Genomic DNA, 249,211 nt, shown 5'->3' with positions numbered 1-249,211 from the left:
TGCCAGGTCTGAGTTCCTGATTGTTACCTCTCTCTTGCCCTGTTCTTTAATTACTGATGTGTGTTCATTTGTTTTAATTACTGACGATCCTGGTGCTAGGACGTCATATAAGCCGTCGAGGCTTTTCTTTGATCTCTTTGTTCGTGGTCTCTTTTTAGCCAATTTTACCTCCAGTGATGTTTCTGTTCTGGGTATTGATTGGCCGACATCTGGATGAGAAATTAATCTCGATTCGTTGTTCGGGTCCTCCTTTTGTCTTTTCATCGCCTCTTTTCCCAGTTTGTCCTTGTTTACCTCTATTTCAATGTCACTTCGTTCATCATTGTTCCAATTTTCGTCTGTGATAAGCTGGTCCCGTCTGACAGTCTCCAAATCTAAATATTTGTTTAGAATGTTTTTGTAAGTTAAACTTTTTGGATCTGGTTTAGTCGTTATATTGCTTAAAGGTGTATTTGCTTTTCTGCCAAAATGTGCCTCAAATGGTGATATGTTAATAGTCTTTTGACAAGGTATTCGTAACTGATAGATTATTGAATTTATTGATGCTTTCACATTAAATTGATTTTGCGCCGCCGTTTTAATACAGGCTAAGCGATTCTTGATTGTTTGAATGAGTCTTTCAACTAAACCAATTGCTCTGTGGTTGTGTATTGGCGCCTCAATTAGCTGTATGTTATTTTGACTACAAAATGTTTTAATTTGTTGCCCCGTTTGACATCTAGCTTGATCCAATCTAATTGCGCGGGGTATACCGTGCAGCAAAACATATTCTTGAAGAAACTTTAAAATATTATCTGCATTAGCTCTATCAAATACTTCTGCTGTTGGGAATTTCGAAAATCGATCAATACATGCAAGAAAATAAATCTCTTGATTTTTTTCATTATAGATGGGTCCTCCAAAGTCAATTTGAATTTCTTCATTAGGAACTTTACTTAACTTTAATGGTGCCCATTTATTTGCTGGTATAATAGGTTTTAAATTTTTACCAATCTTGACACAGGGGATGCACTTTGCTGTTTTGGTTGCTATGTCCCTGTGCATATATGGCCACCACGCGTGTGTTGCCATATCAGTCATTCCCAATGTGCCAGGATGAGTTGCGTGGATTGCGTCTACATAAGCATCTTTGATTGCATGGGGAGAGCAATTCTTTCATCTATGCAGACACACCCGTTCTTCACTTGCAAGTCTTTCCAGAAGGAATGAATGTAAGGTGATATTTGTCTACATCTATCTTCATTGTCCGTCAAAATGCAGTCGCGAATCTCTTTCAAGATCGCGTCCTTGGTTGTCAGGCTGGCCATTAGAGAGCTGGAGAAGATCTTAGAGAGCGCGAAGTTGAATGAGTCCAGGTACAAATCGTCTACTGACGGCGAAGTGGCTGTTGTATCAGTAGTGGGTGTTATTGGTGTCACGGGTGCTGCTTGGACCGTAGAAGGTCCCGCTTCCGCAAAGCGTACTCTCGATGGGGTCGATTGTTTAACTGTCATCAGCGTTTCATCATCGGAAGTTGATTGGGACATCATGTAAACGTTCTTGAATTTCGTTGCGATTCGTTGAAAGCGATTTAAATTAGAGAGTGACTGTTCGGTGGGTCAGTTTAAGGCAAAAAGCGAGTGAGGAATGTTAGTTTTCTCGATTTTGGGGATGGAATTTAAATTATTGATTGTTAATTCGCTAATTGAGTCGTCAATTTGCGTGCTTGTAGAATGTTCTGGATTTCGCGGTGCGAATTCACTACATAAGTTATTAGTGGAATTTGGATTATTTACGACGCATTTTGTAGATTGATTTCGCGCTGCGAAATCGATGTAATTTTCGGCATTTAATAAGAAGCGTTTCGCACTGCGTTTAATTACATCCAACTTAGCTACAATAAATTGCTCGTCATATGCGGATATATTAGCAGCTTGTTGATGCGGTTCGCGAGATATATAATCCACTAATCCCATTTTTGTGCCCGGAAGGTGATCAATCGAGAAGTCAAATGGTAGTAAACGATCTACCCAACGTGTCAGTCTACTATTATATGATTTGTTAGATCTATTTTCTCTCATAATTGAGAGAAGTGCTCTATGATCCCTTATCACAGTAAAAGGTTTAACGTATAAGTAATACTTAAAATGTTCCACAGACCAAACAACACCCAGAAGTTCTAGTTCGTTTATACTATATCTGTCTTCAACAGAATTCAAAAATCGTGAAGCGAATGCTACTGTATGCCACCCATTAGGTGTTCGTTGTTCCAATGCACATCCCACTCCTTTACGCGAGGCGTCACATTTAATTCGTGTTTCTAATTCTGGGTTGAAACGTTTATTTTCAGTGGTTTCCGAAATCTGTTCTTTTATTAAAGAGAACTGTTTATCGTGCTCTTCCGTCCAAAGAAATTTTGAATTTTTCTTAAGCAATGGTCGTAGGGGGTGACATAATTGTGACAAATTTGGGATAAATTTTCCTAGATGCTGCACAGAACCCATAAAAGAGCGAAGTTTTTTAAGATTAGTGGGTGCCGATAATTTTCCAATTGCATCTAATTTACTTGAAAGTGGGGTTACACCTGATTGTGTAATACTATGACCGAGCCATTCAATCGTTTCTTTCGCGAAATTACATTTTGCAAGATTTATGCGTAAGTTTTCTTGATCCAATTTTATTAGACTTTTTCGTACCAAGTCTAGATGTTTTTCGATTCCACCTCTGCTAACGATTAAAATATCATCTAAGAAACAGAAAGTATTTTCCAACCCGGCAAGCGTACAATCAATAGCTCTTTGGAATTCATGGAATTCAGCTGGCATGTCCGTTAAACCGTAAAATCCAGTTTTAAATCGATATGTGCCCATCATATCTCCACTAACAATATTAAAATTACAATGGCTGGTCGTATCACTGTGTAGCTTTAGTTGACTATAAGCGTATTGCAAATCAAGAGTTGTGAAATAAGCAGTCTCCTGCGGCGCCGTTGACAGTGTTTGCGAAATTGTTTGAATTAGCGAATCTATATTGGGCATTTGATACTTGTTTTTAAGAATAGCTTTGCTTAGGATTTTTGAATCGAGTGCTATTTTTATTGATTTGTCCTTTTTTACCGTAATGACAATCGGAGATATGAAGAATTGATCAGAACAGTTGTTTAACTTTTCGGTATGTCCTTCATTTAACAGTTTTTCTAATTCAATTTTCACTTTCGGTTGGAGGTGTATGGGCACTTTTCGTCCTTTTTGATGTATTACTCGATAATTTTTGTGAAATTTTGAATTGACCGTGTGATTTTTTGATTTTCCAATTCGGGATATCAAATCAGGAAATTCCTTTGCCAGTGATTTCTTTATTGCACAAGGTGGATCTATATTGTTAACTTCTGTTTGCGGACAAGGTTTCTGAGAAATTGTGATGCCTAACTGATCAAAAAGGTCTCGCCCTAATATTGTTCGAAACCCATTGGCTACAACTGTTATTTTTGCTTTCTCAATGCTCCAATCATTACATTTTACCGGCGTTTTCAAAGTGCCATGGGGTTGAACGATATCGTTTGAAAATGACTTCAATTCCAATGGTCTTTTCTCCGACCATTGTGATTGAGCACAATTGAGCATAATTTCTCTTGCAAGCGACATATTAATAATGGTACAACCACTACCGGAGTCGAGAAGTAAATCACAGTTTGTGTTTCCGATTGTTAATGACAAATTTTTCAGTGCTAAATTTGGTGAACTCAAATTTTCAACTGTTCCAACGTAATTATCATCCGAATAATCATAATCTGAGTTGATTTGCTCATTATAATTGATATAATTGACGTTCTGACTTTACTGACTAGAGTTTTGATTAGATGTTTCAGCCGTTTCTACAGTGTTAATGCGGTTGGTTTGTTGAGTGTTTCTTGTATTATTAAGTCTTCGACGACATACCTTAGCGAAATGGTTTTGCAAACCACAGTGGTTACATTTCTTACCCATTGCTGGGCAAACCTGACGATGTGTATAGGTGTCCAGATTTGACCACAACCACGACATTGTCCAACGGATGCACGGTTGGTGACTGCTCTGCTTGATTGAGTTCCACGTACACCCGCGCCGCAAAATCGATTGAATTGCTGTATTGCGTTCACCGTACTACCAGTTGCTCCGTTATTAGATGAAATTCTTTGCTGATTCTGATTACCCATTTCCATGTTGACTGCAATGCTGAGTGCCCTCTCTGGTTCAACTGTATCCCGTAGAAGCTCTCGCTGAATGTCATCATCCAACATGTTAGTGATGAAAATGTCCCTGATGATGGCTTCTTCACGGTTTTCAAAGTCGCAATTTTCAGCCAATTCTTTCAAGATGCTGTAGAATTGCTCTACAGTTTCGCCCTTCTTTTGCTTCCGAGAGAAGAACACATATCTATCAAATGTGATGTTTCTTGGGCGGATAAAGGCAATCTCCATCATTTCCAAGAGTTTGAGGGTAGTCTAATCGTAAATATTGTCGTGCGGGAATTTTTGTGTTAGTAATCGTCTTCCTTCAGTACCGATTCTTAGGTACAGTAGAGATACGCATTTTTGATCACACAAATTCCATGGACGCTCCCCGCATAGTATTCCCGCTTCTGTTACCTTTTGACATTTTAGTTCCCATTGCAACTTCAACTGGTTGTCTCTTATTCTACGCTCTCTCTCTGCTTCCTCGGTTGTGTCTTCAATCGGCATCTCGTTCTTCGGTTCCGCTGGCAGACGAACTGTCGATGGTTTGGGTTGTAGCAATGTGTATATAGTGATATTCTCGCGAGCGAGAATCGCTAGTTTTAATTGAATTCTCCATTTCTCCCATCTGATTGGTGGGTCTGAAGTTGGTCGTTCCCAAAATGGCTCTATCGACAACGGTGTTTTTCTCGATTCTCGAGCTGACTGCGCCATGTCGTACAGATTTACAATCTGTATGAATGAGTTGTTTCGTGGTACCAATTAGCTTTCTCTACAGCGGCCAATTTAAGGGTGAATTGGCGGAGCGGTTTAATGCTTTTATTTGTTGCTTTAGAATTAACTATTTGAGTTACAGAATTTAGGTCGAATTGGCGGAGCGAAACCGCGTTCAATTATTTATAGAGTATTTCGCTTAGCGAAAGATACTAAAATTTTGATGCGTCTGAATTTAGACTTTGGCGAATCAGATTCTAGTTAAAAGAGAGAGTCAACTATTTTGAATTACGAAATTGAGAAGAATGAATGTAGAGAAAATTAACAAAACTGCATATTAATTTGTTCATAAGGTAACATTACTAAATGCGGCAACTTACAATCACGAGACAAGGTGAACAGACAAAAGATCATGCATAGGATGTAAAAAAATTTATAAGTATGAAATCATAAGATTTGATCTTCAAAATTAAACTAAATGAATGAACAAAATTAAAGGTAGATGAAATGAACTAAATTGATTTAAACAGAAAATGAACCAAATTGGCTACACCAAATAATAATCTCAAACTAAAAATGTACTATTGTACCACAAGCCTAAAACTACAATATACATGCTATGTAGGACGCAGGTAGAACCAAACTCGCCGAGCAGAATGCCATGAGATTTAAAGCCGAATAGTTCCCGTGCTCTGATTGCTTGATCTTAAAGCCATAACTTTAAAGTACTTACAAAATAGCGTAACGAAAGTCTAACTGTGGTGGCAACCTCCTATCCACTGCCTCTGTCAGGGGTGGTGGGTTGCAGCCACGGAGAGGCCGGGTAGAGCGCAACCCGGCCGCACACCATTGATAATCAAGCGACAACTAGTTAATTCGCCATTTCTTACATTTTGTTTTACTTTAATTGAAACCGATCAGATTATTTGGCCAATCGAAGTAAAGCATTAAGCTCTGATTCTTATTTGTTCTCATTCGGCTTTGCGCTCGTTCGGCTCTAAATCCTATCCCATGTCATTTTAAGGGGAAAATGATGCTATTTTCCATGGCTAGGACAATATGGTGCTACGACAATAGATCAAAAGACAACAGATCGAAAGCGAAAATTGGGACAATAGATCGAAAATAAATCTTTATTCTTATTGGTTGAAATTAGGCATTACTTGCGAGCTGCAATATAATTACCGCACTATGGCCATACCTCGCGAACCATGGCCATGCCTTAGCGGCCCGTAGGACTTTATATGAATCTATCACAACCGAACAAAATATCACAAATTAAATTTTTCAAGTTGCATATTGGCATTCAGATTTCAGCGCTCATTTATTATACAACATATAACATATTCCCCTGTGATATTTTGTTCGATTGTGATAGATTCATATAAAGTCGTACGGGCCTCTAGGGCATGGCCATGGCTCGCGAGGCATGGCCATGATGAAAATGTCCCCGATGATGGCTTCTTCACGGTTTTCAAAGTCGCAATTTTCAGCCAATTCTTTCAAGATGCTGTAGAATTGCTCTACAGTTTCGCCCTTCTTTTGCTTCCGAGAGAAGAACACATATCTATCAAATGTGATGTTTCTTGGGCGGATAAAGGCAATCTCCATCATTTCCCAGAGTTTGAGGGTAGTCAAATCGTAAATATTGTCGTGCGGGAATTTTTGTGTTAGTAATCGTCTTCCTTCAGTACCGATTCTTAGGTACAGTAGAGATACGCATTTTTGATCACACAAATTCCATGGACGCTCCCCACATAGTATCCCCGCTTCTGTTATCTTTTGACATTTTAGTTCCCATTGCAACTTCAACTGGTTGTTTCTTATTCTACGCTCTCTCTCTCTCTGCTTCCTCGGTTGTGTCTTCAATCGGCATCTCGTACTTCGGTTCCGCTGGCAGACGAACTGTCGATGGTTTGGTTTGTAGCAATGTGTCTATAGTGATATTCTCGCGAGCGAGAATCGCTAGTTTTAATTGAATTCTCCATTTCTCCCATCTGATTGGTGGGTCTGAATTTGGTCCTTTCCAAAATGGCTCTATCGACAATGGTGTTTTTCTCGATTCTCGAGCTGACTGCGCCATGTCGTACAGATTTACAATCTGTATGAATGAGTTGTTTCGTGGTACCAATTAGCTTTCTCTACAGCGGCCAATTTAAGGGTGAATTGGCTGAGCGGTTTAATGCTTTTATTTGTTGCTTTAGAATTAACTATTTGAGTTATAGAATTTAGGTCTAATTGGCGGAGCGAAATCGCGTTCAATTATTTGTAGAGTATTTCGCTTAGCGAAAGATACTAAAATTTTGATGCGTCTGAATTTAGACTTTGGCGGATCAGATTCTAGTTAAAAGAGAGAGTCAACTATTTTGAATTACGAAATTGAGAAGAATGAAATTAGACAAAATTAACAAAACTGCTTAACAATTTGTTCATAAGGTAACATTACAAAATGCGGCATCTTACAATCACGAGACAAGGTGAACAGACAAAAGATCATGCATAGGATGTAAACAAATTTACAAGTATGAAATCATAAGATTTGATCTTCAAAATTAAACTAAATGAATGAACAAAATTAAAGGTAGATGAAATGAACTAAATTAATTTAAACAGAAAATGAACCAAATTGGCTACACCAAATAATAATCTCAAACTAAAAGTGTACTCTTGTACCACAAGCCTAAAACTACAATATACATGCTATGTAGGACGCCGGTAGAACCAAACTCGCCGAGCAGAATGCCATGAAATTTAAAGCCGAATAGTTCCCGTGCTCTGATTGCTTGATCTTAAAGCCATAACTTTAAAGTACTTACAAAATAGCGTAACGAAAGTCTAACTGTGGTGGCAACCTCCTACCCCCTGCCTCTGTCAGGGGTGGTGGGTTGCAGCCACGGAGAGGCCGGGTAGAGCGCAACCCGGCCGCACACCATTGATAATCAAGCGACAATAGTTAATTCGCCATTTCTTACATTTTGTTTTACTTTAATTGAAACCGATCAGACTATTTGGCCAATCGAATTAAAGCATTCAGCTCTGATTCTTATTTGTTCTCATTCGGCTTTGCGCTCGTTCGGCTCTAAATCCTATCCCATGTCATTTTAAGGGGAAAATGATGCTATTTTTCATGGCTAGGACAATATGGTGCTACGACAATAGATCGAAAGACAACAGATCGAAAGCGAAAATTGGGACAATAGATCGAAAATAAATCTTTATTCTTATTGGTTGAAATTAGGCATTACTTGCGAGCTGCAATATAATTACCGCACTATGGCCATACCTCGCGAACCATGGCCATGCCTTAGCGGCCCGTAGGACTTATGAATCTATCACAACCGAACAAAATATCACAAATTAAATTTTTCAAGTTGCGTATTGGCATTCAGATTTGAGCGCTCATTTATTATACAACATATAACATATTCCCCTGTGATATTTTGTTCGATTGTGGTAGATTCATATAAAGTCGTACGGGCCTCTAGGGCATGGCCATGGCTCGCGAGGCATGGCCATAGTGTGGTAATAATATTGCAGCTCGCAAATAATGCTTAATTTCAACCAATAAAAATAAAGATTAGTTTTTTTCCATTAATCTATTGTCCCAATTTTTCTGTTTTCGATCTGTTGTCCTATCGATCTATTTTTTGGTCACCCGACAATAGATCGAAGGACAATAGATCGAAGGACAATAGATCGAAAGACAATAGATTGGAAATTTGGACAATAAATCCAAACGAATTTGAATTTATTAACCAATCAGATTTAAGGAAAACTGCTTTGCAAATAATGTATGCAGAAATAATGTATGAAAAATATTGTAAGAAATTTTGCTTAATCGAAGTTTTTGGCTGCAGAATTGGGCTGAATTGGGCTGGTATTGAGCAGGGCAAAAACTTAATATTTGGGGGCTGGGGTAATAGAAAAGATTCAACAGTTCTATAGAATAGTTTTCATTTCCGACCCAATTAGTTTCTGCGAAAAAAAGGCCACGAAAATATGGGTTCTTCAGTCTTCAAATCTTGAATGCAGGTCACAAATCTTTTCATTTGTAATTTTGGGGATTCACCACGATCTTTCTGCAGCATATCTAGTCAGGAAGGAAGTTGCCGATGACGCAATTGACATATAACATTCCAAATATTTGGTTTTGTTGCTTCAATTTCTCGTCTCCAGGACGAGTTCCACCCCCCCCCACGTACCTCATAGATATTTGTTGTTGTGAGTAATGTTTCCGGTCTGTCAATTAAGACCAGGAAACCAATTATCTCAGCCATAATCAAAAATATTTTTTATAAAACTGTAAAAATTTTGCAAAAATCAATACAAGCTGGCGATGAAATGCACAATGTGGCCGCACTAATAAATTGATCCGGTGGTCGAGAACGGGTAAATCAAAAAGTCTGTTGGCGTTTAAATTTAAAATTTCTTGAGTTCGATATGTTGATGTAACATCAAAATCTGGAAACTTTTGATAAATGCATCGACAGTAATGAAACCAAAATCCCATGGTTGGCGATAGCGGAAGAAACTTTTTTTCAAACTGGAATCACTCCATCCTCAAAACCTGTTAGTATACATTCCGGCATTAATGGAAAAAAACCAGTCCGCGCATTTTGAGTTTTAAAAAAGTTGATATAAATAGCTTCGATTGCTTACTCTGTAAAATCTTTTCAAAGCTTTCATTAGGATCCTGTCCACTAAGTTTTTGTTTTTTTTACCCAAAATTGAAGCTCAGCTATATCTTTCTGCTGCACAATGATTATGTTTTGGTGGTTCCTTTTCAAGGCCTCCTTTTGATAAATTTTATGAAAGTAGATTTGTAATCATTTTTGCAGCACCTATAATACTCAACTGAATTCGTAACTAGCAAGCTGTCACTTCGATATTGCACGAATTCAATTGCACGAATTTTCATTATAAACAAATTTTTTGTCTAGTCAAAGTATAAGAGCAATTAAATTCAGGTGCCATTTTGAGGTGACGTCTCAACAAATATGCATGCCAAAATATAGGATTTTCAACGAACCTGATTGGTCGACATGTGGAAAACTGAAATTTGTGAGGCTGAACAAACTAAATTAGACATAGCCCCGTTCTATATTCTACGTTTTACGCTTTTGGACAAGCCTCGCGGAACATGGCCATGGCCTGCGGGACTGGTTTTGAATTTCTCACAACCATTTGTGAGCCCCCCACCCCCCGAAAAAAAAACATTTTTTTCTCTTTCGGCGTAACACGGTTTTTGATCACAAAGAGGATAGTTTCATTTATTTTAAAACTCGAAAGATCAGTCAATCAGAAAATATTATTTACATTTTTCAATTCTGATTGGTCAGCAATAAAATATTTATACTTTGATACTTCTGCCATTTTCATTTGCGCTGTTAATCTTCTGTGTTAGTTATTTAATGCAGCCCTCAATTTCTCTTGCAAAAAAATGCGCCTTAAATTTAGTCAATTTTTAGCCGATCAGTCTTGCAAAAAATTTCTGCTTTTCTCTCAACTTTACAGTTTTTGATCTGTTTTCCTTGGTGACTTCAAAAAGAGCCAAAATCAAAAAGAGCCGACGTAAAAAAGCCAAAAACTGCACCTAGATCCCATTAAAAATTAAAATTTTTCCTTTATTCAAGAACAGCTTTTGATTCAACATGAAAAGGAAAAAACAACATGAAGAAGTTACTAGCATAACGACTCTTTAAGTCTTTGAGTAAAAGAGGGCTCCCAATACAATACAAAATCGAATTGTAGGAGAAAAACGATTCTTTTATGTTCCCAGTGTCTTAATGCACCCAATTAAAAGTTGTGTTGTTATAAAGCGCAGCTGTCAGATTGCCCGAACAGGTTCTAAATAGACTTCGTGCATTAAAATACAGATAGAGATACAGGGGAAAAAATGAAAAGTTGTTCGCGCCTCGCAGATACTATATAAATAAGTTTTCTTATAAAATTAAAATTGAAGTGCAAAATTTTTTTTTTGCTGAGGAGGTAAGTAACGCATAATCAAGATCAAGCTACGACAGGTGTGCCAATTTAATTCAGCGGGGTGTATCCTTGAAACCTTTTTCCAGAGAGGTTCGAACCCGTGATCTCGCAATTAACCGCCAGTCAACTTACAAACTTGCGTACCAAAAATTTCAGCTTTGACATCAATGAAAGCAGCAAAAATAACAAATACTTATTCTTCGAGAAGTCAGTTGAAAATGACAAAGGGAATTAAGTTGATTGGAGAAAATTTATCTCCACGTACTAATAGCGAAACCCAATTTATGCAATCAGAAAAAGTATCATCGAAGACACATCATGGTGACGTTGAAGAAATAGTCAAAACCTCGAAGATGGGCAAAAAACTGAAAAAATAACCGTAATAATAGTTGCTTCTATAAAAACGGTTTTGATTTTTCAAATAACCACAACCCACACAGAAGCCCTCAATTACTGGATAAGAAAACAGAGGGCTCAAAACAGTTAGCAACCGAAGAGAATTGAAAAAAAAACGGAATTGGAATTTTGGAGGCTAAAATGCAACCAAAAATCAGAAAAGAATGTATAAGATAGAACATGAATTCAACCTCTTTCTTTAACTAAAAAAGCAACAAGATAAAGGAGACAGATTAAAATTCAATAATGATCTGACTAAAGAACCAAGATCCAAGAAAAACTGTTGAAACAGTCAATCAATTAGTAGTAAAATGTGATCAAATTCTTGAAACTGAATTTTAGTCAACAAAATCATTAGAGAAACGATTGAAAAATTCAATAAGCAGCCCTCTTTCAATAATAATAATACGAAATAAAATCGAATTTTCAAAACAATGTAGTCTTTGCCAAAACTTTTGAAAAACTATTGATGGAACTACAAAAAAACTTTCAAATGAACCTAAAACATTCAACGCGAAACAAATATTATGATTACCAAACAAAATAAACTGTAAACTAACAAATGAAACCAAAAATGAACCAAAATTGCCGGATTCAATTTTTTAAATGTTTTTTTTTTAAACAAACCCTCATTTTAGAATGCGCAGAATTAATTGAAAATGGTTTGTTATCAAAAACAAGGATTTAAAAAAGATAAACACAAACAAAAATTGATAAACCCGAAATTTAATTTAAAAAATATTGAGCCCAATTTAACTTTTCGATACGCATTTTTGAGACCTCAAAAGCACTGTAATTTCTGGGAAGACCCAATTACAAACATGAAAAATGAGACAAACGGCTTAAAACGGTATTGTTTCAAGACTAAGAATAGTTCACATCGCAGATATACTCACTTTCTCCCTTAGGGTAAAAAAAACTATTGCAAAAATTAGACCTTCGGGTCAAATAGCCGGAAGAATTCCCGAAGCGACTCGAAATAGCACAATGACACCCCTAATTGTCAAAAAGAACCTCCTACTTAATTGAACTAACGGTTTTGAACAAATACAGTGAAAGTTAACAATGAAAATTATCGCACACATTTTTTAAAAAGAATTCCTGAACAACGTTATCCAGACAATAACACATTTCAAAAATATTTTTGAGAGAAAATCGTGATCACTTCTTCTAAAGCATTTACTTAGCCTAACACCTAGCAGAAACGTATTACACATTTGAAAAAGAAAGCCACAATGGAATTCAGCGGCTGTAGCCTCGATAAATTTTTCTGTATGGATGCAAAAACATCAGCCGACAGTAGGATTCGTCCACCGAACTCTTGAGTCTTGAACGGAGGTATAAACTACTGGGCTTTCAGGGTCTTGCCAACTAGTCTATAACAATCGTTTTCGTCTGAACAACAAACTTTATTCCGGAGTAAGTGCAATTGTAACCACTCAAAAATCAAGAAGTGCGTGAAAGAGTCACTTGCGAAGTCAAAGATTATTCTAGAAGAAAAGCGCAAAACGGTCAGGCAAAAAATCAAACAAAACCAACTGCCGTCGGGCAAATTGCTCTCAAACGACCGGCGAGTGGTTGGCTTTGTCAGTAGCTAGCCACACTTCAGTGAGGCTAGCTTTAGCTCGATTCGACTCTAAAACTTTCTAGCCTTGTTAGTAAATAAATCAAATAAAAAACTGATTTTAAAAAATTGCAAAGTATTGCAAAACTTAAAAGCTTCGAGATTTCGCAGTGAAAATGTTCAAAACTATTTTTTCTCTGGAGTTATGTCAAGTAACCAATCTGCAATACTTGAAAAGCTTCGTTGGCCAGTAATGATCGTTAAACTCAGAAAAGGTCAATAATAATCAAAAATTTTGAAAATAATCGCAAATCAAAAAATCGCTAAAAATCAAGATATTAAAATCTTCAAAACCACATCACTCTCCCAAGAAACTATCCATAAGCCCTATTCCAAGCTTTAAAAAGTTTCAATCGCCCATAAAGATCCATAAATTTGGAACATAACAATAAATTTCCGAAAATTTGAAAAACTAAATTTTATCGAAAAAGGGCTAAAACTGGAGTCTTTGATGATCATTCCATTAACTATAGAAACTATGCAACAGCTGATCACCAAGCCTTGGAGGAGGTCTCTAGGACCCCGGTGCCCGAAAAAATCATAAAAATCTAAGATTTACAAAAACTTGAAAAAATTGCAATGTTTTTGAAAAAATTGCTGTTATTAAAATCTTGATAAACATTCCATTACATCTAGAAGCTATGCAATAACCTATAATCAAACCCCAGAGGAGGTTATGTGGCTCTCGAGGCTGGAGAAACCTAAAAACTGACTAAAATTTTCAAAAAAGTTAAAAGCTTGTCATTAAAAATTGAAAGCAACTACATAGCTTATAAAATGTTTTCAGTATTTTATTATCAAACCCTTAAGGAGATTTTTCTGGCCCCTACGTCCGGGAAGACGCGAATAATGAACAAAAAAATGTTGAAATTGAAAAAATTTGAACGTTTTGTCAAAATCAATTTGCAAGTTTTTTTTTTTTTTTTTTTGGGGGGGGGGGGGGGGGTTGGGTCAACACCGTGGTGGTGGGAGGGGTTAACAGTGGAGGTGTCTTCAACCTCTATGAAACGCCCTTCACACCATAAGTTTAAGTCTCCAAATCAGTTTGAGCTGAAAGAGCTGAAAGGCTCTAAGCGCACTTAATGCCCACTGGGCGCTGCCTTTTTATCCTATTTTTGAGTACGAAAAGTCAAAAGCGTCCGACAAAAAAATGGTCATGCGAAAAATCGCATGAGAAAAGACCGACAGGACTAATATAATTATTACAAACTTCGTTTGAGAGCAATTAAAAAAGACACATACGTTTACAATAATTGCTTCTCATTCGAGAGCAATGAAAGAAAGATATTTGTTTTATTCATCTGTGCAAAAACCCTGTCTAGTTTTCAGCATAAGCCAAAAAATGCTTTCTAAAATAAAGATTGAACGAGATTAACGAGACACAAAATCAAAACATATGCAAAAAAAAACAGAAAATCTGCAAAAATTTTCCTTGAAAATACTCAATAATCTCAATCAATTATCTCAAAAAAACAACTGAAAAATACTATCAATTAAATCTAAAGTAAGCTTCAACAACAAATTTGAAACACAGATTTCGCCAAACTATAAAATTTAAGAAAATAAAACAGCAAAAATGAATTGTGCAACATGCTAAAAAAGGCTAAAAATCTGCTTCATATGGTCACAAATGCATCCCAACTCCTTAATACTAGTTTAGATAAACGGTACAAACATTTTTAATTGGAAAAAATGGATTTAAATGAAATTTTGACTTAAATACTTTGTTTTCATGTAAATACTCGAAAAATTTCGATAAAAAACGATCCACCAACACTCGTCTTCGAGTCGTTTAAACCCAAGAACACCACAATAAAGCTAAGCTCAACATATTTTCGCAGTTGAAATACGAAAAAATTTCCAGCTCAACGAGGTCGGCTATCGACAAATTGTGAAGTTAGGTAAGTAATTATGAAAGTTGTCTCCGGGAAACAGGAACACTCTAAAGAGTGTTTATTATGCTGAGCAATTGACAGCTTCCAAATCTTCAATGAACATCCAAGACAACAGTTGAAAGCTCGCAACACAATTCCCACTATATTTATTTGTCCTTTTCCAAAACATGAGAACAAGAAATCAAATTTTAAAACAACTGGTCGTATAAGAAGGACAAAAATTAATAAAAAGGACAGTTATTACAGTTTCAAAGCAGTCAATTTTAGAATTTCAACTCAAAAATGTTTCAGAAAAAAATATCTCTTGGTTCTGCTCATGTCATTTGACTACACGCTGCTTCAAGTGAGCGAAGTGGAATCGAGAAGTGATCCTGATAGGTACTCAGCGTTCTCCTATTTCTTCCACCCGAAATTCTCCGGATCCTCCAGAATGTCCATTACTGTGGCGTTCTGTCACTCTGCTATTGTCTTCGTACTCTAGTTGCTCTTCTTTGATTTGAATATTGCCGTTGTCTAGCCTCTTCGAGCCTTCTTTAGAGTCCTTACCCTAAATGAACGTCATTTGGCAAACAGAAATTATTCAAGTACACAATATTTTCGGAGGGCACTGCCAAAATTTTAAAAGATTTTATGATATAGCTTATAACTAAAACAGCACACTCGGGTAGGTGTGAAGGTGCAAATAATTTGCTCTATGTAATCTTCAAGCGTGCGACACGAAGGTCACTCACTTCACTTTACATGAAAACAATGAGAGCAACTTTAGTTATCAAAAAAATATAATTTATATTAACTTAAATTTCAAAAAAATATCATAAGTTCCTCGCAAAAAATCACAAAAATTCAGCAATTAAAGAAAACTTTTTTGAAAAGATTCCGGCTCCTGAGCTTATTATTAACCTAGCCGGCAGATTGCCGGAAAATAGCCGCCGTTGACGCCCATCGGTATTGAAACAGAAAAAAAAAGAGATCAAATTAACAAAATTTTATCCTTAAGTTTCAAAAAATGAGCAGTTTCAGTTAGATTCTAAACCTATACTTACTTCAGCTTCTAAACTGAAGTGTAATAAGCTTAATACTAATATCAGCTAGCAATCGCTCTAATGAACATTGATAACCTAATGCACTATGACTTAATAACCGCGCTTTATCGGTCTATCCCGTTTCTTTTGATTTTGCTCTTTTGACATTGACCGTATTCAATACATAGCGTAATTCAATGCGTGAAAGAATTTAGAACTCATTCAGTTGAAACAGTGAGTGGGCAAGGGAAAGGAGAGCGCCTAAATAATAGCCGTTTGAGAGGCGAAAAGTCAAATAGGTCAGGCGAAACATCGGTTAAGCGAAAAATCGCATAAAAAGACCAACAGGATTAAAAACATACCCGGCAGATTGCCGGAAAATAGCCGCCGTTGATTCCAATAAGCATGATTGGGATTGAAATAACAGAAGATATTGAAAAAAAAAGATTTTTGTACAAAAACATTTTTTTAAGTCCGATTTATTTTGATGGCATTTCGTAGTTGAACATACTTCTGTTTCGTAGAGAGAGGCTACAGGGGCTACTATCAATAACAATAAGCATTAGAGAGAGGTAACTAATACTTACAGGAACGACGTTCAAATAGCGGGCATCTAAAATTGGGCTTTATGGGTTTATCCCGTTTCTATTTCTGACTTCAATTTTTTATACTGACTCTGTTCATTTTGAATTGCTTTGCTGAGCAACTGATGTTCAAAATCACTTTTAGCAGAATGAGAGAAGAGAGAAACTAGCCTAGAGAAGTCAAAAAGATTTCACGCAAAATGTTGAAAAGGCGGCAAAATGAGGTAAAGCGAAACATTTTTTTATTCGACGAAGTAAAAAAAAAAAATAGGAGCGCTATAATAGCCGGCTGAGAAGATGAGGGCGGCTATTAAAAAACCAACAGGGCTAATATAATTGCAACAACTTCATTTGAGAGCAAATTGTTACTTCTAAATTTCTCTAATTTTTTTTTAAAATTTATCATTTTCACCTATGCATTCAGATACTTGCAAAATCTGTTGGCAACAATTAACAGAAACAAAAAGATTTGTAACGTCCACCAAGGCCGTGATTTAAGAATCTAGCTCGTTAAAAAAAATTTTAGAAGCAGCACTCTCATTTTAATTCAAAACAGGTACGGAAAGATGGCACGCCACAAAATCACTTGCTATTTTGCTTCACAGCTTTCAGGACTATCCTTCCGATTACCAAATATAACCGACGAACGTTGTACGAACCTCTCATAAACAGCAGGCGAAGGTTTCGCTTTGGTAGACACCACCTTCAGCTTAGCGAACCTATCTCAAACGGATAGAGGGAGGTATCCAAACCCGCATAAATTGCCCTTCACACTTTGAGTTGACGCCTACACAAAAGATTTCGAGGGAGGGACGAAGGGGAAGAATAAAGGACTAGGAGACTAATCAGACTGGGAGAAATGCTCAGCAACCTCACTGGAGTGGAGAGAAAGGGACTGAGAGGCAATTTTCACAAACATACCCGGCAGATTGCCGGAAAATAGTCGCCGTTGATTCCAATAAGCATGATTGGGATTGAAATAACAAAAGATATTGAAAAAAAATATATTTTTGTACAAAAACATTTTGTTAAGTCTGATTTATTTTGATGGCATTTCGTAGTTGAACATACTTCTGTTTCTCAGAGAGAGGCTACAGGGGCTACTATCAATAACAATAAGCATTAGAGATGGTAAATAAGACTTATAGGAACGACGTTCAAATAGCGGGCATCTAAAATTGGGCTTTATGGGTTTATCCCGTTTCTATTTCTGACAACCAATTTTGTACTATCTCTGTTCATTTTGAATTGCTTTGCTGAGCAACTGATGTTCAAAATCACTTTTAGCAGAATGAGAGAAGAGAGAAACTAGCCTAGAGAAGTCAAAAAGATTTCACGCAAAATGTTGAAAACGCGGCAAAATGAGGTAAAGCGAAACATTTTTTTATTCGACGAAGTAAAAAATAGGAGCGCTATAATAGCCGGCTGAGAAGATGAGGGCGGCTATTAAAAACTCTTTTACACCATTATATATATGTTTCTCATTAGTTTCCATGAATGGGAGAGCTTGAAAAAGAAGACGCCCAAAGAACACTGCATAGTACTTAACCTCCTCGGGCTTTACGAGTTTATCCCGCTTGAAGTCGTAGCCAGAAGACGAAGAATCAAAAGCATCATTTGAGAACCTACAATTTTATTCCAACACTATTTCCTCGCTACACAAGCAGAACTATTTGATCAAACAAAACTGTTCACAAATTCAATCTTGAAAAGAATTCAAATTCTTTGCGTTGTGAAACAGCTACAAAAAAATCAGAAAACAGCCCAAAAGGTTGTATAAAAATTGCTCAAAATCCTAATCTTGGAGCTACCTAGGGCCTAGCAAGCAACACTAACAACATAGACGGCAGATTACAGGAACAGCTGCTAAAGAAATATCCTAAAGGGCCGTATAATAGAGATAGCAACAGCTACAGATATAAGTTGAAAAAGTTATCGAAGCCAATCAAAAAGCTATGCTCAAAACATTTAGCGATATATTAATAAAAATTGTTAAAATTAATTCCGCAGAAGCATTTTCAGTAGTGACCTTTATTGCAAATATCAGTTCCTTTGACCTTAAACTAACTCAAATTAAGCTTAAGTTTTTAAGTGCAGAAGTCATTTTATTGAGTGAGGTAAGTCACACATGATCAAGATCTTATCACGCAAATAACCTATTATCTTTGGCTAAATAGAGTATTAAATAATGTCACGCCGTTACTGAGATGAAGAAGTCATTCAGAAAATGTGACTTTTTCAGCTTTGCTCTGTGAACAAATGTAAAACGAAAAAGAGCGCCAGACGATGAAACATACCCGGCAGATTGCCGGAAAATAGCCGCCGTTGATTCCAATAGGCATGATTGGGATTGAACGAATAGAATATATTGAAAAAAAAAAGATTTTTGTACAAAAATATTTTTTAAGTTCGATTTATTTTGATGGCATTTCGTAGTTGAACATACTTCTGTTTCTTAGAGAGAGGCTACAGGGGCTACTATCAACACCAATAAGCATTAGAGGTGGTAACTAAGACTTATAGGAACGACGTTCAAATAGCGGGCATCTAAAATTGGGCTTTATGGGTTTATCCCGTTTCTATTTCTGACTTCAATTTTTTATACCGACTCTGTTCATTTTGAATTGCTTTGCTGAGCAACTGATGTTCAAATTCACTTTAAGCAGAATGAGAGAAGAGAGAAACTAGCCTAGAGAAGTCAAAAAGATTTCACGCAAAATGTCGAAAAAGCGGCAAAATGGTAAAGCGAAAAAAAGTTTGACGAAGTAAAAAAAAAAAAAAAAAATACGAGCGCAATAATAGCCGGCTGAGAAGATGAGGGCGGCTATTAAACAAAAAACCAAGAGCTCCGTAATATAGCTCCGCTCAGCTTACAGTCCGCAGCTATAAAATGACTCGAAAACAGAACTTTAGATTTGACGCTAACAAAGTTCTCAAGTATTCCTTACAAATATACGTATATGATAATGAGTTGATGAAGTACAATACTCTTTAACATCTGGGCAAATGATTTTGCATGAAGGGAAAATAATTTTGCACGAGGTTACGGTGAAAGAATGAGAACATGACAAAGAAAGTTTTCTTACTTCATTCTTGATTGGCGATCGGCATAAATTGAAATTCTTTAAATAGACGTTACTTTGACAAACCTTGACCGTTTTAATTGTATAAATTCAATTGTCATAAACATTTGAGTATTTTAAAGCGTCAAGTGGATTTTCAGATGGTATTCGCCAACTTCAGCTTTCGCCATATATTTCATTTCCATTTACAGTAATATCGCAGCTGTTTTTTGCAGTATGCCATTCATCAGTCTTGTGACTTATTGATGAAAAGTCGAGACATCTGCTTTTACAGCTCTTCAACTGCAATTGATCATGTGGGGTATCGTTTCGCTCATTAGCACAAGTATCTTGCCTAACTTTGTGCTTTATGATCGTCTCAAAGACATTCTTTGGGCCAACAACACTCGAAGGCAAAGATTAATTACATTGAATTTGAAAACAAATGGAAACATACCCGGCAGATTGCCGGAAAATAGCCGCCATTGATTCCAATAAGCATGATTGGGATTGAAATCACAAAAGATATTGAAAAAAAAAGATTTTTGTACAAAAACATTTAAGTCCAATTTATTTTGATGGCATTTCGTAGTTGAACATACTTCTGTTTCTTAGAGAGGCTACAGGGGCTACTATCAATAACAATAAGCATTAGAGAGAGGTAACTAATATTTATAGGAACGACGTTCAAATAGCGGGCATCTAAAATTGGGCTTTATGGGTTTATCCCGTTTCTATTTCTGACTTCAATTTTTTATACTGACTCTGTTCATTTTGAATTGCTTTGCTGAGCAACTGATGTTCAAAATCACTTTTAGCAGAATGAGAGAAGAGAGAAACTAGCCTAGAGAAGTCAAAAAGATTTCACGCAAAATGTTGAAAAGGCGGCAAAATGAGGTAAAGCGAAACTTTTTTTTATTCGACGAAGTAAAAAAAAAAATAGGATCGCTATAATAGCCGGCTGAGAAGATGAGGGCGGCTATCAATAATGAAAATCGTTGCTTTTAGATGATAAAGGTTTTTCCTTGCTTTCAGTTATCCTTCAACACAAATGATCGTTTTTTGAAGCAATTTTTAACTTTATTTGCAGAATGTCATTTTGCGAACAGATCAAAAAATAGGTTGCCATCATATGCAGGTAGCAACTGCTCTTAGCCAGCAACCCTTCTTTATTATTTCATCAGCTATAGCTACATTCATTTCATATTACAAACGCTGTGGTAAAAAATCAACTTACGTTAACTCCATCGCCGTGTTCTCGGTTCTTTGACATCTTCCGTGATCTAAAATTCACAAGACAAGCCTCAATTAGTAGTTAATTATGTTTTGCTGAAATACATTAAAACAATACGCGAAAATTAGAGGCTCACTAAAGCTTGAAGTAATGCAGGGAAATTGTTATTACGGACAAAACTTCAACACCGAATCGTAATCACCTAAAACGTACGCACCGGTTCGTAGGCGAATTCAGATTGAAGTCAGATCAATAACATATTAACTTAGGGATCGTTTGAGCCCAGGACGCCTGCTTGGAATAGATTGTTTGGTCAATAATAGTTTTTTTTTGTCAAAAATTGGAATATATTTCTGACTACGCTAAAAATATTCAAAAAACGAGTTGATGAAATTACCGGCGCCGCTTACAAACTACGCAAAAATAGCTGAAAGATTGCCAGAAAATAGCCGCAATAGCTTCGTAGATCTGCAGTCCAAAAAAACAGTTAAAAAGACAGACCAAAAATTACTCTTTCCCTTATAGGATGAGATGTTATATTTTGATTAAGAATCTGTAAAAGTCATTGTCGACTCTATTAGCAACTTTCAAAAAACCAAAGCGACAGAAACTCACTTGACCTATCTAATTAAAGTGCAGAAAGGTCAATTTCAAGGTGAGGAAATATTTTTGAGAGTGAGGTAAGTCACGTGTGACCAAAAACTTATTCAGGCCAATGAACAAAAAATCCCCGCCCACTATGAGTGAAAAATCAATCGAAATTGCATAAAAGAATGAACAAAAAGCAGATTTGAAGGATTGCGACGTCAAAAGATCGAAACAAAAATCTTGACAAGGTAAAAAAAACAAGTGCTGACACACACACAATTCAAAGAATTTTTATTTATTGACACAAAAAATGAGATACAGATTAACTAAAATCAAATGGAAAACCCATTTACCAGCTCATAAAACATTAAAAATCAATGTTAAATGCCGCAGTCAACAACAAACCATTAACGAGAAAGCGAATTTCTGTTCAAAGATCATTTTCTCACTTTAATTCAAAACTAGAAAAAAAAATTCACGTCACCAACCATTCCTTTTTTAGCTTAACTTCTTGCTTCGGCGTGACCAAAATCATCAATTCAATTTAAGCTCAAAATCGTGAAAATTTGTGAACGGCTCTTAAAAGGCAGCGCCCAAAATCAATTCAAATACTTTGAGTTGTAAACACATTGAGAAGGCCAATAATAGCCTCAGCTATCGCTTTGGGGCTTTTAAATTAAAACACGCAAAACGAAAAAACCAAGGGCATCGAAGTTACTCGAACAGTGAAAACGGTCAAGCAAAACATTTAGAATGACACGTCCACTTGACCTTATCTCTATGAATTAAAGTGAAGAAAATTCAATGTTGAGGTGAGGAAGTCAATTTTGAGAGTGATGTAGCTCACGTATAACCAAAAACTTAATCACTCAAAGAACAAAAAAAACTCGCTCCACTAAAACTGAGAAATGACGCCAGACGCGCACTTCAATTGAAGTTGAATGAACGAAGAACAAAAAGCAGATGTGAAGTGGTTGTGATGTCATATGGTGGTAACAAAAATCTCTACAACGAAACAAAAAAACATAGCCGGACGAATTCTGGAAACAACTAAAAGCCGTATACTCTGAACGAACAAGAAAATTTGTCAGAAAAATTTGGAAACACACTTATTTTTGATGTTTTACAATTAAGCATACAAACAAAATCTGTTGTTTCGCATACTTAATGACTAGTTTGGCGTAAGATTCTAACAGAACTCAATGCTCTCCTGCTTAACCAGTTATTCCCGTAACTGAGGACCAAAACTAAAACGGTCAAAAACGATCAGAAAAAAAGTTGGTAAAGCAAAAAACTGCACAAGAAAAACCTGCAGGACTAATATAATTGCTACATACTTCGTGTTAGAGCAATCAGACAAGCAGAAAAAAGAGAAGAGTGAAAGGCGAATTTTCCACTAAATTTTGTAAATCAAACTCTAGTGGACACAATTGTTGGAGGCACGTGCATTCCTTTCGCCTAATCGAGTTCTCATCTGATATAATATTCTCCGCTTTATCGTCGTATCGTGATCAGAGCGCGAGCGTCACAGATCACGCAAACATTGTCGGGCGTAAAGAAATTCATTCAGGGTTTTAATTCAACTAAATCGAAAAAACAAAAACACATTAGAACATAGCTGTCAGATTGTCAGAAAAAAGCAGCCGTAGCTTCGTAGATCTGCAGTCTCAAAAATACAAACATAACCAACTAACGTCGGGCGAATTGCCCTCAAACGACCGGCGAGCGGTTGGTTTTGTCAGTAGCTAGCCAGATTTTATTGAGGCTAGCTTCAGCTTGATTCGACTCAGCAGCTTTTAGTTTTCTAGCCTTAGTAAATCAAGTAAATCAAATAAAAAACTGATATTTTGAAAATTGGCAAAGAATTGCAAAATTTAAAATGAAAGCGGCCAGATTTCTCAGTGAAAATGTTCAAAACTATTTTGTCTCTGTAGTTATGTCAAGTAACAGTAACCCATCTGCAAGACTTGAAAAGCTTCGTTGGCCAGTAATGATAGTTAAACTCAATAGTACAAAAATAATCAAATATTTTGAAAACAATAGCAAATTTTAACAAAATCTTTTTGAAAATCAAGATATTAATCTCTTCAAAACCATTTAGTTGTCTCAAGAGACTATCTAGTATTCCCATTTTATGCTTTAAGTAATCGCATTGGCTCAAAGATGCATAAACTTTGAACATAATAATTTTCAAAAAATTTGAAAATTAAATTTTATCAAAAAATTGATAAAGCTGGAAATATTGATAACCATTCCATTAACTCTATAAACAATTTGAAAATTTATTGTCAAATCTTTGAGGAGGTCCCTTAGGGGAAAAAGATAAAAAGCTCATAAAGATTTTTAAAATCTTGAAAAAACTGCAAATATTTTCAAAATTGCTGATACTAAAATCTTGAAAACATTCTATTACATCTAGAAAATATGCAGTACCCTTGGCTGATGGGGAGGGAGGGATGGGGGCGGTGGGCAACAGTGGGGTGGGGGGTAATTGGGTTGTCAACAGCGGGGGCGCCGTCAACGTCTAAGAACCGCCCTTCACAACATAAGTATAAGTCTCCAAAACAGTTTCAGCTGGAACAGAGCTGAAAAGCTCTAAGAGCATTTAAAACCCGCTGGGCGCTACCTGTTTATCCCGTTTTTGAGGACTGAAAGTCAAAACCGTCAGACGAAAAATCGGTCAAGCGAAAAATGTCAAAAAAAGACCGACAGGACTAATATAATTGCTACCAACTTCGTTTTAGAGCAATTAATAAGCTGAGCAAAAAAACTTTTTATTAAACGCTGAGATATATTTTGATGAAAAAATTGTATAAATTATTGCTGCTTCAATTAACTGCCCTTAAGTGATCTTCAATTGGAGTGGTACACATTCAATTGACCTCTTGAATTAGAGAAAAAAAGAGTCAATTTCAGAGTGGGGCAGTCATCTTGAGAAAAATTAGGTCACAGGTGACCAAAAATTCATTCACGCCAAAGAACAAAAAACTATCCACTAAGAGTGAAAAATCAGTTGAAGTTTTCTGATAGAATGAACAAACATTGTGACGTCATAAGGATCAACAAAAATCTTTAGAAACAAAAAAAACAAGTACTGACACAATTCACTGAATTTTCATTGACGAAACAGAGAAAAAATAGACATAGAATAGGCTGAAATGGATTGAAAAACCCATTTACAAATTTAAAAAAATTGAAAAGGTAAAAGTCAAGGTCAAAAGGCCGCATGTGAACAAAATAGCGAGGAAGCCCGTTTTTGTTCAAACATCATTCTCTCAATCTAATTTAAAATTAGAGCGAAAAATTTCACGCAGCCAACCACTTCTTTACTGCTCCACTTCTTGTTTCAAATCATCAATTCAATTTAACCTCAAAATTTATCATGAAAATATGTGGACACTCCTAAAAAAAGGGAGCGCCCAAAATCAATTCAAAAACTTTAAGTTGTGAAAACAAAGAGAAGGCCAATAATAGCCTCAGCTATCGCTTTGCGGCTATTAAACTTAGGGCATAGAAAAAGTTAGGGTCCAGAAGTCACTCGAACAGTAAAAACCGTCAAGCAAAAACAAGCGATCGACACGTTTAACAAAAACCGACTAACGGCGGGCGAATTGCTCCCAAACGACCGTCAATCGAAGGGCTTGGGTAGCAGTCAGATGAGGCTTAGTGATGCTAGCACTAGGGGTGAGCCTATGGGTTCACATTCTCAGAGACTATTAGAGCGTAAGTCTCTAAGAGAACTTAAGAGCTCTCCGGGGGTCACCTGTTTATACCCGTTTTCGAGGGCGAAAAGTCGAAAGGCTCAGATGAAAAATCGGTCATGCAAAAAATCGCGTAAAAAATCCACAGGACTCATTTAATTAATACAAACTTTGTTTGAGAGATATTAAAAACTGGAGATTGAATATTTTTGCTTGTGTAGCATTCCTCAGAGCCTTTTAAATCAGGAATCTTAATTATACAGAGGTTGCACTTAATTTCAAGAGTCTGTTAAGTCACGTATGATCAATATAGGAACACAAAAATTGCCGAAGAGCAGTCAAACGGTTGCGAAGGTCGAGAAATCAGGTCACAGAGACAAATACAGTTGAAAGGAAGAGTTCATTTCCGAAGTTCGTTTTAGAGCAATTAATAAGCTGAGCAAAAAAACTTTTTATTAAACGCTGAGATATATTTTGATGAAAAAATTGTATAAATTATTGCTGCTTCAATTAACTGCCCTTAAGTGATCTTCAATTAGAGTGGTACACATTCAATTAACCTCTTGAATTAGAGAAAAAATAATTCAATTTCAGAGTGGGGAAGTCATCTTGAGAAAAATTAGGTCACAGGTGACCAAAAATTCATTCACGCCAAAGAACAAAAAACTATCCACTAACAGTGAAAAATCAGTTGAAGTTTTATGATAGAATGAACAAACATTGTGACGTTATAAGGATGCAACAAAAATCTTTAGAAACAAAAAAACAAGTACTGACACAATTCACTGAATTTTCATTGACGAAACAGAGAAAAAATAGACATAGAATAGGCTGAAATGGATTGAAAAACCCATTTACAAATTTAAAAAAAATTGAAAAGGTAAAGGTCAAGGTCAAAAGGCCGCATGTGAACAAAACAGCGAGGAAGCCCGTTTTTGTTCAAACATCATTCTCTCAATCTAATTTAAAATTAGAGCGAAAAATTTCACGCAGCCAACCACTTCTTTTCTGCTCCACTTCTTGTTTCAAATCATCAATTCAATTTAACCTCAAAATTTATCATGAAAATATGTGGACACTCCTAAAAAAAAGGGAGCGCCCAAAATCAATTCAAAAACTTTAAGTTGTGAAAACAAAGAGAAGGCCAATAATAGCCTCAGCTATCGCTTTGCGGCTATTAAACTTAGGGCATAGAAAAAAGTTAGGGTCCAGGAGTCACTCGAACAGTAAAAACCGTCAAGCAAAAACAAGCGATCGACACGTTTAACAAAAACCGACTAACGTCGGGCGAATTGCTCCCAAACGACCGTCAATCGCAGGGCTTGGGTAGCAGTCAGATGAGGCTTAGTGATGCTAGCACTAGGGGTGAGCCTATGGGTTCACATTCTCAGAGACTATTAGAGCGTAAGTCTCAAAGAGAACTTAGAGCTCTCCGGGGGTCACCTGTTTATACCCGTTTTCAAGGGCGAAAAGTCGAAAGGCTCAGATGAAAAATCGGTCATGCAAAAAATCGACAGGACTCATTTAATTAATACAAACTTTGTTTGAGAGATATTAAAAACTGGAGATTGAATATTTTTGCTTGTGTAGCATTCCTCAGAGCCTTTTAAATCAGGAATCTTAATTATACAGAGGTTGCACTTAATTTCAAGAGTCTGTTAAGTCACGTATGATCAATATAGGAACACAAAAATTGCCGAAGAGCAGTCAAACGGTTGCGAACGCCGAGAAATCAGGTCACAGAGACAAGTACAGTTGAAAGGAAGAATTCATTTCCGAAGTTCGATTGCTCCAGCTTTTTGTTTGACCACACATATAATGAAAAAAAATTCCAGGAAAAAAATTAAATAAGTTAGACATAGAAACGACCAATAAAGAGCTCGTTGAACTTTTTTTAAAAAATCGATAAGAAAAATCAAAGATATTAACAATTAAGGTAACAATTAAGGTCAAAATGCCGAATCATGGTCTAAAGTGAACAAAAATTCTAGCAAGAGCGAATTTTTATTCAAACACCGTATTCTCACTCAATTTTGATATTAAATTGCAACAATTTCATGCCGCAAAACCGCTTGCTTTGTTGCTCCACATACTGTTTCGGGTGACCCCGACATCACTAATCCAATTTGGCATCAAAACGCGCGAACAGACCTTAAAAAATGAAGCCGGCAAATTGACGCAAGAGAGCAACCACTGACCTGCTTGACTCACATCGGGATTGAGACAGAAAAAAATGGCTAAATATGTTTCTGTGTCAGAAATGTTCTAGCTCGGTGAACATCCTCAGTTAGATTTTAAAATTACGCTTACGTAAGGTTCAATCCTAACGACTACTGCGCTTAACACAAATGCAAGCTGGCAATTGATCTAAGGAACATTGATAACCTGGCGCACTATGACTTAATAAATGGGTTTTATCAGTTTATCCTGTTTCCCAATGTTTTCTATTTTGACATTCGCCGTACTCAATACTTAGCTTAGCGTACATCAATGAGAATCATCTGAAACAGTGGGTGATCTGTCAGGACTCAAACGTGAGAGTCGTGACTTATGTAGAATGAATGTAGAATTTTATGCAATGCAAATGAATTTGGTTTTACGATGTGCATAGAGGTCTTTTGGAAGTCAAGATTAATTTTAATGATGGTTTTTGATGTGATATATGTTTAGGTAAAGCAAACTTAATACCCACCCGCAACTTCTTCATTTTTTAAAGAAATGAAAACTTTGTTTGTTTTTTGATTGTTTCAATGTTTAGGGCCCATTGACGCTTTTAAGACTTTTCGACTACTGTTTATTTTCTAGAGACAATGAAAACCTGGTTTTAGGGATATTATTAGCACTAATTATATTGTTTTTTTAAACAATTTGCCATTTTTTCTATTTAAAAAAACTGGTTCTTCTAATTTCTATAGTTTTACTTTTTTTATGAGCAATAAATACTTTTTACAGCTTGATGGTTGGTCAGTTGGTATAATTGAAATTAGGCTCAGGTTATTTGGTTCAGGAGTTTTAGCAATGTTAATGTTTTTGTTCTTGTGAGGTGATTTGTGGGATTTGTTTTCGTGCGATGTAAATTTTTGAGGTGATTTGTCTGTTTGGCTGTTAATGTTGAATTCGTGCACTGGTCAAGTACAGTAGTTTTTAGTTTTCTGTCAATTTCGTTTGTCTTTCAGGTCTATTCCTGTTGTTTTTTGTTCGTTTTACTATCTCGATTATTATTCTACATAACATGAATAGACCTGAAAGACAAACGAAATTGACAGAAAACTAAAAACTACTGTACTTGACCCGTGCACGAATTCAACATTAACAGCCAAACAGACAAATCACCTCAAAAATTTACATCCCACGAAAACAAATCCCACAAATCACCTCACAAAAACAAAAACATTAACATTGCTAAAACTCTTGAACCAAATAAACTGAGCCTAATTTCAATTATACCAACTGACCAACGATCAAGCAGTAAAAAGTATTTATTGCTCATAAAAATAGTAAAACTATAGAAATTAGAAGAACCAGTTTTTTTAAAAAAAAAAGAATGGCAAATTGTTTAAAAAAACAATATAATTAGTGCTAATAATATCCCTAAAACCAGGTTTTCATTGTCTCTAGAAAATAAACAGTAGTCGAAAAGTCTTAAAAGCGTCAATGGGCCCTAAACATTGAAACAATCAAAAAACAAACAAAGTTTTCATTTTTTTAAAAAATGAAGAAATTGCAGGTGGGTATTAAGTTTGCTTTACCTAAACATATATCACATCAAAAACCATCATTAAAATTAATCTTGACTTCCAAAAGACCTCTATGCACATCGTAAAACCAAATTCATTTGCATTGCATAAAATGAGGGCACCTAAATAAAACATTGCGAGACTGGTGGCGGCTATTATACATAGCTATTATACATAGGTGGCGGCAATCATACATAGCGTTTTTGAAGACGGAAAGTCAAATACGTCAGACAAAAAATCGGTTAAGCGAAAAATCTCATTAAAAAAGACCGACAGGACTAATATAATTGCGACAAACTTCGCTGGAGAGGAATTAATAAGAAGCTGAGCAAAAAACTTTATTAAATGCTGAGATAATATATTTTGATAAAAAAATTGTATAAATTATTGCTGCTTCAATCAACTGCCCTTAAACAACCTTCAGTTAGAGTGGCACACATTCATTTGACCTTATCTCTTGAATTAAAGAAAAGAGAAGTCAATTTCAGAGTGGGGCAGTCATTTTGAGAGTAAGTTAGGCCACGGGTGACCAAAAATTTATTCACGCCAAAGAACAAAAAACTATCCACTAAGAGTGAAAAATCAATTGAAGTTTCATGATACAATGAACAAACATTGTGACGTCATATGGTTGCAACAAAAATCTTTACAAAATAAAAATACAAGTACTGACACAATTCACTGAATTTTCATTGACGAAACAGAGAAAGAAAAGACATAGAAAAGGCTGAAATGGATTGGAAAACCCATTTACAAGCAAAAAATAAAAAAAAATGGAAAAAAAGGTAAATATCAAGGTCAAAAGGCCGGATGTGAACAAGAAAATACTAGCGAGAAAGCCCGTTTTTGTTCAAACATCATTTTCTCAATCTAATTCAAAATTACAGCGAAAAATTTCACGCCGCCAGCCACTTCTTTTTTGCTCCACTTTTTGTTTCAAATCATAAATTCAATTTAACCTCAAAATTTATCATGAGAAAATGTGAACAGGCAGCGCCCAAAATCAATTCAAAAACTTTAAGTTGTCAAAACAAAGAGAAGGCCAATAATAGCCTCAGCTATCGCTTTGCGGCTATTAAACTTAGGGCGTAGAAAAAGTTAGGGTCCAGAAGTAACTCCAATAGTAAAAACGGTCAAGCAAAGACACAAGCGACCGACACGTTTAACAAAAACAGACTAACGTCGGGCGAATTGCTCCCAAACGACCGTCAATCGAAGGGCTTGGGTAGCAGTCAGGCTTAGGGATGCTAGCTTTAGGGGGTGAGCCGATGGGGTCACATTCTCAGAGATTATTAGAGCATAAGTCTCTGAGAGAACTTAGAGCTCTCCGGGCGTCACCTGTTTATACCCGTTTTGAATGGCAAGTCGAAAGGCTCAGATGACAAATCGGTCACGCAAAAAATCGCATAAAAAGACCACAGGACTCATTTCATTGTCACAAACTTTGTTTGAGAGAAACTAAAAATTGGAGATTGAATATTTTTGCTTGTTCAGCATTCCTCAGAACCTTTTTAATCAGGAATCTTAATTATACAGAGGTTGCACTTAATTTCAAGAGTCTGTTAAGTCACGTATGATCAATATAGGAACACAAAAATTGCCGAAGAGCAGTCAAACGGTTTCGGAGGAGAGGCCGAGAAATCAGTTCACAGGGACAAATACAGTTGAAAGGAAGAGTTCATTTCCGAAGTTCGATTGCTCCAGCTTTTTGTTTGACCACACATATAATGAAAAAAAAATTCCAGGAAAAAAAATTAAATAAGTTAGACATAGAAACGACCCATAAAGAACTCGTTGAACTTTTTTTTTAAAAATCGATAAGAAAAATCAAAGATAGAGTAACAATTAAGGTCAAAATGCCGAATCATGGTCTAAAGTGAACAAAAATTCTAGCAAGAGCGAATTTTTATTCAAACACCGTATTCTCACTCAATTTTGATATTAAATTGCAACAATTTCATGCCGCAAAACCACTTGCTTTGTTGCTCCACATACTGTTTCGGGTGACCCCGACATCACTAATCCAATTTGGCCTCAAAACGCGCGAACAGACCTTGAAAAATGAAGCCGGCAAATTGACGCAAGAGAGCAACCACTGACCTGCTTGACGCACATCGGGATTGAGACAGAAAAAAAAATGGCTAAATATGTTTCTGTGTCAAAAAATGTTCTAGCTCGGTGAACATCCTCAGTTAGATTTTAAAATTATGCTTAATTAAGGTTCAATCCTATCGACTACTGCGCTTAACACAAATGCAAGCCGGCAATTGATCTAAGGAACATTGATAACCTAGCGCACTATGACTTAATAAATGGATTTTATCAGTTTATCCTGTTTCCCAATGTTTTCTATTTTGACATTCGCCGTACTCAATACTTAGCTTAGCGTACATCAATGAGAATCATCTGAAACAGTGGGTGATCTGTCAGGAATCAAACGTGAGAGTCGTGACTTATGTAGAATGAATGTAGAATTTTATGCAATGCAAATGAATTTGGTTTTACGATGTGCATAGAGGTCTTTTGGAAGTCAAGATTAATTTTAATGATGGTTTTTGATGTGATATATGTTTAGGTAAAGCAAACTTAATACCCACCTGCAATTTCTTCATTTTTTAAAAAAATGAAAACTTTGTTTGTTTTTTGATTGTTTCAATGTTTAGGGCCCATTGACGCTTTTAAGACTTTTCGACTACTGTTTATTTTCTAGAGACAATGAAAACCTGGTTTTAAGGATATTATTAGCACTAATTAATTGTTTTTTAAACAATTTGCCATTCTTTTTTTTTAAAAAAACTGGTTCTTCTAATTTCTATAGTTTTACTATTTTTATGAGCAATAAATACTTTTTACAGCTTGATAGTTGGTCAGTTGGTATAATTGAAATTAGGCTCAGGTTATTTCATTCCAGAATTTTAGCAATGTTAATGTTTTTGTTTTTGTGAGGTGATTTGTGGGATTTGTTTTCGTGGGATGTAAATTTTTGAGGTGATTTGTCTGTTTGGCTGTTAATGTTGAATTCGTGCACTGGTCAAGTACAGTAGTTTTTAGTTTTCTGTCAATTTCGTTGGTCTTTCAGGTCTATTCCTGTTGTGTTTTTTGTTCGTTTTACTATCTCGATTATCATTCTACATAACAGGAATAGACCTGAAAGACAAACGAAATTGACAAAAAACTAAAAACTACTGTACTTGACCAGTGCACGAATTCAACATTAACAGCCAAACAGACAAATCACCTCAAAAATTCACATCCCACGAAAACAAATCCCACAAATCACCTCACAAAAACAAAAACATAAACATTGCTAAAACTCTTGAACCAAATAAACTGAGCCTAATTTCAATTATACCAACTGACCAACGATCAAGCTGTAAAAAGTATTTATTGCTCATAAAAATAGTAAAACTATAGAAATTAGAAGAACCAGTTTTTTTAAAAAAAAAAGAATGGCAAATTGTTTAAAAAAACAATATAATTAGTGCTAATAATATCCCTAAAAGCAGGTTTTCATTGTCTCTAGAAAATAAACAGTAGTCGAAAAGTCTTAAAAGCGTCAATGGGCCCTAAACATTGAAACAATCAAAAAACAAACAAAGTTTCATTTTTTTTTAAAAAATGAAGAAATTGCAGGTGGGTATTAAGTTTGCTTTACCTAAACATATATCACATCAAAAACCATCATTAAAATTAATCTTGACTTCCAAAAGACCTCTATGCACATCGTAAAACCAAATTCATTTGCATTGCATAAAATGAGGGCACCTAAATAAAACATTGCGAGACTGGTGGCGGCTATTATACATAGCTATTATACATAGCAGGTGGCGGCCATCACACATAGCGTTTTTGAAGACGGAAAGTCAAATACGTCAGACAAAAAATTGGTCAAGCGAAAAATCTCATTAAAAAAGACCGACAGGACTAATATAATTGCGACAAACTTCGCTGGAGAGGAATTAATAAGAAGCTGAGCAAAAAACTCTTTATTAAATGCTGAGATAATATATTTTGATGAAAAAAATGTATAAATTATTGCTGCTTCAATCAACTGCCCTTAAACAACCTTCAGTTAGAGTGGCACACATTCATTTGACCTTATCTCTTGAATTAAAGAAAAGAGAAGTCAATTTCAGAGTGGTGCAGTCATTTTGAGAGTAAGTTAGGCCACGGGTGACCAAAAATTTATTCACGCCAAAGAACAAAAAACTATCCACTAAGAGTGAAAAATCAATTGAAGTTTCATGATAGAATGAACAAACATTGTGACGTTATAAGGATGCAACAAAAATCTTTACAAAATAAAAATACAAGTACTGACACAATTCACTGAATTTTCATTGACGAAACAGAGAAAAAATAGACATAGAATAGGCTGAAATGGATTGAAAAACCCATTTACAAATTTAAAAAAAAATTGAAAAGGTAAAGGTCAAGGTCAAAAGGCCGCATGTGAACAAAACAGCGAGGAAGCCCGTTTTTGTTCAAACATCATTTTCTCAATCTAATTCAAAATTACAGCGAAAAATTTCACGCCGCCAGCCACTTCTTTTTTGCTCCACTTTTTGTTTCAAATCATAAATTCAATTTAACCTCAAAATTTATCATGAGAAAATGTGAACAGGCAGCGCCCAAAATCAATTCAAAAACTTTAAGTTGTCAAAACAAAGAGAAGGCCAATAATAGCCTCAGCTATCGCTTTGCGGCTATTAAACTTAGGGCGTAGAAAAAGTTAGGGTCCAGAAGTAACTCCAACAGTAAAAACGGTCAAGCAAAGACACAAGCGACCGACACGTTTAACAAAAACAGACTAACGTCGGGCGAATTGCTCCCAAACGACCGTCAATCGAAGGGCTTGGGTAGCAGTCAGGCTTAGGGATGCTAGCTTTAGGGTGTGAGCCGATGGGGTCACATTCTCAGAGATTATTAGAGCATAAGTCTCTGAGAGAACTTAGAGCTCTCCGGGCGTCACCTGTTTATACCCGTTTTCAATGGCAAGTCGAAAGGCTCAGATGACAAATCGGTGACGCAAAAAATCGCATAAAAAGACCACAGGACTCATTTCATTGTCACAAACTTTGTTTGAGAGAAACTAAAAATTGGAGATTGAATATTTTTGCTTGTTCAGCATTCCTCAGAACCTTTTTAATCAGGAATCTTAATTATACAGAGGTTGCACTTAATTTCAAGAGTCTGTTAAGTCACGTATGATCAATATAGGAACACAAAAATTGCCGAAGAGCAGTCAAACGGTTTCGGAGGAGAGGCCAAGAAATCAGGTCACAGGGACAAATACAGTTGGAAGGAAGAGTTCATTTCCGAAGTTCGATTGCTCCAGCTTTTTGTTTGACCACACATATAATGAAAAAAACATTCCAGGAAAAAAAATTAAATAAAGTTAGACATAGAAACGACCAATATTGAGCTCGTTAAACTTTTTTTAAAAAATCGATAAGAAAAATCTAAGATACAGTAAAAATTAAGGTCAAAATGCCAACTCAAGGTCAAAATGCCGACTCTAGCAGGAGCGAATTTTTATTCAAACACCGTATTCTCACTCAATTTTGATATTAAATTTCAACAATTTCATGCCGCAAAACCACTCGCTTTGTTGCTCCACATACTGTTTCGGGTGACCCCGAGATCACTACTCCAATTTGGCATCAAAACGCGCGAACAGACCTTGAAAAATGAAGCCGGCAAATTGACGCAAGAGAGCAACCACTGACCAGCTTGACGCACATCGGGATTGAGACAGAAAAAAATGGCTAAATATTATTCTGTGTCAAAAAATGTTCTAGCTCGGTGAACATCCTCAGTTAGATTTTAAAATTATGCTTAATTAAGGTTCAATCCTAACGACTACTGCGCTTAACACAAATGCAAGCTGGCAATTGATCTAGGGAACATTGATAACTTAGCGCAAAATGACTTAATAAATGGGTTTTATCAGTTTATCCTGTTTTCTAATGTTTTCCTATTTTGACATTCGCCGTATTCAATACGTAGCGTACATCAATGAGAAAAATCATTCATCTGAAACAGTGGGTGAAATATCATTCATCTGAAAAACACAACAGGAATAGACCTGAAAGACAAACGAAATTGACAGAAAACTAAAAACGACTGTACTTGACCAGTGGACGAATTCAACATTAACAGCCAAACAGACAAATCACCTCAAAAATTTACATCCCAGGACAACAAATCAAACAAATCACCTCACAAAAACAAAAACATTAACATTGCTAAAACTCTTGAACCAAATAACCTGAGCCTAATTTCAATTATACCAACTGACCAACGATCAAGCTGTAAAAAGTATTTATTGCTCATAAAAATAGAAAAACTACAGAAACTAGAGGAACCAATTTATTTTTAAAAAAAAATAGCAAATTTTTTTTAAAAAACAATATAATTAGTGCTAATAGTATCCCCAAAACCAAGTATTCATTGTCTCTAGAAAATAAACAGTAGTCGAAAAGTCTTAAAAGCTTCAATGGGCCCTAAACATTGAAACAATCAAAAAAACAAACAATTTTTCTTTAAATTGAAGAAATTGCAGTTGGGTATAAAGTTTGCTTTACCTAAACATATATCACATCAAAAACCATTAAAATTAATTTTGACTTTCAAAAGACATCTATGCACATCATGAAACCAAATTTATTTGCATTGCAAAAAAGAGGGCACCTAAATAAAACATTGCGAGACTGGTGGCGCTATTATACATAGCAGGAGAAGTCCTGAGGTACAATTCAACGAATTTTTACTGATTAAACAAAAAACTAGACCAAGAAAGGACTATGAATGGATTGAAGAAACCATTTGAAAATCCAATAAAATTAGAAAAACTGTAATAATCAAATTCAAATTGCCAAATGTGAACGCACAACCACAGCCAGAAAGCAAATTAAGTTTCTTCACTCTGATTTAAAAAGAGTAAAAACCAATTCACGCCAAGAAAACACTCGATTTTGAGCTCCATTTCCTGTTTCGACGTAAATAAAATCTTCACTATAACTTGATTTCAAAAACCATGAAGCAGCTTGAAAAGAGCGCCCTAATTCAATTCAAACTCTTTGAATTGCGAAAAACGTCGTACAAGATAAAAATAACACGAAATGTCCTGAACAACAATTCAAGGACATTGGACTGACTAAATATACCCTACAGATGTCGGGCGAATTGCTCTCAGCGGCCGGCGGTTATAGCCAGTTGCGGTTTAGGGATGGTAGATATGGGGCGGGGGAGTAAAGCATTGGCAGGATTAGATGAGAGAAGTGGTCCCAAACTGCAGGGAGGGTGAGGGTGGGTTCACTGGGGTGCTGGGAGGGGAAGTGGGTCAAACTTTGGGTCTTTCCCATTATAGCCCCTCCACAAAACTGTAGCCCCCATATGGTATGTTTACCATGATTTGGGGGGGGGGGGGCTATAGGTTATCTGGCCACTAAGGTGGGTAGGGGGTCTATAATGGGAAAGACCCCAACTTGTACGATTAACAGCCGCCCCTCACCATGAAATTCTCTCCTCAAAAAAGTTTTGGTGAATCGTCTACTTAGAGACTAGTAAGACTTAAGGACCTAAGAGCAATCATAAATTTAATTCCCTGTGGGCTTTATCTATTTATCCCGTTCTTGAAGATGAAAAGTCAAATTGGCTAGACGAAAAATCAGTCAAGAAACAAATCGCATGATAAAGACCACAGGGCTAATATAATTGCTACAAATTTCGTATGAGAGCAATTAACCAACTAATGTCCTGCTAAATGCTCTTGCGACCCGCGAGCGTTTGGATTTGTTAGTACAAAGCTAGAAATAAGGGATGCTAGCATTAGGGGGGTCAAGCGATTGGGGGAGTGCAGGGTGTGCAGAGTACCATCCTTGTCAACATAAAATTGTCTACTCAAAACAGTTTTGATGAGCAGCCTTCAAAGATACTAGTAAAGCCTAAGGCTCTGAGAGAGCTCCCTATATTTTTTTATGTCTTACGAGCTTTACCTGTTTATCTCGTTTTTGAGGACAAAAATTTAAAATGGTCAGACAAAAATCGGTCAAGCAAAAAATCTTATAAGACCACAGACCAATATAATTACCAGAAACTTTGTTTGTGAGCACTTAATAGCATAGCAGGCTGATTGCCGGCAAAAAGCTGCGATTGATTTGCATAACACCGCTTGGGATTGAAGGAACAGAAAAACAAAGACAAATGACTTTTGCACGAAAACAATTTTAAAACGCGAACTATTTTGATTGGATTTCGTAGTTACGCATGCTCCTGTTTCATAATGAAAAGATGCAGGGTCTAAAATGAATACCAAAAAGCATTAGAGATGTTAACTAAGACTTGCAAGAAGAAAGTTCACGTTTCTGGCATCTAAAATTAGGCTCTATTGGTTTTATCCTGTTTCCACTTTCGATTTCGTTTTTCGGATGTTTTCCGTTTATGCCCCCAGTACGTTATGCGCCCCACCCAGTTACAGAGTACGTTCCGTTACATAGTAAATCATTATGTAACAAAATGGCACCTGAGTCTGGGGGTGCAAATAATATGCTTGGGGGCACAAACGGAAAAGATCCCGTTTTTCGATACTGTTCATTTTAGATCGCTTTTTTTGGGCAACTGCTGTTTAAAGGCAACTTGAGCAGAATGAGCGAAGAAGAATGGGGCTAGCCCAGATGAGTCAAAAGAATTTCATGCAAAATGTTGAACGAGCTGTGAAGTAAGGTAAAGTTAAACAATTTTTGTTCAAAAAAAACATGAGACAAGTCCTGAAATACAGTACAAAAAATTTAATGAAGAACTAAAAACACTAATATCTGACCACCAGACCAAATCACAATTACGAATCAAAAAGACAAACAGTGTCACAAATAAAGAGAAGAACCATAACGCCGATAATCGTGTTGAATACCGTGCTTTTCAATCAAGACTGTCACAAGGCAAGGAAAAGAAAACGAACAAAAACTAAACTTGCTGATACAGGCATACATCTATGATCAGAAACAACCAAAGCAATTAATAAAAAAAACACTGAAGATTCGCTTCATCTTGAGCCAATGTCCTCAAAACGAGTTCTAAAAATTCTATTATTTTGCGCGTGTGCTGCACCAACCTCAAAAAAATGTTTGAACAGAAGATGACAGACAAAAATCCAAAAACTAGACATTATAAAATCATTGTAAACGTGTCTAAATTATTCCTATCTTATGTCATCAAAATCACATCATTCTTGCTAAAAAATGAACCAACTTACCTGTTTGCACATCTAAGATACAAAAATAAGAAACAAAATCAAAAAATTGTATACTTTAGCCTAAAATGGCCTAGGTTTTTGAGCCTATGTCCTCAAAATCAAATTTATGCAAACACAGTCTAACTACTCACATAAACACAAGCTTGGAAACGGCTCTATTAGCCCGTAGGGTTCAAAAAGAAAAAAACAATTTACAAAATTTGATAAAAATGGCAAAATTAAAAAAAAATGATTAAAATACTCATAATGATATATTCACAACTTTTTAGTTCCCACTAAACAGTATACACCGATCCATCTTGAAGCCCTCAAAAAGATTTACTGCCCCTAAAGCTCAACTCAAAAACTGTTAAAACAAATTTACGAAAACTTGATACATGAAGACTTATAGGAACGACGTTCAAATAGCGGGCATCTAAAATTGGGCTTTATGGGCTTATCCCGTTTCTATTTCTGACTTCAATTTTTATACTGACTCTGTTCATTTTTAATTGCTTTGCTGAGCAACTGATGTTCAAAATCACTTTTAGCAGAATGAGAGAAGAGAGAAACTAGCTTAGAGAAGTCAAAAAGATTTCACGCAAAATGTTGAAAAAGCGGCAAAATGAGAAAATGAGGTAAAGCAAAAAGATGAGGGCTGCGGCTATTAATTATATAAAATTTTGTGTAAATAAGTTTGCATTACCAAAACATACCTCAAAAAACATTTATGTAGAGCATTTTTTAGCTTGCAGAAGACTTAATGGGAGCTCAAACAAATGTCAATTGAAGTCCCGTTTAAGAAAAATCACAAAAAACTGACAAAAAAGAAAAACCACAATTTTGAGCTCAAAAACTTCCAAAGTGACCTTTTCAACTTAAATTTAGACGCACCTAGCAACTTCAGTACATTACATACATTGCAGGAATTCGGGACTACTAAAACCAGCTGAGGTCCTCAATTGCAACTTAATGCCCGCCGAGCTTTACCTGTTTATCCCGTTTCGAAAGCTAAAAGGCATCAGAAAAATGCTTGGAAAGATTAAAAAAAGACAGCACACCAGTCAAATCTTTGGATTGTAAAAAAGGAACGCTATAATAGCCGGCCGAGATGATGATAAATACAAACATACCCGGCAGATTGCCGGAAAATAGCCGCCGTTGATTCCAATAAGCATGATTGGGATTGAAATAACAGAAGATATTGAAAAAAAAAGATTTTCGTACAAAAACATTTTTTTAAGTCCGATTTATTTTGATGGCATTTCGTAGTTGAACATACTTCTGTTTCTTAGAGAGAGGCTACAGGGGCTACTATCAATAACAATAAGCATTAGAGATGGTAAATAAGACTTATAGGAACGACGTTCAAATAGCGGGCATCTAAAATTGGGCTTTATGGGTTTATGCCGTTTCTATTTCTGACATCCATTTTTGTACTAACTCTGTTCATTTTGAATTGCTTTGCTGAGCAACTGATGTTCAAAATCACTTTTAGCAGAATGACAGAAGAGTGAAACTAGCCTAGAGAAGTCAAAAAGATTTCACGCAAAATGTTGAAAAGCGAAACATTTTTTAATTCGACGAAGTAAAAAAAATAGGAGCGCTATAATAGCCGGCTGAGAAGATGAGGGCGGCTATTAATAAGTGTTACAACAGAAAGCAATATATTTAGAAAGCAACATATTTATCACCGCAAATATGATAGAGCTATCGGAAAATATTATTTAAAATGGCCGAATCGATGCTGAAATATAATCTCAAGCCTGCCGGATTACGAGGGGAATGAGGTGGAGGAAGGTAGATGTAAGGTCTAAAAAGTCCATGGAGGTGTGAAACTAAAAAAACCCCACTTCAAATGAATTTGTCTCCTCAAAAGTTTCCTTGAATCGGATACCTAGAGACTAGTTTAGGTTAAGATTCTAATAGAACTTAATGCTCTCCTGCTTCACCTGTTATTCCCTTAACTGATGACTAAACATAAAATGGTAAAAAAACTGATCAGTAGAAATGTTGGTAATTCAAAGAATAACACAAGAAAGACCAGCAGGACTAATATAATTGCTACAAACTTCGTTTGAGAGCCATCAAACAAGCATGAAAATTAGGGAAGAAAGGCGAAGTTTTAATTGAATTTTGTAATGCTAATTCTAGTGAAATCAAAAATTGGAGGCACGTGCATTCCTTTCGCCTAATCGAGTTCTCATCTGATATTCTATCCTCTGCTTTATCATCGTATCGGGAGCAGAGTGGGAGCGTATTAGACCACGCAAATATTGTCAAGTATGAAAAAAGTCATTCTGGAGTTTTATTCAACTGAATCGAAAACAAAAACACATTAACAGAACATAGATGGCATATTGCCAGAAAATAGCCGCAATAGGTTTGTAGAGCGGCAGTCTCAAAAAGATAGTAAAAGAAACAGAGAAACATAGCCGGCAGATTGCCGGAATAGCTGCGAATGAATAGACCTGCGTGCCATATAATAGAGATAGAAACAGATACAGATCTAAATTGAAAAAAAATCGACGCCGCTCAAAAAACTAGGCTAAAAAACATTCAGCGATAAATTAATAAAGCTTGTTAAAATTCATTCCACAGAAGCCTCTTATTAGGGACCTTTACTGCACATATGAGTTCCTTTGACCTTAAACAAATTCAAATAAAACTTAAGTTTTAAAGTGCAAAAGTCATTTTATTGAGTGAGGTAAGTCACGTATGATCAAAATCTTATCACGCAAATAACCTAAAACCTTTCGCTAAAGCGAGTGAGAAATGACGTCACGCGCGCAAATGCCGTTAGTGAGAGGAAGAAGTCATTCAGAAAATTTAAAGAGCACCGCAATATAGCTACGCTCAGCTTACAGCTTCGCAGCTATCAAAAAATTTCTTTATTAAAATCGGAGATGTTAGATTTTGATAAAGAATCTGCCGAAAGAAATTCATTGCTGCCGCTTTTAGCTGCTCTCAAATGACCTTCAATTAGAGTGACAGGCATTCACTTGACCTTATCTCTTTGAATTAGAAGAAAGAAAAAAACTCAAGAGTGAGGAAGCCATTTTTGATAGTGAGGCAAGTCTCGTGTGACCAAAACTTAAAAAAGTAACGCCACGCACGCAATTAAGTTGAAATTGCATGAACGAATGAACAAAAAGCAAAACTGAATTGATTGTGACGTCAGATGGTCCTAACGAAAATCTTGACGCAAAAAAACAAGCCGGAAAAATACCGGGCTCGAATAGTCGGAACTTTACAATGTCAACTAACATAGCTGGCAGATTGCCAGAAAATAGCCGCAATAGCTTTGTAGATCTGCAGTCTCAAAAACAGAAAAAAGACAGACCAAAAAAATTCGTCTTTTCATGGAAGACTGATTTGTTATATTTTGATTAAAAACCTTTATTAGTTTCTTGCAGCCTCTATTAGCTGCTCTCTAATAATCTTCATTTTGAGTGACACACACCCATTTGACCTTATCTCTTTGAATTCAAGTAAATCCACTAAGAGCGAAAAATGACGTCACGCACGCACTTGTTGAAATTGCATGAACCAATAAACAAAAAAGCAGATTTGAAGTGGTTGTGACGTCATGTGGTCGTAACAAAAATCGCGACGACGAAATAAAACAAAAACAAGAGAAGGCCAATATTAGCCCCAGCTATCGCTGTGCGGCTATTAAAAAAGACTACTTTGTCTCAAATTATTAACTCACCTCAACAGAAATGGTTTTAAAAGTAGTAAACTTTACAAAGCTGTCACCACGAGAAAAATTCGAGAATTGAATTCATTGAAGTTAAAATTTATAAAAACTTCACATCACTCAGTAAATACACAAAACCGATTATAATTAAAACAGACATAAATTTGACAGAAAAATCGCTGCAATCTCAATTAATCTCAAAAAAATCCATTGAAAAATTAAAACAGCTTGTTAAAAATCATTGCGCAGATACCTTTTGATTAGGGACCAACATTACGCACATGATTACCTTTGACCTTAAACTATTTCAAAATAAACTTAAATTTTATATTGCAAAAGTCATTTTATTAAGTGAATTAAGTCACATATGATTAAAACCTAGGCCTAGAATGAACTATGAATGGATTGGGAAAACCACTTAAAAAAACCGCGCCCAAAGTAAAAATCAAAGTGAAATTGTTGCATAATTTTTCAAAGTGTCACAATGATCTTATTTGGTATGTGAATTCGGTTAAAATCTAAAATTCCACATAATTCAGCTTCTAAACTGAAGGCTATTAAGCATAAAACTAATGCCAGCTAGCAATCACTTTAATGAACTTTGATAACCAAATGCCTTGTGACTTAAGACCAGGCTTCATGTGTTTATCAAGTTTCTTCTGATTTTGCATTTTTGACTTTAACCGTATTCACTACATTACGTAATTCAATACGTGAAAGAAAATAAAATCCTTCCGGTTGAAACAGTGAGTGAAGTAAGTCAGAAGTCAGGCATGAAGATTGTGACTTATTCAAAACGAAAAACGTGATCAAGAGGTATAGCGAATTGAAAAAAAGGAGAGCATCAAATAATAGCCGTTGAGAGGCTGACGGCGGTTATTAATCACTAAAAAATTTTCACAAAACTAGAACGAACAAAAAATATACCCGGCAGATTGCCGGAAAATAGCCGCCGTTGATTCTAATAAGCATGATTGGGATTGAAAGAATAGAAGATATCGAAAAAAAGATTTTTGTACAAAAATATTTTTTAAGTCCAAATTATTTTGATGGCATTTCGTAGTTGAACATACTTCTGTTTCTTAGAGAGAGGCTACAGGGGCTACTATCAACACCAATAAGCACTAGAGGTGGTAACTAAGACTTATAGGAACGACGTTCAAATAGCGGGCATCTAAAATTGGGCTTTATGGGTTTATCCCGTTTCTATTTCTGACTTCAATTTTTTATACTGACTGTTCATTTTGAATCGCTTTGCTGAGCAACTGATGTTCAAAATCACTTTTAGCAGAATGAGAGAAGAGAGAAACTAGCCTAGAGAAGTCAAAAAGATTTCACGCAAAATGTCGAAAAAGCGGCAAAATGGTAAAGCGAAAAAAAGTTTGACGAAGTAAAAAAAAAAAATACGAGCGCAATAATAGCCGGCCGAGAAGATGAGGGCGGCTATTAATAAAACTATAGGTCTTAGACGAAAGACTGAATGCTATTGCTAGAATATGTATATACTGCGCAGAATATGGATACATTGTGAAAACAAAAAAAAATATTAAAATGATTTGAAAAATAAAAATCAAAATGAGAAAAATTGAGATTGACTGTTTATGCCCCCCGGACGTTATGCACTACCCAGTTATAGAGCACGTGTCAACACAAAATAGATCATTACATAAAAATATTTAGTCTGGGGTGTGGTAATAATATGCACCCACTAAGCTTGGGGGCACAAATTGAAAAGATCCAAAAATTGAATTAGAAAAATAACCGACTGACGTGGGAAGAATTGCTCTCGAACAACTAGTGTGAGCTGTAAACAATTGCAGCCTGTTTCAGTCGGGGGTGGGGGATGAGCCTGAATGAGACCAAGAAATTAACCTCATTTTCGAATAACCTCATTAGAGGTTACTATATACCAATATTAAGATTTAAAGTGGAAAAATAGCTCCAGTTTCGGTGAACTTATCATTTGACTTTTAGTATCAAACTGCTGCCATTTGGGTTCAGCTGCTTGAAATTGTGAATGAGAGAGAACTTTAGATCACACAAAACGAAAGAAATGCAAAAGCATAAAAGTCAATCGAACAGTTAAAAAACGGTCAAGCTTAAACAGTGGTGCATAGAAAAGACGCACACGTTTACCATTGCTTCTCTTCTAGAGCAATTAAAAACAATTACAATGAGTCCTTTAGGCTTAGAAAAACCAAATAGCTATCTTCCAGTGAAGATAAATTCAGTAAAATCTGTTCACAGATTTGAAGCATATTTGCGAAAAAACGAAAATTTTTGAAAAGCGCAATTACACAAAAACTTGAATTGAATTTTAAAGACTTAACGCCAATAAACTATTCAATAAAAAATAAACCGAAAATAAAACCCCTGACTCTACACAAAAAACCCTGATGAAAAAGTGAAAACAAAGTTCAACAACTCCAAACATTAAAATAATTTTTAAGTCTTTAAATATTTTTAAAGGTTTTTAAATATTTTAAAAATTGCACTCACATTTAAAATTTTAATGAAATTTATTCAGAAATTAAATTCTTTTAACATGCAAAATAGTTTTCTAGTAAATAAAACCGAAAAGCAAACAAAAGCCTAAGGTAAATTAGACAAAAAATGCCAAATCAGATTATCGGATTTCATACAAATTACGTCACAATAGAGCAAGGCATTCGATGCCCTAATTACCAAAAAGACGTTGCACATTGTACTGAGTTTTGAAAAAAATCCGTTTAAAGGTCCAATAAGCCAAAAATAACTTAGAAATTGAGAAATATGTGCCAATTTTGAAATTGAAACGCATTATTAGGCTCTCAAAAACACTGGTATCAATTTCGGAGGTTTCCATATTAATACAGCATCGAACAATACTTATTTCCACGAAAACTAAATGACATGTAAAAAAACTTGGCCAATTAGATGAAAAAATGCCTAAAACGGTTATGATTATGCGCTTTTCTGTCAAAAAACATTTTTAAAGCCAAAAAAACATTCGCTGAACGCAGCGCATGATCAAAAAAAACTTCTCTTGCTCAGAAAAAAATTAGATCACATGGCAATTTTACTCTTTCTTTTAGGTCAAAACGCCGTCTGAATAGTACTTCCGATAAAAACCTCAAGAAAACCAAAACTTCTCTTCGAGTCGTAAAAACCAAGAGAAGGTCAATAGTATCCTCAGTTATGGCTTTATGGCTAATAGTAACTGAGTCGGGTAATAATAAGTTATTTTTTAATGCTAAAAATTTACGAAATAGTTAACAAATTTGGGATAGTCACGAAACCGACGCTTGAGTTGCTAACAGCTGCAACAACGCAAGCCAAAACTGTATTGAAATGATGATCCTACCTGGATGATGATCGCTTCCTAGATCCCGACCTTTTCCTCTTCTTTTCTGACCTCTCATCTTTGCCACTCCTCTTTTTACTGCTCCTTTCACCTGCTGGCTCGTCTTTTTCCGTCTTCACATGTCGCTCTCTATCGCCATCTTTCCTTCCTTTTGAACCTGATCTTGATCTTCGGCCGTGTTCACGCTTTGAAGACGTTTTTGGAGATCTGGACTTCTTAGACCTCTTCTCATCTTTGGAAGACCTCTTTGACAGCTTTTCTGGATCCCTAGATCGCGAGCGTCGCTTCTTGGATCTGGAGCGATATCTGTAAATTAACTTTGGTTATGTGTGAGAAGTAAAGAATCTTAAGTGAATACTTTTTCATTATCAAATGAATCGTGCTCCGATTCTATGGATCACACTGCAAATCCGCCAAGTATCAAATGCAGATTCCACCAAGTCGCCTCTTGTCAACGATGGGGCTACACAAACACACGTCAAGAGATATCACTAATTTTTGTCACCATGTCATCCCATTTTCAAAAATATTTGGCTCTTAGAAGACTTTTAAATTCCGATTTAAAAATCATTGCCGGTACAGAATTGCCCAGTAGCAAATAAGCAGGAGGTATAGAACCCATTTTATTTACCTGACTCACTTTTTATTGCTTATGGCTAGTTTGGTTTTACCATCCCGGGTATTTTTAGGAAAAAAATTAACGAAGACTGTCATGCCGCATGCTAATAAATTCAGAGATCGTGTTGGAAAAATTTTCTGGGGGATTAAGCATAACGTTTGTTTCCTTTAAAAATGCTTATCTTCTGACTAACCGGGAAGAATGCCGTGTAGACTTTTTCCTGGATGAAGATCTTTTTCTGCTTGAACGCTTTGGTGTTCTGAAAAAAGCAGCAAATATCCAGTAAAGAGTGTCAACCCGGAAACCTAACAAACGTATTGAAATAAGAATGATGAAAAAAATTCATTATTTACATTACATATATAGTTAAATGAAATTGAACAAAAAAGGAAAGTTACGTTTTACAGTCAAATTACCAAAAAACAAGGTAATTTTTCCAAAAATAGCCACCGTTGGCCACCTTAGATAATTAGTCTTGCAAGCCGACAGACTCTCGGAGAAGTTGATATCCTCCGAGCGTCACCTGTTTATCACGTTTTTGACCAAGTCAAATGAGTCAGACGAAAAATCGGTCTACCAAAAAATTGCATAAAAAAGACACAAGAAAAAACAAATAATTAATTCTTTTTTTGAGATTAATTCGTTTGAGATTAAATCGAAGAGGAAAACTTTTTTCAAAGTGCTCTAGTTCAGTCAAATTACAAAACTAAGTAATTCGGCTCAAAAACTGAAGGCTATTTTAAGCTTAATAATAGTTCCAGCTAGCAATCGCTCTAATGAAACCTGATAACCTAATGCACTAAGACTTAACGACCGAGCTTTATCGGTTCAACTAGTTTTATTTGATTTTTGCCATTTTGACCGTGCATCATTCGCTGTATTGAGAAAATGGCTTGAATCAAAACTCCATTCAGTTGAAACAGCGAGTGAGTATGTCATCATTTATGGCACAATTTTCATTACACTTTCAGTAGTCAACTACCCCCGGTATGAAGAAAAGGACAAACGACAATAAATGCTTCATAATTTCTTCGAAGGCAAAAAAATTCAGTAAATATTTAAATCAAAATTGTCAAAATCTAAAAAAAATCTCTTGCAGATTGACAAAAAATAGCCGCCATTGATACCCATCACACCGATTGGGATTGATAGAACAAAACAAAAAGAAAATTAATTTTTTAAAAAAACATTTTGAATGCGAATTATTTCGATATCATTCCGTTGTTAGACATACTCCTGTATCTTTATGCGTGAAACAGTCTAGTATTAAAACCAATAAAAACTAGAGATGGTTACAATCAAATAACATACCCGGCAGATTGCCGGAAAATAGCCGCCGTTGATTCCAATAAGCATGACTGGGATTGAAATAACAGAAGATATTGAAAAAAAAAGATTTTCGTACAAAAACATTTTTTTAAGTCCGATTTATTTTGATGGCATTTCGTAGTTGAACATACTTCTGTTTCTTAGAGAGAGGCTACAGGGGCTACTATCAATAACAATAAGCATTAGAGAGAGGTAACTAATACTTATAGGACCGACGTTCAAATAGCGGGCATCTAAAATTGGGCTTTATGGGTTTATCCCGATTCTATTTCTGACTTCAATTTTTTATACTGACTGTTCATTTTGAATCGCTTTGCTGAGCAACTGATGTTCAAAATCACTTTTAGCAGAATGAGAGAAGAGAGAAACTAGCCTAGAGAAGTCAAAAAGATTTCACGCAAAATGTTGAAAAGGCGGCAAAATGAGGTAAAGCGAAACATTTTTTTATTCGACGAAGAAAAAAAAATAGGAGCGCTATAATAGCCGGCTGAGAAGATGAGGGCGGCTATTAATAAGCACAAATTACAAGTAGCGGGTTCCAAGAAAGCGTTTGTCCCATTTCTCCTCTTGATTTTGCTGTTATGGCTCTGTTCATTTTAGATTGCTTTGCTTCGCAACTGCTGTTTAAAAGCACTTTGGATAGAATGAGCGAAGAATGAAACTAGCTTAGAGAAGTCAAAAAGATTTCACGCAAAATGTTGAACAAGCTGTGGCTTACGGTAAAGCGGAACAAACTTTTGTTAGGGCGGCTATAATAGCCAAAAAAAGTAGGACCGCCATAATAGCATGCTGAAAATATGAGGGCGGCTATTAATAAGATTTTAGATTCATTTAAATCAGCTCATTGTTTTGCTTTTCTAAAACTTTTCATAATGGCAGCATCTAATTGATTCTGTTAACACAAGGGATTCCCTAAAAAGACGCCATAAAGCGAATTAAACTTATGCCGTCACATACTACAAGTACTTATAAACATAACTGGAGGGGATGGGGGTTGGAGTGGATCAAACACTAAGAACCGACTTTCACAGCATTAATTTATGTCTTCAAAACAGTTTCGGTGAATCGCATACTTAAGAGTCTCTAGTGAGCCCAAAGGCTTGAAGAGCACTAAATGCCCTCCAGGGCATTACCTGTTATCTCATTTTATAAGGACAAAAAGTCAAAAGGGTGAGACGAAAAACCAGTCAAGCATAAAAATTGCTTGAAAAAGACAGCATGAATAATGTCATTGCCACAAGCTTCGCTTGAGAGCAACTAATGATAACTTTTGAAAAAAATTGAACAGAACCTTCTAACATCTACTTCTAAAAGAACTGGCGTTGGTTTTGTGAAATTGCCGCATGTGAACAAAAAACCACTAGCGAGAAAGCGAACTTTTGTTCAAACACCGTTTTCTCACTCTACTTTAAATTTAGAGCGAAAAAAATTCACGCCGCAAAACCACTCGCTTTTTCGCTCCACTTCCTGTTTCGGCGTGACCAAAATCACTACTCCAATTTGACTTCAAAAATCATGCAAATGTGTGAACAGATCTTAAAAAAACATAGCCGGAAGAATTCCGGAAACAACTCGAAGGAGAAAATTGCCCAAACTTTTGACTACACAACTAGAACAACTATTGTGAACCCTGAACCAGCACAAACGCCATAAAAAATTTAAGAAAGAATAGAAACGGCATTCAAAAACAAATTGAAAAAAACTAGAATAAATTAATTAGCTTTTTTTATAGTACAAGGAAACATAAAGCCGAGTAAAATGCCTTTCCAATTAGGGCAATGGAAAGCTCGCAAAACAATGGGCAAATCATAATAGGCTAAGAAACTTGTCTAAGACTAAGAAAAAAGAAAAACTGCAAAAAATAAGAAAAATGGTTTAAAATTTCTCAAATTTTCTGTCAATTTTCCGGAGAAAAGAATTTTTTACACCAATAAAACTTAAGTCAATTGGTAGCTGAATATTCCTTTTCTCCCATTCAAATCCCACTTAAAGCATTAATACAAAAAAATTAGGCAAAAAATCAATATATTTCGTCTAAAAATCAGCAAAACTGATCAAAACCCTCCAAGTTAGCATTAAACTCAGAACTAACTACTTGAAACCTTCAATTCCTATCAAAACAAGCATAAATATCATAATCAAACCTCATAACCGTCAAAAATTGCAAAAAACTGCTTTTAAAAGCCGCACGTGAACAAAAAAATTTCGCTCGCTTAGAGAAAATTTTTTCTCACTTCAATTTCTCGCTCTCTCAAAAACAGCGGTACGAACAAAAACCACTCTCTTTTCGCTCCGCTCTTAACTTTTGTTCGGCCCCAAAATCACTCAAATTTTTTCACTCGTTTTATTTCCCGCTTCAACAATCGCTCCAATAAAATTGATTAAAAAAGGACTTCTCCAATACTCCTCGTCGAGTCATAAACATAGCCGGCAGATTGCCGGAATAGCTGCGAAAGAATAGACCTGCGTGCCATATAATAGAGACAGAAACACACAGATCTAAATTGAAAAAAAATCGACGCCGCTCAAAAAAACTAGGCTAAAAAACATTCAGCGATAAATTAATAAAGCTTGTTAAAATTCATTCCACAGAAGCCTCTTATTAGGGACCTTTACTGCACATATGAGTTCCTTTGACCTTAAACAAATTCAAATAAAACTTAAGTTTTAAAGTGCAAAAGTCATTTTATTGAGTGAGGTAAGTCACGTATGATCAAAATCTAATCACGCAAATAACCTAAAAACTTTTGCTAAAGCGAGTGAGAAATGACGTCACGCGCGCAAATGCCGTTAGTGAGAGGAAAAAGTCAATCAGAAAATTTGACTTTTTCAGCTTTGCTGTGTGAACAAATGTAAAACGAAAAAAGAGCGTCAGACGACGAAACAAAAAAACATAGCAGGACAAGTCCTGACGTACAATTCAAAGAATTTTCATTGACTTAACAAACAACTAGACCTAGAACGGACAATGAGTGAATTGGGAAAACCATTTCTAAAAAAGTCAGATGAAAAAAAAAAACAAAAAAAAAACAGAAGATCAATGTCAAAATGCTGCTATGGAGAACAATAAACCACTAGTGAGATATGTAATTTTGATTCTAACAAAAAAATAGGTTCAGAATGAGCTGTGAATGGATTGGAAAAACTATTTAGAAAAAAATCCGAGCCAAAAAATCGAAAAAACAGTAAAAATCAGAGTGAAATTGCCGCATGTGAACAAAAAATTACTACCGAGAAACCGAATTTTTGTTCAAACACCGTTTTCTCACTCTACTTTGAAATTAGAGCGAAAAAAAATCACGCCGCAAAACCACCGCTTTTTCGCTCCATTTCCTGTTTCGGCGTGACCAAAATCACCACTCCAATTTGACTTCAAAAATCATGAAAATGTGTGAACAGATCTTAAAAAATTCTTTGAATTGTAAAAAACCAAGAGCACCGCAATATAGCTTCGCTCAGCTTACAGCTTCGCAGCTATAATAAAAAGACAGCGCCCCAATACAATTCAAATTCTTTGAATTGTAAAAAAATTTAGGAGCGCTATAATAGCCGCCTGGAATTGAGGACGCGGCTATTAATCAGAACAATTAAAGAGTATTTTTCGATCATTACTGACTGCTTGCAGCATGTAGCATACCTTGAGTGACTATTCCTTCTCGAGTGGCTGCCTCTGCTGCTCTCCTCCCTCTCTTTCTTCACGTGTGAGGATAGAGATCTATTCCTCGTTGGAACTGGCGACGGACTCCGACTACGGGGCATTGAGGCTTTGTCTGAACACACAAGTCACAAAGCCGATCCCTCAATTTACACACTATGAGCTTCGTTTGTAACAAAATAAATATTTCGAGAGATGAAGCAGGATAATGCAAACATAAGTTGACGATCATAGCATAAACCCAGCTAGTCTATTTATTTTAAAAAACGAATTTGTAACCAAACCTCTAAAAACTTCCCCAGGATCAATGACTATTTTACCTGGCTCGATGAATACACGAATGATGAACTCGGCATCTTTGTACTGCTTGGCACCTAGTTTGAGTTCCGCCCTGGCCATGTCATTCGAGGGAAAAAGGGGCGCCTGCACCTGGGAACCAGAGTGAATTACACTGAAAAAGGTTTCAAATTATAGAACTCCCACTCAATATCACACCCACTCAAATTCAACAAAAAATTTTACAATATTCCATATGATTAAGCGCACAGATGAGATTAATACGACACTCCAGTTCCCTTCAGTTAATCACTCAAACAATATTAAGCAGTTCATCGCAGTTTAAAGACAAAGTTCACGAGGTCAAGATTTTGCATTAGAATTTGCAGAATCAACTAAGCTGATAAAAAGTAATACAAAACAAACAATTCACAGAGTCAATATAAACCATAAAGGTCGTATTGGACCCTTTCATTAATATGCTTGGGGTTCTTATCATTAATATAGTTTTTAATCTCAGCGGTTAAAATAAAATCATTTAACATTACAAAAGACGGGCAAGTAGTAGGGGAAACCGGTTTACTCAGGGACCTCAGATGATGGTATTTCAGCTGCAATGTGTCGCTAGTAGATTTGAAGCGAAAAATTCAGACCAATGCACTTTTATTAGACTTTTGGAAACAAAATTTCGAGAAGTCAAAGAATGTTCTAGAAGAAAAGCGCAAAACTGTCAAGCGAAAAATTTGCATAAAAAGACACACACGTTTACAATAATTGCTATGAACTTCGTTTAAGAGCAATTAAACAGGCACAAAATTGACTTAAAACAATCATCTTTCGTTAATAAAAACCACCTAAATTTACCAAAATACAAGGTCGCTGAAACCCTCAAAAAACACTATTGTTACCCTAAAATTCTAGAAGAAAAGAAAAACCCTCTCAAAAGTCTTTTAAAAGGAAACTAAAAACAGACACATTTGCATCTAAAGTCTTTAAAATTATAGTTTTAACTTTAAAGACTCAAAATGTTGGGAAAAGATCCCAAACGCATAACCTCTTTTTGAATGCAGTTTATTTCGTTCATGTATTATTTGAGAGGACAAGGGTGTGTGAAAAAGTATTCGCTAAAACAAAAGAAAATTTTCATTAGCATGCGGCATTTTTGTTTTAAAACTCAAAAATTGTTGCGCGGTGCATTAGCTTGAGGGCACGAGAGCGTTATGCGGCATGTGAGCAAATATTTTTCACGCTTACTATTCTCGTTTTCTCAAAATAATAACTCAATTCAACAACAAGTTTAACAATTCTCAATTTATCTGCTGTTGCCTTCTGTTCAGCAGTTTGGCCATTGCTTTCACGTTCGATATTGACTTACATTTTGTTTCACCGGCACCCAATCGATTGAAGAGAAATAGAAGATCACCATAACGCCTTAACCTCCGAAATTAATAAACCTATAACAGAACTGTAATGCTGCTTAATGCGTTCCTTCACCCGTTCATCCCATTTCTATCAACGAAAAGCAAACGGGCCAGACAAAACATAGCCGGAAAATAGTCGCGATAGACGCCTGTGGCCTACCATGAATTGAAACAACTAAAGAAATGAGATTGACAGATCGACCTCCAGCTTTTTAATAGACCACTAGACTTTTTGGGTTAGATTCGGACTGTCATTTTTATGAGACATATTTGCTCTACAAGGAAAAAGCCCTAATGGAGCTTTTTCAAAATAAATATTCGATATTAAATCTCAAGACTCTATTACTCAGGAATTGGGGCATGTAAGTTTGGCACTACCTAGATGCACACTATTAACCTTTATTTAGTAAATGTTCATAAAATTTAAAATTCCATAAGTGAGTTCAGAAGTCATTTTCTTTAGTGAGGTAAGTCACGCAATTGACCTAAAAACAGAAATGACGTCACGAACACAAATTTTAACTGCAAAGCAGTAGAAGTCAGTGAAGTCATTGATAAAGTCAATTCCGGGAAGTCAGCGTAAGACGAAACAAAAATCTGTTGAGACAAAATTTAAAGCAATGAAAATTAGGAGCGCAATAATAGCCGCCTGGAATTGCTGACGCGGCTATTAAAAAGTTCAAACATCCGGAGAAAGACAAACAGGGGCCAGATACCTGCTGCACACTTGACGGACATTAAATTGAAAAGTTTGCTTACATTCGCTAAATCTGATTGCGTACATTCTCTAAAAGAGCATAGAGTGAGAGCCAAAATATTTCAGTGCTTAATTAAACATCGCTTAGCTGGCTTTTCTAATGTGACCACTTTATTTCTAATCCGTTAGAAATACCAAAACATGCCCAACATTTGCATAGATCCATTTTCACAAATAGTCTTCAGTTTGATTGGATTATTTTGCAGCCGTTGCTTCTTGAGTCAGTCTCTCCTTAACCATTTATAAGAATGAATAATTCATATAAAGTTAGCCCACTTACTGAATAATCTCTTCTACACCGGAGTTAAATCGACACATTGCAAAAAAACAGATTTAAACACAAAGATCAGTACCCATTTCTAACCAATTGAGTTTGAGCACACAATGAAATTGATCACCGCTTGATAAGATACTAACTTAATTTTGCGTCCATTATACTCAGTTCCCCCTAGTTTGAGAGCGGGAACGATGCTGGCTTTGTCGGCGAACTCGACGTATGCAGCGCACTGCTCGTCAAAGCTGTCACCCGAATCGCCTTGAGCGAGGGCTACGTAGTTGACGCATCCAACTTGACTAAAATATTCCACAAGCATCTCACCACTCATCATCTAGAATAAAGCAACTGTGTTAGGCAACGTCACCAACACTACATTATGAACACCAATCGCATATCGCAAACAAGAATTTTACTATAAAGCATGGGAGTTTATCGCATGATCTGTTGTTTTGATCCGATTGGGAAAGAAGACATAGCCGACTAACGTCCGGCGAATTCCTCTCATACGACAAGAGAGTGGTTGGTTTCAGCAGAAGTCAGCTGGAGCTTAGGGATGCATTAGGGCGTGAATTAAGGGGGGGTGAGCAAAGACGGCGCCTTAAGGGGCCAAACCGAGGGGAAGGGTTGGGAGGGCTGGATAAGGGGATGGGGTGGGTTGTGACTGAGGAGGGGGTGGGAGTGACTGAGGATAGGGGGATCAAACTGTTCAGACCATTAATTTATGTCTTCTCTACACAGTTTTAGTGAATCGCACACTGAGGTACTAGTAAGGCGTAAGGCTCTTAGAGAGCTGTTCAGCCACTTAATGCCCACGGGCATTACCTGTTTATCCCGTTTTTAGGATGAAAGGTTAAAAGCGTCGAACGAAAAATTGGTGAAACGAAAAATCGCATAGACAAGGATCCACCGAAAGCGCTTCAAAAACTGATGAACATGGTCATCGTGATCACTCTAACAGAAAATCATAGCAGTCAGATTGCCAGAAAATAGCCGTCCTTGACCCCATTGACCGACGTTGGGACTAAAACAGTCAGAATTTTTTTAAAAAATAGTATCAAAAGGTGTTCTAGTTTGGTCCACAGTTTCCTCGGATTCGACATATATAGTCAATGAATTGGAAAAAAGTCGCATTTAGTCGATGAATTGGAAAAAAGCTTAATACTAAAACCTACTTAAGGAAGCCTGACCACTTTTTGAATTTGAAAAAATTCACGTAAAATGGCTGAAAGAACTCTTAAGTGCCATTCAGTTGAAGCAGTGACTGAGGTAAGAAATCGAATGTGAACGTTGTGACCTAATAAAAAAAGTAAAAATTTTCAAAAGGCAAAACGAATTAAAACAGCAGGACAAGTCAAAGAATTCTTGTCATTCTTCTTAACGTTCATTCAGCAGGCTACAATTCAAAAAACTTGCATTCACTGCCAAAAAGTATATCCAAAAGACTTGATTTGGAAATAAACTTAGAAAATAGCCCTGATAAAAAAATTAAAGAAACAGTAAAAAAAATGATGCAAGTGATCAAAAAAATCGCATTCCAGAAGGCAAATTTTTGTTCATACACTTTTTTTCTCACTATACTTTAAAATTAGAGTTAAGAAATTTTACGCCGCAAAATCCTTCGCATGTTTTTCGGCGTGAGCGAAGAAATCACAACTGCAATTTGATTTCAAAAATCATGAATATGTGGAAACATTTTGCGGGAAGAATTCCGGAAATGACGCGAAGATTCTTCTTCCCCAAAAATTAGCCATTGACACACGACAGGCACAACCAACTAACCTCGGGCGAATTGCTTTCAAACAACTGACGAGCTGTTGGCTTTATCAGTAGCTAGCTGCACGGCTTAATTAGGCTGGCTTGAGCTTAATTGACGTGGCGTGTGGTGGGGAGAGCAGAATGGGGGTGAACTATAGGCTCTCCACTTTAACCTCAATGCCGGCTCACTTACGTCTGCTTAGATGACGTCGGCTTAGTGGAAAGTTTCAGTAACTCTCTGCGAAATGGGTCAGCTACTCAAATTTCCGATGAAGAGCAATTCAAAAACACAGAAATCAACAAGTCAAGCGTGAAAAAGTCACTCGTCAAGTTTAATGGTCAGCCTAAAAATTCATCAAGCGTACATTCAGGTCCCGAATAAACGCTACAAATTTTGATATCAATTTCAATTCAATACAATGCTTCTGAATGAGGGTGATTTAGACCCCACTCGAAATTTCGGGTTGGTCAGACAAAACACGGCATAACGACGCGAAAGCATTGCTGGAAGCTTTAAAACCATCAATGACGCGTCCCTCACCTGGGAAGATAGATTGCTGACATAAACTGTGCGTCGTATTTTCTCCACGGTGACAGGGTCCAAGCTAGCGGGTAGGGGCGGTGCCTGTGGCAACCCAAGTTGAGCTAAGTCAGGGTCAAATGGAGGGTTGACCATTTGCACAGTTCCTGGAACCTGTAACATAACCGACTGTGTGGTTATTGCCGACTGCTATAGCAGGAATTCCTCTCAGAAGCTCATTTTATGTGTTCTCGACACTTATGCTACAAATAGGGGTCGAGTAATCAAAAACAATTGCAGGCATAAAAGTTGCAGGGTTAACATTTGAGTTTGATAATCACCACTTAATTGATGAGAAATTAAACTTTATCCAAAGCATATTTAATGCAACTTTGATAGCTTTGGACTAAGAGCAAGAGCAAATGTGATAAATGAATGCTGAAAAGGCATATATACAGAACATGGTACTATACCGGAATGGGTTGAATGGTGTGTGCACCTGCCATCTCCAGCCCTCGCTCTTCAGGAGGTATCCGATCTGAAACAAAACAAAACATTAAAAACAGAAGTAGGTGCCCCAAATTCATGGCATTTAGAATAGATTTACCTTCGGGGAAAAGGGAGACGACAAGCATGCGATCTATGAAGGTTGATCCGTTGAGAAAAGACGCGACATAAGCTTCATCGTGGTTTTTGTACTTGACAAAACAGATTTTGGCCTCAACTGGAATAGGCGAGTTCCTGTAATATCAAAACGGTGAAAGGAAGTCATCGTGAAACTGACTTTCATATTAAAAACATTGCTGAGTTAAACAAGCAGGGGCCACTACTGAGTCCTAATTTGCAACATAGTCTATAGTATTGCGTTTATTGCAGTTTTCAAATGATTTTCCAGAAACTACTCTACTGTTGTTAAAATACTCCGAATAAATGGAAGAATAACACATCTGAAGATGAGCAACTTTCTTACATACAATAGATTTAATTGGAAAGCAAACTCATCCCCTTGTTCGGAAAAAAGTAACATGGTAAAATCTGGCGCCTTCTCAGAATTAAGCGCATTTCATGAAATCATCACATGTCATCATAAATACCGCCGCATTGAGGATCTGACCCGCCTTATTAATACATCCATATTACATTCACATGACACTGTATGCAACTCTGGGAACAAGATATAGGTTGCAAAAAATCAACACAACTTATTTGTATCAACCTTTTGTTCTTGAAAAAGATGCACTCAATTATAATGAAATCGCAGTAAAATATTTTGAAATTATTAATTTTAATACTTTTTTAGTATTTTAAGTTTAATACGTTTAAAAATGCATTTTCGATACAAAACTTATTTCAATACTGTTTTAGTAGGGAATTCATGGCTGAATACACTATTCTGAGGAATTTGTATCCTGCCGTGCAGTCTCAAATACCAAATACGCATTTTATGACGTGTTTCAATTTCAACGTTCAGTTGAAATATTTCAGTTAACAAGGAAAACCATCAACGATTAACATTTTTCAATCCAACAGTACTTCCAAAAGCTGTTTAATTTGTGGATGCTGTGTACGAGCAAATTCTGCCTCTGAAAGGAGTTTTGTTCACAATCGGAGAATTTACATTAAGATGTTGCAGACTTTTCTCCCGATAAAAAACATGATAATCCAATTAGGCAGCTAACCCTGAAAAACTCATGCTTATCGTGCATAATACAATTAGGTACACCATGTGCTCAGTTCTACAACTTCTGTATTACTCATACACCTTACAATTCTCTTCATTAACCCCACTTAAATAATTGCAATGGTAAATATAATTTACTTACTCGGACGGATATATTTTGATGTCTTCAATTTGTCCAATGTAATTGAAAAACTTCTCCAACTGATAGAGACTGGTGCTGTGAGAGATATTGTCAACACGCACAATTTTGCCCATTTCTAACCAACTTCACATGAAGCTATCTAAAAAATGAACATCAGACAATAGTCTGAAACCGCACAAAAGTTTCAAACATCGCTGATGTGCAATCTAATGGGTGCGCTAACGTGGTAGGCTCTATTCCAAAAAAGACATGAAATCGAAAAAAAACTCGGCCAACTGGTTACCAGATTAACACCCGCGAAGAGAGCACACGCCGAAGAAGTTAAAAAACAGGTACTTGAAAACCCTGAACATATCTGAAAGCATTGCCGTACTTGAAGTTGCCAACATATCTACTTTAGCCTACCTAAAAAGTACCATGCCGCTGTTATACTGAGATAAACATGTGTAGAAACAAAACCATGTTCACTCTCTAAATTTATCATTCATTAGCGCCAAAATTTGAAAGTCAGCGGTTTAAGATTGGCGAACTGTTGCAGTCTTCAATTATAGATATTGCTTCGATTGATTTTCAAATGAGAGCAAAAGTCAACTTTTAGGGCAAATCAATTTTTTTGAGACTTCATTTATTATTCAGAGATAAATTATCAGATAAGTAATTTTTCAATTTTTTACTTTTTTAAATGGTATACACTAATTAGTGAGGGCATGATTGGTTGGGGAACTCATGGTTGAAATCAGTTCTAAGTTTAGTCGATTCTCAGAAAGTTTTTCTACGATCACGCTTGTACCTACAAATCACCATGTTACCCACGCAATTGAGTCTTTGCCTTTTGTTTATTCCCAGAAACCCTCACAATCAGGTCTTCAAAATTTCCTCATCAGCCCACCCTATCGGCTTGAACAAAAAATTAACATTGTCCCCACTCATTGGGCGTCAAACAAGTTCTCGCACAGCAATAACAGCGCAACTAAAATTTGGGTGAACCAAGACCATAAATTAACCACTGTGAGGCCGAAGGTGTTGTCGCATGAATGAGTCTCAAAACAGGGGATTTCTGGCGATCAGCATTGTGGCTAAACCATTCACTTAAGTCACTGAGACTTCTTGAGATAACCGATTGTAGGGAATTGATAAACCAGCTGGTTGGAAGTTTCGGTTATCGTCAAATAAAGCTGTACATTTCAAAGTTTTTTGAACCAAATATGAAAAGCCCCCGAAAGATTCGAACGGGAGTGGTACTAACTGGATACCTATTTAAGCACAATTTAGGGCATATTGTTCATATTTCCTTTTTTCAGCATTTATCAGAGGAAACCGACACCTACTCACCGCATCTGAAATTATACTGGGCAGCAGTGGGGAAGCAATTGTCACATCTACCGCAGCTGGTCGTCCCGCTGACCTCGAATATGTCTCCTGGCCTTGAGTTATTATCCGGAATAAAGTTTTTCTGATCTCAGACGGGTGCTAAGTTTGCAGTCGAGCAAGCAGCAAATATTCTATCCCTCATTCTATCGTGCCGTGATATCATGTCCCCCGACCATGACAGCTTAAAGTGAGATCACCCAGCTTTTCCAGTGTGACGTTTTGACAGCAAGGACATTTCCGTTCCGTAATGTGTAACGGAACACCAATCCGATACTTCAGTGCGGCTCTGAACTCATTTGGTTGAAGGTGAAGGCCCAGACCAGGGATTGGAGGCACCGAAAGCCAGGCACCACATTGAGGCAACGTTAGTGAAAGCAAACGAGCTCTCTCCCGATTTGAATTCTGATTGCCAAGAAGGTTATAAAAACAGCATCGTCAAGTGGCTCCTGAATCTTGTGTTGTGTATATTGGCTAATCTCTAGATTATTCAGTTCTTCCACTGTTTCTTTGAAAATTTGGTTTTCTGTTATTTTCTCACCGGTTATTTGTTCTACTAAAGCCAAAAATTGTAAAAACATTAAAACTCAAAGTGATATTGCCAATTGCCGCATGTGAACATAAAAATTTTGTTCAAGCGAATTTTTGTTTAAGCACCGTTTTCTCACTCGACTTTAAAATTAGAGAGAAAAAATTTCACGCCGCAAAATCCCTCGCTATTTGGCTCAACTTCCTGTATCGGTACTCCAATTTGACTTCAACAATCAACAAAATGTGTGAACAGATCTTAAAAAAGAGACAGCGCCCCAATACAATTCAAATTCTTTGAATTGTAATAAAAAAGGAGAGCGCCTAAACAATAGCCGTTGAGAGGTTGACGGCGGCTATTAATTAGAGATAAAAATTATCTCGAATAGAAGACAAATTGGAAAAATAGACAGAAGCAAGAAAACGAGTTAAGGAGAAATTGACCGAAGGCAATTGGTTATCACTATGCCGAAATTCATTAGATTATAATATTTACTATTAAAAAAAAACAGAAAAGGGACGCCATAATGTGGACCAGATATAGCTTCAGCTAGCCGCCCTCAGCATGTGTTCACTCCACTTGATATCGAAGATTCAAGAGAATCATTCGATTAATGACAAATTGGAACCGTAAATAGTTGTTTACCATCATTTGACGGCACTTAAACAAAATTACTTGGGATCTTTTCTTCTACCGCCAGTCCTATATAGAAGTTATTTTTACGCTGTTATTACAATAGGAGCTCAGGAACCTTAACATCTTATCCATACATGTATAAAAGGGAAGAGAACTAAAAGGGTGTTCTAGCAAAAACGGTCAATACTGTGATTAAAAAATGTTCCACCCCCCCCCCCCCGAACCTTTGCGTAACAATGGGTGACCTCAGTTGCCACGAAACCTTCAACTAAAATCATACGAAGCCTTTTCTTGAATGCGACAAGTCATGCATGAACGACGACGAGCTGTTCACAGATTGCTCAAAATCGTGCCAAGAATAACAAACTATGTCAGGTAAAAAAACTCGGTTGAGAAACAAACCAAACAGCAAAGAAACCAAAAACATCCTCAAGTGATGTATAAAAACACGCGAACAATTTTAGCGCTTACTATCAACGCAAATAGCCAATATGTCTTGTTATAAAATCAGTTGAAATAGAGTAAACTAATTAAACATCAACCAATGAACTTTAAGATTAATTTAGTCAAGTAGGAACTCGACAACAAAAACATGTCAGATGAAATTTAGGAGGTAGGTCAATACACTTGAAAACTACAAATATTCAAAATATGGTACAACATAAGGCAAAGAGTGAAGACAAAACAGCATATATATTGATGTACTAGACAAAACTAACAAAATAAAATTTGTCGAACGAACAGCTAGCTCGCTGAGTAACGTTGGCTCAGTTTATTCCTTGACAGGGAATGTAGTATTTGCGTAGGGTAGGCTCATCTTTGGCATTGTACATCGCTTTGTATGTATGAATGAGAAGTCGAGGAAATCTTGAAGTAAAATAGTTGATGAATCCATCAGGCACGGGGCCCAGAGAACTCTTAACCTCAGGTGGCAGCTCCCGATAATGATGCTTCTTATTCCTCATTGCTCTCAAAAGGTCTCGAACCGAAGTTCCGTCATAATTTCTGTATTTCCTCAAGTCATTCTGTAACTCGAGAGTCACATTCTGTCGCCAGTTACCACACACGATAGTCCTTCCGTTACACTCAAGAGCTCTAATAGTTGGTGTAATTGGATCCTCTTTCTCGATAGCATCACTCACATCCTGTAAGTATTGAAGTTTCTTGTCCAGCGACCAGAAGAATGGATGGAGCAATGCCCTGCTCACGGAGGGTCGAGTCACAGGCTCTTTAGAAATCATATTTGATATGATGTCATATGCAACCAAGTTTTCACTTGACTCCTCGTCAAATAAATGCTTCAAACTAGCAAGATCAGCTTCAATATTCAATTGTCTCTTTTGTTTGTCACTCGGATCGATTGGATCAGAAAAGGGATGGTTTCCTTTTGTGAACACGTAATAGAACACACACCCCATTGAGAAAATATCAACAGAGAAGGATGGCTTGAAATTAGATCCCTTGTTCTTCATTATCTCAGGCGCTATCCACCCCAGGGTTCCAACAATCCCACTAGGGGACGACATGCTGAAAGATTGATGACCATGATTCAGTTTCTTGCACAATCCAAAATCAGAGATCATGACTCGTCGAGATCCATTACTATTGGCGGTTGATATGATTAGGTTCTCAGGTTTTACATCACGATGGCAGATTTTTAAATTGTGCAAATGGTTCAAGCCCTGTAAAGCCTGATTGAGGATTTTGATCGGAGTTAAAGTTGGTGAAAAATCCAACTGGTCCTCAACGTACTCCTTCACGGTGGCACATCCAAGTTCTAGAGCAATGTAGCGAAACACACAATCTTTCTCCATACAGAAGTATCGCACAACGTTGGTATGATGATCCGTTTCTCTGAGCAGTTCCACCTCCCTGTCGGCAACACCCAAACACTGCGGCACTATTCGTTTTATCGCAACAGGTCGTTCCTCAAAAGTTCCTTCGTAAACCGTTGTTCCAAAGCAGCCACTGCCGAGGACCTTTTCTGGGTCAAATTGAATCTTCCCAATTACCACTTTTCCATCTGCGTTTACAGTCATAGATCCAATAGAAGTATTGACAGATCCGCCCAAACTTGAGTTCGGACTACTATTTGATAGAAGCGAGTCACTAATTTTCTGATTGCGTTTGTATGCTAGCCATGTAAACACTCCGCACACGATACTTATTGCCGTGGGCACAAACATGGCTAAATACAATTGAAACCTTTGGTCGTAAGGTTGTACTTGTGCACCCCTGCTGGAGTCCCAGGAATCATTGTGATCAATTAACCTTGACCTGGGAATCCAATCATCAGGCACGGAAAGATAGCCCAAATTCATAACACCTGCATTTTCATCGTCAGATTGTTTGCTAGGTAACAAAGGCAAGTTACCATTTTGGGTCATAAATCGAGTTCTTTCACCCACTAAAGTAGGGAGAACAAACAAGCCTTTCTGCAACTTGCCCAAGAACATGGCAGGCATCAGGTTGAAAATTGATTCACCATTGGATGCAGACTTAGAACTCCATTTTGAAGGAGAGTTTGAATTTTTAACAGCATTTAAAGCTTCAATTGATACGGTATCGAACGGCAGTTGAACCAAACCGTTCGGCTCCATTTTGTACATGCCAACAACCGTTGATTTGAATTTCTGGGTCCACGCGACTTCTCCCGTGTCTTTATCAAGCGACACGATTTGGCCGTTTTGGTCTGCTGTCAGATGCACCATACCATATCCGGTGCCTGACTCTTTACTCAAAGAGCTGAAATTGTAGAAAGTTGCGTTCCATCTCAACGACTGAGTGAAACTGTCAAAAATGCTCACTGTATATTCAGTACGTCCAATGTAATAAACTGGTTTTTCGGGCCGGGGAAAGGAGTTATCTAAATGGTCCAGAGACACGGCTTTCTGTGCTTTGCGAGAATCCAGATCTATTGCATACCATGTGTCCTGTTTCTTTCCAGTGTACAACATACCATCCATGTTGAAAGGAGATTGAGCGACCTAAGACATCAAAGGTTCAGCTTCCTTCTTCGAAAACAACAGTTACAATGCTTGTGACATCAGATAAAAAAGTTTAAAAAAATCAATCAACAGTCTGCTTTATGAGCGACCGGTTTTCACCTATTTTTATATTGATGATCATTAGGTTCCATGACAAATAAAGCATATGCCTAACAAGAGTTGGACAGAGCGATTGATAAAGGCACAGACGAAATCTGTTTCGCATCTGAACTACCTTTCCAATTACACTGAAGTCGAAGAAACAAGGAAATATTTTGCTCCAGAAGGAAGTTTTCAGATGAAATGTTTTGCATCTGAACTACATTTTCCAATTGCACTGAAGGTCAAAGAAAGAAGGTAATATTTTGCTCCAGAAGGAAAGTTTTCTCGTGAAAGGTCATCAATTTTTTAAAACAAAGCTGGGGTTCGCACACCAAGTAAAGGTCTACAAAGTTACCACTAACCATTTCAGGTATTCCCAAATCGAGTTTCTCCAATCTTCCACTCGTACTAACACCCATCCTATATAACCCTCCATCTCTGGGGTTTGCCACGAACAAAGGTCGGATGATCTGTTGGGGCAACTTAAGAACGGGAAACTCTTGCTCAGGAATCTGCCACAAAATACTTCCATCTGATTGGCTCACAATGTAGATGGCACCATTTATGGTTGACACCAGCAGGAGTTCATTGTCACTAGCTTCATTCAAAGTATTTGCTAACTCACTCTTACTCGCATGGGGAGAGATAGTTACGTCAGATCCGACTGTGGCATCAATGGTGACGTCATATGTAACGTCATCACAATTGATTGATGTTAAGTAAAGTATTATAATTACCAGCAGACAAGTAATCAAACGCATGGCGCAAAATTTCGTTTTGCATCAACATTAAATATCTGAAAATTGATACCATTAGTATTGCTGCCATTTCATACTTCCAAATGTGACGTTAAACAGTGTTCAGCGTTTTTGACATTATAACAGGGAAGAAATGGTTATTAATATGTAAATCTAAATATTTGATCTTGCAAATGAAAACTAGCAAATACATTTTCAAAATGGAAAGTAATCTAATATTAGCTCCAAAATGGTTCATAATATATAATGGACAGAAATAGCAACAGATGCTGCCGTCGAGCATAGGAAATAGTACTGCTCTGAAGAAGCTCACATACAATCTCATTATTTCTCTATTTATCAATACTAATATCTCCATATTCAATAAATGCGTAAAAATTCGACAGAACATCCTCACTGGTGTCTCACTAACAAATGAGAGTAAAAATAATTGGAAGTTCTCTTAGTCACAAAATTAATGGATAATTAATTAAACTTATCGATAAATACTACCATATGGGTAACAAGAAATGACGCCAACAATAAACCAAGTATCCCCACTGTAATTTATGGGATACGGACTCTCACGGAGATGAATCCATAGAACACATTGAACTGTAAATCCAGGAAAAGGATCCTCTAAACCCTCATTTCTCCAAAATCCGGGACAGGAGTCAACTAAAACCCCTCTGAGGTACACAACGAGTGATCTCCCACTGTTTCAGCCGGCCCAAAGTTACCCGAAGCGCACGGTTATGGCCTGCTATTTGAACAGCAGACATCATCCGGTTAATTTCAAAAGATTACCAGACCAAAGAATAGCTCTCAGACTGGAAAACGTTGCCTCAACAGAACGGAAACATTCCAAAAGAACTATTATTTCATATTACAGACCACTCAAGATTTATGGCCCAGCTAGCAAAAATCAATGACAATCAAAATACGCAGTATGCCACAGACAAACATTGTCATCACGAACAGTTTACAGTCACAAACAAAAAATTTCAATCGAGTAAAAGCAAACTGTTTGCTAGATAGTTATTGACAGTGGCGTGTGATGGCCAGTTGGCTTCTGTTTACATGGTAAAATATATAATAGTGATTTCGAGAAACGAGAAATCGAAAGTTTCAATAAGTTAAGACATCAAACAAAAAAAACATCAAACAAACGAAGTCCATAAATATTCACGCAAAACACAATCTTGTCATTGCTGTTGAATGGCCACTTGATCGCACGTTGCGAGTCTCATATCAAAATCGTAGTAGAAACAAACAAAGTTCAGGGTTTTAAAAAGTTTTACGACAAATATTGGCTCCATAATATACTCATACTGATAATGTAAAGGGAAACTGACAAGTACTTTCTTTCAATTGCTGCTAACAAACTTAGCAAAAAGTGCTAAAGACCTTGAAAATACGAAAATCTGAAAACGGTTATCATAATGCTCCTTCGAAATGGGTTGTTGACTCACCCAGAAACTTTGTTCCGGTTAGTGTTGTACTTGAAGCAATTGGTACAGCCATGGGAGTTTAATTTATTACTGAGGTCATTGGAACTTAGGTATCAAGTCAGAGAGAAAAGGAATAGGTATCATACAAAAAACATAGCCGGCAGATTGCCGGAATAGCTGCGAAATAGACTTGCGTGCCGTAAAATACAGATGGAAAAAGATACAGAAGTGAGTTGATAATAGTTATCGCCGCCGCCTATAAAACTTACACGTTTATTTCAAAGGAGGTTGTTTTTGGGTGCAAAAAAAGTTTTCCTGTCGCGTCTCGAACCGCCGATCTCCGGATTAACAGCCAGTCGCCTTAACCACTAGGCTGTCGGACCATACAATCTGTTTTCTTACAATCAACTTTGTTTTAGGAACAGATTCTGTTTCTGAATAACCGCAATTTAGGTCACGCAGAAAGCGTGAAATCAAGCGCGAAAAAGCCATTTAAGAAGTGACGAGACAGAATGTTCTAGAACAATTGTAAAACGAAAATGAAGCGTCAGACGACGAAACAAAAAAAAACCAAGAGCACCGCAATATAGCTACGCTCAGCTTACAGCTTCGCAGCTATAGAAAAAACGGCCAGTAGTAGAAGAGATTGAGAATTTTTTGCCTTTTTGTGCGATTTATAGAGGGTTTTAATTTTTACCATCGGAAACATTGTAATTAAGTGATTGCGTGTTTCTCATTTCTTCTTGACCTTACGCACCAGGTCAGAAAGAATAGGCATATCACATAGGTCTATTTTTTGCTATTAATTCTGTGAAAATTGTATGCAAAGAGGCGAGATAAAATGGTGTGATCAAAACGAGCGTTTGGAGCACTAGTAGCTCTCCGCAATCAGGGAACCATGGTGGAATCTCAAATCAGGAACGATACTGCAGGAGCTGCGTCTACAAAAGATACGACTGAAAATTAGAATATTTGGTGCGACAAATGCGCCATATGAAGAGGGGGAAACAAATATTTCAGAAAACAAATGCTTTTTGCATTTTTGTGGAGCTTATAGTACCCTTTTATTAAACATAGCCGGCAGATTGTCGGAATAGCTGCGAAAGAATAGACCTGCGTGCCATATAATAGAGATAGAAACAGATACAGATCTAAATTGAAAATAAAATCGACTCCGCTCAAAAAACTAGGTAAAAAACATTCAGCGATAAATCAATAAAGCTTGTTAAAATTCATTCCGCAGAAGCCTCTTATTAGGGACCTTTACTGCACATATGAGTTCCTTTGACCTTAAACAAATTCAAATTAAACTTAAGTTTTGCTCAGCACCCAAACCACTCTAAAATTTTTCACGCGTTTCATTTCCTGCTTCAAAATTCACTCCAACTAAAGTGATTTAAAAAAAGGACTTCTCCAATACTCCTCTTCGAGTCGTAAAAAGACAGCGCCCTAATACAATTCAAATTCTTTGAATTGTAAAAACCAAGAGCACGGCAATATAGCTTCGCTCAGCTTACAGCTTCGCAGCTATAAAAAAGTCTTATGGGTCAGACGAAAAGTCGGCCAAGCGAAAAAACGCATAAAAAAAGACCAACAGGACAAAAACAATTGCTACAAAATTTGTTTGAGAGTAATTAATAACCAACTGAAGTTGGAAGAATTATTATGGAACATGTGGTGGGACCTCAATTGTACTGTAGTCTGCTTCATTGGGAAGATGGAGAACAAACTGGTTCCAAATGACTGTAGTTGTTACTATATACGACTGTTAAGATTTACCAAATTCGAAGGATTCATCTGACTCTTAGTAATCTGCACCCAAATAGATCAACAGCTGAAAGTTGTGAATAAGGGAAGCTCAGGTCACGCAAAAAGTCAGGAGCCTAAAAGTCTGTCGATCAATTAAACACGCGACTACAAAAATTGCTTCAAAGTTGATTTGAGATTACAGATCCGAATATAAACCAACTAAATCTAGACGCATTGCTGTCACACAAGACAGAAGAGAAGACGGCTTTGATTTAGCTAGCTTGAGCTTAGGGAGGCCAGCCACACTGTGCAAGAGGGGGAGAATTAGAAAGGGGGTGGGAGCTAAAGTGGGTCTAAACATAGCATAATTCAAACTGCCCTTCAAACTATAAAATTCTGCTTCTTCAGCAGCTTCGGGGCTTAATGCTCACAGGATTTCCCAGTTTTTCCCCGAGATTTCCAGTCTCACAATACGCCAAGGAAAATAGAAACATAGCCGGCAGATTGTCGGAATAGCTGCGAAAGAATAGACCTGCGTGCCATATAATAGAGATAGAAACAGATACAGATCTAAATTGAAAATAAAATCGACTCCGCTCAAAAAACTAGGTAAAAAACATTCAGCGATAAATCAATAAAGCTTGTTAAAATTCATTCCGCAGAAGCCTCTTATTAGGGACCTTTACTGCACATATGAGTTCCTTTGACCTTAAACAAATTCAAATTAAACTTAAGTTTTAAAGTGCAAAAGTCATTTTATTGAGTGAGGTAAGTCACGTATGATCAAAATCTAATCACGCAAATAACCTAAAAACTTTTGCTAAAGCGAGTGAGAAATGACGTCACGCGCGCAAATGCCGTTAGTGAGAGGAAGAAGTCATTCAGAAAATTTGACTTTTTCAGCTTTGCTGTGTGAACAAATGTAAAACGAAAAAAGAGCGTCAGACGACGAAACAAAAAACATAGCAGGACAAGTCCTGACAAACAATTCAAAGAATTTTCATTGACTAAACAGAAAAACTAGACCTAGAATGGACTATGAGTGAATTGAGAAAACCATGTTTAAAAAAATCAGAACAAAAAATAAGAAATAAACAGAAAATCAATGTCAAAATGCCGCATGTGAACAAAAAAACTAGCGAGAAATGAAAATTTAATTCAAACAAAAAGCTAGGGGTAGAATGACATGTGAATGGATTAGGGAAACCATTTAGAAAAAAATCCGATCCAAGAAATAAAAAACAATAGTAAAAATCAGAGTGAAATTGCCGCATGTGAACAAAACCACTACCGAGAAACCGAATTTTTGTTCAAACACGGTTTTCTCACTCTACTTTAAAATTAAAGCGAAAAAAATTCACGCCGCAAAACCACTCGCTTTTTCGCTCCATTTCCTGTATCGGCGTGACCAAAATCACTACTCCAATTTGACTTCAAAAATCATGAAAATGTGTGAACAGATCTTAAAAAAAAAACATAGCCGGAAGAATTCCGGAAACGACTCGAAGTAGAAATCTGACTATTCTCACTAATCAGATGCATCACCATCATATTACCAATCGACAGACATTGTAACCAATTCACAAATAAAAGACTGGAGAAGTGGAAACTTGACAAAGAACAAAAGCAAAAAACAATATTCTCTAAAAATCCAAACAAAATTCTCTACAAAAAGATAACATGCAGCTTCCCATCCATAACTCATCGAAATCAATTAGTTATATATTTGGCTTGATCAATCGCCCACCTAGTACTTGCAGAGAAACGTTGAACAACAAACTAAAAAAAGACTAAGAAAAACTCTTTAACGAATTAGAGTTTTGTGTAATTTGTTTAAATGAAAACTGCCCTGCTAAGCCTTCAAGTGCAAATTCATAGAATCCACACCTACAAAAATGCTCCTTATTGAGAAAAAGTTAAAATTAAAAAAACATTAAATTGGAAGAAATAGGCAAAAAACTTAGAAAAAAGACAAAAAGTGGCCAAAATTTGTTCTGATTTACTCGATTTTCTTTAACAAAAAGAACTCAAAACTATTATCAATCAAAATGAGAGACAGCCAAAAGAGCTACAACAACTGAATTCCACTAGAAAACTCCCCAAATGCTATCAAAGGTTGAGGAAGAATAGAAACGACATTTAAAACCAAATTGAACAAAAAAACGAGAAAAAGTAAGGTGTTTTTTAAAATTTTACAAGAAAAAATAAAGCCAAATAAAGTTACTTTGAGCAAATAGAGCAAAGAATTGCTCAAGAAATAAAGGGCAAGTCATAACAAGCTAAAAAAATTGTCTACGATTGAAAAAAAAAAACGAAAAAAAGCAAAAAATTAAAGTGGTTAAAAAATTCTCTATTTTTCTGTCATTTTTCTTCAGAAAAAAATGTTTTATACCAACAAAATTGTAATCAATTTATATCCTTGATATTCTTTGCGTAACGAGCTTCTATGCAAATTGCACTTAAAGCAGTAAAACAAAACAAAAGGCCAAAATACATTAAATTTCGTCGAAAAATCAGCAAAACTGATCAAAAACCTCCAAATTTGCATAAAACTCCAATTAACTACTTGAAACCTTCAATTCCTTTCAGAACGAGACCAAATCCAATACAATACCATAATCAGACCTCATAAACAAGAAAAATTGCAAAAAACTGCTTTTTAAAGCCGCACGTGAACAAAAAAATTTCGCTCGCTCAGAGAAAATTTTTTCACACATCAATTTCTCGCTCTCTCAAAAACAGCGGTATGAACAAAAAACCACTCTCTTTTCGCTCCGCTCTTCACTTTTGTTCAGCAACCAAATCACTCCAAATTTTTTCACGCGTTTCATTTCCCGCTTAAAAATTCACTCCAATAAAATTGATTAAAAAAAAAAGGACTTCTCCAATACTCCTCTTCGAGTCGTAAAAAGACAGCGCCCCAATACAATTCAAATTCTTTGAATTGTAAAAACCAAGAGCACCGCAATATAGCTACGCTCAGCTTACAGCTTCGCAGCTATAATAAAAACTAATGTTTTAACTTTAAATATCGGATTGTCTCATTTCTTCTTGGGCTTATGCTTCAATTTAGGAACATGTATTCCGTAGAGTTCCATTTGTTTTCTATTACTTTTGTCAGAAGTTTTATGCAAAGGGGAAGAAGATGAGGACCTAGTATATTGGCTTGACCACACGAGCGTTGGGAGCATCAGTTGTGGGCTCTTAGGGACGCATGCATAGTGGAATTTCAAACCAGGACCGACACTGTCAGAGCTGTATCTACAAAGATCGGTTTCCATTTCTCGTCAGGAACAGGCTAAACTTGAAAGATCAATCACTCTATCATCGAACAAATAGATTCATATAATTTGCTCAGAATAAGATCTCGATAGCATGGTAAGAAATGTGCTTAAAAAGATATAAGCATTGTTCTCAGATTTAAGAACCCGCTTTAAAAAATTGTTATGTATTCGAGGGTCAGAAGCCAGATTTGAGGTGCCAACAGTTCAATACCGCCAAACATTCTGGTTACTTCGGACGTTGACCATCACAGGAAACCAAACGAAAGCCGGTAAATTGAAGAGCCAATGGGCAGATTACACGAGTGGCACAAACATCTATTCGAATTGCCCGGAATTGGACATGCGCCTATCTGTCAACCATTTCCGTGTCAACACATATAAAGACTTTTGATCCAGACCGTTTTGCTTCTGGTTCTCTCTCACTCAGAACAATGCATGAACAAAAATCACTCCTTTTCTCTGCTTCTCGTTGATTCCTAGAAGTCATCGAGGCGATCAAATATGGCCTCGCTATTATTGTTCTATGAAAGGATTTTGCTACTTGGGACCGCATCGATCAGAACAACTTTTAACCGGATTGTCATTTTTGTTCAGCTTTCGAATGAAATTTAGTGGGAAGTTTGCTGCATCTTTAAGTATCAAAATTTTGAACGCAAAAAGCTTCTCGGATACAACTATAGAGCCGCGCTAAGTACAAAATGTGCTATAGTACAGCAAATTTAAACTTTCGCCGGATCTATTCCGTTTCGGCCCCGCCAGTGTTTTTCCTGACACCCCAAGTACATATGACTTAGTGTTGTTATATAGCACGTTATTATGTAAAAATAGCAAGCTGCACGAGTGATTTTCTGAGGGGGAGGGTGGTGTTAGGGATTCGGGGACCGAAACAGAATAGATCCCTTTTCCCAATTAGTGGCTTCAAGAGAGCAGTTATGAAAACATCAAAGCTGTAACATCGTTTCACAATCTAAATCTAAGTTATTGTTCAAAATCAATTCTATCAAAAATAACGTAAACAACGAAGAGCTACAAGAATGCCAGAAGCAATGCTTAGTCTATAGATTGTCCAATGTCAAATTTCTGCAATTGAAATCTTGGACAAATTTAGACGCCTTAGCCAAGTCATACTTGAATGACTTGAGCACCATTTTGCAATTATCTGCTGATAGAGTGCACGTGTTCTGCAGTATGTTCACTTTCACAGCCTCAATTGCTCGTCTCTCATCCCAATTTGTCTCCACTAGAGCATTGTAACACTGCTCTTGTGTGCTTCCATTGACACTACTGCACACTCGTTGCACTGCTGCATCACTTTGTGCCTCTAAGCTCTGAATTAAAACGGAACACTTAAATAATCAAAGTATTTGACACAAATTAAATGTAAACATAATTTATTTAACATCAAGCTAACTTGGATTGCGTCTTTTACTTAAGCGATCGTGAGATTGAACGAGACTTCACCGATTCCAGTACTTCAAAAAAAACGTAAAATCATGGACAAAGTTGGTTAATTTTCTGTTAGCAAACAAAATTTAACTTAAATCATGGCAATTTCATTCTGCAAGCGAAGCTTGGTGAAATATTATAATTTTAAAGAGTGCTGAGGTGATAACCAAGCATTGTTTTTTAAAATCAAAAACGGAAAAGGCTCTTCAACCAAGCTTTGCTGTAGTTGTGAACAAAGCATTTCAATAAAAAAGCATAACAGACGAACACCTAATTTAAAGGAATCTAAATATCGGAACCGAAAACATTGCTTCAAATCCGTTAGTAAAAATTCGAAAAGCTGTTAATAGAAAACTTTAACATACTTATACCTCCTAAAAGAGAGACTTTATGTTTGTCGCGTCTGAACAACATAATAACCCTTACCCTTGCTCCAGCAAAGAAAAACCTAGCAGGCAGACTGCCGGAAAATAGCCGCCATTGACCCCACTTACCGACGTTAGCATTGAATCAGTTAGAGAAAAATAAAGAATAAAATGACAACAACCTGTGTCATAAAGTGTCATAATTTGATACGCAGTCTCATTAGATTCGAAAAACATGGTGAATTTATCTCGTGAAGTAATCCCATTTCTTTTTTCTCTGATCGTATTTGCGTAAATTTTCTGATTGAACTCTTAACTCAATTCAGTTGAAAAAGTGAGCGAGCGAGGTAAGTTAGAAGTCAGAGGTGGAAGTGATGACTTATGTAAGAGCGGAAAAAAACAGACTTAAAAAATGAAATCCTGAAATACAAAACGAAATAAACTAAAAAATAAGATATTCCTTAACTTGACAAGCGCACAAATTGAAAAATACGAGCCCAAAAAAAAAACAGTTAAAAAACCAAACATAGCCAGAGAATTGCCGGAAAATAGCCGCCGCGACGCATCTGATGAATATCAGGATTGAGACAGAGAGAAAAAAAAGAAGAGATAGAAATTGACCGACTTTTTTTCTGTTTTTTTTGTGTCCAAAAGTGTTCTAATATGGCGTGCAGTTTAAGTTAGATTCTAAAACTATTTAAATCAATTTCTGAACAGAAAGTTATTAAGCTTAATACTAATGTCATCAAGCAATCACTTGCATGAACTTTGATAACCTAATGCTCTACGACTAAATGACCGCGCTTTATCGGTTTATCATGTTTTTGATATTGCTATTTTGACATTGACCGTATTCCCTTCATAGTGTAACTCAATGCGTGAAAAAATTTTGAAATACATTCAGTTGAAACAGTCAGTGAATAAATTCACGATCCAAGCATGAAAATCGTGACTTATGTAAAACGAAAAAAAGGAATGACTAAAGTCGGGCGAAATGCTCTCAAACAACCGGCGAGCGGTTGGCTTCGTCAGCAGCTAAGCTTGGTTTACTGAGGCTAGCTTAAGCTTAATTGAAGGGGCGTAAGTGAGCGCAGGGGGGTGCACCGTGGAGCTGATGGGGTGACAACAGTGCTACCTGTTTATTCCGTTTTCAAGGACAAAAGTCAAATACGTCAGAAAATTGGTCAAAAAAATTGCATAAAAAAGACCGACAAGACCAATATAATGGTTACAAACTTTGTTTGAGAGCAATTAAATATGATCAAAAGGCAGAGCGAATTTTAAAAAGGAGAGTGCCTACATAATAGCCGTTGAGAGGCTGACGGCGGCTGTTAAAATTAATAAATAGTATTCATAATCGTAGTTATTTTAGTGATCACGTATGGAACACAAAATGTTGGCAATTTGGAGCAGAACTTGAAACACAAAATCAAATGAGATATTGACAAAAAAAAAGTTTTGAAAATCATTCAAAACTAGATAATTGCAAAAAAAACTGCTGATTAATTACAACTTCTTGGTGTCCATGTCTTGCAAACAAAAATTGTAATGCAAAAATGCATGCAGTCAGCTTCCAGCTCAAAAAATTTGTTGACTTGAGTGCAGAACAAAATCAGAAAAATTCAACAAAAAGGCAGAAAACATTGCAAATTTTTCTAATCTCTTCATCTGTCATCATCTTCAAAGCTAAAACCTACACAAAGGAAAATTTGCAACCTAGCAGAAATCGCCAAGAGGCAAAACAAAAAGTTCATTTAATTAGTCACAACTTACTGAAATCTAGCCATAAAAAAATGCAACTGCTGCAAAACTCTACCCACTAACATACACAAAAGCTTTTAAAAAGCTACTTTGGTCCCACAAAACCAAATAACTAAAACTACTACAAATATCTCAAGAACCAGCCAAAATCAAGATGGCAAAAACCCTTTATGAACATTGACCAGCGGCAACTTATTAAAAAGCTTAATAGCAAAACGTGAAAAACAGCAAAGCTTTGGGATCTTAATTTTCAAGAAAAAACGCAGCATCGATTTTAAACCCTCCCAGCATACGCTCTTGATAGACTTAAAGCCACTAAAGCCTCTAATGAAACTTAACACTCATTCGTCTGTACGTGTTTATCCCGTTTTGGAATCGCAAAGTTATGGGTGAAAATGTGTGAACATATCTTACAAAACACACATAGCAGGAGAAGTCCTTGTACACAACAAAAAAAATTGAATGAAAAACTATCAATTGGACAAGCAGACCAATTGAACATTACACGCCAGAAATTATTTTCACAGAATTAGAGAGAAGGAAGACTATTGACATTTAAAATGTAGATTGCTTGGCATCAGCGAGTTGATTAACGAGTTCTCCAACTGAAAAGGTAAGAAAGCAAAAACAAAAACTTCCCAATGAAGAGACAGTTTCAGTGTGTGTGAGACAAGCAGAGGCAGGAAAAACCATCGAATAATTACAAACAACATCATATAAACACAACATAGCCGGTAGATTCCCGGAAAATAGCCGCGCATCGGGATTGAAACAGAAAAAGAAAAGCGAAAAAAATGAAATTTTTCCGAAGTTCCAAAAAGTGTCCAAAAGTTTTGTAATTCGGTGTTCAGTTTCAGTTAGATTATAAAACTATACTTAATGCAGCTTTTAAACAGAGCCAGCTATCAATTGCTCTAAAAAACTTTGATAGCCTAATGCACTGATTTAAAGACCACGCTTTATCGGTTTTTCACGTTTCTTTTGACTTTGGCTGTATCCACTACATTGCGTAATTCAATGCTTGAAAGAATTCAAAATCCATTCAGTTGAAACATTGAGTGAGGTAAGTCAGAACTCAAGCGTTAAAATTGCGAGTTATGTTCTATGAAAAACGTTATAAAAGGTAAAGCCAATTAAAAAAAACATAGCAGGACAAGTCCTGAAATACAATCCAAAGAATTGAATGAGAAAGTTAGAACTACTGCAACCGAGCAGCGTATCAGTTAATATTGCCAGCAAAAAAGGAAAACAGTCATAATTGGAGGAACCAAAACAACCTTGCATAACTCTTGAAGCTTTACCTTAATCGTTGAAATTCATCCACTTCAAAATACCCCTGAACCCACACACAAGCCTTGAAAGGGGTTAATTGGCCAATAAAAATGGAAAAACTTAAGCTAGAAAAACATGAAAAACCGAAAAATCAAATTTTTTTCAAAGTTTCTAAGTTTTGCAAAATCATTATGTTCGAAACCAATTTTGTTGCCAGCGTCTCGAATCTGTCCAGTAACCTATCAGCAAGACTGATAATATTACCATCATCACAGCCTTTCATTGTCTTCAGATATTATCCAGTAACTCAAGTTCAACCCTAGGAAAATTTTTCACAGTCCCAAAGATCGATAAAGTCGGAATACGATAATTTTCAGATCAATTGAAAAAAATTCAAACAATGCGAGATAATAAAATATTGAATATCATTCCATTGACCCTACCAACCACGCAGTAACCTACTATCGAACCCTAGAGGAGGTTCCCTGTCCCCTGGGGTAGATAAACTCTAGAAAGGACAATTTTCGAACAAATTTTTGAAAACCATTCATATGTCACGTAGGGCCGAAAACCCAAAATATGACAATGCTACGTTTTGAGTACCAAAACAGAGCTTACAAAAAGACCATAAAAAGTAATTGTCCTGCAGAAGACCGTTATCAACATTTACAGAACTCAATTTTAGAATGTACTACCAAAAAATTGAAAAATGGCGAAAAACGTGAAAAAAGTTTGGGCTCAAAAACTCCTAAAAATGACCATTTAATCTTGAAGTACAGCTTTCCAGTAGCTTCAACATAAAGCACTTCAGGGTCTACTAAATGCGGCTAAGTGCTTCTAATGAAACTTGATGACGCTGAGCTTTACGTGTTTATCCTGCTTTGAAAGCTCAAAGTCATGAAAAAAGGTGTAAAAAAGACAGAGCACCAATACAATCCAATTCTTGGATTGTAAAAAAGGAGAGCGTCTAAATATTAGCCGTTGAGAGGCTGACGGTGGCTTTTAGAAATATCATTTAAAACTTGTGGAGGATTCTTGGTGTTCATAAGTGAAGACCTAACATTGTACAGCTAAAACAGGTTGAACCAAACAAAAGATGTTAAATTGAACACTTCGTGAACGACAAATACAACAATTAAACTTAAAAATTCAGAAAACCACAAAACTGCTAAAAACAATCCTAATTTGTCTAACTCGATACATAAGACTTATTGCCAACTCAATAATTCTAAATTGAAAAACTAAATTGTAGCTTAACAGAAAACTGTTTCGACATATAATAGACAAACAAAAAACATTGCCGACAACACATTGCCGATGATAAATAAAAGTCCTTAATTAAAGAAAAATCACCAAAACCAATTTTGTACTGCCAAAACAAACCCAATGCCCCAAAATCAAATCTTAACAATTTGATTGACTCCTAATTATCAACCTAAACACAATGACATTTTTCAAAAAAAGTGCAAAATTATTAGATGTTTGTGTTTGAATGGATACTATCAATAGATATACCTTAAAAAACTGCGACTCTAAGGACTGCAAAAAACTGTGATTCAATTAAGAGCCATTCAACTATCGGCAAAAAAAATAGCAAAAACGATATTAAAACTTCGAGGAAACATCTTTTCACATTGATTTTAGGCCTTCCCAGGAACTTCAGGACAATAGCACTTAGAATATAGCCGGCAGATTTCCGGAAATTAGACGCTGTTGACGCGCTTGATGCACACCGGGATTTAAACAGAAAAAGAAAAAGTGATAAACCGACCGAATTTTTTTTTCTGTCTTTCTAGTGTCAAGTGTTCTAATTTGGCGTGCAGTTTCAGTTGGATTCTAAAACCACACTTAATTCAGCTTCTAAAGTGAAGCTAATAAGCTTAATACCAATGTCAGCTAGCAAACACTAATGAACTTTGATAACCTAATTCTCAATGACAGCGAAGTAATTGAGAATTCAAACGTCAGATGTCAATTGTGAAAATCGTGACTTATGTAAAACGAAAAAAGTGATGAGGTAAAGAGAATTTAAAATCGTGAAAAGATAAAGCGAATTTAAAAAAGGAGAGCGCCTAAATAATAGGGCTGAGGGCGGCTATTAAAACTAATACATTTATTCCGTTTGTGAAAAAGCAATAGAAAAAAGCGTGATCACGTTTTACAAAAAAGACAAAGTACCAATACTATTAAAAGACAAAATATCAATAAAAAAATTCTCCTTAACCAACCAGCAACAGATCTAAGATGTTAACTTCTTAGGAATCTAAAGAAAATTAGAACCATAATGATTTTTCCAAGTTTTCTACAATACTTATTAATTCAAAACGTAAAAAAAACCGATCGGCAAAAATTTACTACTAAAAAAACAAGCTGATATATCAGACTCTGAATTCTATTGAGGGTTAAAGCAATAATGATGAAGTTCTTCAGCTTAAAAAGCAACGATATTCAAACTGGATTACGATGTAATAACACAAAAGAAGGTCAGCTGTAAATAGACATACATGCTGGAAAACAACAACCATGACCCCGATTGAGATGAAACAAGCACAGAACATAGCCGTCAAAGTGGAGCAAATGTCACTGTTGACTCGCTTGAGATCAAAAAGTGTCTAAATTGGAGTGCATGATGTGCAGTTTGTTAGATTCTAAATTTAAACTTAATTCAGCTTGTAAACTGGAGGCTATCAGTACTAACGCTAATGCCAGCTAGCGACCACTGCAATGAATCCTGATAACCTGATGCACTAAGACTTAACGACCGCACATCATCGATTTCTCCCGTTTCTTTTGATTTTGCCTTCTTGACCCTAGCCGTATATTTACTACATTGCATAATTCAATGAGTGACAGAATTTTAAACCCATACAATGGAAACAGTGAGTGAGACGGGTCAGTAGTCATACGTGAAAAGTCGTATGTAAAACGAAAAAATGCAATCAATGATAGAACAAATTCGAAAAATGAAAGCGCCTAAATAATAGACATAATACCGGTTTTATATTTTTAATTGTGTGAGAGCGTAATTTGGGCCATGTACGTCACCTACTTATTGTTGAGCTTGTTTAAATTTCAGCTATTATTGAGCTGATTTTTATTTAAACAATGAGGCGCAGGGCCTTACTTAGCAAAAATAAGGTGGAGAGGGGCAAATTTTTGTCGTACGAATAAAAAAATGTGAGTGTAATAATAGCCCGCAGACAAGATGACAGTTGCTAATAAAAAATGAATATCGGCAAATAATACACCTGTTCAAAAAGAAATAGGTCCCATATATGACCCAAATTACGCTCTTACAGCAATTAAAAATATAGCTGGCAGATTGCTTCCACTAGCTGACAAGAGCTTCGTAGATTTGCAGTCTCAAAGAGATGGTATAAAACAGCGAAAAACCTTCTATTAAATGGTGAGATGTTACATTTTGATTAAGAATCTGTTTAACTTATTGCTGCTTCTATTAGCGGCTCTCAAATAACCTTCAATTACCGTGACACGCAATCACTTGACCTGATCTATTTGAATTACGGTAAACAAAAGTCAATTTCAGAGTCAGGGAGTCATTTTTGAGAATGAGGTAAATCACGTGTGACTAATTACTTAATAACGCGAATGAACAAAAACATTAGCTCCGCTAACAGTGACAAATGACGTCGAGCACGCAATTCAGTTGAAAGTGAATGAACGAATGAAAAAAAGCAGATTTGAAGTGATTGTGTCGTCATATGGTCGTCCAAAAAACCTTGACGAAATAAAAACAAAAAACAAATAAAAAGCATGACAAGTCTTGACCTACAGTTCAAAGACCTTTCATTGACTAAACAAAAAACTAGACCTAGAATGGACTATGAATGGATTGGGAAAACAATTTACAAAAAAAAACCGACAAAAACTCGAAAAAACTGTAAATATCAAATAAACTGTAAATACAAAAACTGTAAATCCAAAACATATGAATTTTTGTGCATGCACTGTTTTCTCACTCTACTTCACAATGAGAGCGAATAATTTCACGCAGCAAAACCACTCTATTTCGCTCCACTTCATGTTTCGGCGTGATCAAAATCATCACTCCAACTTGACTTCAAAAACCACGATTATGTGAACGATCTTAAAAAAAGACAGCGCATTGAATTTTTGAACTGTTAAAAACCAAAAGAAAGCCAATAATAGACTCAGCTATCGCTTTGCGGCTATGACATAGAACAAAGCCGATTGACATTCAAAACAAAGCTCTACCAATAGACAAATTGCTCGCAAAAGAACTGTGAGAGATAACTTCGGTTGCTGCTAACTTAACTATAACACGCAGATTGCCGCAAAATAGCCAGTTTTGATTATCATAACCAAATTTAGGATTGAATAGAGAAAAAACAAAAAAAATGATTTTTGTACACAATCGAAGTTTGTACAAGTGCAAAATTTTTGTTGTCAGTTTGGAACTCTTGTTTCGTAGTGAATCGACACAGGGGCCAGCATCAATACCAATTACAATAGACATGGTAACTAAGAAGAATGTTCGAATAACCTAATATAATCTAAAATTGGGCTTCATGGGTTTAGCACGTTTCTATTTCTGATTTTGTTTTTTGATACATTTTGAATTCCTTTGCTGCGCAACTGCTGTCCAAAACAATTTTGAGCAGAAAGAGAGTAAAACTAGTCTAGAGAAGCCAAAAAGTTTTCACGCAAAAATGTTGACCAAGCTGTGAAGTAAGGTAAAGCAAAAAATTATTCGACGCAGTAAAAAATAGGAGCGCTATAATAGCCGGCTGAAAAGCTGAGGCGGCCATTAATCGAAACATAACCGACTTACGCCGGGCGAATTAATCTAAAACGGTTTATTGAAGCTAGCTTTCACTTAATTAAAGGAGCGTGAGGTGAGTGCCGCGGGGGGTCCTGCACCGGGGGGCAAAAGTGGGAGGCGGATCTTTAGCTGCACGGCGCCAATCAATTTCCAAGAACCGCTTCAATTCAATTGAGAGCTATTAGCACTTATTTCTTTAAGAAGTGGTAGTTAAGTTCTTTATGATTCAAAAAAATTTCATACAATTCTACCATAAATCAGCGTTAATAAGAATAACAGATGATGACATCACACCACATAACAGCAGCTGAAGTGCCGCATCAACAAAAGAGTTTAGGATAGGGAGAGATATTTCGAGCGAGAGAAAACTTAACGCGCAAGAGAAGGAAGGAAACCTCAACAGACAGAGACAGAGAATAGGAACATTTTCCAAGAGATTCGACTCTGCAACTTCATAGTTTTTTTAGCCCAAATAGCAATTAAATCATACGAAAAAGACAATGGCAAAACTTAAAAGAAAAATTTCAGGGATTTTGCCATGAAAAAATGTACCATCCCATTGTCTCTGTTCTGTCACGTAACCTATCTACAAGACTTAGAAAGTTTCGTAGGCCAGTATTGATCGTTAAACTTAAATATTCAAAAAATTTTAACAATTGAAATCTTTAACCAAATCTTGCTAAAATTTGTAATATTAGTATCTTCAGAACCATTTCAAAGTCACAAGAGACTATCCAGTTTCCCTATTTCAGCCTTAAATAATTTCACTGGCTCATAACGACCTACAACTTGAAACATACAAATTTTCCGAAAATTGAGAAAAAAAATTAAATTTTATCAAAAAAAATGCTAAAACTAGAGATAACCTAGATCTGAAATTTGATGACCTTTCCATTAACTCTAGAAACTATGCAGCAGCTTTTTATCAAACCTTGGAGGAGTAAAAGGGAGGAAGAGTAAAAAAATAAAAACTTGAAAAATTGCATTTTTTAAAAAAATTGCTTGTCTAGAAAAAAATTCCATTATATCCAGAAACTACGGAGTAACCTATTATTAAACACTGGAGGATGTTCATTGGCTCACGAAGCTGGAGAAGACTACAAAATGACAAACAATTTGAAAAAACAAATAATTTTTAAGAAATTGCTAAAGTTCGTGATGTGAAAATCTTGAGAAACATTTCATTACATCTAAAAACTATACAGTAACCTATTATCAAACCCTAGAGAAGATTCCTTAATTTTTGAGGCTGGAGAAACCTGAAAACTGACAAAAAAACTTCAAAAAACATGAAAAATATTGCAAGTTTTACCAAAAATTGCTAAAAATTGCTATAAGAGAAAGTTGAAAACTATTCCATGACCAAAAAAAATTTTCCAGTAACTTATTATCAAACACTAAAGGAGATTTTCTGGCCCCGTGGCGCAAGTTTTGTCAAAGGAATGCTTAAATTCGTGATGTTAAAATCTTGAAAAACATTCCCTTACATCTATAAACTATGCAGTAACCTATTATTAAACCCTAGTTGAGATTCCTTCAAAAAATTTGAAAGCAAAAATTAGTATAAATTTGCGTGTTCGTGTTTGGAGTACTAAAGCATATAGCTCTTAAAATGGTCAATAAAAGTACTTATGTCTTGCAAAGGACCTTTATGAGCTTTAACCAGCCTCAATTTTAGACTGGTCCAACAAAAGGCTTTAAAAGTTTATTTCTAAAAAATAATTCACAAAAACTAGAAACTGAACCTTAGTTTTCTTCAATACTATATTTAGTTATTCAAAGGAAAGATGTACTATGTTTGATTTATAATATTAAATATGTAACTTTAACCTTGTGGTTATTCGAATTTACATGTTTGAGATTTTAAAAAAAGTCTTATGGGTCAGACGAAAAGTCGGCCAAGCGAAAAATCGCATAAAAAAGACCAACAGGACAAAAACAATTGCTACAAAATTTGTTTGAGAGTAATTAATAACCAACTAAAGTTGGAAGAATTATTATGGAACATGTGGTGGGACCTCAATTATACTGTAGTCTGCTTCATTGGGAAGATGGAGAACAAACTGGTTCCAAATGACTGTAGTTGTTACTATATACGACTGTTAAGATTTACCAAATTCGGCGGATTCATCTGACTCTTAGTAATCTGCCCCCAAATAGATCACCAGCTGAAAGTTGTGAATAAGGGAAGCTCAGATCACGCAAAAAGTCAGGAGCCTAAAAGTCAGTCGATCAATTAAACACGCGAATACAAAAATTGCTTCAAAGTTGATTTGAGATTACAGATCCGAATATAAACCAACTAACTCTAGACGCATTGCTGTCACACAAGACAGAAGAGAAGACGGCTTTGATTTAGCTAGCTTGAGCTTAGGGAGGCCAGCCACACTGTGCAAGAGGGGGAGAATTAGAAAGGGGGTGGGAGCTAAAGTGGGTCTAAACATAGCATAATTCAAACTGCCCTTCAAACTATAAAATTCTGCTTCTTCAGCAGCTTCGGGGCTTAATGCTCACAGGATTTCCCAGTTTTTCCCCGAGATTTCCAGTCTCACAATACGCCAAGGAAAATAGAAATATAGCCGGCAGATTGCCGGAATAGTTGTGAAAGAATAGACTTGCGTGCCGTATGATAGAGATAGAAATAGATAGATATAAGTTGAAAAAGTTATCGACGCTGCTCAAAAAACTATGCAAAAAAATTCAGCGATAAATTAATAAAGCTTGTTAGAAATCATTGCCCAGAAGGCTTTTCATTAGGGACCTTTATTACGCACATGATTACCTTTGACCTTAAACCAATTCAAAACAAACTTAAATTTTTAAGTGCAAAAGTTATTTTATTGATTGAGGTAAGTCACATATGATCAAAAACTAATCAAGCAAAAAACTTTTGCTAGAGAGAGAGAGAGAGAGCGAGCGAGTGAGCGAGCGAGAGAGAGAGAGAGAGAGAGAGAGAGAGAGAGAGAGAGAATTGACGTCACACGCGTAAATGCTGTTAGCGAGGGGAAGAAGTCATTCAGAAAATTTGACTTCAGCTTTGCTGTGTGAACAAATGTAAAACTAAAAAAGAGCGCCAGAAGACGAAACAAAAAAAATAGCAGGACAAGTCCTGACGTACAATTCAAAGACTTGTCATTGACTAAATAAAAACTAGACCTTCTCTTCTGTCTTGGTTTTTCGTTCACAGGCGGCATTTTGACATTTATTTTTTTAAATATTTTTGACATTTATTTTTCAGTGTTTTTTTTAAAATGTTTTTGACTTGATTTTTGTCGACATGGTTTTTAAAACAGATGATGACTGATTTGTAAAAACCACGTCGAAAAAAATCAAGTCAAAAAAATATTAAAAAAACACTGAAAAATAAATGTCAAAACGCCGCGTGTGAACGAAAAACCACTAGCGAGAAAGCGAAATTTGGTTTTTTTAAAAAAACCAGGCCTAGAATGAACTATGAATTGATTGAGAAAATTAGCACAACATCCGAGCCAAAAAATTAGAAAAAAAACAGTAAAAAACAAAGTGAAATTGCCGCTTTTGAACAAAAACCACTAGCGAACAAGCGTTTTTTGTTGAAGCATCGTGTTCTCACTCTACTTTAAAATCACTCTAATTTAAAATCACTGTACTTTAAAATTACACTCTAATTTCAAGCCGCAAAACCACTCGCTTTTTCGCTCCATTTCCTGTTCCGGTGTGACCGAAATCACTACTCAAATTTGACTTCAAAATTCAAAAATGTGGGAACGGATCTTAAAAATATAGCCGGAAGAACTCCGCAAACGATTCGAAGGAAAAAAATAATTCCCCTAACTAACAAAACTTATACTGAATGACCACAATAACTAACAAAATGCTGAAATACTAAATAACACTAATCATTCTAAAACAAGAAAATGAGAAAGAACAAAAAAGTATCTGAACAGAAAAGACAAAAAATGTGATACATGAATCACATTGAAGTGCATTTTTAGTATAACAACTTTTGGCAAAAAACCATGCGATACGTTTAGTTTTATTCAGTTGAAACACTACAAATTTAGAAAACACAAAATTTTCAAGTAGAGAAAACGGAGTTGAAAAAAAAAACAACAAAAAAACCAAAAAATATTCTCTGCAACAATATTTAGCCACAACTTATGGCTCAACTGCCATTATGCTGTATCCAAATCATTTGTTTAAAAAACTTTTAAAAGTACTTCTGCTCAAGCGTCCACCAAATCAAAACATTGTCGATTTATAAAAGTAAAAACGAAGAGAGAAAAAAATTAAAAAGTTAGAAATTTGTAATATCTGTCATTGAAAAGTGCACTAAATAATATCCAACAATAACTCTAGAACAGTTCCAACTCTAGAACAGTTCCTAACTGTAACAGTAAAAAGTAGCAAAAGCACACAATCAGTTTAATTTATAAAAGTAAAAACGAAGACAGAAAAAAATTTAAAAAGTTAAAATTTGTAATATCTGTCATTGAAAAGTGCACTAAATAATATCCAACAACAACTCTAGAACAGTTCCAACTCTAGAACAGTTCCTAACCGTAACAGTAAAAAGTAGCAAAAGCACACAATCAGTATATTCCAGCAAAAATCAGCAAAAAAAACGAAAATTCGCAGAAATCTTCGAAAACAAATTACTCAATTATCATTACCAAAAATACTTAAAACTAAAATCAAAACCATCAACAAGCATCAAAAACAAGGATTTGGATTTTAGCATGCCCAAATGCTATAAAAACTTAGAACACAAAGGGCATTTAAAAACCACTTGAAACCAAATCTTAAGATATGCATTTTTTTATTTCGCGAGAGCACATAGAGCCAAAAAACGTTCATTGGAGCAAATAGAGTATTGAAAATCTTTCACAACAATAGGCAAAAGAATAGGCTAAGAAACTCTTCTAAGATTAGAAAACTGAAAACAGCAAGAAAATTAGGAAAAATAATCAAAAATTTATTGTTTATTGTCATCTTTCTCAACAAAAAGATCGTTTAATACCAATGGAACTACAATCACTTGGTATCTAAAGACATAACTAATATGTACCAAAGCCCATACAAAGAAGCATAACAAAACAAACTGAAAAAAATTGCTAAAATTTGCCAAAAATTCAGCAAAATAGCTGAAAAACCTGCAAAACGGTATAAAATTCATATTAATGGCCAGAAACCTTCAAACCACTATCAAAACAAACCAAACACAATACAATATCATAATCAAACTTCTAAACCAAAAAACTTATAAGTAAAAAAACGGTTTCAAAAAGCCGCACGTGAACACAAAATTTCGCTCGATTACAGAAAATTTTTTTCTTACCTCAACTTCTCGCTCTCGAAAACAGCGGAATGAACAAAAAACCACTCTTTTCGCTCCATTTTTCAATTTTGTTCAGGACCAAAACCACTCCCAAAGTTTTCACTTCCTGCTGCAAAATTCACTCCAACTAAAGTGATTAAAAAGAAAAGGACTCCAATACTCGTCTTCGAGTCATAAAAAAGACAGCGCCCCAATACAATTCAAATTATTCAAAAAAAACCAAGAGCACCGCAATATAGCTCCGCTCAGCTTTCAGCTTCGCAGCTATAAAAAGACCCGCCCGACTACAGCCGTTGCCTCAGACTTCGTACAAAAGCACTTAATAATTGAGCACTTAACCCTTGTATCCGGAAAATTAGACCTGAATTATTGAACGAGCCGCAACAGGTTAAAATAACTCACTTTCAATTGCGAAGCTGATACCAATTCATAAGCGGGAGCAGTAGGAGCACCTCCAACGATAGCCGAGTGGTCAGCTACCAAAACTCCTGGTAAATTCTTTTGCTTAGAACCTTTCTTAATTGGCTTTGGCGACTGAAATGGTTGTGCCATGTTCATTTGTTGGGCCACGCCAACACCAGGCTTCTCAAAAGCAGGAATTACAGCTGGTTTTGTTGCAATAGCCGACGATTCGTTCCGCGCAGGAATTGGAGGCGGAGGTTTTGAGATAGGACTTGGTTCCGCAATGTCTGATGTACTACGCGATGCCGATGACTGGCGACTACCACTGCTCGGTTGGGTTAGTTTAGAAGACGCAGATTCTTTTGCCTTAACTGAATGTCTGAGAGCTAGTCCGGGTGAGATGTTAGACATTGCTTCGGAGGAGCGCATACTGTTATGCAACTGCAGTTCGCGTAGCTTCTTGATTCGATCCTCCAATTCATTGCAGTAATCTACTGGTGCAGTACTCTCACTGGTCGATATTTGTTCCGATGAGAGCGATTGGTCCAATTTAACTGCTCCCAAATCCAGAGAAAAACGACTGCCACCAAGCTGCATGCTTTTCGCTATTGGACTCTTTGCTGATTCATTTGCTGCACATAGAGCTGCATTATTGCTTACATCACAATCGAGAAACTTCAAAGTGTTCAGGTCGATCAGATCTCTTTCTTGATTTTGTGATACACCCCCGAGCAAGTTAATGTTATTAGCTGTACAATAGTTTATATCAGAGGCAGTTGCACTAAAATTAGCTTCTTCTGAATATTGCACGTTTGGCATGGCATCGAATTGCGTATCTACTTGTTCTTGCACGTTGATAGGCACCCAATTTGAAGCACTCGAGTCGTAGTAAGCTTCTTGGACACCCTTACTGCACATGACTTTCGGCTGCCGTTCGCTCTCGATGGTCTTCGATTGCGTATATTTTGCCAGTGATGAATACTCGTGATCCTCTCCATTAGTGTAGAAGGGATTTGTAGAATCCGGTCTTGACTGATTGCTAGAGCATGACTGATTAACATTTGCATTATTGGTCGGTGAAGGTCCCTCGCACTGGTTCGACGGAGTGAGCCTCCCTTCGTCTGAATCGACAACTGAATAGAACTCTGACTGGTCGTCATACAGGCTAAAATCATCCGCATCCACCTCGTTTCCATTTGCAGCAGGCGTTTTATCAACAGAGCCGACTTGAGAGAAGTGAGTGGTGAAGTTGCAGGTCCAGTTATCAACGGTGAGCCCTGGTTCATCACCAAAAGGATTGTTGGATGGCGTACCCACTTCTGATGCAGGTGAGAAGGACGCTTGATGCTCTACCTCTGGAGACCGCACCCCAGTTAGATCAATCAAATCATTCGCTGAAATAGAATAATAAGTTCGAGTGTTGCTCTCTTCAAATGTTTACCATGAAGACAAGAGTTTATTATCGGCTATATGGTTGATTTCAATTGTGCAACGAAATTTCTTCGGGCGCTTTTTGATTTAAGGATGAGATTCAAACTTGGTGCCCACAGCAGGACGTTCAAATGAGTTGTTCCAAAGAAGACCGAATGAAAGCGATGTAACTTACCCAGAAATCAGGCTAAAAAGTCACTCAAAAAGAATTCAAACAGATACGACAAAAATACCATCCGGAAAACAACCACAAGAGCCCAAATGAACGCTACAAATTCAGCCTGTGAGAAAATAATCAATACTACTGATCTTTTTTTAAAAAGTTGGAAATAGATTTGAAAGACAAAATAATGCTTTGTCAGCCAAGGGAAACTGACATAAAGGAAGCAATGACCACTCTGCATTTAGTAAAATTCAAAAGACCTTTTATTTTTGATCAGTAGCCATTGTTGCACTAATGTACCAAAAAAACTACGTACACCTAAAAAATTTTAAAAAGGCAAAAAACATACAAAACATACCCGAATTCAGCTTCTAATTAGCAGCTGTGAATTCGGGTATGTTCGGTCTTCTTTGACTACTTGTCGACTTCAACGACTTTGACAATTAGTGTCGAATTCGTTGAAACGGCTCGATTTCAATTCAAATAAAAAATAACAAATCAACGTCAATAGCGAGCTAATGAGACCCCTCATTAACCAGACGAAATAAAAAAAAACAAAAAGAACAAAACAAAGAAAAATTTTAAAAAATTACTTATACTTTGCGCAGAAAAATAGCGTCTTGGAGCGGAAAACCAGTAGTTTCCTTTTGTGAGGTTTAATAAACTGCGAATGCTTTATTAGAGCACACGTATAACCTATAAAAAGCATCCGTAGATAAAATGAAGAGAAAACAGCAAAAACAGAAGTCAAATTGCCTCATGTAAAAAAATCGCTTTCAAAAACCAAAAATCAGTTCAACCACCTTTTTCTCAAATGACTTTAGAGCAGTTTGACATAATGTAGCGCCTTACAACTACTCGCTTTTTGCTCCTCTTACTACTCCAGCATGAATAAAATCACTGCTCAAATTTGACTTCTCATTGACAAAAGGTAAAAAAAACTGTGAACAGATCTTAAGACAGCACACCAATACAATTGAAATGCATTGAATTGTAAAAAAACATAGCAGGAGAAGTCAGGAAAAACAATCCAAAGCAATGAATGAAAAACTTCCAAACAGACAATTCCAGCCAAACAGACAAAAATGGTTTCACGAATTTAAAAAACTAAAAATAAGAGTCAAAGTGTATTTAAGTTCCGTATGCTGAGAAGCAATGTTTTCGTGCAAATCAGGGATAAAAAAGAGCTGAAAACTAGCAATTACACAAAATGCTTGATATCAAAAAATGGCAGAAACTGCAATCAGAGAACAACAAAAGACAAGAAAAAAAGAAAATAAAGATTACGCCTATTTTGCTGTAAATATCTTCAGAACCAGAATTACACGCAAAATTACCAATAAACGCAACAGCTAGCTCAAAAAAAGTTGAAATGAGCTGAGAAAAGAAAATAAAACATTCCGAAAAAGTAAAAAGACGGCTCTCATTGCCAAATTGTCTAACTCTTCAAGCGTATGTCTTCAAAGTCAATTTTTTGTTGCTAAATTCTACAGAACACTTAAATTGCAGGCCATCAGAAAACAGTCTGTGCCTAAGGGCTGTAGCCTATCTGAAACTCGACAGGAGTCCTTGACCTCCGGAGCCCTCGACAGAAGCATTCGCCGCTCCGCTATCAAGCACTTGCTCTCTCCTGCTACAATCGCTTTTATTTTAGCAACAAACTTTACTTTAAAATGAGAGCAATTGAAATCACTCAAAACCAAAAAAGCGTGAACAGTGATTTGAGAAGACAAAGAACGTCCAACAAAAGCACAAAAATGGTCAAGCAAAAATTTCGCATAAATGAAACATGTACAATAATTGCTCCAACTTTAATCAAGAGCATTTAATAAGGTTTCATCCACGTAAAAACGTTGCCGGTCCCTAGAGATCAAGAACTTTAGAAAGTTAATAATAATTAAAGAATAAAAATTATTTCAAAGTTGCCAGAGATCTTGATATTATTATCTCAAAAACCATTTCATCAACGTTCAAAACTAACAAGAAACCAATATTCGTAAATTAATATATTAAAAACCATTCATCTTAGAACTAGAAACTATGTAGTCACTTAATATCAAACGCTGGTGGAGTTTCACTAGCCCTGAAGATAGAAAAACTCGGAAAATGACAAAAAGTTAACAAAAAATTAATTTGTAATTTATATTAAAAAACCGTCTAAGTTCGTGATGTTATTATTTTCCGAAATCAGTTCTTTCCCACTAAAACTCATTCAATAATCAATCTTCATGCCCTTAAATTTTCATTTGCTCATGAAGGTCAAAATCAAAGATAACCGACTAACATCAGGCGAGTTGCCGGCCGAAGAGTGTGAGGGGGTCAATTGACGAGAAAACCCTCTTCAAAGAGAACTTACTGCCCAGCGGGCGTTACACGTTTATCCCGTGTTTGACGACGAAAAGTTAAACCGACCAGAAGAAAAAATAGTGAACCGAAAAATCGCATAAAAACACGACAAAAAATGCCAAGCTTCGTTTGAGAGCAATTAACAAATTAACAAAATATTTCAAAAAACAGTATTTTTTCATGTTTCAGTCTGCAATACTAAAACATTCAAATCAAAAAATGAACACAAAGAAATTTTGAATTGCAGAAGACCGTTATCAACTTGACAAACTAATGGTCAGACAATAAACATTTGACAACATGAAACTTGGACAGTCAGCCAAGCCCAAGACCCCATATGCGCAAAAATAAACAAATCTAAAACAAAGTGGATTTCTCAAGATTAACACAACAATCTATGAAAAACTTGGCTCTAAGCATCCTGAGTAAGAGTTTAACAATTATCAACCTCAAGGGAGTCAATAACCAAGCAAAAAAGAAGCCAAAAGCAAAAAAAAAATAGGCAAAAATTAGAACAAATTTGAAAGTCACACGCGTCAAAGCTAAAACAAGAAAAAAGACTACTGCCAGAATCCTTAGCCATAGCACACCACAGAAATTCAGTAGTAATAAACTCTATTACCAGTTCTAATGGCTCAACAATTGATAAAAAACGACAAACGAAAATATTCACAAATTCACTTGAACATTTCAAAAACCAACTGTGTCTCAGTCAAAAAAAGTTTCTTAAAAGTTAGAGCCAATATATCAACCGACTACGCCGCACTAGACAGGCAGGAAATGAGAACTCTTGTTTTTGAGACTAGGCGATCAGTCCAGCAGAAAACCAAACACATTGAAGACAAACACCAACTTTTATTTCAAAATAAAAAATACTTCAAAAGTGTCAAAATAAAAAAAAACGATAGCTATGAAATCAAGCAAGTAATTAGATTTAATTCTTTCTCATTAGTATCCGATGTAAGCGGTTGCTTGTGAGACTAAATGATAAGACAACAAAAATACAACCAATTTTTAAAACATCACTCTCGAAAACATTGATGAAACAGTGCAAACAATTTTTGAAAACAAACAGTGCAAAAATAACAGCACGCATTAGCTACCAACTGACCAAATGTTTTTCGATTAACAACAGCCTCATTAGCAACCAAGATCTGTCGTTAAGGAGATTAAGTGATAAGACAGCAATGAGGACGACGAATACTAGACGAATATTAGCGAAGTATACTTTCAGTTTTAACGATTAACATTCATGACAGAAAATGTAATAGCTGTAAACTGAAACAATTCTAAATTAAATAAAGCATCCTTAGCAATCCACTGTCACAGATGAGAAGAAGAGATAAGGTAACAAACTGAACAATAATAATTCGCAACATGAGACCTGTCATTTATTGATAGAACAAAAAGAGGGGCGAAAATCAAACTCACAAAAATTTTAAGACAACGCGTGACAAAGAAAAAAAATTATCCGTTCATGAGCTGAAGCAATCGCAAATGTGCACAATTTGATTACATATGTATCACATTTATTTCACTCAATAAATGAAACACTAAAAACATTGCCGACTACCGTCGGGCGAATTGCTCTCAAACGACTGTCAAGCTTTTTGCTTCGTCGTTAGTTAGGTACAGTTAAAAGGGGTCTAACTTAATTGTCGGCTACCGACGGGGGGAGACGGCTGGGACTATACGCAAAGACGACAAAAAGAACAACAAATGCTGGTAAAACTGAAGTTTCACAAATACTTTAAAAACACTTTGACAAAGTTATTAAAGCTTTAAGCAACCAACTGCTAATATTAAATGACTTCATTTATACTGTCTTAAATGGTGCTGCAAACAACTGCAAACAATAAGCATACCCAAAAGAATGCAGCAAAACAGTCGCCATTGATTCCAATAACACCTATTGGGATTGAGGGAACAGAAGAAACCCGACTACGGTCGTGCGAATTGCTCTAACGACTAATCGTAGCGCCAAACGATTGCTCTAGCGCCAACAGACGAGCGAGCAGCTGGCTTCATAAGTAGCTACCTACGGTTCAGTAAGGCTAGCTTTTGCGTAAGTGAAGGGATCTGGGTGAGCACAGCGGGCGACACGGGGGGAGGGGTCGACCGAATGCATGTCTAGGTTTATCTCGTTTTTGAGGACGAAAAAAGAAAACGGTCAGACAAAAAATGGTGCAAGCAAAAAGTCTCACAAAGAGAGCACAGAACCAATATCATTGCTACAAACTTCTCTTGAGAGGAATTAAACAGAAGTAAAAATGACTCACGTGAAAATCTCAAAACGGAAGGTGTTCAAACACCAATATTTCACTCACTAAAAGCTTTTTTTTAACTCTCTCCCTCAAAATTCTACCAAACACAGAACAATAAAGTAAAAGCTAACCAGGTATTAGCATACAAGACAACCTTTTATAACAGATCGATCGCAACTTACTGTGTTCGAGTGTCTGCTTGCTGCCAGTCAATTTGCTCCTCACTTCACTCAGCTTTGCATAGTCGTCTGTCTCTGGGCTGAAACAAACAAAACAACAAATAACCCTTTATTTCATGAGTTATCTATTAGCTGCTGACAGAATATTACTATTGTCCCCATGGATTTGTCTTTTGAAAAAAAAACAAATTGTGAGAGTAGTTTTGACACTGACAATAGAGCGATCAAAATACAGATATATGAGTTTACGCAATCTGATATATCAACTCCTCAAATAAAATATCGAAACTATTTCTGCTTCGTAACATTTTCGACAGCTAAAATATTCAGCTCGTAACAAAGTTAAAAACCGAACATCCGGAACCCCTTCCGGGCGTTAATTTAAACTGTGAGTGACCCAGTTCACGAAATCAGCTGACATCATATCATACGAATTCCATTTATTGAGACAACTCGTTTCACTGCTGCTCAGCCTTAATTTACCTTTGAAGCACTATTACCACTTTGGAGAAACATTATATCAAATTCCTGCGGAAAATTTGTAAAACGCTTTGAAAATCATTCAAGAAAGGATATTTATTTGAGCAAAATGAAAAAATTTTATTCTCCTCCATCTCAAATACATAAATTCATTTATCTAAAAAAAGAATTAATTTCTATTTTTCTTGAACAACTCAAAATGTAGCAGAAAAAGCAATGACACATAGAGAAATCAATATAATATTCTCTCAAACTACTTCAAATTTAGCCATCAATCAAAAGGTAAGAAATTTGGTTCCAGTAAATTCAATGGAACAATCATTATTGGAAAACAAGTTTGGTTTAGGAAAAACAGCTTTCATTTATAGTAAAATTGAACAACTGATTCAGCATTTTTTTATTAGTGTTTTGGGGACATTCATTATGAAATTACAGATCTTTTCTCGTATTCTATTCACACTTCTTAGGTTCAAGGAGTTAATAAATAAATTAGAATATATGCTGCTTATTGATCGCCTTGATTACAATATAGCTGGCAGACTGTCAGAAAAAAGCCGTGATAGTTTCGTAGAACTGCAGTCTCAAAATGATAGAATAACAGAAGACCAAAAAAAATCTTTTCACTCAATCCAGATGTTTTATTTTGATAAAGAATCGTTATTATTATAAAAACCCTTAACAAATTTAAAATAGAAGTAATCGCAAAATAGACGCAAAATTTAAGAAGTGATTGATATTCGTTTGAAAACAAAGAGTCGAAGTCATGAAAAGTAAATAAAATTAAACCAACAAATACGGATCGCATTTGGATCTCACTAGAAAACGATACGGTTTTCCATTTATAGGATATTGACGTGACAAGAAATAGAGCACAAAATACTGGCTGGAAAAACGAAAAATACCTCACATTTTAGAAAAAAACTAGTCTTTGTCAAAAAGCAATTAAGTATAAACTGAGCCCAATAAGTAGATACTTTATATTTTATTAAAAAGCAACTGAGACCTGTTACGAATGAAAAGTTGATGAAACAGATTCTTGAATTTTTTTAAAAAAAATAGCTGACTGACTGTCAGAAAACAGCCATGATAGTTTCGTAGAACTGTAGTAAAATGATAGTAAAACAATAGAACAAAAAAATTTCTTTTTGTTCAATACTGAGATGTTATAATTTGATAAAGAATCGTTATTATTAAAAAAGTTATTATTGCATCTATTAGCTGCTCTTAAATAACCTTCAATTAGAGTGACACGCACATGATCTCATCTCCATGACTTGAAGTACGGAAAAGTCTATTTTAGATTGATGAAGTCAATTTTGAGCATGAGGTAAGTCAAATGTCACTAAAAACCTAATCACACGAATGAAAAAAATTCGCTTCACTAAGAATAAAAAATGACGCCACATACATACACGCATACAATTATGTTGAAAATGCATGATCGAATGGAAAGCCGATTTAAGTGATTGTGACGTCATATGGTCGTAACAAAAATCTTGACAAAATAAAAAAACGAGAAAGCCAATAATAGCCCCAGCTAGAGCTTTGCGGCTATTAAAAAATAATCATTAAAGTTGACAATTATTAACTATTAAAAACGGTTTTAAAAATCTTCAACGCAAAAAGTCTATACCCCCAAAAGATAAAACATTGCGTGACAGTATGTTTCTACTTTATAACTTCAAAGTTTAAGCCGAAAAATCTATAAATAGTATTGATTTTGACGTTGATTCAAACATTTATTTAATAAAATAGGTACCAATCTGATATGTTCAAGCGAATTTCCGTAGTTTTCGAGATACTGCTCAATGTCTTGAAAAGAACAGTTCGCAGCATCTATATTAAAATCATAAGCAGAAATGGTCGCCAATTTATAAGAAAAGCCAGTTTTTCGATGAAAAGTTTCACTATCGAAAACATACCCCGCAGATTGCCGGAAAATAGCCGCCGTTGATTCCCATAACTCCATTGGGATTGAAAGAAAAGAAAATATCAACAAAAATTTATTTTTGTATAAAAACATTCTTAAGTGCGATTTATTTTGATGTCAATTCGTAATTGAACATACTCCTGTCTCTCAGTGAGAGACTACAGGTTCTAGTATCAATACCAAAAAACATTATAGATAGTAACTAAAACTTATGAGAACAAAGTTCAATTACCGGGCATCTAAAAATGAGCTTTATGGGTTTATCCCGTTTCTATTTCTGACTTTGATTTTTTTAATACTGACTTTCTTCATTTTGATTTGCTTTGCTGAGCAGCTGCTGCTTAAAACGACTTTGAGCAGAATGACAGAAGAGTAAAAATAGCCCAGAGAAGTCAAAAAAAATTCACGCAAAATGTCGAAAAAGCGGCAAAATGGATAAAGCAAAAAAAGTTCGACGAAGTAAAAAAAAACATAGCAGGACAAGTCCTGACGTACAATTCAAAGAAATTTCATTGACTAAACAACTAGACCTAGAACGGACATTGAGTGAATTGGGAAAACCATTTTAAAAAAAAAGGATAAAAAAATTTTAAAAAAACTGAAAATCAAGGTCAAAATGCATGTGAACAAAAACAACTAACGAGAAAAAGAAATTTGGTTCAAACAGAAAACTAGGCCTAGAATGAACTATGAATGGATTGGTACAAAAAACCGCATGTGAACAAAAAACCACTAGCGAGAAAGCAAATTTTTGTGCAAACACCGTTTTCTCACTCTACTTTAAAATCAGAGTAAAAAAATTAACGCCGCAAAACCACTCGCTTTTCCCCTCTACTTCCTGTTTCAGCGTGACCAAAATCACTACTCCAATTTGACCCCAAAAATCATAAAAATGTGTGAACAGATCTTAAAAAAAAACATAGCCGGAAGAATTCCGGAAACGACTCGGAGAAAATTGCCCATACTTATAACTAAACAACTAGAACAACTATTGTGAACCCTGAACCTCCACAAACGCCATGAAAAATTTAAGGAAGAATAGAAACGGCATTCAAAAACAAAGTGATAAAAAAAAACGGGAAAAACTTAATGAGTTTTGTTAAATAGTACAAGGGAACATTAAGCCGAGTAAAAATCTTTTCCAATTAGAGCAAAGAAAAGCTCGCAAAACAATGGGCAAGTCATAATAGACTAAGAAACTTGTCTAAGACTAAGAAAAGAAATCTGCAAAAAATAAGAAAAATGGTTTTAATTTTCTCAATTTTTCTGTCAATTTTCCTAAGAAAAAAAGAGTTACACCAATAAGACTTTAGCCAGTTGGTAGCTGAATATTCCTTAAGTAACAAGCTTCTATTCAAATCTCACTTAAAGCATTAAAACAAAAAAGGGACAAAAAATCATTAAATTTCGTCTAAAAATCAGCAAAACTGATCAAAAACTTCCAAATGAGCATTAAACTCAAAATTAACTACTTGAAACCTTCAATTCATATCAAAACAAGCCTGAAATTAATACAATATCATAATCAAACCTCATAATCATCAAAAGTTGCAAAAAACTGCTTTTAAAAGCCGCACGTGAACAAAAAATTTCGCTCGCTTAGAGAAAATTTTTTCACACATCAATTTCTCGCTCTCTCAAAAACAGCGGTATGAACAAAAACCACTTTCTTTTCGCTCCGCTCTCAAAATCTTTAGCTTCGCTCTTGTTCAGCCCCAAAATCACTCCAAATTTTTTCACGCGTTTCATTTCCCGCTTCAAAAATCACTCCAATAAAATTGATTAAAAAAAGGACTTCTCCAATACTCCTCTTCGAGTCGTAAAAAGACAGCGCCCCAATACTTGATATTAAGTGGAGAGGCGCATGAAAGAAAAGTAGGTGAATCATTTTTACACATGTCTTTACTTACTTGGTCATCAATTATGGAGAAAAATTATTGAAAGCATTTGACCTTCAGTTCGGGGCGATAACTTGAGCTTCAGTCCCAAACAGTAGTTTTCTTTCAACTCCGGTACTTTTTCGAAACTCTTGTCTCTGACAAACTTCTTTGCCACAACTGCATCTTTAAAATTCCATTTAAAAATTTTCAAGTTAAATAAAATTTTGTTACTTCACTATTCTGTTTTAGATTTCGTTCTATAAAATGATTCATACAAGGTTATGAATTTTCTGTTACTTTTTGCAAAGTGATTTAGATCTTAGCCATAGGCTGATATACATCTCCCGTAGTTTTTTGTCAATGGCTTAAAAGATATCACAGTTAAGGTTACCTTAAATAATCATTGGCTTCGATTGCCACAAAAATTTTTCCATGAATGTATTATTACTTTTTTTAATTAAACTTTTTAAATTGAAATCAAATTCCATTTTAATTGAATTGATATATTTATGTACAGGGAGCCTGTGGGAAATTGAACTATCGTGTTCGCCAAACGGCGCGTTCATTTTTCTTAGCTACGGTTACCGAGATTAGAGGTCTATTAGAAAGCCTCAGACAAGTTTTGACCTACAATATTGTCTATAACCTTCAATTTATCGTTCCTCAAGTTGTCATTAATATTGAATAAAGTTTGCCCAAAGATTTCTCAATGCTGGAATCAATGGCCTGTATAATTGCCTCTTCACGAAAAAAACGACTGATTTAAAAGGATTAAGCTTGGATTAAAAATAGTCTGTGTCAAGTAAATTCCAGCAGGATAAATCAATTCGTTTGGAACCAAAGACCGTTTGGCACAGCATGCATTGGGAAATTTTAAACATTTGTAAGAGAATCCTTTTAAACATTTGTCATCCACAAACCGTAATATAGAAAATTCGGTACGGTTCAGTACGGTTTAGCGTCTACCTAATTGTTGTTCAAGTCTCTCATACCTATCAGGCGCTACTATAGTAGATGCTGCGCTATCTTCAGAGTAGAGTCGATAGTCCCAAGCAGAGGGTTCGTCCATTGACAGCCTTGTGACTGGGACATGCATCAGCACCGACTTGGCAGCCGCAGCCCCGAGAACCCCTCCTCCCGACACATTCTCTCTCGGTTGACTCAAATTTGGGGAGGGTTGGGTCGAGCTACTTGCCGATGAAGAAATACCATGAGAAAGGTTGGACTTATTACTCTGTTTAGATTTACACCCATTCGGTGCATGATCGTTGTTCACCAGTGAGAAATGAAAGGAGCCAACTCCAAATGTTCTCTTGTTCTGGCCCTTCATCCAAGGACAAGAGGCTGTATCACATCTAAACGGGAAAAAATGAGACAGAGAGACTACAGTTAGGATAACATTTAAAAAATTGGGCCAGAAAATTTGAGCCCCATTTTTGTGTTAAATAATGAAGAGACGAAAAAGTACACTAGCACTCAATTAAAATATCTAAGTAAAAGAACATTCGACGGACTACTTAACAGCAAATAAATAGTCGTCAGATTGACGACTTGTGGTTCGTAGAATATAGATACAAATCCCGAATTACTTTGGGTTGCAGACGTGATCAATAAAAAAAACCTTTTCAAACTGAGTTTTTTCCTTAAGCAACAAGATATTTGAAAAATCAAAGTGTGCCTATTGAATTTTAGTCGCGGTGCTTTAATAGTAAGAGCCTTTATTGTATAGGAGTACCCTACTCTGGCCTTGAAATGATCTAGAGTAACCCTAAGTCGCCTTATTTTTTGTGTTCAAAGTCATTTAGAGCGTGAGTTGAGTCAATTAGTGTTAAACCAATTACCTCACGCGCGTAAAATCAGTTGAATAGCGGAAGTTCAACAAAATTGCCGCTCTGAGGTTTGCAGGGAGAAGAACGGTAAAACGAAAAAACATAACTGGCAGATTGCCAGAAAATAGCCGCAATAGATTCGTAGATCGGCAGTCTAAAAAAAAACAGTAAAAAAGACAGACCAAAAAAATTCGTCTTTTCATTGAAGGTTGATCTGTTATATTTTGATTAAAAATCTGTATAAGTTATTGCTACCTCTATTAGCTGATCTCAAATAACCTTGATTTAGAGCGACACACACCCCTTTGACCTTCTCTTTGAATTAAAGTAAATAAAAGTCAATTTAAAAGTGAGGAAGTCATTTTTGAGAGTGAGGTAAGTCAAGTGTGACCAAAAATTTAATCGCGCAAATGAACAAAAAAACTCGCTCCACTAAGAGCGAAAAATGACGTCACACATGCAATTCAGTTGAAATTGCATGATCGAATGAACAAAAAGTGGCTGTGACGTCATATGGTCGTAACAAAAATCATGACGAACTAAAAAAAAACCAAGAGAAGGCCAATAATAGCCCCAGCTATCGCTGTGCGGCTATTAATAAGTGGGAGACGAAACAAAAACTAGATTTACAATTCCTGATTTACCATTAAAAACATAACCGGCAGATTGCCGGAAAATAGCCGCCGTTGACGCGCTTGATGCACATCGGGATTAAAACAAGAAAAAAAAGAAGAGAAATTGACCGAAATTTTTTCCGGTTTTTTACCAGTGTCAAAAAGTGTTCTAATATGGCGTGCAGTTTCAGTTAGATTCTAAAACTATAATTAATTGTTGCTTCTAAAATGAAAGCTAATAAGCTTAATACTAGACACTCAGCTAGCAAACACTAATGAACTTTGATAACCTAATTTTCAATGACGTAATGACTGGGGTTTATCGGTTTATCCCGTCTATTTTGATTTTGCTCTTTTGACCTGACAGTAATCACTACATTGCGTAATTCAATGAGTAAAAGCATTTAAAACCCATTGAGTTGAAACAGTGAGTGATGTAAGTCAGAAGTCAAACGTAAAAATCGAGACTTATGTAAAGATAAAAACGTGATCAAAAGGTCAAGCAAATTAAAAAAGGAGAGCGCCTAAAAAATAGCTGTTGAGAGGCTGACGGCGGCTATTAATTATAACCAAGTAGCGTCCGGAGAACTGCTCTCGAACTGCCATTGAGAGCAGGAAACTATTGCATCCCTGCTTCAGTCGGCGGGGGTACTAAATTCCCTAAATGGGGCTCCAAATGAGGTCATTAGAGGTTACATAAGCCACTAAAACACTATGAAAAATTGTAGGAAAATTTAAAAAAATTTAGGCTCACATTTCATTTGACTTAGTAGTGAATGGCAGCCAATTGAGTTCAACTGCTGACACTTGTGAATGAGAGTTAAACTTGGATCACGCGAAGCAAAAAAGTCAAGGGCGTAGAAGTCAGCCGAAAAGTCAAAATGGTCAAGCAAAAAGTTTGCATAAAAAAGCCAACATGTTTACAAAACTGCTTTACAGCCCGTTCGGCAGCAATTAATATATTTGAATGACTAAACAAAAAACTAGACCTGAAAATTACTAGGAATTCAATAGGAAAATCTATTTGAAAAAAATACTATCAAAGAACTCAAACTATCAAAGAAACAGTAAAAACAGATGCCAAACTGCCGCATGTAAGTACAAACCACAATAGAGAAAGCTATTCAAACACCTTTTTCTCGCTTTACTTTCAAATTAAAGTGAATAAAACTCACTTGAAATTAGTGTTCAAAAATTAAATACTCGCTTTTTCGCCCTACTTCCTCCTGCGGCGTGAACCAAATCACTACTCTAATTCCACTCCAAAAATCATGAACACAGCCATAAGAATTCCGGAAACGATTAGAAGATTCGCCTCGATCTCCCCCCCCCCCCCCCCCCCCCCCAAAAAAAAAAACAGCCAATGGAATGACTCAAATATCCTAAAACATTCAAGAAAAACAAGAAACACTCTGAAGCCAAATAACAATTAAAAATTGGTCTTATAAGGATTGGCCAAGTAATAAACAATACGTAACAGGGTAATTTTTCCCATTGTGAGACCTATTTAAAACAAAGATTGATTAAAAAATGGTAGAAATTTGATAAAAATCAAATGATTTTCTTTGAAGGCATTTGCTTCATAACACCAAAACTGTAAATAACTGGTTATTCGAAATAAATACAAGCAGGAGGTGACATATCAGTTGCCAGGAGAAATAAACGAAGGACAAGGAGAAAATTGCTAAGATGTCCTAAAAATTGTAAAAATAGTTAAAAACTTACGAACTTGTCAAAACTCAATTAGTTTACCAAAAAACATAAAAACGCGGTAAAACCAATCCAAATAGGAATTTTTGTATAGCCGATGAAAAGGAATTTTCAGCAGTTAAACAAAAAACAAAATCTGAATACGAAAAGGGATGGATTTGATTTGAAAAAATGAAAACTCGAAAAAATCAAATCGAATAAGGAAATTGGCGTCCCAAAAATTGTCTAAAAATTCTAATTGAAAATTGGGTGATCAGATTTCACACAGAAATTCCGCCCGCTATTTCTCTTCTACACTTCCTGCTACAGCTTGACCAAAATCACCACTGCAATTTGACTTCTGCAAGATACCACTGCAAGAAATCATCAAAATATGTTAAAGAATCTTGAAAAATATTCGACTAACGTCGGGCGAATTGCTCTGAAACGACCGGCGAGCGGTTGGCTTTGCCAGTAGCTAGCCACAGGGGGGGGGGGTGCACCGGAGGCTGATGGGGGGGCAAAACTGGGTTGGGGGGAGCAACAGCGCAGTGGGGGTGGAGGCAATAGTGGGGGTGGGGGTCAACAGGGGCGGAGGTGTCTCAACCTCTAAGAACCGCCCTTCACACCATAAGTATAAGTATAAATCTCCAAAACAGTTTGAGCTGAAAGGCTCTAAGAGCACTTAATGCCCGCTGGGCGCTACCTGTTTATCCCGTTTTTGAACACGAAAAATCGGTCAAGCAAAAAATCGCATAAAAAAAGACCGACAGGACTAATAAAATTGCTACAAACTTTGTTTGAGAGCAATTAAAAACAGCACCTCAAAAAAAAATCAAAATCGTTGAACTGTACAAACACAAGATCACAGCAAAACAGCTGCACACAACGCTTAGATTTCAATTGCAGCCAAACAACCAAATGAAGTCGGGGGAAGAGCTCTTTAATGACAGGCGAGTGGCTAGCTTTGGCAGCAGCCAACTTGGGGAGGCCACCATTTGGGCGTCTTAGAATTAGTACGTTAGTATTAGTATGCAAAAGCAAACTAACCTAGTATTAGTATTCAAAAAGCAGCAAATCAATAATTTCAATATATGAGAGAGGAACTTTGTTCAGCTCTCTAAAAGGATTGAAAAAAAAAAAAAAAACAGTGAAAACTGATTGATGTACGAAAATTTTTTTGAGCGAACTATTTTGATTTCATTTTGTTGTTAGACATACTCATCTTACTTATTGAGATGCTGCTGGGGCTATTACCAATACCATTAAGGTATATTATCAACATTATCAATAAACATTACAGAGGTTAACTGAGACTTATAAAAACAAAGTTTAACTACCGGCCATCGAAAATTGGGCTTTATGAGTGGATATCGCTTCTATTTTCAATTTCGTTTTTATGACTCAGTTCACTTTAGAATGCTTTACCGGGCAAATGCTGTTCAAAAGCACTTTGAGTAGAATGAGTGAAAAACGAAACTAGCCAAGAGAAAACAAAAGCTTTCACGCAAAAGGTCGACTCATTAGCAACCAATGATACTGTCGTTATTGATACTAGGTGATAAGACAACAGAGATAAGGTTAAAAAAGGGGCAAACATAGAAATTTCATTAATAATTTATGACTACAAATAGTGTCAAAGCTAAAAAAAAGCATTAGCTGCCCGTCGATCAGTCCGATCAATTGCAATTGCAAAAAATCGCAATTAGAACCCATATTTAATAGCACTCAAGAGAAGAAACAAACACAACAAAGCAGTCAAATTGAGGCAAGTCAAAAAAACTTGCTTTCAAAAACTTAAATTTGTAAAAAAATACCAATTTTTCACTCAACTTCTAATGTATTTGAAAAAAAAACTCACTCCAAACCATTTCTATCCCTTTGCTAATCAAACGTGATTAGAATCACCACTCGATTTGGACTTCTCACTGACGTGAAAAAACCAAAAAATCGCGAATAGATCTGAAACTTAGCAGGCAAATTGCCGGAAAAAGACCACCGTTGACCCACTTGACGCACATTGAGATTGAAACCGAAAAAATAGGATATAAATATACAGAATTTTTTCAATTGTCAAAGTTTTCTCATGTGGTTTGTCAATTCAGCTTATTCTGTTAGTTCTTACCTTACACTTAATTCAGCTTCTGAACTGAACGCTAATAGGCATAACAATAATGCCAGCTTCAAAATCTTGGAACTGTACAAACCCAAGATTACATCAAAATAGCTGTATAAAACCCTCAGCTTTCATTTTTGCAGCCAACCACCCGATTGAAGTCGGGCGAAGAGATGTTTAAACAAAAATGAGTGGCTAGCTTTGGCAGTAGCCAACTTGGGTATAGGGAGGCGAGCATTTGGGCGTCATAGCATTAGCACGATGGCATTAGTATGCAAAAAGCAAATTGACATCCTAGTATTAATATTCAAAAAGCAGCAACCCAATCATTTCAATTTATGGCAGAGGAACTATAATCAACTCTCTCAAAGGATTGAAAAAAAAATGAAAAATGACTGATGTAAAAAAAAACTTTTCCAAAGTGCAAACTATTTTGATTTCATTTTGTTGTTAGACATAACCATGCTACTTATTCCGATGAAGCTAGGGCTATCATCAATACCATTGAGGTATTTTATCAGTTAACATTGAGCAGAATGAGTGAAAAACGAAACTAGCCGAGAGAAGTCAGAAGGATTTCAAGCAAAATGTCGAAAAGCGACAAAATGAGGTACAGCGAAACAAAATTTTATTCGACGAAGTAAAAAAACATAACAGGACAGGACCTGAATAACACTCCAAAACGAAAGACCTGAAAAGCAAATATTTTACAGCAACATCAATCTACGAGAGTCAAAAAAGCCCCTGACCTTATGTGCGTAGAAATGAGGAAACACAATTTTACAATTTTTTGCAATATCCAGTGCATTAAGAATACCTAATAAAATTTCCTTAAAAAGTCCTTAAAATGAGTACCTAAAACAACACTCTTGTGAGATTCAAAGACAGACAAATCAACTTTGAAAATCAGTGGCACAAACAAAGAGAACATCATAATTACAACCCAACCCAAAACAATTAACCAAAGCACATCATAAAAAAATAAAAGTAATAAAAAAAATACTTTTCAATGTGACTAAAAATACGCCTCACTAGAAGGTCGATAAGAAATTATCGTTTTTCCTGAGAAAGAACACAACAAGAACACAAAGCAAATCACCTTTCATTTTCCAAAAAGCAGGTGTCAAAATATTAAAAACGATTGCTGTGTTTAAGGATTTGTCATTAAGGAGACTTAGAGACAAAACAAATTCCGCAACAAAAATAATATTTCTGAATAGAATAAAAGTAATTATTTTGATTATAGTTCATATAAACAACCTTTTAGACCTGTTACTAATGAGATGAAACGATAAGACAACAAAAATTAAAACGAATACTCAAATATCAAATAATCATTAAAATATGTTGAGAACAGATAATGTCAAAGTCTTGAAAACCAATAGCCATAAACTCAAAAACCTAATTAGGCTCATTTATGACTGATTAGCAGCCAATGATACGGTCATCATTGATACTAAGTGCTAAGACAACAGAGATAAAATTTAAAAAATGGGCAAACAGAAATTGCAATAAAATTTTATGACTATAAATAGTGTCAAAGTAAAAAAAAAACATTACCTGCCCGTCGATGGGTTTGATCAATTGCAAACAGTCGCCCTTAGAATCCATATTTTATAGCACTCAAAGAGAAGAAACAACAAAGCAAAAAAATTGAGGCACGTCAATGAAAATTCGCTTTCAAAAACCAAACATTTGTTAAAATACAAACTTTTCACTCCACTTCTAATGTAACTAGAAAATCTACAAACCAATTGCATCCCTTTGCTAATCAAACATGATTAAAATCACCACCCGATTTGGAACTCTCACTGACGTGATAGAGCCGAAAAAAGCGCGAATAGATCTCAAACTTAGCAGGCAAATTGCCGGAAAAAGCCCACCGTTGACCCACTTGACGCACATTGAGATTGAAACCGAGAAAGTAGGATATAAGTATATAGAATTTTTTCAACTTTCAAAGTTTTCTCATGTGGTTTGCCAATTCAGCATATTCTGTTAGTTCTAAACTTATACTTAATTCAGCTCCTGAACGATTAATGCCAGGTAGCAATCGCTTTATCTTTGATAACCTAATACACCTTTGAATTTGACCGTATTCACTACATTAGTGAAGGACGTAAGACAGAAGTCCGTGAAAACTTTGACTTACGTAAAAAGAAAAACGTGATCAAATGGTAAAGCGAATTCAAAAAACGTAGCCGGAAGACTCCGGAAACGACTGGAAGAATAACTTATCCTCTGGCCTACCCAACCACTTACTAAAATAGCAAAACTACTTACTTAACTATAGCAATGAATTTGAAAAAAAAAACAAAACAGGGGACAAATTAGAAGGGAAAAAATGAGAAAGATTCCTGAAATTTTTACATGAGTTGCAATTCTAATAAAAATTTTCTCTAAAAGATGGTCGGATATACTTAATTTCTGTTCAAAAAACTGCATATGTTAGAAAAGATATCCGGCACATTCCTGAACATTAGCCGCTTTTGATCACCCTAAACCGATTAACATTAAAAGAAAAAATGATAAATATTTTTTGTACCAAAATATTATAAATTGTGAACTATGTTGTTGTCATTCCTTAGTAGGACATACTCCTGTTCCCTGATAAGGGGATGCAGAGGCTGGTATTGATACCAATATGCATTACAGCTATAAGATAAAATTAATATAACATAGTTCAAGTAGCGGGCATCTAAATTTAGGTTTTATGGTTTTCTCCCGTTTTTATTTTTGATATAGTTTTTCAGTACTGACTCTGTTGACTCTAGATGTTCTGCTGGGCAACTGTTGCCTAAAAGCACTCTGGACAGAATGAGAGCAGAATGAATACAGTCTCGATAAGTTTTCACGCATAACGTACAAGTTGTGAACTAAAGTAAAGCGGAATACATTTTTATTCGACAACGTAAATTTTTGGCCGCTATATTACTAGACTGATAACACGAGGGAGCATAAAAAATCATAACAAGCGACCAATATCAAAAAACGAGGCAGAAAAAAATAAGGGACAAAGAACACTTAATTTTTTTAAACAATATTCCTGAGAAAGTTAAAACCTGAGAAAGTAAAGAAAATAAAAACCTAAAGAATTGATAAAATGTTTATAAAAATAGGAACTATCGAACCTTTAATTGCGTTCACTTATTAATAAGAACCCTAAGACCAACCCAAACTACACAACTGAAGATGTTGAAAAAAAATATTCTGAAAGGCAAAAAACACAGTAATTAGTAAAAAAAACGAACAGAAAAACCAGGGAAAAAATTGTTAAAATTAACACTGTTTTCTTCAATTGAAATAAACTTCAATGGATAATAACAAAATTAAAATGGCACGAAAACCCACACGAATACTGAATTTAACCAACAAAAAAATACTCCGGACACAAAAAAACGTGAAAAATAGTAAAAACCGCAAAAAGCGTCCAAAACGACAAAATCACAAAAATAGCTCAAGATTACATAAAAAAATTTATAGACATGGTCTAGTTTATGATTGACATGGTCCAAAAACTCTCAAACAAATATCTACTTGTTAATATGGTTCAAAACAACCACATAACGCGAAAAAGTAAAGTTAAAATTAAAAAACTGCTTCGAAAAAGCCGCACGTGATCAAAATATTTTGCTCGCTTAGCAAAATTTTTTTCACGCCTACTTTTCTGGCTTATTCAAAAATGGTGCATGAATAGAAAAACACTCTCTTCTCTCTGTTCTTCAATTCGCTCAGCCGTTTGACCTAAGCACTTAGTTTTCACGTACGGCATTGACATTACATCCCGTTTTAAATACACTACCAACAAATAATTGAGAAACGCTCCACCAATACTCCTCTTCGAATCGTAAAAAAGGAGAGCGCCTAAATAATAGCCGTTGACATCCTGACGGCGGATATTTGAAAAAGACAGCACACCAATACAATCCAAATACTTTGGATTGTGATAGGAGCACAATATTAGCTTGCTGAGATGCTGAGGGCGGCTATTAATGAGGGAAATGTTCGGGGAACTTTCATGGCTATAAGTTATTACCGATCCACAACCTAGAAAGCTACCAAATAGCAAATCTGAAAGAGGGTAGGTAAAGACAAGAAAGGGAATCACAGTATCGATAAGGTTTTGCGATTGGCTTCTCACCCCCTTAAAAACAGCTATTGCTCTTTAAACTCAATGGAACAGAAACACTGAAAACTTACGGCTCAGATAGCACAAATAATTGATCGCCTTTTTCGAAGTGCAATTTTGCTGCCAGTACACATGATTTGAGAGCGGTGAGCATTTTGGGGCGACTGTTGCCCCATTGCATGACAAGGCCTTGGGTGTCTGGTCTCTCAGCAGCGTTGAATGAGCAACAGGAAAGTATCAGATTGTAGATGCTGTCCGGGCAGAACTCTGGCTGCGAGAGCACCTCCCCGTTCTCCAATTTCATGAGCATCTACAAAATGGCAGCCTTTTGTTTTAAACAAGCACGAATTATCATGTTTCTGCAATAATGGCTTTATTTTTATTAGAGCGACACCCATTTTTGTTAAACGTCGAAAGGCTTTAGAAGATTTAATTGCAATGAACAAATTTGTAGAAAACAATAGTTGTCATCGAGTCGTAAAAAACATGATATCGCTACTGCTATAGATAATTGCAACGTCAATTAAGAGCAGTTGAAAATAAACTACGCACCTCGTTGGCAGTGAGGCGTGGCCGTGGGTGGTCGGCGAAAGAGAATATTTCCCAGCAAGTCACTCCGAACATGTACACATCGCTCGCAGCCGAATACCTCTTGTACTTGAGTGACTCAGGGGCAGACCTAGGAGTGAAACAAATGTATTCTAATTACGCTTATGGATAGCTTCTAATGATACTACGTAACTGATTTCCTAATTTCAGGCTCCATTCTCTCATCAATGTTAGAAGTTAGCCTGACTTCGATTGATACGCTCCAAAAACGTTAATTCTACAAAACTTTAACTTTATTTTAGAAAAATCTCAGATAAGCTCAATTCTCACAACGACTTCAACATTTGTCTAAGAATAGGAAATTCAGAAAAATAGCCGTTGATTAGCTGGCGCTACATCCAATTATTACACAAAAGTCTTCTAAATAAAAACTTCCGATTTAGTTAAATCAATACATTTTAAAAAGAACTTTACAGAAGCATTAACTTCGAATTACTTTGGCTCAATCAAGGCTTCTTGTGTAAAGGCGAGTTGAGGAGTAGGCTGAAATTTTATCACCCTTCTTTCTACTTCTTTTCCCCTGAATCATTGCACGCTGCATATCTTAACACTAAATTATTTCACCCTGCAAATTAGCAGTCGGCATTACAAGCATGCTTCCTCTCACAATTAAGCAGAAAACTTTAGCAGTTCTTATAGTTTCATATCAAGTCCCACACGCCCCCTGAGGCTTAGCCCAAGAGTCGGGGCCGAATGGTTGTAGTAAAAATGTTCCTAGTACCAACAAGGAAGCTGGGCAATGTGCGTTCGCACATAATGTTTCGAATCCGCTTATCCACAAGTTTGGCTAAATTGTCTACCAAATGAGGAAAAGATGGAAAAATCTCACATATTGATCAAAAATTATTGGTGTAGGAATGAAAAAACTGCTTCCAACTCCAATCACCAAACAATTAAACATACCACATTAGTGCGCCGATGAGACACGCCATTATTAAGACTACGAGACAAGACAAACAAAAAATCAAATAACGACAAATATTTACATTCAAAACTCAATGTCTAACAAACACACTACATAACAAAGTCAAAATAGTGTCAAAAAACCTAAACCAAACAAACTAGTTTGCTCTTCACTAGAAAACAAAACATGGGACCAGTCCGTGATGATACTTGGTAGAAAGTAGACAAAAAAGAACAAAAACGACACAGTTAAAAAGGTTCATATTTTCTTGAAACCAAATAACTTTAAATAATGAAAACCATTAGATATCATTTGAAATTTTAAAACAGGTTTTTGTTCATTCATATAAAAACAATGAGTATTTTGAGAACTGCCATTATCCAGAATATGTACGTCTACAAAAACAAAGGCCATTCAGTCGAAAAAACTTAAATAAATATGGAAAGAAAACGGCGCCGAATTCTAATCGGTAAAAAAATATATGCAATCAACAGGGCCATCTATGAGCACTAAAAATAAAATATTTGACCATTGAATAATGAGACTAGGTAACAATTGTTAAAAAAGAAAAAAACGAAAGAAAAAATTTTTAAATATACTTTTTTGTAAAACAATTAATTTCAAAAACATTAGCTGGAAACTGAAATCAATAAATAGATTCTCTTATTTCTCAGGCGAAAGCCAATGAGATCAGTCAATTTTCAGAATGTCATACGTCTACAAAAAAAACTAAAAGTAGACAAAAATCAAAAATATAACAAAATTTGCGAAAAACCGTTTTTTAAGCCGTTAAAACAAAAACCTATGCACTGAAAACCATTGATATCTTCAATTCTGTCTTTTTTCAACGCAAAAACTTTAATATGCGAACTGTAGTTAATGAGACTAGGTAACAAGTCGACAAAAAAACTGCAAAAATCAAATAAAAAACCCTAGTTTTAAAACATCTGATTCGAAAGTGATGAAAAACCATAGCTATCAACCGAAACTAGTAAATGGGCTCTTATTTTTACCTAGAAAGACGACACAACCTGCAATTATCCAGAATTTATCATTCGACTACAAAAAGAACGACAAACGAAGACCGTTCAAACAATAAGCGAAGCGCTAAAAACAATCGATATGTTCAATTGTGCCTTTCCTCAACACCAATAAAGGGGGAATGCAACCTGTAACTTTTGAGACCGATCAACATGTAGACGAAAAAGAACAATAAATTGTAGTTAAAAAATTAGTCTAAACAATTTTTAAATCAGTTGTCTAAAATCAGTACATAGGTCTCTTTGTTTATCCATTGGACTTCGCTTAAATCTTAAAATTATCCAGAATATGTCGAAAGACTTCAGAATAACGACAAACAACAAATGAAAAGTTCCATTAAATTCCGCTAGAAAACGGTGTCAAAGCAGTTAAAAACCTACATCTATTCAATGAAAACGGATGAGTTCAGTTGTACCGTTTTTTCAAATGCCAATAATGTGTAATCTGACCTAGCAATATTGTGTCAAGAGGTAATGAACCTCAATGATGGGAAATTACTTAAAACACCAAAACGCATTAAATAAAAATTTCTAATTTATTAGATACACGATCGCATGAAGCTACAAGATGGCCAAAAAATAGAAAAAAATAGCAAAACTCAAAAACCAATCATTCATTCTAAAAGTATGTATTTTTAAAGCTGAAAACAACCATAAGCTGTCAACTAAAAAACGACATAGGATTCCTTGGAACCTCTAGCAAGCCAATTGGGCCTTCCTTTAGTACGCCTTGATTTGAATTGCTCTTTTCTGTAATTATCAAAAGAAAAGGCAAAAATTCAAAAACGAATTAAAAAAATATCAACCAATTACAATCCGAATTTCTAAGAACTTAGTAGAAACAACGATTAAACTAAAACTAACCTTTCTACTTGTTTTAAGGGTCAAGTAATTGTTCCGAATATAATAGATATGAAAAATTTGACAAAAAGTCAATATATCAAAAATAAATGATGCATTTTGCATTATTATCGTGTTAAATTAGCAAAAGACGGGCCAAATTTTAATTCAAGTACACACGCAAAGGATGCAAAAGTAAAACTGGCTATGGTTGGAGATTAGGATGGTTGTCTCGGCAGTTTCTAGGAGTTTTAACTCAGTAAAAGTAAACAAAGTGGACTAAAGATGCTTATTCCGTGATATTATTGATAAAAAGGCTGAATTTTAAAAAAATTTAGCAAAAATTTTAGGAAAAAAATTGTATCAATTAACTCAACACCAATTTTTTGTTTTCAGAATTAAGCCTAACAACACTATCATTGACAATTTTAACATATTTCTGAGCAAAATTGGGTAAAACTATGAAAAATGTTAACAATAAGAACCAAAATCTATCAAATGTTCACAAAACTTTAAACATCGATAACTCATTGCGAAAAAAAACAAAATTAAACAAAAATAGTTTTCTATTCTTAAATATCACTCACAACTCCCTATGGTGAACATATCGATTGGCAAAAATTGAACAAAAAATTTCGTTTATATAAGTTTGTAAAGGAGTATTGAGGGTTTAATAATAGGTGTTAGGAAAATAGGGGTCAACAAGCGGCACATTGAATTTTAAACATACACGACACAATGCCGGCAACCAGCCGCAACTGCTTTCCATAAACCGAATTCGGATTGAGAGAACAGAAAAAACCCAAAAATTGAATGTCTTAGAAAAAATACTTCAAAGTGCGTCCAATTTTGATTGGATTGTGTAATTAGGCACACTCCTCCAGTTTCAAATGAAAAAGCAACAAGCAAAATTTTAGTTTCACAATTTGACAAAACAAACCAAGTAACGTCTGAAAATTTGCCCTCGAATTACAGGCTGGGCGTATTTTTTTCTTTCTGGGTGCAAAAACATCAGACGAAGGCAGGGTTCAATCCCAGATCTCCTGAGATCGATTCAGTCAACTCGACAGAGGCATTGCCCACTCGATTATCATAGCCTTGCGAACGTATCTCTAAAAGTAGGTTTTGTTTATATTGGCCGAATTTTTTTTCTGTTTTTAGTGTCAAAACGTGTTGTAATTTGGCGTACAGCTTCAGTTAGATTCTAAAACTATACTTAATTCAGCTTCTAAACTGAAAGCTAATAAGCTTAATAAAAATGTCAGCTAGCAAACACTCTCATGAACTTTGATAACCTAATTCTCAATGACTTAATGACTGGGGTTTATCCCATCTTTTTTGATTTTGGTCTTTTGACTTGACAGTATTCACTACATTGCGTAATTCAATGAGTGAAAGCATTTAAAATCCATTGAGTTGAAACAGTGAGTGAAGTTAGTCAGAAGTCAAACGTTAAAATGGAGACTTATGTAAAACGAAAAATGCGATCAAAAGGTAAAAATAGCCGTTGAAAGGCTGACGGCGGCCATTAATTACTCAAAAATCAAGAAGTGCGTAAAAAAAGTCACTTGAGACGTCAAATATTAATCTAGAAGAAAAGCACAAAAACTGCATGCAAAAAAGCACGTTTACAATAAATGCCTCTCATTCGAGAGCAATTAAAGATAGCAGGAAAAGTCCTATAGTGCAATCCAAAAAATGGAAACCTAATAATCTGACAATCAACATTTTTACAAAAACCATCATCTGATTTAAAACAGAACATATAACAAAACAAAATAAACATGGACAAAATTTTTCAGAACTTTCCAATCTTTTGACTCGGGAGACATCAAAACACTTGAAATTATACTTAAATCTCGTAGCACATACTACCATTTAGGGTTATAAAGCCTATGTATTGCAATATTGATTACATTGAGGGACATAGAGACAAAAACAGCAGCAAGCGAACACCAATCACCAACAAACTTATATGAAGCAAATTTTGTAGCAGAAGAGCGATGACATCAGCTGTTTAGTCATAACGTGAGAAGACAAAAAACAAATAAGGGCAAAACTCATAGAATTTTTTTCTGGAACCATTTCTATCTTACTAGAAGCCCAATGTGACATAACATTACTGTGAATTCTCGCAATACAACAAATAGAACAACAAAAGCTAATTTTTATGAAAAAAAAACACATTGTCAGGGCAACAAAACATAAAAGCAGTCAACTGAAAACATTAAATGGCTTCAATTAGGAAAATAAAATTATGGTCTTCGAAACATAGGACATATCATTAAGGAAAAGTATCATCAAGTGAAAAACCGAAATAAAAAGACACAAAAAAGCTAGCAGCATTGAAAAATCCATTATTTTACGAAAAAGCCTAGTGACAAAGTCATAAAACTTTAATCTACAAACTGCAAACAATAAACACACCGAGCAGATTGCCTAAAAATAGCCACTATTAATACCGAAAACATTCCCAATTAAAGTGGGGCGAATTGCTCTCAAACGACCGGCGAGCGTTGGACTTTGTCAGCAGCTGGCCAGGTTTAGTGAGGCTAGCGTTAGCATTATTGAAGTGGCGCGAGGTGAGGGTAATAGATGATGACATCACGCCACATAACAGCATTTGAAGCGCCGCACCAAGAAAAGAGTTCATAAAAGATCGAGAGAGAGAGAGAGAGAGAGAGAGAGAGAGTGTGTAAAAGGGATAAAACGTGAACGAGAAAGAGGAGAGAAATCCCAGCCGATACACAGAGAGAAAGAGCTAGGAAAATTTTCTATGATGAGATTCGACACCGCAACTTGTAGTTTTCCTGCCTCGTTAGTAATTAAACAATAGAAAAAGAAAAGTGCAAAATTTAGAAAAAACTTTCAGATTGCGCAGTGAAAATGTTCCAAAACATTTTATGTCTCTGGAGTTGTGTCATGTAACCCATCTGCAAGAGTTAAAAAAATTTCCTTGGCCAGTAATGACCGTTAAACTCGGAGAAGTAAAACAAATCAATTGCAAAATCAATAAAATCCTGCTAAAATTGTGATATTACAATCTTCAGTACTAGAAACATTTCATTGTTTCAAGAGACTATCCAGTATCCTTTTTTTCAAGTCTGCAATAGTTTCACTTTCTCATAAAGATACACAAAATTTGAGCACGATAAGTTTTTCAATAACTTGAAAAATATTAATTTTTATAAAAAAAAAACTCGACTCATTAGGATATTGATAACCATTCAACTAACTTTAGAAACGATAGAACAGCTTATTATCAAACCCGGAGGAGGTCCCTCGGCCCCGAGTGCACGAAAGAATTTCAACATTTCACTCAAACATTCAATTACATCTAGAAACTATGCAGTAACCTATTATCAAACCTTAGAGGGAGTTCCTTGACTCTTGAGGCTGGAGAAACCTAAAAAATGACAAACGTATTCAAAAAACAAAAAAACAAGTTTTCAAAAATTGCTAAAATTTGTGATGTTAACATCTTGAAAAACGTTTCATTACATCTAAAAAACAATTGGTCATACTAAAAAAGTTGACAACTATTCTATGGCTATTAAAAAACTTTCAGTAAAATATTATCAAACTCCTAAGGAGTTTTTCTGGTCCCTGAGTCTGGAAAAACTTGAATAACGGCGATAATTTAAAAAAAAAAATGAAAAAATTGTAAGTTTTGTAAAGAAAATGCTTAAAATCGTGATGTTGAAAAAATAAACGAGAAACTATAAAATAACCTATTGTCAAACGAGAGAGGAGCCTCCTTGGCTCTTGAGGCTGGAGAACCTTGAAAAAATGACAAAAATTTTCAAAAAACTTGAAAAAAAATAATAATTCTCAAAAAATCTCCTGAATTCGTGTTATTAAAACCTTGAAAAACATTCCATTACATCTAGAAACTATGCAGTAACCTATTATTAAACCCCAGAGGAGGTTCATTGGCTCTTGAGGCGTGACAAAAATGATTCAAAATTGAAAAAATTTGCAAGTTTTATCAAAAATTGCTATAATTTGTGATATTAAACAGATGAAAACCATTCCATGGCAAAATAAAATTTTTCAATAATCTATTATCCAGCCCTTAAAGAGTTTTTCTGGACCCTGGGTCTTGAAAAACTTGAATAACGACAAATGTCAAAAAAATTGAAAAAAATGTAAGTTTTGTAAAAAAAATGCTGAAATTCTAGATGCTGAAAACTTTCAACTAGAAAGTCTGCAGTAATCTATTATCAAACGCTAGAGGATCTTCCTTGGCTCTTGAGGCTGAAAAATCCTAAAATTTTCAAAAAATACAAAATTCAATTACTAAAACATTCTTTATCGGTTAATCCCGTTTCTATTTTAAATTTCATTTTTCGGCAATGACTCTGTATATTCCAGATTGTATCGCTGAGCAACTCTTAGTTAGAAGCAATTCGAGAAAAATTAAAGAGTGAAACTGGCCTAGGGGAGACAAACAATTCTTTAAGCAGTAAACTAAGTTTAAGCGAAACAAGTTTTTGTTCGACGAAAAAAAAACATAGCAGGACAAGTCCTGACGTACAATTCAAAGAATTTTTAATGACTAAACAATAAACTAGAACAATTACGGACAATGAGTGAATTGGGAAAAACATTTCTATTAACATCAGATAAAAAAATAGGAAAATCAATGTGAAAATGCCGCATGTGAACAAAAAACCATTGAGAATTGGACATTTGGTTTAAACAAAAAACTAGGCATCGAATGAACTATGAATGAATTGTGAATACCATTTTTAAAAAATCTAATCTAAAAATTTGAAAAAAACAGTAAAACAACGTTAAATTGCCGCAAGTGAACAAAAAACCACCAGCGAGAAAGCGACTTTTTGTTCAAACACCATTTCCTTACTCTACTTTTAAATTAGAGCAAAAAATTTTCACGCCGCAAAAACACTCGCTTTTTCGCATCATTTCAAGTTTCGGCATGACCAATATCACTACTACAATTTGACTCTAAAAATCATGAAACTGTGTGAACAGATTTTAAAAACAAACATAACCGACAAAACGTCGGAAGAATTGCTCTCTAACGACTAGAGGGAGCTCTAATCAATTGCAGTCTGCTGCTTCAGTCGGGGGGAGCCTAAATGGGATTAAGAAATTCAACAGTGGGCTTCAAATAACCACATTAGAGGTTAACATATACCACTATTAAGATTTAAATTTAAAAATGGCACCAGTTTCGGCGCATTTTTCATTTGGCTTCTAGTATTAAATCAACGCCAATTGAATTCAGCTGCTTGAAATTGTGATTGAGAGGCAATTTTAGATCACGCGAAACGAAAAAAGTTAAGGGCGTAAAAGTCACTCGAAAAATGAAAATTTTCAAGCGAAACTTTTGCAAAAAAAGACACGTTTACAATAATTGCTATGAACTTCGTTTAAGAGCAATTAAAAAGAAAAGACAGCACCCCAATACAATTAAATTTCTTTGAATTGTAAAAACCGCAATAATAGCAGGCTGAGAAGATAAGGGCAGCTATAACACAGGTTTGATTGTTCTTTATAAATGAGAATACAAAAAAAAACAACCAATAAGGGCGAAGGCAAAAACGCACAAATTTTTTTGAAGCCTTTAACTCTGAAGCCTTAAAAAGCATTACCCCCCTCCTCCCCCAAGGCACTTGCATCACCTTCTTGAATAGCGATAACAAAAATCAAGATCATGAACAGTGAAGACAGAAGTCAAAACGTAAAAAAAAATTTCCGAAAAATTGTTCAAAAACCATTTTCTCACTCTACTTTTTAAGCAGATTGAAGTTTATGCTTTAAAACTTTTTGCTTTTCCGCTCCCTTTAACACTCCAGTATGACTAAAATCAACACGTCTTCTCAATGATTCTATTGGTTGCTGCCCCTATAGGATTCATATCATTTGGATCGTCAAGAAAAATAGGGCCACAATAATAGTCGGCTGAGATGACAGCATCTATTAAAATTTCGAAAAAAACTGGCGCCAAAGTTGATCAAAATACCTCCAACTGAATTTTGATATTGCGATCTTAATACAAAAGCTCATTATTACAGTCCTTAGCTCATATTGACGACGCATAGAGCTTCATTCGGTGGAGCCAAAGGGCGTAGATCAGAATGTTTTTAAATAAGATTAGATGTTTCCCGAGCTCTGATTGGTAGATATTAAACACAAAAATTTAACAAAATCTGAAAAATTACGATAAAAAATTTAGCGAAGAACAATCCGTGGAGTAGAGTGCAATTCTTATACTTGTACTCTAATTTAAACCAATCAGATTGTTTGGTATATCAGATTGACTGGCCCTGACTCTCGTTTTTACTCATTCTGCTCTACGCCTGTTCGGCTCTAATTCCGAGCACCCTATAAATTAGGGCTGCAACACAATTACAATTAAGCAACTAATATGATAAATTACTAAGTTCCGTGCGGGCCTTATTTTGAGTGAATCAATTAGATTTAAGAAGGCATAAGTGTTTTTGAGAGCATAACATATTTTGTCTTAATCTTGATTTGCTCGTTTGTAAAAACATTCATATTGGAGAAAAGGTATTGTTCAAAAATCGAAGTAGAAGACGCCCCAATTGGCCAGCACGTTTCAGTACAAAATGATAACGGCCGAAATCAGAGTTAAGTACTAATTCAAAATATTTATTATTAGAAGCTTCAGTTTAATTATCTTCCGTTGTGATAGATTCATATAAAAACCCAGGGGCTCCTGAGGCATCGCCAATTTAGCTGACTTTTTACTACCTACGTAGTCCTTACCATGCTACAGGCATAATAGCAGTTTCGGCAGTGTACGATTCATATGACTCGTCGGGCAGGAATTTGCTCAAGCCGAAATCAGCCAATTTTACTGACTCCGAATCAAAAACGAGAATATTACGGGCAGCAATATCTCTGTGAAGTAGCCTCCTCTCGTGTAGAAAAGCGAGGCCCAGTAAAATTTGTTGGCAAAACATCCACAGCATTTGTACAGTGAGCTTTGGCTTCTTATTACGCAAGTAGGAGTCCAAGGAACCCAAGTTGGCATACTCGAACACCTGTAACAGGAAATAAGACCAGGCAATCATACCTCCACTGGCACACGTCAATTAGCTAATCATCCTAATCAGAGCAACATCAATCATTGCGTAACACACGCAAACAATTCCTTTTCAAATAGTCAAGTACTGATTTGGCCAGATCTCGAGCGGGGCTTTACTATCCATCCGAGACTAGTAAATACTAATTCTTTTTGTAATAAATCTTTTACTGACTTTATTACATGCGTCATAATTCCATTTAAGACTCCCACTTCGTCATAAATTTTGACCGCGCTCATTTTCAGCCTGACAGGTAGTACCTTTTAGACTCCATTAAGCATAATTTGAAAATTAACTTTCAGAGAAACCAGCAAAAAACATCTCTGGTACAATTCACCTACTTCACTATCATTTCATTACTTCTCTTTCCTGCCTTGTTGATCTAAAATGGGTAAACTTCATTATTACAAAAGCGCTTTCATCTTTTTGTGCCTAATTATTTCGTTTTTAAACAAGATCACAATGAGCGTGCCATTAACACACAACCAATACGACTACATAGGCAGCATAGAGAACAGATTGACATCAGAAAACATTGCCAGGGAAGCTCTGCAATTTCTACTCAACGCAAAATTAGCCCAAACAAACCAGTTAGTATCTAATCACTTCACATTTAATTCAAGTATGACTACCATTAGTCTTTTAAGTTCAGAGTAGCTCAGTTACTTAAAAAACTTTAAAACGAATTTTAAAATTAGCACTCAAATTATTCAAACTTTTGAACACTGTTTTACAGAAAGAAATAGTAGAAGTAATAATAGTAATTATCACAGAAAGTAGATCACAGAAAAAGCAAATATACACTAAAAATCACCAAATATTCACTAAAAATCACCAATCTTACTTCAGAGCATCGGCGTACTTCGATGCACTGTTAACGCTTAAATACTTAAAAGTTGAAATTTCCACATTATTGACTGATGTAAGACCCAATATCTGACTGTCAATTCTAAATTTGTCAATCAAATATGGGGGATAAAAGACCAAATATAGCTCGAGGAGGTACAACCTACTGTAAAACTTTGAAAAGAGAAAGGACGCATTAACGTGCCTCGTAAAGTTTAACTTACTGGACTTACTATATTTTCTATGCAAAAAATCGGGAGTATTTCCTCATGAAATCGAACAGCCAGGCAACGTAAAAACCAAAAACCTACGATGTCGAAAAGTCTAAATAGGATAAAACAACGGTTCAAAAGAGGAACCAGATATTCAATATTTATAAGAATCTAGTAACTAAATAGAAAAAATTGCAACGAAAAATCCAGTCCATGAAATGTTCAACATTTTTAATTAACAAAATTACGCCAAACCCTGACGAAAAACTGAGCTTCGAAGTAACAACTAATGACTGACAGGGCTCTATCCTGCCTCTGCGGGAGCGAGAGGGGAAGAGACAGGGCTTCAAATAATGTTTCTAGCGCTTTAATAGGCCACAAGACAGATTTAAAGTTACTAAATGAAACATTATGAGGCGCATTTCATTTTACTTTTTTGATCTCTCACCACTTCATTTGAGAGGCTTAATATTAACCAGCAGCCCTTTAGATTGCACAAGACTGAGCTGTTAAAGTCTACCAAAAAATCAAGGGAGCCAGAATCCATCACAAAATGGTCAGGTGAAAATGCATAAGAACACACAACTCAAATAAATGCTGCAAACTTTGAACAGAAAATAAACGTCTAAACTGATCCCAACCGACTGGCGAGCAGTTGGCTTCGGTAGAAGCTAGATCGAGCTTAGAGAGGCAAAGCTTAATGAAACATGAATTATGTAAATAATTATGCCAACTCGCTGCATCTTAAGTTCAAACATCAAATACTATATCAACAGAAGTGGAAAAATTAAACTTCGAAGCCGATTAGAACGTGAAAATGATTTAACTTAAACAAAAACTGATCCAGACGATACAAGAAACGACAACGGAACGAAGATTTTCAGATAAAAGCAGAAAATGTCGCCCAAAACGTGTTTTCCAGCAATTCAAACAACATGACGAGCAAACTGTAGGGAAAATAACCGCAATTGATACAGATGATCTTAAATGGTATAGAAAGGAACATAGTAAGGGAAACAAAAGATGCAATTGACGTTGTTACCTTTCATCAAGACCCAAAAAATTATGAAGCCTAATTTGATTGCATTTGGTAGGTGTGCATAATGTTAGTTGGTAGTTAGTGAGTGTATTCAAAACACTTAGAACAAAGTAACACCTGAAAAAATGTCTATTTTGCCTCCTAATATCTAAATTATACAAAAACCAAAACAAAAACAAGATATTGAAAAAGCGAACTTTTGCGTTGAAAGTCGTGATCATGTGTGCCTAAAAATGTCAAAAGTAGGCAGGGCAATTTTCAAAATATCCTGGTTCTATGTTTTTGCCAATAACTTTAAAGGTAGCAGAGGGTTCATTTGTCGCCTGGGTAAGTTATGGTTATTAAATTAATGGTTCTAAGCGGTTGGTTGATTATTTCAGAATCGAAGCCAAACGAGGCATCTATTGGCTTAATCACAAAAGACAGCCTGAGCTCGCACGCAATGATTGGGCTAACGGAGACAATGACAAGCGAATGAACACACAAGCATGGGTCAAATACGGACGACGCAAATGAACTGATCAGAAGAAAAATAAATTGCACTGAACACATTTTTCATTTTTGCGGCTTTATTTCAATATTTATTAACAACGGTGCAATACAGACAAACACTTCAGTCTGAATTTAGATTACTCAGTGCTAATTTTCACTAAGTTTTCGTTCATCGTACAAAATGCTCAAAAATTCACAGCTATATCATAGCATATCTGCGCGAGTTCTTATAACTACCAACAATATTCGACGTTCGACACAAATGTTTCCATTGCAAATATGATTGTCATAACTTAATTTCGAAAAAAATCGAGGAAAGCAATTGAAACACTACTTTTCGATGACTATATATACCCCAGCGATTGAAAAACAGAAAAATTAAGCCAGAAAAAAGCTGAAGTCTATTTACTCAATCCAATTACGGAAGAAAAATTGTGAAAAGTTAATATTCTGACGTATTTGTTCCGACCACTTACTGGGGGAATGCACTTTGCCCGTCGATAAATTCATCGAACGTTCTCATGAAAGCAAATGACGCACTGGATGTGACTTTTTTCGCTTTTAGCGTCAATTTCTTATCAAAATAAGGTAATTTAAGTCAACTTAAGTATTGCAAACATACCCGGCAGATTGCCGGAAAATAGCCGCCGTTGATTCCAATAAGCATGATTGGGATTGAAAGAAAAGAAGATATTGAAAAAAAAGATTTTTGTACAAAAACATTTTTTAAGTCCGATTTATTTTGATGGCATTTCGTAGTTTAACATAACGTACTTCTGTTTCTTAGAGAGCGGCTACAGGGGCTACTATCAATACCAATAAGCATTAGAGATGGTGACTAAGACTTATAGGAACGACGTTCAAATAGCGGGCATCTAAAATTGGGCTTTATGGGTTTATCCCGTTTCTACTACTGACTTCAATTTTTTTACTGACTCTGTTCATTTTGAATTGCTTTGCTGAGCAACTGCTGTTCAAAATCACTTTTAGCAGAATGAGAGAAGAGAGAAACTAGCCTAGAGAAGTCAAAAAGATATCACGCAAAATGTTGAAAAAGCGGCAAAATGAGGTAAAGCGAAACATTTTTTTATTCGACGAAGTAAAAAAAAAAATAGGAGCGCTATAATAGCCGGCTGAGAAGATGAGGGCGGCTATTAATAAAATTTTGAACAATTAGGTGTCTTTAAAAGACTCGCAACGATAGCAAGGCTAATTTTCTCATCGTGAACTTTCACAATCGAAAGGATTCGGACTGAATTGGGCAACGTTTCTTCACAATCCATAACAGTGTGCATAACAGAAAAGTAAGTTTTGAAAGAAGGTTTCAGTAATGACAGATCCCAAGAATAGCCCCGGAGAATAGTACTCGGAGAATAGCCCATTGTTTTTATGACTTGTTAAGTTTTCGTAAAACTTTTATGATTTTTTTTGAGTTTTCACTGCATTTGTTGTTTATTTATGTACTCCTATGACTCAGTCATTGTAGAGACATAAGTTAAACTATCTAATGATTTGAACTTATACCCAAAACTTCAATGATGCAGATAGTAGCTAATGGTTATTAACGGCTTGGACATTGTTTTATAACAAAGTTAGTAATTTTTGTATTTAGCTTGCATTTCTTCTTTTTGTATTCTTTCAGCTTCTTCTTATCAATGATATGTACCATTAGCTTTCTATGGATATTCAAGTGAACCTATTACAGCATCGTCAGTTGATAGCTAAGGTTTTTAATCAATTGAATTTTTTCAAAAACATTACTGTACTTTTGAACTTTGCCCCCTTTTTCTTCTTGTCAATTTGAAACTCTCTCATTAATGAGAAGTCTCATTAACTTTCTTGTGAAGCAAACATTAATTCCTCTGGCGATTGATTTTATCAGTATGACAAATGTTTTCATGACTAAGTTTTTTCTACTGATTAACATTTGGGGTTATTTTTGTTGTTTTTCATATAAACCCTTTAATAGCAGGTCCTCTTGATGTTCAAAACAAGGATGCATGAAAAGTCTTTTCATTTACAGATATAATCTTAACAGTTGATAGCTCATACTTTTAATGGCTACATTTTTCGACAATTTTTTTTACTTTTGCTTGTATATGCGGAATTACATTTGAAACAATCCAGTCGTATTAAGTTAAAAGCTAATGGTTTTTATGACATGAAATAATTTGTTTTCTATAAAATTCAATTAACTTATGAATTTTTCATCAAATTACTTTTTTTTCGACCGGTCACCTACCCACTTTCTAGTGAAATGCAAAATAATTAGTTCAGTTTAGCTTTGGCCGTTATTAATGGTTATTCTGATTTTTTGGCCGTTATTTTTTGGCAGTCGAGTTTCGGCCGTTATTAAAAATAAACATAACCGACTAAACGTCGGAAGAAATGCTCTCGAACGACTAGTGGGAGCTCTAATCAATTGCAGCCTGCTTCAGTCGGGGGGGGGGGAGCCTAAATGGGACTAAGAAGTTCAATAGTGAGCTTCAAGTAACCACATCAGAGGTTAACATATACCATTATTAATATTTAAAATAAAAAATGGCACCAGTTTCGGCGCACTTTTCATTTGACTTTTAGTATAAATTGCCGCCAATTGAATTCAGCTGCTTGAAATTGTGATTAAGAGAGAATTTTAGATCACGCGAAACGCAAAAAGTCAAGGGCGTAAAAGTCACTCGAAAAATCAAAATTGTCAAGCGAACATTTTGCATAAAGACACACACGTTTGCAATAATTGCTATGAACTTCGTTCAAGAGCAATTAATTACTTTCGAAACTCTGATATTTTGCTGACTTATATGGGTCGACACACTTTTACAGAATTTTCATAGTTTCTCCTCAAGTATGACAACGATAATTATCCCATACTATTTGTAATGACTGACTCCACTTATAATTGGGAGTGCATAAACCATTACTTGCTTTTGCATTATTTAAGTCAACAAAAAATAAATCCCCACCTTTTTGACTTGTCTCGCCATATCATTAATGACAGGCCTTTTATGCACTCTGATAAGGCATTTTGTTAATTCATTTAGTCATTTGAGTTTGTACGATTTCAAAACTCAGGCACATTTTTCGAACCGCATGTGAAATTTTGAAATTTTGCTATCTATTCTTTTTGTAGACAATAAAATCAAAATTGTGGATGAGCAGCGTCAAAACATTATGTTCAAATGCAGATTGCCGATCGTCCATTTTTACTTCCCTGAATAGTCGCAATAAACTGTATAAATAGTTTTAAAAATGTTCCAGTAACGAACACAGGAGTTTAGAACTAAGTACTATAAATAAGTATGACCGGGAATCTTATCAGCCAACACGAAATGTTATAGCTAAACTAGAAAAGTTTAAATCTGATAAAGACAAATCTAAGGGAACTTTAAACGCAGCAATTGATAAACATACAATAAAGAAAACATTCATTTTTCATTAAATCTGAGAAATAAGTAACAAAATCAATAACAAAAACTGGAAATTGATTCATAAGAGCCAACGTCTGCTTAGATCTTAAATTAAAGCCAGAAAATAAGTAACGCAAAAGAACTGAAGTTGTCAATTTTAGCAGAAACCTTGATTTATAGTACGATATCCATTTTAGTGAATTTGATTTTATTCTGTATAATTAGTCCAAATTCGAACTGTAAACGCACAAAAAAAACATTTTCATCAAAGAATGATATGTACATGAGTTTTTTAAATGCACTAAAAATACAAAACACAAGGACATTCCTACAATCAGGAACATCAGATGGTATAAATTGAGATTCCCACAAAAGATCACTATCTGGCAGCCGCTTCATAGCCAGCATCTATTCAAACTCACTCTCAATACAGAACATAGCCGGCAGATTGCCGGAAAATAGCCAACTTTGACGCGCTTGATGCATATCGTGATTAAAGCAGAAAAAGAGAAAAGATAAATTGACAAATTTTTGTTCTGTTTTTTCAGTGTCAAAAAGTTTTCTGAATGGCGTGCACTTTCAGTTGGATTCTAAAACTATACTTAATTAAGCTTCTAAAATAAAAACTAATAAGCTTAATACCAATGTCAGCTAGCAAACACTAATGAACTTCGATAATCTAATTCTCAACAACTTAATGACCGGGCTTTATCGGTTTATTCCGTCTCTTTTGAGTTTGATCTTTTGCGTTTGACAGTATTAACCACATTGCGTAATTGAATGCCTGAAAGAATTTAAAATCCATTCAGTTGAAACAGTGAGTGAAGTAAGTCAGAAGTCAAACGTGAAAATTGTGACTTTGTAAAACGAAAAAAGTGATCAAAAAGCGAATTTAAAAAAATAGCAGGACATGTCATGAAATACAATCCAAAGAATTGAAAGAAAAAAACTTAGAAGTACTCTAACTGAACAGCAGATCAATTGAACAATGTCAGCCAAAACACAAACAAAATCATCAAAAAGTTGAGAAACAAAAATAAACAAAAAATACACTCATTGCTAAAAACAAGTTCAAAAACCAATTTTCGTCTCTGAAATCGGTTCAGTATTATATCTGCAAGATCTGAAAAAACTCATTGGCCCTTCAGATCGATTAACTAAGAAAACTCAAATACATGAAATAAATTGCAAATTTTAATGAAATAATACTAAAAATAAAGAAAATAATATCTTCACAACCTATCATCTGCGTCTCTAGAGGCTATTCAGTAGCCCAATTCCAAGCCTTAAAAAATTCAACCGCTCAAAGATCGATAAACTAGGTAAAAGATAACTTTTAGAAAAAGTTTCAAATTTTATCAACAATAGAACATCGTTTTATTAAAATGCTGAAAACCATTCCATTGCCCTAGCTACTAAGTAATAACGCACTATCCAACCCTGTAGGAGGCTACCTGACTACTAAGGCAAGAACTGAATAAAGACAAATGTTTCCAAAAAAACTACAAAATCCAGAATTTATGAAAAAATTTCTGAAATTCGAAATATTAAATTGCTGGAAACATATTCCATTGGCACTAATAACCATGCATCAACTTTTTACCAGACCGTGGAATAGAGTTTCTGTCCCTCGAAGCTAGACAAAAATCAAAAATTGACAAAAACTTTGAAAACTTGAAGAAATGGCAGGTTTTATCAACAAAAAGCATAAACTTAAGACATTTAAATGCTGAAAATCATTATATTGCTGCTAGAAACTATACAGTACCCTATTGTCAAACACTAAAGGCGATTCCCTGGCCCATGAGCCTGGAAAAACTCGAAGAATGGCAAAATTTCCAAAAAAAACCTTGCAAAGATTAGTATAATTAGTATAAGTTGTCAATTTTAGCAGAAACCTTGATTTATAGTAGGATATCTATTTTAGTGAATTTGAATTTATTCTGTATCCTTAGTCCAAATTCGAAGAGTAAACGCACAAAAAATCAATTTCATCAAAGAATGATATGCACATGAGTTTTTTAAATGCACTAAAAATACAAAACACGGACATTTCTACATTCAGGAACATCAAATGGTATAAATTGAGATTCCCACAAAAAGTCACTATCTGGCAGCCGCTTGATAGCCAGCATCAACTCAAACAAACTCTCCATACAGAAGATAGCCGGCAGATTGCCGGAAAATAGCCACCATTGACGCGCTTGATGCATATCGTGATTAAAGCAGAAAGAGAAAAGATAAATTGACTGACCAACTTTTGTTCTGTTTTTTTTCAGTGTCAAAAAGTGTTCTAAATGACGTGCACATTCAGTTGGATTCAAAAACTATACTTAATTAAGCTTCTAAAATAAAAGCTAATAAGCTTAATACCAATGTCAGATAGCAAACACTAATGAACTTCGATAATCTAATTCAACAACTTAATGACAGGGCTTTATCGGTTTATCCCGTCTCTTTTGAGTTTGATCTTTTGAGTTTGACAGTATTTATCACATTGCGTAATTGAACGCGTGAAAGAACTTAAAATCCATTCAGTTGAAAAAGTGAGTGAAGTAAGTCAGAAGTTAAACGTGAAAATTGTGACTTTGTAAAACGAAAAAAGTGATCAAAAGGTAAAGCGAATTAAAAAAAAAAATAGCAGGACATGTCTTGAAATACAATCAAAAGAATTGAAAGAAAAAACTTAGAAGTACTCTAACTGACCAGCAGATCAATTGAACAACGTCAGCCAAAACAAACAAAATCATCAAAAAGTTGAGAAACAAAAACAAACAAATAAAAAATATACTCATTGCAAAAAAGAAATGGAAAACCAATTTTCGACTCTAAAATTGGTCCAGTATTATATCTGCAAGATCTGAAAAAAATCATGGTCCCTTGAGATCGATTAACTCAGAAAATTCAAAAAAATCAATTGCAAATTTTAATGAAATAATGCTTAAAATCGAGATAATAATATCTTCAGAACCTATCATCTGCGTCTCTAGAAGCTATTTAGTAGCCCAAATCCAAGCCTTAAAAATTAATCGGCTCAAAGATCGATAAAATAGGTAAAAGATAACTTTTAGAAAAAGTTTCAAATTTTATCGAAAAAACATCGCTCTATTAAAATGCTGAAAACCATTCCATTGCCCTAGCAACTAAGTAATAACACACTAACCAACCCTGTATGAGGCTACCTGACTACTGAGGCAAGAAGAACTTAAAAATAAATGTTTCCAAAAAACTAAATCCAGATATTATGAAAAAATTGAAATTCCAAATATTAAATTGTTGTGAAAAAATTCCATTGGCACTAATAACCATACATCAACTTTTTACCAGACCGTGGAATAGAGTTTCTGTTCCTTGAAGCTAGACAAAAATCAAAAATTGACAAAAACTTTGAAAATTTGAAAAATTGGCAGATTTTATCAACAAAAAGCATAACATTGAGACATTTAAATGCTGAACCTTTATACTGTTGCTAGAAACTATGTAGTACCCTATTGTCAAACATTAAAGGGGATTCCCTGGCCCATGAGGCTGGCAAAACTCGATGACAAAATTTTCAAAAAACACTTGCAAAGATTAGTATAATTAGTATAAGTTGTCAATATTAGCAGAAACCTTGATTTATAGTAGGATATATATTTTCGTGAATTTGAATTTATTCTGTATCTTTAGTCCAAATTCGAAGAGTAAACGCACAAAAAATCAATTTCATCAAAGAATGATATGCACATGAGTTTTTTAAATGCACTAAAAATACAAAACACGGACATTTCTACATTCAGGAACATCAAATGATATGAATTGAGATTCCCACAAAAGGTCACTATCTGGCAGCCGCTTGATATCCAGCATCTATTCAAACGCACTCTCAATACAGAACATAGCCGGCAGATTGCCGGAAAATAGCAACCTTTGATGCGTTTGATGCATATCGTGATTAAAGCATAAAGAGAAAAGATAAATTAACCAATTTTTGTTCTGTTTTTTTAGTGTCAAAAAGTGTTCTAAATGGCGTGCACTTTCAGTTGGATTCTAAAACTATACTTAATTAAGCTTCTAGAACAAAAGCTAATAAGCTTAATGCCAATGTCAGCTAGCAAACACTGATGAACTTCGATAATCTAATTCTCAACAACTTAATGACCGGGCTTTATCGGTTTATCCCGTCTCTTTTGAGTTTGATCTTTTGAGTTTGACAGTAATAACCACATTGCGTAATTGAATGCATGAAAGAATTTAAAATCCATTCAGTTGAAACAGTGAGTGAAGTAAGTCAGAAGTCAAACGTGAAAATTGTGACTTTGTAAAACGAAAAAAGTGATCAAAAAGCGAATTTAAAAAAATAGCAGGACATGTCTTGAAATACAATCCAAAGAATTGAAAGAAAAAACTTAGAAGTACTCTAACTGAACAGCAGATCAATTGAACAATGTCAGCCAAAACACAAAAAAATCATCAAAGAGTTGAGAAACAGAAATAAACAAAAAAATATACTCATTGCTAAAAACAAGTTCAAAAACCAATTTTCGACTCTAAAATTGGTCCAGTATTATATCTGCAAGATCTGAAAATATCATGGTCCCCTGAGATCGATTAACTCAAAAAAATTCAAAAAAATGAAATCAATTGCAAATTTCTGTCCCTTGAAGCTAGACAAAAATCAAAAATTGACAAAAACTTTGAGAAAACTTGAAAAAATGGCAGATTTTATCAACAAATAGCATCAACTTGAGACATTTAAATGCTGAAAACCATTATATTAATGCTAGAAACTATGCAGTACCCTATTGTCAAACATTAAACGGGATTCCCTGGCCCATGAGGCTGGAAAAACTCGAAGAATGACAAAAATTTTCAAAAAAACTTGCAAAGATTAGTATAATTTTTCGTGTTTGTGTTTGTAGCACAAACATATATAGCTCAGAAAAAATGACTAAATACATGAAAAATTGCACCATTTTGAGCTCAAAAACTCCTAAAAATGACCTTTTTACCTTAAATTAAGGCCATCCCAGCAGCTGCAACACTCTAAGCACTTGAAGGACTACTTGAGCCCACATTGGACCTCTAATGAACTTAACGCCCGCTGGGCTTTACCTGTTTATCCCGTTTTGAAAGATCAAAGTCATTGAAAAATGTGTGAAAACGTCTTAAAAAAACAGCGCGCCAATACAATTCAAATTCTTTGGATTGTAAAAAAAGGGAGAGAGCTTAAATAATAGCCGTTGAGAGGCTGACGGCGGCTATTAATAAAGTGGAAACAGCACAACTTTTAATTAGAACTTGTAGTACTAGACTGCTTAAGTTAAAACTTCCACACAAAACGCAAAAATGATGACTCTTTTAAACATACAAGATTCTCATTTCGTATCAAAATCCATATGGGTCTAGAACTTTATCGCAAAATCTTCGTCACACTTTTCTAAGAGCTTCATTTTCCCTAAAGGTTCGGATTGCACATTAATTCCGAACAAACTCATCTATAGGATTCATTTGAAATGAAGACAAAACATTTTTCAAATATGGGAATTCATGGAAATGGAAAGTTGATCAAAACTACATACGAAAAAAAAACATTATGCTATCACCACAGACACGTTATATAAATTATATTTCAAAATCACAAACGTGAATTAAAATAACCACTCGGTTAATGTTACATGCTGTCAAATTAAAAATAAAAAAACCTATCATTGAGAGAAAACATCAATTCTCTTTAAATTTGATAGTCGACTTGGTGAACCAAGACCTCGTATAGAACCCTGTTTCGTAAAAAAAGTTTTAGTCAAATTAAATCACCCCATATTTGACAGCTAGACAAACTCCATAGCGATCGATCTATTGACAGAATTATAAATTGATGTACGCAGTTAAACTCAAGTAAAAAAATTGTAACAACTTGCAAATTGGAAGAAAAACAGATCTGTGCAGGTCTTAACTACTTTTCAGACCTGCACATTAAAAAACAATGATGGAAAAAACCTTTGAAAACATAGTCGTCTAAATATTCTCGGACATCACTGTAACATAATGGTTCTGGTTTATCCTGATTCAGTCAAGGGTGTTCAAAGACCAATTCTAAGAACATAGTCGGCAGATTAGCAGCGTTGGCCCAACTGACAGACGTACGGATTGAAAGTTAGACAAAAATAAAGAAAAATTGGCGACAGCCTAACTTTTTTTTCGAAGTGTCACAGAGTCTTCAAAAAAGGTACGCGGTTTCTTTAGATTCAATAAATATGGCAAAATCAGCCTCTAAATTGGAGGACAATAATCTCGACAGTAATACCTGTCAGCAGTACACTCTTAAGGAACTTTGCTAACTTAATGCAATAAGTTTTAAAAGCTTGAGTTTTTGTTCTCATGATTTACCGGTTAACCACCTGTCTTTTGACTTCAATTTTTGTACTTGAACGTAATTTGACTCGTGTGCGTTTTCCGAGTGGACTAAAAATTCCATTCAGTTGAAACACTGAGTGAGGCAATTTAGAAGTCAAATGTGAGTGGTGACTTATGTAAACCAGTAAAAAGTCAACAAGAAATGAAAAAACACCAGGACAAGTCATGGAAAACAATCCAAACAACTGAACGAAAAACTGAAGTCCTGTATCTGATCTGCAGATCAACTGCAAATTTCAAAACAACAAAGTTTCATAAAGTTTGAGAAAAACAAACTAATAAAAATCAAAGCGAATATGATTTTAGGATCTTTATTGCTAAAAAAATAGTTCTCAAAAACTTATAGGCAATCAATAATTTGGTTTCACAACACAGAGAAACAGGAGGAAGAACAACAGAAATTTCGAAATTTGGAAAACTTAGGCAACATTACTTAAACATTGCTGAAGTTCTTGAAAAAATGTCCTGAAAACCAATATTTTCCCAAAAAAGATTACCCAAAACATACGTAAAAGCTTTGAAAAGGCTTCAGTGGCCCCTAAAGCAAAACTAGAAACTGAAAACAATTAAAAAAACGGTTTTGTTAAAGTCATTAAAATTCATGATAAAAATATCTTCACAGCCATTTTTTGGCACTAAAACATTTCCAGTAACACGTCTCTAAGCCCTAAAAAGTATTACTGGGCATGAAGACAAAAATTTCAAAAACCTAGATTGCGTAAGCAAACAATTCTCTTCTTTGCAAACAATTGTCTCTTGTTGGATTCAAACTATCGTCAGAAAAAATCTGATTTCATCAGGAAAAGACAAAATCAAAGTGAAAAAATCGTTTTTGCAATAATCTAAGGAAAAAGGCTAGAAATTCTTAACAAAGTTCTTTTTACAACTCATAAAGGCGGATCAAATGAAAATTTTAATTTATGGCAACAACTAAGCATAGATCTTGTGATTAACAATTAGGTACCAAATGCTAGAATGCGGAGATTCAAAATCTTGAAATATTTGATTATCTTGTTATTTGAGATCTCTGCCAAAAATTGAAGTAGAAAAGCAAGCACATTTCATAATTGTTTACTGTAAAAAGAAACGGAGTCCTTGACATATTTTTCCAAAAATGTCCAACAATTACTAAATGAAAAACTTTGAAACAATTTGCCATTAAATTACAAAACACCCCACAACGAGTTGAATTATCATTAACAAAATTAAAATACCAGGCGGTGCGCAGAAAGCTCTCTTGTAGTAAACTAAAGCCAAAAACGAAGAAAAAATTAAAACTCGACAAAACCACCAAAATTCGATTAGTATGTGCACAAATTTATTAAACATAAACACCTAACGTCGAGGGCAGTCATTCAAGCGATATTATCATAAGAGCATCGCTTTGTACACTGATTAAAAAACTACGGTCAAATAACCAGAAATAAGGAAATTAATGGAAAGCCCAAAAAATAAATATAAAATTGCTAAATATGAGCCAATTTTGTACTTAAAACCCATTATTAGGCTTTACAAAACACCGAATTATCAATTGAAGAGGGTTATATACTGAGGCATCATCACTCCAAACATACCAAAAAACCAGACTACAGCAAAAAAATAGCCAAATGGAAGAAAAACGCCTTAAAATTTATTATCTATATGCGTCATTCTCTCAAAAACACTTTTCAAAGTTGAAAAGTCACTGATTGAACATAGTGCATGAACAAAAACTTCTCTCGCTTAGAAAAAATTGTTCACATGGCAATTTTACTCACTTCCGCTTTGAGGTCAAAACGGCGACCGAGCAAATAGTAGTTCCGCTAAAAAAAACCTCAAGAAAACCAATACTCACTCCTCTTCAAATCTTAGAAAAACCTAGAGCACCGCAATATAGCTACGTTCAGCTTACAGCTTTGTAGATATTCAAACAATTTAACTTTTAGAGGATACTTCTTAGGATACAACTCGCGGATATTCTTAGGATTTTCTTTATGCAAAAAAGTTGGCAATATTTATCAAATTTTATGAATTGATGAGCAAATAACCCTAGGAACTAACCAATCTGATGGTGGGAGATGATCGCATCATTTTACCAAGAACGATTCCGTAGAAATGGATTATATTGGCATGTCTGACACTCAACATCACTCGCACCTCCTTCATTAAACTTTCAATAGAGCCCGGATTTCCACCCTGTTTGAGCTCCTTAACAGCTACTCTAGTTTGTTTTCTCAACATGGCTTTGTACACTTTAGCAAAGTGGCCCTGTCCAATCAGTTCAAAGTTTGTTAAATCGTCATCACATAGAAGAATTGGTTCCATACTCATTGTAGATAACAAACTTCCATTGTTTCGAGCACCATCCCCTGTTCCTCGGAATACAGAAGCACCGGAAGTTCGATCTCCGCAAGCAAAGCTATGCCTAGTCTGAGCCATTCCAAAGGGACTTTGAGGAACATTGCTTTTTAGTTGCTGTGGTGCACTTCCATTCATGATATTAGGTGTTTTCACTTTTATTCGCTGAAATAAAAGGATGACACTTGAAGCAGCAATTCTATTAATTACGTCCTTTTACCACTCGGAGCAAAATTACTCGTTGCTTTATTTCTTTATAATGTTTCTGCAGCACCATTTATAGGCAGGCTCATCATAGGAAGTGGTTCGCAATTAGTTAAACATAACCGAATAATGTCCGGCGAATTGCTCTCAAACGACTGGCAAGCGGTTGTAGCAGACATCTGTAGCTTAGTTGTGCTTAGCCTAGCATTATGTTGGGGTGGTCGGAGTTTGATTCGAAATTTTGCTTAAAATTGGGAAGTAGACGTTTATAGGAAAGCTCACTCCACAAAGCCAACCAGCATGACATTTATTACATGACCAGCACAATCACGCATTCAAACTCTTTGTCCACTACAAAAATATTGGTGATTATATTCTCTGGCAGCCAGATAAGAGTGAGAGGCTGAAGCTTCAAATTCGCGTAGCATTCAAAACAAAATGCATGATTTCTCGAAGTATATTTCAAAATTAGATCAACAAATAGTCCATATTATAGTAGAAAACTATAATGCAAAAAACATGATTTCAATACCAGCATAATTAAAAAGCACATATGTATACAGAAAAAAAGATCACAAGAAACCGGTGTACAATGTGAGCAATGTAAATATCCGGGTTCAGCGACAACCTAAATTTTCGAACAGACTGAGGTTTGAGATGCCTGAAAAATATTTTTCGAATTAAAAAAGATAGAAATTGGTGTACGATTAGTGAAAAATGTCCCAGCAAACATCTAATTTGACCCCAGAAAAAATTACGTTATGTTGATTTTTTTTTCTTAACTGCTCGAAGAAATCCAGTGCACATTTAGTAACAACAATAATTAATATGGTGACGACTAGTGAGCAATTTCAATAAATAAGAGCTTTTCAATTCTCATACGTTTAAGGCTACTATTAATTAATGTTGACACTCCAACACGAAACAAGAGTCATTAATTTTTCGGCCATTATTCTTCCTCTATATATAGTTACAGACCTTATTTTTTGGAAATGAGATTAATAGTAGTTATATCAATTGTGCTATTGCACATTTTTCTGGAGAGCCTTCTACAAAAAGGCAAAAGGGGAATCTTATCCGTAACTGTAATTGTGACACTAAATTTTGAGATGTATCATTTCGAAGTTTCGGAAATTTTTTTTCAATTTTGATATTTCATGAGCATAATGGAACAAATAAATTTCTAAAATATCTCGTAGATGTGTCAACCACGAGACTTAAAACAAACAGTTTTGGTTTGGGACTTAATTTGTAACAATTTGTAGCAAAAGACACCTAAATTTTCTAAAATTAGTCATGATTTTGAGAGTTTCTGCCTTGTGCCTCTTTTTATGTCCAGTATTTAAAGGAACTAACTCTCTCAGACTAACGCTCTGCTCTCTTTCTTTCTCTCTTACATAAATATAACCAAAAACTCACACTTATACATAGACACATACACGCGCGCACCCGCATACGCGCACAAACAAACACCTTGCAACCCGAAATAAATTCAGAAATTTTCTATTTAGTCATTTCAATATTTCTCAAAGTTACTCACCGTTCATTTATATCTTGTTTCTTTTTTTCTGGAAAACTAGGTGTGGACTTCTTGAGGCAAAATTTTTGATATAGGCAAAAATAACACTACAATATGAAACCGACGATCAAAATCTCACAGACGTGCTATTAGCGAGACTTAAAAACACACAACCTGGAAACTTTTCTGTTTTCTGTGATTTCTGACAGTTTTTGCACGCTGTATCTAATTGTGTCTAACATTTAATGGAACCATCTTCTTCACACTTACCCTTTCTCTCTTACACACATACCAAGCAGATTACAAAAATGCATACTCATACTACAAACACCAACACAAGTGCACGTAAAATCTCTCACAGATGTGTTTAAACACTGCTTTAGTGGTGTTGAACATGTAAAAGAACTATTTCTCGAAGGCTGTTCTTAAAAGCACTAATTTAGTAACGCTTACGAACATCGTTCATCTTTTACTTTTTACTATTAAGTAAGATTAGTTTTACAATAGAAATTTAATAAAACTTATGCGAACTGAAAAAGAAAAGGAAATTTCTCGCTTCACAGGAAATCTTTATTTTTCATATGACAAATCTTAAGTTTCAAAACAAAAAATCTACTTAGCTTTTCGATTTACAGAAAGCCCAGAGAAAGAAAATGATCAGTTTAAAGATCAATTCCAAAATAACTTTCTCAATTTAAAAAAAATAAAATGTGTATTTTTCAAGCTGGCAATCCATTAACCCTGTAATTCTCCAATTCATATGTTTTTCATTAAACAAGACGAGATTAGATCAAACTACTTGCTTTTACATTATGAAGAATACAAATAGAAAAGATAAAAGATTTCTTTTTTTTTTCAATAATGAATTTGGTTCATTTGATGTTAATTTCATGAAACCGGTTGTTTTAAGTCTCAAAAGTTTTGAAAAAAACTCAAAATGTTAGTTCAAATGAAGTAACAACAAACTTTTGCAAAAGCAACTCCAGAATTTAAATAAAAATACAATTTTCTGCTTTTAAATTTACGATTTCAAAGTTGATTTGCTATTTTGAGACATGAATTGCCTGAAGTATTCAATTTTCAGAAAAATTTTGATACAGTGAAAAAATGGTTTGAACAGTAGTTTTTAACCCGCAGAAAACAGCGAGACGGATATTTTTTTTAAAAGAAACCTTCAAAAAATGAAGTATTTCATCTTTTTGTTTTGGAAAACTTCGGGCATCTAGTTTAAATTGTTAATTTTTAGGCTTGAAACTGTAAAAAATTACCAAAACATCTCCACTTAATATAACAAAATTAAAACATTTTTCTGTTTGTTTCCATCTTAAATTTTGCAACAAATGAGGACAACGAAAAAAAATCCAGAATCGACTTGTTGTGTTTTAACACTATTTCATTGGAACAAATAATTGCTACCCCGTTTACAAGCTTCCAGTGTGCTGAGGGGGATCAACTAACTTTGCCAGTGAAGGGAATCATGGGGTAGCCAGCATTCTTGCAGTATTCAGCCAGCAGCAATCGTGTTAGTGGCATCGGCATACCTATACCTAAACATTGAAAATTTATGTACTTCAAACAACCTATCTGGAGGACTCAATTTTTGACTCAAATCAGTAGTCAAATAATAGTAAAAATTTCCTTATAAAAATTGGCTTTACAGTCAAGTACAACCACATATGCTATTGCTATTCATGCTCTTAACATAGAACCACAAACAATACACACAATGCTCGACGTAGCATACAAAACAAGAGGCATGTTTTGTCGAAAATAAGATCAACAAATAGTCCTTATAATAGCAGGAACCTAGAATGCGAAAAACATTATTTCAATTCCAGCAAAATTAAAAGGCAAATATGTATACAGAAAAAAAGATCACAAGAAACCGGTGAACAATGTGAGCAATGTAAAAATCCGGGTTAAGAGACAACCTTAATTTTCAGACTGAAATTTGAAATTTTTCGAATTAAGAAAGATGGAAATCGGTGATGGATTAGTGAAGAAATGTCCCAGCAAACATCTAATTTGACCCCAGAAAAAATTACGTTAGGTTGATTTTTTTTCTTAACTGCTCCAAGAAATCCATTGCATATTTAGTAACAACAATAACTAAAATGGTGAGTTAAATTTTGACCTAGTGAGCAATTTTAATAATTATGAACTTTTCAATTTTCATACTTTTAAGGCTACTATTAATTAGTGTTGACACTCCAACACGAAACAAGAGTAATTAATTTTTCGGCCATTATTCTTCTATATATAGTTACAGAACCTATTCTTTGGAAATTAGATTAATAGTAGTTAAATCAAATCTGCTATTGCACATTTTTCTGGAGAGCTTTCTACAAAACTTCAAAAAAGGGCAAAAATGGAATCTTATCCATAACTGTATGTTTGACATTAAACTTAGAGCTCTGTGACATTTGGAAGTTTCGGGATTTTTATTTCAATTTCGATAGTTCATGAGCATAATGGAACAAATAACGTTCTAAAATCTCCCGCATATGAGTCAACAACGAGACTTAAAAACACAGTTTCGGTTTTGAACTTATTTTGGAGCAATTGGTAGCAAGCTGGCAAACCATTAACCCTGTAATTCTCCAATTCATATGTTTTTCATTAAACAAGACGAGATTAGATCAAACTACTTGCTTTTACATTATGAAGAATACAAATAGAAAAGATAAAAGATTTTTTTTTCAATAATGAATTTGGTTCATTTGATGTTAATTTCATGAAACCGGTTGTTTTACGTCTCAAAAGTTTTGAAAAAAACTCAAAATGTTAGTTCTGATGAGGTAAGAACAAACTTTTGCAAAAACAACTCCAGAATTCAGAAAAGAATACAATTTTCTGCTTTTAAATTTACGATTTCAAAGTTGATTTTTGCTATTTTGAGACCTGAAAAGCCTGAAGTATTCAATTTTTAGAAAAATTTTGATACAGTGAAAAAATGGTTTTAACAGTAGTTTTTAACCGGCAAAAAACAGCGAGACAGATATTTTTAAAAGAAACTTTCAAAAAAAGAAAGTATTTAATCTTTTTGTTTTGGAAAATTTCGGGCATCTAGTTTAAATTGTTAATTTTTAGGCTTGAAACTGTAAAAAATTACCAAAACATCTCCACTTAACATAACAAAACTAAAAAATTTTTCTGTTTGTTTCCATCTTAAATTTTGAAACAAATCAGGACAACGAAAAAAAAATCCAGAATCGACTTGTTGTGTTTTAACACTATTTCATTGGAACAAATAATTAAATAGTTTTAAACTTAGAGCTCTGTGACATTTCGAAGTTTCGGGATTTTTTTTTTCAATTTCGATATTTCATGAGCATAATGGAACAAATAACTTTCTAAAATCTCCCGCAAGTGAGTCAACAACGAGACTAAAAAACACAGTTTCGGTTTTGAACTTATTTTGGAGCAATTGGTAGCAAAAAATAACTAATTTTTCTAAACTTAGTAATGACTTTGACAGTTTTTGCACTCTGCCTCTATTTGCGTCGAATATTTAAAGGAAATAACTCTCTCAGACTAATGATCTCTTTCTTTCTCTCTTACATAAAATAAATAAAAACACACTTATACATATACCCACATGCGCGGACCCGCATACGCGCAACAAACAAACAAACCTCGCAACCCAATACAATTTTTTTCAACTTTTCTTTTTAGGCATCGAAACATTTCTCAAAGATCTTCACAGTTCATTTATATCTGGTTTCTTTTTTTTCTGGAAAATTGGGTGTGAACTTCTTAGGGCAATTGTTTCAATATAGGCAAAAATAACACCAAAATACGAAACCGACTTTGTCATTTTTGATGTCTCGTGAGCATAATGGGACAACTTAATTATCAAAACCTCGCAGACGTGTTATCAGCAAGACCTAAAAACACACAACCTCCGAACTTTTCTATTTTTTATGATTTCTGACAGCTTCTGCACGCTGCATCTTATTTTGTTTAACGTTTAATGGAAACACTTCTTTCACAATTACCCTTTCTCTCTTACACACACATACTAAACAGATTACAAAAATGCACACTCATACAACCTCTGACGAAAGAACGCACACACACACACACACACGCACGCACACACACGCGCACACACACACACATACACACACACACACCCAAACACCCACCCCCCCCCCACACACACACACACACACGCGCACACACGCCACGCACACACACACACGCACACACAAACACACTGACACACACAAACACACTGACACACACACAGACACTGACACACACACACACACACACACTGACACACACACACATTGACACACACACACACACTGACACTAACACACACACACACTGACACACACACACACACACACACTGACACACACACACACTGACACACACACAAACACGCGCACATACACACACACGCACGCACACACACCCACCCCCCCACACACGCGCGCACGCACACACACACACACACACACCCAAACACCCACCCCCCCCCACACACACACACACACACACGCACGCACACACACACACACACACACGCACACACACACGCACACACAAACACACTGACACACACACACTGACACACACACACACAATGACACACACACACACACACACTGACACACACACACACTGACACACACACACACACCCACTGACACACACACACACACTGACACACACACACACACTGACACACACACACTGACACACACACACACTGACACACATACACACACTGACAAACACACACACTGACACACACACACACGCGCACACACACAAACGCGCGCGCACACACACACACACACCCACACACACGCACACACACGCACACAAACACACACACGCTGACACACACACACGCACACACCAACACTGACATACACACACACTGACACACACACACACACACACACACACACACACACACACACAGACACACACACACACACCACTGACACGCACATACACACTGACACACACACACACACACACTGACACACACACCACACACACACTGACACAGACTGATACACACACACACACACACACACACACACTGACACACACACACACACGCGCACACACACACACGCGCGCGCACACACACACACACACACACACACATACACACACACACAAATACAGACCAAACAACCTCACAAAAAAAAACAAAAATTTACTTTTTGGCATCTGATCTTTATTCAATGTTCTCACCGTTCATTCATGCGCTGATTTTCTGGAAAACTAGGTTGGACTTCATGAGGCAATTGTATCGGTAATTGTAAAATTGACACTAAAATGTGAAATGAGATTTCTAAGAAGTTTTTTTAAAATAATCTGTCATTTTTGATGTATTATGAGCGTAATTGGCCTTTTAGTTTTTCTAAAATCTCTCACAGATGTTTTCACAGTTAGATTTATTAAACGCTGCTTTAGTTATGTCAAACATGTAAAGGATTTATTTCTCGAGCTGTTCTTAAAAGCATTAATTTAGTAGCCCTTAGGAACATTGCTTATCGTTAAAATTTACTTGTTGGCCCTTTTACTCGTAAGTAAGAGTATTTTAAAAATAGGACAAACTTAATAAATTTTATGAGAATTGAAAAAGAAAAGAAAATTTCTTATTTCAAAAGAGATCTTTATTTTTCATATGAGAAATCATAAGTTTCAAAACCAAAAGACGACTTAGCTTTTCGATTTACAGAAAGCCCAGAGACTGAAAATGATCAGTTGGAAAAACTCAAAATATTAGTCCCGATGAAATAAGAATTTTTTGCAAAAACAACTTCAGAATTTAGAAAACAATACATTTTTCTGCTTTTAGTTTTACGATTTCAAAGTTGATTTTTGCTATTTTGAGAGACCTGAATTGCCTGAAGTATTCAATTTTCAAAAATAAATTTGATACAGTGAAAAAATGTTTCGTACAGTAGCTTTCAACCAGCAGAAAACAGGGACACTGATATTTTTTTAAAGGAACTTTTAAAAAATGGGGTAATTAATCATTGTTTTGGAAATTTTCGGGCATCTAGTTTAAATTGTTAATTTTTCAATTTTTAGGCTTGAAACTGTAAAGAATTACTGAGACATCTCCACTTAGTCCAACTAGATTTAGTGCATTTTTTCCGTTTGTCTCTATCTTACATTTTGAAACGAAAGTGGACCAACGAAAAAGAAATCCAGTATCCGCTTGTTGTGTTTTAACACTAGATCATTGCAATTAATAACTGCTACCACGTTTATAAGCCTCCAGTGTGCTGAGGAGGATCTACTTACTTTGCCAGTGAATGGAATCTTGGGGTAGCCAGCCTTCTTGCGGTATTTATCCAGCAGCAATCGTGTTAGTGGCATCGGCATACCTATACCTAAACAGATATTGAAAAATTATGGACTTCAAACAACCTATCTGGAGAACTTAATTTTTGACTCCAATCAGTAGTCAAATAAGGGTAAAAAAATACCCTAACAAAAGTGGCCTTAAAGTCAGCTACTACTACATATGCTATTGCTACTTATGCTATTAACATAGAACCCCAAACAATACACACAATGCTCGACTGAACTAACCAAGGAGGTCTTCTTTTTTCACATATTTCAATTGATCAAAACTAGTCACTCCCAGCTGCAGCCGGATGGGTTCCAAGTACTGTGTTAGCTCGATTTCATTTAAAAAGTCGAAAAGATCAATGCTTTGAGTAGGCATCTCTATTGACGACTTGTGGCTCAACGCCAATGAATTCCGTCAACACTAATTACATTCACATCTGAAAATCATCGGTCGAGGTAAAACCGAAATTACAACGCAGAAAAATGAAAAATTCCCTTTTCTTCTCCATGCAAATTTCAAAATTTTTACCAATTTTCAAAAAAAGCATATAATTGTTAAACCCATGAAATTCAGTTTCATTGAGGTTAGCGACTCTTTATAATACAAAACATTTTTGTTTGGAAGTAGCCATCTTTTTATGTGTGAGAGAGGATAGGCATTAGGGCTTGCGCCCTCGGGTGTTTGGTTTATTTGGCATCAATTTTCTAGAAGTATTGCTATTTCCAGATGTTTTGTGGCTAGGTTCATTCTTGTGGCAGGTTCTTCCGGAAAAGTACTTCTCTTCTCCACGTACTAGGCAGATGAGGAAGAGTCATACGGCTCCATGCACATAGCTAAAGGCGAAAGCCTTAGTCAATCAATTCGTTGTCTGTTATCTTTTCCGGAACCAATGATCCACTTCGCAGTTTTGCTCATCACATTTTCGATCTTATGTTTTTGAGGTATACCACGATTGACTAAGGTTAAGACGAGTACGACGTATGCATTCAGCTTGGAAAAAATGTGTCATTCTTGGAAATACAACTTCAGTAAGAAAGCTCTCTAGGCTTTGATGATTCACATGTTCCAATTTTGAGTCCAGGAAAAGTTTCTGGCAGCAATGATTCCGAGAACTCTTTACATTGTGTGTTGACTTCACTTTCAATGGAGGCTTTTACGCAGAGGAACTTCTTTTTTATGTTATTATTTCCAACTCGTTTCCGGAGATTCAGTTTTGAACGCTGGACAAGAGTTCGATTTCATCCTCTCGGGGTTATGTGCGATACAATGAAATCATTGCTTATCAAAATGACAAGTTTCTGGTCAGGCAGGTCGCTTAAATTGATAAAGTATAGTAGGGATCCAATGGAACCTTGTTGAGCGCCACTGGTTACCGGTGTCGGCCTTGACAGTGAGTTCTCGATTTGTTCCATCTAATGGAGGTAGCTGGCAATTTCTGTTGTTTGCAGTTTTGAGTCAAAGTTATAAATGTAGAACCACGACTATGGAGTAAAAAGTGTTTGAGCGATATATGAGAGAGAGAGATTAATTTATCCAGGTGATAAGTTAATACAAACGAAGAATAAAATTAAAACTAAAGATACCTTGAAAGGGTAGAAAACGGGACAGTACTGTCCGCCAAGTCCTACCCTGTATGCAGTTGTTGTTGTTGTTGTTGTTGTGACTTTTCGGCATCAAGCCGAGGGGATTGCTCCCATAGAAGTTTTGCTCTTGATTCTACTATTTTCTGCAATCGGAGCAATCACAAAAAATGGTCCATGTACACACTACTCTTTCGTTGAAGTTCAACATCAGACGGTCCCACATGAATGACAGAATACGTCTTTTGAGGGAAAAGTCTATCCATTCAGGCAGATTGTTGGCAACTTTAGTAGTAGTAGTAGTAGCGAAGTCTTTAGGGATATACCATTAGTGAGTAAGTTTGGAATGTTGGTTACAGTTCGTGCATTGGTGGCAGAGTATCCACCAGGTACATAGATTGGTTTCGTTGAACTTTTCGAAGAATTTCCAAAATTGCTGTTATTCGTGCTTTTCTGTTTTCTTTCGTTGTTAAGTCGATATGTTTACTCAGAATGTTGTGCAGTATTCCGTTTCGTCTCCAGAAGTTATCGTCGGTCCTTTTGAGTCTGGTTTTGGGAATGTTGAAGCTTGAGTTGGAGCCTTGTCTAGTTCGTTCGTTGGTATTACGTGATTTGCAGTCTGATGTTTTTATGTCATACTTGTGGTCAGGGATGTGCGCAGAACAGTAGGAGACCGTGGAGTTCGGAGTACATTGCGAGTGGCAGTTCGAAAGTAAAACATCTCTCTGAATTTCTTGGCTCTCAGTTTTAGAATTTTGATTAATCTGCTTTTAACTCTACCATATTGGCGTTCATTGGTTTCTATCTAAGGAAGTGCGTTTTCTTTATCATGGTACAGTTTAGACAATAGAGGTAAATCATTGGGTTGCAAAAACATAGGAAGCGGAAGTAATCTTAGGGATACCATGTTCTCAAAGTACGACGCATTCCTATAGCCCGTTACCCATTTCAACGCACGTTTTTGAAAGCTTTCCATTAGTCTCATACTTCCACGCGATGGGTGCCAAGTGCTTGAAGCAAAAGTAATCAAGGGTAGAATTAGGGATTTTAAGCACAAATTTTCACTCTCCTTTCCATATTCTTCGATAAATTTCTCTTCAGAAAACCAAAAGTTCGATTAACTTTCGCAAGCCTAGACTCGAGCTGCTTTGCCGTTTTCAGGGTACCTGTAAGCTGCACTCCCAAGTCAGTCACCTTTGTGGATTGCTCTAATGTATTGTTATTCATCGTAAGGCTGCTGTCCCTTAAATGCTATAGAACAACATTTTTCAGCAGAAAGTGACATTCTGTTCCTGGATACCCAAAGTGAGATTCTGTCAACTCCGTTTTGAATTTCTTGGTTACTTTTGTCAATAAACAAGAACTTTGCGTCATCCGCATACAGATACGGGTTGTTGGATATCAAGGAAGTTGGCAAATCATTCATGAAGATGCAGAAGAGTAAGGGACCCAAAATGGACCCCTGCGGAACACCACTTGATACTTGTAGAAGGTCCGACCTGACACCATCACATCTTACGAACTGTTTACGGTTACATAAATAGTCCTTGAGAAGACTAAGTACACACCCGCCTGCTCCAATTCTTCTTACTTTGATCAACCATTCAGCATGCGGGACCTTATCGAAAGCTTTTGAGAAGTCAGTGTATAAAGAATACAACGAATTTGGGTTTCCTTCCAACGCAAATTGAACGTCGTTCAAGAAACAGAGCATGTTCGACACAACGGATCGTTTTTTCACAAATCCATGTTGACTGGTTGTTAAATGATCCGAGAACTGCTTTTCGATCGGATCATACTTACATCGTTCAAGTACTTTCAAAACTATAGACAGCAATGTCACTGGTATGTAATTTTGCTTGCTCTGCAGCATTTTTTATGGATGGGCGACACAGCACCAATTTTCCAACAGTTCGGGATTTTTTCTGATCTTTTGATGTTCTTAAGGACTGCGCTCAAGAATAGACCAAGCGGTTCAGCCAGTTGCTTCAAGAAACAAGCGGGACTGTTATCTGGACCTCGAGTTTTTGAGACATCAAGGTTTGTTAAGGTTGCTCTTATTCTTTTTTAGCTGACATCAAAAATTCATTAGGGTTGGGTCCGGAAGGTCATCGGCTACCGTGTCTTTGGTCTTCTCAGAAAATACAAACTGAAAATACCTATTTACCATGTCTACTTTCTGTTGAGTGGAGTCGGCCGTCTCTTTCTCTAGAGAAAGTATTTTGGGTAGAGTTACTGTTTTTTTAATGCTGTTTAATAGCTTGAAGATCACTGTCGTATCACGAGTGGTCACAAGTTTCTGTTGATACTGACACCTATGTTCTTCTGCAAGTTGCAGCGACATATTTTCTAGTGTCAAAACTTTTTCCGATAGCACTAAGCTGTTTGGTTTCTTGCGTTGGGCTCGCCGAGCAGTGCTCAGCATCTTCATAGTATGAGAGGTCTCCCTAGAAAACCAGGGAGGCACAAGCTGCCTATGTTGAGTACGTTTGTGACAATGGTTCCCTTTTAATGATTTGATGTAACAAAAAACTCTTCAACCATGCGATCGATGTTAGTGAAGCTTGTAGCCTCGAAAGGGAACAAGGTCATTACTCGCCGCATCGCATCGTAATTGGCGTTGCAAAAGCTGAAATAATTGGAGACAGGGGTTTTGCGTTCTTCTCTGTGTTTTTTACTCGATATTAAAATTGGTCCGTGATTTGAAACGTCAAACAGTTGTCTGAAGACAAGATCAATCTTAGCAGTCGTGTTTTCCAGTTTCCGTTCAATTACCAGATCTATTGTGTTCTTTCCATAAGTAACAAAGTCCACTATTTGGTGAAAATTATGTCTTTCAAACATTTCAATCACCGACTGCTTGTACTCATCTGCACTGTGATTTAGGCTCCAATTGAACTTTGGTAGGTTGAAGTCTCCGCAAAACAAACATGCGTATTGCTTGAATTCTTCAATAATTCTGAGTACCTGTTCAAAGTCAGCTAAAGTGTATCTGTAGGCGCTACCTAGTGGAAGATTGTAGATGACACATACAAGATATTTCTTCAATTGTATGTATGTCAACGATAGTGAGAATACATCCATCCGGGAGATCGTCACTGATTCGTTTTGCACTGATGATGCTCTGGATAGCTACCAAAATATCTCCGTGTTTGTTGACAGCTCTTTCACATCTGAGTAAGATATACCCAGGAAGCATAAGTTCTGAGTCTTTTATGTCTTCATTCCACCACGTTTCCGTAACGTTGACAATGGGGTATCTACAGGTCATCACAGCATTTGCAAACTTAGTTCGTCTATCAAATTTCAAAAGACTACGAGCATTTACTAACATCAGATTCAAACTTTCAAGTCAATCGGATGGTTCTTCCAAATCGAATTTCGTACGTTGTGAAGCAGTTTAAAGTTTCTAATTTTGAATTCGTTTGCAGGTGTTCCGTTCTCTATCATCTCACGTCTCTTCTTAAGACACATATTCTCTCTTTCGGATTCTGCCTTAGTTAGTGATGGAGTTACATAAAACCGCGATCAGAAAGTAATTTCCATTTTTCTCTAGCTTTAGCTAAAATCCTCCGTGTGTCCCAACAATTTGGAACAGTTACTAGAACGTGCGTTCTTTATCAAACCTTTCAAGTTTTCGCACGTTTTCAACCGTCGTGTTGACTTCAATTGCATCAAATATATTTTTTATGTTCTCATTTAGTGAAATCAAATTCTCATGTTTTGTCTTTTCCAGGTCTTCTGGAATTTCTTGAATTCTGAAGGATTTCGAGATATTGTGATGTACTTCCTTCTGTTCGTCAGACGTTTTCTGCACATTCACAACTTTCTTAACTATCTTCTCTTCAAGGATTTTCCTTATGGATTTCTCAGTCTTCGCATCGCTGCTTGCAAGAGCAGCTTTAATTTTCTGATCGATCTGTTTTATTAGGGAATTCTCCATCTTTTTCAGGCTTTCGTTGGGCTTGTCGTCAATTTTTCCTTCCACGTTCCCTTTTGTGCAGTTCTGGATGATTTGCTCTTTTTTCCATTTATTCACGCATTCGTTACACAGGAGTAAAACATTACTCGTCAGACTTGCGACCACATTTATGGCGTCCTCTTCCAATTCAGCACATTCCATGTGCATCTTCAATCCACAAGAGATACAGTTGTATACAGCTTCTCCTATTTTGATTTGACTTTTACATATTATTAAGGCTATAAATTTAAGGCTATAAATAAAGTTTGATTAAAAAAATTTTTATATGCCCGGGCGATGGTCTTGAAGAATTCTTCGTCTGCAGCATCAAGATGCGTCAACAGGCTCATTTCTTTGTAATGTTTCTTGAGCTGATCTTTTGAACCAGAACATTTCACCAACAAAATCTCGTTTAGCGTTGCAGGCCGGTTCGTAATGATTTTGTTCCGAATCTCCGATAAACATTTCTTCGTGGCCTTTGTTTTGGTTTTTTTGATTTCTAAGAGTACTCTTTTGTCGATCAATGAGAGAATCTTTTTTTCGGCATTTGTTGGCCAAATACTGATTGGAGTGTTCCAGCTGCTCAAGCTCTGACCTCAATTGGTCTTTCGTTTACTCCGTATTTTCGATAGCTTCGCCCTTTTTAGCAGCTTTGACTTTCAAATCGGCCAATTTTGCTTCAATACCGAAATGGATTGCTCATGTTCAGCTTTTCAGGCTGCTGCTGTCTTTAAGTTATCTCGTAACGCCTCACACTATGGGCGCTCCATTTGCCCAAACTTCTTTGGTAGTAAACACGTAGTAAATATATTCACCAATCTGTTGAATCTTGATAACCGCTATATTGGATAAAAAACTCTTTTTGCTTCCAAAATTTCTCGATATTTTCAATCTTTATTTCAAAATTTTTCCTTTTTTTCTTTCTTTTTTTTGGTCTGGAACTAGAGACGTTCCCGTTTTTTTTGGTCTTTTTTGCAATAGTCATCCCGTTCCGGTCGAAGCTCGACGAGGTTATTTTTGAAGTGAAGAGTTAGTATTCTTCAAATTCTCTAACTGTAAGCACTGGTTTTGCAGTTCCCCTTCAGTCTGCAGAGCATGTGAGTGAATAATGGCTGGTGCCAGATGTTCAAGCGTAGATGATTTCCGAGTCGGTGACAGATAAGATTCCACTAGATACACTCCCGTGGAAATCTCGGAAGTAATTTTCTACAATTCTGGCATTCAGTAAACATATTCACCAATCTGTGGAATCTTGTTACCCGCTGTATTGGACAAAAAACCCTTCTTGCTTCTGAATTTTCTCAACATTTTCAATCTTGATTTCAAGATTTTTACTTTTTTTCCTTTTTTTGGACTCAAACTCGAGACGTTCCCGTTTTTTTGATCTTCAATTCAAGACATTTTTTTTGGTCTCGAACTCCACCCAGATGAATTTTTTAGTCTCGAACTCGAGACGTTGCCTTTTCTTTTGGTCTTGAACTCAAGACAACTTTTTTAGTTTCGAGCTCGAGACTTTGCCCTTTGTTCTTTTTTGGTCTTGAATTCAAGACAATTTTTTTGATCTCGAACTTGAGACTTTCCTTCCTTTTTTTGCTCTTGTTCTCAGGACAACCTATTTTTCGTTTTCTTTCTTTTTTTTAAACAACTGACTCTTTTAGGGACTCTTTTTCTTCAATCATTTTCTTTTGTTCTCGGCGTTTATTTATGAATTTGAGTTATTGATTATAAATACGTGTTCCCGTTGTGAAGTCAAGCTTCCGCAAAAGTTGTCGCCAAGACGCTCCATTAATAACTAATCCTGAATAGATGAACAATTTAGGAAAATTTTTCACAAATTGAAAATGAGGTAGACTGTTAAGAGTGACACAGCAATATCCTTCACTTTTACACAAAAGTATAAGCTTTTGGTTCTTAAATTCGAAAAGACTGATACTTAATTTGTTTAATAAAAATGTTTTTTGAACTGTTCGGTTTCAAGACTAAAATTTTCCAGACTGTATTTTGGAATGAATCTTGGAATGCTTACAGACTGATAATTTCTTTACTATCATGGCGAATTGTTTGAGCAATTTGACTCTGTTTTACGTCTGACGTAGAGATAAGGCAGCGATGCAGGTTTTCATCACTTACATTTGGCTACTATTCATCAACCACTGATATATCTCACGATTGAATTTCTTCAGCGTTTCTCCATATTGATGAAAACTGCCGTCTTCTAGTTTGACAACATTTGGGTACAGCGGATTGCATGCAGCCAAGGTATAATTAATATACATAATTTTTGTATTAGAGCCCATGTATCTAATAAAATAAAAATTCTGACCCTCTACTAACACAGGAACCTCTTCTGTGCACAAAGGAAATTTAGTTATTGTTGCTACCATCTTGGCATATTTACAAACATATAACACAGATCCTGCTCTTTCTACGTGAGTTCCTTTCTCGAAGAGCTTTACTGATCGACTAAAGTTTTTTGATATTTCAATCATTGTTTGAATTCTTAGTCGTTGAATCTCGCATTGGAGCGTTCTAATTTTCACTAAAAAATTTTTTTTCTCTTTGAGCAATTCGAAACTAAAGGTGTCAACAACGCATGAGAGAAACATTTCCATGGTTATTTTTGGATTACCAGTTTTCAGTTCTCAATTTTTCGCGGAGTAAAAACACCTGGAACTCTAATAGCTTTTTCCTCTAAGATTTATAATGCAAAATTTTCATATTTGTATTTTTGGAAAATTTTCCGCAGAGATAAAAGTGGTCTTGTTGTTACCAAAAATTTTCAATGGAGGCTTTGGTTCCTTTTTGTGGTAGATTCTTCCGGACGAAAGTACTTCTCTTCTCCACGTACTAGGCAGATGATAAAGGGTCGTACGGCTCCATGCACATAGCTAAAGGCAAAAACCTTAGTCAATCTTTTCGTTGTCTGTTATCTTTTCCGAAACCAATGATCCACTTCGACGTTTTGCTCATCACATTTTCGATCTTATGTTGTTGAGGTATACCACAATTGACTAAGGTTAAGACGAGTACGACGTATGCGTTCAGCTTGGAAAAAATGTGTCATTCTTGGAAATACAACTTCAGTAAGAAAGCTCTCTAGGCTTTGATGATTCACATGTTCCAATTTTGAGTCCAGGAAAAGTTTCTGGCAGCAATGATTCCGAGAACTCTTTACATTGTGTGTTGACTTCACTTTCAATGGAGGCTTTTACGTAGAGGAATTTTTTTTAACGTTTTTATTTCCAAGTCGTTTCCTGAGGTTCAGTTTTGAACGCTGGACAAGTGTTCGATTTCATGCTCGGGGTAATGTGCGATACAATGAAATTATTTGCTTATCAAAATAACAAGTCTTCTGGTCAGGCAGGTCGCTTACATTGATAAAGTATAGTAGGGATCCAATGGAGCCTTGTTGACCGGTGTGGCCTTGAGATTGAGTTTTAAATTTGTTCCATCTGATGGAGGTAGCTGGCAATCAATTGAAGAAGTTATAATTGTAGAACCATGACTATGGAGTAAAAAGTGTTTGAGCGATATATGAGAGAGAAAGAGAGAGGGATTAATTTATCCAGATGATAAGTTAAAACGAAGAATAAAATTAAAACTAAAGATACCAGGAAAGGATAGAAAACGGGACAGTACTGTCCGCCAAGTCCTACCCTGTATGCAGTAAATTTAAGGCTATAAATAAATTTTGATTAAATTTTTTTTGTTGTTTTATTTTATAGCTAAATCAATGAGTTAGAAAATTTTGACTTACAATGTAGTAGAAAATTTTGACTTACAACTGTTTTTATCCTATATCTATTCCATTCCCATAAGTTGCGCTGCGCTTTAGTTTAGATCGCAGAATTTCTTTAAATTTTTGTTTCGAAGTTTCTCTTGGAAAATTTAAAAACTGCGATATCTCGAAAACTAAAAGAGCTAGATGGGTCAAACTTTTTCTCCGGAATCAGGACCTATGATCTCCATTTCATAGATAAGCTTCTATAGTAGCCGCCCGTGCGCAATACTTTATTTCTTTGGCTAATTGAGCGTGGTACTCGGTTAAAAGGCAAATTTAGAAAATAAATTTTTAAATAGATTATGGTGAACAAACGCTGTTTTAAATAAACTAAGATTTAAAAGAGTTGTTAGCTCTGATGTTAGGTTTGCTGTTCAATGAATGAACATAATCCTCGTTTTGGTCGTTACCCAAAATCGGTTCTATCATTGTGGTAAATTAACCAAGTCAACAAAGATATGTCAGTTTTGTTGATTTCGCTCGAAGCCCGAGCTTTGTCTAATCACAGGTCTATTTCCTTTTCTGACACCTATGAACCTTGTGTAAGCCATAAATCAATCAATAAATCAAGTTTTAAACTAAATCTTTAACCTTGAAACCCAAGAATTTTAGTACACCTTTATTATATACGTGTGACGCTCACACTGCCCCCCTCTTAACCAGAATAGAGTGCACCACTCACTCAAAAAATATATATATTTTCAGTCACACATCTTGTTATGTGAACGTCTTACTATAAAAAAGTTAGCAGATTCAAATGGAGAGTTTATTTATCAGTTTTCGTTGTACATAAACTTTTCTGCCTCGTCAAGTCCAAATATGTTGTACGCTTCCCGTGCCGCATCATTTGTCAGAGTTTTATATGCCCGGTTGATCGTCTTGAAGAATTCTTCGTCTCCAGCATCAGGGTGCGTCATCAGGCTCATTTTTTTTGTAGTGTTTCTTGATCTGATCTTATGAACCAGAACAATTCACCAACAAAATCTCGTTTAGCGTTGCAGGCCGGTTCATAATTGTTTTTTTTTCTGAATCTCGGATAAACATTTCTCTGTGGCCTTTGTTTTGGTTTTTTGTTTTCTAAGAGTACTCTTTTGTCGATCAATGAGAGAATCTTTATTTTCGGCATTTGTTGGCCAAATACTGATTGTAGTGTTCCAGCTGCTCAAGCTCTGACCTCAATTGGTCATTCGTTTACTCCGTATTTTTGATGGCTTCACCTTCTGAGCAGCTTTGACTTTCAAATCGGCCAATTTTGCTTCAATACCGAAATGGATTGCTCATGTTCAGCATTTCAGGCTTCTGCTGTCTTTAAGTTATCTCGTAACGCCTCACACTCGGCGCTCCATTTGCCCAAAACTTCTTTTGTAGTAAACATGTAGTAAACATATTCACCAATCTGTTGAATCTTGATACCCGCTATATTGGATAAAAAACTCTTTTTGCTTCCAAAATTTCTCGATATTTTCAATCTTTATTTCAAAATTTTTCCTTTTTTTCTTTCTTTTTCTTGGTCTCGAACTAGAGACGTTCCCGTTTTTTTTGGTCTTTTTTGCAATAGTCATCCCGTTCCGGTCGAAGCTCGACGAGGTTTTTTTTGAAGTGAAGAGTTAGTATTCTTCAAATTTTCGAGTCGGTGACAGACAAGATTCCACTTGATACCCTCCCGTGGAAATATCGGAAGTAATATTCTACAATTCTGGCATTCATTAAACACATTCACCAATCTGTGGAATCTCTTTACCCGCTGTATTGGAAAAAACCCTTTTTGCTTCTGAATTTTCTCTGTATTTTCAATTTTGATTTCAAGAATTTTCCTTTTTTCCCTTTTTTTGGACTCAAACTCGAGACGTTCCCGTTTTTTTGGTCTTCAATTCAAGACATTTTTTTTTGGTCTCCAACTCAAGACGTTGCCTTTTCTTTTGGTCTTGAACTCAAGACAACTTTTTTAGTTTTGAGCTCGAGACGCTGCCCTTTCTTCTTTTTTGGTCTTGAATTCAAGACAACTTTTTTGGTCTCGAATTCGAGACGTTCTTTCCTTTTTTGCTCTTGTTCTCAAGACAACTTATTTTTCTTTTTCTTTTTTTTAAACAACTGACTTTTTTAAGGACTCTTTTTCTTCAATCATTTTCTTTTGTTCTCGGCGTTCATTTATTTATTTGAGTTATTGATTATACATACGTGTTCCCGTTGTGGGGTCAAGATTTCGCAATAGTTGTCGCCAAGACGCTCAATTAATAACTAATCCTACATAGATGAACAATTTGAGAAAATTTTTCACAAATTGAAAATGAGGTAGACTGTTAAGAGTGACACAGCAATATTCTTCGCTTTTACCCAAATGTAAAAGCTTTCGGTTCTTAAATTCCAAAAGACTGATATTTCATTTGTGAAAAAAAGTTGTTGTTGGGACTGATCGTTCCAGTGACTAAATTTTCAAGACTGTATTTTCCATCCAAATCTCGGAATGCTTACAGACTGATAACTTCTTTACTATCATGGCGAGTTGCTTGAGCAATTTGACTCTGTTTTACGCCTGATGTAGAGATAAGGCTGCGATGCAGGTTTTTATCACTTACATTTAACTACTATTCATCGACCACTGATATATCTCACGATTTAATTTTTTCAGCGTTTCTCCATATTGATGGAAACTGCCGTCTTCTAGTTTGACAACATTTGGGTACAGCGGATTGCATGCAGCCAAGGTATAATTAATATACATAATTTTTGTATTAGAGCCCATGTATCTAATAAAATAAAAATTCTGACCCTCTACTAACACAGGAACCTCTTCTGTGCACAAAGGAAATTTAGTTATTGTTGCTACCATCTTGGCATATTTACAAACATATAACACAGATCCTGCTCTTTCTACGTGAGTTCCTTTCTCGAAGAGCTTTACTGATCGACTAAAGTTTTTTGATATTTCAATCATTGTTTGAATTCTTAGTCGTTGAATCTCGCATTGGAGCGTTCTAATTTTCACTAGAAAATTTCTCTCTCTTTTTGAGAAATTCGAAATTAAAGGTGGTGTCAAGAACGCTTGAGAGAAACACTTCCATGGTTATTTTAAGATTACCAGTTTTCAGTTCTGAATTTTTTGCGGAGTAAAAAACACCTGGAACTCTAATTGCTTTTTCTTCTAATGTTTCTAATGCAAAATTTTCATATTTGTATTCTTGTAAAATTTTTCCGCAGAGTTGAAAGTGGTCTTGTTGTTAGCAAAAATTTTTGCATGGTCCTCCCTATTACCGTACTTGATCGTTTGACATGTTTGCTCACTTTGATTTTCAAAAAAATAGTAAACTAAGTTGTCTTCAAAATATGTGGTTTTGTTGAAAACAGTTTTCGAGAAGGAGATCCTTAAAATTTAATAGGTTTCTTTGTAGCAGCTTCCCCGCAATTGTTCCGTAAATTTTTGCATTGATTACCCCGTAGCCAATAGGGTTGTCTCCTGTAAGTGAAACCCACTCTACAGGCTCTGCATACACAGCGCCTTCGCGCCCAATTTTTGCCATGAAGATTTGACTCTGCTCTTCAACATAAGTGGTTTCGCTGGCTTGATGTAAAATTGTTTCAGTTACCTACCTGTTGACTTTGGTATCGCAAAGTTTTTGGTATGACTTTGGTATGGCAAACCTGGTATGGCAAAGTTTTTGCTCTGCTAAATACTCCTACAAACTCCCTCATTTAAAAGGTATATATTTCTTAGTAGTCTCGAATTTTGTATGAGAAAACCGACATCGTCATATACGTTGCTTTTTTTAAGTGCCGACAAAAAATATACCGCTTCATACACGCAAAATTTTAGTTTTATCTCAAGCTGCACCTCAGCATATATCAAACTACCTTCTTCTTTTGTGTTCGATACTCGAATTTTGTTATCACAGTTGGTACTATGATCTAGAGAATAGATCTTCGTTCATACGATATTAACAAAATAATAACCGTATAACTCGATACAAGGTGATGGGGAAGCAAAATGGCTCGCAATGCCAGATAAAAATATAAGGATACTCCATCACATGATGCTTCGGACAAACTTGCCTTTCTTGTCGATTCCAATAATTCTTTCTGGATATTCCTAAAACAAAAACATCATCATTTTCCTGACTTCTAAAGTACTCTTCATCTAGCTCAGCAAAGTAATTTTTTAATTTCTCAGGCACCGATTTTAATCGGTTGCTAGAACTTTTAGCCATTTTTGTTGCCTTGGGATCACTATTAATCTTTCCTTCAGTACATTTTGTTTTACTACTAGATTTCGGTGATTTTTTTTCTGGGTTCGGATTTTTTGTTTCTGCTGCTTTTTATTTCAGTGTACTCTGTAAGTTTTGATGAAGTTGCACCTCCTAACTCGGCAACATATTTTGCCTTGTCTTGCCCTTTAGAGGTTTCTTGCTCTGATTCTTTAGCTTCATCCTAAGACGTGTCGTTTGTAACATTTAATGAATCGTTAGCATTTTCAGCTTCGGATTAATTTTCTGTGTATAGCATGGTTTCACTGTCTATTGATGTTTCCATTTCAATTATATCTTCATCGTCTGCGCTGTTCAAGTCGTTATTCCTCTGCTCCTTAACTGTTGTTTTTCGTTTCGCCTGAGGCTCAGGCGTGAACGGCTCTTCTCGTGCTTTATGTTTTTTCGGTCGGTCATAATGGACCTTAATAGATTTCTTCGTCTTTTTATCTTCTACCATGAAATTCAAATCGTTTATAAATTTAGCTATTATGTATGGTCCTCCATAGAAAGTAGTAAACTTTCTTGTTTCAATTTTTTTAACCGTTGGGTTAAAAACTAACACTTCTTCGCAAACTTTATAGCTCGGTCCTTACGTACTGCGGTCATAGTAGGTCTTCTGGCGTTCTTGTTTGACATTCATATATTTTTGCATCAACTGATGCGTTTCCTGTAGTTCCTATTTCATTGTGAAAACATACTCACTTGGTGTTGCATATACTGTGGTCTGTGGTGTGCTATGGATGCAGTCTTTTAGTAGCGATAGTGGAAAACCCAGTACAACATACGCTGGGTTGTATTTTGTTACACTATGGATAGATGATCGATAGGCCATCATTGCTAAAGGTAGAAATTTGGTCCACATTTTGATTTTGGCATTTATATTTGGAGAGACATTTTTCTTTTGTCCAATTTGTTCTTTCAATCATCACTTTCCCTTGTGGGTGGTGGGACGTTGTTGAGTTCCTCTGACTTCCTAGTTCACTGCAACGACTACGAAAAAAATTTGACATAAAGTTCAACGCTTGGTCACTCTCTAAGTTGACTGGACAGCCGAGTCTCACTATTCAGCGTTCATACGCTCTTGACAGGGTTTTCGCCTCTTGATTGGGTAAAGCTACGGCTTCGTGCCCTTTACTGAATTGATCACCGATAAGCAAAATGTACTTGTTTCCCTGAGACTCGGGAAGTGGACCCATGATGTCAAGAGATACTTGCCAAAATGGATGACTAGGTTTCCATTTTATGAGTGAATGCCGATGTTTCTGCTTACTGCTTTTCCTTTTTAGGCACACGAAGCATTTTTCAATCTAATTTCTTACGTCCCTTCTTATGCACGGGCAATAAAACCTTTCACAAGCCCTTTAGTATGTTTTCTCAATCCCAAAGTGACCTGCGCTAGGATGGTCATGCAGCAGCTCAAGCACGTTGGACACTCTCTCCAATGGTACAAGCATTTGTTAAACAGTCTCAAAGTTTGATTTTGTTTGGTGTTTACGATACAAAATCCCTTCTATAAGACAGACAAGGATTTGTATGCTGAACCCAGTATTTGTATAATTCTTTTGATGGTTCATTTTTCATTTGCTGTCGTTCCGGTCTTTTTTTGTTTAGTACCCAGGAGTATAATTCTTTGAGTAATTTTTCATTTTGCTGCGAATCTCGCAGTTTAACTTTCTGCAGTTTGTCTAACTGCCAACGTCGACTATCATAATCGGTATTGTTTTGCTCTGCGTCAGTTGCAATAGCGTTAACAATAGCTGTCTGTTCATCGTCTTCTGTTTATGCGCGACAGACAATCAGCGTGTGGGATTTTTTTGCCTGCTCTATCTTGATGTCAAAGTTAAATTGCCCAAGTTTCTCTATCCATCTTGCAACCATACCATCTGATTCTTTAAAACTATAGATTCAGACAATATCCTGGTGGTCCGTTATAATTCAAAAGTGCTGTCCAAAACAATTTTTTGAAATAATGAGTAAAATGAACGATTGCAAAATAATTCCCGCTTAGTGGCTGAATAATTTCGCTAACTTTTCATCAGAGTTTTGCAGGCATATGCAATAACTCTATCCTCCGTTCCTTGCTTTTGTGTAGGAAATGTTCCAATTCCTGTCAACGAAGTATCCGTAGTTAATGTATACGGATCCCTATCGTTTAGGTATACTAAAACTGGGTCGGCCAAAAATTTTTTTAAAACTTGGTTACCTTATTTTTGCACTCTGTACTCCATTCAACTTTATTTGACCTATTCAACAAACTGTAAAGAGGTTCTGCTGTTTTTCCCAAAACCCGGAATAATTTTTTGATAATAGCCCACAAGTCCTAGAAAGGCCCTGACGTCCTTCAAGGATGATGGCTCTTTCGTTCTTTTTACCGCTCTTAATTTCTCTGGGTCGACATCGACTCCACTCTCAGATATAATGTGCCCCAAGAAGCTGACACGTTTTTGGAAAAAATTGCTTTTTGATCCCTTAATATTTAATCCATTCTCCGCTAAACGTTGAAAAACCAGTTCTGATCATTTCAGATGTTCGTCGAATTTTTTTCCGGGAACGGTAACGTCAACTAGATACACTAAAGTCATTTCGTAAAAGAGGCCAGCAAAAACTAACTACATTAGGTTTTGAAAAGCACCCCGAGCATACGCTAGTCTCAAAGGGAGTCTTTTCCACTTATCCAGGCCTAGAGGCGTTATGAAAGCTGTTAAATTCTGACTCCCTTTCTCGATCGCCATCTGAAAGTATGCCAAAAAGAGATCTATGTTCGATAAGTACCTGTTTCCCTCCAGTGAATCAATAACCTCATTAATTTGTGGTAAAGGCCAGCATGTTTTTTCTATTTTTTGTTTAGACCACGATAGTCTACAACCAAGCGATAGGTTCCATCCTTTTTTGGTACAAGTAATGATGGTGCTGCCCATTCGGAATGTGCTGGTTCGACTAAGTTGTCTCGTTCCAAGTCTTCAACAATTTTTTCCATCGCTTTTTTTTCTCGAAGCCCATGCTGCTGTATGTACGTCTGAATGGCACAGCATCCTTTATTAATTTTGTTTTATGATAAATTCGGTCGCAAAATCTCATGTCATTTGAGTTTCGCGAAAATATTACTTCATATTTTGTGCGAAGTGACCTTGTTTTTCTCCTCTACTCACACGACAAGTTCATTGAACTCAAGTTCACAAGCTTCTCAAAATCAAATTTATTTTTTTGGTTTGTATATTTGTCAGGGTTATTTTTTTGTATTCTTGAAAATTTTTCAATGTTTTCCGCGCATACAATTCTCGCATTTTTGTAAGTTTTCTTTGGTTCTAATGTAGGGTTAAGAACACATACGACATCTTCAACCATGTCATTCAGCGGTCTCGCTATTATTAACTGTGATTTGTCTTCAAACTCTTCATGGGTTCGACTAGAAATTTCTGTTTGCTGTGTTATGTTAACTTCTTCATCGATAATTTTGTATTGAATGAAACCTACGCAGCGACGAGGTATTTCTTGATCATCAGTAGCAATTAAAAACAAATTCTTAATACTTCGTCGTGATGGGGATAATTGTAGTATTTTTCGAATTGTCCCGCAAAAGATTTCGTTTTTTCTGAGGTTTAAAATACAGTCAAAATTATATAAGAATTCCAAGCCCAATAAACAAGAAGTTATCTCAAATTTGGTCACTAGAAACTCAAGTGTTATCTCAGATGTAAATTTTTGAATTTGGACCTGAACAGCTGTTGACCCCTTTTACAGGCATTTTTCCATTGTTGGCAGCTATTATATTTTTAATGCACACACTGATCTGGCTCGGTTCTCCCAGTTGCTGATAGAGTGTGTCGCTTAGAAGATTAACAGTACTTCCACAATCAATTAAGGCCATTATCAGTTTGTCTTTTATCATTATTTTGGCAAACAAGGCCTCCACTTTCGATTGAAAAGATATGAACTCCCACATTCAAAACAATTCTTGCATTCCTTAGATGCATGATCTCGCTGACCGCACCGGCGACATTTTTCTCTCTCAAAACTCACTGTTGTCTTTGACCGCTCGACACAACTCTCATGCGACTGATTTTAGCTTCTGTTCTCGCCTTCTGCTGTTGGCGATCGCGCTCTATTGTCGCAATAGGTTCGTCTATTATCAGCGCTGCTTCTGTTATAGCTATTATATTATCTATTTCTATCTCCGGTTTCTCTTGAACTACGCTCACTTCCGCGCAGAAATTTAGACTGAGATTTGATACTTAAATTTGATACTTAGATTGAAATTAAATTTGAGTGTTTTAATTCGACTGGGTGGCAGGCACCCACGGCTCATTATGCTTCCCCTCAATTCTCGTGACTGCTTCAATATGTAATATTTTTCTAAATCTTTGTCTAAAGTCATATCCGCGTCAACCAAGTTCTTTCTCAAGTCGAATTGCACCTGACTATTTTCTATGCCTTCGAGGAATCACCTCAAAATTAGATGTTCTCTTATCTCATTAGACTTCTGAGGGTATGCTTTCAAGGCTAAAGTTTGCAAATCACCAAGGAAATCTGTTAGTTTTTCACCCGGCTGCTGGACTCTCCTAGCGAGCCTCCCCCGCAAAACTACAGTTTTCTCATTAAAATGTTGTCTGAAAGCTTTTATTTTCTCATTATAGCTCTTCCTAGTGTCCTCCGAAAATGTACAATAGAAATCAATAGCCAATTTTGTAGCCTTAACGCAAAATAACGCGGTCGTTCATCAATTTCGGTTTCGGCGCAGTTTACTGTTTCCTTTCTTTGCCACTTCTGAAGTTGTCACAAGAGCTCAAAGTGTGTAACATAACTTTCAAAATCATTCGAACCCGTAAAAGGCTCCAGTCGCAGCGTTTTTGAGGAGTGCCGCGCCATCGGTATTTTATTCAAAAGCTGCTGTTTTCCAAACTGTTTCAATAATTACGTTCAAAACCCGAACTACTTTTCAACACTCTAACTCAGCAGCTTTTGAATCTTATTGACACTGTATTTTATTCTTAAAAAAATTCAAAAAAAACTTGAGGTTCAATGGTGTATTTTAAGTCAAATTATGTCGAATTCAATTTCGCTTGATTTCGACTGATATTTTATTATCGAAAAAAACATGTACGAACCGGTTTACGATATTCGAAATTTTAGGGAGTACTCACATGAAAGTTCGAAGATGGCAGTGTTCTTTGTCGAATTCCGACATCAGTTCAAAATTTATTTTTCGGGTTGTGATATTAAGACGTCAGACTCGTGTCGAAAGTTGACTTTCAAACAAAAAAAATAGATTTCTTTTAGAAATTAGTACAACGCTCAATATTATAGGGTGGTGGTTTTAATCTCTGTTGCCACTATAGTAGCCGCCCGTGCGTAAGGCTCTACATCTTTGGCTAATTGTGCGTGGTACTTGGTTGAAAGGCACAGTTAGAAGTTAAATTGTTCAGTAGATTATGGTGAAGAAAAATTGGTTTAAATATACTAAGATTTATTAGAGTGGTTAGCTTTGATGTTACGTTTGGTGTTCAATGAATGAACATAATCCTCGTTTTGGTCGTTACCCAAAATCGGTTCTATCATTGTGGTAAATTAACCAAGTCAACAAAGATATATCAATTTCGTTGATTTCGCTCGAAGCCCATGCTTTGTCTAATCACAGGTCTATTTTATTTTCTGACACCTATCAATCTTGTGTCAGCCGTAAATCAGGTAATAAATCAAGTTTTAAATTAAAGGTTTATTAATAATAATAATTGGTGTACCTGTACATTCAAAGAATTGGTGCTTATGGCATTAGAAATAGTCGCTTTGAGTTGTCCAGATCATGTTTTAAACTGGATTTAAACTAAGACATATTTCAGTTCTACAAATAACCGTACAGGGATTGGCTACCATTATCTGCATCAAAGAGGAGCTTCGTTTTCGGACGTGATCATGTACACAAGGACAAAAATAGGTCACGCTTTTGCGTGGTTCGATTCTCTGCCTCCGTGTCGCATGCTCCATGCACGAGCGTGCGATACGGAGGCATTAAGAAACTGACATGGTCGGCTCATATAAATGCTAGACTCAATAAAGCAAACAGAGTCTTTTACTTGATAAGGAGGAATGTTGCCTATGCCGTAAAACCCTTCATAAAACAGGGATTATACGAATCGCTGGTTCTGCCAGTCTTGATATACGGAATCAACTGTACCACGCGCTCAAAATCTGATTTAGGCAATCTTGAAAAACTCCACCGGAAAGCAGTTAGGTGGATAACAGGACGAAACGAGCCCTATGAGAGTCAACTGTGGCTTTTGAACATCTTGCCATTACCGATGTACATGCAGATGATCCTTCTCCTCACCCTCTCAAAGCTTACTCAATAAGGAAGAGACGATATTGAAATACCGGAAATAATTAAAGTTCGAGGAAGATCCACAGAATTGTACACGCTCAGAAAAGTAAGGCTCGAAAAGGCGCGAAACGAATTCATTTTCAAAATTTGCAGACAAGCAAACCTAATCGACAATGAAATAAATTCGACTCAAGGGTCAGAACGATCCCTCCACAAGCAGTCGTAAATTCGCAACAGCAACAACTAGCGACTTGCAGTAGAAGAGTCGATAGGAACCATTGCAGATGGAGGGAGGCTGTTGTCCTAAATGTTTCTGTAATTTCTGATTCTAAATCACTGACAATCATTCTTTGATTGCTATTTATCATATCTATCTTAATAGAATTCTGATGCTTGTCACTCTCTATTTTTCGCTCGGACGTTTTAATTTTTGACGTTTGTCAAGACTTATAAATATACTTAGGAGTCGACTTGCTGCCCCGAGTTAACCGACTACCCTATTAGGCGAGGGGCTTTCGCTTATTGAGCCCTTTTCGGAACTGTTGTGGTTATCTGCAATGATGAAACAAACGGACAGCAAAACATGCAAAGGATAAAAAAGAGCAGCGCTAGCTCTAGTTCCCCATTAACTACCATAAAAGCTTTGTGCTCGCGGGGATTTTGTCATGTTTAGTTTCTGCAATTGATACATAAAGCTTTGTCTGTTGAGAAAAAACTGGTTAAATGAATTGTGGAGTTATTCTCAAATGTTGCCATGCTTGTGCTGTTGGATGCTCCGCTTTTTAGCGTCAAAATTCTTAAATTTGTTTTCTTTTCAGAGGGTAAATGTTTGATAAATAGTATACAGATATGGGGTCGAAGGAATCAAAACCCAGTGAAAACGGTGGGATAAAGATTTTCTTTGGCTTCAATTCATTAGAATCTCATCTATTGATATTTAGATAAGAGAGAGGCTGATCCAGATTTCAGCGGACCGTTGAATCAAAGGTAAAATTAGATCCGGAAAATTTAAAACCTGCAATTTTCTTTTTTTAAATAGATGCTGCTGTTTAGAAGCTGTACTGATGTGATATGTTGCGGAATTTTCGCGCTAAATATATTGCTGTATGGAGTAGTTGGCATTGTTGGTAAGTGTTGCAAAGAGTTCTAAAACAATCCTAGTTTGTTCACAGATTCCATTTGTCGCTTTTTGTGGTAGGATTTTATTATGGGAATCCAGCCAGGCTACTGCATCCAACTGATTCGGAAGGCAATTCTTGTGGATCTGCAAATGATGACACAATAACAGGGTTTGTTTCTCGATCTAACTGCTTTAATGTCGGCGGATTTCGAGTCGGCTGATTTTAGCTATTGAGTCTTGTATTCAAACTGCTTTCGTTTTTAAGCGGGGGATGAAAGATCCGAGGAATTTAGAATATGAACATAACACGTTAAATATCGTTTTAGGAGAGATTTGTCAGATAAACCGTTCCTCCATATGTTCGACATTTCAAAGTGCACTGCCATTGGAACTAATTTTGCTTTGACTGGAGAAATTGCATGCCCTACTACATCAGTGAGTGTGCTGACTTCTATTCGGTTCATTTCAATTCCAGTTTTCAATCTTATTTGCCCACAGGTTTGTGTGAAAGAATGCCCTGACAGTAATTGGGCCGGATTCCTTGACATAGCCAGATATGAAGCTGCTGAAAGCATCGACTATACAAAATACATTTGCGAATATGACATATCAGCTGTTAGTAACAGAATTTCTTGGGTTTTTAATAGCCGCCCTCATCTTCTCAGCCGGCTATTATAGAGCTCCTATTTTTTTTACAATCCAAGAATTGGATTGTATTGGTGCTCTGTCTTTTTTTTTCTTTTTGTAAGATGTTTTCACACCTGTTTTCATGACTTTGAGCTTTCAAAACGGGATAAACAGGTAAAGCTCAGCGGGCATCAAGTTTCATTAGAGGCCCGCGTTTAGTAGTCTCTCAAATACTCAGAGTGGTGAAGCTACTGGCAAGGCCGTAATTCGAGGTTAAAAGGTCATTTTTGGGAGTTCTTGAGCCTAAAATAATGAAATTTTTTAGCACTTTTTCGTCATTTTCGGTTTTTTTGTTAGACCAGTCTGAAATTGAGGTTTATTAAAGTTGATAAAGGTCATTTGCAAGACGCAATTGCTTTTTACGGCCACTTTAAGAGCTATATCTATTGCTGCTCCAGACATAAACACGGTAATTTATACTAATTTTTTCAAATTGTTTGAAAATGTTTGTTTTTTTTTGAGTTGTTTCATACTTTGATGTCGAAAAACTCCTCTGGGGTTTAATAATAGGTTATTGCATAGTTTCTAGTAATGAATTGGTTTTAAACATTTTAACTTCATGAATTTTACCAGTTTTTATTTAATCAAACTTGGTTTTCTTTTCAAATTTTCTGACATTTATTGTCATTACTCAAGTTTTCCAGCCCCAGGGGGCAAGAAGCCTTATCTAGGGTTTGCTAACAGTTTACTGAAAATATTTTTTGGCCATGGAATGGTATTCAATATTTGGTATAATAATATGGTATTTTAATATCTTTTACCAATTTTTTGATAAAGTTGCAATTTTTTAAAATTTTTGAAATTTTCATTCAGTGGCCAGGGAACCTCCTATAGGGTTTGCTATTATGCTACTACATAGTTTCTAGGGGCAATAAAATAGTTTCCAATTTTTTAATTTTGCAATTTTAGGGAATTTTTTAAATAAAGCTTGCAATTTGAAATTTTCGATTGTTTTCAAATTTTCGATTTTGTTACTCTGTGTTTAACTATCTTTACTGACCAACGAAACTTTTTTAATTTTGTAGACGGTTTACAAAATAGAGCTCCCGAGTCAAAAAAATGTTTTGACCTTTTTTATAGCCCCATTTTTGGAAATTTTAAAATTTTCTCTTCTCAGTTTCTTGATGCATTTGTCATATTTGTCCAGATTATCTACTTTTAGTGGCAGAATCATTACTTTCAAGGTTTTTGCGTGAGTTAATGAGTATTTTGAAATGAGTCATTTTTGGCCTTCAAGTTAAAAGCTTCAAAGGTTTTAGCAATGATTGTTTTTTTGGTTAGTTTGTTTGATTCTTTTAGTTTCTCAACTTTTGAGATTTTGTCTTGTTGGCTGGGATTGTTCAATTGATCCGCTGGTCAGGTTCGTTAGGTCTGTCTTTCATTCAATTACTTGGATTGTATTTCAGAACGTGTCCTGCTATGTTTTTTACAATTCAAAGAACTTGAATTGTATTGGGGCGCTGTCTTTTTTTTTTAAGATCTGTTCACACATTTCCATGATTTTTGAAGTCAAATTGGAGTGTGGATTTTGGTCACGACGAAACAGGAAGTGGAGCGAAAAAGCGAGTGGTTTTGCGGCGTGAAAATTTTTTGCTCTAAGTTTAAAGTAGAGTGAGAAAACGGTGTTTGAACAAAAATTCGCTTTCTCGCTAGTGGTTTTTTGTTCACATGCGGCAATTTCACTTTGATTTTTACTGTTTTTTCGATTTTTTGGATCGGATTTTTTTCTTAATGGTTTTCCCAATCCATTCATAGTTTTTTGTTTAGTCAATGAAAATTCTTTGAATTGTACGTCAGGACTTGTCCTGCTGTGTTTTTTTTTTACTTCGTCGAATAAAAAAATGTTTCGCTTTACCTCATTTTGCCGCTTTTTCAACATTTTGCGTGAATTCTTTTTGACTTCTCTAGACTAGTTTCTCTCTTCTCTCATTCTGCTGAAAGTGATTTTGAACGTCAGTTGCTCAGCAAAGCAATTCAAAATGAACAGAGTCAATATAAAAAATTGAAGTCAGAAATAGAAACGGGATAAACCCATAAAGCCCAATTTTAGATGCCCGCTATTTGAACATCGTTCCTATAAGTCTTAATTACCATCTCTAATGCTTATTGGTATTGATAGTAACCCTGTAGTCTCTCTCTAAGAAACAGAATAATGTTCAACTACGAAATGTCATCAAAATAAATCGACTTAAAAAATGTTTTTGTACAAAAATCTTTTTTTTCAATATCTTCTATTCTTTCAATCCCAATCATGCTTATTGGAGTCAACGGCGGCTATTTTCCGGCAATCTGCCGGGCATGTTTATTCTTGTGGCGATATTTCCAATGAACTAAGACATTCATTTTTAGACACTCATTTTCAGCTAGACATTATATATTTAGAAAGAGAAGAAAAAATAAGCTAGACATTCTATATATATATATATATATATATATATATATATATATATATATATATATATATATATATATATATATATAGCTGCTCAGTCAGAATGGTTCTATTTTTGAATCGTAGGTTCAATTTCTTTACAAAACTAAAGTAAACAACTGAAGGAATATTAGGCTTGGAACACAATAGGTGGTGAACTTAATGTTTAATATCCATGAACGTTAACCAAATTTTGAAGCACAAACTTAATCTGGCACTATCTCTGAATCCAGTGCTGAAGAGGATTCTGCATTCTTGCCTAGGAGTACAATCAGCTCCCGTAATTATGTAAAAGCAACTGAAGATCTTGGCAATTGTTTGTCCACCTGACTTTTTGTCTGACAGGTTTGAATTTTTGAGTGGCTTTTACGCCGTTGACTCCTTGTTTGCGTAATCTAAATAGTTCTCATTCAAAACTTAACAGCTGAACATAGGTTGCTGCATTCTGCTACTGATAGGCGAATAAAAACTGCACAGAAATTGGTTTCTATTTCAGTTTACACCCTTATCTTAGTCTATTGACATAGTCAAGCCCATTAGTTCAGCTATAGCCACAAGTTTGTGAGCACTTTCGGCGTGGTCGGGCGGCTAGATTCTCTCGGTTATCTAGTCGTTTTTAATAGCCGCGAAGCGATAGCGGCTATTATTGGGGACATCGTGGTTTTTTACAATTCAAAGAATTTGAATTGTATTGGGGCGCTGTCTTTTTTTTTTAAGATCTGTTCACACATTTTCATGATTTTTGAAGTCAAATTGGAGTAGTGATTTTGGTCACGCCGAAACAGGAAATGGAGCGAAAAAGCGAGTGGTTTTGCGGCGTGAAATTTTTTCGCTCTAATTTTAAAGTAGAGTGAGAATACGGTGTTTGAACAAAAATTCGCTTTATCGGTAGTGGTTTTTTGTTCACATGCGGCAATTTCACTTTGATTTTTTCTGTTTTTTCGATTTTTTGGATCGGATTTTTTTCTAAATGATTTTCCTAATCCATTCATAGTCCGTTCTAGGTCTAGTTTTCTGTTTAGTCAGTGAAAATTCTTTGAATTGTACGTCAGGACTTGTCCTGCTATGTTTTTTTAATTCGTCGTCTCCATCGAGGATTCTTACGACCTGACTTCTTGGAATTGACTTCTTGGAATTGACTTCAGTGACTTCTATTGCTTTGCAGTTAAAATTTGTGTACGTGACGTTGTTTCTGCTTTTAGGTCAATTGCGTGACTTAGCTCACTCAAAAAATTGACTTCTGAACGCACTTATGGAATGTTACGAAGTAAATAAGTAAGCGAGATATTATTAACCAATCAGATTCGAGCATTTTAAAAGCGTATAGAATAAGATTTAAATGCGTATAAAACGTTCTAATATACATAGAAAGTTCCGAAAAAGTTCATTTAACCTAATTTTAAGTAAATATAACCACTATATGTATCGATTAAGCTGGTTTTCGGCTTAATATTTTTAGGTTTTCTAGACTATTGCCGATCGAATACGAACTGATTTTGACGTCAATGACATCAGACGAAAAAACCTGTTAAATGAGCATCAAAAAATCTTGCCGTCTAAGTTCCACTTGTTGCTTTGTACACCGATAATGCTTACACGTTGTTGCTATGCTTTGTACGTATTCTTATAGTCGAAAAAAGCGAATTGAATCCTCGAACTACAGTTTTTACTGAGTTTACATTGGTGCCGCTCCTTACAGAACCACCTTTTGTTTGAAAAAATAAATTGCCTTTTAGCCTAATTGTGATAAACTGATTAAATAGATCTAATTGTCGTAGCAAGTATTATTGGACGGAAGTATTATTGTTCGTGGATATTGTGATCAGTGCAGTTCTGATCAGTTAGAAGCTGAGCTCTGAGCTCAAATCAGTAAGAATCCTACCCAGTCATGGTATCTGCTACTGACCTAATGAGACAAGGAACCCTACGGACACGGAACCCCTTTCCTGTTCTGACTGCGAAAGGACCGTGTCATTGGAGGGGGTAATCAGAGGAAGAAATACGAAACAATTTATTTGCTCATAGTGGTTTACAGTTTGAAAATGCCTGTTGACAAAAACAGAATTTTGACGGCGCGAAAAGTATCCTGTGATCAAAGCTGGCACTCCAAAAAAAAGGTTGTGGCCTGAATTGCATCATCAACAGAAAACTGTAAGACAGAACTGAAATTTTACAATTATATTCTTGCAGTAAATTGATTAAAAGCTAATTTAGACGGCAAGGACCCAACCCTACTAAAATTTTCATTGTTTTTTTGCTACATTCACCAACAATTGCTTTAACACTAGACAGGCTTTACGACGGGTAATTTATAGATAATCGATCACCATTAACCGCACAAAAGATAATTTTTGAGACTAAAAAACATCGATTTTAAAAATTTTTGGTAGAGTTACCAAAAACTTCGAAAAAATTGATACAGTTGGTTCGTATATAAAAAATAACTTCTGATATAGAGGAAATTGATAGAAAATAATGCTAAATTGTTCAATTTTGAAAATTTTTGGTCAATTTTGAGGCAATTCTAAAAACTTTCAAAAATCAATACCGAATATTGATAAACCGTATTTTTGAGTTTAAAACCGTCCAGTTTACTGGATTACCGTTCCGTAAACAAGAATTTGCGAAAAAATTGACCAAAAATAGAAAAAATTGGACAAATGCATAAAATTTTGACAAATTTGTCAAAAAAATCAATTTTCCAGCAAGAAGGTTCGTAAATTGAGTGAAACATAAAAGGTTGTGAAAAATTTAACAACCTCTGGCCTGCAAAAAAAAAATATATCGAATTCCCATAGTTTTTCCCGTTGATCATTCATGAACCGTTTGCCCGCGTCCTTTCCGTACTTTCGCTCTTTAGTTTTCCGTGTTGCGATTTTTTTTCTCAGTAACGTCGCTCTCCCAAAACTTCGCTTTTCGTTTTCTTCCGCTACTTTTCCTGATTTAAGTATAGTATGTCATATGTGATGAAGTATGTTGTCGTTTTTCTTGTAGTATGTTGTGTATGCTAGTATGCTGGTTTGTTGTTTAGGTCTTGGAGTTTTCTAGGGTGTGACTTAAGTTCATTCTCGAGTTACGGCTGGATTGTTTCTTGACTTTCACAACTGTCATATTTTACAAATACACTTCTGTAGTTTATTTAATTTTGCTGTAGTTTGTTTAATACCGTTAGTATGCTGATTGTTTGTTGTGGTTTGGGTTTTGCTAGGATGTGACTTAAGTTTATTCTGGAGTTACGGCTAGTAAATTTCTCGACCTTTGCATGCTTTTAGTGTAATACTGCATTGCTGTAAATTAGTTTCTCGTTAAATTTGTCGTTATAGCCCCATAATGAACTATATTAGATTGTCTTGCAGTAGCTTCTCTCCTTCTTCTTAGGGTGTGACTTAAGTTTGTTCTGGAGTTACGGCTAGGTTGTTTGGTTGAGTTTTCGCTGTGGTCTGCTAACATAGTTCTTTCCAACCTCGTTTCCCGCCCGCTCTTTCTCACCGTCCCGTTTCGTTGCGTTGCGCGTTTTTCACCCGCTTTCCCGCACGTCCCGTTTCCGTTCCGTCGCGCACTGCTCGCTCGACTTCTCGTCTGTCCAGTTTCCGTCACGTCGCGCGTTGCTCGCTCGACTTCCCGTCCGTAACGTCTCCGTTTCGTCGCGCGTTGCTCGCTCGACTTCCCGTGTGTCTTTTGTGTCCCACTGCGTTGAGCGCATAGCGTTCAGCGCTCTACCTCTGTTTTTGTCGGGCACTGTGTGCTCGACGACCTTTTCTACTCTTTGGGCGGTTTGTTTTACAGACTGTCTACAGTGTGCTGTGTTTGGTGTCTTTTGCGTTGGGTTTGTTTTGCGTGGGTTTGGTTTGTTTGGAGTGTGCATATAAAAAGTAACCGTGTGCAGTAGTAGTTTTGCTGGTCTTTGGAAATACTAACATCGTGATGTCTAATAGTCTTGATCAAAAAGTCAAAAAGTTGTACGCTGCCAGGTCAAAGCGTGAGGCTGAATTGCATGCTATACATGAAGATATTCTTCATTGTATAAATAGTCAAAGTAGGCGAGTGAAAGTTGAACGCCTAGTAACAAAGTGCAACGGAGCATTTATGACTGTTGTAGACAAAAATGAGGACCTGATTGCATTTGCTGGAAAAACAGAAGATCCAAGTGCACTTGTGCCTTCATTAGAGTCTTACTTGGAAGCAATGACAACTAAGAATGACAAGATACTCACTTCAGCACGAAACTACATCAACTCTGCTGATGATAAAGTGAGTGAGTTCCAGGAACCAAGGGCTTCCATTCGTTCTAGACTTCCCTCAATTATGACATCGTCAAAAACATCTAGCCAGCGTAAACATGATTACGTAATTGCTAAGATGAAGCGTGAAGAAATTGAAAAACAGAATGAAGCAGCCATTCGCCTTGCTAAACAGAAAAAGCAAATGGAATTGGATGAACTGGAGGAAAACAACAGGAAACGGTTGGCAGAGGCAACTCTGCAAGAATTTGAATTGCTGGACGCCGTTTCTAAAGGTAGCCAATCTGAAACAACTGCAAGTGCTAGGAGCTCAATGAGAAGTGAAAAGGCTGTCCAAGATTGGATCAACACCTCACTTGCTTTAAGTTTTCACAATGAGGAGAAAACTAGTGAACCACAGGTTATGATTGACCCTCCAGAATGTCCTAGCCACAACAACGGCAAAACAGTGGAAGATCAGAACAATGAAATTTCAAGGCATTCTATTCCAAAAAATTGTCGAGGCAATTACATTTTAAGCAATGAGACCTTGCAGCAACTCGACCCCTATTATACTCCACCTGAAAATTTTTTGGCTGCTGCTAACACACAGGCGTTGTACCAGGCGCACCTAAAGGCGCAAATGAATCAAACAGGCCAGCAAGGCACGGCGCCCCCAAGCATAACTAACCAAGGAACCCCGGATAGTCAGCCGCCTTCTGTACACGCCCCAGGGGCTTCTTCACCGCCTATTCAACAGCCCATTCCACAACAGACGTTCGCACCACAAGAAAATCAAAATGATGCATCCGAGTTTTTTCCACACGCACAATCCAGGGGACCTGAAACATCAAGTCTGCCGAAGAATAATTTGGCCCAGCGAATATGCTCCCGACAACAAATTAATTTTGTCCCCAGAGCACCAAACGCCACTCTTCCTCCTTTTCCGACAACAAATCATCCAGCCCCCGCAAGCAACGTTCCCCTGCACCCAAGCGCCCCACCAAGTCCAAACATTCAACAGCACAACTCCGAACCCGCTCATCCTAACGTCCTTCCGATTCCGAACCCAGTCTTTGCACCTAACCTCCCTGCTCCCATCCCACAAGCCACTTTGGATAATCAGCCTCTCGTCAAAACATTCCAGAATAATAATAACCCAGTACACAAAGCTGTACGTTCCGTTGCTGCTCCTGTCCCAAATATGCCCAATATCCCTCTCGGCCAAAATTTTGTGCCAAATATGAGTCATTGGCGGTTTCCACAGCACAGACCGTCAATATTCAACCAAGACACAACCACCGTGAATAGTCTGCCTCCAAATGTACACGCCCATATCGCACCATCAAGCACTTATGTTCCACCACGAATTTATCACAATTCGCCCCCTTTGATTGATATGCAATCACCGTTAGGCGCGCAGCAGGAAAACCTGATCGCGACTACTAATTTTGTACCTGGTCACTTTTTAGCCACACCTGGTAATTTTGTAGCCACTCCGGTTTTTCAGCCAACATACCCCTATGCTGGGCCCACTCCGTTGAGTTGGAGCGGTCCGCAGGTGTCTGCACCTGCCCCTCCGATACCGGACAATGCGTCATTGATTAGGGAATTAGCTGATGCAATAACCAGCAAGAAAAATGACCCCTTGCCAGAATGGAAACTTGCTCAGTATAATGGCGATCCATTGCAATGGCACGAGTGGTATGGTCAATTCAAAAGCGCGATTGACTCGCAAACGCTCACTGATGACGTTAAATTGACATACCTTAAGACACTCGTCACTGGTAAAGCAAAGATTGCAATCGCCGAGTTTGCTTACTGTGGTTTAATGTACAAGGATGCACTAAGGACTTTGGAACGTAAATTTGGCCAGCCACAGGCAGTCGTAAGTGCACACTTGGATAAACTAAGCAACTTTCCGCCTCTTAAAATGCACAATAGTGATAACATCATTAACTATTCTGCAGCCATATCCAGCCTCGTTGGGGTTTTCAAGTCACTATCATATGATGCTGACTTGAAGAGCGCTTCCCTACTTAACCAAGCGGTACAGAAGTTACCACCAAACATGAAAGAGTCATGGTCACTCTTTACGGTTAAGAAGCACTGGGTTAAGCCTACCCTCATTGACTTTAACGATTGGCTTAAAGAAAAGGCCGAGGCCCATGATCTTATGAAACAAAGTGCAACCAAGGCCAAACCTGAAGAGAACAGCACTTCAGTAACCAAGACCAAAACAGCCTCAAAAGTGTTTGCATCAAATTCACAACAAAGGGAAACAAAGAAACGAATGCCATCTTCTTCCGCAAACACTTACTCTTGGTGCATTGTATGCAAAGGTAACCACCGGCTATGGGAGTGTCGAGTTTTCAAGGAAAAGACTCCAACCCAGAGGGCTAAATTGGTGGCGGATAACAAACTTTGCTTTTCGTGCTTACGGGACAAGCACACATTTCGCCAGTGCCCTCAGCCAAGAAAGTGCCGAGCAGAGGGGTGCAATAGTTCGCATAACACACTATTGCATGGAGCAGATAGGGTTTTCCCGACTAAACAGCCAACAAATTCTAGTACTATCCAGTCATCTAGCAACACAGGTCAAAGTAAAGCAACATCTAGTCAACTCCAGCCTAATAAGACCACAACAATGTCATCTGTTACTGATGTTAAGGGGCTCCTTCAGGTGACTGAATTGCAGTTGGTCAATTCGTCCGGTTTAGATACCAAGGCTTTAGTATTGTGTGATACCGCCTGCAGTAACTCTTGGGTGGCCGGTAGTCTCGCAGATAGACTCGGTTTGCACGGTAAAGCACTAAAGCTAACTGTCAAGGGCATTAATACCGAAGAAGTAGTTGACACTAGGATTGTTGAAGTTACTGTGAAACCAAGAGAACATCAAGATTTCGAACCATTTACCATCAACCCTTTCGTTAAAGAGAGTCTGAACGTCGGCTCAGATATAATTAATGTACAGGCCCTGCAAGAGACTTACCCACACTTAGCAGTCCTTGATCCCGTGACATATTCCTATAAAGACATTGAGATGATACTCGGACAAGATGTCTACCATGCCATCCGCCCGTTAGAATACTTCTCTGCCGATGAGAAGCGTTCACCCGTTGCCGTACGTTTACCCATAGGTTGGGTCTTAAGCGGTCCGTTACCATCAAGTTCGTGTTTAACCTCAACGTGCTTTAAAGTGAATATCGAACAGGACAATGAGTTAGCAAGTCAAGTAAAGTCATGGTACGACATTGAATCATTCGGAGCGAACAAGCAGGTCGACTCCAGATCTGCAGCAGACGCAAGGGCTCACGAGATTCTTGAGAGTACCACCATACACAATGGCCTGAGATACGATGTCGGAATGCTGTGGGCAGCAGACAACACCAAGCTCCCAAATAATTACTTCTCATCCCTTGTGCAACTAAAATCTCTCGAAAAACGTTTGGCCAAGGATGAAGACCTCAGAGAGAAGTATACTAGTACTATCAAGGAAGACCTAAATAAGGGGTATGTAATTGAGGTTCCGGACGCTCACAAGGTTGAGAGCCGGTCTGATAAAGAGTGGTACCTACCCCACTATCCGGTTTTAAACCCGAACAATCCGGGTAAGGTGCGTAGGGTGCTCAATGGAGCAGCGAAATTTCATGGCGCCTCACTGAATAAATCTTTGCTCACTGGCCCTGATCTGCTCCAAAACCTTATTTATGTACTTCTTCGCTTCCGACAACATCCATATGCCGTCTCTGCCGACATCGAGGGAATGTTTCTACAGGTTGGTGTATTACCATCAGATCAACCATCACTTCGCTTTCTGTGGCGGGAGGACCCCACAACTAACGTTGTAGTGTATCAATATACGCGCCATATATTCGGGGCTAAAGACTCGCCCACATGCGCCAACTATGCATTACAACGCACTGCGAGAGACAATGCCAAGTTTTACCCCGAAGCTGCAAAAGCCGTCCTTGAAAACTTCTACATGGACGATTACCTTGACTCAGTGGAGTCTCCTGAAAAAGCCATCAATAGATCGAAGGAATTGGTACATCTTCTCCATCTCGGTGGGTTCAAGCTTACAAAGTTTGTAAGCAATGTGCGAAATCTGGCTGATCGAATTGATGGTTCGCCTCAATCTACTGAGCCCAAGGTTATTGTTTCATGTCAGGAGGATTCATCGCATGTGCTATGGTTGAAGTGGGATCACACTAATGACACTTTAGTTGTGAGTCGGGGTACAAGCTGCGCTATCACCAAGTCCCTCACGCAACGCTTGGTCCTAAGTCTTGTCTCGAAAGTCTTTGACCCCATTGGTCTTGTCGCACCGTTTACCGTCGGTGCGCGATTGCTATTAAAAGACATCTGGCGTGTCACAGGACAGCAATGGGATGACGAGCTCCCACAGGACATGGTTCAAAGATTTTTGGTCTGGAGTGCGGACTTACCAAAGCTTGAAAACATCAAAATTCCTCGAAGTTATTTTAGTGGACCCTTTGATAATACAGAGTTGCATATGTTCGGTGACAGTTCCCAGGATATTTTTAGTGCCGTCGCATTTCTTCGAGCCCGAGTAACAACCCCTACGGGCAAGATAAAAACAGAGCTTGCGTTTGTTTTGGGGAAAGCGCGCGTGGCGCCAATGAAAGTAATGACTGTCCCTAAACTGGAATTGCAAGCAGCTCTACTTGCCGCTCGGCTGAAGAACGAAATTATTCAGGCACTTACTGTAACTGTTAACCAAGTATTCATGTGGACAGACAGCACGACCGTTCTTCAGTGGATAAACTCTAATGAAAAGCAACCAATCTTTGTTGCAAACCGCGTTTGTGAAATTTTGGAGTATACCAGCGTTGACCAATGGAACCACGTCGCAACTAAGGATAATCCAGCTGACGCTGGCACGCGTGGAATGTCCGCTGAGGTTTTGCAACTAAGCAGTTGGGTTAATGGTCCACATTTCTTATCTAACTCAAGTTTCCCTTTCGTACCGAACAAAGACGTCATTAATAACATCAAACTTGGCGTCAACCAAGCAGTCATCATAGAAGACACTGTCTCTCTCGCTACATCTGTTAAAAAACAGACAACTCCCGTTCCGTCGTTGTTCCCATTTGATAAGTTTAGTTCTTATCAAAAGTACTTGCGCATTGCCGCATACGTTCTCCGGCTTTTGCCGAAACATGCCGGCTACCGTAACCCCGATGGTAGCATTACCGACCCTACTGAGCTTGACGAAGCCGAGCGTCATCTACAGTATTTGGTGCAAGGAGAGTCTTTTGAAGCCGAAAGAAAAGATCTCATTGACAATAAATTCGTTAAACGGAGTAGCCGAATTGCTCCACATTCACCGTTTATTAGTCCAAATGGGCTAATCCGTTCCTCGGGCCGCATCAAGCGGTTAATTGAAGTTGGGTTTAACGTAAAGCACCCAATCATCTTAGATGCACGTCATCCGTTTGTAAAACTGTTCCTTGAACACACGCACGTAAAGCATTATCATCAGGGCGTTGAATACCTAAGATCAATTGTGCAGGAACACTACACAGTACTGAAACTAAGATCATCCTTGCGTTCCATCAAAGCACACTGCCTGAGATGCCGAGAATTCCAAGCTGTAACCATGCAACCAATCATGTCTGACTTACCTAAGGAGAGACTTGCTTACCAGTCTCCTCCCTTCACGAACACTGGCGTTGACTACTTTGGGCCATTCTATGTTTCTGTCCGCCGTACTACTGAGAAAAGGTGGGGCTTCCTTTTCACCTGTCTCACTACTCGCGCTGTCCATGTCGAGATAGTTACATCCATGGACACCAGTTCTTGTGTTATGGGAGTTGAGCGGTTTGTGTCACGAAGGGGTACACCTGCCATGATTTGGTCGGACAATGGCACTAACTTTATTGGAGCAGAGAAAGAACTCCGAGAAAGTATTGAAAAGTGGAACGTTGTCAACATTGCAGCTGAGCTCGCTCACAAAGGTATTAAGTGGAGATTCAATCCACCCAGCGCACCACATCAAGGTGGTATCTGGGAGAGGTTGGTACGCAGCTTCAAGCGCGTGTTGTATACTATTCTTGGCACGCGTCGCCTCACGGATGAGGTACTGCATACTACCTTTTGTCTCGTGGAGAATGCGCTCAATTCGCGTCCTTTAACACCCGTAAGCGCTGATCCGTGCGATTTGAACGCTTTAACGCCCAACCACTTTCTTTTAGGAGAACACTCTACCGGTATTCCGCCTGTTATCGGCAATAATGAGTTCGACCATCGTAAACGTTACGCCCGTGCGCAGTCATACGCTAATGCGATCTGGTCCCGTTGGATCAAAGAGTACGTACCGACGCTGAACCGACGCTCTAAGTGGCAGACGCCTGCCGAGCAACACCTTAAGACCGGTGACTTGGTTTGGATAGTTGAAGAAACCAACCCTAGGGGTTACTACCCAACCGCTCGGATTGTGGAACTCCGTTACGGCTCCGATAGCGTCGCGCGCTCCGCCGTTTTACGTACGTCGACCGGTTCGCTCGTCCGCCCGCTTGTAAAACTTGTACCAGTTTTCCCAACATCTTCTTCCGGGCCGGAGGATGTTACGAAGTAAATAAGTAAGCGAGATATTATTAACCAATCAGATTCGAGCATTTTAAAAGCGTATAGAATAAGATTTAAATGCGTATAAAACGTTCTAATATACATAGAAAGTTCCGAAAAAGTTCATTTAACCTAATTTTAAGTAAATATAACCACTATATGTATCGATTAAGCTGGTTTTCGGCTTAATATTTTTAGGTTTTCTAGACTATTGCCGATCGAATACGAACTGATTTTGACGTCAATGACATCAGACGAAAAAACCTGTTAAATGAGCATCAAAAAATCTTGCCGTCTAAGTTCCACTTGTTGCTTTGTACACCGATAATGCTTACACGTTGTTGCTATGCTTTGTACGTATTCTTATAGTCGAAAAAAGCGAATTGAATCCTCGAACTACAGTTTTTACTGAGTTTACATGGAACTTTAATTTTTAATGAAGATTTACTAGTTAATAGTGTGCATCTAAGTTGTGCCAATCTTATATGCCCTAATTTGTGATTATTTGTCTTGAGTTTTTGATTTCGAATATCAATTTTGAAATAGCTTTTTAAGGGCGTTTTCCTTATAGAACGTATGTGTCAAAAATTGACAGTCCGAAGCTAACCCGAAAATTTTGGTGGTCTATTGAAGGACTGGTGGTCGATCTGTCTATCTTATTTCTTTAGGTGTTTCAATTCCTGGAAGGCCACGAGCGTCTATCGCGGCTATTTTCCGGCAATCTGCCGGCTATTTTCATCGGTGAGTTGTGGCCACTTTTCGAATCCACTCCACTTCCGCTGCGAGAATGCCCTGGCTGATCCCTCAAGAAACCTCACAATGAGAAATTGGAGATTACTCTTCTTCAGACCCAGGTTCCACAGGAGTTGCCACGTCTTTGGTTTGATTTCCCCACGCCAGTTCATGATAAGGGCCCCGAGTGACAAGCAATTTGCCACTGTCCTGCACATCACTTCTTGCACCACTTCCGGGTCATGGTGGTAGTATGCCTTTGCTTGGTATTGATCGTTCAGGTCTGTGTTGTCATTGCAGTTGATGCTGTCTATCAACCATGCCTCTTCGCCATTTCACAACACTGAGTCTGGCTTCCTGGTGCCCTGTCTTGTTTTTACCGCCGGCTCTGATAGGGTGCTGCAGCCCTGCTTCTCCAGGAGTCCTTATGCTAGGTCAACATACTTGTGCCTGCTGATCCTCTGACCCCAACTTCTAGGAACACTTGGAGAATGTGGCCCATTGTCTACCGCAAGCATCACATGAGGGGTCCTGTCTGCTGTGTTAGCTCTGCATCTTGTCCTTTGTTGTCATTAATTTGCCTCTGATCTTCATGACTGTGATGAGGGTGGACTCTGTCATGAGCAGTGTGCCGGCCTTTCCCTAACTGTCGGACTGTCTTGAGTCCAGCTCCATCTACTGTGGTGTTCAATCTGTTTCCCTGTCTGACTCTGAGTTCTTTGGTGCCGTTTGGGGTGACACTGTCAATGGTAGGTCGTGCTCCTTCTCTACCCTCCTTCAGACTCTTGAGGAACCCTGTCCAAGTGAGGGCCATGGCTGCTGGGTCCTCATGAGTCTTATGAGCCTTACCTCTTGCATCAGTGGAACCCTGTTCAGCAGCTCAGGTATGCCCCGTGCTCCCGCGTCAACATCAGCATGAAACATCTCCTTTTGGGTGTCTTTGATTTCCTGATAACCCTGTCTTAACCGACAAGTGTCTTCTCGGCTGTCTTCGTGAGGACTAGCTGGTTGTAGTGACTCGGGATAAAGTACGTCTGCAGGATTTAAATCCGCTACTGTGGCTTTAGAGGGGCTCTCCTCATCGCCAAGCTTCTTCTGCAGCTTCTTTTTGCAGTTCGTCCTTGTGCTTCTTGGCCCTGCTTCTAAGCCCAAGTACTTGTAGAAGAATTCTGTTATCATCGTGGGGAGGCCTCCTGCCCTGCTGTTGAACTCTGTTCTCGGGTTTGTCACAATTTATCTGTCTTGGGCATTGTCCACATCTAGGGTTGCACATTTGGCATTGAGAGAGGCCACATCTTGCGAGCCCTCTCTGTGGTCTGTTGATAGAGTCCTGGAGCCCTGTCTGCGTTTTTGCCGGAAGCACAACGTCGTCAGCCTAGGCAAGGTGATTGAGTTTCATTGTGCCCCCTGGACGGCCTGCTTCAACTTTCGATTTGCACAGTCTGTCTCCAGCATTGTGCCCTGTCTCCTGTAGCTCTTCATGATGCATCTGAGGATCTTAGGGTTCATACCTGATTCTAGTGCTGTCTGTGCTAGGCCATTGTGCGTTGAACTGTCAAGTGACTTATTCACGTCTATTAATACCATTTTGACGCCTTCTCTGTGATTTTGCCTGACTGATGGTGTCTGTAGAATATTGAACGCTGTCCTTCTGAAGGAATATACCCTCATGAAGTTCTTCTGTCTGATGTCGTTGTCTAGGACTTCAAGTTTTATGGATGCTGGGTCCTCATGAGTCTTATGCGCCTTACCTCCTGTATCAGTGGAACCCAGTCACACTGTCAAGTGATTTTTTCACGTCTATTATTTACAGTTTGACGCCCTCTGTGTTTTTGCCTCACTGATGGTGTCTGTAAATATTGATTGCTCTCCCATATACCCTGTCCTTCTGAAGGAATATACCCTCAAGCCCTTCTGTCTGATGTCGTTGTCAAGGACTTCAAGTCTTGTGGAACACCCTGGCCTGCCCACTTGCAACTGTGATGGGTGTGGTGTCCATTGGTTCCCTTCTATCTAGGACCCTTCTATCTTGTGGTTGAACAGTGTCCGCCCAGCCAGGAGCCATTCGGATGCATGTTCTACGAGAACGAGAGGTTGAAATGAGAGAAGACCCTTCTATGATGTGGTTGAACAGTGTCCTCCCAGCCAGGAGCCATTCGGAACATCTTCTTGGGGGTGCCTGCCATCGTCTTTCTGCTCACCCTGTCTGATCCAGTGGCTGTCTGTCCCATTGTCTGCACACTTCTTAGCACTTCTTCGATGGTCATTGGAGTGACCCTACCCCTGATCACTGGTGGTCGTCTGGGTTGCTGCTTAGTTTGGATTGAGAGTCCAGTCTGTTTGTCCTTTAAAGAGTCCAGCACCTCAGACTGAGCAACACCGGTTGGGGCTGTTGGTTGGCCGCGTACGGGGCCCTGAGTGGGGTCCTTTTCAGTGCATGCACTCTATGATGAGACAATCTGTGATGTCCGTCTTGTGGCTTCTGAACTTGCGCTGCTGATCTTGCGCTGCAGTTTGAAGCAATTTTTGTAAACGTGTTGGTCTTTTTTATGCAATTTTTTTTGGTGATCGTTTTAATTTTTGCGGCCTTGACTGTTTAGCGCATTCCATATTTCTCTCTCATTCGAAATTTTAGCGGCTGAAGTCAATTGGCGGAAGTTCACTACTAAAATTCGAATGAAGAGTCGCTGAAAGTGGTATTATTTTTAATAGCCGCCCTCATCTTCTCAGCCGGCTATTATTGCGCTCGTATTTTTTTACAATTCAAAGAATTTGAATTGTATTGGGGCGCTGTCTTTTTTTTTAAGATCTGTTCACACATTTTCATGATTTTTGAAGTCAAATTGGAGTAGTGATTTTGGTCACGCCGAAACAGGAAATGGAGCGAAAAAGCGAGTGGTTTTGCGGCGTGAAATTTTTCCGCTCTAAATTTAAAGTAGAGTGAGAAAACGGTGTTTGAACAAAAATTCGATTTCTCGCTAGTGGTTTTTTTTGTTCACATGCGGCAATTTCACTTTGATTTTTACTGTTTTTTCGATTTTTTGGATTGGATTTTTTTTCTAAATGGTTTTTCCAATCCATTCATAGTCCGTTTTAGGTTTGTTTTTTTAGTCAATGAAAATTCTTTGAATTGTACGTCAGGACTTGTCCTGCTATGTTTTTTTACTTCGTCAAACTTTTTTTCGCTTTACCATTTTGCCGCTTTTTCGACATTTTGCGTGAAATCTTTTTGACTTCTCTAGGCGAGTTTCTCTCTTCTCTCATTCTGCTAAAAGTGATTTTGAACATCAGTTGCGCATCAAAGCAATTCAAAATGAACAGAGTCAGTATAAAAAGTTGAAGTCAGAAATAGAAACGGGATAAACCCATAAAGCCGAATTTTAGATGCCCGCTATTTGAACGTCGTTCCTATAAGTCTTAGTTACCACCTCTAATGCTTATTGGTGTTGATAGTAGCCCCTGTAGCCTCTCTCTAAGAAACAGAAGTATGTTCAACTACGAAATGCCATCAAAATAAATCGGACTTAAAAAATATTTTTGTACAAAAATCTTTTCTTTTTTCAATATGTTCTATTCGTTCAATCCCAATCATGCTTATTGGAATCAACGGCGGCTATTTTCCGGCAATCTGCCGGGTATGTTTTTTCACTTAAAATTTAGTCTTTTTATTGTAATATAAAAGTATATAATGACGTCATTTGAAGCCCTCTTTTGTGAATTTTGTTAACTCCCTCTACTGAACTAGGCTGCAATAGATTTGAGCTCCCAATCGCGATTTTTCCAATACATATTTTATTGAGAATATAAGCATATATCTTCTGACATGAATATGAAAAGTGAATAGCAACTCCGCGCTGATGGAATAGGTAAAGTAATCGCAGTTTCTAAAAGCAAAAATCTAACCGAAATACTTTGGTACGTTAATCGACTTTGATCGAACTACTTAGTTATTACTTTGCATCGAATTAGTTTGTTGGGAACTATTGACTTTTTATGACTTTTTTTCATTGTAACGAGATCTCAGTTCTCCTGCGTATATTTTCGACAAACTTCATCCCATATGAGGTAAGTATGCTGAGGTGCATATTTGATGGTATTGCATCATGCATCTTGTTTATTTTGTTATTTAATAGCCGTCCTCATCTCAGCCGGCTATTATAGCACTGCTATTTTTACAATCCAAAGTATTTAGATGGTATTGGTGTGCGGTCTTCTTTTAAGATCTGTTCATGCTTTTTTTCGACCTTTTGAGATCAGTTAGAAATCAAATCCGAGTGGTGATTTTAATGTTGATGGAGTAGTAAAGGGAGCGAAAAAGCGAGTAGATTGGAAGTGTGCTTTTCAAGTAACTTTAGAGTGGAGTGAGAAGTTGCTGCTTGAACAAATTTTAGGTTATTGAAAGCAATTTTTTTCACGTGTGGCAATTTGATTGCTGCTTTACGCAGTTGATCTCATGAGTGCGAAATATAGGATATATATGTGTTCTACTGGCGCCTATTTTCATTTGATTGAACTCATCGACGAGCAGTTAATGCTTTTTTTTACTCCGACAATATTTGAGGTCATAAAATATTATTGACAGTTCGATTTCTACCTTTTTTTAATTGCTCTACAAGAGAAGTAATTATTGTAAACGTGTGTTTTACGCAAAAAATTTTCCAACTTATTCCAGTGGGAACTCTATCTCAATGTTTGGAGATTGAATGCGTTTTTGTTCAAGAGAATTACTATTCTCAAGATTCATGGGTCTCAGTTAGCATTTGCGGGGAATTTATTTTCCTTTCGTTCCCTTTTTATTCTTTTTCGACTAATGAAATAGTTGTTTTCATGTGTTACTTTTGTATGTTATGTTTTGTAAAGTATCTGTAAAATAGCACTAATAGTAAAACTGAGCAGTTCCGCATAGGTACAGGGTTCCCAAATAACATTTAGTTTTCCAGATATCAGATTTCTTCGTCTAAAATTTAGTATTATAACCCTACAATGAGGCTTCGAGTAATCCTGGAAGCAGATGCAAATTAATTTTTTCTCACCATTCAAATCTGCAAAAGTAGATGACTCGTTAACTCACTGTGTGATGTCAGTTTTTAATGTAAAAAAATACTTTCGGATTGTGCATTTGTAGCTTTCTTGGATTGTGCATTTGCAAGTGTTAATTTGCAGGGTACTGGCAGTGGGCAAATATCCAATCCAAAAGATCTGATTGTGGGCTTGGAGGGCGGAGATGGAGTGTGTGGATCTTACTACTTCAAAGAAGAACCATGTGAGAATGAATAATAGATGCGGGCGTGTTTGTTTTCCATAATCTTTACGCATTGCGTGTCCAATGTGCATAATATTATTAGTCTGATATCTTTTAGTGTTAAAAAGATGCATACCAAGCATCCTCTCAGACGTGTTTGATACAACAACTGAAGTGCTCGTTCAAGATCTGGGTCCAGTCTCATCCAGTGGAGACTCAGTAGACGCTGTCACTGGCCAAACTATGGAGGCAGTTGGAAAGTAATTCCCGTTTCACACTTTTTAGTAGATTTGAAAATGAGCTTCATGCAGATTGATTAATTGCTCTCAAAGGAAGTTTTTATAGCTGCGAAGCTGTAAGCTGAGAGTAGCTATATTGCGGTGCTCTTGGTTTTTTACAATTCAAAGAATTTTACAATTCAAAGAATTTGAATTGTATTGGGGCGCTGTCTTTTTCTTTTTTTTAAGATCTGTTCACACATTTTCATGATTTTTGAAGTCAAATTGGAGTGGTGATTTTGGTCACGCCGAAACAGGAAATGGAGCGAAAAAGCGAGTGGTTTTGCTGCGTGAATTTTTTTCGCTTTAATTTTAAAGTAGAGTGAGAAAACAGTGTTTGAACAAAAGTTCGGTTTCTCGGTAGTGGTTTTTTGTTCACATGCGGCAATTTCAGTCTGATTTTTACTGTTTTTTCGATTTTTTGGATCGGATTTTTTTTCTGAATGGTTTTCCCAATCCATTCACAGCTCATTCTGGACCTAGTTTTTTGTTAGAATCAAAATTACATATCTCACTATTGGTTTTTTGTTCTTTGTTCTCCCTAGCAGCATTTTGACATTGATTTTCTGTTTTTTTTTTTGTTTTTTTCATCTGATTTTTTTAGAAATGGTTTTCCCAATTCACCCATTGTCCGTTCTAGGTCTAGTTGTTTGTTAAGTCAATGAAAATTCTTTGAATTGTACGTCAGGACTTGTCCTGCTATGTTTTTTTGTTTCGTCGTCTGACGCTCTTTTTTCGTTTTACATTTGTTCACACAGCAAAGCTGAAAAAGTCAAATTTTCTGAATGACTTCTTCCTCTCACTAACGGCATTTGCGCGCGTGACGTCATTTCTCACTCGCCTTAGCGATAATTTTTTAGGTTATTTGCGTGATTAGATTTTGATCATACGTGACTTACCTCACTCAATAAAATGACTTTTGCACTTTAAAACTTAAGTTTAATTTGAATTTGTTTAAGGTCAAAGGAACTCATATGTGCTGTAAAGGTCCCTAATAAGAGGCTTCTGTGGAATGAATTTTAACAACCTTTATTGATTTATCTCTGAATGTTTTTTAGCCTAGTTTTTTGAGCGGCGTCGATTTATTTTTCAATTTAGATCTGTATCTTTCTATCTCTATTATATGGCACGCAGGTCTATTCTTTCGCAGCTATTCCGGCAATCTGCCGGCTATGTTTGGTAATTAATAGCCGTCCTCATCTTCTCAGCCGGCTATTATAGCGCTCCTATTTTTTTGTTCAAACCGCTGTTTTTGAGAGAGCGAGAAACTGATTTGTGAAAAATTTTTCTAAGCGAGCGAAATTTTTTTGTTCACGTGCGGCATTTTGAAGCAGTTTTTTATTATAGCTGCGAAGCTGTAAGCTGAGCGAAATTATATTGCGGTGCTCTTGGTTTTTACAATTCAAAGAATTTGAATTGTATTGGGGCGCTGTCTTTTTTTTTAAGATCTGCTCACACATTTTCATGATTTTTGAAGTCAAATTGGAGGAGTGATTTTGGTCACGCCGAAACAGGAAATGGAGCGAAAAAGCGAGTGGTTTTGCGGCGTGAATTTTTTGACTCTAATTTTAAAGTAGAGTGAGAAAACGGTGTTTGAACAAAAATTCGGTTTCTCGGTAGTGGTTCTTTGTTCACATGCGGCAATTTCACTCTGATTTTTACTGTTTTTTCGATTTTTTGGATCGGATTTTTTTCTAAATGGTTTTCTCAATCCATTCACAGCTCATTCTAGGCCTAGTTTTTTGTTTGAATTAAAATTTCAATTCTCGCTAGGGTTTTTTTTTGCTCACTTGCGGCATTTTGATATTGATTTTCTGTTTTTTTTCTTATTTTTTTTTGTTCTGATTTTTTAAAATTGTTTTATGAATTCACTCATAGTCCATTCTAGGTCTAGGTTTTCTGTTTAGTCAATGAAAATTCTTTGAATTGTACGTCAGGACTTGTCCTGCTCTGTTTTTTGTTTCGTCGTCTGACGCTCTTTTTTCGTTTTACATTTGTTCACACAGCAAAGCTGAAGAAGTCAAATTTTCTGAATGATTTCTTCCTCTCACTAACGGAGTGACATTATTTATTACTCTATTTAGCCAAAGATAATAGGTTATTTGCGTGATAAGATCTTGATCATGTGTCACTTACCTCACTCAATAAAATGAATTCTGCACTTAAAAACTTAAGCTTAATTTGAGTTAGTTTAAGGTCAAAGGAACTGATATTTGCAATAAAGGTCACTACTGAAAAGGCTTCTGCAGAATTAATTTTAACAATTTTTATTAATATATCGCTAAATATTTTGAGCATAGCTTTTTGATTGGCTTCGATAACTTTTTCAACTTATATCTGTAGCTGTTTCTATATTATACGGCCCTTCAGGATATTTCTTTAGCAGCTATTCCTGTAATCTGCCGTCCATGTTGTTAGTGTTGCACGTGACGTCATTTCTCACTCGCTTTAGCAAAAGTTTTAAGGTTATTTGCGTGATTAGATTCTGATCATACGTGACTTACCTCACTCAATAAATTGACTTTTGCACTTTAAAACTTAGGTTTAATTTGAATTTGTTTAAGGTCAAAGGAATTCATTTGTGCAGTAAAGCACCCTAATGAGAGGCTTCTGCGGAATGAGTTTTAACAAGCTTTAATTCATCGCTGAATGTTTTTACCTAGTTTTTAGAGCGGCGTTGATTTTTTTTCAAGATAGATCTGTATCTGTTTTTATCTCTATTATATGGCACGCAGGTCTATTCTTTCGCAGCTATTCCGGCAATCTGCCGGCTATGTTTCATTTATTTTGGTTAAGAGGTTTGGTTTTGATTTTGTTTTAATTTTAGGTTTGTTTCGGTAGTGGTTTGAAGGTTTTTGGAAATTCATATGAATTTTATGATTATTCGGAGGTTTTTAATGTATTTTGCTGATTTTCGGGCTAATTTTTGCGTTTTTTTGATGATTATTTTGTTTTACTGGCTGAAATGGGTATTGAAGAAACCCCTTCTACTTGAGCAAATTTATTATAACAATTGGTTACAGTTTTGTGAGTAAGAATCCTTTTTTTGCTGAGAAATATGACTAAAAAATGGCGAAAATTGGAACTATTTTTCTTAATTTTTTGCAGTTTTTCGTTTTTTTCCTGTTTTTAGCCTATTATGACTTGCCTATTGTTTTGCGAGCATCTGGATACCCTATTAACTGAAGGGAATTTTTCTTTGGATTTATATGCTTTTGAAATATCAAAAAATTTAGTAACTTTTTCCAGTTTTTCAGCGAAAGTTGTTTTTAAGAGCTTTCTTTTCATAATTTAGCCTAAAGTATTTTCTCAAAATTCACGTAAATGGTTTTTTTAAGTACTAGTTGTTTTGATGAAGTTATTTTGGCAGAGATAGTTATTCGGGATCTCAATTTATAACAAAGTTTGATCAGAGTTTTTATCATATTTTAACAGATTTGATTTTATTGTTTTTACTTTTTTGTTTCATGGTTTTGTTTCAAGATAATCATAAATTAGTGAAGGCACGTTTTGTTTGATGAGTAGTTGGATGGCGTTAAATGGATTTTCACTTCGAGTCGTTTCCGGAGTTCTTTCGGCTATGTTTTTTTAAGATCTGTTCACACATTTTCATGATTTTTGAAGTCAAATTGGATTAGTGATTTTGGTCACGCCAAAACAGGAGGTGGAGCGAAAAAGCGAGTGGTTTTGCGGCGTGAAATTTTTTCGCTCTAAGTTTAAAGTGGAGTGAGAAAACGGTGTTTGAACAAAAATTCGCTTTCTCGCTAGTGGTTTTTTGTTCACATGCGGCAATATCACTTTGGTTTTTACTGTTTTTTCGATTTTTTGGATCGGATTTTTTTTCTAAATTGTTTTCCTAATCCATTAATAGTTAATTCAAGGCCTAGTTTTTTGTATGAACCAAATTTCCATTTCTCGCTAATGATTTTTTCTTGACATGCGACATTTTGACATTGATTTTTGTTTTTTTTTTAAATTTCATCTGATTTTTATGAAATGGTTTTTCCAATTCGCTCATAGTCCTTTCAAGGTCTAGTTTTTTGTTTAGTCAATGAAAGTTCTTTGAATTGTACTTCAGGACTTGTCCTGCTATGTTTTTTTTACTTCGTCGATTAAAAAAATTTTCGCTTTACCTCATTTTGCCGCTTTTTCGACATTTTGTGTGAAATCTTTTTGACTTCTCTAGGCTAGTTTCTCTCTTCTCTCATTCTGCTAAAAGTGATTTTGAACATAAGTTGCTCAGCAAAGCAATTCAAAATGAACAGAGTCAGTATAAAAAATTGAAGTCAGAAATAGAAACGGGATAAACCCATAAAGCCGTCGTTCCTATAAGTCTTAGTTACCATCTCTAATGCTTATTGGTATTGATAGTAGCCCCATGTAGCCTCTCTCTAAGAAACAGAAGTACGTTATCTTCAACTAAGAAATGCCATCAAAATAAATCGGACTTAAAAAATGTTTTGTACAAAAATCTTTTTCAATATCTTCTATTCTTTCAATCCCAATCATGCTATTTTCCGGCAATCTGCCGGGTATGTTTATATTAGTCATGCCTGTCTTTTTTATGCGATTTCTCGTCTGACCCATTTGACTTTTCGCCCTCAAAACAGGATAAACAGGTAGCGCCCAGAGGTCATTAGGTTCTCTTAGAGCCTTTCGGCTCACTATTCTCCAAGAATGCGGTTCTCAGAAACTGTCACCCCTCAATACACCCTCAAATCCCCACCCCTGCACTTTCAGGCCGTAAGGGCCCCGTGCAGCAAAGATACCCTCCCACCGTTGCCCTACACCGATGCATCCCCTCCGCTGCGGTAACCTCACTAATACGTTGCTAGCTACTGACAAAGGAAAACGATCTCTCTTTGAGAGATATTCGCCCGATGTTCGTCGGTTATGTTTGATTGCTCTCAAACGCAGTTTTTAGCTATAATATTAGTGCTGTCGGTCTTTTTTATCCAATTTTTTGTCTGACGCTTTGACTTTTCGTCCTCAAATAAGGGATAAACATTTTCCGGCATTCTACTTGGTATGTTTATTTTTTGCAGTTGATGGCCAAAGTAAATGATTAATTGCGCTCAGACGAAGTTTGTAGCAACTGTGTTAGTCCTGTTGGTCTTTTTTAATGCGATTTTTTGCTTGACCCATTTTTCGTCGGACGCTTTTGACTTTTAGTTCTCAAAAACAGGATAAACAGGTAGCGCCCAGAGGTCATTAGTTTCTCTTAGAGCCTTTGGGCTTACTATTCTCCAAGAATGGGGTTCTCAGAAACTGTCACCCCCTCATTTCAACCCCCAATCCCCACTCCTGCACATCGTTCAGGCCGTAAGGGCCCCTTGCAGCCAAAGATACCCTCCCACCGTTGCCCTACACCGATGCATCCCCTCCGCTGCGGTAACCTCACTAATACGTTGCTAGCTACTGACAAAGGAAAACGATCTCTCTTTGAGAGATATTCGCCCGATGTCCGTCGGTTATGTTTGATTGCTCTCAAACGCAGTTTTTAGCTATAATATTAGTGCTGTCGGTCTTTTTTATCCAATTTTTTGTCTGACGCTTTGACTTTTCGTCCTCAAATAAGGGATAAACATTTTCCGGCATTCTACTGGGTTTGTTTATTTTTTGCAGTTGATGGCCAAAGTGAATGATTAATTGCGCTCAGACGAAGTTTGTAGCAACTGTGTTAGTCCTGTTGGTCTTTTTTAATGCGATTTTTTGCTTGACCCATTTTTCGTCGGACGCTTTTGACTTTTAGTTCTCAAAAACAGGATAAACAGGTAGCGCCCAGAGGTCATTAGTTTCTCTTAGAGCCTTTGGGCTTACTATTCTCCAAGAATGCGGTTCTCAGAAACTGTCACCCCCTCATTTCAACCCCCAATCCCCACTCCTGCACATCGTTCAGGCCGTAAGGGCCCCGTGCAGCCAAAGATACCCTCCCACCGTTCCCCTACAGCGATGCATCGCCTCCGTTGAGGTAACCTCACACACCTGCAATTAAGCTAAAGCTAGCCTCAATAAAACGTTGCTAGCTTCTGACAAAGGAAAACGATCGCCCTTTGAGAGCAATTCGCCCGATGTTAGTCGGTTATGTATGATTGATCTCAAACGAAGTTTATAGCAATTATGTAAGTGCTGTCGGTCTTTTTATCCAATTTTTCGTCTGACGCTTTGACTTTTCATCCTCAAATAAGGGATAAACACTTTCCGGCATTCTACTGGGTATGTTTATTTTTTTGCAGTTGATAGCCCAAGTAAATGATGAATTGCGCTCAGACGAAGTTTGTAGCAACTATGTTAGTCCTGTTGGTCTTTTTTAATGCGATTTTTCGCTTGACCCATTTTTCTTCTGACGCTTTTGACTTTTAGTTCGCAAAAACAGGGTAAAGAGGTAGCTCCCAGAGGTCATTAGTTTCTCTTAGAGCCTTTGGGCTTACTATTCTCCAAGAATGGGGTTCTCAGAAACTGTCACCCCCTCAATTCAACCCCCAATCCCCACTCCTGCACATCGTTCAGGCTGTAAGGGCCCCGTGCAGCCAAAGATACCATCCCACCGTTCCCCTACAGCGATGCATCCCCTCCGTTGCGGTAACCTCACGCCCCTTCAATTAAGCTAAAGCTAGCCTCAATAAAACGTTGCTAGCTACTGACAAAGGCAAACGATCGCCCTTTGAGAGCAATTCGCCCGATGTTAGTCGGTTATGTTTGATTGCTCTCAAACAAAGTTTGTAGCAATTATATTACTACTGGCGGTCTTTTTTATCTAATTTTTCGTCTGACGCTTTGACTTTTCGTCCTCAAATAAGGGATAGACATTTACCGGCATTCTACTGGGTATGTTTATTTTCTGCAGTTGATAGCCCCAGTCAATGATTAATTGCGCTCAAACGAAGTTTGTAGCAACTATATTAGTCCTGTCGGTCTATTTTATTGCGATTTTTTGCTTGACCCATTTTTCGTCTGACGCTTTTGACTTTTAATTTTCAAAAACGGGATGAACAGGTAGCGCCCAGAGGTCATTAGGTTCTCTTAGAGCCTTTCGGCTCGCTATTCTCCAAGATTGCGTTTCTCAGAAACTGTCACCCCTCAATACACCCCCCAATCCCCACCCCTGCACATCGTTCAGGCCCTAAGGGCCCGTGCAGCCAAAGATACCCTCCCACCGTTGCCCTACACCGATGCATCCCCTCCGTTGCGGTAACCTCGCGCCCCTTCAATTGAGCTAAAGCTAGCCTCACTAAAACGTTGCTAGCTACTGACGAAGCCAAGCCATCGCCCTTTGAGAAGAATTTGCCCAATGTTAGTCGGTTATGTTTGATTGGTCTCAAACGAAGTTTGTAGCAATTATATTGGCGCTGTCGGTCTTTTTTTCCAATTTTTCGTCTGACGCTTTGACTTTTCGTCCTCAAATAAGGGATAAACATTTTCCGGCATTCTACTGGGTATGTTTCTTTTTTGCGGTTGATAGCCCTAGTGAATGATTAGTTGCGCTCAAACGAAGTTTGTAGCAACTATATTAGTCCTGTCGGTCTTTTTTTATGCGATTTTTTGCCGGACCGCTTTTTCGTCTGACGCTTTTGACTTTTAGTCCTCAAAAACGGGATAAACAGGTAGCGCCCAGCAGGCATTACGTGCCCTTAGAGCCTTTCAGCTCACTAGTCTTCAAGCATGCGATTCACAGAATTTGTTTTGGAGACCTAAAATTATGATGAGAAGGGCTGTTCTTAGACTACCCCCCACCCTCCACTGTTGTCAGCCCATCGGTGCAACCCCGTTGCGCTCACATACGCCCCTTCATTTAAGATACAGCTAGCCTCACTGAACCGTGCCAAAGCCAACCGTTCGCCGGTTATTTAAGCGCAATTCGCCGGACATTTGTCGGTTTTGTTTAATAGCCGCACAGCGATAGCTGGGGCGATTATTGGCCTTTTTTTTTATTTCGCGATTTTGTTACGACCATATGACGTCACAACCACTTCAAATCTGTTTTTTTGTTCATTCGTTCATGCAGTTTCAACTGAAGCGCGTGCGTGACGTCATTTTTCGCTCTTAGTAGAGCGAGTTTTTTTGTTCATTTGCTTGATTAATTTTTGGTCACACTTGACTTACCTCAATCACAAAAATGACTTCCTCGCTTTGAAATTGACTTTTATTTACTTTAATTCAAAGAGATTAGGTCAAATGGATGTGTGTCACTTTAAATGAAGGTTATTTGACAGCAACTTATAGAGGCAGCAAAATCTTAGAGGTTTTTAATCAAAATATAACATATTGGCCTTCAATGAAAAGACGAATTTTTGTCTGTTTTTTTACTGTTTTTTTGAGACTGTAGATCTACGAAGCTATTGCGGCTTTTTCTGGCAATCTGCCAGCTATATTTTGAATTTTGATTGTTGCTAACAAATATTGAGTACTTCGCCCATTTTTCTGTTTTTTAATTTATTTGCCTTTTTCCCCTCAAATCAACTTTGTAGCAATTACATTATGCCTCTGGTTTTCACTCAATTTTCCGCTTGATGAACTTTTTGTCCTCAAAAACACTGCAAACAGCTGGCGCTCTGAGGGCATTAAGTGGGCTTTACGCTTTGCTAGTCTCTAAGTATCCGATTCACCGAAAATGTTTCGAGATATTTTTAGGGTATGATGGTGCGGTTCTTAGTCGTAAAAGTTTGAACCCCCTCAGTCATCCCCCCTGCTCGCCCGTTGCCTGAGAGACGTTCGCCCAACGTTAGTCAATTATGTTTCTTCTGACTTGTGCTGTTTTTGGCTTTTTTTTAATTGCTTTCAAACAAAGTTTGTGGCAATTATAGTAGGCCTGCCAGTCTTTTTTATGCGATTCTTCCCTCGACCGTTTTCTCGTCTGACCCATTCGACTTTTCATCCTCGAAAACGCGATGGACAGGTAGCGCCCAATGGACATTATGTGCCCTTAGAGCTTTTCAGCTCTCTAGTGTCCAAGTATGTTATTCACAGAAACTGTTTTTGCGACTTAAACTTATGGTGTGAAGGGCGGTTCTAAGACGCGCCCACCCCTCATCAGTCCCCCTCTCAGTTCATCCAAAACTCGCCACACCTGCACATCGTTCAGGCCGTTAGGGCCCTGTGAAAGGCGCCCACCCCACATCAGCCACCCTCTCTCTTCATCCCCCAATCCCCACCCCTGCACATTGTTCAGGCCGTAAAGGCCCTGTGCAGCGACAAACCCCCCTCTATTTTAAACGTGGTTATGCAGATGTTTTGTTTGGCCGTTATTGCGATTTGCTTCTAGAATAATCTTTCAAGTGAAGTGTTTCCAACTGCTCTCACTCGAAAATAAGTTTGTTGCTCAAACAAGATAGATTGTTAAAGAGACGATGATATGGACCTGATAGCCGAGTGGTTAATGACTCATTCTAGTTGACAGAATTGGACTCCTACCTCGGGCTGAGGTTTTCCCCACCCATAGAAAATAATTTATTTAGGCTACAACCCCTGAATTAAACTGCACCGACTGCGTGAGTTTTGCGTGGGTAATTGGTTGAGTATGAAAGAGTTAAAGGGTTTTCTTAGAAAAATTGTTGGAAAGGGGAATTTATATATTTTTGTAAAATGAAAGTTTATTTTGATTTCAATAACCGCAAAGCGATATCTAAGGCTATTATTGGCCTTCACTTGGTTTTTTAATTTCGTCATCAAGATTTTTGTTACAGCCGTATGATGTCGCAACCACATCGAATCTACTTTTTATTCGTTATTGCAATTTCAACTGATTTGCTTTCGTGACGTCATTTTTCACTTAGTGGAGATAATTTTTTCATTTGCGTAATTAAGTTTTTGGGTCATTTGACTTTCCTCACTCTGAAAAATGACTTCCTCACTCTGAATTGGACTTTTTTTTCTATAATTGAAGCAGCAAAAAGACAGATTCTTAATAAAAATATAGCCTTTAATAAAATTTTTTGGTCTGTTTCTTTTGCTCTCCTTTTGAGACTGGAGATCTACGATGCTATTTTCTGGCAATCTGCCAGCTGTTTTTCTTCATTTTTCCTTTTCCTACCGTTCTTTTTGTTTTCTATCAGTTGGTAGTGTTATCTATCAGCGTGTTCAAAATTTTGTGTGAACACTTTTTTAATTCTATAGGCCAGTGTAATCCTTCGCTAATTCTGCTCAAAGTGATTTTAAACATTAGTTGCTCAGCAAAGCAATCTACATTGAGCAGAGTCAGTATGGAAGAACAAAATCAAAAGGAGAATCGGGATAAACCCTTAAATCGGGATAAACCCTTGAGTGGAAAATGACGTGCTTGAACTTTGTGCTTATAATTCTTAGTTACCATCTCTAATGCTTATTGGTATTAAAACAAGCTGATGTATCCTCTCATTAAGGAGCATGAGTTTATCTAACAACAAAACGAAATCAAAATAGTTCGCACTTATAAAATTTTCTGCATCAATCAATTTTTTCTGTTTTTCTAATACTAATCGGGTTATGGGAGTACTCAATGACGGCTATTTTCCGGCAATCTGCTGGTTATTTTTTTCTCAATACTCTCTTTTGGCTCAATTTATTTAAAGAGTAATTCATTCAGCTAAGCAATCTAATCTAAACCCAGTGAGACCCGAAAAAGAAGTCAATATAGAAACTGTGTATATTCCTATAAAGCCCGTTTAATAGCGACCTTTTGATTTGCTTAATTTATCGATGTTCAAGGCTAATTTTCATCCGACCAGAGTTGTTTATGGTTTTTGATAGCGTTAAAGAGTGAAAATTAAAGAAAATCTTGTGAATAGCTGATCAGTCGTGCGATTAGGAAATGAATCCAATTTTTAGCAGGGTCTGAAATTTTTCCAAAATTCTGCATATTTTTCTGCAGCCTAGGCATTTAATTTGCTTGCTTACATGAATCAACATTGGTACCTGTATTCTGATGTCAGAAATTGGTTTCGCCTGATATCTGAGCCCCCTTCTGAATGAAGACAAATTAGTGGTTCGCCTTTCTGACAAATTTTTCTATGTAGGGGATATAGAGGCTGTATTTTACAGGGTGCTTGAAGTGTACTACGAGGCTCAGGGAATAGCAATGCAGGTTTTGGACGATCTTGTGGACTCGTACGTGATGTTGATTGTGTTCATGATTGTGTCTTGTGTGCTTGTGTTCATCTTCATAGCAGTTATGCGACTGATTGCCTGGCTGGTTGTGTGGACGCTATTGCTCACTGTCCATGTTGCACTTGGTGCTGGTAAGTACAACTAAAGTCTTTGTTTTCTACTAATAGTGTTTTTAATACATTTCTGTTGAAGTTGGTTTTAGTATACTGATTGCTAAATATTGCGTTTTGCTTGGGTTTTTGACAAAGTCGATAGCAGGATTAAATTTGAAAGCAGCGGAAACTGAAGTAACTTTTCTCATTGCAGTTTCTACTTTTCAGCAACATACTACTGCTATATGAAATATGTGGAGCTTAAGGCTGATGAGACGGTGGCAGAGGATCCCAACAACTACAATATAAAAGCCAACTTGGACTATTATTCTGGACTGTACGAAACGTGGATGTACACTGGAATAGTGTGTGCCAGTCTGCTGGGAATTATCCTGTTGATGACTTGCTTTCTCTGCAATAGAATTCGTCTCGCTATTCGAGTAATCGGGGAAGCCAGTCGGTAAGATATCTTCGCTTTGTTGTAATACTGTGTATTGTAATTGCTCTAATAGTTGACCGCTGCGTGACGCTATGTGCATATAAAATTCATATATTGCTTGATATATTGTGACGTGTGACTTTAAATTTGTCAAGCTCTTCAAAAAACATTTAGTTCTTATTAATGTCGACTGAAGCTAGTTTTTCAGCGAAACTGAATAGCTACTTTCTACTTAGTTGAATTGTCGTCAGTATTATCAATTGATCTCCAATCGAACAACTCATTTGGATCGCCTTGACTTTTTCGACTGACTGCTTTATTTCCTAAGTCTACTAAAAAATTGGACTCATTTTGGTATTCCAGCCAGTTTTATCATGTATTTTAGGAACAGATTTTGAATGATTTAGAAAAGAAAATTGTCTCAAACAAAATTTCTACAACTTATTTGAGTAGTGTACTGTTCGTTTTCCCTATACAATTTTTCCGGCCGGTAGTCCGACGCAACTGGATAAACTGATCCAGAGGCAGCTAGTAGAAAATGATATACTTTGAGAGCTTTACTAGTCCCGGAAGGGCAGGACACTTGTCACCGAAAGTGTTGAGGAGGCACAATTGTGTAGTGTACATTTTGCAGCTTCAATATTTTTAGCCATTTCTTGCACTTAATTTGCCGGTTTCTCTCCAGTAAGTGAAGCGTAAATTGGACAATAGAGACAGAACTTACAGAGGTACGAACTGCCACATTGAACCTTAGAACTGAGTATTGGTATTCTACAGTTATTGGTTTTCTTGAGGTTTTTTAATACCGGAAGTACCATTCTTTAAGGCGGCGTTCTGACCTAAAAGTGAAAGCGAGTAAAATTGTCGTGTGAACAAATTTTTTTATGTCTAGTTATTTTTTGGCTTTTTACATTGATTTCTTGTTTTTTGATCTTTAAGTGGACTTACTTTCAAAAATCAGTTTGTTTGTGGCTGCTTGTCTTTGAGAATTCATGTATTCCTGCCTCTTCCTAACGCAAAGCCCTTAAGAAATATGCATATGCTAATCCGATTTTAGCACTTTGTGTCAAATTATTATCAGTTTCTTGTTTGTATTTCGGTTTTTTAATTACGAGCATTAGTCTATTTTAACCTTCAGGGATTTTAATTTCGGTTTTTTATTTTTGATTTTGTTCTGGGGTTGGGTTTTTGAGGTTCAGTAAAAAAAAATTATACGGGCAGTTCTGATATTTCTTTTCAGCATGTTTTATTGTTTTGAAAACTGTTTTCCGTTTTAATCTGTAGTGTTTCTGAGCAAAGAATGCTAAATAATGAAATGCTTTGGTATTCTAGTTCATTCTTTTTCAAATTGATTTTTGTCTTTTAAAAATCATGTAAGTCTTTTTTCCTATTTTTAAAAATTGCTCCACTTTTCAGCATGTATAATTCAGCATGAATTAAAACATTTTCGTTTTAAGAATTACAGCTCTGCTTTTAAAAATTTTTTAGTTTTATTATAATGCAGCCTGAAGAATTTGCTGGAATTCAGATTAAAAATTGACTAATATTTACTTTCTGCGAAAATTTGGTCCTCGAATTGGGCCTCAGTTTTGGTGGTGATAAACGATCTTTTGCTTCTGAAAATTAATATTTCTTTTGTCTTTTTCATTTTAAATATACTTTTTTGCAATAGTTTGAACTCATTTTGTCTATGGTATCTCCAATAAGAGAGAGAGAGAGAGAGACAAATATTTCATTTTTGTCTTATGGATTGCTGTGACTCAAAAATAAAAAAAATTCTTTTTTGTTACTCCTAGTAGTAGAGATTTAGTATGTTGTTTTGAAAAAATCAGTTTTTAGGATATAATCTGTCTTATGCTTTCAAAATGTGTCTTTTAGGTCGCAGTGTTAGTGTTGATTGTGACCGATATAAAGCACGCTGTTAACAATAAATACCGACACAAATCAAGTAAGCAATTCGCATTTCTGTTTTAACAAGTTTTTAAAGGGGTATTTTCTATTGCTTCAGCAACTCTTCTCTGTAACTGTTGCTTTTCATTCTACAGCGAATAAATCTTTTTCGTAGATATTCCGGCATTGTGCCGGCTATGTTCAATGGCCAAGGATACATTGGATCTTAAGGAGTCATAAACCACAAAAGAGAGATGGTTTGTTGATAGTTCTATAGAAATTGTTGCGAATGTATGAAAATCAAATTTTATTGTGCATACAATTATTAAACAATTTATTAATAGCCGCCCTCATCTTTTGAGCCGGCTATTTTAGCGTTCCTAAATTTTTTTACAATTCAAAGAATTTGAATTGTATTGGGGCTCTTTTTTTAAGACCTGTTTACACATTTTCATGATTTTTGAAGTCAAATTTGTGTTGATTTTGGTCACGCCGAAACAGGAAATGGAGCGAAAAAGCGAGTGGTTTTGCGGCGTGAAATTTATTGCTCTAATTTGAAGTAGAGTGAGAAAACGGTGTTTGAACAAAAATTCACTTTCTCGCTAGTGGATTTTTGTTCACCTGCGGCAATTTCACTTTGATTTTAACTGTTTTTTTCGATTTTTTGGATCGGATTTTTTTGTAAATGGTTTTCATAATCCATTCATATTTCGTTCTAGGCCTAGTTAATTGCTCTCAAACGAAGTTTGTAGCAATTATATTAGTCCTGTCGGTCTTTTTTATGCGATTTTTCGCTTGACCGATTTTTCGTCTGACGCTTTTGACTTTTCGTCCTCAAGAATGGGATAAACATGTAGCGCCCAGTGGGCATTAAGTGCTCTTTGAGCCTTTCAGCTCTGTTTCAGCTTAAACTGATTTAGAGACTTACACTTATGGTGTGAAGGGCGGTTCTTAGAGTTTGAGACCCCCCCCCCCCCCCCATGTTGAACCCCACCCCCACTATTGCCTCAACCCCCCAACCCAGTTTTGCCCCCCCAATCAGCCCCCGGTGACCCCCCCCCCGTGGCTAGCTACTGACAAAGCCAACCGCTCGCCGGTCGTTTGAGAGCAATTCACCCGACGTTAGTCGGTTATGTTTTTTTTGTTTCAACCAATTTTCCATTTCTCGCTAGAGGTTTTTTTCCGCACGTGGTATTTTGGCATTTATTTTGTTTTTTTTCTGAAAGGGTTTTCCCAATTCATTCATAGTCCGTTCTAGGTCTGGTTTTTTGTTTAGCAAAATTCTTTGAATTGTACGTCAGGACTTGTCCTGCTATGTTTTTTTACTTCGTCGAACAAAAAAATGTTTTCTTTACCTCATTTTGCCGCTTTTTCAACATTTTGAAATCTTTTTGATTATCTAAGCTAGTTTCTCCCTTCTCTCATTTTGCTAAATGTTATTTTGAACATCAGTTGCTCAGCAAAGCGATTCAAAATGAACAGAGTCAGTATAGAAAATTGAAGTCAGAAATAGAAACGGGATAAACCCATAAAGCCCAATTTTAGATGCCCGCTATTTGAACGTCGTTCCTATAAGTCTTAGTTACCATCTGTAATGCTTATTGTTATTGATATTAGCCCTTGTAGCCTCTCTCTATGAAACAGAAGTATGTTCAACTACGAAATGCCATCAAAATAAATCGGACTCAAAAAGTGTTTTTGTACAAAAATCCTTTTTTTTTCAATATCTGTTCTTTCAATCCCAAGCATGCTTATTGGAAGCAACGGCGGCTATTTTCCGGCAATCTGCCGAGTATATTTATTTTGGCTAAATTGCTTTTCCTGTTGTTATTAGAGCTGTCCGCAGCATGCCTCTCTCCTTCATGTTTCCCCTCATTCCCTGGATAGCACAGTCCATCGTGCTTGTATACTTCCTCCTCTTGACTGTGTATGTGGCCAGCTACGAAGGAGACCCAGTGTACAGAGTAGCGACCAATGCCTCAAACGAGTCTTCGTCAGATGATGGTGCTGGTAGCAAGTGTGACCCGACTGTGATCTACGAGAACATCACGGACAGTGTTTCTGGCAATACTCAACGAATTGCCACTGTTAGTTGCTAACCTCTTAGTTCTCTTATTACTCCATTGTTTGCATGTCTCTTAGCACCTGCATGCCCACGTTCCTGAGTTGTTCCAGGTTTACACCTTAAAGACCCTCAAGTGTCTACAAATTAGCCCTCTCCAATCTTGATGTATTCAGGGACAAAAAAATTGCTGAATCTAACGTGCTGATTGGTTGAATCCCTCGTTACTTGATGAAACAATGCGTTTTGTAACAATGGGATTTTCTTTTCCTAAGGAAAGTATCCATTAAAGGCATTAACTTTAAATGTTTATGTTAGACATTTTTTTAAACATATTTTTCTTTAAACATTTTTTTAATGTTGTAAGTTCTCTTTGTCTGCCCTAACTTGTTATGGTTACAAATTTTAAAGAACTTTTCCATTTGAGCTCAAAAACAATGTTTAACGAAGCCTTCAATGGTTCCAATTAAGTTCGATCCATTTGAAAGATGTCAACCTGTTGGCATTTGTTTCTGAAGCTGCCTTTCGTCTCCTGCAATTGCGCCATCGCTTTTGTGTCCGTTTGCAATCGGGCCATTTATCATTGCACCCATTTTCTACGCTGGCATCTCCATATTCTACTGGCAGTCGTTATCTTACAGTACATTAAGGAATGATATCGGCAACTATACGGCTGAGATCGTACAAAGTGTCAACTTCGTGTTGTCCTCGGACCTTCTGAGCGATAACCTGGGAATAAACACAACAATCTGTAAAAATAATGTTCGTTCTTAGACTAATTTGGACGTTGTTAACTCGACCTTTTCGCTCCAGTCTTTGAAAAGAATCTCCCTTTGTCCTCAGTCGGCCCTTTTCCAGTCGGCTCAGCCAATAAATAAATCAACATCAACTCAACCATTAGAAACATTTTTGCCTTCCCTTGAAATCTAATGTCATTTGCTCTCCCCTGCCGTTATCCTGCTATAATATTCTTAAACACATTGGTCCAAATGTTAAAAATTAGGAAAGACCCATATGGAAGATTGCATAAAGATGTCAATAATAAGTGATGTAACACTCGCCAGCTATTTCACTGTTTTTCCCCAACATGCTTCCTACGTTAGTGATAAATGTTTTATTATAGCTGCGAAGCTGTAAGCTGAGCGTAGCTATATTGCGGTGCTCTTGGTTTTTTACAATTCAAAGAATTTGAATTGTATTGGGGCGCTGTCTTTTTTATTACGACTCGAAGAGGAGTATTGGAGAAGTCCTTTTTTTAAATCAATTTTATTGGAGTGAATTTTGAAGCGGGAAATGAAACGCGTGAAAAAATTTGGAGTGATTTGGTTGCTGAACAAAAGTAAAGAGCGGAGCGAAAAGAGTGGTTTTTTGTTCATACAGCTGTTTTTGAGAGAGCGAGAAATTGATGTGTGAAAAAATTTTCTCTGAGCGAGCGCAATTTTTTTTGTTCACGTGCGGCTTTTAAAAGCAGTTTTTTTGCAATTTTTCTTGTTTATGTGGTTTGATTATGATATTGTATTGGATTTGGGCCCGTTCTGATAGGAATTGAAGGTTTCAAGTAGTTAAATTGAGTTTTATGCAAATTTGGAGGTTTTTGATCAGTTTTGCTGATTTTTCGACGAAATTTAATGTATTTTGGTCTTTTGTTTTGTTTTACTGCTTTAAGTGCAATTTGCATAGAAGCCCGTTACTCAAGGATAATCAGGGATACAAATTGATTACAATTTTGTTGTTATAAAACGTTTTTTCTGAAGAAAAATGGCAGAAAAATTAGGAATTTTTTAAAAATTTTTGGCTTTTTTCGTTTTTTTTTTCAATGGTAGACAATTTCTGTAGCTTGTTATGACTTGCCCATTTTTTCGCGAGCATTTCACTGCTCTATTTGCTTAAAGTAACTTTATTTGCCTGTAAAAAACACCTTACTTTTTCTCGTTTTTTATTTGTTCAATTTGGTTTTAAATGTCGTTTCTGTTCTTCCTCAACCTTTGATAGCATTTGGGGAGTTTTCTAGTGGAAGTCAAATGTTGTGGCTCTTTTGGATGTCTCTCATTCTGATTGATATTAGTTTCGAGTTGTTTTTGTTAAAGAAAATCGAGTAAATCAGAGCAAATTTTGGCCACTTTTTTTCTTTTTTCTGAGTTTCTTGCCTATTTCTTCCAATTTAATGTTTTTTGTTGGTAATTTTTTTCTCAATAAAGAGCCATTTTGTAGGTGTCGATACTATGAATTTGCACTTGAAGGCTTAGCAGGGCATTTTTCATTTAAACAAATTATTCAAATCTCTAATTCGTTAAAATGTTTTTCTTAGTCTTTTTTTAGTTTGTTGTTTAACGTTTCTCTGCAAGTACTACATGGGCAATTGATCTAGCCAATTATATTACTAATTGATTTCTATAAGTTATGGATGGGAAGCTGCATGTTGTCTTTTTGTAGAGAATTTTGTTTGGATTTTTAGAGAATATTATTTTTTGATTCGGTCCTTTGTCAAGTTTCCAGTACTCCAGTCTTTTCTTTGTGAATTGGTTACACTGCCTGTCGATTGATAATATGCTGGTGATGCATCTGATTAGTGAGAATAGTCAGATTTCTACTTCGAATCGTTTCCGGAATTCTTCCGGCTATGTTTTTTTTAAGATCTGTTCACACATTTTCATGATTTTTGAAGTAAATTTGCAGTAGTGATTTTAGTCACACCGAAACAGGAAATGGAGCGAAAAAGCGAGTGGTTTTGCGGCGTGAATTTTTTTCGCTCTAATTTTAAAGTAGAGTGAGAAAACGGTGTTTGAACAAAAATTCGGTTTCTCGGTAGTGGTTTTTTGTTCACATGCGGCAATTTCACTCTGATTTTTACTGTTTTTTTTCGAATTTTTGGATCGGATTTTTTTCTAAATGGTTTTCCCAATCCATTCACAGCTCATTGTAGGCCTAGTTTTTGTTTGAATTAAATTTTCATTTTCTCGCTAGTGGTTTTTTTGTTCACATGCGGCATTTTGACATTGATTTTCTGTTTATTTCTTATTTTTTTAATCTGATTTTTTTAAAAATGATTTTCGCAATTCACTCATAGTCCATTCTAGGTCTAGTTTTTCTGTTTAGTCAATGAAAATTCTTTGAATTGTACGTCAGGACTTGTCCTGCTATGTTTTTTGTTTCGTCGTCTGACGCGCTTTTTTCGTTTTACATTTGTTCACACAGCAAAGCTGAAAAATTCAAAATTTCTGATTGACTTCTTCCTCTCACTAACGGCATTTGCGCGCGTGACGTCATTTCTCACTCGCTTTAGCGAAAGTTTTTAGGTTATTTGAGTGATTAAATTTTGATCATACGTGACTTACCTCACTCAATAAATTGACTTTTGTACTTTAAAACTTAAGTTTAATTTGATTTTGTAGAAGGTCAAAGGAACTCCTATGTGCAGTAAAGGTCCCTAATAAGAGGCTTCTGTGGAATGAATTTTAACAAGCTTTCTTAATTTATCGCTGAATGTTTTTTAGCCTAGTTTTTTGAGCGGCGTCAATTTTTAGATCTGTATCTGTTTCTATCTCTATTATATGGCACGCAGGTCTATTCTTTCGCAGCTATTCCGGCAATCTGCCGGCTATGTTAGAGTTCAGGGGTGCATTTTCTGATCAAATTTAATGTTGTCGTTTCGTCTGGCTAATATACAACATGCTAACACGTATCGTGTAAACAGCTGAAATTGAGGCACTTGAGCGGTTAATATTCTGACAATGATGTGCTTTATCATTACTGAACTTGCACCGCTGAGCTCTATCTAATGGTAGATAGGCTGTTCTGCGAGATGTACACAGTTTGAATCTGTTTGAATCCGTTAATATCTTTGATTTTAGACGGGGAATTGTTTCTTCCAAGAGTTTGTCGGCTCAGAGTATATTTCGGCAGTGCATGCATACAACCTGTTCATGTCTCTCTGGCTGATTAACTTCATCATCGCCCTGGGACAGTGCACACTTGCGGGGGGTTTCGCGGGATGGTACTGGACCAGAGGAGAGCCAGGAGCCTTACCCGTAATCAAATCGTACTACAGATGTCTAAGGTTTGTCACTGAGCACATGAGCTGTTGATGGTACAATAATTAGTACAAATGTGAGAGACATACTTTTCTAATTAGTGTATAAGTTGCTATCAAGCAGAGATAATTGCTGGTTTTTTATCTGACAGATTTTACTAAATTGCTTTTATTTTGTGCGCTTCGATTACAAAATCAATCCTGCTACTTAATTGTACAGGTGCTTAGGCTTCATTAGCCTTAGTTCGTCTAATACCCAAATTTATAATCTGTCTGTTGCTCTGAAAACTGCTATTTTTTTAGCTGCAAACCTGAGTGTAGCTATATTGCGGTTGTCCTGGCTTCTCCCTTTCGATGTTTGACGTTTTTTTTTTTTGGTTTGAGATGATTTCGCACTACAAAGATCAATAGAGAGCTATTTTTTAGCCGTCCATGCTGCTTTTATCTGCTTGACACACTCCTCAGCATTGAGTTTAGGGTTGAACTGTAAAATATTTTTAATAGATGAGTTGCCTCACTGTCTAAGTGGCTTTCAAAGTTGAATCTTCCTCTAATATATAAAGATACTTTACCACATTGTAAAACCGTGTTAATGCTAAAAAGGGGTGCTGATGTAACTGAACTTCATCTAACTGAACTGCTAATTGATCGCAATCGATAATTAATTTATTAATAGCCGCTCTCATCTTCTCAGCCGGCTATTATAGCGCTCCTATTTTTTTACAATTCAAAGAATTTGAATTGTATTGGGGCGCTGTGTTTTTTTTTAAGATGTGTTCACACATTTTTCAATGACTTTGATCTTTCAAAACGGGATAAACAGGTAAAGCCGAGCGGGCATTAAGTTTCATTAGAGGCCCAAAGAGGGCTTTAGTAGTCATTAAGTGCTTAGAGTGGTACAGCGGCTGAGATGGCCTTAATTGAAGGTTAAAAGGTCGTTTTTAGGAGTTTTTGGGCTCAAAATGCTGCAATTTTTCATGTTTTTTTGTGATTTTTTAGTTTTTTGTTTGATTAGTCTTAGGTTGAAGTTTTTAAAAGTTGACGAAGGCCTCTTTCGAGACAAATTAACTTTTTATGTTATTTTATGATCTATATGTTTTGGTACTACAAACACAAACACGCAAAATGATACTAATTTTTGCAATTTTTTTCAAGTTTTTTGAAAATTTTTATCATTTTTTGAGTTTTTCCAGCTTGAGGGGCCAAGGAATCTCCTTTGAGGTTGGATAATTGGGCACTGCATAGTTTCTAGTAACAACGGATTGGTTTTCAACATTTTAATGTTTCAAATTTTAGCACATTTTTGATAAAATTTGCAATCTTCTTCAAGATTTTCTGAAGTTTTTCGTATTTGTCCATTCTCAAGTACCAAAAAACCTGTTCCACAGTCTGATAAAAGTTACTGCATGGTTGTTTTTTTCAGTGGATTTGTTTTCAGTTTTCAACAATTTAACCTTTCGAATGTTAGAAATTTCTTGATAAAACTTGCAATTTTTTTAAGTTTTTCCAAAACATTTGTCTTTTAGTCAGTTTTTCTCACCTCAGTAGCCAGCTTACCTCATCCAAGTTTTGATAGTATGTTATTAAATAGTTGCTAGGGGGCAAGTGAATGGTTTTTACATTTTATTTGAATTGAAAGAATTTCTTTTTTTTTTGAAATTTGAAATTTTTTCTAAAAATTATTGCCTATCGGTCTTTGAGCCCATGAATGTTTGAAGGCTCGGAATTAGGTTACGGGATGTTGTCTAATAGCCTCTAGATACACAGAAACGATTATGAAGATTTTAATATCACGATTTTCCGTAACATTTCATTAGAATTTGAAATTGATTTCTTTTTTTTTTTAATTCGGTCATTTTCGAGTTAATCGATCTTCAAGGGCCAATGAATTTCTTTCAGTTTTTGCAGATATAATACTGGACTGATTTCAGAAACAAAAAATTGGTTTTGAACATATTTTTGAAGTAGGTATAATTAAAGAGATCAAATTTTGCCTTAAGGGTAAAAGCTTCTAGAGTCTTAGCAATGAGTATTTTTTTGTTCAGTTATTTTTATTGTTTTAATTTCTCAGTTTTTTGGAGATGATTTTGTTTCTGTTTTTGCTGGCATTGTTGACGTGATCTGCTGGTCCGGTCAAGTGTTTCTAGGTTTTTCATTCAATTCTTTGAATTGTATTTCACGACTTGTCCTGCTATGTTTTTTTTATGATCTGTTTACACATTTTCATGATTTTTGAAGTCAAATTGGAGTAGTGATTTTGGTCACGCCGAAACAGAAAGTGGAGCGAAAAAGCGAGTGGTTTTGCGGCGTGCAAGTTTTTCGCTCTAAATTTAAAGTGGAGTGACAAAACGGTGTTTGAACAAAAATTCGCTTTCGCTAGTGGTTTTTTTTCACATGCGGCAATTTCGCTTTGATTTTTTCTTTTTTTTTGATTTTTTGGATCGGATTTTTATGTTATTAAATAGTTGCTAGGGGCCAAGTGAATGGTTTTTACATTTTATTTGAAAGAATTTCTTTTTTTTTGAAATTTGAAATTTTTTCTAAAAATTATTGCCTATCGGTCTTTGAGCCCATGAATGTTTGAAGGCTCGAAATTAGGTTACGGAATGTTGTCTAATAGCCTCTAGATACACAGAAACGATTCTGAAGATTTTAATATCACGATTTTCCGTAACATTTCATTAGAATTTGCAATTGATTTTTTTTTTTAATTTTTCGGTCATTTTCGAGTTAATCGATCTTCAAGGGCCAATGAATTTCTTTCAGTTTTGCAGATATAATACTGGACTGATTTCAGAAACAAAAAAATGGTTTTGAACATATTTTTGAAGTAGGTATAATTAAAGAGATCAAATTTTGCCTTAAGGGTAAAAGCTTCTAGAGTCTTAGCAATGAGTATTTTTTTGTTCAGTTTTTTTGTTTTAATTTCTGTTTTTTGGAGATGATTTTGTTTCTGTTTTCGCTGGCATTGTTAACGTGATCTGCTGGTCGGGTCAAGTGTTTCTAGGTTTTTCATTCAATTCTTTGAATTGTATTTCAGGACTTGTCCTGCAATGTTTTTTTTATGATCTGTTTACACTTTTTCATGATTTTTGAAGTCAAATTGGAGTAGTGATTTTGGTCACGCCGAAACAGGAGGAGGTGGAGCGAAAAAGCGAGTGGTTTTGCGGCGTGCAAGTTTTTCGCTCTAAATTTAAAGTGGAGTGACAAAACGGTGTTTGAACAAAAATTCGCTTTCGCTAGTGGTTTTTTGTTCACATGCGGCAATTTCGCTTTGATTTTTTCTGTTTTTTCGATTTTTTGGATCGGATTTTTATGTTATTAAATAGTTGCTAGGGGGCAAGTGAATGGTTTTTACATTTTATTTGAAAGAATTTCTTTTTTGATATTTGAAATTTTTTCCCAATCCATTCATAGTCCTTTCTAGGTCTAGTTTTCGTTTAGTCAATGAAAATTTTTTGAATTGTACGTCAGGACTTGTCCTGCTATGTTTTTTTACTTCGTCGAATAAAAAAATGTTTCGCTTTACCTCATTTTGCCGCTTTTTCAACATTTTGCGTGATATCTTCTTGACTTCTCTAGGCTAGTTTCTCTCTTCTCTCATTCTGCTAAAAGTGATTTTAAACATCAGTTGCTCAGCAAAGCAATTCAAAATGAACAGAGTCAGTATAAAAAATTGAAGTCAGAAGTAGAAATGGGATAAACCCATAAAGCCCAATTTTAGATGCCCGCTATTTGAACGCCGTTCCTATAAGTCTTAGTTACCATCTCTAATGCTTATTGGTATTGATAGTAGCCCCTGTAGCCTCTCTCTAAGAAACAGAAGTACGTTATGTTCAACTACGAAATACCATCAAAATAAATCGGACTTAAAAAGTGTTTTTGTACAAAAATCTTTTTTTTTCAATATCTTCTATTCTTTCAATCCCAATTATGCTTATTGGAATCAACGGCGGATTTTTTCCGGCAATCTGCAGGGTATGTTTTTTAATAGCCGCCCTCATCTTCTCAGCCGACTATTATAGCGCTCCTATTTTTTTGTTTACTTCGTCGAATAAAAAATTGTTTCGCTTTACCTCATTTTGCCGACTTTTAAACATTTTGCGTGAAATCTTTTTGACTTCTCTAGGCTAGTTTCACTCTTCTGTCATTCTGCTAAAAATGATTTTGAACATCAGTTGCTAAGCAAAGCAATTCAAAATGAACAGAGTTAGTACAAAAATGGATGTCAGAAATAGAAACGGGATAAACCCATAAAGCCCAATTTTAGATGCCCGCTATTTGAACGTCGTTCCTATAAGTTTTATTTACCATCTCTAATGCTTATTGTTATTGATAGTAGCCCCTGTAGCCTCTCTCTAAGAAACAGAAGTATGTTCAACTACGAAATGCCATCAAAACAAATCGGACTTAAAAAAATGTTTTTGTACAAAAATCTTTTTTTTTTCAATATCTTCTGTTATTTCAATCCCAATCATGCTTATTGGAATCAACGGCGGCTATTTTCCGGCAATCTGCCGGGTATGTTCTAATTAGTGTATAAGTTGCTATCAAGCAGAGATAATTGCTGGTTTTTTTATCTGACAGATTTTACTAAATTGCTTTTATTTTGTGCGCTTCGATTACAAAATCAATCCTGCTACTTAATTGTACAGGTGCTTGGGCTTCATTAGCCTTAGTTCGTCTAATACCCAAATTTATAATCTGCCTGTTGCTCTGAAAACTGCTATTTTTATAGCTGCAAACCTGAGTGTAGCTATATTGCGGTTGTCCTGGCTTCTCCCTTTCGATGTTTGACGTTTTTTTGGTTTGAGATGATTTCACACTACAAAGATCAATAGAGAGCTATTTTTTAGCCGTCCATGCTGCTTTTATCTGCTTGACACACTCCTCAGCATTGAGTTTAGGGTTGAACTGTAAAATATTTTTAATAGATGAGTTGCCTCACTGTCTAAGTGGCTTTCAAAGGTGAATCTTTCTCTAATATATAAAGATACTTTACCACATTGTAAAACCGTGTTAATGTTAAAAAGGGGTGCTGATGTAACTGAACTTCTTCATCTAACTGAACTGCTAATTGATCGCAATCGATAATTAATTTATTAATAGCCGCCCTCATCTTCTCAGCCGGCTATTATAGCGCTCCTATTTTTTTTTACAATTCAAAGAATTTGAATTGTATTGGGGCGCTGTGTTTTTTTTAAGATGTGTTCACACATTTTTCAATGACTTTGATCTTTCAAAACGGGATAAACAGGTAAAGCCGAGCGGGCATTAAGTTTCATTAGAGGCCCAAAGAGGGCTTTAGTAGTCATTAAGTGCTTAGAGTGGTACAGCGCCTGAGATGGCCTTAATTGAAGGTTAAAAGGTCGTTTTTAGGAGTTTTTGGGCTCAAAATGCTGCAATTTTTCATGTTTTTTTTGTGATTTTTTAGTTTTTTGTTTGATTAGTCTTAGGTTGGAGTTTTTAAAAGTTGACGAAGGCCTTTTTCGAGACAAATTAACTTTTTATGTTATTTTATGATCTATATGTTTTGGTACTACAAACACAAACACGCAAAATGATACTAATTTTTGCAATTTTTTTCAAGTTTTTTGAAAATTTTTATCATTTTTTGAGTTTTTCTAGCTTGAGGGGCCAAGGAATCTCCTTTGAGGTTGGATAATTGGGCACTGCATAGTTTCTAGTAAGAACGGATTGGTTTTCAACATTTTAATGTTTCAATTTTTAGCACATTTTTGATAAAATTTGCAATTTTCTTCAAGGTTTTCTGAAGTTTTTCGTATTTGTCCATTCTCAAGTACCAAAAAACCTGTTCCACGCTCTGATAAAAGTTACTGCATGGTTATTATTTTCAGTAGATTTGTTTTCAGTTTTCAACAATTTAACCTTTCGAATGTTAGAAATTTCTTGATAAAACTTAAAATATTTTTAAGTTTTTCCAAAACATTTGTCTTTTAGTCAGTTTTTCTCACCTCAGTGGCCAGCTTACCACATCCAAGTTTTGATAGTATGTTATTAAATAGTTGCTAGGGGGCAAGTGAATGGTTTTTACATTTTATTTGAAAGAATTTCTTTTTTGAAATTTGAAATTTTTTCTAAAAATTATTGCCTATCGGTCTTTGAGCCCATGAATGTTTGAAGGCTCGGAATTAGGTTACGCGATGTTGTCTAATAGCCTCTAGATACACAGAAACGATTCTGAAGATTTTAATATCACGATTTTCCGTAACATTTCATTAGAATTTGCAATTGATTTCTTTTTTTAGTTTTTCGGTCATTTTCGAGTTAATCGATCTTCAAGGGCCAATGAATTTCTTTCAGTTTTTGCAGATATAATACTGGACTGATTTCAGAAACAAAAAATTGGTTTGAACATATTTTTGAAGTAGGTATAATAAAAGCGATCAAATTTTGCCTTAAGGGTAAAAGCTTCTAGAGTCTTAGCAATGAGTATTTTTTGTTCAGTTTTTTTTATTGTTTTAATTTCTCAGTTTTTTGGAGATGATTTTGTTTCTGTTTTCGCTGGCATTGTTAACGTGATCTGCTGGTCGGGTCAAGTGTTTCTAGGTTTTTCATTCAATTCTTTGAATTGTATTTCAGGACTTGTCCTGCTATGTTTTTTTTTTAAGATCTGTTTACACATTTTCATGATTTTTGAAGTCAAATTGGAGTAGTGATTTTGGTCACGCCGAATCTGAATTGTACTGGGCGCCGTCTTTTTAATAGCCGCACAGAGATAGATGGGGCTATTTTTAATAGCCGCCCTCATCTTTTCAGTCGGCTATTATAGCGCTCCTATTTTTTTTACAATTCAAAGAATTTGAATTGTATTGGGGCGCTGTCTTTTTTTTAAGATCTGTTCACACATTTTCATGATTTTTGAAGTCAAATTGGAGAAGTGATTTTGGTCACGCCGAAACAGGAGGAGGTGGAGCGAAAAAGCGAGTGGTTTTGCGGCGTGCAAGTTTTTCGCTCTAAATTTAAAGTGGAGTGACAAAACGGTGTTTGAACAAAAATTCGCTTTCGCTAGTGGTTTTTTGTTCACATGCGGCAATTTGGCTTTGATTTTTTCTGTTTTTCTTCTGTTATTTTTTGATTTCTTCTGTTATTTCAATCCCAATCATGCTTATTGGAATCAACGGCGGCTATTTTCCGGCAATCTGCCGGGTATGTTCTAATTAGTGTATAAGTTGCTATCAAGCAGAGATAGTTGCTGGTTTTTTTATCTGACAGATTTTACTAAATTGCTTTTATTTTGTGCGCTTCGATTACAAAATCAATCCTGCTACTTAATTGTACAGGTGCTTGGGCTTCATTAGCCTTAGTTCGTCTAATACCCAAATTTATAATCTGCCTGTTGCTCTGAAAACTGCTATTTTTATAGCTGCAAACCTGAGTGTAGCTATATTGCGGTTGTCCTGGCTTCTCCCTTTCGATGTTTGACGTTTTTTTGGTTTGAGATGATTTCACACTACAAAGATCAATAGAGAGCTATTTTTTAGCCGTCCATGCTGCTTTTATCTGCTTGACACACTCCTCAGCATTGAGTTTAAGGTTGAACTGTAAAATATTTTTAATAGATGAGTTGCCTCACTGTCTAAGTGGCTTTCAAAGGTGAATCTTTCTCTAATATATAAAGATACTTTACCACATTGTAAAACCGTGTTAATGTTAAAAAGGGGTGCTCTGATGTAACTGAACTTCTTCATCTAACTGAACTGCTAATTGATCGCAATCGATAATTAATTTATTAATAGCCGCCCTCATCTTCTCAGCCGGCTATTATAGCGCTCCTATTTTTTTTTACAATTCAAAGAATTTGAATTGTATTGGGGCGCTGTGTTTTTTTTAAGATGTGTTCACACATTTTTCAATGACTTTGATCTTTCAAAACGGGATAAACAGGTAAAGCCGAGCGGGCATTAAGTTTCATTAGAGGCCCAAAGAGGCCTTTAGTAGTCATTAGGTGCTTAGAGTGGTACAGTGGCTGAGATGGCCTTAATTGAAGGTTAAAAGGTCGTTTTTAGGAGTTTTGGGCTCAAAATGCTGCAATTTTTCATGTTTTTTTGTGATTTTTTAGTTTTTTGTTTGATTAGTCTTAGGTTGAAGTTTTCAAAAGTTGACGAAGGCCTTTTTCGAGACAAATTAACTTTTTATGTTATTTTATGATCTATATGTTTTGGTACTACAAACACAAACACGCAAAATGATACTAATTTTTGCAATTTTTTTCAAGTTTTTTGAAAATTTTTTATCATTTTTTGAGTTTTTCCAGCTTGAGGGGCCAAGGAATCTCCTTTGAGGTTGGATAATTGGGCACTGCATAGTTTCTAGTAAGAACGGATTGGTTTTCAACATTTTAATGTTTCAATTTTTAGCACATTTTTGATAAAATTTGCAATTTTCTTCAAGGTTTTCTGAAGTTTTTCGTATTTGTCCATTCTCAAGTACCAAAAAAGCTGTTCCACGGTCTGATAAAAGTTACTGCATGGTTGTTATTTTCAGTGTACTTGTTTTTCGTTTTTCAACAATTTAACCTTTTGAATGTTAGAAATTTCTTGATAAAACTTGCAATTTTTTTTAAGTTTTTCCAAAACATTTGTCTTTTAGTCAGTTTTTCTCACCTCAGTAGCCAGCTTACCACATCCAAGTTTTGATAGTATGTTATTAAATAGTTGCTAGGGGGCAAGTGAATGGTTTTTACATTTTATTTGAAAGAATTTCTTTTTTTTTTTGAAATTTGAAATTTTTTCTAAAAATTATTGCCTATCGGTCTTTGAGCCCATGAATGTTTGAAGGCTCGGAATTAGGTTACGGGATGTTGTCTAATAGCCTCTAGATACACAGAAACGATTCTGAAGATTTTAATATCACGATTTTCCGTAACATTTCATTAGAATTTGCAATTGATTTCTTTTTTTAGTTTTTCGGTCATTTTCGAGTTAATCGATCTTCAAGGGCCAATGAATTTCTTTCAGTTTTTGCAGATATAATACTGGACTGATTTCAGAAACAAAAAATTGGTTTGAACATATTTTTGAAGTAGGTATAATAAAAGCGATCAAATTTTGCCTTAAGGGTAAAAGCTTCTAGAGTCTTAGCAATGAGTATTTTTTGTTCAGTTTTTTTTATTGTTTTAATTTCTCAGTTTTTTGGAGATGATTTTGTTTCTGTTTTCGCTGGCATTGTTAACGTGATCTGCTGGTCGGGTCAAGTGTTTCTAGGTTTTTCATTCAATTCTTTGAATTGTATTTCAGGACTTGTCCTGCTATGTTTTTTTTTTAAGATCTGTTTACACATTTTCATGATTTTTGAAGTCAAATTGGAGTAGTGATTTTGGTCACGCCGAATCTGAATTGTACTGGGCGCCGTCTTTTTAATAGCCGCACAGAGATAGATGGGGCTATTATTAATAGCCGCCCTCATCTTTTCAGTCGGCTATTATAGCGCTCCTATTTTTTTTTTACAATTCAAAGAATTTGAATTGTATTGGGGCGCTGTCTTTTTTTAAGATCTGTTCACACATTTTCATGATTTTTGAAGTCAAATTGGAGAAGTGATTTTGGTCACGCCGAAACAGGAGGAGGTGGAGCGAAAAAGCGAGTTGTTTTGCGGCGTGCAAGTTTTTCGCTCTAAATTTAAAGTGGAGTGACAAAACGGTGTTTGAACAAAAATTCGCTTTCGCTAGTGGTTTTTTGTTCATATGCGGCAATTTCGCTTTGATTTTTTCTGTTTTTTCGATTTTTTGGATGGGATTTTTTTCTAAATGGTTTTCCCAATCCATTCATAGTCCCTTCTAGGTCTAGTTTTTTGTTTAGTCAATGAAAATTTTTTGAATTGTACGTCAGGACTTGTCCTGCTATGTTTTTTTACTTCGTCGAATAAAAAAATGTTTCGCTTTACCTCATTTTGCCGCTTTTTCAACATTTTGCGTGATATCTTTTTGACTTCTCTAGGCTAGTTTCTCTCTTCTCTCATTCTGCTAAAAGTGATTTTAAACATCAGTTGCTCAGCAAAGCAATTCAAAATGAACAGAGTCAGTATAAAAAATTGAAGTCAGAAGTAGAAATGGGATAAACACATAAAGCCCAATTTTAGATGCCCGCTATTTGAACGTCGTTCCTATAAGTCTTAGTTACCATCTCTAATGCTTATTGGTATTGATAGTAGCCCCTGTAGCCTCTCTCTAAGAAACAGAAGTACGTTATGTTCAACTACGAAATACCATCAAAATAAATCGGACTTAAAAAGTGTTTTTGTACAAAAATCTTTTTTTTTCAATATCTTCTATTCTTTCAATCCCAATTATGCTTATTGGAATCAACGGCGGCTATTTTCCGGCAATCTGCAGGGTATGTTTATTAATAGCCGCCCTCATCTTCTCAGCCGGCTATTATAGCGCTCCTATTTTTTTTGTTTACTTCGTCAAATAAAAAAATGTTTCGCTTTACCTCATTTTGCCGACTTTTAAACATTTTGCGTGAAATCTTTTTGACTTCTCTAGGCTAGTTTCACTCTTCTGTCATTCTGCTAAAAATGATTTTGAACATCAGTTGCTCAGCAAAGCAATTCAAAATGAACAGAGTTAGTACAAAAATGGATGTCAGAAATAGAAACGGGATAAACCCATAAAGCCCAATTTTAGATGCCCGCTATTTGAACGTCGTTCCTATAAGTTTTATTTGCCATCTCTAATGCTTATTGTTATTGATAGTAGCCCCTGTAGCCTCTCTCTAAGAAACAGAAGTATGTTCAACTACGAAATGCCATCAAAACAAATTGGACTTAAAAAGTGTTTTTGTACAAAAATCTTTTTTTTTCAATATCTTCTGTTATTTCAATCCCAATCATGCTTATTGGAATCAACGGCGGCTATTTTCCGGCAATCTGCCGGGTATGTTCTAATTAGTGTATAAGTTGCTATCAAGCAGAGATAATTGTAGCCAAATTGGAGTAGTGATTTAACTCAAGCTGGAACATTAAAGAGTGATAAAAAGCGAATAGGTTGGATGCGCGATTTTACAAATGATTTTTAAAGTGGATTGAAATTGGTTTTAAGAAATTTTAAAGGCTACTTTTTGCGCGTCCGGCAACTTGATTGTCATCTTTGCTTTTTTTCTCGATTTTCTTAATGATTTTTAATAGCCGCACAGCGATAGCTGGGGCTATTATTGGCCTTCTCTTGGTTTTTTTATTTCGTCGTCATGATTTTTGTTACGACCATATGACGTCACAGCCACTTTTTGTCATTCGTTCATGCAATTTCAACTGAATTGCATGCGTGACGTCATTTTTCGCTCTTAGTGGAGCGAGTTTTTTTGTTCATTCGCGTGATTAAATTCTTGGTCACACTTGACTTACCTCACTCTCAAAAATGACTTCCTCACTTTGAAATTGACTTTTATTTACTTTAATTCAAAGAGATAAGGTCAAATGGGTGTGTGTCACTCTAATTGAAGGTTATTTGAGATCAGCTAATAGAGGCAGCAATAACTTATACAGATTTTTAGTTTTTCGGTCATTTTCGAGTTAATCGATCTTCAAGGGCCAATGAATTTCTTTCAGTTTTTGCAGATATAATACTGGACTGATTTCAGAAACAAAAAATTGGTTTGAACATATTTTTGAAGTAGGTATAATTAAAGCGATCAAATTTTGCCTTAAGGGTAAAAGCTTCTAGAGTCTTAGCAATGAGTATTTTTTTGTTCAGTTTTTTTTTATTGTTTTAATTTCTCAGTTTTTTGGAGATGATTTTGTTTCTGTTTTTGCTGGCATTGTTAACGTGATCTGCTGGTCCGGTCAAGTGTTTCTAGGTTTTTCATTCAATTCTTTGAATTGTATTTCAGGACTTGTCCTGCTATTTTTTTTAAGATCTGTTTACACATTTTCATGATTTTTGAAGTCAAATTGGAGTAGTGATTTTGGTCACGCCGAATCTGAATTGTACTGGGCGCCGTCTTTTTAATAGCCGCACAGAGATAGATGGGGCTATTATTAATAGCCGCCCTCATCTTTTCTTTCGGCTATTATAGCGCTCCTATTTTTTTTACAATTCAAAGAATTTGAATTGTATTGGGGCGCTGTCTTTTTAAGATCTGTTCACACATTTTTATGATTTTTGAAGTCAAATTGGAGAAGTGATTTTGGTCACGCCGAAACAGGAGGAGGTGGAGCGAAAAAGCGAGTGGTTTTGCGGCGTGCAAGTTTTTCGCTCTAAATTTAAAGTGGAGTGACAAAACGGTGTTTGAACAAATATTCGCTTTCGCTAGTGGTTTTTTGTTCACATGCGGCAATTTCGCTTTGATTTTTTCTGTTTTTTCGATTTTTTGGATGGGATTTTTTTCTAAATGGTTTTCCCAATCCATTCATAGTCCCTTCTAGGTCTAGTTTTTTGTTTAGTCAATGAAAATTTTTTGAATTTTACGTCAGGACTTGTCCTGCTATGTTTTTTTACTTCGTCGAATAAAAAAATGTTTCGCTTTACCTCATTTTGCCGCTTTTTCAACATTTTGCGTGATATCTTTTTGACTTCTCTAGGCTAGTTTCTCTCTTCTCTCATTCTGCTAAAAGTGATTTTAAACATCAGTTGCTCAGCAAAGCAATTCAAAATGAACAGAGTCAGTATAAAAAATTGAAGTCAGAAGTAGAAATGGGATAAACCCATAAAGCCCAATTTTAGATGCCCGCTATTTGAACGTCGTTCCTATAAGTCTTAGTTACCATCTCTAATGCTTATTGGTATTGATAGTAGCCCCTGTAGCCTCTCTCTAAGAAACAGAAGTACGTTATGTTCAACTACGAAATACCATCAAAATGAATCGGACTTAAAAAGTGTTTTTGTACAAAAATCTTTTTTTTTCAATATCTTCTATTCTTTCAATCCCAATTATGCTTATTGGAATCAACGGCGGCTATTTTCCGGCAATCTGCAGGGTATGTTTATTAATAGCCGCCCTCATCTTCGCAGCCGGCTATTATAGCGCTCCTTTTTTTTTTGTTTACTTCGTCGAATAAAAAAATGTTTCGCTTTACCTCATTTTGCCGACTTTTAAACATTTTGCGTGAAATCTTTTTGACTTCTCTAGGCTAGTTTCACTCTTCTGTCATTCTGCTAAAAATGATTTTGAACATCAGTTGCTCAGCAAAGCAATTCAAAATGAACAGAGTTAGTACAAAAATGGATGTCAGAAATAGAAACGGGATAAACCCATAAAGCCCAATTTTAGATGCCCGCTATTTGAACGTCGTTCCTATAAGTTTTATTTGCCATCTCTAATGCTTATTGTTATTGATAGTAGCCCCTGTAGCCTCTCTCTAAGAAACAGAAGTATGTTCAACTACGAAATGCCATCAAAACAAATCGGACTTGAAAAGTGTTTTTGTACAAAAATCTTTTTTTTTCAATATCTTCTGTTATTTCAATCCCAATCATGCTTATTGGAATCAACGGCGGCTATTTTGCGGCAATCTGCCGGGTATGTTCTAATTAGTGTATAAGTTGCTATCAAGCAGAGATAATTGTAGCCAAATTGGAGTAGTGATTTAAATCAAGCTGGAACATTAAAGAGTGATAAAAAGCGAATAGGTTTGATGCGTGATTTTACAAATGATTTTTAAAGTGGATTGAAATTGGTTTTAACAAATTTTAAAGGCTACTTTTTGCGCGTCCGGCAACTTGATTGTCATCTTTGCTTTTTTTCTCGATTTTCTTAATGATTTTTAATAGCCGCACAGCGATAGCTGGGGCTATTATTGGCCTTCTCTTGGTTTTTTTATTTCGTCGTCATGATTTTTGTTACGACCATATGACGTCACAGCCACTTTTTGTCATTCGTTCATGCAATTTCAACTGAATTGCATGCGTGACGTCATTTTTCGCTCTTAGTGGAGCGAGTTTTTTTGTTCATTCGCGTGATTAAATTCTTGGTCACACTTGACTTACCTCACTCTCAAAAATGACTTCCTCACTTTGAAATTGACTTTTATTTACTTTAATTCAAAGAGATAAGGTCAAATGGGTGTGTGTCACTCTAATTGAAGGTTATTTGAGATCAGCTAATAGAGGCAGCAATAACTTATACAGATTTTTAATCAAAATATAACAGATCAGCCTTCAATGAAAAGACAAATTTTTTTAGTCTGTCTTTTTTACTGTTTTTTTGAGACTGCCGATCTACGAATCTATTGAGGCTATTTTCTTGCAATCTGCCAGCTATGTTGTATTCTTTCCCATCTGTTCCCTTTTCTTGACTTGTTTCCTAGTTTTATCATTTGCTGGTCTGTTGTTATATATTCTTTATAATAGTTTTCATTGATACCTGAAGTACTTTGTCACAACTTGTTTTTTTTTAAAAATAGTCAGTGATTTTTTTAGTGTGCCCAGTTTTGTAGTTTTTTTTATCACTTAGCAACATTGATTACTGTTCGCATTGTTTGATATGGAGGCATAATTAGATCTAACTAATGGTTTGAGTTTATAGTTGAGTGTTTCTCATGACTTCGACGCTATAGTTTTGAAAACTATTGGCGATTTTGATTTTTGCGTGTTTGTTTTGTTTTTGTTGTCCTATCAGTCAATCTGATAAATCAATAAATCACTTATTGGTTGCTAATGAGGCTTATATAATCGAATGAATTGTTTTACTTTATAGCCAATGTTTTCCATGGCTTTGATCTAATAAGTATCCATTTTTCGTGGTTTTTGCGCTTTTGTATTCATTTTTTGTCTCATAAATTTCTATCGTTAATGACGATGGTCATGGCCTGCCAGTGAACCATAATTGAGTGTAATTAATGACTTGGCTTCTCTGTAGTGGTCTTTATGACTATTTTAAAAAAAGTGTTTGCCGCTGTTCTTGTGGACTTGTTGCGTAGTCTGAGAATAAACAGTTCTCGTTGTCCTCCAATTTAGGTGTAGTTGTTATCAATCTATTGACTTTGCTTCCCTTGACTCAGGTACCATCAATTGTTAAAAAAATTTAATGATTTTTTGAATCTTGCCTTCATTTTGTTCTTCTTGTTCCTTTTTCATCTAACTGAACTGCTAATAGTTTTTATGACTATGAAATTGTTTGTTATGCTGTGATTAAAGAGTGTAGCATGTATGTTGTTTTGAGTGTTTCTGACTGTGACACACTTAACTTATGAAAAAATTCTGATTTTTGCCAAATAGTATCTTAAGATTTGTAGTATCCTTTTCATTCTAAAGATCCGTTGTATCCTTTTTCTATGAGGTTTTGTTTTTATTGAAGTGATTTATTTGGTTTTAAGATTTTTTTCGATTTTTATGCATTAAGGATTCCTTGTTTTTTTATTGTACTAGCATGATGTTGCTTGAAAATGTTGAATGTCAGGTCTTGAGATATTTCAATTCCTTGTAATTGAGGACGAATCCTGCTGTCCTTTTCTTTCGTCTTCAAGATTTTTGTTTAAACCATACGACGTCATGCTCACTTCAAATTCGTTTTTGTTCATATACGCAATTTGACAGAATTGCATCCGTGAAATAATTTTTTATACTCTTTGTGGAAAGTTTTTGTTCATTCGCGTGATTAGGGTTATGGTCACACGTTACTTACCTCACTCTCAAAATTGATATTTCTCACTTTAAAGACATTAATTGAAGGAGAGAAGGGCAACTGAGTGATAACTGAAGGTTATCTGAGGGCAGCTAATAAAAGCTGTGATCAGTTATACAGTTTTTTGATCAAAATATATCATTTAAGAATTTAGCTAATTAAAATTTCGGGTTTGCGGTCCTGTTTCAATTATTTTTCTGAAACTGCAGATCAACCGAGCTTTTACAGCTACTTTGTCGCAACCTGCCTTTTTGTAGAATTCAAAAATTTTGATTTAAATTGGGGCGCGGTCTTTTAAGATCTGTTCACACACAAATTGTTTTAGATCTCTTGGCAGTGTTTTTGGGGTGACGACCCCTCAAGTTGTTTAGGGAATTCTTCGCCCTATGTTTTTATTGAGATCTGTTCATACATTTTTATGATTTTTGAACTCAAATTGGAGCATTGTTTTTGGTCACCCCGAAACAGGAAGTGGAACCAAAAAGCGAGTGGTTTTTCGGCGTGATTTTTTTAATGCTAATTTTTAATGCGAAATGAATTTTTTAATGCAAAGTTTATTGGGAAAACGGCGTTTAAATAAAAATTCGCTTCGTTTTTTTACTGTTTCTTCGATTTTTTTCAGCAGATTTTTTTGAAATGGTTTCCCGATTCCTTCATACTGATTCTAGTTTATTTTAGTCATTGAAAATTCGTCAAATTTTAGGTTACGACTTTTTCTGTTATGTAGTTCGTCAAGTAGGTCACATTTGGTTTTGACTTTTGAATTGCCTCACTCAAGTGTTTCAACTGAATGGATTTTTGAATTCTTTCTGAAAATGTAGGCGAATGCGTTTAAGGTCAAAAAGAGAAATCTAAAGAAACAGATAAACGAATAAAGACCTGAAGTCCTGGCACGAGGACTTGATGTTTAAAAAACTATGAGTATATTGCTAATTGGTATTAGGATTAAGCTCATTGTCCTCCATTTTAGAGGCTGAATTCACTATCTTTCTCCAGCCTTATAGAACTGTGGAACCGGATTAAATTAAATTAACTTTTTGGCTTTTAGAAAACATTGCCTTTTCGTTAATGTTTCTGTATTTTTCTCTAACTGTTTCACTCGCAAGGTCCGCCAGTGTGATCAACGGCAGCTATTTTCTGGCACTCTGCGAGCTATATTTTTTAAAGGTTAAATACTTGCTAAGACCAAAAGCAAGTTTCGATTCTTTTCCCGGGTAATCAGACTGAATCTTTTGTTTTTCGTCTAAGTCTCAAATATTACGCCGCACAGCTCGATCGGATAATTTTTTCACGCAGCTCTCGAACTTATTTTACTGCTTTTAACTCATTCTTTTTTACTAGAGCATTAAAGTTTTTATTGCCTCATCAAGAAATAATTGTTATCCGCCTTTTTATGCAAAATTTTAACAGTTTTTCTAGAATATTTTTCCTCGCTTGAGTTTGCCGTTTTCAGTGACTATTTAACTCTTGACTTCTTGATTTTCTCTGGTTCTGTTTTCTCTCATTCTGAATTATAAGCAGGTGAATTGGAAAGAATCTCAGATTGCATCCTTTTCTTCGTTTCAGTTCCGCACGTAATGATCTTCTGAGCCAGCAAATCTATTTTTAATTTTCCAGCTAGGTTCAAAGTTTTAGGCATGGGCTTTAGCATTTTTCAAGATGCTTCTCGGATTTTGAGTTCTGCTCAGCGCATAATAGCTAATTACAAGAGGAGTCACCAACGTTACCCAAATTTAAGTTTTTGGCATATCCCACTTGTGAATATATTTAACTTCATACATCGAATAATTTCAATTTTGAAAATGTCATTTTGAAATTAAACGTTGTCTTGAAATAGCATAGAAGCTATTTTGTGCTCATGTCAGTTGTAATGAAAGAGTGCAAAAAATGGCCGTATTATGTCAAAAGTTTACCCGTTCGTTTTGCTCAAATTTCCTATTCGTGAATTTTCAACAGTAACATTCGCGATGCTCAAAACAAAATTGACCCGATAAAAATCAGTCCTGGCAAACAGTAGCAATGATGATGAAGTTATGCTCAAAACAAAATTGAACCGATAAAAATCAGTCCTGGCAAACAGTAGCAATGATGATGAAGTTATGCTCAAAACAAAATTGACCCGATAAAAATCAGTCCTGGCAAATAGTAGGAATGATGATGATGATGAAGTTGTGTTTGTTATAGATATCACATGGGGTCACTTGCTTTCGGCTCTTTCATAATTGCTGTCATACAAATTATACGAATGATTCTGGAATACCTGGATCACAAGTACAAGGACAAAAAGGGGATGATTGCCACCTTTGTCATGAAGTGAGTTACTTTCTCCTTTTAACCCTTTTATGCCGTTTTCTGATGGGGTCTTTCTCTACATCCAATTGTTTGCTGTTTAGGTGCCTCAGGTGTTGTTTTTGGTGTTTCGAGAAATTTATCAAATTCATCAACAAGAACGCCTATATTGTAGTGAGTATAGAATATTCAGAAAGTATCAAGTTTCTCGCAAACAGATCTCAATCAAAAGGCATCGCATCCACTTCGGTCAATTGTACTCATAGAACGCAAATTTGAGCAACGAATCTAAATCTTGACAGAATTATTAAAGATTGGTGAACCTTAGCCTGATACTGCGTTTTTTTTCGCAGATTGCCATTTACGGGAAAAACTTCTGCATATCTGCAATGGATGCCTTCTTCTTGATTCTTCGCAATGCTGCCAGAGTTGCAATTCTGAATGGCATCACCGCCTTCCTCCTCTTCACGTGCAAATTGGCCATCACTGCACTCATGGGTTTGTAGACACATCTCACATTTACAAAATGGTTTTCAATACACCTTTAATTTAATACGTGTAGAAAAATTGAAAAGAAAACCGGCATGAAAAAAGGGTATTGCTTTTAAACAAAATCCAATTGTGAATGGGAAGTAACTTGATATGGAAAGGTGAAGAATACGATCATAATTTGATCAAAAATACTACTGAGCTAGCGAATGAGTTGATAAGTTTGTGATTTTATGGAAAGAACAGTTTCACCAATAAATGTAACTATTGTTTTATAGGGTTCTTGGCGTTTCTCTTCTTCTCTGGACAAGTGACTCAGGTGGAAGAGTGGGTGCCAGACCTGAACTATTACTTCATCCCTATCATCGTACGTATTTAATATCATCGTACGTTATTAATATCAGCCGTCAGCCTCTCAGCGGCTATAGTGTTTTCGTCGGAAGGATAAATTACTACTGTCAGTTAATGAGCTCAATTATTCATACATCTTCGCATGAGACACAAAAGGTAAAGGTAGAACGAATTTATTTTATTGTTAGGGTAGAAAGAAAGTGAAGGTAGTTTTAAGCTAAGTTAGGGTGCAATTACGGTATATAAATAGCCGCCGTCAGCATCTCAAAGGCTATTAATTAGGCGCTCTTTTTTACGAATCAAAGAATCTGAATTGTACTGGGTGCCGTCTTTTTAATAGCCGCACAGAGATAGATGGGGCTATTATTAATAGCCGCCCTCATCTTTTCAGTCGGCTATTATAGCGCTCCTATTTTTTTTACAATTCAAAGAATTTGAATTGTATTGGGGCGCTGTCTTTTTTTTAAGATCTGTTCACACATGTTCATGATTTTTGAAGTCAAATTGGAGAAGTGATTTTGGTCACGCCGAAACAGGAGGATGTGGAGCGAAAAAGCGAGTGGTTTTGCGGCGTGAAATTTTTTTCGCTCTAAATTTAAAGTAGAGTAAGAAAACGTTGTTTGAACAAAAATTCGGTTTCTGGCCGGTGGTTTTTTGTTCACATGCGGCAAGTTCAATTTGATTTTTTACTGTTTTTCGATTTTTGGATCTGATTTTTTCCAAGATCTTTTCCCAATCCATTCATGTATTCCCATTCCAAATTACGTATTCTCGCGGGTGATTAATTGTTCACATGCGGCATTTTGACATCGATTTTCAGTTTTTTTTTAAATTTTTTGGGATCCAATTTTTTTTTAATGTTTTTCCCAATTCACTCATTGTCCGATATAGAACTCGTTTTGTTTAGTCAATGAAAATTCTTTGAATTGTACGTCAGGACTTGTACTGTTATGTTTTGAATAGCCGCCTTAGCTTCTCAGCAGGCTATTATAGTGCTCCCAATTTTTTTACTTCGTCGAATAAAATTTTTTCGCTTTACCTTAGTTCACAGCTTGTTCAACATCTTGCGTTAAATTGTTTTGACTTCTCTAGGCTAGTTTCATTCTCTCTCCTTCTCCTAAAAGTGTTTTTAGACAGCAGCTGCTGAGCAAAGAAATTTAAAATAAACATAGTCATTTTTTAAAAAGCGAAACCAGAAGTACAAACAGGATAAACAGGACAAGCTCGATTTTGGATGCCGGTTACTCGAACCTTCTTCTTAGTTACCATCTCTAATGCTTATTAATTGCTCTCAAACGAAGTTTGTAGCAATCATATTAGTCCTGTCGGTCTTTTATGCGCTTTTTCGCTTGACCGATTTTTTGTATGACGCTTTTGACTTTTCGTCGTAAAAAACGGGATAAACAGGTAGCGCCCAGCGGATAATAAGTGCTCTTAGAGCCTTTTAGCTCTGTTTCAGCTCAAAATGTTTTGTAGACTTATTATTATGGTGTGATGGGCGTTTCATATAGGTTGAAGACACCACAACTGTAGACCCCCCTATAGCCCCCACCCCCCGGCACTGCGCTGTTAATACACCCTCCTCCCTCCCTATCATGCCCCGGTGCACCCATATTCCCCCCGTGCCTACGTTTGAACAACCGATCGCTGAAAACACGCAATTTTATACTAATTTTCACAATTTTTTCAAGCTTTTTGAAAATTTGTCGGTTTTTGAGTTCTTTCAGCCCTAGGTGTCAAGGAACGTCCTCTAGGGATTTGTAATAGGCTACTGCATAGTTTCAAGAAGTAGTGGAATGGTTCCAACATTTTAACATCACGAATTTTAGCATTTTTATGACGAAAGGTGCAAATTTTTTTCATTTTTTGACATTTTTTGTTTTTCACGTTTTTTCAGACGCAGGAGCCAGGAAACGTCCTTAAGGATTTGATAATAAGTTGCTAAGTTTTTTTATTTGCCATGGAATAGCTTTCAATATTTTAATATTACAACTTTTAGCAGTTTTTTAATGAAACTTGCATTTTCAAGTTTGAAAATTTTTGTCGACTTTTAAGATTTTTCCAACCTCAAGGGAAGAGGAATCTCCCCTAGGGTTTCACAATATATTACTGAATATTTTCTAAATGTAATGGAATGGTTTTCAGGATTTCAACACCACTAATTTAAGCATTTGTTTTTTACAAAACTTGCAATTTTTTTCAATTTTTTTTTACATTTTTGTCAAAATTCAGGTAATTCAGCCGGTCAGAAAATTTCCGCTGGGGTTTGATTATTTTTTACTAAAAATGTTTTTTGGCGATGGATAAGTTTTCAACTTTTATTATCACAAATTTTAGCATTTTTATGCAACTTGCAAGTTTTTTTAAAATTTTGTCATTGTTTAGTTATATTCAGCCTCAAGAGCCACATCATCTCCTCTAGGGTTTGATTTTAGGTTACTGCATGGCTTCTAGATTGTAATGGAGTGTTTTTTCAATATTTTAATGTGAGCAATTTCAAAAAATGATTGCAATTTTTCCAAGTTTCAATCTTTTTGATTTTTTTTGCATTTTTCCGGCACCAGGGTCCTAGGGACCTCCTCCAAGTTTTGATGATGAGCTGTTACATAGTTGCTAGAGTTAATGGCATGGTTATCAATATTTTAATGACTCCAGCTTTAGCAATTTTTTGCTATAATTTAATTTAATTTGTTTCGGATAATTATTACCATGTTCCAAGTTTATGGTTCTTTTTGAGCCAGGGAAACTATTTAAAGCTTGAAATAGGGATACTGGATAGTCTCTTGAGACCATGAAATGGTTTCGAAGATTTTATTATTTTGAATTTTTGGCAAGATTTTTGTTGAAATTTGCGATCGTTTTCAAAATTTTTGATTTGTTTGTCATTTTCTGATTTTATTGATCATTACTGGCCAACGAAGCTTTGTAAATCTTGCAGATGGGTTACTTGACATAGCACCAGAAACAAAGAGTAGTTTTGAACAATTTCACTGTGTAGTTTGCAGGCCTTTTTAAATTTTGCAATATTTTGCTAATTTTTTAAAATATCAGTTTTTTATTTGATTTACTTAGAAAACTAAAAGTTGTAAAGTCGAATCAAGCTAAAGCTAGCCTCACTAATCCGTGGCTAGCTACTGACAAAGCCAACCGCTCGTCGGTTGTTTGAGAGCAATTCGCCCTACGTTAGTCGGTTATGTTTGTTATTTATACTAGCCCCTGTGTGGTCTCACCCCTGTGTGGAAACAGGAGTATGTTCAGCTCAAATGACACCAAAACAGTTCGCACGTTGAAATTGTTGGTACAAAAATTATTCTACAAATTTTTGCTCTTCTCTCTATCCAAATCTTGATGTGAGCAGCTAATAGAAGCAGCAACAAATTATGCAGATTCTTGATTAAAATATAACATATCAGCATTTACTAGAAGGAATTTTATAAAGCTATTGCGGCTCTTTTCTGGAAAATCTGCCAGCTACGTTTAAGTTTTTTGGTAAAATAAAAGAGTTATATTTGTTGGTTTTCTACTAGTTTTCAAATTTAAACAATTTTTGTCATTATGTTCCGTGTTATATCACCTATTAGCAACTGAATAGACACCATATGCTTGTAGGAATTTTCAGTTCATAGCTTTTTACAGTTTTAGTGCTATAAAGCAAATGTTTGAAAGTATTAAAAAAATTAATAACATTTTGAAAATACCAACCAGTTTATCAACTTTCTGCAGGTTTTTCTCAATTTTTTCAAATTTTGGGAAGTTTGTTTTTGCGTAATAGCTGGTTAATCATTGACTGACACTTATTGCACGAAGAAAGGTTTAGTTTGTATGTGCATCTCAAAGTTTCTCAGTTGTATGTTTCTGTATGTTTGTTTTTGGCTCATTTTTTAGCTTCAAATTTATTTTAGATATCTTGTGATGTTTTTCAATGGCTGATTTTTTTTGGAGATATGACCCCTTGAACCTTTTTGAATTCAATTTGAGAAGTAGTTTTGGTCACGCCTTAACAGGAAGTTGAGCCAAAAAGAGAGTTGTTTTGCGGGATGAAATTTTCTGTTTAATTCAACAGTTGAGTACAAAAATGGTGTTTGAACAAAAATTTGCTTTCTCGATTTTTTTTGTTCACGTGTGGCACTCTGACTTTAACATTTGCTGTTTTGATCGGATACTTTTTCTAAGTTGTTTTCTAAATCCAATCCTACTCATTTTAAGTCTAGTTTTCTTGTTTATTCGATTGTTGTGCAACATTTGTCTTGCTACGTTTTTTAACATTACTTCAAACTTTCAATCTTGATTTTTGTTTTACGTAAGTCACTACTGTCACATTTGATTTCTGACTTGCCTCACTCACGGTATTAATCAAATGGATTTTAGGATTTTTCATCATATTTACTGTCTAATTTTAACTAATTTAATCCGTAACGGCGGTCAGTTGGATTAACGGTAGCTAATTTCCGGCTCTGTCGTTTATGTTGTTAAGATAGAGGGGCGCTGATTATTAAGCGAGTTAAGGGGAGTTGAGTAAAGGCCGATTTACCTCAACAGTTAGGGCGAATTAAGGTTTTTAATGAAAAACTGTATGTAGTGTCCATTAAGTTCGTCTCAGCTCTCAGATGTGATTTCAGGTTGTGGTGGTTGGGACATACATAGTGGCCACAATATTCTTTGATGTCTACGACATGGCTGTAGACACCATATTCTTCTGCGTCTGTTAGTGTTTGGTGTTCTTATATTTATTATACTGTTTGATTGACTCTGATGCACGTGCAGCTGTTGATCGTAGCAATCACAAAATAAAAGAATATCATATAGCTAGCGTTTGAGTTTTCAGATTAATATGGATGATATTAATTGACTTCAACATGAAAAATAATAGTACACTAATATAGAGTATTGCTCAGTTCTGTGAGCAAGCTACCTTGTGAGCAAGCGAGATAACTCAGCTGTTAATCACTTGAATGTCTGGAGGGACGGAGCACAAAGTGTCACAATTTAATACTGATTGCGGAGTTTGAAGTTCACAATCACGATTGGTTCTGCCTAACGATTGATAGTGTGGGTGCTGGATTGTTTGATTGTTTGATGTGAAATTTGCTTTTCAGTGGAGGACTTGGAGCGACATGACGGGTCACCGGAGAAGCCTTACTTCATGAGCAAGGATCTCCAGTCTCTTCTGGGGAAGAAGAACGACTTCTCAGAGGACGGAAAGTCACACAAGGTCTCAGCCGAACAGAAGATGCCTGAAATTGAACTGAGTGAACACTGATTGAACAAGTTCACATGCTTTACCTCTATCTAATGCATGATTTCCTTTTAAACTAGATCGGCAGGAATCGGATGCCTTGTTCCCGTTCTGTGAAAAGTGTATAGATTTATTTTTGTAAATAACCCTATCACAGTCTGTGCATTTCGAGCTGTAAACAAATCCTAGCGTAGTTTATTGTGCAGTAACATGAAATATACCTGACATGAAATATCCCGTCCCGTTTTTAATACATTTGCTGAAACTGATCACAGTGTAAGTGAAAATGGCTCAAGAGAAGAAATGAGACATTGGTGGAGTCGTAATTTAGCTATCTTGCAGACTACGTATTTTGATGAAAGAGCTATTAATGAAGACTTTTAGGTAATTATTGAGTATTAGTACATGGCGTTTAAATTTTCGGGTTTATATACGATGTTTTCGATTTCTGAATTACGGCAGCAATGAGAAAATTTTACCTTTGCTCTTGAAACTACCAGCTTGGAATTGATACGGATAACTCATTTTGAAAGTTATCAGTAATAAATCAAAATGCCCGCTGGAAACCGAAACCCGATTGTTGTTTTGAATTTGAGTTCATCTCAGGTAAATTTTATATATTTATAACAGCAACACCCTATTTTTCAAATCTGTTTGACTGCTTTTATGCAGTTCTAGTTTCAGTGGATTAGTGTGTTGAGTATTTGGCGTTCATACGATATTGGCTTACTTAAGTTTTCCCTTGTGCTCTATTAAAAATGCAATATCCATTATCCATTTGTGCAATAAAATAACTCTAGCATATCAGAAAAGCATATCTATTCCCTATTTTTCCATATTTGTTAGTTGAATTAGTCGGAATTAAAATTTAATTGGTCTCATTTTGCACACAGGACTCAGTTTTCCACCTACGGTATCTAAACAGCTTTGAAGTGAAAAATTAAGGCAATTATAATATTAGATGCAATTTCGTGCATACATACAGCATGTTTATTTTGGTAACAGTGACGTAACGCTCAAGTGGAGTATACACGAAGCTGTGTTTCAAGCGCAGCAACTGAATATTGGATTGGAAATCAAAGTGGATGTTCGTTTTGTTTATGTAACTAAGGCTGCGTGTTTGCTCTTTTCTATAGAAAAACAAGCTGAAACAAAAAACATGCTCGCAGAAGTAAAACATAATATATGCAGTTATGCTGTTAAAATTGAGATAACAGCTAATGTTCTTATAGCTAAACAAAGGACATCAAGGACGTTCAGAAATAAGATTAAATGTCAAACAGATAATGAACTAGTAAAATTAGAGAGGCTTGGACATTCAGAACTTGTCTTTTGCTGATAGAATTTGCCCATAATTGCTGTTTTAAGATTTTATAATACATAGGTAATGCCTTCGACAGTCGGTTATGATTAATGTTTAGTGCCACTGACTGCCTTTATGTGCGATAGCACGCAAACTTTTGCGCATACCTGCGAAACATTTTTGTTCGAAAGTTAGAAAAATCGTTTTGCAGTTTGCCCAGATTATCGTAATAACAATTTTTTAGACATACTTGGTAAAAGTAGGAGAGTTGAAAACTTGCAATTGAAAATTTGCTATTTTACGATAAATTTTACGAAAAATATTAGTACCATATTAATTAATAGCCGCAAAGTCATAGTTGGGGCTCTTATTGGCCGTCTCTTGGTTTTTACCACTCGATGAGGAGTATTGGAGAAGTTCTTTTCTTAATCAATTTTATTGGAGTGAATTTTGAAAATGAAAAGCGTGAAAAAATTTGGAGTGGTTTGGTTGCTAAACAAATTTGAAGAGCGGAGCGAAAAGTGGTCTTTTGTTCATACTACTGTTTTGGACAGAGCGATGAATTGAGATGCGAAAAAAAATTTCTGATCGTGATTTTTGTTCACATGCTGCTTTTCAAAAGTTTTGTTTTTCAAAATTTTTGGCTAGGTGGTTTGATTGGTATTTTTAATTGCGCTCGAATGAGAAGCAATTATTGTAAACTAGGGTCTTTTTACTTGACTCGGCGAGGAGTATTGCGATTCTACAGGTTTTTACGACTCAAACAAGAATATTGAGATTCTACAGGTTTTTAGACTCGAAGACGAGTATTGAGATTCTACAGGTTTTTACGACTCGAAGAGGAGTACTGAGATTCTACAGTTTTTAATTGCTCTCGTAGAGAAGCAATTATTGTAACGTGTGTCTTTTATGCAACTTTTTCGCCTGACCGTTTTGACTTTTCGATTGACTTTTAGGCCCTTGACTTTTTGCGTGATCTAAAATTCCCTCTCAATCACAGTTTCAAGCAGCTGAACTCAATTGGCGGCAATTTAGTATTCAAAGTCAGGATCTTCTGTTTCGGCCCCCCGCTGTTTTTATGACCCCCAGATACAAGTAAGTTAAATGTTGTTATATAGCACGTTAATATGTAAGAAAATAGCACGTGCGCCTGGGGGTCATAAAAAAATATGCTCTCTAAGCTGGGGGGGGGGGGGCAAAACAGAATAGATCCTAAAGTCAAATGAAAAGTGCGCCGAAACTGGTGCCATTCTTAATGGTGGTATATGTTGACCTATAATGAGGTTATTTGAAGCCCACTATTGAACTTCTTAGTCCCATCTCGTCCCCTCCCCCCCCCCCCCCCCCCTAAATCAGGCTACAATTGATTAGAGCTCCCACTAGTCGTTCGAGAGCAATTCTTCCGACGTTTAGTCGGTTATTTTTTTGAATTGTAGTCATGACTAGGAATTTGACTTTTGTTTTCGGACATTGACATCTATTTTAGAACGCTGACTTCTGTTTTCGAAGATTGAACTGAAAAAATTGAATAGATTGTAAATTATAGTAGTTATGAACCGATGGTAATATTCGAGTTTATAAGGTCTTTTCGAGAATTGCTGATCCCATGTGAATACCTACATCCTATCTAAACTCCCCCGCACTTTGCCAAACATCTATCCCCCCACCCTCCCTCCATCCACACACCTTTCCCCCCACAACCTACAACCCCCAACCTATAACCCCCCTATCTACCCATGTTTCTGCCATATATTTAGTTTTTCACACTATTGTTTTTCCTTTCTTGATTTTTCTGAAAAAGTTGGGGCTAGATAAGAGTTTTAATGCACGAATCTTTGAGTCATTTCCGGTTTTCTCCCCGGCTATGTTTAGCTGCTCTCAAACGAAGTTTGTAGCAATTATATTAGTCCTGTCTTTCTTTTTTATGCGATTTTGCGCTTGATTTTTCTCGATTGTTCGTCTGACGCTTTTGACTTTTCGTCCTCAAAACCGGGATAAACAGGTAGCACCCAGTGGGCAGTAAGTGCTCTTGGAGCCTTTCAGCTCTCTTTCAGCTCAAAATGTTTTGGAGTCTTATATTTATGGGATGAAGGGCGGTTCTTAGAGGTTGAAGACACCTCCACTGTTGACAACCCAATTACCCCCCCCACAACCCTTACCCGTCCCTGCGGTGTTGCCCCCATCCCAATGTTGCCCCTTCCCTATCAGCCCCGCAGTGCACCCCCCCCCCCCCCCCCCGACCATGGCTACGTTTGAACAACCCTCGCTAAAAACACGTAATTTTCAAAAAATTTTCAAGCTTTATGAAAAATTTAAGTCATTTTTTGAGTTATTTCAGCTCTAGGTGTCAAGGAACCTCCTCTAGGGTTTTATAATGGGTTATTCTATAGTTTCTAGTGGTAGTGGGTGGGTTTCAACATTTTAACATCTTGATTTTTTGCATATTTTCGACAAAACGTGCAAACTTTTTGACATTTGAAAAGTTTTTTGACATTGTTGATTATCCAATAGTTTATGGATCTAGGGGCCGGAAAACCTCCTTAAGGGTTTAACAATAGTTCTTTGAAAAATTTTTATCAGCCATTGAATAATTTCAATTCCATAATATCAGAAATGTCAGCAATTTTTTGATAAAATTTTCAATTTTTTTCAAGTTTTTTGAAAATTTTTGTCGATTTATAGGTTTACCCAGCCTCAACAACCGTGGAACCTCCTCTAGGGTTTGACAATAGGTTGCTGTAGAGCTTCTAATTGTAATGGAATTTTTCTCAAGATTTCAGCACCAAAAATTTTCGCATATTTTTTACAAAACTTGCAACTTTTATTTTTTGTAACATTGTCATTTTTCAAGTTAGCATTGTCATTTTTCAAGTCTTTCAGCCTAAAAGAAAATCTCCGTTAGGGTTTGATAATAAGTTACTGGAAAATTGTTTTTAGCCATGGATTTGTTTGCAACTTTTATCACAATTTTTAGCAGTTTTTAATGTAACTTGCACTTTTTTAAGTATTTTGAAAATTTGTCATTTTTAGGTTTCTCAAGCCTCAAGTGCCACATAACCTCCTCTAGGGCTTGATTATAGGTTACTACATACGTTCTAGATGTAATGAAGTGTTTTTCGAGATTTTAATAGCAATTTTTTTTAAAAAAATTCAATTTTTTCGAGTTTTAATCTTTTTGAATTTTTATCATTTTTTCCGGCTTCAGGGTCCTAGGGACCTCCTCCAAGGTTAAATGATAAGCTGTCGCATAGTTTATGTTGCAGAGGTAAAGGCATGGTTATCATTACCTTAATGACTCCTGCTTTAGCATTTTTTTTGATAAAATACAATTCAAATTTTTGGAAAATTATTATCATGTTGCACGTTTATGGATCTTTGAGCCGGTGAATCTATTTAAAGCTGGAAATAGAGATAGTGGATTATCTGTTGAGCCAATGAATTGGTTTTGAAGTTTTTAATATCTTGAATTCTAGCGAACTTTTGTTGAATTTTGCGATTGTTTTCAAAACTTTTGAATATTTTTGTCCCTTTCTAAGTTTAACGATCATTACTGGCCAACGAAGTTTTTCAAGTCCTTGCAAATGGGTTACTTGATATAACTTCGGAGAAGAAAAATAATTTTGAAAATTTTCATTGCAAAATCAGGAAGTTTTTCTTAAATTTTGCAGTTTTCTTTTTCTATTTTATTACTAACAAGGCTGGAAAACTAGAAGTTGCAGAGTCAAATCTCATCATGGAACTAGAGCGTGGCAAGTTTTTAAAAACCAAATTTTTATTTGATTTATTTACTAAAAAGGCTACAAATTTAAATGTTGAAGAGTCGAATCAAGCTAAAACTAGCCTCACTAAACCGTGGCTAGCTACTGACGAAGCCAGCCGCTCGCCGGTTGTTTGAGAGCAATTCGCCCGAAGTTAGTCGGTTATGCTTTTAGCTCAAGTCATGTTTTGAAATTTGACTTCTGTTTTGGAGCATTGACTTCAGATTTTGAACTTCTGTTTTTGAAAAATGGACTTTAAAAGTATCTTAGTTTGTAATGTATAGTAATTAAGAAGTGATGGTAATGCTCTAGGTGAAAAGGGGAAAAGGGCATTTTGAGAGTATCTGATCGCATTTATGTCTCTCCTAGCTATCTAAGCTACCCGTCCTCTCACCTACCCCCCCCCCCCTCCCTCGCCCCACTAACACCCCCACATCCACTTATCCCCTCCCCTCCACCCGGAGCCCCTCCCCACCACCTACCTACCCCTCCCCTTACCTACCCCTGCCCTCCACCTCCCCCCTCACCTACCCCTCACTCCGCCACCTACCCCCCCCCCTAAAAAAAACGTACCACAAGCACCTAACCAAACACTTGAGGTAAAAAATTTGGTCTGCATTTTCTCAAAGTTTTTGAGTTTCATTTGGCTACTGTTTTTTTCTTGTGTTTATTTCAATATTCAGAGCTCAGTTAGGTTAAGGTAGAGAACATAAAGAGCGACGCTTCGAGTTGTTTCCGGTATACTACCGGCTATGCTTCTTTAGTTGACCCAAATTTGATCATGACATTAATTTTGACTTCGTGCTATTTGGGCATTTACCTCAGTCTTTAATTGTTGATTTCTTTTTTCGAACATTGGACTTTAACAATAGCTGTTTCCAATGAATAGTAATTAGGAAGTACTGGTAATATTCAAGGTGAAGAGGTTGATTCCTCCCCCCCCCACCACCACCACGTAGCACGCTCACGTACCCCCTCGCATCCCCCCCCCCTTCACACGTCCAGTCCGCAAGTACCCCCCCCCCCCCACTCGTACCCCCTCCCCCCACGTATCCCAAGTATCCCACTACACGTACACTCCCCAAGACATCCCCCACGTACCCCCCCCCTACCTACGTACGCAGTCAAAAATGAAAAGGTCAATTCGAGATTTTTTGATCCCATATAAGTCCCTCCAACCTATCTAACCTAGCCCCTTCGCCGAACTAGCCCCCCCACACACATTTACCCCCCAGCAACCCCCTCCCCACCTACTTACCCGCATTTCTCACTATAAATGGATTTCTTTTTTTCACACTTCTGAAATATGTGTGGTTAGAGTTTTTATTGCAGTACTCTTCAAGTCGTTTCCGGTATTCTACCGGCTATGTTTTTAACGCAGGTTTTTTTTCTTTTGACCATTTTTGCGCTTTTCCTCTAGATTAATCTTTGATTTCTCAAGTGCTTTTTTGAAGCACTTCTTTATTTTTGTGAGATTTTAATTGCTCTCACTCCGAAATATATTTTGTCCAAGTTAAAACTGATTGTTAAACGTACAATGACAACGCCCCGAGTGATTAATGCCTCGGTCGAGGTGAAGGAAGCCGACTCAGGAATTCGAGGACTCAACCCTACCTTAGCCTGAAGTTTTTGCACTCAAATGAAAGTTTGCCTCCCGCCTGTCATTCAAGAGCATTTTTACAGAGTTGATTGGTTTATGTTTTAATTTTTGTTTTGCTTTGATATATGTTTGAAATTTTTTGGTGACTTTTTTTGTTTCATGACACTTTGCAGGCTTTTCCGCTATTTTGCTGCATTTTAGAAGAATTTACCAAATTTTAATCAATTGTATTGTTTCACTGCTTTAAAGAGGAATAAATAAGGAGCCTGTTACGTAACGAGTGTTTAGATACCAAGTCATTACATTTTCATTTGTATAAAACGTTTTTTGTTGAAAAGGATGATGAAAAAAATATGACTTAAAAATGTTTTTGTTAGTTTTTGACGTTTTTGATTGATTTTTCATATCTTAGACAGATTTGTGAGTTTTTATGTCTTGCCTTCTCTGCTGTGGTAGTATCAAAAACGTTTAGAGTTTATTTTGCTGTTTGTGTTCTTCAAGTTTTTTAGATTTTGGTGATGTCAATGTTTCAAAATTGTTGTTCTAGTTATTTTGGCTTGCTTGATATGACTGAATTGATTTCTCTTTTGAGCTAATTTTGAAGGTATTTGTTATTTTAAGCAAAGTTAGGCCAATTTTCTACTGTTTTTCAGGTTTGTTGCTTGTTTCTATTTTTTTTCTTCTTTTTGTAGTTTTCTTATTCGAGCTTCAATTTACATCTAATCTATGCCTTTTGCTACTAAAACGTGACGTTGAAGACTAGACAGAACGTTTTTTGCTGAGGTAAATTTTACAAAATTTTTAATTTGTTTTTTTTTGGTCTGAGTTTTCTATTGTTTGATAATCCCGCCAACTTTTAGATAGATAAATGCCTGTACAGAGGTAAAAGAGTTTTTTACTGTTATTTTGTAACAGAGATGTTTTTTGTAAATTAATTTGGTATTTTCTTTTGTCTTTGTTTGCTTTTTGATAATTTATTATAATTTTTCTATGTTCAATTTTTATTTAGAGTTTTTCTGCTGATGTTGCTGGAAGTGCTTGAAAGCTAGAAAGCACTCTTTCCAATGAAACAAATGATACAATTTTTTCTCTTTTTCTGGTTTCTTACTGTAATTCTGCAAGATTTTGAGTGGGTGATCCTTTACCGTAAGCAGTAATAACATCTTTTTAGTAAAATCACTGGGAATTAGCATAATGGCAGTTTCTGCAAAATTTTTAATAAAAAAAATTTTGAATTTTTTTCGGGCCGAAATAATAAGTGGATCAAAAGACGGAATGCTTTTGCGGCTTTTTTTCTCTATAATCTTACGGGAGTGAAAAAATGTTGTTTGATCAAAAATTTGCTTTCTCCCTAGTGGTTTCTTGTTCACATGCGGCGTTTTGACCTTAATTTTTACCGTTTTCTTCGGCTGACTTTTTATCTTTAAATTTTATCTCTATTTTTGTAGTATAAGTTTTTTCCAATCCACTCATAGTCCATTTTAGGTCAATTTTTTGAGCCAATGAACTAGCCCTCCACACACACTTACCCCCCAGCAACCCCCTCCCCACCTGCTTACCCACATTTCTTACAATAAAAGGATTTCTTTTTTTTTCATATTTCTGAAATATGTTTGGTTAGATAAGAGTTTTTATTGCACTTCTCTTCAAGTTGTTTCCGGTATTCTACCGGCTATGTTTTTAACGCAGGTTTTTTTTCTTTTGACCGTTTTTGCGCTTTTCCTCTAGATTAATCTGTGATTTCTCAAGTGCTTTTTTCAAGCACTTCTTTGTTTTTGTGAGATTTTAATTGCTCTCACTCCGAAATATATTTTGTCCAAGTTAAAACTGATTGTTAAAGGTACGATGACAACGCCCCGAGTGATTAATGCCTCGGTCGAGGTGAAGGAAGCGGACTCAGGAGTTCGGGGACTCAACCCTACCTTAGCCTGAAGTTTTTGCACTCAAATGAAAGTTTGCCTCCCCCATGTCATTCAAGAGCATTTTTACAGAGTTAATTGGTTTATGTTTTAATTTTTGTTTTGCTTTGATATATGTTTGAAATTTTCTGGTGACTGTTTTTGTTTTATGACAGTTTGCAGGCTTTTCAGCTATTTTGCTGCATTTTAGAAGAATTTCACAATTTTTAACCAATTTTATTGTTTCACTGCTTTAAAGAGGAATTAATAAGAAGCCTGTTACGTAACGAGTGTTTAGATACCAAGTCATTACATTTTCATTTTTATAAAACGTTTTTTGTTGAAAAAGATGATGAAAAAAATATGACTTTAGATTATTTTTCTTAGTTTTTCACGTTTTTGATTGATTTTTATATCTTAGACAAGTTTGTGAGTTTTTATGTCTTGCCTTCTCTGCTGTGGTAGTATCAAAAACGTTTAGAGTTTATTTTGCTGTTTGTGTTCCTTAAGTTTTTTAGCTTTTGGTGAGGTCAATGGTTCAAAATAGTTTTTCTAGTTAATTTGGCTTGCTTGATATGACTGAATTGATTTCTCTTTTGAGCTAATTTTGAAAGTATTTGTTATTTTAAGCAAAGTTAGGCCAATTTTCTACTGTTTTTCAGGTTTGTTGCTTGTTTCTATTTTTTTTTCTTCTTGCTGTAGTTTTCTTATTCGAGCTTCAATTTACATCTACTCTATGCCTTTTGCTACTAAAACGTGACGTTGAAGACTAGACAGAGCGTTTTTTGCTGAGGTAAAATTTACAAAATTTTTACTTTTTTTTTTGGTCTGAGTTTTCTATTGTTTGATAATCCCGCCAACTTTTAGATAGATAAATGCCTGTACAGAGGTAAAAGAGTTTTTTACTGTTATTTTGTAACAGAGATGTTTTTTGGAAATTAATTTGGTATTTTCTTTTGTCTTTTTTTGCTTTTTGCTAATATATTATAATTTTTTTATGTTCAATTTTTATTTAGAGCTTTTCTGCTGATGTTGCTGGAAGTGCTCGAAAGCTAGAAAGCACTCTTTCCAATGAAACAAATGATACAATTTTTTCTCTTTTTCTGGTTTCTTACTGTAATTCTGCAAGATTTTGAGTGGGTGATCCTTTACCGTAAGCAGTAATAACATCTTTTTAGTAAAATCACTGGGAATTAGCATAATGGCAGTTTCTGCAAAATTTTTAATAAAAAAATTTTGAATTTTTTTCGGGCCGAAATAATAAGTGGATCAAAAGACGGAATGCTTTTGCGGCTTTTTTTCTCTATAATCTTACGGGAGTGAAAAAATGTTGTTTGATCAAAAATTTGCTTTCTCCTTAGTGGTTTCTTGTTCACATGCGGCGTTTTGACCTTAATTTTTACCGTTTTCTTCGGCTGACTTTTTATCTTTAAATTTTATCTCTATTTTTGTAGTATAAGTTTTTTCCAATCCACTCATAGTCCATTTTAGGTCAATTTTTTGAGCCAATGAACTAGCCCTCCACACACACTTACCCCCCAGCAACGCCCTCCCCACCTGCTTACCCACATTTCTTACAATAAAAGGATTTCTTTTTTTTCATATTTCTGAAATATGTTTGGTTACATAAGAGTTTTTATTGCACTTCTCTTCAAGTTGTTTCCGGTATTCTACCGGCTATGTTTTTAACGCAGGTTTTTTTTCTTTTGACCGTTTTTGCGCTTTTCCTCTAGATTAATCTGTGATTTCTCAAGTGCTTTTTTCAAGCACTTCTTTGTTTTTGTGAGATTTTAATTGCTCTCACTCCGAAATATATTTTGTCCAAGTTAAAACTGATTGTTAAAGGTACGATGACAACGCCCCGAGTGATTAATGCCTCGGTCGAGGTGAAGGAAGCGGACTCAGGAGTTCGGGGACTCAACCCTACCTTAGCCTGAAGTTTTTGCACTCAAATGAAAGTTTGCCTCCCCCTGTCATTCAAGAGCATTTTTACAGAGTTAATTGGTTTATGTTTTAATTTTTGTTTTGCTTTGATATATGTTTGAAATTTTCTGGTGACTTTTTTTGTTTTATGACAGTTTGCAGGCTTTTCAGCTATTTTGCTGCATTTTAGAAGAATTTACCAATTTTTAACCAATTTTATTGTTTCACTGCTTTATAGAGGAATTAATAAGAAGCCTGTTACGTAACGAGTGTTTAGATACCAAGTCATTACATTTTCATTTGTATAAAACGTTTTTTGTTGAAAAAGATGATGAAAAAAATATGACTTTAGATTATTTTTCTTAGTTTTTCACGTTTTTGATTGATTTTTATATCTTAGACAAGTTTGTGAGTTTTTATGTCTTGCCTTCTCTGCTGTGGTAGTATCAAAAACGTTTAGAGTTTATTTTGCTGTTTGTGTTCCTTAAGTTTTTTAGCTTTTGGTGAGGTCAATGGCTCAAAATAGTTTTTCTAGTTAATTTGGCTTGCTTGATATGACTGAATTGATTTCTCTTTTGAGCTAATTTTGAAAGTATTTGTTATTTTAAGCAAAGTTAGGCCAATTTTCTACTGTTTTTCAGGTTTGTTGCTTGTTTCTATTTTTTTCTTCTTGCTGTAGTTTTCTTATTCGAGCTTCAATTTACATCTACTCTATGCCTTTTGCTACTAAAACATGACGTTGAAGACTAGACAGAGCGTTTTTTGCTGAGGTAAAATTTACAAAATTTTTACTTTGTTTTTTTTGTCTGAGTTTTCTATTGTTTGATAATCCCGCCAACTTTTAGATAGATAAATGCTTGTACAGAAGTAAAAGAGTTTTTTACTGTTATTTTGTAACAAGAGATGTTTTTTGGAAATTAATTTGGTATTTTCTTTTGTCTTTTTTTGCTTTTTGCTAATTTATTATAATTTTTTTATGTTCAATTTTTATTTAGTGCTTTTCTGCTGATGTTGCTGGAAGTGCTTGAAAGCTAGAAAGCACTCTTTCCAATGAAACAAATGATACAATTTTTTCTCTTTTTCTGGTTTCTTACTGTAATTCTGCAAGATCTTGAGTGTGTGATCCTTTACCGTAAGCAGTAATAACATCTTTTTATTAAAATCACTGGGAATTAGCATAATGGCAGTTTCTGAAAAATCTGTAATAAAAAAAATTGTTTTGAATTTTTGCGGGCCGAAATAGTGAGTGGATCAAAAGACGGAATGTTTTTGCGGCTTGTTTTCTCTATAATCTTACGGGAGTGAAAAATTGTTGTTTGATCAAAAATTTGCTTTCTCTCTAGTGGTTTCTTGTTCGCATGTGGCGTTTTGACCTTAACTTTTACCGTTTTCATCGGCTGACATTTTATCTTTATATTTTATCTCTTTTTTTGTAGTATAAGTTTTTTCCAATCCACTCATAGTCCATTTTGGGTCAATTTTTTTGAGCCAATAAAAATCATTTGAATTGTGTCGGGACTTGTCCCGCTGAGTTTTTTTTCGTCAAAATTTTTGTTACAATCTTGTGATGTCACAGTCACTTCAAATTTCCTTTTTGTTGAGGCAATCTTTTGTATTAAATGCATGACGGTTTTTAAGCCACCTTGTTTTACGAATGGTGAAAATGCATGTTTATGAAGATCTTATTAAGAGCTCTCGAGCAGCACGGTTAAGAGGACAGTTCGCGATGAGGAAGGTTGCTCTCTTTAAAATTCAATGTCCAAGAATCGAATCAAGGACCAAAATGCAAAAAGAGTCAATTAACCGAAAATGAAGATGTCAAAATTTTTTTGCGCCGATAAAAGGAGGGAAGCCAGTAGAATTAGTGACAGAAAAATGTCAAAATTTAAAATAAACGCAGAAAAGCAGTTTCCAAAAAAATGCTGCTTAAAAAAGTTTACAAAGCCAGGATTTTTCCTTATTGAATTTTTATTAATAGCAGTGACAGTGATTGCAAAGCTGAGCTATTATTGGCACCTATTTGATGTTTTGAAATCGTTGACAAAATTTCTTTGGTGACCATGCACGTTACACTCCTTTTTGTCAGCTTTTGCGAAATAGGTAATGTTGGTTTTGGGAGTTTTAAATATTTTTGCGCACGATGAAACGATTTATCTTTTAATAGCTTTGCTACAAACTTTTTCGTGCAATGGTTATGATTTGCCAATCTGTTTTTTTTTGGGTATGCTTATTTGCTCTCGATTTCTCAATTTTTGTGGGACTTAAATTGAGCTCTCCTGATCACTTTTAAGCACTTGATGCAGCCGTTTACTTACGAAAGTTAGGTAAAAATTGTTCATTAGAAGTTCTGATATTGGGTTAAGCTTAGTGGAGAATTTTATTTTACCTCCAAGACGGTTTGCATTTAGCCCCTTCTTCTCTCGAGTTTATTTCTTTGAATGCTTGTTGTCTGTTTTATTGTCATCAGAACAGAAAATTTATTTATATACTGATTTAGCACTTTTGATCAATATTTCTGGCCATTGCAAGCACTCCAATTTTTTTGAGGATTTTTTCAAAAATTAAGTCAGTATCAAATGCAAAAAATCATTTTCTGGTAAATGCACCATGGAAATCAAATTTGGGATTCGTATTCGTGCTTATGTTCCTCCAGAAGTTTTTTTAGATGTTTTTTAGAATACTTTTACGTACTTGCTAGCGTTATTTGATGCTCAATAGTGATGTTTCCCGCACCACTTCGATTAAGCAGTCTGTTTTTTTTTCTCGGGGTGAAGCTGTTTGAAAAATTGGAGCTCCGTCTGCCGTTCGGTAGCAACACTTCGGCCGTTTGTTTTTAGTTGCTGAGAAAGCAATAGCCGAACGGAGGTACTGTTGTCCTTCTTTGTTTCTTTTTGTTCTCTATCGCTATGGGGTGCTGTCTTTTTTTGAGATCTGCTCACACATTGAAAAATCAAATTAAGGTGATCAAAGCCAAATTGGAGTAGTGATTTTAGTTGCTCAGTTATTAATTAGGTTGAAATATAGAGTGGTTTTTAAGGCGTAAAATTTTCATTGTGAATTGAAATTAGAGTGAGGTAATTGTTTGTACGATGTTTTCGGTTTCGCGAGTGGGTTTTCAGAAATAAGTGATAACTGTGATCTAATAGTGTACAATTTCAAGTGTTTGGATCCTTCAATAGGAACCAATGTTTGTTATTACTTTTATACTATTTTTTATCATCGAAGATTGGTAAATTTTCAATTACTCTCAAACGAAGTATGAAACAATTGCTGTAAGCGCGTTTGGATTGTGTATGAAAAGTTTTCAATTGACTGTTTTTTCTCTTTTGTTCTAGTGCATTTTTTGCTTTCGTAATTTTTTTTCGCTTGACTTTATTTTTTTTTCGTTATATTATTAGCAGTTGGTGCAGTTGAGGTCGATTGAAAAAATTATATTCTAATTGAATGTTACATGAGGGCAGCGTTACAGCATATAAGTATAATGCAATTACAGACATCAGCACAGTGTAAAGCCTGTTGAAGTATCTTAGGTCTAGTTCTTTTCATTTGTTTTTGAAACTATCGCTGTTATTGTCTGGCAATCTGCCATCGATGTGTTTTCCACAAGCATATCGCTTCAAAGTGTCACTTCTAAGCTGCGTTTTTTGTATTTATTTTATGAGCTATTCATCGTACAACAATGGCCCAATTGCTTTGACTTTTTTTGCCTAATAAACGATACTGGGGGATGAAAATTGAAATACTTTTCTTTACATTTACCAAATTTTTTTAGTTAGCTATCATAGCCGGCTTAGACTATGAAGCATAAACCCCCTATCGTTTTTCCCCCTAAGAATTAGGAACTTTTTGATTATTAGTCAAGGTTTATGGTCGGACAAAAATTTTGTTCACTTAATGAGCCAGCTTGGAGGCTGGCATAGTTTGCACGTAGGGTGGTGGTAGGTGGAGTTAGTGTGCGCGGGGGTGATTTTGTAAGGGTAGCTGTTGTCGAGAGGGGTTAAGCTCGAACCACCGAACCTTTCCGTAAACAGCCAAACGCTCCAGCCTTTTGTTCCACAAGCGCTGATAGTTGCTGAGAACCTCGTATTTTTTCAGATAGAATATCAGCATTAAGTTGTGACCTATTGATCGGGCTATTTTTTTATCGAGGGTGGAATCTACGATCGAGCAGTTCAATAATTGCAAAATTAGGATTTTCAAAGCAAAAGAAAGATTCTTTATCTACTGCCTTTCGTCGGAAAAGCGATGCAATTGCAACTGCCCTCCTCGATTGTTTGTGTTAATTGTTGTTCCTTGTTTCAACTAAATTGCGTGCATGACGTAGTTTTTTTTACTCTCAAAGAAGCCACTTTTTTGTTCATTCGCGTGATTAAGTTTTTGTTTTGGGCACACGTGACTTAACTCATTCTCAAAAATGACTTCTTCACTCTGAAATTGACTTTTCTTTACACCCATTCGAAAAGACAAGGTCAAATGAGTGTGTGTCACTCTAATTGAAGGTTTCTTGAGAACAGCTAGTGGAAGCAGCAAAAAGTTGTACATACTCTTAATCAAATCTAACATCACAGCATTTTAAAAAAGAAGTTCCTTTTTGGTCTGTTTCTTTTACTATCGTTTTGAAACTGCAGATCTACGAAGCTATTGTGGCCTATTTTTTGGCAGTCTGCCATCTATGTTTGAAACTTGTCCCAATATTTATTAATCCATTTAAATAGCAGCATGACAAAACCGTTGACGGATGGAACAAAATCCAAAACAAATGTGAACAAAAAATGTGATTCAACCTGATAAATGAAGTTTTTACACTAAGCCGAGTCTTCATTTTTTTAATCTTTCTTTGAAACACTTAGTTCAAAATTATTTCAAACATATTGTTTTTGAGAATAACAGCAGAAAAAACTAAGAAAATGCCGTACAGCATAAACTAAATCATTATTTTGCTGGAGTATACCATCGCTGGTCAGAATCTCTTGACGTTCTGGGCAGACCGGATATGATTGAGCAAGATCATTCAGCAGACCAGGAAGCCGATTATTACTGTTTGTCTTTTCGCCATTTTTGCCTTCTTTTGCGCAGTTTTTACGAGAACAGCTCGCTCGAATATTGTTTTGCATGTTTACGTTTCTACTGTCAGCTTCAACTCATTGTTATCAGAAAAGAACTGAAGCGCTCACTTATTGCACCTAATTAATTTGATATCTATAGGCCGCAAAATCCAACTTGCACTTTTTAGCAGTCCTATCAGCACTAAATAATGAATAGCCCTAGTCTTAACACAAATAAAAAGTATTAGCACACTATCATACATCTTCATTTACATTTCTTAGTTCTTCGCTTCTGGCGTAGAGCATTTTGTTTTCGATAAATTGGAACACAAATTGATGCCATGTATTAAACGTAACCGATTCTGAGTTATGCAATTTCGGCAGCGAAACAAAAGCACTAAGCTTAAAAAACGAGTTTCTCGAAAAAAAAAAATTAAGTAGTTTTAACTGAAGGAAATTAGATATTTACAGAAGTGTTATGATTAGTAGTTGAAAACGGTGAGCAATATTTGAAGGATGAAAGAAGCCTCAAAATTTTCCCGTATATTTAAAACCGAATTTCAGAGGTTTTGTCACCATAAAAACATTTAAAGTTGGCCATGGGAAAAATGAACAACAAATAGATCAGGACTATTAATAAAAAAACTAACTAAGAGCGGATTAGCAAGTTATAGATTTTCTTAGCTTAATTAAGCGTAAATAGTTTCGGTTAATTTGGTACTTTAATTCAACTTCTTGGAACATATCACAAAAAGACAAATTTTACGCTCACTTCGACTAAAATGTCTTAGCTACAGTTTCCAATGTTGTTTTTTAAAACCCGTACTGAGACTTCGGCCGATTGCATAAATTGTGCTCTCCGCAAATCTGTTTGAACTGATTTTACATTTGAAACGAGTAACAAACAAGGCGAATCGTGATAATGTGCACAGCACATTATGTTCCGACCCCCCCCCCCCCAACCACTTCGAACGCCCTCCACGCATACATGATTGTGTGTGTGTGTGTGTGTGTGTGTGTGTGTTTGGGTATGTGTGTGTTTTTGTGTATGTATGTTTTTTTTGGGGGGGGGGGGATGATATTTAGTACTTTGGGGACACCGACTTTTTTCCCAACAATATAACTTCTGTTGACTTCTATAGATTGAGATGAGCAAAAAATTCTTTGTCGCTGCAATTTTTGACTTGGCGCGAAATCATCAGCAGCAAAACAACTCTGCCAAAAATCACAACTTTTTTGATGATTTGAACGCACGTTTGATTTCTGCAAACACAATACAATTTACTCCCATTTTAATTATCACCATCAGAATGAGGTCAAAGCTATTATTGCAACCATCAGTTTTGGAACCAATCTATCCCCCCCCAGCAAAGTGGGTATGTAACTTTGGGTCTTTCCCAATATAGCCCCCACCAGCTTAGTTGTCAGATAACCTATAGCCCCCATCATGGTAATTATACCATAATGGGGGCTAAAATTTCATGGGGGGTCTATAATGGGAACGACCCGTAACTTTTACGCCACCCCACGCCTACATGCTAATGTTTTGCACAGTAATACTCTGCATCACAACACATGAATTGTAAAACGTAGTAATAAGAAACAAGGTACGGAGGGCGGGGGAAATAGATCCCATAATTCTCCCCCCATATCTAAAAGATAGACCGACACATTTTTTTATAAATTTTTAGTTGAAACAGGCTCAATAATGGGGTCTTACCCATTATAACCCCCCCAGTTTAGTGGTTATATAACTTATAACCCCCAGTCATGGTAAATATACCATAATGGGGAGCTATAATTGCAGGGGGTTATAATGTGAAAGACCATTTATTGAATAGGTTTCAACTACATATGAACTAAAGTTGTGCAGATCTATATTTCGGTCTTTCCCATTATATCCCCCATGAAATTTTAGCCCCCATTATTGTATAATTACTATGACTGGGGGGGGCTATAGGTTATCTGACCACTAAGTTGAGGTGGGGGGGGGGTCCTATAATTGGAAGACCCCTGTTTTTTAGACAAGGGGAAAAAATTATGGGATCTGTTCTGCTCCGCCGCCCCCTATCTTTTTTTCATTACTACCATTTACAATTCAAGAGTCCTGATGCAGCGTATCACTGTGCAAAACAACAGCACGTAGGCGTGGGGCGGCGTAAAAATAGATACCCACTTTGGTGGGGGATAGACTAGATCCAAATCTGCTAGTTCTTGAAATTTAAATTTAGAAAGGTTTTGTCAATCTGATTTGGTGTTTTCGAACTTTATTGTTCAGAAACCCCAAATCAGGGTGACATAACTTTTTTAAATTTAACTTTCTAAAGCCTTTTAATAATTTTTTAATAACCTTAACTGGCAAAAACCAAAAATTTTGTTTTTGCCTTTTCCAGACAGAAATTAGAAATTTTTGAATCTATTCTGTTTCGAAGGTTTTACGAAATTGGTATCATTCTACCCTAGGCGCAGTGAATATTTTTACACGGTAATTTGCTATCCAAAAACCGAAAATCTAAAACCAACATCAGAAATACACTTTGACACCACGAAAATGTCAATATGATAACTAAAAAAATATATTACCTGATCAGGGATTTTTCAAAAAAAACTTATATAATCTATTTCAAAGGGCTTTTCAATGATATGACACATGCTTTTATCGGAAAAGTGAAAAAAAACTGTAAAAGTGAACAAAAACGCCAGAATGATCACAAAATTTTGGAGCTCGATAACTCCCTGTAAAAAATGAATTTCGAAAAAATCTTTTTAATTCTATAATCTACGCTGGACGGGCTTTTTAATGATACCACTCATAAGTTTCTACGATGAATATATCGATCGGCGAAAATTCACTGAACAAAAAAAAACCAATTTGAGTATATAGTTCCTCCCCCCCATATGATGGGGTCGGAACAATTACAGTTGAGATTGGTCCGTAGGAATACAGTGAAATGAGGTTGGGCCATCAGTTTTATCTCCCAAATCAAATATTTGGTCAACATGTTTGATTTTCTTCCGGAGAACCATTTTTTTCATCAATTGTTCTTAGATGCACCTAATGAAAACCAAAAAAATTCCGGAAATTATTTCCCGAGCTGCCACCACAATACTGTGTTGTTCTGCTTCGAATGAAAAAGTGAACTTTGCCATTGAAAACAGCAAACAGTTTCTGTTGTTTGATTTTTGATGGCAAAAAAAACAAAGCTTTGCCAGCACCGTAAAATTGTCTTACGTAAATAAAATAGGGCAAGAAAGACTTTTTCACAAAAAGGAAGAAAACTGGCCAGATTCTCAAATTAATTTCTCAACTTTTTACGAAAACACGACTGAGGAGTTGTCAAATGTTTTTGACTGCATTCATTCTTTGTTCATCTATTTTCAGCTCGTAATGTTCTTCGTGGTTGGATTAGCTAGTTGATTTTCTGACACCTCACGATAGTCTATAAAACTTTTTGTTTTAAAATTCTTCTAGAAAACCACACTTGCTTTGTTTTACCACCATATTTATCTTACTTACGTAAAACTAGCTCAAAGTAAGCGCGTGCTTTTTCAATTTTTTCTACGCAAAATTTAAAACTACGTCACTGAGTTTCAAAAAGTGATTTGAATATAATACAGAATGCGTTTAACATTTTAGAGTCAATGTACGGCGTGTTGTTGTTTGTTAAAAGCTGTTTGTTGAATGTGCCAGAAGAACTGTACCTTTAAATCTTGACTTTATTCAGACCATTGCTGATAAACCACTTGTTCGAACACTGGCTTACCTATTCTGATCAAAAAGAGGCTAATTCTTTAATATCTGATTATGGGTTGCTGTTCGGGGCCGAAGAAACCCGAGAACGGTAAGGTCACTTTTATCAGACAATATCTTAAAACAGTTTTCAAATGTTGTTGCCGAGAGGGCCCCAACTGCACAAATCCGGCCTTAGGTTGAATTTCATTCCTATTTCTTCGGAATTATTAGTATTCCACTGACAGAACGAATATGTTCGAAGAATTAGGAATAGTTTTTGAAAAGTGGTTTGCCTGGCATTCTAACATAAGCTTTACCGTGCTATAAGGACAGTAATAAAATGAAAAAAAATCAGGTTTTATTTTTACTTGAAACTTTGCTATCAAGTTTACAAAATTGTTTGGTGGATTATTATCACCCTGTTAAAAAAGAAACAACTTCTACTGGCATTCATAACTATTCTTCTACAGATTTTTGGTTTGCCTCGAAGGTTTCGCTCCAGAAGCCAGGTTGAAATCAATTGCATCATGATCATCGATTTGATAATGAAAAGCCAGACCTCAGAATCACAATTACAAGTAAACGCTTCACTAATTTTGATATTTTGAAAGAGCTAAAATTGAACAGAATTTGCCGAGCAATATGGTCTGTTTAATTCCGACATGTTCCATTTGATATTTTCTTATATTGGACAAAATCAACAAATTTTCTTTGGAAATGAAATTTAAAATTTCGGTGCAAAAAATGACAGGATTTTAATTTGACAGAGGTTTTAACGTTTCTCGTTCAACGCCCATTGCTTTCCGTGATCAAATATTTCTACAGGGTTACTCAATTGTCGGTCAGTGGTTAATTGTCACGTTCGCAGTGCAAATCAACTAGTAAAATTGCTATGAACCTTGATTTTGCCAAGATGGGAAGCAAATTCTTCACATTACATGACCAATGTCTGATTTCTAGAGCAAACTTACTCGATATTGTTTATTTTCCCCCGCTATAAGTAACTCATTTCCACGCGTGACCATTTTTTACGGTTGCAGAATATAATAACTAAGATAGTGTCAAATAGAACGAAACGAAAGAAAGCCTAATCGGTGAAAATTTTCTGAAATGCCTTCCCTGGATACTAATTGTGGATTAAGAACAGATTTAATATGATCGCCCAGATGATTGCACAAGAACAATTAAATCTTTGAGTTTTGTCTCGAGTACTTTCAAACACAATTTGGGAAAAAATGAAGCTAATTTATGCTCAATAATGTGGAATTGGGTTACGTTAATGCGTGGGTTAAATTTATGCGTGAATACTATTGACAAAATGTATGTCTTGAAATTTGCCATTTCGAACGGTGGTTAGGTAATGCCTGTATTTCGAACGGCCATGAAAAAAGTAACAATGAAAATGAGATCCACTTTGAAATGGAAATGATGCTAATGTGCACTCTAAATTGATAACAAATTTGATATATAATCTGCCCCCTTATTTAGATTATTTGGATGTCAATAAGGTCATTGGCACTCATTCTCTTTTTCTCACCTTGTCTTTTATTCGAAAAAATTATTTATTTCGTTACAATTGAAGCATTTAAATGGTTACATGACATTATGCCCAATGCCAAAATACACATTGTTCCGTATTATACCTATTGCCATTATACCCAATTTATCCCTTTTAATCTTTTCGTTCAATAGTCCGATTACAAATTAGCACTTGGTATATCTATTATTTTTTATCATACTTAAATGGATAATTTTATGTTTGATTGTGTTAATTTCATATCAAGTCACACAGGGCTCATATCAACTAATTAAATTAATTATCCAACTTTAAATTGTTATTTGTTTTGATATTGTTTTTTGTTTATATATGTTGAAAACGGATTATGTTAAGAATACAAAAAGTTGCTAAGCAGCGTTAAGGTCTTTTCTTCAAACAGCCCTCCAGGGAAGTTTACACGATTTTTTGCTGCGGCGTGATTTTGAGCGGTTATTTTTTGCTATAGTTCAAATATATCTTTCAATCATCACCGTCTCATGCCAAAACTGAACTAGTATCTACGGTTCTCACATTTATATATAAAATTTGAAAAAAGTTTGGATTTCATTATTCAGCGCAGAAATGAACAAAAAAGACGAATTGACTTTTTATCATTTTACTTTTCAGTGATAAAAACTATTTGCGTTTTATTCCTCTTTTAAACTAACATGTGGTATATTTTGTTTTTTTTTGTAATCAAAAAGTGAAATTATATTATCCTTACCATTGAACTAATGAATTAATTTACTCGACGCTTTCAAAATTTGTATTAACAACGAACGTAACTTCTGAAAATTGTTGAGTGAGATAATTTTTGGAGAATAAAATTTACGCCCGAAATTGAGATATATACAGCACTCAACACTTTCAATGTGATTCAAAAAAATAGAGATCATTAAAAATGAAGAAACAAAGCTGTTTCATTGCAAGTGAGCAAAATATTTTGCATGAAGTCAATATGTTGTGTTTCAGAGGCCCGACAAAGTGATCCCAATTTTGGTGGACCAATCAAAAACAGGTGAGATATTGACAAAAACATGTTTGTCATTTTAGTAAGAGTTTAAAATTTAGTAATTAGAAACAGAACAGGAGCATAAATTAATAGTCTAGGATAAAGAAAGTAACTAAACTCAACATTTTGATATTGATATCAATACTCTTACGTAGCTGTAACATCTCTAATCTGAAATACTTCTTTATCAATTCTTTGGTCACGATAAACTTACTTTATCAATCTGAAATACTTCTTTATCAATTCTTTGGTCACGAGAAAAGCGGATTATTTTTCTTTAATGCACATTTTTTACAGCGAAAAAAATCATGGTGCTAAAACATATTGTTATTGTGAAACTTCTATTTGATGAAAGATATATTTTTGGACAAGCTTTGGACTATTGTCGTCTCAAATTGTTGTCCTGATCTACCAAAAAAAATTCGTATTCACTTGTTTGAACTCTGGTGCCAAGAGGCTAACTACCTATAATTTTTCTCATTGCACCAATCAGATTTAAAAAATAACTTTTTTAATATTACTTCGTATAATTTTTTCTGGGCCTGTCGATTACAAATCCCAACATTTTGCAATGTTGTTTTTTGCCAGGAGTATTGGCAGACACAAAAATTAGAAGAGATGCTTATTCGCCGACAGGTTTTATCGGGATGAAGTGAAAATAAATACACCATAATTATGTAATTCAATCTGTGTTATTAGAATTTTTGACTAAACTGTTTTTGATCCTGACAATTTGTTTGGTTCAGAAAAACTCATATCAAGTGTCACGGGATCGCTGAGGCGTGGCCAATTGAGATAGTATTTACTGTTAATGTTAACTTACTGTCAATATTTTGTTTTAGAACCCAGGGACGCTACCTTACCCGCTGTATGATAGTATAATTTTTTGGACTGTTGTTTTCGAGTAGGATGGCTGCCATATTGGCCGACAGGCTGCGGTTTTAGCCGACAACCAAGAAATGAAAAAATAACTGAAAACTATAAAGGAAATTACAAAAGAATAAATAAAATGAGCGATAAAATTTATTCTGAAGCTGTGATTGGCCAATTTAAAACACTATTTCGGAAGCGGGATAATAGACAGCCGCTTTTTTATCAACTAGCGTAACAAAGGTCTATGTATCCGTGGTCGCAACCTCCCCCTTTCTTCCTGTCAGGAAGGGGGGGGGGTTGCGGCCACTGAGATGGCAAGTAGAGCGCCACCCGACCGCACATCAAAGATAGTGGTCCACCAAACTCCCAATTTATGGGCCAATGAGACTTTTTTGACCAATTATGATTAAATTTTCGTCTAAATTTCTCATTTTTCCTTGGCTAAACGCCCAGTTGGCCATTTTTCGTAGCATCTTTAAGTAGTTACTTTTGCTTAAGAGTGTCGTTTAAAGAATGTGTCGGGTAATTTGTATGTTGACTAATTGGCCGGCCACGACGTTGTTTAAATGCCATGCAATAATAAAGTATCAGTGGTTTTTATTCACACACAGCTGTTATTATGTTGGTTCTGCAAAAAAATTTGTTGATTCAGTTACATGTGCTTGCACGCAATTCAGTTTAATGAGCCTAATTATTTTAAGACTGCAACCAAAATATACAAGCTATTACCACCAAGGCCTCAAAAACATATTGCAGGAAATGCGATACGAGTTCCAACACGGACTGAACGGCAAGTCAACATCAGTACTGGGCAACCAAATTGCAAGTCTTATATCAGTACTGATTCAGAGTCACTTTTTCCACTTTTTCATCATGTCACTTTTTACACTTGTCAGTATAATGCAAGTCTTGGCCAAGACGGGCAAGTCTAAATGCAAGTCTTGGCCAAGACGTGCAAGTCTAAATGCAAGTCTTGGCCAAGACTTGGCACGTCTAAAACACGTCAAAAATAGCAAAAAAACGTCAGAAATGGCCGAAAAAACATCCAAAATAGCTCCAAAAAACGTCTAAAATAGCAAAAAAAAACGTCAGAAATGGTCGAAAAAACATCCAAAAGAGCTCCAAAAACGTCAAATATAGCCCAAAAAAACTTCAGAAATGGCCGAAAAAACATCCAAAATAGCTCCAAAAAACGTCAACTAAAAGCTTTAGAACTTTTTCGCCACTTTTTAAGGGCCGAAGAACTCTGTAATGCATTTGGAGACTGGAATCGGTCTGCAAATTTCCTATCTTTAAAAATAAGCTGAAGAACAAAACCAGGAGCTCTTTAGTATCAAATGGCGTAATTCATCTCAATCCATTATTCCAGTTTCATCATGAGGTTATTTAATCTCAGATATAGTCAAGTTTACAAAGGACAAATTCAGTGTTCCGTTTAGAATGCTGATTTCCAGATATCAGTACCACTACAAAAATAGGGAATAATATAAGTACAAGACGCGCACACAGGCTTAAAATACACACACAAACACACACACACACATTACGCACACACGCACTTACGCACGCACACACACACACACACACACACACACGCACACACACCACACACACACACACACACATACGGGTATATTCTTTTTGTTCATTTCAGGAGCTGCACTGACATCATCTGTCTGGTGATTTTCATCCTCGCCATCCTACTTTATGTAGTAGTCAGCGTAGTTGGTAAGAACAACATCAATTAGTTCACATATCATTTAATCACTTCTAAAAACTTCAATTCATATTAATTGCAAATAGTTGTAGTATTGAGGAGTGGAAGGGGAGGCGGATTAGTATA

The 249,211-nt window shown here is 36.1% G+C and overlaps 6 protein-coding genes across 10 annotated transcripts in view; 3 read left to right on the top strand and 3 right to left on the bottom strand.

The window, feature by feature from the left end:
• Positions 1-14,974: 14,974 nt before the first annotated feature.
• LOC142334688 (putative splicing factor, arginine/serine-rich 7) lies at positions 14,975-57,604 on the bottom strand. 3 transcript variants are annotated; one of them, XM_075382920.1, is made up of 11 exons: positions 57,445-57,604; positions 56,229-56,362; positions 56,095-56,159; positions 55,643-55,795; positions 53,487-53,677; positions 50,936-51,066; positions 50,598-50,730; positions 45,825-45,890; positions 45,013-45,318; positions 20,712-20,757; positions 14,975-15,353 (listed from the first exon to the last, which is right to left on the bottom strand). In XM_075382920.1, exons 1-11 carry the CDS (start codon positions 57,555-57,557, stop codon positions 15,189-15,191), a joined length of 1,503 nt encoding a protein of 500 aa, XP_075239035.1. In that variant the 5' UTR covers positions 57,558-57,604; the 3' UTR covers positions 14,975-15,188. The 3 variants fall into 3 exon arrangements, with proteins under 3 accessions (XP_075239035.1, XP_075239036.1, XP_075239037.1); XM_075382921.1 differs by having other exon boundaries at positions 45,013-45,306; XM_075382922.1 differs by lacking the exon at positions 14,975-15,353 and adding an exon at positions 17,055-17,199.
• A 2,880-nt stretch (positions 57,605-60,484) lies between these two features.
• On the bottom strand, positions 60,485-63,884 carry LOC142334687 (serine/threonine-protein kinase/endoribonuclease IRE1-like). Its single transcript, XM_075382919.1, has 2 exons — positions 63,429-63,884; positions 60,485-62,964 (listed from the first exon to the last, which is right to left on the bottom strand). The coding sequence occupies exons 1-2, from the start codon at positions 63,825-63,827 to the stop codon at positions 60,745-60,747; spliced, it is 2,619 nt and encodes an 872-aa protein (XP_075239034.1). The 5' UTR covers positions 63,828-63,884; the 3' UTR covers positions 60,485-60,744.
• A 7,263-nt stretch (positions 63,885-71,147) lies between these two features.
• LOC142334685 (uncharacterized) lies at positions 71,148-140,397 on the bottom strand. 2 transcript variants are annotated; one of them, XM_075382916.1, is made up of 10 exons: positions 140,205-140,397; positions 139,914-140,002; positions 131,609-132,070; positions 116,857-117,134; positions 107,257-107,383; positions 106,776-107,014; positions 97,320-97,682; positions 92,041-92,117; positions 85,655-87,048; positions 71,148-71,615 (listed from the first exon to the last, which is right to left on the bottom strand). In XM_075382916.1, the coding sequence occupies exons 1-10, from the start codon at positions 140,338-140,340 to the stop codon at positions 71,343-71,345; spliced, it is 3,438 nt and encodes a 1,145-aa protein (XP_075239031.1). In that variant the 5' UTR covers positions 140,341-140,397; the 3' UTR covers positions 71,148-71,342. The 2 variants fall into 2 exon arrangements, with proteins under 2 accessions (XP_075239031.1, XP_075239032.1); XM_075382917.1 differs by lacking the exons at positions 139,914-140,002; positions 140,205-140,397 and adding an exon at positions 135,087-135,170.
• On the top strand, positions 117,200-119,916 carry LOC142334686 (uncharacterized). Its single transcript, XM_075382918.1, has 2 exons — positions 117,200-117,766; positions 119,654-119,916. The coding sequence occupies exons 1-2, from the start codon at positions 117,564-117,566 to the stop codon at positions 119,787-119,789; spliced, it is 339 nt and encodes a 112-aa protein (XP_075239033.1). The 5' UTR covers positions 117,200-117,563; the 3' UTR covers positions 119,790-119,916.
• Positions 140,398-160,660: 20,263 nt separating the features above from the next.
• Positions 160,661-225,562, top strand: LOC142334684 (choline transporter-like protein 2). 2 transcript variants are annotated; one of them, XM_075382915.1, is made up of 18 exons: positions 160,661-160,727; positions 160,786-160,831; positions 160,898-160,971; positions 161,043-161,133; positions 161,291-161,399; positions 161,463-161,579; positions 180,789-180,888; positions 180,986-181,127; positions 192,162-192,358; positions 192,548-192,779; positions 197,229-197,472; positions 200,562-200,767; positions 218,506-218,634; positions 218,715-218,784; positions 218,964-219,108; positions 219,378-219,466; positions 224,070-224,154; positions 224,547-225,562. In XM_075382915.1, exons 1-18 carry the CDS (start codon positions 160,694-160,696, stop codon positions 224,708-224,710), a joined length of 2,274 nt encoding a protein of 757 aa, XP_075239030.1. In that variant the 5' UTR covers positions 160,661-160,693; the 3' UTR covers positions 224,711-225,562. The 2 variants fall into 2 exon arrangements, with proteins under 2 accessions (XP_075239030.1, XP_075239028.1); XM_075382913.1 differs by lacking the exon at positions 197,229-197,472 and adding an exon at positions 196,483-196,735.
• An 18,241-nt stretch (positions 225,563-243,803) lies between these two features.
• LOC142334683 (choline transporter-like protein 2) overlaps positions 243,804-249,211 on the top strand; it is a 59,313-nt gene continuing 53,905 nt past the window's right edge. Inside the window, exons 1-3 of the mRNA XM_075382912.1 lie at positions 243,804-244,055; positions 246,456-246,501; positions 249,023-249,096. Coding sequence (XP_075239027.1) covers positions 244,019-244,055; positions 246,456-246,501; positions 249,023-249,096 — 157 coding nt within the window. The 5' untranslated portion in view covers positions 243,804-244,018. The remainder of the gene's footprint in view (positions 244,056-246,455; positions 246,502-249,022; positions 249,097-249,211) is intronic.

The sequence above is a fragment of the Convolutriloba macropyga genome, chromosome 2, assembly GCF_964194025.1.
Source record: "Convolutriloba macropyga chromosome 2, txConMacr16.3, whole genome shotgun sequence".
NCBI lineage: Eukaryota > Metazoa > Xenacoelomorpha > Acoela > Convolutidae > Convolutriloba > Convolutriloba macropyga.
This window is presented reverse-complemented; position numbering and strand designations above follow the sequence as displayed.

Coding starts and splice junctions, on each gene's coding strand:
- LOC142334686 (XM_075382918.1), top strand. CDS start 117,564: ATGGGTAAACTTCATTATTACAAAAGCGCTTTCATCTTTTTGTGCCTA. Junction 117,767..119,653: donor AAATTAGCCCAAACAAACCA/GTTAGTATCTAA, acceptor TGATTATTTCAG/AATCGAAGCCAAACGAGGCA.
- LOC142334685 (XM_075382916.1), bottom strand. CDS start 140,340: ATGCCTACTCAAAGCATTGATCTTTTCGACTTTTTAAATGAAATCGAG. Junction 140,003..140,204: donor GAAAAAAGAAGACCTCCTTG/GTTAGTTCAGTC, acceptor ATATCTGTTTAG/GTATAGGTATGCCGATGCCA. Junction 92,118..97,319: donor ACTATAGTAGCGCCTGATAG/GTATGAGAGACT, acceptor TGTTTGTTTCAG/CCCAGAGACAGACGACTATG.
- LOC142334684 (XM_075382913.1), top strand. CDS start 160,694: ATGGGGTCGAAGGAATCAAAACCCAGTGAAAACG. Junction 180,889..180,985: donor CTACTTCAAAGAAGAACCAT/GTGAGAATGAAT, acceptor GATATCTTTTAG/TGTTAAAAAGATGCATACCA. Junction 192,359..192,547: donor CCATGTTGCACTTGGTGCTG/GTAAGTACAACT, acceptor TCTACTTTTCAG/CAACATACTACTGCTATATG.
- LOC142334687 (XM_075382919.1), bottom strand. CDS start 63,827: ATGCGTTTGATTACTTGTCTGCTGGTAATTATAATACTTTACTTAACA. Junction 62,965..63,428: donor ATTTGGGAATACCTGAAATG/GTTAGTGGTAAC, acceptor TTGATGTCTTAG/GTCGCTCAATCTCCTTTCAA.
- LOC142334688 (XM_075382920.1), bottom strand. CDS start 57,557: ATGGGCAAAATTGTGCGTGTTGACAATATCTCTCACAGCACCAGTCTC. Junction 45,891..50,597: donor AGAAGGAATAGTCACTCAAG/GTATGCTACATG, acceptor TGCTTTTTTCAG/AACACCAAAGCGTTCAAGCA. Junction 15,354..20,711: donor AACACGGCGATGGAGTTAAC/GTAAGTTGATTT, acceptor ACGTTCATTTAG/GGTAAGGACTCTAAAGAAGG.